Here is a 220,206-nt window from a genome sequence, read left to right on the forward strand (position 1 = left end):
TTCATGTACTGCAATCAGACATGTTCTAAAGCAAAGCTGATGTTCTAAAGCAAAGCTGAACATCCAAACAACCTATTAAGCATCTGTAATGTCTATGTCAGAAAACAACTTCCCTCTAACCCCATAAAATCTTGCATATAACCCAGGTTTTCAATTGGCTGCTATTCAGCTGCATGCTGCTTTTGGCAAAAGTAAGCTGGCAGCTGCGCCTCTTCCCTCTCCTCCTCCCTGCCCTCTGACTAAGTGCAGTGTGCCGGGAGGCCCGCAGATGGCACCTCAGCTCCAGGCAAGAAAGCAAGGGAGCACCTGGGAGATGTGAACAAGCACCCTGCTGTTCCCCCACTTCAGAGCCACAGCCTGCTGGCTGCTTCGTTACCATCCTGGGACTTGCTTAATTCACCTCTCCCCTTTGTCTCTGAAAAGTGGATGGGTTTGGACTCGAATCTTCCGTCTCTTGTTTGATTAGTCAATGTCAACCAGTGGCACAAATGAGAAAGAGTCTCAGCTCAGTTGCACAGAGCCCCCTTGCTGCTGGTCAGAGTCCCAATTTTTTCTTTCTCAGGAAGTGAAAAGGGGGAGGAGAGGGGCAGCTCGAAAGGAACAGGAAAGAAGCTGGACAGGAACGAACTGTTTACAACCAGGTATTCTGAGCAGAGTGTTTTACAACTGAGTGCTTTACTGCTGCTTCACTTTGTTGTTTTTGGTGAAGGGGTTTGGTTTTAGTTTTTTTGGTTTGTTTGCTTGTTTCCCTTATATGGCAGATAAATCAACTATCGCAACTGGCCTGTTTTCACTATTTGCATCTCATTTATTGCTAGCTGAGGTTAATACAACTGCAACATATGTAGCAAGGACCAGAAAATTTTGGGTGAAGGATTTTTTTTTAATTAACTATCTTAACCTTGCCTGGTTCAGGGTGCATGGGAGCAGAAGGGGATGCACTTCTGCAAACCAAAATGAGCCCTGCCCATGAAGAGCCGTCCATTCGAAATCTTTATCCAGTAACAGGCAAAACAAATATATGATACATTGTGTTTAAAAGACTTCATATTGTGTTCAGACAGCTTCTGCTTGTAGAACCAATGCTGTATAATTGATAAATCGTATTTTGACACCTCATAGAATCATAGATTCAAAGTGTCAAAGTACTATAAAGTAATGGAGATTTTGCCAAGGCTGAATATTGCTTTCCTTCACCTTAAGGCTGCAAGGATCCAGTTCTGCTGGCTATTAGATTCTTTAATACATTAAGTTCTGAGATTAAAATGTTTTGATTTACTACTATAAAATCCTTGGTTAAAAAAGCAAATACGTTATTCCCAGTTGAAAGCAGAAAAGATTAGCGATTCTGGTAGCAATTACATATACCAGCTATAGTACGTATGGGTATTCAGCAAGGACTATCTAGCTGCAACCAAAATCACAAATATAGGAGGACAATGCTGCAACTACCAAATCATCAGTTGACTGGTGTTGCATGGAAAAAGTTTTAAAAGACAAGCAAGGCAAACTGCTACCGACTAACCTGTGCCACTCGTGATAGTGTGTATTTTAGTCCATGGTATCGGCCCTGCTCTTCCCACAAAACTGCTGATTTCTCTGTAGCAGCTGTACAGAATTGCTGATCCTAGTTCTGTGCTGTGGGTTATGCAGACTGGCCTGTGCTGTTCCACATGAGGCCACGCTCCAAACAAGAAAGGAGTGACATATGAGTGCTATGACATTATCATAAACATAAAATCTGCTTAAAAAAATACAAGTGAGTATTCAGCATACATTTCTAGAGATGACTGTTTCCTTGCTGATTGCTTTGGATACTTGGACTTGGATATTTCCTTGTTTTCAACGTGGATGGAGGTGTATGTGCCTTTCAAAGCCTCAGTATTAGCCATCAGTTTGTTGAGGATGCACAGATATCCTGTTTGCAGAAGTCTAAGATGCCTACAAACCAGAAGAAAGTATACACTTAAAGATGCCATCAGCTTAAAAAATAGCTAATTCTTCAGATACTATTCACTAAAACAGCAGAATAGAGCTAAAATTCCCCTTTTGAATTTCACTTCTTTCACAGAAGTCTAATTTACTGTGTAATCTTAATTTACTTCAATATAAATTTTCAGATCCCAAAACAGCTTTACCCTGGCTCCTAGACAGCTTTCACTTTTTGTGACAGCTAAATGCATACTTTACAGCTTTCAGTGGAAAATAATGAAAAGGCTATCACTTTAGATTATAAAGGTTTTGATCTTGAATTCTCTAGTGCACTCTTTTTGAAAAGGAAATTATTTAACTTATTTCTAAGTTAATTCAATCATTAAATATACAATTTCTTATCTTTTCCCAAGTTTGGCATATCCAAATTAACATTATATTCCCTTTTTCCCAGAACTGATTTTTGGAATTGAAGGGACAAAATTCAGAGTGGGAATAAAACAGTCCTACTTCAATAACCTCATATTTGCTCTAAAATGACTTGGCTATTCTGTTCCTGCAGAGCTTCAGTTTCAGTGCTGTTGGATAAGAGTTGTAAAAGCCTCTAAAGGAGCTACAAACACTGTACTCCTTGGAAAACTGTTGCTAACAGGACAAAAGGGCAAGAGCTATGCACAGAAGGCTTCCTGCTTCGCATTTTTCTCTAACTCAACATTCAGCACTTGACTGTACCTGCAGGTGTGCAATTAAACACTGATTCTGCCAGCTGAAAGAAAGACTCTCCAAGAATTTCCTGATAGCTCATGTGACTGGCATGAACAAGGTACTGAGTAGTATCTTTGAAAAGCAGGTCACTTTCACCGTACTTCCACGACTGAAAGAGATGGAATTCAGAATCCAGTTTGCTTCCCAGAGATTCCTAAACAGAAAAGAAATAAGTTTCACAGCTTGGATCATAAATAGCAAGGTTAAGCTGGTGAGCCTCAGTTTTATAGCAAGATCTAGCATAAGAAAGGTTCCACTTACATTCACCTAGTACTGTCCTTACTCATACAAAACAATGCAGTCTTGCAGTGGCTTATTTCTCAGCAAAAGTATGACCACTGCAGAATAGCAACTGGTATCAAAATGCCCCTTTAGCAAATCCAAATAATTATTTTCTCAGTCTCCCATGCTCATTCTTAACTCTATCATACTGGACCTGAAGGCACTTTATGTATTTAGCGTATAAAGCTTTTGACCTTGAAAGGGTTTTCAGCAGTTGCACAAAACAAGTGATAACATGCTAACCTTTTCCCAATTATCTCTCTCACCTGAGATTTCATCAGAAAGTCATAGATTTTAGTGACAGTGACTGGTCGAGTCATGACTGCGCTGGGGGGAATGGGGCCAAGGTTGCAGCCTGCCCACTCTGTGACTGCAGCACGTGTTCCATCGGGACACAAGAGTTCAAAGTCAATAGCGCTGTAGCCTTTTGCCCAACCAGAGCTGTCCAGATCTGAAAAGAAGATTAAGTGAAAGCAAATCCTTTTAAAAAATGAAAGCAGAAGACAGGGCAAATCTCATGCAAAATGTTAAAAATCGAGAGGAAGGTGTTTAGTTCATATGTTCAAAACAAATGCAGCACATTCTGTGGTCATTTATTAGGAATGCATAAGGAGCAGGGTAGTGCTTTCACTGAAGAAACTGGTCGGTGAACTTAAACAGCTCCTATCAACTAAAAACTAGAGTAATATCAAGGCATATGAACAGCTCATCATGCCTCATCTTCAACTGTAATCGGATGACTTTCTGAAAACCAGCTATTCAGCCTGCAGGTCCTTTGCTTCCCCAAACTGCTCATCACTGCTTGAATTCCTGTGGGTTTCCAGGCCCTTATACCTCCACTTGATTTTAGAGAAATTCCTCTCTTTGAAAAGCCTATTCTGTTACTGAAATTGCCTAAAATAGAATTTCAGTGTGCTTTATCAGGCTGAACAAAATGAGGGTTCACTTTCTCTCCAACTCTGTGAAAAGGCAGCATATTTTGGCTGTTAGAGCAGTAGGCAAAATTTAAGAGTTTGAGGGATTTAAGCTACTGTCACCAAAACCATTTTCAGTGACAAAATCCAACTACTAGATTGTTGCAAAGGTCAGTATTTCCCAGAGGAAATTAAACATTTCATAGTGAAGCAATAATTTTGTTTAGAAACTGTGAAGGCAAAATAATTTTCAGTATTTTTACCTATTAAGCTATTTGGACTGTTTATTCTGTAAGTGCCTGTGAAACAACATAAGGAAGTTGCCACGTTACAATGAAGCCACAGAACATCTCCCAGCGCAAACAGCCCACAGCATCGCCCTTATCTGCCATTGTAATTCTTGAAACTCTGATAAAAAAAAAACAGGTACATGCACTATGGCTGGGACAAGATTTGGTGGGAAAAATCACCTGCTTTTTCAAGCTTTGAGCTTTCAAAAACACAGTGCAGTCTTCAGGGATAATTAGCACTCAACACACACCTTGATCTTTGCATTCAGTGATTCTTCCTCTTTCCTCTCTTAAACTGAACAGTATCTGAATTTTGACCATTACTGGAACACCCACATGCAGGAAGGTTCTTGCAATTTTCCAGTCACAAAGACAATTTCATAGACCAAAATTAAACCTGTAAAAGCTGATCCTCATGAGCGATGGTCACTGTGTGGGAAGTAACTGACACTAATGAACATTCTCAAAGGAAAAGAGAATATCTGCATCTCACTCTGTATGTTCTGGAGTAGGTTAGAGTGTTCCAGGAAAGCTACATCTCCAAAGCTCCTTCCACTGGGATTCCCAACTAGGCACCTAGTGCAGGAAAAAGTAAAAACAAAAAAACCCAAAACCCAATAAATTGTCAGACAGCCACTACATGATGACTGATGTTTGGATAGTCATTTGAAGCTACAACAGGAGTAGCTGGAAGTATCGTATCCCCCTTGTTTGTAATTACTTAGTTATTATATCAAACAAGTTAGTGATGTCAGGATAGATCTTGGTGGATAGTGTCCACATATTTGACAAGACAACCCCTTCATCCATTAAAGCAGCTCCCAAGCCAGAGTTGTGGCACAATGTCCGTGCAGCCTCACCTGGGCCTAGCCAGGAAACAGAATGTAATTCAACTAAATGCATTATATATATCCTATAAGAGTGCTTTCACCTTTAACACTCTACCTCTGCTTCTATTTTTTTAATATCTCCAGTCTACTTAACTACCTCCCATACCCTACACTGCTTCTTACCACATCACCTCTGCTCTCTGACCTTCTAACTTCCTTCCACCCCTTCTCTTTAATGATCCAGTACCAATGCTCTAGGCCTGACACGTTTGGAAGCATTGTCTTGCTCTGGAAATGGTTTCATGACTGTTTTAAATCACCAGTAAGCTGAATATCCCATGGCAACTGCAACCAAAACAAAATACTTGCTAGCAAAAGTCGCTTAACAGTTCTGGCTATTGCTCTGCACTCCTGACTCTGACAAAAGGCTTTACCTGAGTGCTCCCATACTGCCATAGTAACGTTCGTTGTGACTTGCGACACATCTGCTGGATACTCGAGCCCCTTCCACCTCACTCTCTCCAATACAGACTTTGCACAGGTTTCCATCTGCTCCTGGCATGCAACCCTTCCAAAAGTAGTTCTGATAAACTGAGTAGAGAAAAGTGAGGTGAGATTAGGGCAAGGTATTCCAAAGCCTCTTCACACATGTGAAAAGACAGGAATGGAATTCCATCCTGTTAGCTAGGAAGAAGAGGGCTAAATAGTGTGAAGAATCACAACCAGTCAGACAGGAGGAAGAGCTGCTTCAACACCCTCTGAGACCGCAGTCATCACTCGCTAGTCAGATCCTCATGGGCTCATCTCCACTTTACTCCCAGATTTGGGGCTTCAGATTTCCACAGTCTAGTCACCAGGTAACCCAGAGCATCCCTTACCAGAGTCAATGTCACAGTTCCCAGTAGCATTCTCCAGAGCTCCCACTGCGTATCTGGAAGGAAGTAACCATCCTCCGGGACTATACAGGTGACTGTGGCAGGATCGCCTTCCCCTAAGGTTATGGATGTTAATCTGTTTGGCATTTTTCTTAGCCAGGGCAACAGCATAAACTGGTGGTAGTGCTGTGAAACAATGACAACAACCAGTTATACCAAGGCAACTAAGTATTCCAGACAGGCACAGCCCCTCTCTTCCCTCCCTCATCCTGTCACGAGATCTTCAGCTACAGCAGAGGATCTGCATTCTTAACTTAGCCACAGAGCTCTTGTCCTAGCTGCCTGGCGTTAACTGTAAAGCTCCTACTGAACATGCACAGCAATTTCTTTCCCAAACCAACATGCAAATACATTCCTACACAAATCCTAGAGGCAGCCTCGGGAAAATCTTTTGCCTTCTCAAGTTTGTCCTGTTACCTTTGTGCTGAAGGTGAATGAGCTTTCCTGTTTCCTCCATGCTCTTAGCAGCCTGGGCACAATCTCCTCCTGGAGAGGAGAGACAACCATTAAGGATCTTGTGACCGCTGTCATGCCTGTCACATGGCAGCACCCCACCAAAAACCTTGCAGTCCTCTTGAGCCATGTCAGCATCTCCGTCCCTTTTACAGAAGACATAAAATAAGTAGCCAGAAAAAATGCTACAGCCAGTTAGTGGAAGAGCTGAGAAGAGTATTTGGACATATATATTGATTCCTGCTCCCGTCACAAAAGATCACAGACTGTGGAAACTTAACTATATTTTTAATGGCACTTTTTTGATTCCCTCCCATATGCTAAGGTCACATGAGAACTTACCATAGCATTCTGCAGCTACAGGCACCAATCCACACCTCCCTGCAATGTAGACATGTGTTGCGTCCAAGGTGACTGCATCGGCCTCACTACTCTGCCAACAGCGTTAGAGAAAAGAACAAAACCAGGATTTGGATGAAGTGTGTAACCAAGCAGCTGTACTTCCCCACAGGCTGCAAATTCCCCTGCATAAATTCCCTCTCATTCCTTATGGTCCTTCTGGTGTACAAGCTGTTTTTCCTCTTGTTCAGCTCAGACAAGGACATACACACCCTGTGTGGTCTTATCATACCTTCTGACCAGAGGGGGTCTCCTACCTTGATCATTTCAATGCATTTGGTCATGGAAGTTGCTTGGACACAGACTAATGGGTCGGATTTGATGCTCAGTGCCCACTCCTCACATTTGCGCAGCTCAGCATCACTGATGCAGCACCAGCGCACAATGCTGTTGTCCAAAGAGCTCCCTGCATCAGAAGGAAGGAGCACAGTGAGATCATGTCACCTGTGCACCAATCTGTTCTTTGCTAAGGGGATGTTTAGGTCTATGCAGATGTGTCTGATAGGGAGCAATAACACAGAAAGATAAATGTTTCTACGCTTTCCTTAGCTACAGTCTTCTGGAAGGCTTCTTACCTTCATGACCAAGTCCCTTAAGGAGAGCTACATAATCCAGACCAAGGACATAGGCAATCTCTAGCTGCTCCTCAAGAAGCTGTAAGTGCTGAGTGGCATCCCGGAACAACAGGTTCTTTCCCCCAAAGGGTGCTGAAGTAAAGAGTTCAAACCTGGCTCTTTCCTTTCCTTTTCGCCCAAAGAGGCGCTAGAACAAGAACAACACCTTTAATTGCAGAAAATCTGATAATTCTTCCAGCAACAGGCAGCCTCACCCTTCCCTCCCTCCATATCAATGGTTTGTGACATTGCACTCAGGGTTCCATCAGGTACTGCAGTGAGTGGATGGTTCCAGTGCTAAAAGCATCATGTGATTCAGTTTTTTGAGAACTTTTTTCCATCTTTGTTATTCCAATATATTGGGCTGTGCTCAATGTGTCCTACCCTGGAAAGGCAACTGAGTATAGCTGAGTGAGAAACATGTGTGATAAAGATCAGCACAGTAAAGCAGTTCAAAATATCTTGGGCTTTATGCTGGGGAAGTACCATGGGTGAAGTGGCTCTGTGCAGCCTGATGGCACTGGAAGAGAAGAAACCACTGAGAAGTGTCCTAGGAACAGCGCTGCAGTGCCATTGCTATAAGTGGGGAACAAAATTAAGATAAGTGTTAATAAATGTGCTGACAAAGACTTGTGAAGATCTCTCAATAAAGGAGAGACTTTGTACTACTGCTGTCTGGCAGACTCTGCATGACAGGACAACCCAGCTCACTGGCTGAATTATTCACTGTCTGATAGACTATTTTAAGGCCCAGATGCCTTCATAAATTCTTCGAATTTGCATTTAAATATGCATTTCAGGTTCAGCTTCAAATAGACTCCTGGATGTCAAGGTAACAAATGCTGTATATATGTTGAGAAAAGGAAAAGAATAAAGGTGAACCCTGCCTGAACCTATGCATCTCTGTCAGCTACATAAGAATTCACACAAGTTCCAGGGCAGGGTGAGCACCATCAGCCAGTTTCCAGTTTGGGTGTTATGGCATCTTTACCTTCTTTATTTATTCCCAGCCTTCTACAGCAGAACTATTTAGATGGAAGTAAAACCTTCTTCCAGAAGCCAATGCAGGATCCTTCCCCAGAACAAAAGATTTTTAGTCCTTTCTCACACTAACTCTAAATTTCTCAAGAAGGAAGGCAAACTGTGTGGTAATGCCCACACAGAGATGCATGAAAAGCCCGTGTCTGGAGATACACAGTTTATAATATTCACTCACTTGGATCATAGTAAGAAATTTGTTGGTGATCTTCTGGAAGTTGTGGCGGGTGACGATGCCCCGGCCTGGCCCCTTGCCCAAGTTACAGGTGCTGTATTCGGTCAGCTCGGCTGTAGTCCCACCAGGGCATAAGAGTTCATATTCCTGTTGTTCTGACTCTAAAACAACAGGACACTCGTAAATCTATGAAGTGAGACCTGCCTTGGCACAGAGATGGAAGGTAAAACATTTTTCAGAGGAGGTTGCTCAAAGATCAAGCAAGCAGGACAGTGCACCAAGCACACTTGGGAAAGTTGTCTTTGGTATGATCTTCTCTTAAAAAGATAGGGACCTCAGCCAGCGGCACTTAAAATACTCTTCAAGCTCTAACACTGTAAATACATTTGTTTAAAAATACTTACCTGCAAATACTACTGATAACCACCAAAAATGTCAATATAGAGCTCAACTGAGTTTAAAAACACAAAACAGACATACAGGAACTACACATTCTAGAAGCTCAATACTCTGAATTTTCCAATGAATCTTGTAACTCAGGCAATGCAAATGCTGACAGATGCATCAGAGACTTTAGGGTAAAGAAATCACCTGTATAAAAACATCTCTCTGCTCCCATTCTAAGAATCTCCTGTGAGCAATTATTGCTCACTTAGTCTTTCCTTTTCTATTTCCTTCTAACTTGTGTGGAGAGCCAAAAAAAAATACAACTGAACTCCTAGCAGGGATTGAATTTTCCCTGAAAACAACAAAAATGTAGGCATATCCCCCAACCTCCCATGCAGGAAAGAGCACAGCCAGAGGTTAAAAAGAATCTGAGTTTTTTGATTACCTGTGGCACTCATAATTGTTAGATGATCTAAAAAGGCCACATCTGCAACTCCACTTTTCAAGCACCTGCAGGAAGACAAATGCCATCCCATTAACAGGTCACCTGGCTTTTTTTCCCCTCACAAGTTCTTTCTCCCCAAAGGTAAATTCAGTACCAGTGTCACAGAGCTCACCTGAAGGCTCCCTCAGAGTCATAGAAGGGTTCGTTACTGCTTGTCTCACAGAAATGGTTCTTGTCTCTGACATAGGATTTTTGTCCTTGGCACAGAGTACACAGTCGAGGAGCAGCAACACCAGCCCCAGGGATGCAACTTGCATTGAAATACTCACTGATTACTGTGGATGTAGGGGGAAGAAAACCAAAAATAAATAAAAGAAATCAAATGGGAAAAAGCAGAAGAAAGAAAAGGAGACAAGCCTATAATGGACATAACTAGGACTATGGTGCTAAAAAAAATATATATATCAGCAAATGCAGCTTCATTGTCTGAACTTCAAATTTGAAACATTTGCTGGAAGCATCAAATTTTGCTTGTTTCAAACCAGCTTTGTGCTGGCTAAATATTGCAAAGATTTGTTCCCTGATGCATACAGAACACAAAGATTTCCCATTTTGCTAAAAATTCTACTGCTTTGAGATCACTAGAAAAGAACTGAAGAGAGCTAAAAGCCAGAATCAAAGACAACCCAAGGGGATATCTCATCCACAAAGTCCTTCTGTTTCCACATAGCTCAGTTCATTCTGCATCTGCTTGCATTTCACCCACTTTTGCTGAGGGCAGACATGGCTCCTATCACCCACCTTGGCTCAGAGGCTGTGCCTCGTCCCAGGAAAGGTCATTCCTTGCAAGGAGAAAGCCAAGTGGAATGTTCCAGCCTGATGTCCATCTGGCTCCATTGTGGCAGCTGCGCACACCTCGTAGCCTCCGGATATCCAGAGTTCCTCGTTTGGCAATGGCCACAGCAAATACACAATTTCCTGTGACAGGACAAAATATGTAACAGAAATAACTAAATCCCAATTCTGCAGCTTCCATCTGTGTACAGGAGTTAAACTACTTCTGTGAACATGGCTAAAGAAAAAAAAAAATCTTAGGGATATAAAACGTAAGTATTCATGCCAGGAACTTTACCAAATACTGGCCACCTGCACCTTGTCAAACTAAGCAATGCAAGAGACATGCAGAGCAAGAACGTAAAAATCTGGTGGAAAAGGCTTACAAGATCATCCAGCTCCATCACCCAATGCAATTGCTTCTCAGGAATTTTCAACATTTGCATCACACTGTTTAGGTATCGTAACGGAAAGAACTGCTATGTGTTATCCTCAGAACATATTGTACTTACCACCACCAGAAACATCAATTCCACTATGATTTCATGGTTCTTCAGCCAAAAGAAAATTCACTTCTGTTCTCATACCATCCCCTTATTAGTCTCTTCCTACCTCCATCTGCTAACTTGGCCACCTTCTCAGATTCATGTCCCACAAGTATCAAACATTACTATTGAATGTTTGATTTTGGCTCAGATTTATTTATTCTTGGTCTATAAATCATTCACTGCAAAGGCTGTTCAGGTCTGCCAGGAATGAAGAGTAATCTTACCATAACGAGATTTCTCACCTTATATTCTTGTCTCTTTAGGGTGAGAAGGAGAAAACTAATTCATGAGAGAAGCTACAATCTTAAAGAATCACCAGTAAATGTTTAGTTACATTAGTAAAGAGCATGATATAAGAATTAACACAGACGGAGTAAAACCCTTCGTATTCCCTCCAAGATGTAGAACTCCAGTAGATCAATGCTGCAGGCAGAGGTAGATACCTACAATTTCTCATAGTGACGGTGCCACAGGCAGAAAGTCTACTAGATACAAAGCACCACTGGTATTTTATTCATCATCAGTAAGTATTTTAGAAACAATTGTTAGTCACCTCCATACTCCTGTATTGAAAACATACAGACTTTATTTTCAAGACTTCTTGAGCTTTGCCTTTCACTGCTTAGCAATTTATCAGCCAAATCAGAAGTACACCTTATTCTTTTGCTTTATGTACCCACCTTGGTCATAGATCTCCTTTGCCACCACCGTCAAACCATACAGCTTTACAGCAGAGTAAACATCTCCGGCATCCAAGGAGGCAGCATCTGCTTTGTTCGCCTTGAAAACAACAGCAAAACCCTCAAAACAAGTGTCTTCACAGGGAAACAAAAAAACCCCACAGCTTCAAGAGTACAGTTTCTGCCTGAGAAGTAGTAACCAGTGCTTTCTACAAGCATTTGCTTTGGTTTTAATTTAATCCCTGCTACTAACCATGGTAATATGTTAGCAATGAAGGCTGAGTTACCTTCAAAAAATACCTATTATTTTCCTGTAACGTCCTTTCTTGCCCTTTCTTCATGCCTTCCACTCCGAAAACACAATTCTGCTGCCAACTGAAGAAAAAGGCAACCTCTGTTTCCTCCCACTGCTCCCCCAAGACCCCAAATCTCTCTGTGTTCTGCTGACTATAATATCTCCATGACCTGGAAAGTGGAACTGAAGTCTATTAACAAGGGTTGCAGGACTGAATGAAAACAAGAAATAAATTATTCCCTGAACCAACGAGAAATGTTTGTTTTGTTTTCCAGGTCAGATTTGCCATTGAAGGCAACTGAAGGGAAATGGAAACTGGATAGTTTGGTTTTGTCCATTTATTTCCAAGCAGCTTTTTACTTATTTCCTGGAGATTGCAAGGACATCAGCAGGGTAAAATAGTACATCTAGTAGAATGCTTCTGGGTTTTAATTCTTGCCTCTCAAGCTACCATGTACTTTGTCATATAAGCAATAGCATCATTTCAGTATCATTTTATTCTCCCATGGATTCGGTTTACCAGTTACTTCTTCAAAAGAGGACTTGGACTCAAAATTAGTTTTTAAAATCTCTGTGAACTCACCCTGATTTTATCAATGCAGTCATACGTATTGTGGGCTCTGATGCAAGAAATCCTAGCAAACGAACTGGCAGTAGTAAGGGGCAGCACAGCCGTAAGTGCTTTGGACAGTTCAGCACACTTTCTCTGCTCCAGGTCAGAAAGGGTGCACCATCGGAATTTCTTCCCTGTAGGATCAAAAAAAAGAAGTTAAGATTTCTAGGATTTATTGAAAAAATCCTCAGTTTAAGACCTCATGGAAGAGGGAGGTTTTTTAGTTTATTTAACTTCACAAGTATGTTGATTCTGCACACTCACATACCCTCATATTTAGAGGCACTCGAGAGATATGCCCAAGCAGTCCGACCACGATCTCTTTTGCCCAACACGGAGGACAAGGAATGTTTGCTAGTCAATCTTTACTATGCTTCTTTGCTTCCTCTTGACTGTCAGCGACAAACTACTTTTTAGGTAGATTTTTCAGGAATCAACAACAGCATGATCTTTTGACTCAGAATCTTTCTTGCTTCACCCTCCACAAATCTTAGGCAAGGTTGCCATCCAGAAGGAGGAAACAAAGGCAAAGACATCTTTATGGCTGTGGTCTGTTTTCCTGTTGGGACAGCAGGAGGAGGAATGGCACATACAATGTAGGGTAACCTTGTTACCATCTCCCTGTTATCAGCCTGCAGTTTTTCTCCCAGCAAGTCAAGGGCGATGTGACCTTATCAGAGCACAGACCTTCTGATCTTGATGTAAACAATGCATTCCCCAGGCTTTATCAGTTTTATTGCTGTCAATATGTCCTTGGTTATCAATACAGGCCATTCTTTTAACCTTTGCTCTGCTGTTTCCTCTGGTGCTTTCACACACAGGTATTCCCATGCACAATTTAGCCATACCAATCTTATTGCTTCTGTTACAAAGTTCTAAAGATTCAGAACTAAGCCTGCAAAAGAATAAGAAATGTGGAGGGAGGATGCTGACAGGGGATCACGTTGCTTTAGCTTTGTTGAATTTAGTCTTTAGAGAGGAGACTGTTACTTTTTAAACAGACAGTAACTGGTATTCCAAGTCTCAGGTGTCTCACAGCACTGAGCTATTAATACACACTTTGTTAGAACAGCATTTCCCACTGAGTGCCATGCTTTGTTAGAGAAGTAGTTACTTCCCATTTTATTTCCAGACAAAGATTACTTGATTTTAAATATTAAGACCCACATCAGAACTCCAGGGTCAGAAAACTTAGGACAGAGGAGAAGTATGAAAATTTTAAGTTGAAATAAATTCACAATTAAGTGCTACTTTTTAATAGAGGAAACCAAACCCCTCAATCTAGCAGGTGAGGATCTGGGGCTATTTGAAATTATGATGGCAATTCTGTGACTTGGATCTTTCCTTGTTTTGAACAATGTATTATCTAAAGTGTTTCTTCAGTTATGACAAGTAACTTGCTGGATTTCCCTCAAGATAGAGAGGTTTACCTTCCATGACAACACCCACTATGAAAGATAGGAACTAGGGACAATTTGTTTATTGACAACGAAGGATCATGCACTATATTGAATAGAGTATTGAATAAACATTAACAACAAAATCCTCAAAACCTCACCTCTTCCAAGCAGGAAGTTAGTAAGAATTATCTTCATTTTTGGATGTCAAACAAATAGATTAAATAGCCTGCACAGGAACACTGTGCAGAACTGTAGCAGAACTGAACTATTCAGTCGCCAGATCTTTTTCCAGATGAAAACTAAGTAACCAATTAAAAAAAACAAGTGAACAACAACAAAACCAACGCCAGCACGCCAGCAGAAACAATGGGTTAGGAAGATGCAATTAGAAGCGGAGAAGGTGAAATCTCCTTTTCCAGCAGGAGAGGAGGGTTTGGTTGGTTTAAACTGACTACAAAGCTACACCTTAAAGGAGTCCAGACATGTCAACAACACTTCGTCTTTTCCTTAAGACTCCAATGATTCCATCTTGGATGTACTGTGACTTATTTTGTATTCTTCCTATTAAATGCCTTCTGCTCTGAAATACATCATCATATACATCTCAAGAAGATACTACACATTTAAGGATTAAAAAAAAGGATGATTATATATAAAAATAGTATGCAGTTATGTAACTTGAAAGAATCTTATACCATGTAACAAAACCCAGGACTGACTGCATAGAAAACACTACAACATCTCTAACATCGACATTTCCAGATGTTTAAGCATTTGGCTCTCTGGCCATCTAATAATATTAAACATAAATATTGCCTGGAATAAATAATGGTTACAATGAAACACTGAAGTTTTTATTTCTTCAAGCATAGCATCAGACATCAGTACTCTACTTGTTTTGACATTAATTCAGCACGATTCCAAAAAGAAATTGTTGTTTTAGAGGGGAGCAGACTGCAATACACCGATTCATCCTGACAGTGTTAATGAGTATGCTGTCCAAAGGAAACAAACTTCTACTGGATTACTGCTTCAAAACTAACAGGGTCCCCATCTGCCAATGATCAAACAGCAAAAGAAAATCACAGGCACGGTTCTGGCTGCAACTTCTTTGCACAGAAGAAAACAAAACCAAAGCACGTATTAGCGTTTGTAACCTGGTAACCCATCCAGAGATCACCTTCCTCTTTCCCTCTTGGCATCAGCCTTACCTGAAGACAACAAAGTGAAGATGATTAGGACAATTAAAAGCACTGTCTTCATGATCACAGCAGTTCCGCAAGGATCCTCTCTCTACCCTGACGATCTGCTGTCTCATACCAGGAATTCCACAGTGATGACCAGAGCTTCTGGAAGATAACAAATGGTTTTAGGCATCAACAAGGATAAACCCAGATTTAAGAAAAAAACAAACTGTCAGAGGATGGTATATCCTTGTATTTGAAGGAGAAAAGGACAGAAAATATCCATGCATTTTCTGCTTTGTTACAGACATAGGAAGAAAGGTAAGCCTCTGCTTTTGAAATAAATTGTGCTTCTACTGTTTCAAAATGCCTTTTGGAGATAAGTAAGACTTCCATCTATCGTACAAAAAAGATAACTAAAGCTAAGTGAATTGTCCAAGCTACTGATTATATCTCTCTATTGAATATTGAAGGGTCCTTCTTACCTTATTTTTTCACCTGATAATGCTGAGTAACTTTAAACAAGAAGTAATGGTATGCCTCCCTGAAAATTCAGAAGAGAACTGTGACACTGTTGACTTTTCTTGACATTCTTCATTCCATTCTAGCACAGCAATCTCAGCCAACTTGGCTTATCTCCCTGTTTTCTAACACTTAGCCTGAGTATTACCACTTAATTACTCTACAGCAGCCATGATTAGCACCATTATTTCTACAGCAGGGAAAAAACCTCCACATATATATATAAAAGCAGAAGTGTGCATACTGAACTCATCTGATGATGATTAGAATATTGCTAATATAGTTTCATCTTTCCCGTTCAGGAGAGAATTGACTATTCCTAGGGTCCTGGAGAAATAAATTATTTTTCCTAGTTTAATTTTCCTTCTTCATCTTATGAATTTTCTTAGTACTTTCTCTGCTTCGTGTATTTTTGCCAATACTTTTCCCAGATTTTTTTGTTGCCTTATGTACTTCTCCCTAGTGATTCAGTTCTTATTACTCACTTACTTCTTTTGCATCCATGTACATGGATTCCACTGCTTGTCTCTGTGTTTCACAAGTCCCCTCACTAGATCTGCAACATTTGTTGCAGTGTTGTGTTTCCCACTAATCACAGGAGTCACATTTCTCACTACTTCCTGCACTCCCCAAACAAATGTTCTCAAGCCCTAAGATCTCCAGTTTCCCATTTGCTAAGAGAACGATGGTGGTGTTACCCACCCTTTGGTTCAGCTCACCTGCACAGGCCTAGCACAGCTCAGGACCCGTTGGGAAGTTTGCTTTATACCTCAGCGAGTGCAGTTTATATAATCTTTTAATACAACAAATTAACAGATGTTTTAAAAAAACGAATGTAAGAACAAAACACATGATAAAAGTAACTTTAAAATAGATAAAGGTCCACATATTCACTTTTAATTCCAAGGAGAAAGATTAGATCAGGACGGATCATTAACCAGTTCAGTCAGTGTCAGTTAATATACACTATAAACAAGTGTGTTTCATTTAATTACACCTGAACATCTGAATCATCCCTGAATCACTCCTGAGGAAACTTGTCTGCCAGGGCGCAGATTGGGATCAAAGCTAATGGCTCTGCAATGCCTGTAGCAAAGCACCCAACAGGATCAAACCCACCTCCTTTGAGGTTTGACTTCCTGCCAAGCCCACCATTCCTTAGCTCAGGATACACGTACATCCCAACAACTCAGTCAGCTAATATTCTTACTAGTACATGAGGGCTGCATCTGGATCTCTGCTCAAATTCTACATATTTAAATATAAAAGGCTTTCCTGTATATGTCTAAGGTAGTTAAACAGATACTGTGCTGCTGTCTGTGGTGATGTGAAAAAAGCAGAATGACATGAAGATGTTGTGGACTTAATTTAGGCCAAATCAGGAAAACAAACAAACATTAATCACAAATATAAAGTAATCAGGTCGGCTGAGAGGACCATGTCTTAAAGTACTGAGGATGTGGAAACAGCAGCAGGACTCTGGAATTCTTTTCCTATTGATTCACCCTGTGAAACTACTCCCCTACCAGCATCAGAAAATGGTAATTAGCCACTTCACAGTAACATAGCATCTATGTGTCTATCAAAGGATAAAAAATCAGCTCTGTGCTGCGGGGATCCAGGCCCCAGCATAGGAGCAGATATTGGTGCACTGCCCTGCCCGCCATCTCCTGTGCAGAACAGCCCTGTGTCTGTCCCGTGGCGTGTGTGTGTATCCCCAGAAAAGCCCTGCCCTGACACCCCTGGTGCTCCCATGTCTGTGCTCAAGGACTTACCTGCCCCCCCCCCAGCAATGCTGGGAAGCAGCTGAACCCCAAGTGCCTCATGCTCAGCTCCCCAGGCAGCTGTTCTCTCCTCAGACTGTTCCTCCCTCTGGGGAGCAGCTGTGTCCTGGTACCGTACCGTCTTTGTGGAGCAGCCTTGTCCCCGCACCACAAACCCTCAGGGACAACCTTGTTTCCACACCACATCCCCTGGGAAACGGCCCTGTCCCCACATCATGTGTCCCCTCAGGAAGGGCCCTGTCTCCACACCACATCCCCTCAGGGACGGCCCTGTCGCCTCAAAGCACCCCCAGAGAACAGCCCCCGCCACATACAACATCCCTCTTTGGGGAACAGCCTCGGACTCGTGTCTCTATTCCGTATGTTCCCTGAGGAACCATACACATGGCATTCCTGTCAGGTAACGGCTCCCTCCGCACTCAGCCCCAGCCCCTCATCCCCTCCCGGCCGGCCGCGCCATCCCCTCAGCCACGCCGGCCCCGCCCCTCCGCCTGCTGGCCCCGCCCCTCCGCCTGCTGGCCCCGCCCCCCGCCTGTCTCCCGCCCTCACGCGCCGGACGCAGCAGAGGACGCGGCGGCGGCGCAGCGGGAAGATGGCGGCGGCCGTGGCGTGGGGCGGTGTGGCCGTGCTGCGGCGGAGCAGGTACGGGCACGTAAACTCCGCGCTGCCCCGCGGCGACGGGGCTGCGGCTGGGGCTGTCCGGCCCCGGCAGAGCTGGGGACGAAGCGGCAGGCGCTGACAGCCGGCACCCCAGGGGGCGGGGGGCGTGAGGAGGAGCCGGGCGGCGGCCCGGCCTCCCCCGCGCCGGGGGCCGCAGCCGCCCCCTCCCCTCCGGCTGCCGCTTCTCTGACGTTTCCCTGGCGAGGGCAACGTGCCGTTGTTCGTGGTGCCTCAGCCTTGTGCCCTGGGCATGTGCGAGGAGTCTTGGCCTCGTTCTCTAAGCTGGAGAACAAGACGGAGGTTTTACGTTTTCTGAGCAAGAAAAGCGTGTGGTCTTGTATAATTTTAACTCGGTCTCACAGTCTGTAGTTGTCAGTGTGTAAGTGTTTAGTAGAAATGGGTAGTGAGGGGCAGGTGCTGCCCCCACGGTTATGTAACCCCGGGGAGGGCAGATTTGAGAAGCACCTGGTGGGAACCAACAGCCCATTCCAGATGTTCTCTGGTAGCTGCTGCTTTTCACAGCAACAGGTCAGCTTTAAGAATGCTGTTTGTAGGCTACAGTTCAGTGTCCTTACAACACACCGTCCCCTTACTCTGCCTTCACTCTCAGAGCCTGGAGAAAACGCTCGGTGTGGGATTGCCATCTGGCCTCGGTGCTCAGGAAGGGAGTTCGGTCCCTTGTCCCGCGGCAGCTGGAGTCACCGTGGGGTCCCAGCGGTTCCCACGCCAGCAGCCCCGGCTGAGTGGCAGAGGCAGGAGGCCAGCGCCCTCCAGCACGCTTGGACGCATCAAGGTCAGGCTGTCAGGAGCAGGGAAGGCGAGGCTGACAGTGAACTGTTTAGTCTGGGCATCTTTACCTATTTTTAGAGAGATTTCAGAGTAAGGAGGAGACTTGTTTTCCCATGTTGGACGCCAAAACACATTTTCTAAGAGCTTAGGGTCTGCAATTGATTGTTCCATCCCTCCTCTGCGATGACCTGTGCTGAAGTACCAAGTCCCGGTGTGTCCTGCTCTGCCCAGGCCACCTGAACAGCTCCCAAGAAGCCAACACAGATGGTTTTTTTTTGGCTGTGCTTTTTTTTACATGGTTATGTATCAAGACTCATATATGTCTCAAGAATACTAGTGCTTTAGGCTGTAGCTAAGGTTTAATATGTTTTCCCTTGACTTTTAAAAACTCTTCTGGTAAATTTAAGTTCAATGCTAGCTGGATTAGTTTTTTGAATCCCTTAGAAGTAGCCCAGAGGCTCCCAGCTTGCTGATGGGCAAGTACTCCTTTTATCCCAGGTGTTTTAATATGTTGTAAAACAGGCCTTGTAATACCACAAATTAGTGTAGGTCTGGTGTATGACCCATGCGGATCAGCTGACCTCGTTCATTATAAAATTGCATCATGTTGCTATGTAAAACATACAGGTTCTGCAGCAGTGTGGGACGCTTTTTCTGTCTTACTAAGGAAATAATGTCCCGGGAGATGAGGCAGCAGCGTGACATGTTTAGCACCTGGTTACAGGACTCTGTTTTCGGGAGGGACTGTTCTGTCACATTTGGGTTAATTTAGTGGTTTTAATAGAGACCATGAAGCTGAAGGGCAGAGTGAAATATTACTGACACCACCTTATGGGGATAAGTGAAAACTATAGTGATTTGTCCTTGGCTAATATTAAAACACGGTTAGCGAGTGTCTACTTTCTTGACAAGAAATCCAGTATTTGCAGACTCCTTTTCTAAATAGATAATGTGTAGATGTAACTCATTAGACACCTGAAATTAATTCTTAACATTCTTAATAACCACTTCCTGAAATTGAATCACCCTAAATGATGCAGTAGCTTGTAAGCGAATGAAGTAATTCTGTACTTGGTGTGTATCTGATCAAGAGCAGGTGAGGGGCCAGGGGGCCAAATGCAGCTGTCCCAGGTGTGGCATTTGCACGCTGGGAATGGGGAGGCTGCACAGAGACCTGCCAGACCTGGCTCTGCCTGAGCCTGTTGGGTGAGAACACGGGCTGGCTGCCCCGGGGTCCTGCCGTGCCATCCGCGAGTGCTTGTCTAAACCTGCTTATTTACAGACTGCCAACAGGAATAGTTCTTGTGCAGTTGGATGGATCCTTTTCAGAGTCATTAGAAAGATGAAATGGTATATATTAAATACATGAAGAATCCTGGCTGAACCTTTTCTGTGTGTTGGCCAGTTATAAGTCCATTTTATCTGCTTTCAGAGTGGCAGAGCCGCTCACGTTACAGTTCACCAGCGCACAGAGTGGTGAGACAAATTCTAAAGAACTGCTGTGCCTGGCAGCCTTTTTACTTTTCCAGCTATACCAGTTGGTTTAATAAATGATGTTCCTTCTTCACAGAATCCATTACTATTCCTCCTCCCCACCAGCATGGCAAGGAAGGAGATATATGAACCCAATTCAAGTGTCTTGTAAGGTAGTTGCTGTTGTAGGAGGTTCTTAAATGACACACCTGTGTAGCACCTGGTGGAGCTAAACGATCATTACAAAATTTACCACAACATTTGCAAGCAGCGTTTGTTTTGATCAGCACAGCCAAATTCGACTTCACCCATTATAACCACTGCCTTTGGGTGGAAGTAAATGCATTAGCTGTGTTGTTACAGAGGATGGTGATCCTGGTGCTGTGTGCCTGTCCTGTCAGTGGAGGAATCTTGTTTTAAACATTTGTGTTTTCCTCAGCAAAATACAAGCAATTTACTGACCTTAAAAGATTTGTTTGCATGCTGTTGGATAAAATAGGTCTGTTAAACTGGAAGCAGACTTAGAGAGCAGTAACTCTCATCAGTTATCACTTATTTAAAAAAAGAAAAGTAACAAATAGATTACTAAACATGTAGGTCAGGGCAGCCTGTAAAACAAGATGAAACTAGATGATATTAGCTTGCTTTTTTAAAAAGACTCAGTTTGTATTCACAATCACAGATATTTTAGAACTCCAAACAGGCCAAGATATGATACATAATGACAGTGTAACTAGTTGCCCAAAAAGTGCTCTTGCCAAGATAAGCACATTCAGTGCTCAGAAGAATATCACTGTTACAAGAGAATTGAGCTCAAGAGGAACATGTGTCAATATTTGGTAAGAAGAAGAAAATATAAAATAGATGCTACATTAAATAAATATCTGCAGGAGCAGTTGGATTGTCAGGTTTGTTTTTCTGCTTGTTTTTTTCAGAGAAGGAATAGGCCAGAAGGGAATAGGCTCAGTGAGAGCTCTATGACACTTCAAGGAGAATTTCTCTCAGTGTTATTCAGGTTCTGAATATAAGATTATCACTGCATTGAGCTGCTTATGTTTGCATTATTCAACTTTTGTAGTTAAGCAATTGTTTCTTGTTTGCTGTACTTGCAGTTTGCTGACGAGCTATAACTTCCTTATATACGAGCACCTGGGGGTCAGAACTGGAGTCCTGTGGAAGCAGCCGCCTTCCCGGACGTTTTTCAGTGGTAAGTGGTGGCTTGTATCTACCTGGTGTTTTTAGACTCAGGGTTACTCAAAGCTGGGCAAGTTATGGTCACATATTGGTGAATACGAAATTCCTGAGATAAAAGCAGAAATGGGAGTCCAGCAACACAGACCTGTTCAATTCATGGTATTTCCATAGACGTGAGCTTGCAAATCATGCTTTACTCCTTTGGTGGTTTGTATTCCAGACAGTAAAACAAGTGTATTCACCTATTTCATAAGGTATCTTATGAGGGGTTATTAATTGTTTCTCAGCTGTTTTGGAATACTTGGATAGCAGATGTTGTAGCAATAAAAATAAAAAATAGAAATAATTTCCTTTAACAAGAGGAGCATTTTAGACACAGAGCTTCCCTTGCCACAGTTGAAAGCTGCTTCTCTGTTCTTTTAGAAGTGCCATCTGTTCCACAAAGATTTTACAGGTAGGAGGAGCATTCCAGAGATGCAAATCTGGACGGCAGTTTGGATGCTGTGTAGCCAGAGCAGTATTGGCTACAACTGGAAAGGCAGAGTGGATCCCATCTGGGGCAATGTCAGCTCCCCCAGTCACGAATATCTCTGTTGGGGCTTATTAATAAGCCATGCAGTTGTTTATTTTCTAATAACAGGTGCTATAGAGGAAGGAGGACTCTGGAGAAGAGCATATATAATGGAATCTCTTTACCTGTAGCTTTTAAACTTTTCCCAACATCTAATATTTTTTGTAGTGAAGATGATTTCTGTATAGCAAATTAAAACCCATTAACCGTAGGTTCATTTTTCTTCATTAACTTCTGCATGTTACTTAAGTTTTCTGAGGAGTCTACAGTTGAAAAATGACTTTTTAAAAGACACAGTACAATTTAGCAGAGAGATTATTTTGAAATGTGAAACTGTTTTATGTCAGTTTAGTGGTTTTGCATGTCCTGCAACATTTTTAAGTGTTCTGTTGCTCTAGAGTGTTTCTGGCAGGAGAGACATGTTTGTGTCTGTCTCTTGCTGGCCAGTGTCATGAAGGTGATGTGAAAGAGTCTGTGTGGATGGTGGATAAGAGCTCTTTGTGTTAGCCTACTCAGGAATAATGAGCCTGACAGCTAAATGATATCCATTGTCAGCTTGAAAACCAGGGAAATAATGTTAGATGTGAAGTGGCTGTCAGTGAAGGCCAACAGCAGGCTTAATATGGAATGGATAATAAGAAAGCAACAGCACATACCTGGTGGGAATTTGTTGAAAGCTGTTCAGCTGTATTGCCTGCCTTGTAGTCCAGCTCTAGCCAGCTGTTCACTGTGAGATGTCTGAGGAATTCAGAGTTCAGTTTAACAGGCCTGTAAGAAAGAAGAGGTATAAATATCATTTTGTATTCAAATCTGTACTTGTAATTTTAATAAATCAAGAAATCCAAGTAGGTTTACATTAAATGTTTAAGACTATTAAAATGATGCTTGCACTTGCAGTTATTCTAGCTGAGTAATGCTGTGAAGATCAAATATTATTGTTTGTTTTTAATAAATATTTGTTTGTAAACTTGTCACACGTGTTTTCATATATTAGTTTAACAACTGCATACAGTCTTCAGTTTTTGTTTCCTTGCCAGCTGAGTTATTGATCCCATTTTCTGTAACCATTTATTTGGGTTAACTTGCCTGTCCAAATTCTTTGTCTGACATGTCATATGTGGATATTTCATTACTGAAAATATGCTTACATAGATTAATAGAAACACCCTCTCTTTGTTGCCTGGAGATCAAAGATAGTCCTTACAGAATAAAAAATGTAGGATGTGAGTTACAGAAGTGCTGTTGCATTAACGCTGGAGGTGGAGAACAATCAACTCTTCATTTATCCACAAGTTAAATGTTCTGCTGTGGCTTGTGGAACGTCAAATGGTTTGGTCTCTATCACAGAAGAGAAATATTTGTATCAATTAATCAATAGAGGTTCTTGGGTGGAAACAGCCTCTCTTGGACAAACCAGAAAGAGCTGCTCCCGCTGAGGGGCTTTGGTTTGGGAATCTGGAGAAGGAGCAGCTTTGCTCACCCAGAACCAAAGACGTGGTGGGAAGGGAGTTAAAGGCTTTAGGGCTAAAGAGCATCCTTGGTCTCTGTACAGACATTTCTGCTGGAATAGTGATGCCAGGTAGGAAGGTTGTGGAGTCTTTGTAAATTCAAAATAAATAAAAGTCTTTCTTTACAAAGCTTTCTTAAGCTGTTCTAACTGATCCCTGTCCTTTATTGAGCATTGTCCTTTAGGGTAGAATATTTTCTAGAATTTTAACTGTACCTGTAGTTGCTGCTGAGTTTGTTGGGGGTTTTTCCATGGAAAATAAGATTTTTTTTTTCCAGTAAGAATAAAGCTATTTTCATATTATGATGTATTTTAGGACATATAATTCAAACAATGTTTTAAATCACATCTGTAGGAAATAAATAAGCAAAATATTAGTTTGGTAAAACAAAATGTGAGCAAGAATTACTTTTATTTGGCATCTTTTTGCATCATGGTGGATGAAGAATAGCTGAATGCTTCTGATCAGCTCTCCTACTTAGAACTAAAGCTTCCCGGATCATTAAGCAATTATGCTTTGTCTCTGTGCATTGTTTACGGAATTTTTTAGTTGTTAATGTGTCCTTTCATAGTCAAACACTAAGCTTGATGTTGATGGAACAAGATATAATCCATTGTTTTTTGATTCTGGCTCATCCATGTTAATGATTGTTGTGGAAAAGACACCAATCAAGATCTGAGAACTAATTCCTTTGGGCATTTTCTCTGTCCAGTAGTGACTTATGCTCACTGCTGAGAACCTTCAGACTAATACTTCAGTCTAATGCTTACTTAGCCCATTAAGCCTGAACACACTTGTTTTCTCTGAAGGTTTTGCAAGGGACGTACATCCCATGGCTCTGGTTTGCTTGGCGCAGCTGTCCTCTGTCCACGGGTCACACAGCAGGCTTGTGTTGTGCCGCAGCAGCTTGGTAGTTCTCTGTAAGAAACAGACATAATACTAGATGTCATTTTTTTCATGTAGTATCATGTACAGCAGAAATGTGCATATCATCCTGTTTACCCAACCTACACTCCAGCAGGTCATCATTTCCTTCCTGCTTCCCGTTACCTGTACAGCTGGGGGATTCCCAAACTATAATGAAAGCTTTAATGACCGAGAAGCATGAAGCTCCACAGAGTTACAGATTGTTCCCCAGCAACTGAATATTCTGTATAGTAACAACAGAAGATCTCCTAGTTGGAAAGTAGGGTAGTGCTTTCAGGCAACCCATTTTATATATTTTGGGGGAAGAATGTTGGGGGGATGTAGAGGGGGATGAGGTTAAAAGAACAGATGAGCAGCTAGTGCTTGTCGGGGGTGTTTCAGGGACTTGGGAAGCTGCAGTAACTGGAGCACTCAAGAGCATCTATATGTACCTTCCATCATAGATTTCTGATCACATTTTCATCGCCTAGGCTGACATCCCTTGGTGCACATAGTAGCTTTTTCTGTGTAGTTGTTCTTTCTCCTGAAGTCTTTTTTTTTCCCTGTTACAGACAAGAAGAAGTTTCATACTGCTTCAGTAGGACAAGCCTTCCGCCTGCGCCCCTTCCATGTTCTGGTAGCGACCGCTGGGGGATACGCAGGATACAGAAAATATGAGGGTTACAAGTTGGAACAGCTGGAGGAGAGAGGCATAGAGGTGCCTGTGAAACTTGCAAGTGAGTGGAAGGTAAGAAACTTGGGGCAATTTTACTTCTGTCACGCTTGAAGCTCCTTTGCTTTCATTCCAACAAGGGAATGTTTAATTTGTCCTCTACTGCCAATGCATTTTTGACAAATCGTGGAACTAAAGTTTCTGTCACTTGTGGCTGAAGTCAATGTCATGAGACATTAAGAACTGCTGGCGTCTCCTCAATCTTGTAGTGTGGTTGACACTTTATTTTTTTAAATACTTGTGAAATCAGAAGTAGAGAGGGTAGTTAATCAATTGAATAAAGAGATGTTTGGCAGGCATTGAATCATTCAGATGGAAATTGTGTAATCCAGCCTCTTGCCTGAAGCAGGGCCAATACTGAATTCACACCAGGTTACTCAGGGCTTTGTCCACTTGGGTCTTCAAAATTTGCAAGGACAGAGATCCCAGTGGGCAGCTTGTGTCAGTGCTTAATTATTCTCCTAGTGACAAGTATTTTCTTTATATCCAGTTAGAACCTTTCCTGTTGCCATTTATTGCTGTGGTCTCTCCATCTCCCTCATAAAGAGCCTGGTTTACAAGGAAGCTGAGATGGAATTAATACAGAGTTAATAAAAATGTACCTGTTCTCTTTGTGAATATATAGCAAGGCCTTTTTTTGTAGGTAGCACCTAGGTCTCTAATGGCTGTAATTGCTGATCCTGAGGGATTTTTGCCTTTTTCTTCTCGATTCCAAGGAGTTTAGAAATTATTGTGGAATTGTAGTATGTATATCAGATTCACAAGTCAACTATCCATGGCAGCAGTGAAGTAAGAAATATTTCATCACTTCCTGTAACTGCTTTATCTCCTTTGAACTATGAAGTATATTGTACAACTCCGTGTTAGATGAAGCACATGTGGTGTTCTCCCACACAGGCAGGTGAGTGGCTGCTCTGGGGCTGTTTCTGAAGGTAAGGAGTTAAAAATTCCGAGACTGTGTAGGAGATGTTTCAGTGTGACCTTTAGCATCTCCTTTCTTTACATTCCTGAGCAGTCTGTGAGTGGTTTGGCCACATGCCTGTGGGGGACTAGGCTGGAATCCCTAAATTCATTTTCACTGGTGACCCAAATCAGGTGGGATCCAGACAGCGCAGATGCTGGCAGCTTAGGCTCTGATAGCTCCTCAGGAATTGGTCTGTACATCTGTCTTTTGTATATTCTTTTCCTGCTGAAGCTTATTTCAAACAGATTTTATATTCTGATTAAAAAAGAACTGGTAAGTGTCCATGGAGTATTTATTTTAAAAAGCAATGTCAATTCAGTTTTCATACTTGAAAACTTTTTTTTTGTTATTGTTCATACTTTTAGGTATGAAATTGGGTAATTCCCTTATTAAATCTGCTTTCTTTCATTACACTACTATGCTGGTTTCTTATTATTTGATGAAGCTACAAGTATTGCTTTGGATGAAACAGCTCTAAAAGATTGGTTTATTGCAGTGGGGAATCACACAAAGAATTTCAAACATAGACAGGACTCCAAATGCAGCAGAGACTAGTTAGGAGACACTAACAAAGCTTCCTAGTCCTTTCAGATATGCTTAAGTTCTGTTGAATGCTTCTGTGGGTGGCAAAGGAAGCTTGACAGTTGTGAGGAAAAAGCAAAACTGTGTTCATACATTGCAAGAAACATTCCAAACAATGTAGGATTCAAGATAAATAAGAGCTGCATTGTTCCTTTTTATTGGAAAGCGGAGTGTCGTTTTTGCTGGCCTGTCATTTTCTGTTATTCTGCGTTTTGTGTTCCGGGAAGCACACTGAAGAGTGTGGAGAAGAGGGGTGTTTTTAGAGCAGAATAAGCCTTTGCATTGGCAAAAAGTGCAATTGAATGGGCTTTGAAAGAGTGACATAGAACAAGAGAGCGCTGCACATGCCCTCGCTGCCGAGGCTGCTGCCGTGAAGCTCCGATTCGGCAGCGCCAGCCCCGTGTTCCCGTGTTCCCCGCACCCTCTGCCGCCTCCGCGTGTCAGGCAGGTGTGGACGGGTGTGGAACAGGTGATCAGCACCGTGTCGTGCAAGCAGGGAACGTGTCGCTATCGTCATAAAGTGCGTGTAGTTTTTGATGAAATGAAAGAGAGTATGCTCCTTTGTTTTGCTCAAACTTGGTGAAAGAATGGGGGGGCGGGGGGCGAACCTGCTCTAAGTGCCCCTTAAGTTTTTCCACAGGGAAAGACAAAACTATTGTTTCTTTAGCCTAGACCTTTTCTTCCTATAATTTTCTTAAGAGACATTATGTTGCTAATAGCTTGAGCTGATTAATGCCTTAATGTGTCTCCTACTGTGAATACCAGTGAGGATCAGCTTTCATTTAATTAGATGAGGTAAAGCAGAGGACTTGGAGGGAGACAGGTAGATATTTATCTGTTGGATGGAAGCTTATTGTTTCAAATCCTTGCTGTCACAGAACATTTCCTGGCTGGGATCTGCATGCATGGCATCCCGTTCAGATGCTAACCAGAGGCATTCTGCCTCTCCTCAGGATGGAAGAATCACTCAGGGAAACCTTGGCCTAAGAGTGAGTTTGGATGGATGGAGTGACCACAGGAACAATCTAGAGAGGGGAACTTCTTGTAGCTGTGCTTTGCTTCCCTGCTTTGTTCTGTTTTGTCTAAACAAGGCAGTGTTTGGTGGGGTGATGTGCAGCAGGAAGCCAGAGAGGCTGTAAGGGAAGTGAGCTGTAGTGACTTCTGATAATGCAGATGACAGATTAATACACAGTTTCGTCTTGTTCGAACCTCAGGTTATTGCCATGGACCACACACATAAAAGCAGCTTAATACAGTGGGAAAGTGCTTGAGTTTCAGGTCTTGATTCTTCAGAGGTAAGAACAGTCTTTCCAATTGATATTTAAAACTGCTGGTGTTTGTGTAACAGAGGACACTGGATGCTGTTTTGGCAGTACAATGCAGAAGATGCTTTTCTTGGCCCAGAGGAGACAGACATGTAGTATTATGATAAGAGGTGTGTATCAAGTTCAGGAAAGAACTAATAATGGAAAAACCTCTCATTATTTTTTAACTCCAATTTTGGAAGAATGAAACATAATCTGTTGGTTGGTCTCTTATTCTTTGTTCTTGGTCCCATGTTCTGATGGTTGGAGATTTGAGCAAACATGCAATTACAATTAAAAAATGGTTGTGGAGTTGCCCAATGCATGTAACAAAGATGGTCAGGAAACGTTAAAAGGGATTAAATTTTGACAGCCAAAATGTGTGAAGGGTGTGATGGTGTAAATGTTTTTCTCAGCTATTCTGGAAGATCGAATTGTGTAAAAAGAATCCTTTTTTAATCTGACCGGCGAGATTGCTTTTTGTCTAAGTCTGGTCTGCCTTGTACAACCTCCTGAGCATCTTGCTGGGATTATGGAGCAATTTATCTGAGTGTTTCAGAAGCACCTCATGGGGCTGCAGAGCACTTTCTTGCTTCGGCTGGAAACGCGGTGAGAGCGGGGGAGTGCCCGGCACCCGCTGCGGTGCCTCGTTCCCCACACAGCCGCTTTCTCTGCCTTGGCCAGTGGCTCCTTGGGAAACTGAACGGTGCCCAAGGGACCTTCTGGTTCCCCCGGGTGCCCTGGGCAGACCCGTCGTCCCGCCGCGCTGCGGGCCCCCGCCCCGGCTGCTCTCGCCGTGTTCCGGTCCCCGCCGCTCGCTCTTCCTTTTCGGTTCTCCTGCCCTGGCTCCTCCTCCGAAGGGGCCGGGGCCCCGCGGGACGGCAGCGGCTCCGGAGCGCCAGTGGCTGGGAGGCGAGGCGGGGGAGGGTCCCGGCCCCGCGCCGCTTCCTTAAGACCGGGACCGGCCGGCAGCGGCACCGGGAGCGAGCGGCTGTGCTGGCGGGTCCTGCCGGACGGGCCGGGCCGGGCCGTGTAGCCACCGCCGGCAGGTACGGGGGGACCCGCCGGGGAGGGGGTGCGGGGGGGGCCGCCGTCCCCGTGCGCTGCCCGGCCGGACAGGGCGCTCGGCGCGGACCCCGCGGGGGCGGGAGCGCTGCGGCCGGCGCGGTGCTGCGGGTGAAGCCGCTGCTTCGTGTCCCAAAACTGCTTGGCGAGGGCGGCTCCGCACCGGCTCAGCACCGCGGGGCAGCGGCAGCGGGAGGAGGCCGCGCTGGACAGGTAAGGGCGGGCGGGCCCAGGCCATCGATCGCTGCTCTCTGGTTTGCTGGAGCTTTCAGGAGAGATGTTCCAAAGTCTCTCGTGAGGCATCTCGGAGCAGATTTAAACAAAGAAGTATCTTAGGCCTCCGTTATCAGAGATCAGAGTCCGGTTATTAACTCCTCCGTGGCGAGGGCATGTGAGGCTGCCAGAGCTTTGTTTGGCCGCCGGGTCTGGCTGGTTGGGAAGATGGAACTCGGGTTGTGCTTCCCTTAGAGACCCCTTACAGAACAGAGTTTGCCTAACAGGTATCTTAAGCCCAAATATCTTTTAAACCCTGAAACTGAAAATATTACTACAAAGTATTAAAATAACACAGTGTATTTTAGGTGTCATCAATTTTCATGTCACTTTGCAAAAGTAAATAAAACTCTTTTCCTTGTTTCACAGAAGAGATTTTTGAGACTATATAACAGGCTTGTTGTACAGAATTTGGGGTTAAGTTTAAAAAACTACCCAACCTTTTATGACTAAATAAAATACCACTTTTTTTTTCTCTTTCTATTTATAGAATGCAACTAAAGCAGCAATGTAAAATTAGAGGAAAATTATCAAAAGGCTTTTTCATATGCAAAGTAAAGGATGTTGGGAATTGAGGGTGGATAAAGCAGAGCGTGGTACGTTCCATTAGCCAGCACTGGCAACTCTGCGCAAAATGGGCCAGTTGGCCAACGCGTCCCCGGCCAAGCTGGAAGTGAAGGCGCTACTCAAAAATCACGTGGGGCGGCAGCCGCCAGCTCTGGCCTGGGCTTCCCCGCAGCACCCGAGCGAGCTCGGGAGCCCCTGCTGGGGTGGGAGCATCCTGCCTGGCTCTGGAGCAGCGATTACGTGTCTCAGATTAAACACATCCTGCTGGGAAAGGAATGGGACCTTTCGTAAACGGTCACCGAGTACTTCTGCCCTGATTGCAAGGCCTTATTTTTGCTGGCGCTTAAATAGAATACAGCATTTGGATGCGTACAGTGCATTTTTTAAATAGTAGTTCTGTTACCAAATGTAGAAAGTGTAACCAGAGGGCTCTGAGGACTTCGACTAGTGCATTCCAAGCCTAATGATTCATGCTTATGATTTAAAACTCAGACTTCAGGTTTGAAATTCAGTTGCATATTAGTCTTCCTTGCTTTTTCGTTTTTTTTTTTTTAAACTTGAGGGAAGGGCTTGAAGTAATTAAATGGGTTACTGGATTGACGCTTATTTGAGCTGACAGAGCAGAACAGTATTGCATAGCTGGCAGATTAGCAGTTTTCTATTAGATAATAATTCTCCAGGGATTTGTGCCTGCTGATAACTGCTTCTTTGATTTACCCAACGTGGATTCTGTGGGAGTTCAGACAGGTGAGGAAGTTCAGTACTGATATCCAACCTCCTACAAACCCACAATCCTAAGATTCTTGCCCAAGCCGGTAACACAGGCTTTGTGGCACTGCCTGCATCCAAGAAGTCCAGCTATTGAGATGCTGTTTTATGAGCTCCTGTCATGATCACCAGTTCTTGTTCTTTCCCCATGGAAAGCAGGTAAAGTCAGGGTGGATTTTTAGCCTTCTGGCACTGTAGAAACCGTCTGTTGCTTCTGAGGCAGACACAACAGGGATGGCAACTTGCCATAAATGTCAGTGTTTAAGCAGGACTTGGGTATTTGCATCTTGGTGAGTATAACGAGGTCAGCAGAACAGAACTTAAGACAAACATAGGTCTTTTTACTCATCTGAACTCAGGTTTTTTTTGAAGAAGTAGAGAAAAAAAAGGCTTTAATGCCAGTATTTCTCCTTCCTAGGAGAGGAATCTCTCTTGCACCACACTCTGTTTTGAACGGAAGGGTGGTAGTCCCTTCTGTGTTGGGCTGTAGAACATTTCAATGTCCATTCATGTTTAGGGAGCAGGTGAGCTGTTAAACTTGCTCCATGCTTTCACAGAATTGGGCTTCTTCAGTCTAGAACATAATAATTTCTTGAAAACCTCTTGGGGGAGGAGGTTGAATTTCTACTGAGCGAGCTTGTGGGTTTTACCTCCCTTATCCTTAAGAGTACTGAAGAAAATGCAGCTGAGACTTCTGTTTGCTCTGTTGTCTCTCTGCAAAGTCATGCATAGGTGAGGGTCCTGGAAGGAGGAGATGAGATGGGGAGCGCCAGGCAAGCTCCTTTCTCTCCACAGTTTTGTTAAGATGCATGTTCAGTGGGAAAATGATTTGCATCTTGGTCTGCTGAAGGGCCTTTTGAAAGGATGTCGTCAGTATTGCTTGTTTCTATTTGAAGTTTAGCATTTAATGGTGGTAATTTCTAATGTTGCTGGCAAATCAAGAGGAATAGCTCCCCATCGTTGCTTTTCTTGGAATTGTGATGGGATTTGGGTAACTGCTTTCATCACTTTGCTATACAGATGGCTCCATTTTTGTTGTGTGGGAGTTACTTGTGCCAGCCAAAGACTGAATGATATTTAAATAGAAAAATACAAAATGTTGGCACATGGCACAGGGAGGAAGGAGTATGTTTGGAGTGCTTTTGGTTGATTTTAAATTTACCTTATTTCAATTAACTTTTTTTTTTTAATATGCAATTGTTAAAATTCCACTTAAAACAACATACATACAGGTCTTGGAACTTCCCAGGCTATAGAATACCATATAGCAGTTTTCTTCCTGGAAGAAAATACTTTAATGCAGGGACTCCAGAGGTGTTCTGCCAATCAAAATAGACAATTCTTGCTAGAATATTTTCCTTTCAAGGCCTGAGTATGGGATGCCATTCGCTGGTTAATTCTGGCTTTTCCTGCTGGCCCTCCCATTTCTCCTGCCTTACCCCTAACACAGCACAACCCTTTCCCTCACATCAGAGGACCAGTGCTCTTTTTCATCTACTCTATTACATATGCAGCTTTCAGGGTAGTTAGAGCGCTTTGGAAAGAATTAACTTCTTATTTTTTCAACCCAGACTTTAACAGCAAATGTAAGTGAAATGGATGGCTACTGGAGAGTTAGCCCCTAAACTCCTCTGGGTATTTGGTTTTATCTTGAGGTGAGATGTAGCCAGCTGACTTCCACTTTCTAAACCAGCAGCCCAGTTTCAAGCTCCCTTAACGATTGAAATCCAGTCAACAGGAGATGCAGAAAATCTCTGTTGGAGATGTGGTCTGCAGGATCAAAGATGGAAATTTCCCTCTGTGTATATTCAGAATGGCCAGATAGAAATACTGCAGACCTTTGTCTTAACAACACCATGAACACAGCTTCCTTTACTCGTGTTTTGTATTTTATTTCTACTGGACCTAAAAATTGTGACAGTGCTGACAGTCGCATAATGGACACGTTAGCACTTCGTTTACACCCAGTCCTAAAACCGGCTTATTTCACTATGTGTCTGGGTATTTGTAGAATATCCTTTACCTGCTCCCAATGCGAGTCTTTTGAGGTGGAAAGAGACTTCAGGAGATGGATGCTGGTGTCTGGCAAGGGCTGTAAAATAGAAAGACTTTCCTTTGTTGTTTTCTTTCCAAGCCGAACCTTAAGAGCAGGAAAGCAGGAAAGGGTTTTTGGTGCCCAGCAGCCCAGAACTCTTTAAGCAGCAGCTGCTGCACTGCAGAATTGAAGCTGGGAATTCTCTCCTCCTCTTCTCCGCCCCGCTCCTCCTCCCAGCCTCGCGTTCGCCGCTCTGGGCACCGTGCAAGGCCGGCTGGCTGCTCCTGGAGCACGTCGCTGCCCGGCGGCCCCTACTGCAGGGGGGATTTTGGAGAGTTGAGTTTCAATGGCCACCCTGACTAGCGAGAAGCAAGGACTGCGTATACGGACAGCTCGTTTTTGTCTTGTGCGGAGTCGGATTTGTAGCGGGATGTTGAAATATGACACAATGCCTGTTTGTTTGCAATAGCTGCAACCCTCGTAGCAGAGATTCAAGTGGGAAGCAAGAGGGGGAATCCAGAGACAAACCAGCGAGGCAATTAGGAACTGTGACGCCGTGTCCTCTCTCCCGTGCCGGAGCAAACAAAGAAAAGAGAGGTAGAGGAAAAAAGACTGAGCCTTGCAACCAACCGTCACCCTGACGATGTGTCAGTCAAACACCCTGCAGGGACCAGATCTGCACACAGGGAAATGGTGAGATGCTATAAAGCTTTATCTAACCCTCCACCCTCTTGCTACAACCTCCGCAAAGTTAAAATTCATGTCCGGAGGCTGCGTTCAGGGAACGGCGGCAGCAGCAGCTGTGCCGGGGACCAGCACCCACAGCTGGAGAGTCCAGGTCCGGCTGGCTCTGCCGGTGGTACACCAAATAGGAGAACTCGCTTCAGGTACTGTTCCGTATTTTCTGCTTTGCAGGAATGGTGACTGCAGGGAGAAAGCAGGGAGGGAGAGTGGGAGGGTTTCTGGGCAGAGACAGCCATCTGCAAAGCTTTTCTTTGGCCTAATTACTATAAAGCTCCTTATGCATTGAATTGGCAGAGAAGGGCACGCTGCTGTATGACAAGGGGAACGGGGAGGTTTCACTCCTCTCCTTTCTACTCTCCATCACTAGGAGAATGGAAAAATTAGCGAGGGGCTGCTGTGAAACGGGGCCAAGGCAGCGAGGAGCCCGAGGGCTCTGGAGTCAGCTGCCAGGACGCAGCTCTGCGGGGATTGGTCCGGGAGCCACCGCAGTGAGGGGGGGGAGAGCGGGACCCCCCTGCTCTGGCCCGGAGCACCCGCAGGCTGGGGGTGGGAAGGGCGGGACCTGTCCCTTCCTATTCCCATGTCCAGTCCGCCCCACCTCCCGCTGAGAAAACCGGCTTTACTGCTGCTGAGATGGCACTAAATCTCCTCGGGGGTTTTTTGGGGGATTTTTTTTCCCCTTGTGTGGTGATGCACAGATCATTCTGCTTTTTATTTATTAATTCTTGGGTGGAAAGGAATTGTGTTCACTGCAGAAAAGATTCTGAGCCAAAAGCACCATCTTGCATCCCAAAGTGGTGACAGTTGTACCTGTCTGCGTGGTACTTTAATTCTGATCCAAGTTTTGAAAAGGACATGTTGGCAAGAAAATTTCCTTTTAATTTCTCAGCTTCTTTCCATCTTGGAAAGACATAGACACTATTTAATAGTTCATACCTTGTATGACATAATCCAGCAAGAGAGCGAGCTGTGCAGAGCAGCCAGAGCGTACCACTCGCGGTTTGTGTGCACACGTAGCTGTATCCCAGTTGCATCCTGCTTTCAGCAGCATGGGGAGGACGCTCCCCAGCCAGGATTTAAGTCAGGATGCTGGTGGTTCTGACGCTGCGATGGCTGACCCTGATGTTGTGTATGTGATCTTGCAGGTTGCAATTTCCCCAGCTGGCCCTGAGGCGAAGGTTGGGCCAGCTGAGCTGTATGTCTAGGCCTGCTCTGAAACTCCGTTCTTGGCCTCTGACTATTCTCTATTATCTTCTGCCTTTCGGTGCTCTTAAACCCTTGACCAGAGTGGGATGGAGGCCTATGAGCAGGGTAAGTGTCAGCAGGTGTCTCTTGCGCTTCGTGTACGTTGGCTCTTTTATACCAGCAACTGCGTGGAAAATCCTTAGTACAGAACAGGTGATTATCACTGGTGTGAAAGCAGAGATGCAATTCACGTTTCCCTTTGGGTTTTGCTGTTCATAGTTGTGTTGACTAATCGTTTCACAGACAAGTGCTTTTTTTTTTTCAGTAGCAGAGCAATTCTTTGTCCCCTAAGAGTCAGGGCTCTACCCAAGAGAATCAACAGAAGCATTTGAATTAGTTCAGTCACTGCAAAGTATCAGGGCTGGGATAAGGCAGACCAAACCTCTTCACAAGTTCCCTTTCCTGGCCACATTGGAATGGTCTCTTGCTTTTTGTCATTTTTGCACAGAGAGGGTTTGTTCTGAAAGTTCTTTGAGCGTTTGTAATCCAGCCTGTCCACACGATATGCAAATCTCCGCTCTGATGCGGAGCGCGGGGTGCAGGATGCCTTGCACATGATTGTTCTCCCCACACATTATGCAATTGCAGAATGTAACAACCACACAAATATTTAAAATGAAAACACAACAAAATTGCCATTCTTAAGACTGTTTCATTGAACTGTTCTGTTTGACCCCATCAACCTGAAAACCAGGCTCTTTTGAAGAGGGGGGGATACTAGGAAATATCGCTTTTGACATTTTTTGTGATTTCACAGTTGTATCAGCATATTCTCCTTGTTTCTGGAAAACTGAGCAAAATTGATTTTAGAAATCAATGCTGTATAAGGCATGTCAAATAGCAAAACATTTTTGCTCCAGTACTTCAGCTTACATAACCTAAGTACTGTTGTTTTAGAAGTTTTTAGCTGAAGATTACATTGGTGTTTTCTTTCTGAAATATCACTGTATTTTAATGTGATGCAGGACAGTGATTTGTGAGTGAAAGCTTAATCTGCTGTGTTTGATAGGCTGGGCGGGCTCTCAGCCAGTGTGTTCTTCTGTTTGTGTTTATGGCTGTATTTAGCAAGACTTAATTGTGAAGGATATAATTAATATTGAGAATAAATGACTCCATAACTTTAAATGTTAAATGTAGCTGAGCAGGTCATGGGTTATTTTGCAAAACTGGTTTCAGAAGGTTCAGTTCCCTTGGTCCACACACACCCACACCCTGATTACATCATGGTCACACCACCTTTTTGGCTGCTGCTACTTACCACAAACCCCAGAAGAGTCCCCTGCTGAATTACTGACAGGAAGACACAGTCATCTGTCCATTTATATCAACAGCATGTATCTCTTACCAATATGGCTTCATTTGGTTTTGTTGCTCTGAAAACTTAGGCTTTGGTGTCAGTCCAAAGGTATATTTCTACAGGAATAAAGGCACTTTATACTTTTGCAATTAGCAACTTGTATTGTTGTGAGAGGAGGAGTAAGGCCGGTGTAAATTTATACTGCTGTAGCTTTATCCACAGTGGTATGTTTCTTTAATTGTACTAGTATGATTAGAGCAGGGTACTACTGGGATGTGGACAGCACCCTCATTAGTAGATGCATCTGAGAAGCAGGTCATCAAACACCAAGAAATTATTTTTTCAGTCAATTTTCATTTGGTTATTCACAAAAATGAATATATTGTTTATGTTAAACATTTCTGGTGAGTGTTCTAGTAGTATATGTGCAATGTCTTGTTTATTCTGTAAGCCTCACACTGGGGTAGTTTCCAGTAACCTGAATGTGGAGCTTCAGCCTGCAGGCGAGCAGAGATTCTGACTTCAGTGTAAGGTTGTATTAAGTTCCATCCTGTCCCTCATCTGCTCTCATCAGAATGGAGGGAGGATGAAGTGCAATGTTGATGTTTTCCTGACTTAAAGGCTACTCTGTGTGCTGTAACCCCCTGAATTCAAGGGAGCAGTTGGCAGGAAGAGTTTCATCCTTTCTCTGTTATGGGGAGAAGCAAGAGAAAAGCCATCAGCGGGCAGAGCTGAACGCCATGCTGCCATTTTTCTGCCTTTAGGTTGCTCTGTACAAATCGGTACCGACTCGCCTGCTCTCGCGAGCATGGGGTCGCCTGAACCAGGTGGAGCTGCCCACGTGGCTGCGGAAGCCCGTTTACAGCCTGTACATCTGGACGTTCGGCGTGAACATGAAGGAGGCGGCTGTTGAAGATCTGCACCACTACAGAAACCTCAGCGAGTTCTTCCGCAGGAAGCTGAAACCGCAAGCGCGGCCGGTCTGCTGCGTGCACAGTGTGGTGAGTAGAAGGAAGTGAAGATCTGACGCTACATGACCAGCTTCCCCTCACCCCGCAGGGGAACGTGTCTGCTTTCTGTGGCGATGGGAGGATGAGGAATGCATTAATTCCTAAGGAGTGCCATTCTTTTTCTCTTCACTGTAGATTAGTCCTTCTGATGGAAAGATCCTTAATTTTGGACAGGTGAAAAACTGTGAAGTAGAGCAAGTAAAAGGGGTTACGTATTCTCTGGAATCTTTCTTGGGACCTCGAATCAGCAGAGAGGAGCTGCGCTTTAGCCAGGGTGAGTTCTGCATCAGTTCTGCGTTTATTCTGCTCTTTCAGTGTTCTCAGAGATCACAAGAAAAGAAGATTACTTTTTTTTTTTTTTTTTCCCTCTATTTCTCACATTGTCAGGAAGAAAAGGTCTGTTTTTTGTTTTATTTGGGAATAAACACATCACTATTCTAGTTCTTCTCTTTCTCACCAATGGCTTTATACTGTCTTGTCTGGCTCATTCTGATTATCTGAATTTAATTTCTTGGTTCCTTTTTATATGGTTATATTGACAGTTATAATTGACTGTGAGATCTGCCAGTATAGCGAGGCTGTAGCACTCCTGCTGTCAGACTGAGCTGTACCTAAGCACCTGGTTAGCAAAAATTAATGTAAGCTGCTTCCTAACAAGATTGATGCGCAAGCACTGTACTTGTAATGATGTGTTACATGGCTCTGCTGCACCTCCAGCCCCTCTCCAAGGCCATGAGTTTAAATGGAGCCAACACATCTTGCTAAACTGGCCAGGGGACTGGAGAGACCAAGTTCTGCAAACAGATGCATTTGTGCTCATGTTGAAAATAACCCTATTGTGATTTGATAAAGCTAGGGACTCTTCACAAATTCTGTTCTTAAAAGAGTTGCTTTGAGAAAAATCCTGTTCTTGAAAAGGTAGCTTTAAGAATAATTCCATTTCACTTGATATCAATTTCTGCTGTTCTGTTTAGGGAAGGGGAAGCTCCAAAACTTAAGGATTTTGTTGTAAAGGGAAAATAACACTTTGAAATATTGGATTCCTGGACGACATCTGTCTCCTTGTAGTCCAAAAAATACACAAGACTGCATTTAGCCCTCTGCTATTAGTGCTGGTTCTAATGCAGACTGCTCAGCTATGGTAGATGACTGCGTGAACAACAGCTTTAACTCCTTTCTTTGCTTTCTTTGGGTTTTTTTTTTGCAGCCCCACCTCGTAACTCTTTTCAGCAACAACTAGTGACCAAGGAGGGGAATGAGCTCTATCACTGTGTGATCTACCTTGCACCGGGGGATTATCACTGCTTCCACTCCCCCACCGACTGGAGGGTGTCACACCGCCGCCACTTCCCAGGTACGCTTCTGTTCCTAGAACACAAACGCAGAGCAGCTATGGAGGGAAGCACCGATGTGAACCACTGCTGAGTGAGACATGCCACTTGTGCAGTCTCATGCTACATAATGGGAGAAAAACAATAGCTACCTACTTGGTTTTCAGCCACAGCCTCAGTAACCACTTCTGTGCATTTACCAAAGAGAACTGGAAAGGGCTGCTCTCATGCGCTTGATAGTTAACCAGTGAAACCTGTTCCTAAGCTGTAAGAAGTTTATTTACCTTCCTTTTAGTAGCCTGTAGCCTTTTCTGAGACTGATCTTATGTGCTTAATAGGTTTCTTTCAATTCTGTCCATCAGGGCTGAGCCTAGGGACTGGCTCTGCCTTTGTCGTTAGCCTGATCTCTCTTTAGGGTCTATCAGATGACAATTAACCATTCAGATGGCATCACAGTACTGCTACAAAACAGACAACTTAGCTTGAACATTTTCTGACAATTGCAGGCTCTCTGATGTCTGTGAATCCCGGAGTTGCTCGTTGGATCAAGGAACTGTTCTGCCACAATGAACGGGTTGTCCTTACAGGGGACTGGAAACACGGGTTTTTCTCTTTAACAGCTGTTGGAGCAACAAATGTGGGCTCTATCCGCATCTACTTCGACCAGGTGAGGAACGCAATAGTTGGCGGCTTTCTGGTTTTGGGTGGTTGAGGTTGGTACAGTAAAATAAAAGAAAACGACAAAAAAAAATTAAAACTCTTATTACTCCAAAATTACAGTATTTCACTATTGATGTTCCACAGTGACTTAGATGTTCTAAGACTGGCATAAAGGGAATTGTCTCTAGTACAGCCTATTTTCCTTAATACTCCTGTTGCACTTCTGAATTCTAAGTATGTTCCTGCATTGAAAATGGCTGGATATCCACAGTCTGCAGCTGTGCTAATGAATACAGGGTACTGAAATCCTCAAGTAACAGTTTCTTCCTTCTGTTCAGGACTTGCACACCAACAGTCCATGTTACTCTAAAGGTTCCTACAATGACTTCAGCTTCATATCTAACAACAACAAGGAGGGGATCCCCATGAGGAAAGGAGAGCATTTAGGGGAATTTAACTTGGGCTCTACAATTGTACTAATCTTTGAGGCACCCAAGGACTTCAAATTCCAACTCAAAGCTGGACAGAAAATCCGCTTTGGAGAAGCACTGGGCTCTCTATAGAAACTCTCTCAGCAAGAAGCTTTTCTACACAAAGGAACTCTGGTCACACCACCGAGTGGATCACTTAACAAGTGTGTATCACTCAGCAGGACCTGGGTGAGGAAAGCAGATGATGTCATTGCTGTGTTCAACTTGAGAATATTTGGCCTACATTTACACGCTGCTGAATGCAGAAAGGGAATTGAATGACCATATAGATACATATATATGTATCAGGGTACAGCTGCCTTTAAAGATGTTGACCATGGAGGTTTCTGTCCCACCCTGTGCCTGTAGGTCTTTCATGTTCTCCCCTCCATGTGCCACAGGACAATTATGTTCTTAGAGCCTGTAAGTCCCTTTTAAGCTTTCCTGGGCTGTGGGGGTGCGGTGGGGAAGGTGGAGGGAGAGATTTGCTGTGTTTAAAGGGACACTGACAGGCAGAGTCAGACCTTGAGTAAAGAATGTGTTCTCATATTTATTTTATTCTAAGACACTCTGCTGAAGTTCTTGTATAAAGGCAGCCTGTGAAGGCATAGAGCACCAGTTAAATTGGCTAGCATGGCTTCACAGGCCAAACTAAGCAAAATGTACAACAGATTGAATCAGTGCAATAAATTAATCTTCCAGGTTTTATACTGTTAGACAATTCTAATTCTTTTACCTGACATTGTCCCTTTAAAAATGGAGTTTGCACTGTATTTTAAACCTGAAAACTGTGTCTACATTCCATACCATGAAACTGATCATCTTGGGATTTCCTTTAAAAAAAAAAAAAAAATACAAAGTTTTGTCCTATTCCCAATTCATAGTTTTATTTTGTTATTCCAGGCCTTAAAGATTTTGTTTGTATGAGAGGCAGTTACTTCACTTCTCAGATTAAGGGTTGGAAGACACAGAGGATGTTTTTCTTGTGTGACACAATGAGATTGCAGCCAAAATATGTTTTTACTTTCTATCTATTTTTGTTGTTGCTTTGTCACTAAATTCTTGAAGAATGAATTCCTCTGTTTACAGAAGGGTTTCAGTTACTTCAGGACCAATTTTTATTGCATGGAGTGAAATGCTCTTACACACTGAATATAAAAATATTAGAGATCTTTGAAGCAATCCCAAGTTGCCCCTCAGGTGCCAACCTGTAGTGGACTGGCAACAATGTCATCTTATCCAAAATATAAAAAACCTGCACACCTGCTCCAACTTCTGCCCTCATACTCAATGCTAGGAATGTGCTGAGGGCTGAAAGCTCGATGCTGAAGCTTCATCCTACAGCAAAACTTCAAGAAAAGTTAAAAATCTAACACCTTGAATGTGGCACTATATGGCACTGACAGAAACCGCTGCCAAAGTGAAGAGGAGGAATTGAGTTTTAAAGCAATGTATGGGTTGTTTTTAGAGAATGAGCTGTTTCAAGTCCAGGAACTCCAACATTTAGAACTGACTTTGCTGTCCAGAGCTTGTTGGGGTGGACATGCTTGTGAACCCTGCCTTTCTGCTCTCTGAAAGATTTCTCATTACTTTCTTGCTTGAGCCTTGGGTGTTTTTTCTGCTGCTTCAAGGAGATGATATGCTTCGACCAGCTCTGATTTCCTAAAGAAAAACTTACTTTCTTTGTATGCACTGCAGAAAATAGAATATAATTTTGTTGTACAAATGTCCAGTTTGCCAAGTCCTGTATGCTTAGCTTGTCATCAGGAAGGACAGGATGATAAACTGCCTGTAAGCCATGTAGCTCAGCCATGACTCGGGTGATAGTGGCTGTTCAGGTGACAAGCAGGAGAAAATTCATTTGGCTCTGAGAGTCAGTATTTCCTCACTTTACACAGTTTAAAAGCTTGAAGTGGCTCTCAGCCACCTGTCTTGTTAAGCTTCTTGGCATTAGCAAGTTTAGTCCTGCAGCAGTATATTGCCATACACAGGTTATAGAAATGTGCACTTTTTTAAACCATTGGGAAAAACAGCAAAGGCAAACATCAACCCCAAGAGGATGAAGCTATGACCGGCCTTTTGGTTAAACTTCAACATCATGTTAACAGTAGAAAGCAAAATTGTTCCAGTGGATGAAAGACAACTGAATCTTTTCCCACTTTTCCACTGGGGCCTATGGCATCCAGACATGGCCAAAGCAACTTGAAGCTTTAATTTCCTCCTCCTCAACATCATCCTCACGGTATCTGAAGGTTACTGTTGGCCTAGTGAAGGAGGATGGGTTACCTGATGTTGGCTTTATCAGAAATCTTAAGGAGGACAAGAGGATTCAGCATGTGAGTGGCTGGTTTTGTGATGGTCTCAATACTGTGCAGAGCGCGCTGATTAACCAACGCGACTCGTTATGCAGTGGTCAGCAACACACCCTGGAAGTGAGAGCAAAGTTCCTAGAGGGTACTGATAATGCTGTGAATTTCTCCTGCATGGAGAATCCATTTAATTCTTCAACTGTATCAGTAGCATGGTATTTTTGTATGTCAAAGTGTATGACTTACTGACATTAACTCATTTAATGGCAAACATTTTGAAATAAAGAGTCTTATCAGTGTTGCTTATCTTTCTGAAATGTCAGGGTAACCTAAAGTAGGTATTGCAAATGCAGCATGAGGTTATGTTTAGCTCCTGTTTGGTTTTTAATCAGCTGTATTAACAAAATAAAACAAGCAAAATCTGTAATTTATAAAATAAAAATGCCATACATAGACTAAGAGAATGTATACATCTCTTCCATCCTCTCGTGGTATGAAAGGGCAAAAAATCCTACCCGTGAGCTGGAAAACTGGTTCAGATGCATTATATATCCAGAGCAATCTGGATATCACGCAGACGGGCAAGCAGGTTCTGCACATGTTGTCTATCTTTTGGCTGTGCTTTGGTGAGAGTGTTGATCCTCACCTGCAACTGAAAGTGAAGACGAATGCATAAGCTGCTTGTACAGCAAGACAGCATTTAGTTTTTCTGACAGAAGAAGAATGAACAAGCTCTAGCAGCCCTTATATTATCCCACATAAGAGCCATTAAGTGACAGGATCATGTCACTCACTGGCGAGCTTTAGCAGTAACAGTGCGGTACGCACACATGTAGGAACCTGGAGACTGAGCAATGCCCATGCAGTTGGTCTAGCGTAGCTACATTGTCCTGAGAAATGACAGAAGAAAATTTGAGATTAAATCTACTAAAGCCTGCCATGTAGCTTGGAAATAGCCTTAGAAAGGTCTATCACAGCTGAAGTTAAATTTCTGAACAAAGAGGAAGGTATATCTATGCAGCAGTCTGTTCTGCTCCACAGCCCGTTTCTGATTACAAGTTTCCCTTCTCTTGGCATTTTAATAACACCTTGCTGTACAATTCCTCACAACTACCATCAGGCTAAGTGCATAGCACAGTGATAATCACTCAAGTAACTTCAATTTGTTATTTACGCACCTGATCCAATTCTTCCTGAACTCCTTGCACACTGTCTTCATCCTCTGCTTGTGTGCTCGTTTCTAGCCACTTCTGTAGAATCTGTGCCTGCTGCTGACAGGACCTGATAAAATGGATTAGAAGGGTTCTTATCCCAATTAGGAGCTCAACACTCTAAGCCAACTTAGAGCTGCAATTGATACTTGCAATAAGACCCAATATTTTGTCTCAAACCAGTGAACAATAAAAAGTCTTTAAAAAAAATGCTGGAAAACAGAGAAATCTCTCTGAAAGCTGTTGCCTCCATTCCTGGGTCCTAGCTCCTGACTTCTTCCTTTCCTGACAGTTGAATCCCCTCCAAGTCCCATTTTCTCTTAAGCATTTTTGTAAATGTCTTCTTGTTCTAGCAGAGAAGTTGTCAAACCCCAGCCATGTAATTTTTTTAATTGACAGTTAGAAAAGCAAAGTCTTCACTCCTCATGGTAAAAGAACTAAGAGCTAAATTTCAGCTGCTTTGCCAAGTTCATTTGTACTGCCTTCAGATTACACCCAATGATACCTTTGTCATTCTTTTCTACAATTGCTGCCAAAGGTATAATTAAACCACTAGCTGACTACAAAAGAAGTTGCTCATGTACTCTCTCCCACCTGGAGTAAACTCTTAAAAGGAGAAAAATCAACATCTCTAGAACTTTTCTATTTCATTCACAGTTCTGCTGTGGACAGATTGGTTATTTTCAAAGTAGATACATTGAAAAAAAAAAAACAAAACAGTACTGAGTTGACAGCATGAAGAAAGTCTGGCTAAAGGGGCTTTGCAACATACTTGAGTTCTTGCTTCCTGCTGAAGTAGTACTGCATCTGCTGTTGGATGTGTCGGAGTTCAACTTCCAGCCTTCTCTCTAATATCATTTCTTCTCTGGAACTGTGGTCCCTTTCTTCCCCTTCAGCTGAATGGAACATAAAGTCATAAGCAATGGAAGTAGAGCAAACTGATGCTGTTTCTACTTATCAAGGAAAGTCAGGTTAGTAGACAGGACACACAGAACCCTCCTGAGTCCTCTTCACCCATCCTGTCACCCTGTGACATGTACCTATTCACTCAAAAGATCAGGCACAGTGAGAGGGCAGGAGTGCCAACAGCATTAAAAGCTCCCAGTTTAAACATACAAAAAAGATAAGAAGTGCTCTAGTGAGTGGTTTAGTACTACAAATGTTATTTTAGTCTATTCATGATTTAGTGCTTTACATCCACTCTAGGAGTAAATAGTAAGTCTGGTCCCATGGAACGCAAACTTCATGCCCTTATGTCATGAAAAACCATCTTGCGAGGTGCTCAGACACCACCCATCCCCTTTACAACCATAGCATGAGTATGGAGAAGACTGAAAGAACCTTATTGGGCGAGTTCTGCTGTACCTTCAGCTGCCGTACACAAATGCCCCAGCACTTGAGCACCTTCTCGCTAAAAGCAGCTGAGCCCTAGCAGTTCCCATCCTGAAATCCCTACAACAGGGTGTTCTTTACCCCCTGACTCAGCAGAGTCCACGGAATGACTGACATTCCGCACCTCCTGATGCAGGTGTACAAGAGCGCCTTGTCTCCCTTACGTTTTGTGGAGTTGACTTGTAGTCATGCATGTATTGGGAGAGGATGTGCAACTGCTACAGTTTAGATCTGAGGACCCACCTGCAGTTTGGTGACTCCATTTTCTCAATGAGTCTTCAGGTGATGGAAAATGTGGATGCAAGTTTGGTTGCAACTTCTTCTCCACAAAGTCCTGTTGAGGGTCTTGGGAATGGGCTCCTTTGTGACTGCTCACACGCTGAGCTCCTCTCTACAAGGTCAGAATGATACTGTTTTTTTCCTCAAAGGGTTTTCTTGAGTAAGCCCAGCAAGTAGGATGCACCCAACCTACTAAGCCCTACTCAGACATCCCCTGTAGTTGCAGAGCCCCTCTCATAAAATACCACAGACAAAGCAGAGCTCAAGAAATGGGCTCTTATTTCTAGCATGGAGATATTTCAGCAAAATTAACGCCTCACATTTTGTGTGGAATAGAGGAGTTTAAAATGCAAGCACCTACTTGCTGGTTAAGTGAATTTCCATTTTTGAGACTCAGCCACTGCTACTAAACTGAGTTACTCTTAAATCCCTGTAATCTCGTTTACAAACTGTAACTGCTCTGAACTCTCGAAGGAGCAGCACTCTCCAGTCAATTGCTAGGAAAAACATCCTGCTAGGAAGGATGCAAGACCAGGAAAAAGGCATGAATTACAGTACACCACACACGTGGGTTGGTCAGCCTGTGAAATGTTGCTTCAAACTGGTGGTAAACAGTTCTTGGGCGGTCACAGCCAGTTAGTCTGGTTGGCTTTTAAGCTGACAGCTAGAACAAGAAATGAATGGCTCAATCACCAGACAGGCAGGCTAGAGGAGCCACAGGAAAAACCTGCAATAAGCAGCATGAACATTGACAGTAGCTCAGTGAACACACGGGTTTTTCCTTCAGCGATACACTCACCATTTCCACTCCAACTTCCGTTTGGGGCATGAAGGATAAAGGAGACCGTAGCTCTGGCCTCTGAACAGCACGGTGCACGTTGCGTGGTGGTACAGACGGGAGAGCAGCACTTATGAGAGATGGATAGGGACGGGTGGCATTTCCTGTTTGAGGCAGACATTTACAGGTGCTTTCTTCTCTTTGAGGCATTGGCATTAAGTTCCCTGTCTGCGCAGAACATTTGTTCACAGATGTTTGCTGAAAGGGCACCTCTGATCTGTAAAGGAAGACAGAGAACATCTCTGTACATCTCTTGTCCTTTGTAGTCAGAGCAAAAAAAGGGGCAAATGTTGTTATTCCCTTGCATATAACTTTCCACTTAGCTTTTTTACTATGTAGGGGAAACCCCAATTAAAAAATAGAAATAGAGAAAAACACCACAATGGTTTAAAAAAAAAGACAGCAAAGCAAGGTTTTCATTACTTGTACCTGCCCTACTCCAAATCCCCCACATTGATCCAGGCTGAATTCTCTTCAGAGCTAAGAATTCAACCCATTAACAAAATCCAGCCTTATTTTGGTTTGGGGACAAGAGAAGGAGTGGAGCAGAAGCAGAAGTCTCAGATAGGTTTTGACAGGAAACGGAAAGATATTTCCCTTCTCTAAAGCTAATTATAGAACAGTTTAACACAAGTTCAGTCTAAACATCTGCTTAAAAGCAAGTTCAGCTTCTATAGCAAGAGCAGTTTCAGCTCACTCACTTTCAGGACTAAGAAATTATATCATAACTAAAACAAGTACAGACCACTGAAGACAGTGAAACCACCGCTTAGTTGAACAATTTTATGATTTGGGGCAAGTAAAAATATAAAGTAGCTCCTTTTAGAGCAGCAAAGTTGATTCAGCAAGACAAAGACAAATATTTAGTTCTGGCTCTGCATTATCAGAATAGTTAATGATTGCCCAGTAGATTAGTTAAATACAGATACAAACCTGTTGTGGAGTAAATATAATCTGTGAGCCAAAAAACATCCTGCATAACTCAAACTTCCGAGTTTATGTGGCAAGACTGACAGAAAAGGAAACTTATTAGCTAAGCCTACTAATTTTGGAAATAAGTGATGTGCCTTATCTTTCCCTCAAAATATCTCACTAACGAAACAAAGGCCTTGGTTGCTATTTAATTAACTTGAAAGTTCTGTTATTTTTGTCTCCTTCCTGTATGAAATCTAAAGTTTTTAAGATCAACATAGCCTTTTGATAGTATAGAGCAATGCACAGTCCCAAAATTACTGACTGTTCTGTATTACGAAGGTAAGGGGATTTGAGGGAATAAGCATAGCCTAAGGTGCACGGTCAATCACCCTCTTTTTCTCTACTTTTAAATATAGATTTTCTACCTAGTAAAATGAGATATCAGCAGTTCCTTGCTTTCCAGAGATTCCAGAAGGAAGTCAGGCCTCCGTGGTGGTAACCTTGCTCGTCGAATAGCATTTCTGAAAAGAACAAACAGAACCAATAATGCCCCAAGGTTCATGATTATTTTAAATTGGCACAAGCTGGGATTGCAGCTAAAGAACCAGTCCTATTCCTCCATTCATCCCTGCTCTGCAACATTTCCCTTACATGCAATAATAATGTTTAAAGGTTAAATTTTGACCGTTATTTATGTCACAACCTGGTTCACCATATGAATGATTGTGCCAACATGAGGAGTAGTGAAAGGGACAGAACTGAACAAGATAGAACTACTTCTTTTGGCAGCACATCCTAGCTTAAAGAAATGTGAAACTCTAGTCTTATTTCCCTGTAAGACTCCTGTCCTGGACTGAGAATCTCCATGGAAGATTCTTCCTTGCAATTGCCCCATGATCAGAAAGAATTTATTAAGGAATAAATTCCCCCAGGGAACCCCAGGGGGAGATGAAAGTTCAGTTTCTACACAGCCAGGATTCTTGAGGTTTATTATTTCATCAGACCCTATACGTGACTCCAGTGAAAAAAATAAGAGCTTCAGTGACAGCTCTAGGTCACTTGAGCAAGATAAGCTCTCATGCTGGTAAAAGTCACATCACATGCATCTTTCAAATGTTTTGGTGTGTAACTGTTGTTATGACAAATGACCAACTTTTCATGAATTTGTAGTTGTATATTGAGAAATCCATAGTGGGAAAGTATATAGCTGAGCCAATTCTACCCATTGCTGACATGCAAGTATTAATATAAAGTCACAAATTCCTTTACTATATGTGGGCTGATGTATGCATTGTGTAGCAGCTCTTGTATAACTCTGCAACACCAGCCACATGATGCAACATCAGAGGAAGAGTTACAGAAACTGCATGGAACTAGCAGTCATCAGTGTGAAAACTTGGAAATACAAACATGAGAGACACGGACAGATAGACTACATGCATGCCAAACTACATACATGCCAGAGAAACACAGGAGGGACCAGAACTTTACACTCACAGATCACTGAGAACTGAGTCCCCATCAGCAAGGTGAAATGGCAGATAACTGCATTTTGAAAGCCATGGCTCTTCGTCTGCTGAATGTCCTCTTGTCTCAGGCCTAACATCAGGCATTTTACATGTCACTTGCTTCTTCAGAGGAGGCAGAAAAGAACAAGGCATATTTAATTTCTTGGAGAGAGCCTTCTGTTTCCACAGCATGGCACAACGATACACTGACTGCTGAAGGTGGTAGGTTGCCTGCCAATACAGGGATAGAACTAGAGAAGCAACACCACACCACCCAGGGAGAAGAACACCGCAGAAAGGAACTGAGATTTCTGATGACCTCACAGCCACACCAGCTCTCTAAGCTAAATCAGCAGGTCCACTGTGGTAACATTTGGGTAAAGAGAATTAACTAGGTACTTCTGCAGTAAGACAGGCTGCACATTAGCAAATGGAACAATTAGTGTCTTGAAAACCTGGGAAAGCTGCCCGGGAGCAGGAAGAGAGCAATCAATGCAGGCATCCCTATCTTCCCCTCCACACACAGGTCTGGGCTAGTACTCAAAGGCAGAAGTGACACAAGCCCACATTTTAAGGTGTAAGTGGTGCTAAAAGTAAGATAGGATTAGACACAGTCTCTAATTCTTCATTCTAGCACAGAATTTAGAGATCAGACTCTAGCCACATGCAAAGGTTTCATCCAGCAACATTGCCTGTGGCAGGAACTGGACAGTTTTGAAATAGTTTAATTAAGGAAGAATCCCAGTTAGCAACACAAATCTGAAGGGCTCTAGTCTCAACTGAATGAAAGGACAGGGTGCTTTGCTTTGAACCACAGGCAAAAATGTCAGATCCAAACAGGAGCTGAGATGTAGGGCTCCAAGATACATCCACCCACAACCACACACAGAGTAGGTCAGAGCAGATCAGTCCTGGATGTATCTGAGCAATCACTTAGCTCTTTCACCTGCAGCTGGTGCTGGGCTTGCAGCTGTTCCCCCACCTGTTTTGTGTCACTGGTGGCTTTCCAGACAGGGGTTACACCTTCTCTCAGAGAAGCAGTGTGGTCAACTCCTGCGGCTTTTTCAGTGTGATCTTTCTTCTGCTGTTGTCCCTTGGCAAATCTAAACCAAGCATCAAATACCTACAACATGAACAACAGACAGATGCGCGGGTTACAAAGACAGGTTCTGGGCCAGGGACTCCCCCTGCAGACAGGAACACTTTCCCTTCCACTGGATAGGAATAAGCAGAGCTATAGCAACAGCAGGACACTACCACAAGGACAAAGGGACAGGGATTTAAGTCAGCTGAGGCTGGATGGGAAAAAACATGTGCAAATTTTTTAATCAGATAAGAGGATTTAGGGACAGTTTTCCAGTATCCTAAAATAACATCTAGCACCCAAAAGATTAAAGGAAACAGGTATTCAGTGTGCATTCTGCTGATTGCAATCAAATCTGCAATGATCTGCATATCTGCAAATTCACTTGTCTGCCCCAACCCCCGCACACCCTTACCTTCCTCTGCAATGACAGGGACCAGTGCCACAATGCTTGCACTGTCTTCCGCTGTTCCCATCGCTGCTGCAACAGCTATCAGGGAAAAAATTGCAGAGCAACCAGGTTAGGAGTTTACACGTCCCACCCCAGAAACGCCAGCCAGAGCATCAACCAAAGAGGAAGTGCTGGTGGAGCCACAGCACAATAACCTGCTCAGTTCACACACTATCTGGCAAGGTGTCTCTTGTGCTAGTGGAACCAGAAATCCAGAAGATGTTTAAATAAATTTCTGTGGTACTCAGGTGTAAATGGAATACGAAGGAGAAGAAGGGATAAGGATCAGCCAGGAGCTAGATACCTGCCAGGGGACAACTCCTTACCCGTGCCTTCCAGCAAGAGAAGGAAGCAGAGCAAAGTCTGTGAGTCATTAGCTGCTCTCCTTTTCTCCGCAGTAGCTGTAAGGCAACAAAAACAGTGAGTCACTTGCAGACAAACCCCAGCTTCTCTGAGCCAGTGATACCACAGCGGGTACCAAACAGCCTTCATCACCTTCCCTTTGTTCTGTTAAGGCAATATCTAAGTGCCCTGTGGTGTAACCCCATTTGCAGATATCTACAAGCCCTACAAGGATTTCATTAAATGATCCCACACATGGCAAGCCCAGCTTGTTATCTCTTGTGAAATCTGTTAGTTCTATAAAAGCTTCTTCAGGCAAGACACGGGCATGTTCCTTCCCCCACAGTGTCCTGCTCCTCCTCAGCCAAGACCACCGTTCCTTTCATCGGGGGACAGGGTCTGTTCCTCCACACTCACAGCTTCCCACCCTATGTCACCAGCTGGGGAGGCTGCTGATCCTTCTCACCATTTTCCCAAGGTACCACTGATGATACTTCTTCCATTTCACCAGGTACTTCTGGAGCAGGTGTTGCTGGTGGTGCTGCACTGCCCTGTGCTGCTGAGCCCTCAGCACCAGACACTCCCAAGTTAATTTCTTCCAGTGAAGAAACAGGGTCTGTAAATGCACTGTTAGGAGAAGATAAATTAATTAATGTACCAAAAAGAAGTATTAATCTCAGACAAAGTGATGAGCTGCTCTTCCAGACTGTTTTAGCAATACTTAACAGTAACAATACTCAGCACTAGGATGAAGGATTGTGAAACATTTCAGGTAACAGACAACGAGCCATGACCTGCAAGTCCTCCCTGCTGCCATCGACACTCTTTATAATCTTTAGGAGGTGATTTGCCCTCTTTGTACTTCAGAGTCCCCATGTCAAGAATGTGGCTGGTACCATGAAAATGCCTGCAGATTTTGAGGGCCTTTCTGTCATTTCCCATTCTATAGGGACATCCTTTGTAAGCTTAACAGACCATCCAGTCACTTCACCTGTACAGATGACACAAATGACTGCCCTACTAAGCCATGTCTTTCTAAGGATCATACACAGATAACTATATCTTTTGAGAGCTTCCTGTCTCCAGCAGCTCACCTGTCTCCAGGTGTTTCCTGGCCTCCATCACAGCTGTCATCTTCTGCTGACGGTAATACCCCTGTAGCGAGGCAGCGCATCTCCATTGCAGCAACACCTGAAGAGATAATGCAAACCAGATAGAGGACACAGGCTGACACTGCAGCGTTCTTTGGAAGGGAAGTGATGCACTCCACACTCCCATCACCATGACCACTTCCCTCTCAGTTTTTATATAAGGCTCAGCAAGAGAGTGCAAATTTCCTACAAATTAAATACAGCAGTATTTCAGAGGGCTCCCCAGGTATTTTTCAAGGCATTTGTCCTTTCCGTCCCTCTGTCCGCCCACCCCCCCTCACCCGCCAGGTAATACTACTATGCTCTATCACACTACTGTTTTTCCCTTCCTCCTAGGAAACGGAGAGAAAGAAAGGAAGAGGAAAAACCATGAGCTCACTCAGAGACAGTTTCAAAGACGCATGTAAAAAGACGGCACTCCCACTTTTTAGACCCTTCTTAGTAGTGACTCTTAGGCAAAGTTTTTGGTCCTTTGAATTGCATTACCTGACCCCTCCCTGAACTCGCATTGGTACTTAGACCTTGGTATCTGCTGTACAGACCCCACCTTTGACAGGATTGCTCTCCTGTAGTGCTCCTCTGCACAAGTAGTTGCCTTGGCTTCACACCTAAGAGCAAGGGCATTTTCTCTCCACATACACAGAACCCGTCTGAAAGTAAAATATATTTAAAATTTAAAAGCAAACAAAAAAACATTAAGGATGATTCTCACTTGTTCCACTCGGTACCTTCCCACTCACTGGGGAACCAAAATCTGCTGCCTTTGTAAACTCAGTCTTACAAATCAACCTCTGCACCTTCAGAACTCTGCTGAAGAGAGGGCGGTACAAAAACAGAACACCCCCTTAAATCTTGTCTCTTTGGCTGAGTCAGTGAGGCTCTGTAAGTGACTCAAGTTGTATAGCATAGAAACGAAGGAGGTAGTTGAAACTAGAGCAACTACATCCAACACAAAGTAATATTATCTTTTAATTGCTCTCCTCACTATAAAGCAAAATATCCTTTACATCTCCCTCAGGCTGCTTTAATTTCATGGCAGTCAGAATCCACGCACTGCAGGGAATGATACAGTTTGCTGTCTGGGGTCTCTCATAGAACTAAACACAGATTTAAAATGTTAAAGCAAACCAGACAGCAATCCAGGACAAGGCTGACTCTGTAGCTAGATGACCTGCACAGAAATGGCAATGCACAGCAAAGTCAGTTCCCAGCATTGAACACTCACAAATTTACATAGGTGGCAGTGAAAGAAAATGAGTAATTTGACTGCAGTGCAGTCACCTGTCTCTCAGGCTGCACAAGGAACACAGGCTTACCGCAGCAGCAGCCTAGTGTGCTGTTGCTCCTTTTCAGCTACTTGGTATAGAATGCACTGTACGTTATGTTGGTAACTCTGCAAGAAAAGCAGTGAAAGGTAAAATTTCCCTCAAATGTCAAGGAGACATCTGGAAACTCTTAGTAGCAGCAGTACAGTGTAAGAAAAAAGAGGTTACAGCCACTGAAATCAAATGCTGTTTTTCAAGTTGAACAGTCATTACGCACTAGTTAATGCCCGTCAAAGCCACAAGACTACATTGGTTCTTTCGCTCCAAAAGCACTGCCAGAGCTTATACAACCCTATCTACAACAGCCTCTGTTCTACCTCACACACTTGGTGTGTAAGCGCCTGGAGTGAAACAGCGTGGCAGCTCTCCCGTTCTCTCTAAAACACTTCAGCACATACTGACAAGTCTCAGAGAGAAGCGGACATTATCTCCTACCTTCCACGCTGCCAAGGTCTTGCCCAGTAATGTTTGCTGGTAGTGCACATCTGCTTGCACCAACTTCCTCCATTTCTCACGTTGATGATTCACATACTATAAGGAGGGAGGAAAAAAGAAGAGGAAAAAGAATTATATGTACACATGCTGGAGGAGAAACAGGCAACAGCAGAGAGCAGAGCAAAAGACCATTTGCAGTCTCTGGGGAAACATCAATCTTTTATATTGCTATGATAGGTTCTCACTCAAACTGGTGCTGCACTCTGCTATTCCTCCAAAAGGCCCAGTTGAGGCTTTTTTTTTCCCCACTCTTTTTAGGAATCCTGCGATGCAGTTCACTCAAGTCAACAGTTCCAGACCAATGGACTAGTGTCAACTCTAAAATTTCTCACAGATTCTCGAAATACGCTGCAAGGCACATTTGGGACACCGTGTCATGGCAAGAAAAAGGCCCAGCATGAAAGTGAAATGTCATTTGATAGGACCTGCTGTGACCTGTACACAACTACAGACCATACACCATGGCCTTGCTGCAAACTTCTAACTGCAGTAAAGTTTGAGAAGGATAAACACAGTACTGCCTAGGGACAACTTCATCACACTAATTCTGGTTACATTCCCAAATAAATCTCCTAAACTATAGTCCCATTCTCACTATGCCTGGACAAGTAAATGAGAACTCAAATATCTCTCCTCCCTACACAAATTCTGTTCCACCTGCATTGAACTGGTTTTATCCACCTGGAAAGGGAAGAGAGCTTAGGAATGACTAGTGTTTAAAATAAACAATTTAATTTCTAGCCATATGGGTACAAGCAATCAGAACACAAGAAAAAGGATTCAAGCTCTTCTTCGTCTGTTAATCTCTCACCTCCCTCCACTTGTTCCAAGACTGCTGCAGACACTTTGAATAGTGAAATCTTGAAGCTTGCATCTCCTTGAGCCTCCTATAAGAAAAATAATGTAATTATTTCTCCTGCAATGCAATCCATGTTAATGAACCCCTCTAGCACAGGCAGGAGTCCACACTTGCTATTTTCACTATGTCATTTAATGAAAGACAAACCAGTAGATTCCAAAACACAAATAAGGAGTCAGAATCACTGTGAACTAAATGCTGCTTTGTCAAGAATAGGCCACCACGGGGTCAATCCAAATAATTCTCACTTAAAAAAACCTTCTTACTCTGTTTCTCTCTCCTGAGTATTTTTCTTCCACAGACAAAAAGCCTTTAGCAGCAGCAGGTTACTGTAGTGATCTCTTGCACGAACCAAGCTCTCTTGCTCCTCCAAACGCACAGCTGTTTTTCTACGCCACAAGCACCAGGAACAATGCAATAGTTGCCTTTCAAAATGAAGTACAGCCTATAGTGAAAAGAATGTGGCGATGAATTCATGACACAGGCCAGTTACAAACAACAGAAGACAACTCCTTAAAGATGACATGCACAGAACTGTCCAGTGTTCAGTTTCCCCTTCTCACACTGAACAGCAACAGACACATGTCAAAGCCCCTTTGCTGCGAGTTTATGTGAACATGTTCTACAGGTACCTACATGCATGTGGATGGAGAAACTGTTACCAGGAAACAGCAGGCCAGAGAGAGGAAAAACACAAGCTGATAAGTAGCATGTGAAAGACTCCCAAGAATCAATAAGCTCCAGAAACCAGTTGCAAGAACTGATAATCTCAGAACACCAGGACTCAGCCGTATCTGCACAAGGCCACCTGCACACGCTACCATCAAGCTGTGTGACTTGTACCACATAAAAGGCAGCAGTGGTTGCTGTATATAAAGACTACAGGATTATATATGCATCTTAGGAAATTAAGGACCCCCGCAGAGGATTTTCTGGTCACCCACCTAGAAGCAGCTAGTTTGTCAGTACAACCCTGTACTTCTTAAATAGGCTGGGTTTGGCTCTTTATTAACATTGTCTCAACCAGGTAACTATGAAACCGTGAGGGAAAGAGCATGTACATATTTATTTGGTGAAGGAATAAGTCAGTGAGCTGTGTGAATAGTTATCCTATAATAATAGTTATCATCTAATAATAACCTTTTCATGAACAGCTTAACTTTAAAAAGGTGATTTGTAAGTATTGTAATCTGTTTCCCCACCTTGATCGTCCCACTAGGGAAAAGGGAATTTACACCACCTGAGTCCATCTAATGCTCACTGATGTTTTCACAGACAGTGACTATGAAATCCTCCCCTCCGTCCTAAGCAAGGCCAGGTACAAGATTTACATTTACCCTCTTCTCTCCCATTCGGTATTCCTGCTGCTTGCAGGCCTTCAGCAGCCACGTGTCAAATACCTGTTTCATCAACACCCTCCTGCAAGCAAAAAGGGAGAATGTCAGCACAGGAGAGAGTTCCTTCAGAGAAGAGATTGATTTTATGAACATCAAAAGACCAATCCATCTAGAGTTTAGTTACTTGATTGTTTCAAATCATGCAAGCCTTCTTTGGAAATCAGGCAGCTGTACATCCTCATTATTCTCTGGGTTAAAAACCAGACAATTTGTCCCCTGAAATCTTACCCAGAATACATGAAACAAGATTTATGAAATTTCTGAAGTTAATGGAACTCCCTGCTTTTATTCAGATCATTCAAAAGATTGTTCTGACTTCTGACCAACTGATTCTATTTATAAACACAGACAAAGAAAAAATTATATAATAACCTTTTATTTCTTCTCCAATGTAAATATAGTCCACTCCCTCCTCCCTTGGAAATATTTTGAAAATCCTACTATTTGATTTTAAAAAATCCAAACCACAACACAAATCAAACATTGTAATAAGACTTGAAAAAAAGTTATAACAACAAATAACAAAGAGAGGCATGGTCTGATCACACCACTGAAGGGATTCCACCAAAGCTGCCTCTTATGAACAAGGTCAGGTTAGTTGCCTTCATCGAAGCTTCTTCCTCTTTTGATGAAGATAATATGTACTTGCTAGTCTGCATCCTCCCCAGGGATGCACAAGAGTCAACTCCCCCCACTCCTCCCCAAAGTAAAGCAGCAGCAAGCGGTTTGAGCTTTGTCCATGCTCATGCTGCAACCTGCTGCTCTTACCAGTAAAACATCCAGCTATTAAATCTAAACAAGTCTCAGAGTTAGGCTTAATCAATCTCCCTTACACATTTCACGCAGAAACAGAAGATGTAAATTGACCACTTTTCATAGAAAGCGTAACAGCAATTGGCATCAGGATGGTCACGCTCCCCAAGGTATTACCAGATTTTAAATGAGAACCAAAGGCCCACAAATCCCCCATTGGTACAAATTTATAGTAATATTTCTCTGCATACCTGTAGCGGGCATGAGCCACTGATGTTAAGGCCTGCTGCTGCTCTTCCTCCTTCTCTTCCAAACGTGACTTCCAACGGTTCCAGAACTTCTGCAGCACCTGAAACAAAACAAAGATGTGAAAAAACATGGATATCGCGAGAGAAGAATGCAAAGAAATAAATTATGAGATGTCTTACTAAAACTGCATACAGGAGGCAACCATTGGCATATGAAGCACGGCAGCACACTGCAAACTTGTTTTATAACCTGCTATGATTTTTCTCTGGTAAAAGTCACCATAAACATAGGAAAACAGAATATTAAAATAATGTATCTAAGACTGACAGTTGACTTGCATGGGAGATTTTCTGTGGCTAGTAGTATTTAGGAACAAAGGCAAGAATTTAATAAAAAAATATTTTGTAGGTGAAAGTGGAAGCCAATAGGACAGCTAGAGACTAACTAACACAAGAACTTAAAACAAACAAACAAACCAACCAAAAAACAGTGAAACTCACTGTAACTTGATGCTGACGGTATGACAGATTCTTTCTCATTTGCTGAAGATGAGCATTCATGACATTTTGCCAAAGACCCTTCAACCCAAGTTTCTGTAACAACAACAAATATACACAACTTTCAGGTAACGCAAACCAGAAAGCACTGATAAGTTTAGAACCGGCTGCTCCTTACAGACAGTATTATGACAGCATCCTGCCCTAAAATGGCCTTAGAGTCACTGATGGTTTCAATCTATGATCCAAACAGGCCAATTGCCATTCTTTTGATGATCGGTACTGATCCACACTTGAAAATCATTCAGTTCTGAAAAAGTTGGGGGCTTGCTTGTGTCCAGCTTTCAGACAGTCCTCAAGGATTTAAAACAAACAAACAAAACCCAACCACCACCACCACCCAACTGGCCTGCATATGCAATTAGCTGCCTCTGGACTCATGTGAAAAGAAGCATGTATGCATTACTACAGAGAGAAAAAATAACTCTTGTAGCAAAACAGTGTAAGCAGATAGCAACATTTGAAATAGAGGTGAGAATTAAAAAAATAAATTAGGGAAAAATCAAGGGAAAAATGCGATCTCATCGTGAAATGGCCAGGGACCACAGTAGCCTAATGCCATCAAGATTAACTACTTCACCAGTTTCCCAATTGGAAGAATAACTATTCTGGAGAGCAGCACATTTTCCCCATTTGGATTCAACCGGCAGATTCCAGAGTAGCTGGAATTTAGAAACTTGATGCCCGATTCAAACTCACCACATCACAAAATGGTGCATCCCTCACTTCACACCCACCCACCACTGTGAGCATGAAAGGCTCACTGCCAGTCAAACTGCTCGAATTCTCTCCGCAGCCTCTTCCCCCGACACACAACAGTGCTCTTACCAACAGATGATGCTTGTAGTGTTTTTCAGCCAGCTCACCCTGGCGAGTCTCTTCCACACACAGTACCACATCTGTCATTGAGTTAAAGTATCTGTTACACAGAGACATCCACCCTGACACACACACAACCTTCTCCCACAGAGGGGCACTAGATCTCCATCTAAACCTGCTTCAATACTTGAATTTCCTGCACTGTTAGCTGTGCAAGTTTGGACTACAGCCAAGTTTTTAGATTTTGTTGGCTTACTACAATACATTTTTTAATTTACTGTTAAGTACAGAATTATTGATTCACTGTTAAGTAAATTATCTCCTGCAGGCTCTTATCTGTCAACAGGCTGACATATTGTAACTGCAATTGCTGTATTGTTAGTATGGCCTTACATACATCTTTTTAATGATAACATGTTTGTTGTCACCCACTGCACAACATTCCTGTTTATTAAACCAGACCTTTTTGCCACAGGAATGCTTTTAATTGGCCCCTGCCAGGGACTAAATGCAGACTGGATACAGTGCTTCCAGTGTGCAAAGGCTCTCTGTAAGGCAACCCTTGCTGCTCGTTTTTCAACGTCCTTTCGGTGAGCGTGCAGTTTTCTCCTGCACTCCCATGACAGCCGCCACTCAGAGAAACACTGCCAGACTATCCTTCTTCGGTGATGCTCCCGGGCCAGCTCTAGAAAACAAACACACAAATTACTCAGGGCTTGTTCCATCCTGCACTCATTCATATCAGATGAAGCCACGACATTTAAGCCATTGGTTCCAAAGTAACAAGCTAGCACTGAAAAATGGTGGTGAGAATCCACAGTAACACTCAGCTGCAGACTATTTTCTTCCTATTGATCACAAAGGCAGTTTTAGAGCAGTAACACACCGTACAGACTAAAGAAGGGGAAGTTACAACACTGCAACACTTGTTCAACATACACAAGCTTGCTTACATTTCAGCATCCTCTTATTACTAGTTCCCAGATATCCAAGCTGGATTCTTTTCCACAACCACCGATCAACAGGTAATTCACATAAATGTCTGAACTCATTCCTGTGACTTCGAGGGAAGAAACAAAAGAACTGGTGTAATCATCTTTACCATCCTGCGTAAGATGTGATTTTCTGATTATCGAGAAAATCCACACACAGATTGATAATAGTTCTGAATACACCCTTCTCACAGATATCTCAGAAAATATTATGCAATGTACAAGTTTTCTTCAAGGGAATTGTAAAGCATTTTCTTTTAAGACACATGGAAAGCAGGTGATCTTCCTGACAGTCCAGTATATAGCCTTAGCTAGGCAGGCCTGTGACAGCATACAGTCCAGGTTGCACCTCACCATCTGCTGAGCAAGCAGAGCACTGCAGCATCTCCTAGAATAGAAAGCACTGTGCCCTACACAGAGGGGCTGAGCCCTGTTCTGTCCTAACTCACCATTCCGATGTTTCTTTGCTCTGTGTAGGTTTAAGTGTCCCAGCCATGCATCCATGCATCTCTTCAGCAGCCGGTGCCGATGATGAGTTACTGCTCTAGTCTCCTTCTGCTTGTCGTTCTGTCTGTGTAAATACAGCTCTCGCCACTGCAGCCAAGCCTGACAGAACAATTGAGTGAGGACAGTAAGGGGAAAAAGAATGGACAAGATTAGGGAAGCACAACAAAGAGGAGGAACACACAGGCAATAGGAAAATCCATGTAAGATCTAAATATGAAAGCTATGAGCAATGAGGCCAAAATAATACTTTCTGGCAACAGGCTTTCTTCCAGAGTATTTTCATATAAAAGAGAATCACATCTTGAGATATTGTAAGATTTTCCAAGCCACAAGTTTTTCTCTTTAGTAAAATCTGTTCTCAAACAGGCAGTGTTTCCATTTTACAGCAAAGGCCAAATTAAATACCATCACCTGTTGCTAAATAAATGGACAAAAAGCCACAGTTCCGGTGAAAGAAAGGAAACCACACTGCTTTCACTTCAGCTAAGATGAACAATTTACTGAAGGAGCTGACAGCCTCTCAAAAATACGAAATGCTGGGTTGTATTTTCTTTCCCCAAAATGGAGTTAAATGTGCTCACAGAAATTCACCAGGACATAAGAAATGTTGTCTTGCAAAGAGGCAAGGTGCTGTCAGACAGCTGACTGGTGCTATCTTGCCTCCTAATGGGATAGTGGATTAGATCTTGGTGGAGTTCAGCTTCTAGAGAGCTGGATGTAACTGCCCTTCATGCCATGCATCCTACAAAGCAAATGAGTGCAGGGCCTATTTTTCATTAATCTGCAGCATATTAGTCACACCTGCGTGCAACTTAAACATTAGAAATGGTATCAGCTGGAGCTTCTGGGACTTACTCGAAATTGCAGGCTCTGGGCCCAGTGCTGTAGAGCCAAAACATTCATTCTAGGTCCAGTGCAGTTCTGGTAGTGCCGCTTTCTCCACACTGCCCATGATATGCTGCCGAAACAATGTTACAGACATGGTCAAACATGGTTTTTCACAATTTGATGCAAGAAATCACCTTCCTCTCACTAGAAAAAGATACAAATAGCAATCTTTTAAATAAAGTCCATGGGCTACCAGGAGAATTCAGACACACACCAAAACAAACAAACAAAACCAAATATGGAACAAAGTCATTTCAGGAAAAGGTAACAAAACACAGGAAAAACTCATGGACTTATGGTCAGTGTCTCTCTGCCTGTTTCCACTCCCTTCTTACCGCAAACAGCTTCTTTCTCTGACTGCCAGTGCCACAGACTGCATCCCCCGTTTTGTCCTTTGAACGTCAACATAAGCCAGCCAGCACTGCCAGGTCCTAAGCAATGTTTGCTTCTTCGCTGTGCACAATAAAAAAATGACAGCATCCTAAGTTCATGCAAGAATCTGGCATTTTTCAACAACTCTGCAACACCACTTGTCGCTGACCTCCAGTCCCCTCAACTCGCAGTGACACCTCGTGGGAAACCCTGAAACAACAGCCACCAGAGTCACAGCCAGAGCCACTGCCGGGGCTGAGGGTGCCACGGTGACAGGAACTGCTGAAACGCTGACAGCAACATGCCACTCGTTCAGAGCAGCGTGAATTATCAGACAATGGCATTGCTTTGTCTTCAGTGCTTACAGGGCATGTAACTGTATAATAATGTTCAGCAAAGCAACCTTATCAGGCAAGAATTACAGGGGTTTTTTTTTGTTTTTTTTTTAAAAAGTTCATTGGGTTCATCAGTAGCTTTTCAAGAGTTATTCTCTATTACAAGCAGAAACAAGTCAAGTTTATTTAGCAGGCTGGTCACGCAGCTAAAAACAGAAGAGGTGTCACAAATTCCAGTTTACCACTACATGCAGTGCACTGCACTTTCTCCTCACAGTAGTCTGGCCTGTCAGAACTGACACTACTGAAGCAAAGTTATTTAAAAAAAAATCATTGATTTTATGCCACTTCACTTCACACACTAAAACAAAAAACAAATCTACACTTTTTTTTAAGATTTCCTTGTGATCTGCTGAATAAAGTATTAACCTACCTTAAAATAGGTCAGTTTTCTCTCTTTTTAACTAAGTAACACACAGCTCCTTCTCTAAGTGACCTGGCCTCTCTCAGTAAGAAAGGAAATCTAGATAGCCTATCAGTTTGTTTCCAATGATGCTGGACTATATAATATACTGAGGCTACATTCATACGCAGAGACCAATTAACTTATTTTACAAATCAGCACAGAACAAAACCAAAGTATCATCTTCAAAAGCGGGTCATCCCCCCTTTCAGGGAAACAGATATTCCCTGAAACCAAAGGAGTTGCAACCAATATAGGCAACTTCAGCAGCAGCACAAATTCATTCCAAAACAAAGAATCTACACAATAAGACAAGTGGCACTTCAAAAGCTTGGGCTTCTTTTCAATTGCAAGACACAAGCTAGAAGGAATAGTGAATACAGATAAAATATGTGCAGTTAATACCACAGGGAATTATTATCTCATTTCTGTAGCCACAGCTGATAGAGAATTCTAATAACACATTCTATCAAAAAATATCTATTTCAACACATATTTTCATAAAGTAAAAAAGAAAAATATCACAAACTATAAACACCCCCCAAAAAACAAACCAAACCAGTCCCCAAAAAACAAATGTAATCCAGAGCAGATGGAGAGGCCTTTAAGCTTATTCACGGGCATCCCTAAATAACTATATAGCCACACAGCAGTGCATCAAACAGACCCCCTGCCAGCTTCAGACAGGCAACCATCTGTACCTAAAAGCTTTACACTTCCACAGGGTGGGGGAGGCCTGTGCGCAAACATGTGCAAGGGACAGAGATTCTGCGTAAATATTTCCCTTGGAAACTCCCATCTCGATATGTCCCCAAATAAAGGTATTTACCACCACTTCACTTACCATGAGCCTCTGCAACATAATATTTGTTCCTCTTTCCCTGCTGCTGGCACACATAGGCTCTCCAAGCCTTGAATATCAAACTATGGAGTAAACGCCTGAAATTGAAAAAAAGCACCATTCAGTGAAAAAGTGACCAATGCCTAGAAGGAGGATTCTTTCCCGTTCAGTTGCACTCTAAAAATATGTTGGATAGGAAGATTTGATTTCATCCTAAGACAACAGCAACAACAACAAAAGAAGATGAAGAAAATATGAAAATAAGCAATGAAGACATTACTTTTGGGCTAGAGGTACTGTTGATGTAGCTTACTGGTATTAATAACTCCTTCAGAACCTAAGGAAAATGTCTCATACTGCTACATACACACAACAACAGGAAGTCACTTCACAAACCTGTGATGGCTGGCTGCTCTGAGGGTGAGCTTCCTTTCTCTGCAAACACTCCACCACTCCTTCCACGCTCCAAAAGCTTTTTGAATAGTCTTCTGGTCATAAAAGCATCTAAACAGTTGAAAGATTTGGACATGGGAAACTTCAAACAGGTTTCCAGGATGACCACAAATCTGTTTTAATGAAGATTATGCTACCTCTTTTCCAGTCTCGTCCGATTAGCCTAACAACATCTAATTACATTTAAAAAACACTGCTCTACTGTGACACTTTATTTCAAGACTCTGTGAAGAATGACAAGAAGCAATCAGCTTACTGACTGTAAATACTTCACAAAAAGTCAAGGAAGGAAAAACAGATGTTGTTAACTGACTCGCCAAATATCAGAGTGCCAGTTGACTTTAGACCTACGAACAACTCACACCTTTTATACTCAGTTCTGTGTTTTAATCAAACAACCAGCACAATTGATAAATCGTGATACCTGTATCTTCCTTGCTAACTTTGCTATTTTAACACAAAATATTTTTATGTATAGAAATAAATACAAAAGCTACTTCAGATTTTATAATGCTTTGATATTTCCATTGTGTTCTTAGAAACAGTATGCTGATCTTGAGTTATCTCAAATACAAAATCTTCCCAAAGAACACTTATATAGGCTAAGAGCTCCTCCAGCAAGCTGCTCATCACCTATGCTAAAAACAAAGATGTTCATCAGCTCATGTACCTTCTCCTTCCAATGGATGCTACGCCATCCACAAAATGGCTTCACAAGTCATGTATGACCTTCAAGTTCTTTAACCTCAGTAGAACAATCTCTGGTTTTATACCCAGATTTAATTAACACACACCCAGCCAGGTAAGAAGTGATGCTACCTCTCAACTCAATTGTGAACAACTGAAAATTCAAATATAGGAGGGTCTGCATGAAGGAATTAGGATTTTTACCACCTAAAAGTAATTATCATGATCTACTATTTCAAGCAATTCATCTTTTTATTTTAAAATATTCTCTCAAACATTTCTCCATGTGATCAAGGTGACCCAGGCAGTTGCCTAAGAACTGGAAAGTCTCATCCACTGGAGTATAAATACTTACAAAGAGATGAGAAATGTTTTGAATTTGTGACAGAGAGAAGGAACACAGACGTACCCATGAAAACAGACGAGCTAACAAGCAAAAGGCACACAAACCCAGACTCCCAACCTTTGATCACAACTATCCCACCAGCTTAATGAAATTGGCCATCTCTGTAATAACAACAGGATTAAGCCCGCGATACCTAGAGGTGAAAACACACATGAATCTTCTCACAAGTTGCAATTTGTAGCTACCTACCCCAAGCCAAGCTGCTAAGTCATTCCAAGCACTCAAGCAGAAAAGAAAAGGAAAAACAAAAAAGTTTACACACAGCCAAAGTAGTACAAATTCAGAATATGGGATAGCAAGGACAGCAAGGTTCACAGGACAACTTTCCTTGGCCAGCTAAAGCAGATACAGGCAGAATATATTTGATGCAGGGTCTGATCTTACTCTGATTCTAACAAATGCACAACTTTCCACTGGGAACTGGTTCAATTTCCAAGGGTGTGGTAAAACAAGAATGAACATGCAAATTAAAGCACAACAAGAAAAGAGGATCATAGTATTGATTTTAAGTAGCAGACAGAACACTAACAACAGAAATGAATTTTCTGTCCTGGGTATTTTAACAGATACAAAGCAAATACAGATATACTTTAAGAACAATAGTGCAAAAAGTAAAATTAACAGAATTTCAAGATCTCTAGTTATAATTTTGCAAAATCGTTAAATTTAAAGCAGGTATCACAATCATACCCCCCATCATTTATATGCCTGTACAGTTCAACTTCATCAAGATCACCACAATTCCTGTGAATTTAGTTAGTAAAGTTTAACAATTATTATTAAAACCAAACAAAAAGCGGGCGCAAGGAGGGTATTCAAAGAAACCTTCAAATTATCTCAAAAGACATTCAAATATCTTCTTGGCAGCCAGTAGTCTCTTAAACCAATGATATAACACTAGACCATATTAAAACAAAACAAAAACACAACAACCAAACAACACCAACCAAACAACACCAACCCCCACAACCACAAAATCTCTCCCTTGGTTTCTGGAGCTTTATCTACCTGGCTTTGGAAGGCAGAACTTGTCCAAATGTCTTTTTTGCCCACAAACAGAAGAATTTCCGTTCTAGAAATCTGGAATATGAGGAAAGGTTAGTTGTCTTCATACTCTTCCTCTGCTAATATCCAGGCAGCAGCAAAGACAGGAACTTCTATGGTGGTTTCAATCATAAAACTACGGGTCTGGTTTTATAGAGATCAATGTATACATGAAATATTTACACTCTGAAATTAGTACCTTTAACAGGACTATTCACCAGCATAAATCAAACTGGGACACACTTGATTAGGAAAGCCAGGCAGCTGAATTGCCTTCCAAGCAGCCCACTTAGACCCAGTGACACCACTGAGCAGGCTGCTGATTAACTGGGGAGCCCTCCTGTGCTTTGGAAGCGATAACATCGCTGTTTCCCTGAAGTCAACCAGGGGAGTTAGACTTGTTTCCAAGATACTAAAGCCAGTCTGATGTTTACCCCTGCCTGAAACCTCATCTGCCTTCTTCCTACCGCCCCCACAGCAGTTCTGCTTCTCAGCAAACTTCTCCCACTACCAGTTCAACTCACTAATCTGTGACTGTGATATTATTATCCTTTTTTCCTCTTTTTTTTTTTCAAATGGATTTAAGAGTTAATTGGCTCACAGGAGGCCCCAATGAGCACCAAGGCCAACACAAGGCAATTAATTAAAGCACATAGCCATGAACAGGACCTCCCACTTTCAGTAAGTCTGAGTTGCTAGGTCAGTCTCACTTGTTCAACAATTATTAGTCTTTTAATCTCTAATTACCATCCCACTTTTGCCAAGATTCCTTCAACAAACAAAAGCAGCACAAGAGGGAAAGACTAAATCATTACACCTCGCAGATGCCTATCAAAGCATATTGTTAAATAGCCATTTTTAAACTTTACATTAGAAAATTGAAGATTTTTATTAGAAAATCAAATATCTGACTGTGCCAATGCTCATCCTCATGTTACCACAAGACATTTTCAGAACTGTCTGGCATGCCTGTGAATAAAACTTCTGCCTTAGTCTGCACTTGGACTACTGAAAACAGACTCCTTTAGGTCTGATCCCCCGGCTCCATTCAGTGAAAATTATGTTTTGTACTTATCACCTGATTTGGAATTCTTTTAACCTTCTTCCTTGATGCAAGGCATACTCAGCTTGATCCAGACTGCCACCATCTGGGTCCTGCAAGTGATGCCTGGCAGACTGGGGAGTGCTGGATTGCCCAGTTGTGTGCGTTTGACACCAGGGTAATTGATGGACTTCCTGCATCTTCAGAGATATTGAACTTAAAAGGAAATAAGAAATATTTTGTATAAAACTACATTAAAGAAGTAGCATTGTTTCAATAAATTCAACTGCAACAAACACATACAATTACAGACAGAAGTTGGCAGCTACAAAATGTTAGAACACATTTATTGCCTCTTTATCAGGTATTTTTCACAATCTGAAATTTTAAAGTTGTTTCCCCAAGACAAGCAGGAAGACACATTTCAGCACAATCATATCACAGACAATTCCTTTCTCCTGTAAAATTGAAATGAAAAAGCACTAAAATGCATTTGTGCTTCTTCTCCCATGTGTGTACATACAAGTACCCTTACAGAGAAGATTTGAATGTGGTTTTCTGCCTTTTATTCTCAAACATACCAAGGTATTCTGTCTATTGCCGAAAAACTCTCTTGAGGACTAGGGAACTGAAGTGAGAATTTCCCATTTCAACAAGAAATGCACTTATATATACAGTTCTTTCACAAGGAACTTTTCCCTAGTTCACCATTAAAAAGCAAAATTAGGCATATTTTTCCATCATAGACTTTACTTTCACATGTAGTTCTAATCTAGAAAATAACAAGTATGTTTTTACGAATTGCAAGTATTTTGTCTCAGTAGTTTTCTGAAAACAACAATGATTTTTAAAAAATCTAACCAGATAAAACTTGCTGAACCAGTTATATCGAAGCTTCTTTCCCAAAACAAATACTGCCACCACCCTGAAAATTTGCACATCAGAACAACAAACACACTGTTGAACTCAGTAACAGGCAACAGAAGAGGACAGGCTGAAGTCTCACCCTAACAATCCCCTGAACCGAGCTAGGAAAAAAACAGGCTGCAGCCAGAAAAAAAAAAAACATTGGTTCCACAAACTTATTGGAACCATCCATACTCAGAAGTTCCAGGAGTTTAACTGAATAACTGCCCACAGTACTAACAAATCGTTGGGGTCTAGGGGAAAAAAACACAACACCCCCTATCCCCCCAAAAATCTCATAGAAGGAACTACAGTATTTACTTGTTCCAACAAGCTGCAAGGAGCTAAAACAATGCTAATGAAAGAAAGCAAGACCTGTATTTTGTGTGAGATAAATTCTTGGTGCCCTATAAAATAGGATTTGAATGTTTTCTGAAAGAGGTGGGCTCCTTCGGCAGACAAAAGAATTCTGTTCATGTCAAGATGTGCAGTTAAGGCAACTGTATGCACTTTTGAAAAGAAGAGTTTCAGGGAATGTGTGCAAAATAGCTTTCAGTATGAGTTCTTGTACCTGTCTATTAGGCCAACCCACACCACACACCCTTCAGAGTTTACCTGAGTTTTTCCTTTGGAAGAGAAGAATTATAACGTGGACACTTTTTGTGCTTATGGACACTCAAGAACCACACGCCGCTGCTCTAAGGCCCTGCCCGGAGGTGCGGGAGGCCGCTGTGCCTCCCGAGCCCCCCGCTGAAGGAGCTGCGGACCCCGCGGGCACAGCGGCGAGGCCTCCCCGGGGCCCGGCCGCTCGGCGGGCGGAGGCGGCACCGCGTCCCGCGGGAGGCGCGGGGCGGCCCCACACGAAGCCGGCGGGCAACAGCGGAAGCCCAGGGGCCCGGCCCTGCCCTCCCTAAACGAGCCGGCAGCACCCCGAGGGGAAAGCACAGACCTCAGGAAACACGAACACCCTCCCTCACCACCGACCCGGACAACAACGCCTCACAGCCCTGTCCCCCCTTCACCGCGGGATAAGCCCCGCCCACTACCACCGAGAGGGGCCGGAGCGCCACCCGCCCACGCGCTCTCCTCAGCAGCGGCAGCACAGCGCCCCCAGGCGGTGGGAGGAACGCGGCCAGGCGGCGGCGCTGCCCGGTCGGAGCCGGTCCCGGCTGCGCTGAACGGGACCCCCCGGCTGCCCGGAGGACACAACCACCGCCACGACAAATGTTTGTTGACTTCAGACATAAACTGCAGCTTCGAGCAGCAGGAATGGGGCTAAGCGTGCCATGGCACCGAGCTGCTGCTCACACTGCACTGCGGATGGAGGAGAACAAGTATTTTGCCGTTCCTGTGCTACTGCAACCAGTGCCTTATGAAATATGTGCCTTTATGAACTTAAAAAATAGTATTTCAGCTCATAATAGCAACTCGTACAAAAGCTACAGCGAAACAAACCCCCGTTCAGGGCCTCTCAAAGCCAGTGCTGGCAGCATCTTGTAACGGCTGCTTGGCAAGCGGCTCCTGGTCACTGGTGCTATTGAATCATCGAAACGCAGAATCGTTCTGGTTGGAAGAGTCCAACCATTGTCTCGTTGTGTATTTGAAAAGCAAACTCGCTAAGAGAAACTTTGCAATAGCTACACTACTGTCTTACCGATAATGCAGCACTTTAGGCTTAAGGAAAAAAACGTGAAATGTTTGCTTCATTCTGCAAGTAAACAGCTTTTAATACTGGTATTCAACCTCATTAGAGATCAGGGAAAAAAAATCAAAACAAAACATTTTATTCACCAGATCATGCAAGTCCTTCCTTGTCCCCACACAGACCTCGCCAACAACAGGCTTTGGGAAACCAGGGACTCTGCAGTTTCCCTGTGAACCAGGGACACGGGTGCTGGGGACTCACTCCCCAACAGCCCCGCAGACCCCACCAAGCAAACTCCTTAAACTGGCATTGAAAAGAATTTCTACTCCTTATTGGCAACAACTAAAAGATTAATCGGGTGCTTCCAAACGAGCTACTCCTCTCACTGCACGGATTTTCCTTCTGCTGCCCCACGGAAACGCCAAATTTCATTGTTGACAGAAGACTGATCGAGGGTGTTTTAAAATACACCCTGCCTGGCAGGGCGGCGTGCGTGGGGCACTGGAATGTCACAGCCCCCGCTGGTCCCTCACCGCCGTGCCGAGCGGCCGCGGGCCGGGCAGCGGGGCCGGTCCTGTCAGAGCCCGCACCCTCCGGCGGGGACGGGCCGCTCACGCCGGGAACACGGAGGCGTTCGGCTGCAGGCGGGCGCTGACAGTGACATCTCCCCGAGCCTCTAAATTACTCCGTGCAAACGTGTGTAGAAGGCGGAGAGCCCGCCGAACGCGCTGCCGAAGCCGCCCGCCATGGCCGCCAGTGCCGGGCTCGGCCCGAAGCGCTGAGGGGGCCGCGCGCGCCCCGCCGCTTCCCGCCCTTTTTCCCCCCCGCGCCTTCCCCGCAGCCGCGGGTCTGCGGCGGCACGTCCCCTGCCCGCCGCGGGGCGGGGCTGTCCCCGTCCCCATCCCTGTCCCCGCTGCCGCCCGGTGCCCCGAGCCCGGCACATGGCGCGCACCACGTCCCGCCGCCGCCGCTCCCGGCGACCGCCTCCCCTGCAGGGCTGCCCGCCGACAGTGCCTGCGGGCCCTCGGGGCGCCCAGAGCCTCTCCTCACCCACTGCAGCGCTCGCAAGGTGAGACGATGGATCCGGCGGATTAGCCCACGCCGGGAACACGCCACCAAACGGGGGAAAGCGCGACCCCGCCACAGCCGCCCGCCTTTCCCAGTCAGGCGCCGCGCGGGGGAGCCCCGGCGCGCGCGCCCGCCGCCGCGCCTGCGCGCGGGCCATTAAATGGGTGCGGGGCGGGCAGCGGAAGGCCCCGGCTACGGCGGCTGAGGAGAGACAGAGTCGGGCGAATCGGGAGCGGGCGCGCGAGCCAGCGCGGAGGGGCCGGAGCCGCGGAGCGGAGGCGGGCGGGGGACGGCGCCGGCCCGGGCCGCGGGGGCGCGTCAGGCGGCGAGCGCGGCGCTGGGCGCCGGCGGGGGGGCGGGCAGGGGCCGGTGGCCGGGAGCAGGAAACGCCGCAGGCGGCGGTAAGGCCTTCAGCGGAGCGCCGTCGGGAGACCCGCCGCCGGCGCGGTGAGTGCGGCTGCCGGGGCGCGGGGCTCGGGGTGGCGGCGGCGGGGCCGCCGAGCAGGTGAGGATCCGCTGAGTCACCTGCCCCGCCGCCGGCCGGCCCTTCGGCTTCGGGGTCGGGGCCTGGGCCGCGCTGTCCCCGCCGCCACGCGTGTGGCTCCGGGCCCCGCGGGGGGGAGGGGAGGGTTGGGGCGCTCGGCACCGCGGTCCGGCCGTGCCCACGGGAGCTTTGTTGTGCTGGAGCTGCCGAGGAGCCGGGCGGCTGCTCCGCGGCGTGCAGCGGGTCTGGCCGGGCTGCGGGAGCGGGGAGCGTTTCGGTGAGAGCTGCGCGGCGGGAGCGGGGGAGCTACAAGTAGGAGGGGAAAGAAAAGAAGTCGCTGTTAGGGAATGTGTTCCTTATCTGTTTTATCTAAGCACGAACTAGACTTAGGCTGGAAGGATAGCGCACCCGCTAGAAATGTCTGTCTCGGTCTGACGGCTTGGTTTTGCTTTAATCAGGTCCGTGGTCAAAGGCTTTGAAGCAATCATGGATAAAAGAGGAGGCATAACAGAAACTGAAAATGGTGATGCTTTCCTGGAGCTGAACAGGATTACGACGAAATACCCACATCGTTACACAAAGGTTTGCGCTCTCTCCCCTTTCTACTAAAAGTTGTGTGCGGAGCTGCTGGTCACAGGAGTGAGTGGGAGGCAGAGGTTCTGTGGGAGGGCAGCAGTGAAGGCTGAAAAGCCTTTGCCTGGATTAGGGTTTGCAGGATGGTATAAAATGAGCAATTTGTTAAATGTGATGTAGCCATGCAGTCCTGTCTGTGATATACTTTTGATATCCACCACCTTATTTTAATACGTGAGCACCTCGCAGCATGTGCTGTGGAGGTTATGGTGGAGGCTGAAGTATGTTGTTCTACCAGATTTCTCAGGCGCTCGCACTTCATAGTTCTAGCTCTACCTTCCACAATGTTTCTTTAAGGAGTTGACCAAAATGTTTCCTTACAGTAGATGCCACTTCCTTGGAACATACAGCACACCAGATCTTATCAGGAGCTTTAATGTGTTTATTAAGATGCCTTTTGTAATATCAGAATTGCTCACATTTGCCTGCTGGAAGCCTAAGTGCTTATGAATCCAACTAATGCTTAGTGTTGAAATACAGGTGCTTCTTTAAGCTGTGATACCCAAATACATGCAGGAGTGGAAGAACCATAGCTAAATAGCTTGGAAATAAAGATTCTGTCAGAACTAAGTGAGTTTGATGTATTGTGGGGTTCGAGGTTCAAATCTTGTTTGGGGTTTTGGTGCCTGTGCTGAAATAGGCTTCTAGAAGGAGCCAGTAATGGTGGCTGATTTCCTCATTGCTGAAAGCTGTGGGAACAGGTGGTCATTGCTTTGTGGAAATCTATTGAGATACTTCACAACAAATGGCCTGAAGAGTGGAACAGAGTGAGACAATGTGCTGTTGCTGAGTGTGTTATCTTACTTGAGGAATTCTGAACTGTTAGCTGAAGCTAGGTTGTTTTTAAAAAGAAAAAAAGATTATCACTGTGGCTCTGTCCTGTTGAGATAGTAGGGCTAGGTTATTTCTAACTAGACATCAACAATAAACGAAGTACCTCGGAACTGGTGAGACTTACATGGGAATAGTAAGGCTTCCTGATTTTTCTCTAGCTGCTTGGAAAATATGTGCACTTAGCCTCCTAAAAGGCAAAGGATATTATTGTTCAGACCTTGTTTTTCAATCAACTATAATGTGAAGGAGAGGAGCTGTCTTTGAACTTTTGCAGCTGGAAAAGCAGTTCAGTGTTCAGTGTTGCCCAGCTCCTCTCAAGAGTGGTAACTGACTGCAGCCTCACATTCTGTTTGGGTTTTTTGGGCAGTGCTCAGCTAGTGCTGGCACTAGCTGTGCACTGAAACAGATGCATTTGTAGCTTAGGTTTTGTTAATTCAGTAGCTGTAGTTTCTGGTCAGGATGAAGTTGCAGGGCTAGTGCCACAAGGCATCTAGTCTTGTTTATCTGCTGGTTTCCAAGGAGTCTAATATCAAGAACTGCCAGAAATCAATCTGTTTTTAAAATATCTTGCATCATGTGTATGTGGTGGTTTTGTTTGTGTTTTGTTTTGTTTTTTTCCAAGTAGCATCTTAAATATAGCTGGTTTAAAGTGCTCATGTAATCAACATTGTAAGCCGTTTTCACATTATCCAATTTCCTACTAATTAGGGATGGGAGGAACACTGTTTCAGGATGTGCTGCTGATTTGAAGAGGGGACTGTTTTCCTTTAACAGTTCAAATTCATTTACTGTGAGTAGGAAAACAATTGGCTTGTAGTATGAATCCTTCTAAACTGTTTGAGTAAAACTGTTTAACAGCTAAACACACTTTTCCCCCACCCACTTAAAAGCATTAGTCTGTGAATTGAACAAAAAGCCCAAACCCATACTCTGGAAGTAGCAGAGTTCATCTCCTCTATTTTGAGAGTGTGTTGTAGTTTAAGCTGTGTCTTCTCTAATTCTTTGGAAGCGGTTGCTCCAAGGGTGCACAGCTAATGAGCAAAAGCCAAGAAACAATTCAAATTTTCCTCACTTCAGTGGAGGAATTGCTATAGGATCTGACTGAGGGTCTGTGGACTCCCTCTCGTGGCCAGCAAAGCAGCCCATTTCCAGTCCGGTGATGGACAGAGCTGTTAGTACTTGTGAGATCTGCATCAGGCTACGATAGTGTTACAGCTCTGATACTCCTTGTAGATCAGGGTTTATTCTGGGAAGCTGTGGGCAGCAGGGCCAGGCTCCCTCCCTTTAGTGGAACCCTTTTTGCTGAGGACTAGTGCGAGGTGATGCTTGGATGTTTGTGCACACATTAGGGTTTTGTCCAGCTACCAAATTGCCATCTGAGAACTTTCAAGTATGAAGCTCACATAGCTAATGAACTGACTTTAATCACATGGAAATAATGATGTAAAAGCTTTAGAGGATATTGTATTGTTGGGAGAAAAGTGAAGGTATTTCCTTCTTCAGTGTGGCTGATGTGTGGTGCCTGCTGCTCAGATCTCTTTATTCTCCAGCTGCCCCTTGATTTCTGCAGTTCTGAATTGATTTAGTACAGTTGGGTGTGAGGCAGATTGAAGAAAGGTAATCTAGGGAGAACAAGTAAGTTTAATTAGAAATATGTATCTTGACTGCAGCCAAGTGATCCAAAACACTGATGATCACACCATTAATAACACTTTTTAAATGTGGCAAACTGCATTGGTTACTAGTCTGCCTCAAATAGCTACCTGCTCGGGGTGTGCAATAGTAAACTAAGACCTGTATTTAAAAGCTGGTAGAAAGTGGGAAAACTGAAGTAATCGTTCAGCACTGATCTGGTGTTGGGTAGAGCGGGTAATTGTTAACATGCATTTGGATATGTTGGATTTGGTGGTGGTCAGAAATGGCAAGCTGGTCTGGAATTTCCAGATCGACGCTGTTGTGGTAATGCTGAATCTTGTATAGCATCGAATGTAGAAATTTTCATTCCTTCTTGGGAATTTACTAACTCCAGTATCAGTGATGTCAGTCTTGTTTGGAAGTTGAATTGTCCAGAGAAGTGAATAGGTAAATGTGCATGATAATAAATAGCCTTTGAAGTGTTAACAAGGGCTGAACCTGACCTAGTAAGGCTTAGTGCTTCAGGTAAGTTTTTGCTCAGTGGCCACTGGTAGAAGAACTGTCTAATGTCAGCTTTTCACTGCAGTATTTCACAGGAAATGAAACAACATATCAGGAAACTTGGGTTGTCAAATTAAAGCACTAAATTGAGTAGGCATCTGGAAAACATATTTTTGGGTCACTTGAATCTTGCTGGGATGAGAACTGGATCTAATTTCTTGATTTTTTTTCTAGGAGGAACTGCTGGATATTAAGGAGCGTCCCTACTCTAAGCAAAGACCTTCTTGTCTTTCTGAAAAATATGACAGGTATTTTCTTGATTATACAAGAACTATATATAGTTCTTTCAGAATAAAAGTTGCAAAAATAAATTCTTAGGGAAGGAGTGCACTTATGTTGATGCAGGAGCTCAGTGTGTGACAGTGCTTTCAGAAGTACTAATTACTAAGAAAGGCTTAATGCTCTAGCTGGAAATTTTGTGCTGTGAGCAAAGATTACAACAGGAGATCCAGTAGAAAATGACTTCACACAAGTCCTACAGCCTGGCAGGAAAAACTACCAAGACTAGAGCTGGCTGTATAGCAGAGACTGACTAGATCGTGTTGCAACAAGCTGATGTGCTGGCTGGATTACTCTACCTCATTTAAAAACGAAGGTGAGGGTGTTCTTTGCTTGTGTTTGTCAGCTTGCTGAACAGCAGCATCTTTACTTTTCAGATCAATTTATTGTACAAGATTGCAGTATAATTTTCTGAATGCTTAAGAACAGTGGCATTTGATCTACTTGAGCTATTTTTCTGTGTACCAGGCAAACTTCAGCAATAAGTAGTGGGACAACGTGTCCATATGTTGTCTCTTTTATAAGCCGATGCTGCATATTAAACTTCCTTACTGTTACAGAACGGATCCAGAACACCACATATAAGGTAATAAAGTATAGTAAGGCGAAGATTATAAGTTGGATATGAAAGATGTGTTTGACTTTACAGATTGCTAGTCAATGAATTGTAGGTTTTCAGCAGCAGTGCTGTGAATTATTTGTCTACAAGTAGTAAACAAACCTGCAATTTTATTTTCCTAGCGATGGTGTCTGGGATCCAGAGAAGTGGCATGCATCTTTGTATCCGAGTTCAGGAAGAACTTCACCAGTGGAAAGCTTTAAAAAAGATCTGGATTCAGATCGGACTTCTCTTATGCGTAGGATAGTAGGTAAGTTAATTCCTGTAGGACTAGGCTCAACCGAACATAGGCAGTTGGCAAAACCTTTCCTTTGTGATGACACAAATGAGACTAAAAGCCTCTCTGAAAATTGTCTGACTGCATAAAATAAGTATTCTGGTAATGTATCTAAGAACAAACTTAGGTAGCAGTCAGTTGTTACGTAGCAAGAATAGTAGGATATAATAGTAAATACATATGTAATAATGCAAGTGCAGGGGACAATTTGAGACACAGTACTTAAATCTATAGTGGGAAAGCAAGTGCTTCCCCAGAGGCAGCAATGATTTCTCAATATCCAGCTGTAAACTTATTTTATTGTGGTGGTCTTGGCTAGATTAGCTTTGCAGAAATAAATCATGAGTGGTTTACTTCAAAAAGCTTTGGGATAGCAGCAAGGCTGTGGATCAGAAGGCTATTATTATACAGGTAACTAGCTTGTATTGACTAATACATTAAATTAAATGCTTTTTGTGTGATCTTTGACTTGTAGATCCAAGAGAGCGAGTGAAAGAAGATGACTTGGATGTAGTCTTAAGTCCACAAAGGCGAAGCTTTGGAGGTGGCTGTCATGTAACTGCAGCTATTAGCTCACGTCGAGCAGGGAGCCCATTAGAAAAGGAGAACGATGGTGTCCGTGTTATTGGTGGCCGTAGGATTGGCAGTGGAAGAATTATCTCTTCTCGCAACTTTGATAAAGACCACCGGGGTGGTGAAAAAGACTTACGTGATTCTAGAGATGTGAGAGACCGAGATCGGGACAGGGACTACAAAGATAAACGCTTCAGGGTTTGTTCTTTTCCTTAAATCAGTTTTTGGACATTTTGCACTAAAAGCAACAGGGGCAGGTTAACTGCAGATAGCAGTTAAGTGTTCTGTGCAAACAGGCTGCTTTTTTCTTAAAGCACCTTTGTTTTGAAGAGTGAGCACTCAGTGCTTCAAAACTGTTTTCAATCCTGAGAGCTCAACTGGGATGCATCTAATACTGTTTGTCTTACAAACCTGTGGAGACTTAACAGCAAGATATTCAAAATTCTAAGCGTCCATTCATAGTTCTTGACCTAGCAGTTGTCAGCAAGTGTTGACTTTAACCTCAGCAGATGGAAGCTTTCCATGCTTTCAGGTATTTATGTATTTAAAAAGGAGGAACTGCTAGCCTGCCTCTCGGATACAAACCTGAGTTCATACAGGCACTTGCAGACCAGTAGCCTTCAGTGTAATAAAGCAGAAATCCAGCTGTAAGAGATTATAAAATGTGAAAGCTTACTGAGTGTGCATGTAAACCTTAAAAAAATCAAAACAAAAAACCAAATACCAAGCACAAAAACAAACAAAAAAACCTAGTGTGAAAAGGTTGTCATTTGCTTTGGAGGTCAGGGAGGAATCTTAATGAAACAGCTTTTAATGGTTAATGTTTTTAATATCCCACTTCAGAGGGAGTTTGGTGACAGCAAACGGGTCTTTGGGGAGCGAAGGAGGAATGACTCCTACACTGAAGAGGAGCCTGAGTGGTTCTCTGCTGGTCCTACAAGTCAGTCTGAAACCATTGAGCTCACAGGCTTTGATGATAAAATTTTGGAGGAGGATCACAAAGGGAGAAAACGTACAAGACGACGTACAGCCTCACTAAAAGAAGGTAATGGCAAATTTGGCAAGCTTTGCTTGTCTGCTAGTATGGCATATTGCTGGATATAGAGCTGTGTGTTATAGATCCAGGCAAGTGTAAAGAATAACGTAGTTAATCAATCTTAAACTTGTATAGCTCTTGGTCATGCTGAAGCACAAGGTGTAAGGCCCATGGTTGATCTTTCAGACTGCAGATACCTTTAAGTGATAAAATACATTTTTTTTGAAAAGACAAGAGTGAGAGGCTTGTATGGATGTTGAATGATATCAGAAATTTGTAGGCTATTGAAAGGATCTTGTCCATTTGTATATCCTGCTGAGAGCTAAAGGCTTGGTTTAAGCTAAGCTAGTGCTCTGAGGTACTTGAAATATTTTTTCTTATACCAGCATTAAGCTTGGTGTGATGTAACATCTGACCTATTCTGTGTGCTTCTGGGTTGATCAAGGTGCTGTTGTTTATGCATGATTCAGTGGCAATTCTGATTTGCTTGGAGTAGGTAGCCTGAACTAGAGAATAGAAGCTCTGTGCTAGAGTTGTAGTGGGTCCAAGTTTCTGTTGTGGCCAACTGCAGCCAGCACAATGTAACTGATGAAACATCACATAGGTGGCCAGATTGCTTTGGTCTTGTGCTTTGAATTCCCAGACAAATGCCTTGGCTGTGAGACACCCTTCCTGCAGGAAACAGTCAAGCTCAGTGACTCTGCAATCACTTGGTTTTTCTTTTTAAGGGATAGAATGCAATGGTGGAGTGGCAGAAGAGGATGAAGTACAAGCTGCCCTTGCCAATGAAACTCCAGCAGATCAAGAAGTCCCTAGGGAAGCTGTCTTACAAGAACCAGCTCCAGGAGAGTTTGACTTCAATGAGTTCTTTAACTTGGATAAAAGTGTTCCTGGCCTGGCTTCGGTGAGTGTTTAATGCTGGCTGTGCTCACAAGAAGCATTTTTGCTGCTGCACTCAGTGAAATCTAGAACTTCTTTCTTTGTGGAAGCTGTTAATGCAGTGTGTAAGTCTAAGATGAATTTGCAGAGATTTAGCTGTGGAGTGTTAGGATGTTGCTCTTAAAATTGTTATCCTTGGGACTGGCTCCATCACTGGCTCACACAGAGGAAGTGTATGAGGCAAAGTAGCTCACTGTTTTTTATGCTCTTTTGATCATTACATGGAAACTCAAAATTAGCATCCTGGATGGATCATCTTTGAAAGCATTACAGATAGTTCAGAGGAGATTCACTCCACAAATTTAGTATAGCTGAAAATAGCTTTTTGCAGCTAAGCCTGGGAATTGCAGTAAATGGGCATTTTGCACAAGCTTCCTGGGAGGCAGTGAGCCTGGAGACACCTGGTGAACACTGTCTTTGAGACAGAGTTGTGTTGGTATCAATGCCTGGAGTGTGGCTGAAAGGACATCTGTCTACAGGTTCGAATCCTTTAGACCTATTACTACTGAGCTGGGAAAACAAACATAGCCTATGAATTCAGTCACAGGCATGTTTAAACAACGTTATTGGTAGGACTAGTAGATACTCCGTGTAGCCCAAGTCATATTTGAGATGCTGCTGGTACCTCGGAGCTGGTAACAAGACTATGAAGAAAAAGACTGATGCTTGTACCACAAGTTGCTTCCAATAGTGGATTTTTTTTTATTTACCTCTAGCCATGATTTGGTGGGGATTTGGGTGCGTCTGTTGGTAGTGTGCACTTCTTGAACACCTGATCTCTAGAGGTAATGGTGGGTGGTTGTGTTTGTTGTCTTTAGTCTGAAAGCCCTAACTGGCCTGTATCTTAGCATACTCTTCACCACTAGAAGGGTAAGTGGGTCCAGACTGTATTGACTGAGCATGGGCCTAATTCATAAACTGCTGATGTTTCTATTCTGACCTCCATTACCAGGGCAAACAGCTGTTCTTGATTATTCTACATGGTATAACTGGTTAGTAGCTAGAATTTGAGTAAAAGGGCCTTAGTGTTGTAGGAAGGTAAATGTGTTTAAGAAAAAAGTATTCTAACAGCAAAGAAATAGACATGATATACAGTTTAGAAACACTGTTTGTTTTTTTAAAAAAAAAAATCAAGTCCTGACCTAGTGTTTAGGATGGAAAAGCTGCTTGCATTAAAAATGGCTCATCATACAGTGGCAGTAATTTGACAAATACATAGTGAAGAGTTTGTTCTCCCTATAGAAGATGTAAATGATGTGTCTTTAGATTTGACAGTCTGATTTTAAGCATATCTGCTGATGAAACTTCAGTGGCAGATGTTACAATTTGTGACAAAAGCAAGTTTCAGACTAGCTGGAGTATATAGTAATATTCTTTGTACTGGTGATATGTCTGTGACAAGTGTTAGAGTAGACTTGTACATTTTCTGATATAACTGCCTAATGCTTCTAACATGTTAGTATTGATCCATTTGGTTTTAATTGTTTGAATCGATCTTGGTTTTGCTGTTGTAACTAGTGTTGAGTGCCTCTTGTTTTGGAGAAAACAGCTTTTCTGGCAGAACAAAGCTGTTATTCCATTTGTCTAAAAGTAAGTTTGCTGCATGGTGAAACTGCATCTGTGCCTATTGAGCAGGCTTTTAACTGGGTACTATCTTGGAAGACAGCAAGAGCTTTAGCTTTAGTTAAATTTTATAATGCCCTGTTTTAAATATTCGTCGTGATTAGCAAAAGAGTAAACAGTCAGTAAACTGTAGTGACTTCTGACAGAGCAGCTCTCTGAAGTAGTGCTGAGCGACCCCAGTGCTGCCTGGAGGGGCACGGTGCCACCTGCCAGTACTTTGCTGATGACACAGACTCTGACTTGAAGAACGCAGCCTCCTTCTTAGTCCAGAAAGGGTTCAGCATGGGAAGTGCAAGCGAGTCGCCCTTCTCCTCCAGCCCTTGTGGGACACTCGTAAGTTAGGGAGTCCTTGCACTTCATTCCATGTACTGTCCTTGGCCAGTGCTGGGACTGGGTCGAATCCTGATTGCAAAAAATAAAACGGTTTGGAGCATTCCTTCTGTACAGCGACAGGGACCAGCCTTGGGCCAGCTGGCTGTCTGAATTACCAGTTGTTAGAATTTGTTCTAACTCTTGTGGCCAAATGCCTTTTTTTTATTTTTTACACATGCACTTCAGAGCAGCAGAATAGTGTAGTTAATGTCTTTAGATGCTCTCATATGCTGCTTCACTTCTAGTTTTACTCTGAACAAATATTTGGTATAAATAAAAGATGTATGTTGGGTTATGCCAACTGACTACACAAACACTGTTATGTTGAAAGGAAAAAAAAAACAGTTCAAAGCTTCTAAACTCTGGGAGCAGCATCTAGCTGTCTGTAGCAGAAGAATCTTGTTGCACAGTAAAGCTTCTCAAAGACCTTGCTGATCTTGTGTCTAAGATTGTTTTGTTTTTCCCCTCTAATGTAGATGATAGAGGATGTGCTGGGGGAAGGTTCTGTGTCTGCCAGCAGGTTCAGCAGGTGGTTTTCTAATCCGAGTCGTTCTGGAAGTCGGTCAAGCAGCTTGAGATCTACACCACATGAGGAACTGGAGAGGCTAGCAGGTAAGACTAGAGGCCAGTCTGGGGTCAGATAACCTCCTTCCACATTCCTTCCTACTCATTCAATAAGAACATGGCAGATGAAGCTTTAGGATGGCGAATTCTCCTGCAGTTTAAGCACTTGGCATTCTTTTGGAGGCTCTTAGAGTAAGCAGCTATAAGTTCATTTTTTATGAATGTTCTTGTCATGCTTCTGACTTTCCAGCTGATCCTTGGGCAAGGGGTGTGAGGCGTAACTTTTCAGTGACGTATTGAAGTTGGTTACCAGTGTATGTTCATCTTGAGACATTGGGTTGGTAAACTGATGTAGCAGTGCTCCTGGTTTTGCTGTTTCAGGTCTAGAACAAGCCATTCTCTCCCCTGGCCAGAACTCGGGAAACTACTTTGCTCCCATTCCATTGGAAGACCACTCTGAAAACAAAGTGGACATCCTAGAAATGCTACAGAAAGCCAAAGTGGACTTAAAACCTCTTCTCTCAAGTCTTTCAGCCAACAAGGAAAAGCTTAGAGAGAGCAGTAAGTGCCTCATCAGATATTGTTGAGTTCTTGTGATGCAGTATCTCAAGGCAAGAGGCTTGGTGTTCTGGAAACCTTAACTGCCAAGTCCAGGAGTAGGAAGTATTATAGGTTTACTTATGAAAACCCAATATTCAGCAAATCTCAGTTGTGTCAATCATCACTGATTCTTTTCATCCTGATCACAGGATGACATCAGAGCTATCAGACTGCTTTACTGGCCAGTAATAATCAGAAGTTAAGATGATGCAAGTCTTGATCCAAGTTTCCAGCTTTGTCTATGGCCTTTATCGTAAGTTTTTGATACTGGAAGCTGGTGCTGTCAGCTCTGAAACCATGTAGCATTTAAACTCTGGCTTTACCAAAAACGTAGTGTAAGTCATTCTTGTAAACATCTATAATGGATCACATTGATCCATTAAGCATCAGTATCTAAAAAGATGAACAGTGGCTTGAGAATGTACTTTTTTTCAAGTGCGTATGGTAAACTGGAACTTCTCAGGACCATTGCTAGTGCTTGAAGCACAGTGCTCTGTGTTCAGTGCATTAAGTAAATAATTAACATAGAGGTACAACATAAGAGATTTGTCTTATGACGACTTGGCTACAATCACAGCATCCAGGGAACTTAGTCTGTTGGAATTCACTTTTGCTAGTGGCAGCTGCTCTAAACAGAGTTCAGGGCTGGCTACAAACTTACATCCAAGGGCACCTCCAGATTAGGGATTTGCATGTTTGGGCCCATAGCATGCATGGAGGATACCAAATGCATGTGTTCTTTGAAATCTCAAGGTCTCATTCCAAATTGGTGTCTCTTTGGCAAGCAGCATGTATTGCCATGTAAACTGGACCGAACAAAAAGTAATGCTACTCTGATTTGTGTGAGGTGGCATCCAAGCATTGCAAATATTCTTAAGCATCCAGGCTGGAAGTAGGGAATGTTTGCTAACATGTGGAGAACTTTTTCTTAATTTGACTGAAAGAACTGCAAGTCTTTTCTGTGTTCTGCTTATTCTGACTTTCCTACTAAAAGCTTTCTGAACTTTGATCCTCACAAACCAAGGATGAAGGAAAAAAAGTTGTGGGGATGTTTCCACTTGTTCAAAAGTACTTGATACGGGTTCTGTATTCCCATAAAATGCTGTACAGTTCTTCAAGTGTTGTGGAGTTTTCAGGTCAATTCCTTTCCACCAACATCATATTTTTTTCTCATGTTCCATTCTGCATGTCTGCATCATTTTTTTTTCCACCTTCTTGCCCAAATTTCCAGTCAATCTTATTTCTTTGGGCCAACATCTGCTACAGCAACCCATCGCATGCTCCTGTCTCTTCTTCCTTTTCTCTTATGGTATCATACCTTGTGATGTGCGTTAGCTGGACTATAAAGCATGTCTAGCCTTGATGTCAGGCACTGATAGATATTTTTATATAAATACATAGGGGAAAAAGTACTGCCTAATAACACTTGTACCTTACTCTGGTTGTGCCAGTGAAATCTTTCTATAGTGGCTTTATTTCTGAGCAAAAAATCTACTTCAAACTTTATGCACACAAAACTAAGTGTGTAACTGAGTCTCCAAAGTATCTAAATGTTCCAGGTATGTATTATCTCTACTTACGATAGCTTCAGACAATTTGACATTGCTTATACTGGCTGTAAGACCATCTGGTCTCCTGGACTACAAGATAAATGGGACCTTCCTAATTGAAAAAGAACAAACTCAGCTGTTAGAGAAATATTTTCCATTAAAACCAGGTAAAGTTATAAAATGTAGTAATGACACGTCTTGCAGGATAAATGGAAGCTAGTGAGAAATTCTCAGTTGAAACCTAAACAGGTTCTTGTGGACTCTTGCATGCCTGTAGTTGCAAGTGGCAATATTTCTAATCTGGAGATTAGAATATCAGTGTAAACACAGGTCAGGTGTGGTTTGACACTGGTGTGAGTATTGGAAGATAAGTTTTTGGCTGTTCATTGTTTTCAGACAGCTCTTATTCAACACTTGCACAAAGAATTATTGGCTCACTTGTAAACAGAGAACCATGGTTTACCAGAATTTCTCCTGTATTTCTCAGCACATTCAGGAGTTGTACTTTCAGTGGAAGAAGTTGAAGCTGGGCTAAAAGGCCTGAAAGTGGATCAGGAGGGAAAAATTGCTACTCCATTCATGGCTGAGCAAATGGAGGAAGCATTGAATGTCGCTGGCTCCAGACAGATCAAGAAAGATGGAGATATGACTGCATTTAACAAACTGGTCAGCAGTATGAAAGCAAGTGGGACTCTGCCTTCCCAGCCCAAAGTCAACGTAAGTAGCAGACACCTGGTTCTTCTGAACTGTGCAAGACATGAGTTATGAACTGCAAACCCCTTACATGACACCTCAAACGTGAGCCAGGACTGGATGTGGTAGCACAGTATTAAATACAGGCTTATGTTTAGAATATGGTTACTTGGAGGGGAAAGTAAGGGAGGTGCTTTGGTAATTTCCCCCCAGAAGTCAGGCTTTTTCCAGTTTGGAGGGTTGGTTTCATGTTAAGCTTCTGAAAACCACAGCACTCTTCATACTAACTGAGAAATCTAATAATTGCCAGCTTGAAAGTGGACCTATGTGAATATCTAATAGGATTGATTAATATCTAGACTTGAAGCCTATGAATACTGGCAAAAAAAAAAAAAAAACACAACCCTGTATGATGAAAAGGCTGAATCTTCTGCTGTAGTGGCTAAGATTCTTCCTACACTTTGAACTCATGTCTCTTTTTATTAAAAGCAAACCTATTTGTAGAAAAGGTACTGTCTGTATAAGAGACATCAGTCCACTCTTTCTGGAAGACTTGCCAGTATTAGTTTAAACACTGCCACGGTGCTGCTATTAAAAGACATCTCCGTTAAAATGTTTGTAGCATGGGTACAGCTAACGCTTCCCTGGAGCTCAGAGGTCTTGTTTTAGTGACTGGTTTTGAGAGGTATGTCCGTGCACAACTTAAACTTGTTTTTTAAAATCATTTGTACTAAGGTAAAACTGAACTGAATATTTGTTAGCTGAAAGATTAATATTAAACAACAGATGACACTAAGCTTTAGACTGGAAGAGATTGTGGTATGAAATTTCATCCTGCTGCTAACTGCCTAAAGAGTCTGCGTGACCCAGAAACTATCAATAACTACTGCTGGCACCATCAAACACTTCTAACAACTGAGTGAGTTCAAAGCATGTGGTTTTCCTGCCAGACCATACCCAAGGACTTTTAGCCTCATCCTGCTTTGCTAAAAGATAGTGAAGAATGTAAATTTGCCCTGTGAAGAATTTGCAGACTGATTTCACGCTTAAATAGAGACTTACATTTCTTGCCATCCATTTACAATGACATGTAGCTTTTAATTGAAGAATACATTAAGTAATTCCTCTAATATACAAACACTTTTCAGTTTGTGCAGTTTCACTTGACCACTTGGCTCCAGTTTTACACAATTATATAAATGAATATATCTCAGTGAAACTTCAATAAGGCACATTGAACTACCTCCCTGCAATTAGCACTAGGTGTTGTTTTAGCTAGGGAAGATCTGTGAGCCAGCTCAGCCCTTTACTTTGCCAGAGTTTTATTTGGCTGTTGTGTAAACCATGGCTCTAACAGAACAGGTGAAATTATTTCTGTCACCAGGATAAATGTGAATTGGCTCTTAAGTTTGCTGCTTGTATCTACATCTAACTTAAAATATTTTCATTTTCTTAGCAGAGCCTTGAGAGCCACTTGATGTCACCTCCAGAGATGGCAGGCCAGCCTCTGTCCAAGAATATTCTGCAGGTACTGCCGGGGAATTGGGTGGGGAGGGAGTGCTTAAAAGCATATCCCCAATAGAAAAACAAACAAACAAAACCCTTGAAAATCAGACATTTAAGGCAACTGTAAGAATCAGTAATCAGACATGACTCCCTATAGATAAAGAGAATTATTCACTAGTTCAGCTTACTTAAAAATTTGTCCTGTTGTGCTGTTTCCCATAATTACAACTTGAAAATGAAAAAGCTGGCTAAGTGCCTAATTCTAAGGGAAATCCAGAATTGGTGTATCTAGTTGCACAAGTCCACCTTGTTTCTTTAACTTGCTATAAATAGTGTAGCCTGTAGTGCAGTTAAATGAGCTCATTTGTGTAAAGCGATCACATTCTGAACATTCTTTCATTACTTATTCTTAGGAACTTCTTGGTCCACCCATTACCAGACCTGCTTCCTCAAATGTCCTTAGTGGCCTGATAGGTGGTTTGGAACCTGCAGCCTCTTTACTGACGCAGAGAGCACCTTCTCCTCCTATTCCACCCGTGTTTCCAACTCGTGCTGCTTCTGCAGATTACCTGCGCCACAGAATATCTTCACCCATTGGTGAGACTGGTTGCAAAACAGTGTTATTGTTTTTCTTCTTTATTACTTGAGTTTGTTGTAAATAATGCTTTACAGAACAATAAGAACTTCCTGGCGTTTGGTGGGCAACTTGGTGTAGACTTAAGGGATGAGCTGGGAGTCTTCACAAGGAATTCTTAATTCCATGTGGAACTGTTTAACTTTGGGATGCATATTGTATATATTAAAAGAAACTTGGTCCTTTTAAATACAACTGTTGAATGTTCTTTAGGTTTTGGACAAGGTTCTCAGCAAATGCTGGGTGATCCATTTCCAGGTGTAAGGAAGCCCATGAGTCCAGTTACTGCACAGGTTAGATTAAATGTTTTTTGCTTAATGTGTGTTAATCTCTTTTTATATTGTGTGGTCTAGAGCTAACTTGTGGAAACACATACTTACGTTACATTCAGATGTTTATACTTAATTAAGTTCACTCAGTGTAAGGATACAGTCTAATTTAGCACAGTCTCAAGGCCTCATTGAAGTTGGATCCATCTTAGTGTACCTCAAGTACAAGATACCTTTAAAACTTCTGTGTGTCAAAAAGCAGATGGCTGTTGGGTGGCAGACACTTTGAAGACAATAGTAGCTATAGCAAGAAATCTTCATAGGCCAAATACAAGCTTTGACTGAGTACATTTTTTTTTCTGTTCAACTCCACTCTAGATGAGTCCCTTGGAAATACAACAAGCTGCATTAGAGGGACTAACGTTACCACACGACTTAGCCATACAGGCAGCGAATTTCTATCAGCATGGCTTTGGCAAACCACAAATGGACAAAAGCAGAGATGGCTACAGAAACAGGTGAGTATCTGACTGCCAGCTGATTTTCTTAATGTGTTTTCACTGGAGATTAGTACAGTGACTCAGGCTTTTACTGGTTCTCGGCAATCCTGCCTCCCTTTCCTTGCCGAGAGTAGAGCTGCTTCTCACTAACCTCCTGTCCGTTAACAGGCAGCAACGAATGGCTAAATCACCTGCGCCAGGACACAGAGGGAATGCATCTTCTCCAGCCCCTGCAGCATCAATTACTAGCATGGTCAGTACCTGATGTATTATGACTGCAGGAAATCTGTAAGAGTCAGCAGTAACTAGGTTATAGTGATTGTAATCAATGGGAGAAAGGGAGGCCATAGAGGAGTTAATCATATTCACATTAGAACTGTGATGGCATGTTGCAAGAGTGAATTACACTTCATACTTGGCTGTCTTCCAAAGTGATGACATTCAGTTTTTTCTGACCACTAGTTTTGTTCAGATCCATCAGGCCTGAGTTAATACAGATAAGGCAGCTCTGTAGGAACTCCTGTTGAGCTCCTGTTCTGAACCAACAGCAAAGGTGAAACAGCTGTAATTTAAAATACAGATCCTCTATTTTTTCAAGCCTGTTAAGGTACATTTTGAGAGTATCTGCAGGTTTCAGAGGTATCAAACTTCTGCAAAAGCTCAAGAGAAGTGCTTAAACTATAGATTAAATCTATGAAATGAGGTGAACCCATGGCTGATTTGAAAGAGCATTAAAGGGAAAGGATATGCTAGAATTGGTGTCCACCCACAACTAAGATAGTGTGGCCTAGCTAATGAGCACTGAGTAAGGCATTGCATCTCACTGTTCTCTGCAGCTGTCTCCTTCCTTTACACCTACCTCGGTGATTCGCAAGATGTATGAGAGCAAGGAAAAAAGCAAAGAGGAGCCAGTTTCTGGGAAAATGAAAGTCAATGATGGGAAAGATGAAAATCAGAGGCCAAATGAAGGTATTGTAATGGCTTTAAATTAAAACACGTGAATGAGATTTGAAATAGAATCAAAGAGCTTCAGTACATAATATGCCCAAGCTAACTTTAGACATTCCTGATTTGTGGAAAAGAGGAGGGTGTAGAAATCAGCCTGTAATAAGAGGAAGGGTTAGAGCTATGGAGGGGATATACTTCCAAGTGCAGTCTTCCAGCAGTGCTGGGTTTAAATCCATTTTTTTTCCTTACCTGTCAGTTTGTGAGCAATAGTGACACTTAAGAGGCCTGGACTGTTTCTTTGCAACTGGTCTTGATGAACAAGCATATTAACAATAACACTTCCGTCTCTCTCTACACCAGTAATTGAATACAAGCAACTTATAGCCCTCTCGAGACACCTTAACTGAACAAAGCTGAGACCAATTAAGCTCTTTAAAATGTAGCAGATCAAGGAAGCATTTTGTCACCCTGACTGATGTAAGTGGCTATTAAAAGGAAATGCTTGATACCAATTGCCTGACCCAGTAAAACTAACCTGCCTAATTGCCATGACATTGCACTTGAGCACTGGTAACTGCAGAGGTAGCTTGCTGGTCCTATTATACAGTTGACTTTTTTCCTTTTAGCACTCCCAACTATTGCTGTTACCTCAACTGGTAGCAGATTACTCTAAGATATTTTAGGCCATGTCTAACTGATCTAGATGGTTAGTGGAAGTAGATTCTTGAGGTGTTTTAGTGTTCCAAATCTTGCTAAGCAGATGTCAGATATAGAAGGTTGCTGATAACCCCCAGACACATCTAAACTGAAAAACCACTTAAGGCTAGATTACTGGCACTACTCCAATTCCCAATTAAAATCTTTTCTAGGGAGGATCCTTTATACCTCCTGTCTCATTTGGGACTGACTCATCCATGCTACTAGTTCAAAATTTCTAAGAAAGAGGAAAAAAATTAAAAGTGGAGTTACTACTGATTCTGACCTAATTTAAGCTTCTTGTCAAGGGATTTCAGTGGAACATACTCCTCATTAATGTTTTGAAATAATTTGGCCAAGAGCATCCAGGACAAACAGATGCTTATTATTAAATATATGACTAAAGTTCGACTAGTCCTGGAATCTGGGTATCAAATCCAGTTATTAGCTTTAATTTTCATTAGTGTAATCTAGCTGTGGACGATAATAGCTGCATTCAATTCTAGCTACAGATAACCTACTGTCTAGTTCTGTGGAGAATGCAGATCAAGAAACTTTGCCCACCTTAGGTACCAAACTACCTGCACTGCAACGCTCCACATGTTCCACACCTCTTACCCAAGCAAATCGTTGCACCAAAGAGCAAGACTACAGGCCTAAGTCAACTGGTAGAAAGACTCCTACAATGGCCTCCCCAGTGCCAGGAAGCCCTTTTCTTCGTCCTGTTCATCAAGTACCCCTTGTTCCCCATGTACCCATTGTGCGACCTGCTCATCAACTGCATCCAGGATTGGTCCAGAGAATGCTGGCACAGGGGGTTCATCCACAGCATCTTCCTCTACTGCAAGCAGGTAATCCATACTTTTTTTCCTGTAAGTTAATGCATGTTCTCTGTAAGACTGACTTTGTGTTAGGAACAGCACAAACTAGTACTTATTACTGGTAATGTTTATTACATTAAAACTTACCTTTAAAATGAGGCAAATTCCAACCCATCTAAATATAGAAATGTTTGTTTTGCCTTAAGTTCCTTATGCTTATTAGGTCTGAAGTTTCCTCCCTCTTGTTCAACAGGAATGCTTCCTCCTGGAGTGGATCTGTCTCACTTGCAGGGAATATCTGCTCCCATCCTTGGCCAACCTTTTTATCCACTACCAACAGCCAGCCATCACATCTTAAACCCACGCTCTGGGACACCTTTGCAGCTCGCAATGATGCAACAGCAACTACAACGATCAGGTAGGCTAACAATTAAAACAAGAGTGTGAGTTTTAGAACACTGTCTAGCCAGGTATTAGACTTGTTGGCCTGTTTCAATATACTGATCTAACAGGAAGCTACTTTGGCAATTTAAATATTCATTCATCACTAATTTTGTGTGGGTATCAGAGCAGTTTTGGCCAGGCTCTTATACCAGAAGACAGTCTAAGTGAAGCATTCAGTTTCAGGATATATGTTGCGAAGGGCAGATCTGTCAATAGCAACACACGTGCGGTCTTTCTGTCCTTGCTGGCTCAGAGGTCACCCATCTATCTTAAATAAAATGCTATTTGATGCTGGTATTCCAATTAAAACCTGCATGATATTGTGTCCAGAACTGGCCGTGTCAGGCCATTAATGGAAGTACTAATTAGTGAATAAATGTAGGGTCTAGATTTCCTGGGGCTACTAGAGTAAAAGCTACACTTGGCACTCCTGCTTTATCAGGTGGTTGCTCTGGGGCAGATCTTGGTGGCCAGTGAACATATTACTCAGTCTCTAACGGCTTTACATTTCGCAGGCACTGGAGCACAGGGATCACCTGCTGGTGCACAGACAACCCCTCAGAATGTGCTGCCTCGGACTGGATTATCTCATGGGCACACACCGCTCGACCATCGCCCCAGCCAGAGGAGTGGCTCTCCCATCGGCCTTGCAAAATGGTTTGGTTCAGATGTCTTGCAGCAGCCTCTCCCTTCCATGCCATCCAAAGTCATCAGTGTAGATGAACTGGAATACCGGCAGTGAACAGTGACCGCTGGGTGGGACACTTGTGATTCTTTAGACTGGATAAAAATGTCCATAGTCAGGACTTCACCTCTGTTTGTTTTTTGGGGCTTTTATTTTTAGCACTCTGTGCAAAAATTTCTTTTTGAGAGACTAAAGCACATGGCACCTGTCCTGGTCTCATGTCTGCATCAAGACTAAAGGATCCATTATGGCTTGAATAGTGAAGCCTGAAGAAATTTAGATGCAAGACAAAGCCAGTTTAATCCTGGAAGTGTCTATTTTTTGTTTTTGTAAGATATGTGAATGAAGTGCTGATATTCTCTAGTGTAGAGGTAGCAGCTATGGGTTCCTCCTGCAGAAAACTAAATGTATAGACCCTTGTGTACAGACTTGTGTATAAACAATCTTTTGTATATATACACATAGAATAGCCTTTTTGAATCTATACAGCTGTACATAAGAGTAGCTGACAACAGTTGAGCTTTAGTTGTGCCTATGGTTTGGATCTTTCTCCATTGTATGTGTGGGACTTTCTTTAAGATTAAAGTTGCATATCCTAAGTGTGAGTGAAGAGGATAATGTTGCTTTGCCTTTTCTTGCTCATCTCCTCTAGGTCTCCCTCTCACATTCTTCTGTCACATACTGTGCACTCAGTGTAGCTAAAGTGTCAAAGTCAAAAGCCCACGTCTTGCTGTCTGTATAACAAAGGTCTGTTTCCTTCTGTGTATGACTCTTGCCACCAAATGAGAGAATAGTTTACTCTTCAAACAGCCTTGAGGATGGGACCTGGTACATGAATGATAAAGCCAGATCTTCAGTCTGCCATAAGCAGAGACTATAGGTACCTGCTGGTTGTAGTTCAAGAGGGCTGGTGCTGGTCCTTGTTTAGCTGCAAGATTTCCCTTGTTTTAATCTTTCAAACCAGTCACTAAAGGTCATCAAAATGGAGCCTTTAAATCCTCACCCTTCAACTCCGCAGTCATAGCTGTGGTATGTTCTATACTGCTTTCCGTTCTACTGAGAGAAGGGAGTCCCAAGAACTCTTCAGCGTGCGTCTACTGATGCGATTACTGTGAAACCTGCCTTTGGAGTCTTGTTCTGCAGCTTGAAAGGGGGAGGATGGGGTAGTTTTGTGATCTTACTGTGTATATTTGGTTTTAAAATACTATGTTCCTTTTAAGCCTGTTTCACTTTCCTGAACAGTTATGTGTTCTCTTTCATCTTTCTACTGCATGGTCCTCACTTCACTTTCTCACTTGCGTTGAGTCTAGTACTGCTGTCATGTCTATCTAGCTTAGGCCATTGTGCTTTTAAAAGAGGTGAAAGCAAAACCAGAATTGTCATGGACTTGCTTTTTCTTGGGTCTCACTGAATGCAAAACCAGCAGCAGCAGAAAAAAAATCATCACTTGACTGTATTATAACAATTGCCAGCATGCTGTGGTGGGTTTGTTTCAGTCCAGCAGAGACAATGTTATACAGAAATAGCAAGCTGAAATCTGCGATGTGGAATCTGTTGGGGGTCACCCATACTTCTTAGTGGTTGTTCCTAAAACAATCTGTGTAAAACATGCAATCACCAGCTTGTCCTTGTAAGATTGTTTTCATACTTTTTTTAACTTGACACTTTCCCAGTAACATTCTGTAAATAAAGTTGATTCTACCAGCTGTCTGTATCAACTGCTCTTTAACTAAACTATACTGTCAGCATATCAATTAATTTTTAGCATTGTTCTTGTAAGTTAAAACCACAGTTTGAGCTGAATCTGCAAAAAAAATCAGTATATATTCCACGAGGGGGAGAGGAATGGTCTGCTTTGAAGGTAACTGGCCTTACTGAAGATATGTAATGGAATTGTTGCATTTACTTGTTTTTTGCCCAGCCATGGTTAAGCATAATGAGATTCCAATGTACTGAAAGAACATGTAAAACTAAACCAGCTCTAAAGAAACAGCAGAGGTTCATGACTTGGGGCTGCTGCTCTGCCCCCTTCCCATCGAGGCTGTGAACCCCAGCCCAGCTGCAGGAGTTCTGCTCACTTATATAGGAACCTACTTCTAAGCTTAGAAAAAGTATAATGGAAAATGTTTTCTTACAAAGCTGAGTAGTAACTACCGTTCTAAGGATTTAGTGCTTCAATGGGTATCTGAAAACACTGTACTTCTCTTTTGTCATATGCAAAATAACATGAGGGAGCATTTTTGATACATTTAAGTAAACACTTTCTAGCAGGAGAACAAATGCTAGAGGCTGAGATGTGCCATAAGCTTTTTGCTGATGTTATGTTACAGCTCTAACTTTATTCATTTCTATTAAAAAGCATTAGAACCACTGCTTTTGGAGCAGCCTGCTTCTCTTGTGTGACAAATTTGACTTCTCTAAGCAGGAAGTTCTTAGAAGAAAACTTCAAAGCTTCCAGTCACTAACACAGTAGAACACAAGCATCTAGTTTATTTCCACTTGTATAAATAACTGAAAAAGTGACTGTTCATGAGCAGAACCCACCATCTTTTTTTCCCCAACTGCAGGACTATTAATAGCCTTGAAGTATTCAAACAAGTACAGACTAAGGCAGCCAGAGCTAGAACTGTCTGTCCTCTAGCCTTGTTTCATAAGATACAATTCTCCAGCCTCTACTTTTCATGTTTTGTTCTAATTTAGAACAAAACAATTCCTGATACAAACTTTTCCCAATTTGGAAAGACATGTACATGCAGCAGAACATAATCCCAGGCAAAGCTTCTTTGTAAGATTTTTTTGCCCTTGTGAAAGTCACTTAACGTGAGTTTCTCATCTGTAAGCTCTGCCAGAATGAAACACTACAGTACAAGTCAGCCAAAACCACCAGTTTTACCATGCACTAAGGTGCTACCATAAAGAAACAATGCTTATTTGCTATAGATTTGATAGCAACAGCCTGTTCTTTGCCACTTACAAGTAATGACAAATCTTGGGCATAGTGACAAACGGTGTGAGAACAACTTTATTTCTTCACAATCTGAATAACATCCTCATCTTCAAGAGTATGGTCCTTACCAACTTTTTGAGGGTTGTGTTTAACTGATGAACCCCAGACCAGTGCACTGAAAGGAGAAAAAACATCAAAAGGCTTAGAAGTATAATGTGTAAACAGCAGAACAGCAGCTATTTCTGTCACAAAGCTAATAGAGAAAGTAATGCTTGAGAGCTATTTTTATCCTCCTGCAAGTACCTGGATAAGTGGTCTGTGTGACCCAGAGTACAAGCAGATCAAAACAAAAGGATGAAGTCATCCAAAATACTTGTGCATACGGGACAATGGCCTGTAATGCTGCATCTAGCCCGACTTTCAAATATAAAGAAAAACTTTTTCCCCATAGAGGAAATTTGTCCAGGAAAGAGCATAAGAACATCAAATACAGGAGTTTTAGTTGTCAGAGGCAGACCTATTCCATTTAACAACTACAAATCAAAGCCTATTTTCCCTTCTAGTTTACAAGAGAATGAAAGAACAAATCAGGAGGCAGATTATTTTCTATTTTCTACAAATTATTCTCTTACAATAGTACTTACTATTTAAAGTCTTTAATGAGATTTTTGTGGATCTTCATGCAAAAATCCTCCACTGTGGTCTTGCAGTAGGGTAGTACCACAGGAGAGGTGTAGTCTGGGAGCTGCCCTTTAGGTTTGGTGTAGCTGTAACGCAGATGGAACAGTCAGTCAGTACCAAAACCTGCTTTTTCAACCCATCATGCCATTTCATGGGTCATCCACACTGACATCATTCATTCATCATTCTTCAGTCTCAGCCCTACACTTAACTCCACAGAAGGCAGCAACTAAGACTCACATTCGTACTAGCTTCAAGTAGTCCCAAATTTTCTCCAGCAGATCATCAAAGTTCCAGCGATGATGGGCAGATATTGGTACACAGTGGGGTACTTTGTAAATAATATCTAGTTCCTCAATGGAAATCTGGTCAATTTTATTTAAGACGTAAATGCATGGGATGTAAACCCTGCAGAGAGAAGGAAACACCGTTATAGCAGCCTAGCAGCGACATACTGCTACCTTCAGAAAAAGCTGCATTTTTTAAAGGGACAGTAAGGTGCTAAACAGCACTTGTTGATTTGCTAGTTTAGCTTCTACGGGGAGCAAACCTCAGAGATTATTCTTTTCTCTGGAATATAAATGACAAATATGCCAAACCCAGGGCCCCAACAGTACCTGTTCCCTTCAACAACGTCTATCAGGTCATCAGCAGTGGCGTCACTGCGCAGTGTGACATCAGCATTGTGAATTTTATACTCTGCTAAGATGCTCTTCACTGTTTCAGTATCCAGCTCACTCTGAGGACACTGAACGTAGATACAGTATTAAGGAATGGAAGAGTTTATAGTCAAATCAAGTATTACAATTAACAATGCTATCACCTAGCAATCGCTGCATACAGGTTACTAAAAATAATAGCTGCATTGTTAAGTTATTGGACTTGACTATGATTTTACCATCATTATCCTGAGAAGAGAGAAAAAATATTTAAATCATGACAGTTTTATTTATATTAATGCCATTGATGGCTGCAATCAGACATTTCAAAAGTAATGTTTCCCATCAACCTAGAATGAGTTGCAATACAAACCTGGAGATCTACTAGTTCCGCGCCCAGACACCTACGTGTTAGATACCTAGATTCCAGACCAGAGTTCTGATTTTTGGTATCCCTGGCTATTTCTACATTTTTAAAGATTCAGTGGTAAATGGAAAATTAGGAGTAGTCCAGGTTGCAAGCCCTGGAACTCTCAGCTCTCTTATTTTGGTTAAAGAAAACTTCCAACTTACTGTGGCTGTAAGGTTAATGCCTCCTTTATCCTTTTTTTTAAAGCCGATATTGGGGGGCTTACTGTTCAGACGAATTCCAAATCCCTCCAGTTCATTCTCAATTATTTTCTTGTGACCGAGGGGTTTCAGCACATCCAGAACAATCAGAATAAGATTACAGGTTCGAGCAACTACGAATTGGAAAAAGAAAATAATCCCTCAAAAAAGTCCACTCACACAATCAGAGACAAAATAATGCAAAATATGGCTCAGTGGACTAATGACAATGTAAAAGCCCTGAAGGCCAATACATTGCTAATTTTTTAATTCCAGTATAAGACTGAAGTTTGTAGTGCTGACCAAGCATCACTGATAGACAGATCCTTACATGTTATAAGAATTAAGGAAGTTGGAAAAATCTTCCTTCCTGACTGTATTCAGACCCCAGAATGATGACAATAAGCTAGGTAAAGAGCTGTACTAACAATGACAGGATGCTGCCTCCAGCCCTAATATGCTCACCTGCAATGACTTGCCGCCCTCTGCCTTTACCGTCCTTGGCACCTTCAATAATTCCTGGGAGATCAAGTAGCTATTTGTAAAAAGGAAAAAAAAAAAAAAAAGAAAGTAACTCATGAGAAAAATATTTTTCTTCATGGAGAAAATAAATCCTACTTTTACCTTTCTCCTAAACCAACTGACCCTGCTAGAATATGGCAAAATTGTTTCCCCTTTGATTCTTATATATTGTATTATCCCTAGAGCCGCACTGGTACAATGGAACAGATCATCTCATACAGAAAATGAGAACTACCACAGGCACTTCTCCCCAGAGCAAAGTGAAAAGCAGGGTAAGTTAGTACCTCATGGAAACATTTCCACCGTATTTTACACGTGTATTTCCAATGTATGCTATGATACTCTCAAGCACTTCTAAATGTCACTTCTACCTGCTAATGTCACCCTAGACCATGCAGCTGTAACACCACTGCATCTGAATGTACAATCTTGTCCTCACAGATACAAAAAGATCTCACCTGTATCTTTGCTCCTTTATACCTAATGACTCCAGGCACGGTAGTTAGGGTAGTGAATTCATATGCTGCCACTTCAGAGTATACACCAGCAAGATTACTTAGAAGAGTAGATTTCCCCACTGATGGAAAACCAACAAACCCAATTCGGGCATCACCTGTCTTTGCAACATCAAAACCTGCAAATAAGGAGCACAAATATTTGTTTAAAGATCAATATTTTCTATCTTCTAAAGTTCTGGACAGCAGTCCTGCTATTACTTTAAATTTTGGCTGAGTGAAAGCCAAGTAAGCTTCCCTACAAGGAGGATCTGTGTATGAAACAGAGAGTTCACAATCAACATTGCCCTGCACCACTTTGTACAACTCTATGGCACACACCCGCCAATGAAGTGTAGGCAGCAAGGCTTCCCAGTGGGCTATACATGACCTGAGTGCAGGTGAAGCATTCCCTTTAAGCGCTGTTATCTACACAACTCACACCTTTCTATATAGAAATAGGTGCCTCCTACAAGATGCTTCGTCATGTAAATCCCCTAAGACTTCTGCATATACAAGCTTATATTACGCAAAATACATAAGTCCTTTCGTTTACGATTCGACATGGGCTCCGCCCCAAAGCCCTAGAAAGGGCCACAAACCACGGCTACAAGGTCCCGTACCGGGAAGGACCAGAGGGAGAGACGGTGGCTGCTCCGACTTATTCAGCAGACAGTCCGACAGGATTTAAGCGGACAAGAGCCCCTCCCATTAGACCGATTTCCGTCACACACCCGCACTTCAGCACCGAGGAGCGGCCGGAGCCTTCCCGCAGCTCCCGCAGAACAACGCACCTTCCCCGGGGCCGCCGCCGCCGCCTCCCTTGGGGGTGATGAGCTCCCGGCGCAGCTTGGCCAGGCGGGCCTTGAGCAGCCCCAGGTGGTGAGCCGTGGCCTTGTTCTTCTGCGTGCGGGCCATCTGCAACAGCACGGAACCGGGGCTCGGCACCGGGAGCGGCTCTGCCGGGCCGCACGGAGCCGGGGCTCGGCACCGGGAGCGGCTCTGCCGGGCCGCACGGAGCCGGGGCTCGGCACCGGGAGCGGCTCTGCCGGGCCGCACGGAGCCGGGGCTCGGCACCGGGAGCGGCTCTGCCGGGGGCTCGGCACCGGGAGCGGCTCTACGGGCCGCACCGCCCCCCCGCTCCCGCGCGCCGCCTCACGACCCCACCGGCGCCGGCCGGGCCCTGTCGCCCCCTCACGGAGCGGCACCGCGGCCGCCCCCGAGCCCCACGGCCAGCCCGACCGGGGAGACCGTTACCTCAGCCTCGATCTCCGCGATCTTGGCCAGCGTCCCGCTCATCTCGGCAGCGGGTCCCGGCCTCAGCCACCACAGCAGCGGCCACGCTCCGGCCCGGCAGCGCGCAGGCGCACGGCGGCCTCTCGCGGGAGCGAGGCGCAGCGCTCGCGAGAAGCGTCGGGCACGCGCCTGGCCACGGGCGGGAAAGAGCTCGCGGCGCGCGCGCGCTGACCTGGCCGGAGGCGCCGCAGCGCCCCCTGTGCGGCCGCCGCCTCAGGGCCGCGGTGTGAGGGGAGAGGCGCGCGGTGCCCGGACCAGCGGGGGACGGCGAGTGTGTGTGATAACGTGTGTGCGTACGACGGAGCGAGGCTGAGGGGCTGTGGGGCTGTTGGACGCGGCATGAGCCGCGTGTGCGAGAGAACTGATGGGAGAAAAACGGTGGTTGTGAGGCTGAGGCCTCGCCCGTGAGCGGCTGCGGCTCTGGCTGCCCGTCTGTGAGGAAGAGCGCGGGGTGCAGGGGGCAGAGCGGGGAGCCGGGGGTCCCGCTGCCCCTGAGGGAGCCGCCGGGTGCCCTGCCCCGGGTTAAACTGCACCTGGCGCTTCCACGTTCGCGGAGATCAGCCCCTGCCCTGCTTGTAATGCGGTTACTGCTGCTCATCACCAGATGCGTTATGTGCAGATGTGTTCCACAGCCCTGCTGAGTCAGTAGAGTTGCTACTCTGCTCGTAGCAGAGCCTTCTTGAGCTGGACTTAAACACCGAGGCTTTCTGAGGGCTCCTCTCAGCTGAGCCCAGCCCACACCACTTTACCCCGGGGACAGCTGTAACCGTCCATTGAATGCAGCCTAATTAAATAGAGAAAGGATTTTTTTTAATGGCCCCTTCAAAATTTAAAGAGATTAGTATCTCTGGCTCTTGACAGTATCACAAGAAGTCTAACAGTTGGATTAGGAATAAAAAGTATTTTTATGACATAAAGAAATACATTTTTAGAAATTTTGAGGATTTTAGAGTCCCTATGTTTGTTTCCCTGACATATTATGTCTGAATTGGAATAATTTCTAGAAACCCTTTTCTCCAGTAACCTTTCCAGAAAGGCTCTGCTGATTCAAATTTTTATAAAGTCTCATTTTATATGATGTATCTAGAGGCAACACAACATGGGGTTTAGACAAAAATATACTCTCCTGGGCCATACTGTAGAAGGTTTATAATGACACTCTTGCAGAACCACCTGCCTTGTCTTCAGACAGGATTCTGTGTATTGCTGGATTGCCAAAATTTAACTAACCCTATAACAGTATTGGTAACAGAATTGTTACAGATCCTTAAGTCATCTTTAACTTCTGGTGAAAAGAACAAAAACAAGAAAAGCGCTAGTGCAATGTAAACCACACCGCTATCTCTTTCTGCCTCTGCATATCCCCTGCTTGTCTCATCGTAATCAAAAAAGCAGCCTTTAATGTCATAAACTCTTTATAGTAGGAACTGTCATTAATATAAGCTTATACAGTGCTTACAAAAATAGAATCTCAAATAAAATGGGATTAGTGTTCCTGGTAATGTTAGCTCAGCTAAGATAGAGTAAATATAAATGCACCTACCACTGCATAGTTGTTCATAGTTTTTATTTATTCCTCATGAACAATATCCATTTTCAACAGAGGACATAGAAGATTTGATCCAGATATAAATTTTTTCCTACTTCAAACAGAACTGGGACTTGTTTATGCTTCAGCTGAATTTAGGCATACAATCAGTCCACATTTGTGGTCCTTTTAGTAACAGGAAAAACACTGAGAAAAATGCAAGTTCTGAATGCTCAGTCCGGGTTTAAGACCACCTCTATTTCTGCAGGAGCTGTTGGCTGACTTCAGAGATTGTCGGGAGCAACAGTAATAGTCATTCTTACAAACTCACTCCGAATCCCATATATTGAATCTCACTCAAATTTGTTTTTCCACGTGTGGGCTGAATGAACAAAGATGTCACTGGGTGGGTCTTGATTTCCTGGTTTAGATATTCATAGTGTTCTTAATGCATAACTGCTCAGTACATACTCTTAAATCCTTTTTTTTACCAGAAAGGAAAGCAAAGATCCTATAAGGAATTTAGGTACCTAAAAACTTTTTTCAGTGTTGAGTCTTCAATGACCTGAAAGGAGTAAGAGTTTAATTAATAAAAAAATGTTACCTCTTTTTTTTTTTTTTCTTTCCTAGCCAAATGAACACTTTCTGCTGTGATTTTTTTTAATAGAAAGGTGTTTTCTGCTATGTAGCGCTTGGAGAACCAGGGTGGTTATGACTGTGGAAAGTGAGGTGTGACAACTGGGAAAGTGACTGAAAGGTGGGTAATCGGAAATAGATAAATGATGTCCTCTGAGGACGGCAGTCAAGACTAGAAAATGGAGAGCAAATGATTAAAGTGTGCTAAAAAAAAAAAAAAAAGTCAGAGAAGGAAAGAGGGGAAAAATCAAGGAAAATATTCATAGAAAATTGGATATAATGTCAGAAGAGGAAAAAGCCCCCAATGGAACCTGAGAGGAAATGAAGGGAGATGCAAGAGATTGAGATCTACTCAAAAGGTTAATTGAGCTTCATAGTGGGCACTGATGGAAGATGGAGTACGTGAATTGCCATTTTTTTCTAAAAATGTCTATGTATGTTTTTAAATTGAGATAATTCCACTTAGGAAATCTTGAAAGTGCAAGAGAGGGTGTATTTCCAAAGGTTGTAAATTGCACAACAGTTGCAGAGTCTCAGGTGGCCAACTTCCTACTATGTCAGACAATAATGAATAAAGATTCAAATACAGAGTACAAAAGCCCAAATGATTAAGTAGTTGCATGACTTACTAACTGATAAACTGACAGCATGCACTCTTCTAATAATAATTTTAATAAGATAAGGAAAGCGATATTCTACAGGGTATTTAGAAAATGCAGGAAAAGTGCATCTGAAATAAAGGCTGTCTCATCAAACAATTGAGAAACATGACACAGTATAGAATTGGTGACTGGGAAAAAAAACCAGTAGTTTGTGCTTCATCAAGCTACAATGACAACAATGTGATTGAAATGGCACATACCTCATTAGCAAGATCTGAGCGATGAAGGGTTGTAGCAGACACGGGGTACAGAAATTCATGTTTTACACACTCCGGTACTGCTGACTTATTGATTCCAAGCAAATAATTTCCTTTACTTATGCCTCAGTTTTATTTTTGCACAACAGGAATGTGCAGTTGCCACAGAATGATTGAAACTTCCATGTTTCCATAGCACTGCCCTGCAAGTATGATAGCTGTAGATCACTTCAGCAGGAGAGCTGAGTAGTTAATGCATTTCATGTGTTTTCTATCAAACTACCAATTTCAAATAAGCTGCTTCATTATGAACCAAATTCTGAAATTCTTTCTGAATCAGCTGTCATTTGGGCTTGAGTAAGAGTTTTACTTATGTGAGATGCAAACTAAGTAGGTTGAGAAGAGGGTTGCAAGGTTTTTGGGTAACTATGTAAAATTCACCATTGTAAAATACACGGTAAAAACTGAGAGTATGAAATGAATCGTGATAGTTTGTGTAGTGTGTGCGTCATTAGAATCACACAAAGACCCTTCTTAAAAATAAGCAGTACATGCTCACTTATTTAGGTATTTTAAAATTCCTTTTCATGGCAAAGTACTTGTGGATATCAAGTTGGTTCAGTGTGCACTGAGAAGGTAGTTTTACCTTAAGAGCCACCCTGGTAGTACAGCACTTGTGGGTTTGGTAATTCACCTCATGGCAGAAGCTGTAGAATATCCGGGCAAACAGCTGTGCTCATGCTACAGGTGTGTTTGTGGACTTGCTAGGGACTACGTTTCTAGCTTCGTGTTGGGGATTTCTGCACGGTTTTAAAAAGTGGGAGGGAGGTGACAGGGAGGAAATTAAATCACGATTGCAGATGAAACAAGGCTCTTGAAATTTCACATCCTCTCAGAAATTATCACCAGCCTCATGAAAAATAATCTGTATAAAATGAGAACCTCAACCTGAGGACTTATGATTTTAAGAATTACGGGTAGGAGAGTGTAACCAACCTGGCAGAGTCCCCTCACGAAAAAAGCTAACTGTAGGTTAAGGCATATAAAGAATCTGTTCATTTTAAGGTGATTTTTCTGCTTAATTTTTGTTGTTTTGGGGTATTATTATTAGTCGTAGTAGTAATAATAATAATTTTGCAAGTTTATATTTTTTTTTCCATGAATTGTATTTTGGTTTGAGAACTGGCTGATAATTAATCCTATTGTACTTCAGGGAAGAACTGCTCATGCTGAAGAGGAGAGAAACCTTTTTAAGGTGGCTGCAGTGAGCTGGCTAAGGGCAAGTCTCACACCTGTTTAGAGGAAAGAGATTTTGCAAACCCACTATCAAAAGGTAAGATTTTTGCGATCCATGCTACTGAGTCTTCAATGGAACCATAATGCTGATTGCCTGAGGTGAAGCGACTCCAGAAGTTGATGCAATTCACATCTTAATTGACTTTTGAGGCAAGAGACAGAAAGTCGTGCGTCTTCTGAATGTTGTAAGAAATACAGATGTATCTATTTTTAGTTGTCTTCCTGGGTTAACTTTTTAATTCCACTTTACTTGGTATTTATGGAGAAGTTGTCCTTCTCAGGACAGCACAGTGGTTTAGCTATTAATCTGTAAATACCAAACATTCACTACTCACATTGTGTATTTAGGATTGTATTGTTATGTATGTTTTACATGAGAAAGTTGTCTGTCAGGTTTGTTTAGCTAGGCATGGATGCCTAATTCATGGGGAGTTGATTAGATGGAATCCCAGGTTGTATTCCCATTTTGACCAGACTTTTTAATGTGGCAATCTTGTTCTCAATGGCTCAGGCTGCTTTGGTTCCAGGCAGTCTAGAATAAGTTAAACTGGGCAGAGTGAAGAAGTGAGGGGAACAAAAGGGAGATTAAGTATCGAAGGGTGGCTTCCAAGACTGTGTTAAATTAGTTTAACAACAAAAAGTTCTGTAGTTTGGCATCAGCTCCCCAGACTTTGTCATGGGCTGCCATGCAACAGATGGACTACACAGCACGTGAGTGCAGTGAGTGATCAAAAAGAAGAAAAGCAAACAGTGCAGCTTTCCCTTTTTAAAATAATTCTTTCTGCATACTTTTTGTAGCATCATATACCTCCCTTTTAGCAGTTGCTGTCATTTTGGTGAGAATGCGAGGTATTTTTAAACAAGAGGAGAAAGCCGACAAATGACTAACCCACGTCTGGATTACAGAGGAAACTGTGTTGTCTCCAAGCCTGAGAATCCTTGCTGCTAGGGTTAGCATTCTCATGGGATGATTCCCAATAAAAAATTGAGCAAGCTTTAAAAACTAAATTTAAGTAATAATCAACCTAACAAGTAATGAATGCTGAATTAATTGCTTGTCAGATCGGTCGCAGTTAATTAAAATTCCAGTGAAAGCTCAGAATAGCTGACAGTTACTCACTGGAATTGCAAGTGTGCCATGAAATGCGCAATGTTATATATTTCTGTGCAACACACATAAAAAGGAAGTGGTTCATATGACCATATGACTGAATTAGCTGGCACAAGTGCTCTGCAAAAATGTCTCTACTAATATTATAACCCATGGGAAACAGTGACTAACTTCTTAATGAGTATAATAATAGTGACCAACTTCTTAATGAATACAGTAATGGAGGCTATTCTGAAAAATTTCAGTAGCCTCAAGACCTATACAGATTCATGAGTTGAGAATGTTCAACAAATAGGTATGACTCAAGTATAATTACCATACACCCAAATATATTTGAATAAATTCAACTGTAACGTGGGCATCTGTTACCTCATATATTTGCAGACCAATTTAAGGTCTGCACTTCTGAGTAAGGCCAGTAGCAATCGATCTGCAGTGAAGTGAGAGATGTACAGTGTACAGTCCCAAATGGTACACACATGTTCAGAGCAAAAGAGGATTTTTAATGCTATTGAAATACCAATCAAAGTGCTTCAGCAGGGACCAGACAGCTGCAAAACATTTAGGCACAGCTCAGGAATTCCCAAGAGCAGAAGTGAGACAGGAAATAGTGAAAAGCTGAATAAAGTAGCTGAGGAAAATGCCTTTATTTAAGAGAGGTGAATTCAAAAGAAGTTCAGCAGACCACAGTGCAGAAGATGTCAGAGTAAAGAGATTAGCAATTGTCTGAAAAGGGGAGGAAATACTGTATACTGTGTACTGAAAATTTTAATTTTTAAATTCAAATTTAAAACTTCTTGACATCATCTGAACTTTGTCTTCGAGACAGTTACTAGATGGTTGTGATGATAAATGAGTTCACAGGTTATCATACCTGTACACTTACATAGTTAAGCATGGGGAAATAACATTTAGTCATCACATTAGATTTAGGGAACTTCATCTTCTGTTTATACTGATGAGCCAAATTTTGTCTCAGTATGGCAAAAACTGCTTATTTGCAAATAGATTGGGCTACATTGTTACAAATGCTAGTCGAATGACAACTTTAATAGTCTCAGATTCTGAGACAAAGTCCATTTGGGACCAGAAAAAGTTAGGCGAAGTGGTCCTTCATATGTGCTGGGGAAGCCAGCACAGCAGGAGTGGAAGTTCCACAAGGAGAGATCCAGCATTGCCATGTCGGAGCACTGAGGAGCTAAGGCGAACGGCTTTGTTGGTGTCCTTGTGATTTGCTTGGGAGCGCGAGGTGCTGGTGGTCAATCTTAAACCAGCACCCAGCAACTACTCGGAGGATGAGCTCCCAGCACGCTGAGCTGGCATCCTCATGGCAAGTGTGAACGGGTTGTTTGCCAAGAAATCGCCATGCTTTGGGGTGAATACTTAGCTTTTACCTAAAGAAGCAGGCAAGGTGTGTTGGATGGTGCCTTTTAAACAAGAGGGCTGGAAGTTGAAACCAGAACATTCCATGGCAACTGGAGAAAGTTCTGAGGAAAGTGCAGTGAGAGCTGCGGGACCCCTCCCTCCCCCTGCCTAGAGGAGAGACAAAGAACAGGCAAGGAGGGAACTGAAATAGGAAGCAGGAACCATGGCAGGAGGCTGGGGACTCAAAGAAAGCAAATTAATAAACCGCTGGGGGGAAGGTGCACAACTGACCAAAGCCACTAAGAAAGATAAGCGAACTCCAGGTTCTTTAACAGCTCTGTGTGTGTGCGCATGCAGCATGGCTAGTATGTTTAAATATAAACATTTTCCTCAGTGTAGCAAGTGCAACTCTTGTGTCTGTGACACAAACAGAATGCGAGCACTTCAGTAATGTATGTAATACAGTGTATTTGAGCTGGGTTTGTCAGCATCGCTACCACTCAGGCAACCTCAAATTTCTAAAAATGTATGTTCACGTCAGGGTGTGTACATACATAATGCAATAACAAAAAGCTGCTGGCAACATTCTGCCTGCAGTGTAGACAGACAGTTCATATCAAAAGCAAGAGAAACCCAGTGTGCAGGCTGAGGGCACTGCATGGCCTTAAGTGTTAATGTGATGTTGCATTTGGGAAGCTGGAAGCTTGGTGTGCTCATTTGCACATCAGTACCCAGAATTCTTTTTCAGTTCCACCACTCTTGAATTCAAGTGCTGGGTTGGAGCTCTTGGAAGGCTCTGTAGTTTGCGATGCCCTTGCATGTGCCAGTTCAGTATTTTCCACAGAACAGTTTAAGTGACGATACTGGATCAGGAATAGGTCATCCGAGGATTCTTATTTAGGCTTGATGTGACACATGCAAAAAAGTGCCTGTGAACAGTATTTAAAGCGTTGTATTTAACAAAACTAAGAAGTCTGGGGAGTGCATGTGTGTATTGGGGAGGGAGGGAGAATATTTCTTCAAAAGTAGAGAATTTTTTTTCTCTGAGTAAGTAAATTTCAGCTGTAAGTGAGTAATGATGATGATGTTGAAATAGAAGCTCTTAAAAGAGAGACCTTGAGCACTCGGGTAAGATTCAGCACTAGGACAGCCCAAGCAGCCCCGCCGGTGAATTACAGCCGCGCGTTTTGGGGTGTTCAGCCCGGGAAAGGCTGCGCAGCGCGGGAAGGGGGTGCTGGGTGCCGAGGGCAGCCCCGGCCCGCCCCCGGCTCGGCGGGGAGCAGAGTTTCCCCGGCACGGAGGAAGGCACCCGGGGCCGTGCAAGTGCCAGTGCCCCCCGCAGCCCCGGTACCGTGTCTCCCAACTGCTCCCGAGAGGAGGGCATTTTTGCACTGGAAGAATTCCCGTTGTACCCCTTCCCTCCCCCACAATGCCGGCGCCTCGCTCTTTTTTAGTCAGTCTGAGAGTTGATCCCAGGCAGGGGGGGTGGGGGGTGAGAAATGCAATGAAAGACCGGGGGGAGGCCTCTCCGCAGCCCCTGGCCCCTCTGGGATCGGCTCTCCTTAGGCGAGGCGAGGAGGTGGGGGCCGCTCTGCGCCTCTGCAGCTCCGGGAGGGTTTGCATTGGACGATTTGCGCCTGGGGAGGGGGGGACGCTGCCTGCAGCCCCCCCCGGCCCCTCCTCCTCTCTGTGGCGGGAGGGGGCCTGGGGGGCGAGCTGCAGCCCGGATATTTGGGGGAGGGGGCGAGCGCAGCCTCGCCGCCCCCGTGTGCCGCGGGCGGGGGCCTCGCTGCCGGCTCGGCATTGGAGGATCGGTGCTGGGGAAGGGGGAGACTGCAGCCCCCAGCCCCCGCGGGCGGGCGGGGTGGGGGCCGGCCTGCTGGCTCTGGCTGCTCTTGCATTGGCGGATGCGGGGAGGGAGGGGGGCAGGAAGCGGGGGGGCAGGGGGAGCCCGAGTGGCTGGAGGGGGGGTCTCTATGAATAGGGTGGGGGTCTTCTCGGCCAAAGAAGAGAGGAAAGTTTGCGGCGCCGGTGGTGCGGGTGCGGCGAAGCGGGCGGGGCCGGGACCGGAGCCGGCGGCGGCGGCGCTTGGTCGGGGAGCAGGAGCCGGGGGGCCCCCGCTGGATTTTTGTAGGGGGGGTGGTATCGCCCCCTCCTTCTCCTCCCCCCAGGGGTGAAAGTGCAAGAGGAAGTGCAGCCGCTGCCATCTTTCCTCCGCTCCAAACACACAGGGACGGACGGAGCCGGCAGCCCGGAGCCGCCGCCGCCGGAGCCCCCTCCCTCCCGCTCGCCGCAGCCGCGCCGCGCACGCCCGTTCCCGCGGCGGCCTCCGCGGCCGCAGCGCCTCGTGGCGGCCGGGCCCGGGCGGAGCTCGCGCGCCGGCGGCCGCGGCGGCCCCGCGCGGCGCGCGCCCCTCCGCCGCCCGAGCCTTTTGTCTCTCCCCCCGCGAGCCCCTCGCGCCGTGCAGGGAGCGCCGCGCGCGCGCCGCCGGCCCGGGCAGGGGCGGGGAGCAGGAGGCGGCGCGCGCCGCCGGGCGGCCTGAGAGCGCGCGCCCCCTGCGGGCGCCAGCGGGGCGGCGCAGCCCCATGGAGCGGGTGAGCGAGGCCGCCGCGTGCGGCCCCTCGGCGGGCTGCTACACGTACCAGGTGAGCCGGCACAGCGCCGACATGCTGCACAGCCTCAACCAGCAGCGCAAGAACGGCGGCCGCTTCTGCGACGTGCTGCTGCGGGTGGGCGACGAGAGCTTCCCGGCGCACCGCGCGGTGCTGGCCGCCTGCAGCGAGTACTTCGAGTCGGTGTTCAGCGCGCAGCTGGGCGACGGGGCAGGTGGCGGCGGCGCGGAGGGGGGCGCGGCGGAGGCGGCGGCGGCCGGCGGGGCCGCGGCGGTGGCCGGCGGGGCCGCCGGGGGCGGGCGGGAGCTGGAGATGCACACCATCAGCTCCAAGGTGTTCGGAGACATCCTGGACTTCGCCTACACGTCGCGCATCGTGGTGCGGCTGGAGAGCTTCCCGGAGCTCATGACGGCTGCCAAGTTCCTGCTGATGCGCTCCGTGATCGACATCTGCCAGGAGGTCATCAAGCAGTCCAACGTGCAGATCCTCGTGCCCCCCACGCGCCCCGACATCATGCTCTTCCGCCCGGGGGCCGCTGACCTCGGCTTCCCTCTCGACATGACCAACGGTGCCACTTTGGCGCCCAACGGCAACGGCATCGCTGGCATGCCCGAAGACGAGGCCGCGCGGGCTGCGCTCACTGCCGCCCAGTCCTCCCTGCCCGTCCTGCAGGGCGTGGACCGCCTGCCCATGGTGGCAGGACCTCTGTCCCCACCACTGCTGGCCTCTCCCTTCCAGAATGTTGCTGCTAGTGCCCCCACTTTAAGCACCAAGAGGGGCCGAGGGCGTCCCCGTAAAGCCAATCTCTTGGACTCCATGATGTTTGGTACCCCGGGGGGCCTGCGAGAGGCTGGTATCCTGCCTTGCGGCCTCTGTGGGAAAGTGTTTACGGATGCTAATCGTCTTCGGCAGCATGAGGCTCAACACGGGGTGACAAGCTTACAGCTGGGCTACATAGACATCCCACCCCCAAGACTGGGTGAAAACGGTGTCCCTGGTCAGGATGACCCCGACGCACCCCGGAAAAGAAGCAGGACGAGGAAACAGGTGGCCTGTGAGATCTGTGGCAAGATTTTTCGGGACGTGTACCACCTGAATCGGCACAAGCTGTCGCACTCTGGCGAGAAGCCTTACTCTTGTCCGGTGTGTGGTTTACGGTTCAAGCGGAAAGACAGGATGTCCTATCACGTTCGATCTCACGATGGCTCTGTGGGAAAGCCCTACATCTGCCAGAGCTGTGGAAAAGGCTTTTCCAGGTAAGAGAGCACTTATAAGGACCATAGATGCAAACGGACACCTAGGAAGTCTTCCTATCCATTGGGAAACAAAGCCCATTTGTACTTAGGATAGTTTGGCTGTTCTGTTTTAAAATGTCTCGAGAAATGAGCCTTCAGTCGTTTCCGCTGGGATGCTATTCCACAGTCTCTTGAAAGGGTTTAAGTAATTAAGTAATTAAGACTTAGAACTGAGAGTCAGCTGGCTTCTGGGTAACATTCCCAGCCTTGTCCCAGGCTTGGTGTCTGCGTGTCCTTGGGCAGATCAGTTGGTCTCTCCCTCAAATGACTCTTCTGTGAAATGGGGTTTGGATTAATTACCCACCTCACCCACGTGTCTTGAGACTGCTGACTTGCAGGTAGTTTGAAGGTGCTGTTGAAGTGCAAAATATTAATACATCTCAAGATTATTATTTTCCTCGTATCCATTTTAAATTTTCTTTTTCTTAACTTCCCTTCATTTCTCTTAGTTCGTAATGTTTTTTATCACCCAAATGTGAAGGAAGAGGTGAGATTTCAAAGGCTGCAGCATCAAGTATCTTTTAATACATGATCTTTGTGTCCTTTGGGTTTACATCCTTCTGAAGGGGATCCTGTTTCTGCCCTGCAACATACGTAAGATCTGTGCATTTAATGTTGCTGCTTTTCTGTTGTCGCTGTTTGTGGGAGTTAATTTAATAACTAGTTTGGTACACGTAGTCATGTTAGCAGTGTTTTGTAGCCTGAGTTAATGAATTTGAAACTTTTTTGGAAGTTTGATGCTCGCTTTCAGACTGGCCGCAGTGGGGGGCGGGGGACGCGCACACTCGTGTTACTTTCCTAGCAGCAGTCCGGTTCCTAAAGCAGGCGATTTGCTCTAACAGGAGGGAAGGAATCGAGATCAGAAAACAAATCAAAAGGCTACCAGGGCTAGGATTGTCCCAGCTATATAAATTCATCAATAGTTAGGGGTCCTTCATCAGGACTGCAAATTTAGTGATGGGAAGTCATAAAATGAAGATTTCATCTGTAGCTAGAAGTGAAAGTATTTCTCTTATTATAGTGCTACCGGGGATCATCTGACGATTTTTATTATTTTAAAGATTTCTGCTGTTGCTGTATGAGAGGATTTTGTCAACAAAGGAAAGCGAAAGATACATGTTGAGTTCTCGTTTTTCCCTGTATGCTAATGTGAGCAGGCAGTAATGCTGTTATGAAAGTAAACAACAAAAATGTCTTCACGTCTTTGTCAAATCAAAGTATGAATGAAAAGCAGAGGCTCTTTAAGTTTCCGTGTTCAGCCGTAGGAGCAGCCAAAGGAGGCTGGAAGCGCGATGTCTAAGGTTGTATCCTCTCCATTCAGCAGCGCAGCACATGAGGCTGCTGGGCTGGAGGTACCTCCGAGGACCCCCAACCAGTCATTCCGGTTACACCGCTCCAGCCCACTTGCTGGAGCACCAGGTTTTAAGAGCCTGACTGCAAAGCTCAGTCTATTTTCTGTCCCCAGTGCGTGAATTCCATCCTGCGCCCTCTCATTGGCGCAGCTGGAAACCTGGGGGAGGGGAGGGCGAGGAACTTGTTTCCAAGCAGTTTTGGCCTCATACAATGAAAAGCTTTCTTGCCACTAGGAGAAACTCCCACCAAGAGAAATCTGCAGCTATTCAGTCCTCACTTCTTCAAAGTAGGCTTAACTGATTGTGAAGGATGGTGTTTTTTCCAGTAATAATTTGCTCTTCCATTGCACCTTCTAGTTGGTACCTTCAGAGCGCTGTATTTGTATCGATACAGTTTCCCTACCAAGTTATGAGTTAGGACAGTATTTTTGCATCTTGCTGGTGGAAAACGTGTCACAGCAACAGAGTTTAAAGTCAGTCTTTTTGCACAGAGGCACTTAAAGTTGGCTTCTTACATCAGTGTTTGGGAGACAAACCAAAAGGGTCTGGTTTTCAAATATTCAGCAACTGTAAATGAAAGTGCCCCGATTGTCAAGATCTAAATAGGATTTTGAGAGGAACATGCAGGCTTGAAAATTGTAGCTTGTATTTCCTATTTTCACTGATCGTTCAGTCATAATTTCTTCCTGAGAATATTAGCGAGTTGGAGAGGATACTTGTCAAGGTAGAGTCCCAGCTGCTGGTGATCCGCTTCTTGCACAGTTAAATATCACTGCTTTATAATAGATCCACCACTGGGATCTTTTCTTTTTTTTTTGTTAAAACGGTAAGTTTATTTTTAGTATTTGTTTTAAGTGTGCTTATGTGTATTTTCTTTTAAGGCCAGACCACTTGAATGGACACATCAAACAGGTGCATACCTCAGAGAGACCTCACAAGTGTCAGGTAGGAGCTGGAGGGGTTTAGACTGATGTGTGGGTCACCTTTGGCATTGCATTGATGTGTGCAGACATTTATCAGTAAAAATCCCATGTATGTACGCGTTGGGATCAATGTTTGTAAATAACAGTGTTAACAGTGACAGCTGCTTTACATCCCTTCAGCTTTGGTTCTCCTGTCTCCCTCCCCTGTACCAGATGTTCTTCCCTCCTGCTCATCCCGGTCTCACCCTGGATCTCTTACCATCTTGGCCCTGGGCTTAGAGTCAGTGTCACAGATGATTCCTTCAAACCCCCTTCTTTTATTTTTTAATTGCAGTTGTTGCCAGCAGGAGGCTCCAAAGCTGACTTAATTTTTTTTTAGAATAATTTCAAATAAAATTGGTAAATGATCATAACTTGCCAAGATACTCTTTTTTATCACATAGCTTTCAGAACATTGCACTGAGCAAAATTGGAAGCTTTTTTGTATCCCAGGGAGAATACAGATAAAGCACCACAGTATCCTTTGTAATACTATGTCATAATGTATATAGTGTTTTACAGTTAATAAATTGTTCCTTAGGGTTTGAAAGATCAAATCAAGAAAGAAATTCTGTAATTCATATGTAGAGAGATTTAAAAGGTGCCTGGAAGTATTAATTAAAACAAAAGTTGAGAATCAGCTTCCACTGTTGCCCACGGCCTTCACAGAGCTGTTGGGCAAACGTCTAAAACATTTGTTGGGCTAACGGTCTCCATGCTTGGTCTGTGAAGAAAGATCCATTTAAGTAAGGGTGAAGCAAGATAATTTTCATTGTCTTTGAAGACAGTGAAAGTTAGAAGATTTTTTTTCTTCTAAAATTTTGACCACATTTTCTGAATGACTGCTGCCTCCTGATTTGTAGGTTTTTTCCCATCTCTTGACACATCTCCTATATTTCCTCCAAATTTTGAGGCTTTTGAAACATTTTGCAGCTTTAATAATCCAGTGAACAGTTTTTCAGGCATATGGAGCCATCTAAAGGTTTCTGTTGACCTCCATATGATCTGCGGGAGCACCTTTGAAAATCAGGCCGTAGAGCCTTCACATTGACTCAACTGCATATCCTTTATAAAGCCTTAAATTGGTTTAAGCTTCTTAAGATGGTTTAGGGAGTTATAGATTTACATAAATTGGAAAATTCCACTCATGAAAAGACTTCATAATTTGGGAATAGCAAGGGGTCCGGGTGGATGAACTGAAGATCATAGAATTGTTCAGGTTGGAAAAGACCTTTAAGATCATCAAGTCCAACTGTTAACCCAACACTGCCAAGTCCAAGATGACTACAATTTTTTTCCACGAGCGTGTATTCATGTGCAAGTACAAAAATGAACGTTTATGTCCCAACACAAACAGAAACTCATCAGTCTTTAGCCAGTTGATATCAAGGTTACTGAATGTACACAGTTAGTGAATAATGTTGATAGATATGAATTGTCCTTTGCCAGCTGATACCTGATAATTTTTCATAGTTTGCTGATTGATTTAAGAATACTAAATATAAACTGTGTAACTGCGAATCAGGAGATAGCACTAAGAGCTAGAAAGGAAAGAAATATGGAAGCTAAGGCAGTACAGCCAAGCTCAACTTTATCTCTTCGCACGTATGTATTTTGTGATAGTAATTTCTAAGAACAGTCTTTCTCATTGTGTGGTGTTTAAAATGCCATAATACATTAAGTACTGTTGATTTCAGTTAAAAGGTGTAGGCTATAAGTTACAAGTATCAGGACAGAGCTGAAGTTGTCATTCAGGCTGGGCTTGTTCTTGATTTCGATGGCTTAACCTCACAAAGTTAATTTTTCATTAATCCAAAGGTGTAAAAAATTTGTTAAAGAGCTATTGTGTGTCTTTACAAAAGATACTTGGTAACATCCTGTCGGATCTGTAAAGTCATCTTAAATATGCACGGATCTGATATACGTGGTACAAACCATGGAAGGGATGCTGTCACACTTAAAATTTGTTTCAAATCTGAAAGCTGATGTAACACTTCCATTCCATGATGTGTATCTAAACACAGAGTCTGGCCGCTAAGAAGGAAGCTTAATATTGGCACGTTGTTTCCCCATTTTCCATTCTCCTTTTCCATTGATTTGGTTGGCAAATTAACTCCCCATGCAGGTAACCTGAACAGCATAGAGCATCCTTTTCGAATCTGTTGAGTTCCTGTTGAAAAGTCCTGTTATTGTCATGCCTTGTCTATGTTTACTGCAAACGCGAAGTACTCTGTCAGTAAACAGAAAAGCTTTCCAGAATCCTCTGTCATAAACAAAATCCACTGGCTATGTACCCGAGCCCTCATGTATCTTTGCAAACCAGTGGATGTGTAATGTTCTGTTGGTGTGGCATCACAGTGCATTTTGGACGGCCAGCAGAGAAGCGTGAAGGTGTCACCCCAACTTTGGAATCAATACAATGAAACTGTGAGAAGCAGGACAATTGCAAGCTGAACATCACTGGAACAGCTATAGTTTTTGGTGCTCAGCATGCAGTTCTGCTCTCATCTCCCTACAGTAATGGTTGTGTTTCACAGATCATTGTAAAACTATCCTAAGTTCCAGCCCCTGTAGCACCTGATGCCAAAAACCCGATTCCAGCTTTTTTTTACTATTGAAATAGCCTCAGAATAGGGAAGGGCTCCGCATGGCCCAGGCAGCTGAGAAGTGGGATCCGAGAAGTTGCTTTGGTGTCCAGACAAGACACTAAATGGCACTGGGGATCTTTCCCCCTGGACTTGTTGCACTGGTGATTTTGCTTTTTAAATGTATATTTTTTTAATCTGACAGTTGAGTTCTGGATGTAGGAGAAGGGGTAAGTCAGTTCTCTGGCCGTAATGGGATAGGGGTGAAGCTGGGTTGTCGCTTTTGAGTGTACGAATTTAGGGTGCAGTTTGGGAGGAAAGGGACGTCTGGAAGTGGAGATGAAAGAACAAGGGGAGAATCTGGAAGTTTGCTTCTTCTCAGAGACAAGAGACAAGTTGTTCTTCTGGCAATTTAAATAAAAAGATAAAAATTCAGGTTAAGTTAAAGCACGGCTTTTGAAAAATAAAAATATCTATTCATTTAAGTAGACCTAAATTGGCATCCTGAGTCCAGTGCTTTTCCCATTGATTTCAATGCAGAATGAGTTTCTTCCTGTCCTAATTTCTCTTACTTCCTGCCTATTAGCAGGAAAATGGCAGCGACCATGGAATAAGCTCAGAGACATCCACATCCATAGAAAAGTTGAAACTTCAAGAGGTATTTCTTAAACAATGTTTTTTAAACTTTATATATATATTCTTTTTGATCTATTAATATACCTGAGAAATGTTTGATAGGAAAACACTGAAGAGTTTTCTTCTATGATTAACAATTAATGATAAATACTTAGCCCTCATTTAGCACTTCACATCTTTTGTAAAATAAAACTTTTTTTTTTTCTCTATAGCTTTTATAAGTATTAACTATTTGAATATTAACTTTAGGGTTTTCTTTAAATCTAGTCCTGTCTCCCATTGTTACGATTCAGCTAAACTGGTTCTTGCTTTCTTCACTGGACTTTATTTTTTTAAGCTTCTTCACAGATATATTTACTATATAGCTTATCCAAAGGTGAACTTTGCGCAACTCAGCAGCAAAGAGTGAAAAATCAAACATAGAAATTATTATATTGCCTTTCGACTTAAGTTCAATATGGGACAGATAATGGTTTCAGTGTTGGCATCCCTGTATTTATGTGGTTTGTCTCTGGTCTGCTTCACCAACTAATGCACTCCCAATGCTTCTGTTTGGACGCTTACTGTGGCTCAGTATTTTTAGACTTATTGATGATCACAGAATCACAGAATTGACTGGGTTGGAAAAGACCTCAGAGATCATCAAGTCCAAGCCTTGGTCCAACTCCAGTCCATTCACTAGATCATGGCACTAAGTGCCATGTCCAGTCTCAGTTTAAAAATCTCCAGGGCCGGTGAGTCCAGCATCTCCCTGGGCAGCCATTCCAATGCCTCACCACTCTCTGCAAAGAATTTCTTTCTAATATCCAGCCTCAATTTCCCCTGGCAGAGTTGAAGCCCATGCGCCCTTGTCCTATTGCTGACTGCCTGGGAGAAGAGCCCAATCCCCACCTGGCTAGAACTGCCCTTCAGGTAGTTCTAGAGAGTGCTGAGCTCACCTCTAAGCCTCCTCTTCTCCAGACTGAACAAGCCCAGCTCCCTCAGCCTCTCCCCATAGGGCTTGTGTTCAAGTCCCTTCACCAGTCTTGTTGCTCTTCTCTGGACCCGCTCCAGCACTTCAATCTCTTTCCTGAGCTGAGGGGCCCAGAACTGAACACAATACTCCAGGTGTGGCCTCCCCAATGCAGAGTACAGGGGATCACTGCCCTTGTCCTGCTGATCACACTAGTTTGGATACAGGACAGGATACCACTGGCCTTCTTGGCCACCTGGGCACACTGTTGGCTCATGTTGAGCTTCCTGTCAGTTAGTACCCCCAGGTCCCTTTCTGCCTGACTGCAGGATTTCTGACTGATGGATCTCTTGGCTGTCATCTTTGATTTTCTAGTCATGTATGTTTAGTGGATATCCAACAGAGTGATTAGTAGCAGTGCTGGAATCATACCTTTAATGAGTGTTCACCTCCAAGAACATTTTAGTAAGTGAAAGCTGCACCCGTTTTGCTCAGCGCTGTGTACTGAGATTTCAAATTAAGAGCAATCTTTCACATTCAAGAACTTGACTCTTCACTACTTGTCATTTATGAATCTTTTCCTGGTGAGCTCAGTTAAACTGTATTGCAGAAATCCGGGTAATGTTACTGTTGTCTTTTGAAGCGGTTTAAGTCCCGATCCTCCGAGGTGCCCAGTGTGGTGCTTGCAGCAGAGTAGCCTCAGCTCTCTGGAGTTCACTGTACTGCAGCATCTCCGAGGATCAAACGAGTGTAAAGCCCGTTGAAATAGATACGTGCTTTTCAGCTGCCTTCAAGGTTTTTTTGGATTAAACTCTTGATTAACTAAATTATATATGATTATATGGGTTATCCTCTTCTGTATTATCAATTTAACTTATTTGAAGTTTTAATTTTGTGATTTTTATTAGGATTGTTACTTTAACAAGTCTGTGGTGAAACAGCTGTTTAATTACACAGCGATACCTGAAAAGACAGAATATATCCAGTTCCCAAGTCACTTGATAGTATAATCTCTTGTGGCGTTCTGGTTATACACCTTAAAACTGCATTATTTTGTGTAAAGGTGGTACGAGCAAAACACTGTACACACTTTAAGGTCACTGTTGCCTGCTTGGTCTGGTCATTCTAATGTATGTTTGCTTTTGTTTTTCCTCTTGCACTTGTGAGCGATGGTTTCAGACTATACCTTTACTGACCTGTCCAGTGTACTGCTGGTGGTTTGTTTTCCTTCAGGTGTTAGGGCAGGACAAGCCTTGCAGAACTGGCCAGCCGCTGCAGCAGGCTGTGTACATGCATGCCTGCCAAGTGCTGCGATTATAAAAATAGGAGGGAGCTTTCCCTCATCATATGGATTACATCTGGGAAGTGGGCAAGTAGAATCAGTATTATGCAAAATCGAGGTTGTTTCATGCTAGTAAGTGGAATATGAGACCTTGGTCGGGGTAAGTTATAAACAGATCACAGTGTCATGCAGTTATTTTGATACCTGCTCACTTCTGAGGCTTCACTTCTACAATTTGTCTGCGCTGCTATTGTGGATGCCAGGGTGGCTCTTTTTTCTCATCCCAACCAGTTCTCTGATGCTTTATTTGTGTGTCTTCATATTCCAAAGGGATCCTGTGTACTGAAGTTAGATTGATCAGATCAAAGAGTAAAATTTAGGAAGATGACAGAGAGGACATTTTGAGTGGTCAAAAGTGATTCTAATTGCTCAGTGAAATAGCAGAATTTACTGTAAATGGAATTAAGTGGCTCGTGCTATTGCTTTTATTTAATATTACTTAAAGTTTTAGTATCTTCATCCTCAGGAGCTAAGGCAACTCTGTCTTGGTTTAAGTTTTACTGTTTATAGTATATTAGAGCTGTTTTCTTGCTTTCTTATTTCTTTTGGGTAGTAACATCACATCTTGTATGTTGGTGATCTGAATTCTTTATTTGTGGGAAAATGGCTTGTGCACCATGTCATTTGTGTGTTTGCACAGGGTCTAAGGTATTTACTCTGAAGAATACTAAATATGTTCTACAATATCGGTGCTTTTAGCAGAGTTGACGAGTCACATGGTTCTCATTATACCTGCAGACCTGTAACGCTTCCTTTGCCACTCGGGACCGCCTGCGCTCACACCTTGCATGTCACGAGGACAAAGTTCCGTGCCAGGTGTGCGGGAAGTACTTGCGAGCAGCGTATATGGCAGATCATTTGAAGAAACATAGTGAAGGACCAAGCAATTTCTGCACTATCTGTAACCGAGGTAACGAAGAAACTACTGTTTTATTTCAATGGGATGGGATAGCGGCTGAGGGAAGCTGTAGGGCTATGTGACTCTGTCTGCAACAGGAGGAGGTTATACCATATGTGTGTATATATTCTTTGGTTTTCTTGTTGAATGCTAAACCTTGAAACTGATGGAGCTATAGGTCTGGCCTTTTTACGTGGCTGATAGTTCCTGAAGAAGCTCAGTTAAATCTGAAGCAAATTGTTTATAGACAGTTTTCAGAATTTTATTTGCTAAATAGCCAGATCCCTACAAAATAACCATGATATATTGCCTTGCCACTATTCACTGTGCACTTTTTTTTATACCTAGTTAGACTTGAGTCCTTGTGTTCAGCTTGGAAGAAGACTCTCTGAAATATACACCAAGTTGAAATTTATACACTTTACATAAAAAACCTTACATTACATTGTCAGTCTTGCTTAACCTCCTGGTGCAGCAGTAGAGCCAAGCTGCTTCTCCCTCTTAACCCAATAAATTGCTTTGTGTTACATACATTTCTAAAACAAATTTTGCAAAGAGCACTAGAAGCGTGCTTTATTTGTACAAATACAGGTTTTCATAGGATAATAGAATACCTCAAGTTGGAAGGGACCCCTAAAGATCATCAAGTCCAACTCCCTGCTCCTACCTATAAACTGAACCATATGACTAAGAGGTTTTGAAGCTTTTTCATCTGTTTGTGGTACTCTTCAATTGGAGAGAGTTGTAAATTTAGGCTTTTTAGGATGTAAGCCAAGCTGGATAAATAATTTTGACTTCTTAGTGTTTATTTTCCTGAGTGATTAATACACAACCTCAGAATACGTTGTTGGCTCACACAGGCGTACATACCTAAAGAAGCGTAGGAAGAGGTTGCTGCTGTGGTTTGGGATCTTGTTTTTTCTGATGAGTCATTTTTTCATGATGTGTGTTCCTTTTCTAATTTAAGAGAGGCGAAATATTTGGAGAGAATAAAGTTGTTCTGTATTTAATATGAGGACTGTGCAGGGACCTTTGGATGACTAGGAGCTGATGAATAATGAGAGACATTAAATTGCAAGGGAGGTATTTGCAGTAGGTGAACTGTCTGTTCACCTGAAAGTGACGTTAACAATTTGAGCGGAAAAGGCATCTGGGTTGGAAATGTTCAGATTCTGAAGCTCCAGGTAGATGGTAGGGAATGAAGCTTGGTTTCTTTTCCAGCTGAAGGCCTATGTTCTGAAAAACGGCCTAAGGTTATCCCGATTCCTTTTGTGGTAACAACACGGAAGACACTATCCTGGTGCTATCGTGCTCTGCTTCAGGTGGACGTGGTGCCAAACAAACTCATATGGGTTGGGAAGAATTGTGTTGTTTCAAAGACTTGTCAGCTTGATTTTCAACTTAACTACCACTGGATGTCACTGCAGCTCTTTTGAAATGCAGCCAGCATGACAAAGATCTAGCGTCCAAACAATGAAGTGACTAAATGGCTTATTCGTATTTTACAGGTTTAAATGTACAGTGGAAATTTATTTAAAATACACACTTCTCTGTAGAAGGATAGGGAACCTATTGTACAGTAAACTCTAAGCAGCTACTTTCTTCTTACAGTTTGTGTATTTCATGTGTTGCCAGAATTTAGTCTGCTGTGAATTTCAGTTTACATCAGCACTTAGAAAACGTAATTAATCTGGTGAATTATTGTTAAATATTTACCCAGCGTTAAAATTCATAGGGAAGCGAAGTTACGGACTGGGTTTGTCAGACAATGGTGTTATGAACTCATTGGTATATGCTGTGAATTTTGTTCATAGATTATCATCCATGACAGCAGAATTTTTAAGCCAAAGTGTTCTAGAATCAAATCACAATGTTCATAGTTTTAGATAGATCTGGTTTAAATTGTAGACCCTGGCAAGATGAAGTATAGTGGAAAATTTCTGGATTAGAACCATATGTTTGATAGGCCTCAGTGCATTCGGAAGCTGCGCTGTCCCCTCGGCTACACTTGTGCCGTGGCCGTGGCGCTTTGTGATGGCATTTTGGTTTATTCTTGCCTCAGTTAATGTGCTGGTGTATTTTTGAAGTGGAACTTAGCTGGTGCTAGATGTACTAATTGTCGAACAAGATTGCTCAAGCTGCTTGTAGAGAGAATTTTGGATGTTGACCCACCAAAAGAAAAGAAGTATGAAAAGGTGACTCTTACTAGGATATATTCAGCTGTGTGTTAAAGACAGAGCTTAGAACCCTTCAGTTTATCCCATCAGACAGGGGGCTTTTCTCTGGAACTTAATCAGGTGTCTCACGTACTTTTAAAGGTTCAACGGGTTTGGGAGAAGGGGAGCTCAGTGACTGACTGGATGTCACATGTGTGCCCATTGCCTGATTTAGTTATTTTATGAAATGGCAGCGTTATATCCAAAAGTTGCCATCTGTGATTTGATATTTTTTCCATGTTATTCCCTTACTTAGGGTCTTTACGCTTAGAATAATTATGGGAGCAATTAAATCTTGCTAAATCAGGGAAGCTGTGCAATGTTTTTTTTCTGGGATTTTTTTTTAAGAATTCCTCTAAAATGTGCTTATGAAAACTAATCCTCACTTCTTAAGACAAATTCTCTTTAATCAGTTGAAATAAAAAAGACCTGCTCCTGCCTCGTTGTTACATAATCTTCTGTTACCATCCTTAGGAACTCGTTTTACTTGTGTGGGCTTTTTCAAAGAATTTAAGAGATTAATGACTTTGGCAAGTCTAGAACTGGTACCTTTTAATAACTTGTGCAGTTCAGAAGAATCATTTTCTGCTTCAGATGTACACATTGTTTGTTTCACAGAAATCAAATGAGTTAGGAGGACGGTAAATATTCCAATCACAAGATAGATGACATTTTTTTAATGGTAAGATGAATTCTGGTGTATATCATGGTGGATTCAGAGTTGAGTAAAGCAAGACACACTGTCCAGATGTTCCAGCTAAATCCTAATTAGAATTTTTGAAAAAGGAGCATCCTGCAGTTATTCTACAGTGTGTCTCCCTATGGATGTTACCTAAGAGATCAAGGGGTAGATCCCACTTATATAAAGCTGATAATTTCCTCTCTGTGCATGTTTTTAATGTTGATTCCTCTGGTGTGAAGAAATAATCAGCTCTGCAAAGCCGAGATATGTCTGTGGGTATAGCAATAAATGCTTCATAGAAAAGTACTGCCACTTTATCCTCTGCATTAGCCTGACTTTGTTTTAAAAGAGATTTTTAAAGGTAACTGCTTATTGTCTATGAATTCCCCATCTTCCTAGGACAGGCATTCATAATTAAGGTCTGGTGGGGGCAAAAAAGAGGACAGTGCTGAGTGCTTTAAAAAAATAGGATGAAAGCAAACAAGTCTCACTTCCCTGTGAAGCATCTGGCATTCTTACTGCTTTGATGGAAGTTGATGACTCACATGTTCATCTGCCAAGTGCAGAAAGGGGAGCTAACATACTTTGCAGGCAGTTTTTGTTATATAAAACAATGTGCTCTACAAATAGAATTGCAGAGTTCAGAAAAAATAGTGTGTAGCAGAGATTACAACTTCAGATTTTCCTGTGTCAACTGCAGTATAGAAAAACACTGAATACCTGCATGTAGCCCTTTTTTAATGGTTGGCGGTGAGATTTTAATGCATTGCTACATCAAGAGGCTCATCTCAGCATGCATGTGGCTGTTAGAAAGATGTGTGAAAGAAGGAAGTACCTATAGTTGAAAGTATCACCGTTATATCTGTACATCGTGTCCTTTATCAGTCAAACACTGGTCCTGTCCCTGTCTACAGTGGATTTTTTGGCCCGGTGAGTTATTCAGTACAGCATTGTGCTTCTGAGGGTAGATCTTGCACTGTTTTGGAGGGTAATATCCTTTTAATTGCCTGGATGACTTGGCCCAGGTGATTCTGCTCCATTGAATTGTGAGAGTCCTACGTTCTTGGTTTCTCCAATTGTGATATATCTACTTTTCTGTACTTTTTATCGTCAGCTCAGGGGTCGACAGCAGCTCTCTTGTGCATTCTCAGCAACCCGCCCTTTTCCCCTTCAGCAGGTTGCTGTGGGGCTCTCTCTTGCTCAGCTAGTCCTGTATATATGTTTCTTTATAAGCCCTGAATGCTCTTTGATCCTGGCTTTGAAGAGGAGTCTGGGCACAGGGAATTCTAGGGTAAAGCCACATTCATTATTAACTTCAGCACCTGGAACTAACAGCTGCTGTCAGAAAATTCACCCAAGAGAGGTGTGCCAGTATTGACTTTACATCCTTCCTGGTATATTGTTATATATCATCCAATGTAAATGCGGTTATATCCCTATAAAAATGGCTTTCCAATAGGATATCGATTCATATTTAAGTGAAGCATTGGTATAAAAGTTCTCTTGCAAGGGCCTGTGCTGTAAATGCTGTGTTGGTTTAAAAATATCTAGGTCTTGGGTTTTCTTTACCCAGAGAGGTAACCTGTGTAACCTGGAACTCGGTGACAGTGAAGCGTGTGTTGTGTTCTCACGTTAGAGTGTTTCTAATGTGAAGGTTCCATAATATTCAGTTCAAAATGTAACAGACAATTAAGATGGTTGTTGATAAGCTTATCCATGTAGGAAGTCTTTAAAACTCTGTCCTCCTTGTGCCTTGTATATGGTCCAAATGTACTAGTACTAGTTGCAGATCTTACCAAACCTGAATTTAAAAACATTCCAAAATATGCGAGATAATGTATTGCATTAAACAAAAAGGCTGTAATTGTGAGACTTCAAAAACGATTTTAAAACATGTGCACAAACGTAAAAAAAATGCTTTGTTTAGAAATCAGTTGTTTGAAATATATGGGTTTTAATTTAAGTGGTTTGGGCTTACAGATCAGAGCTAGGTGGAAATACTGATGTTGTTGTTGTTGTTAACTGCAGACAAAATATGAGTTTTAGTATGTTTTTTTAAAACTCGGGATGAGCCATATGGACAAAATGTTGTTCAAAAATTACTATAGAACAGAATTGTATGCCTTAAAAACTCAGTAGTTTTGGCTTTCTTCCTTCTAGGAGTCACAGTAAATGTTAGAAACATAAGGGAGAGCACACGAAGTACCAAAGAGGGGTGTTACTAAATGGCATTCCTTCAAATCTTACCAATAAATAATTTGAACTGTTTTCCAAAGTATCATCAGACAATGAAGGCATTTTGAGTTCAAATAAATAAACCAGCACAAGAGCTGTGACGAGACATGGGTGCCTTTTTGGATCATGTCTCTTCTGCCCTTTTTTCCCGTAAAGTCTCACGTCATCCGCTAGGTTTGCTTACGTGGGATTTGTTTCTCAAGGAGGCTGTTCTTTCATCATGACTTCCAAAAAGCAATTGAAGTCTGATGAAAGGTATTAATTGCCTGATTATGTCTAGAAATCCTACTGAGCATGTTGTAGGTAACCAGAAATGAAGGCTGTATAATGGCAACTTTGTAATAGGGAGTGGGAGCGAGAGGATTGAAAGAACAGGGAAGGCAGATGTGTGTCTTTGATGGTGGCAGGATCTCATCTTCTTTTATCTTGTTTAGGTTTCTCCTCTGCCTCCTACTTAAAGGTCCATGTTAAAACCCACCACGGTGTTCCCCTTCCCCAGGTCTCCAGGCACCAGGAGTCCATCCCGAATGGGGGAGCAGCGTTCCACTGCGTCAGGACCTATGGCATCAAAGGCAAGAGACTCGCTGCTCTGCACCTTGCTGCTCTGGGCAGAACCTTGTGTGGGGCGGCGGGCTGGGCACGAGAAAGGGGAGGGAGGAAGGACGAGGAAGATACTGGAGAGAAGCTTAGGGAGACGCAGAGGAATCACATAGCGTCATGTGGCATGTAATATGTGTCCTAGGACAGCCCATTAACAAGTCTGGGAGAAGGAGGTGGGCACGTAAGGGTCTGTGAATTTTTGGCAGCATCCTTGATTTTAGAGATCGAAAAAGCCATGTTAGTTCATCTTGACCATCTTCCTAGGAGCAAGTCAGTGTGTGAATTCTGCCCGAGGGGTGCAGATCCTGGCGGTTCTTTCGTCCCGCTGTACTTGAGTCGCATGTCAGTCAAACCGTGTTTCTGGTGCGGGAAGGGAGAGCTGCAGAAGGCAGTTCGGAAACATCCTTGAGTGCTGAAAGTAATATCCATCCCCAGGTTGATGAGGAGCCATGCAACTGTCTGTAGTTACATTTACACTCTTTAAAGCTGTTGTGGGGAGGAGATGTAGAGGGTGATAATAGTACTGGGGGTTTTTGTTTGTTTTGTAACCTACATTTAAACTCTGTGAAAAAATAAATACTCTTTAGCTATTCTTACAATAATATATGTAACTTCTAAATATGTAAAGCTGTGTGTTAATCTGTGTAGAAGCTTTTTGCTTCTTGCTTTGAGCTGTCAGTATTCCTGGTGAAGCTGAAATGTCAGAAAATTCTTCAAAACCGTGACTGTCCCAAAAAGTTTTGGTTTTCCTTGCCCAGGAGAACACGGCAGGCTGGGGTAATCAAACTCTGTGCCAGTGGAAAGCTGCAGTTGTGTAGATTTATTTCTGTTGAGGTCCTAATAGAGTTACTACAGCAGCCCCTTGGTTCGGGGTGGTGTGCTGACTTAACAAGAGATTTACTCCAGCTCAGCGGTGTATTGATTTCATGCGTATCCTGTTTGGTTTGTAATGCTGAGTCCAGAGCAAATCTGTCTTTTGGGTTGTGCCAAGTGGTTCTTTGGTCTTTTAGAGTTAATAGTAGATATAGCTTATTTGTATTCAGAGGCTTGTTTAGGAAGTACGTCTGGGTTTCCCACGCTCATTCATATGTGCTGAGCAGAAAGTGTGGACAGGCTTTGTTGGCGTTCTGCCAGCGGAGAATGGGGAACACTCCAAACATACCAATGGCTTTGCCAGGATCTGTATCCAAATGACTTAGTGTCCCTAACCTCTCTCCTGTTTCACACTACAGTATTTAAAGACGGAACAATTTTAGACGATGAAGTTCACTTCTAACGGCGTTGCACTTAACTGGGAAAAAAGTGTTTCTCAAAACTAAATGGCATTGTACTTTCTACATTGCAGTAGCTTACTGCTGTTTTGCTGAGTATTTCCAGGTTTCTTCACATCTTGCTGCTGCCTGTTGCACTTCATTAGGCTTCTAGGCTCTCCCTCAAAGTATCGGCAGTATTTCAGAATTGTGGGGGTGAATTGTACAGTTAAAATCTCATCATTAGGTCCATCCTTCTGTGGTGACTGAGGTATAAACATTATGAGACATCTTTGGGATTACAAGAAGTATTATATAAAGCAGAGACCCATTACGGCTGCATTCTGTATCATGACAAATCTATAGTAAAAACATGGACATTGCTCTGATAGCAGCCCACTGGCTTGTAAAGAGGACCTATGGTCAAGGGCTTTAGAGGATGAGGGATTGCAGTGTATGGTTCTGTGGTGTCTGTAATGAAATCAGGTGGTAACCAATATCATCTGTTTGAATGCACATTGAATAATTTTTTAGGGAGATAAGATTCTGAAAACTTCTCTCTTTTCTTTTTCCCATAGAAGGCCAGAAATGTTCGCATTCGGACCCGATTGAGAGTTCTGATTCGTACGGAGACCTCTCTGACACCAGTGACCTCAAGACTCCCGAGAAACAGAGCACCAATGGGTCCTTCTCGTGTGACATGGCAGTCAGCAAAAACAAAATGGAGACGGAAGCAGAGAAGAAGTACCCTTGCCCTGAATGTGGCAGCTTTTTCAGATCAAAATCTTATCTGAACAAACACATACAGAAAGTTCATGTCAGGGCCCTCGGTGGCCCGTTGGGGGACCTGGGTCCTGCTCTAGGATCCCCCTTTTCACCCCAGCAGAACATGTCTCTCCTGGAGTCGTTTGGGTTTCAGATTGTCCAGTCAGCATTTGCGTCATCCCTTGTGGATCCGGAGGTCGACCAGCAACCGATGGGGCCAGAGGGGAAATGAGAGCAGTTTGCTCTTAACAAAGCAAAGCAGCAGTCTGGCTATAATGATAAGATGATGTGGATGAAAGAGGAAATAATGAAATTTGGTTCTATAGCTGAAAATTTTTTATTCATTTTAGCTTCCCTCATTGTCTCATGCCTACCCCACCTGAAACCTTCACTAGGGAGACGGAGAAAATGCTTCCTAGCTGATAAATTACAGAAGATGGTGACCTTGAATAGGAGACGTGACCTATAACACCAAGTGGAGCTTTAGAGGCTGCTGCTGGTGTTTCATCATGATCTTCTAGAATAAACAGAAGTTGCCAGCACTGATCTGAGAATTAGACAGTTGTAGTGACCGAGGCTACAGCTACGGCTGCAGGGAGCTCTGCTTCTGTTCTCTCTCTATTCCCCACCCTCCCTAACCTACCCACCCCAGAAAAACAGTAAGTTTTAAAAACAGACCCATTATTGAATATAACATGAAGTAAAATGCCCCGTGGTACCTAGCAGGTTACAATGCAGTTGTCCTTTTAAAACCAGAAAAATTTAAAGAAGGCGAGAGAATCCGAACCCCTTCTGCCATTTGTGAGGCTGTGAGTGCTGCAGCAGGACTGAACTGCTGAGAAAAACCACCATTCAGAACAGGTTGTTTTTCTTTTAACCATTAAACTTGCTGTCAGGTTTTAATTCTCTATTATTATTATTTTAGGACCTGTTGTAGTGAATTGCTACTGAAAGCCAATCTAAGGCGATACACAGAGCACTCTTAAAGCAGCAGTCACATTAGGGTTAGTATTAATTTTTTTTTTAGATGTACCATAATTAATAACTTGGCTAGTTGGTTGTTTAAGTCTATGAAAGAAATAGTTTTATGATTAAAAAAAAAAGGAAAAAAAAAAAGGAAGGAAGAATCCCATTGCAGTCTGGTTGACTGGTGCTCATTTTCCATGTGGGGACCTAGGGTATAAACACGATCAGCTATCGGGTTAACACTATGTACCACTGACTTGTTTAGTGTGAATAAACCCAGGGGTTCACAGAGTGATTTTGGTTTAATTGGATTGGACTCTATTAAAGAAGTTAGTACATTACTTTGCATCCCCTCGTTTTGTCTGGTTTTTGAGCAATTTAGCCACCTGTCCAAAAGGTGTGCAGACGAGAACCAGTAAATAAGACATTTTTCCCTCTCTACACTGCACCGTGTTCTCAGTGACCTGGGTTTTTTGGCTACAGTCGTGCTCTCCTGATCTGCTTCTAGTCAGGTTTGCAAAAGCCAGTTTTACTCCTTTCTTTTCCAAAGAAGAAGGTTTCTACTATAAGAGATGGGAATTGCAAACAGCATATCCCTGATAGAGTTGATTACAAAATGCAAAGAAGCTGGGCTCTAGGCTGTTGGAGGTTCCATTTAATCTGAAAATACCACTTGTGCAGAAATAATGTCCTTTCTCGGTCCTCCTTCTCCTCCCATGTAATTTGTCGAGGTCTTTCTGTACCAAATCCAGGTGTAAATGTTGTTTAATTAACACAGGGTTAGGAGTTAGGAATACTCTGAGTTATAATTATGGTTCTGCTGTTGATGCTCAAGGTCACATAGGACAGTTCACTGAATTTATTTCCCATCTGTGAAAAGTTTCCTCACAATTTTTGAGAGTTTAAGGTTTAAGCAGTGATTTGGTAAACTACATTGCTATGTGTACTGAATATTTCTGGAAAGGCTGCTCTGAAGAGCCCAAGTCCCACACCAAACTTGCGTTCTATGGAACAGTCGCTGTCTCCATCATCAGTGCAGTGCTGGGGCAGGACAGGCCGGCTCAGGGCAGGACCTGCCTCCTTCGCAGGAGATGTGGACATAGCCACACACTGCCGTTGTGACACGAATTGCGTTGCCCAGGTGCTCCTAATCCAAACCCTGCTGCTTACGCATAACTGAAATAAGAAACATTCCCAGTTCGTTTTTATGTTACAATTATAGAGCCTTTTGTAAGTATATGGATTTTGGAGTGATGTTCTAAATTCTACAGATTTGAAAGCCCCAACTTCTCTCTTGTAAGAAGCTGCTTTTTTGTACTTGAGTATTATAAACCAAGGACGAATAATCAATGGCTTTCTCTTTATAGCACCAGCACTTTCTAAATTGAGAGCATGTTGCAGCGGACTTGATGTTTTGCTATAAATCTGTGTTGGGAGACTGAAGGACACGTTCTTCTCCATTCATCTTCCCCAGAATCCCTGGAATAGGTGTGAGTCTCATTTAAAAGGGAAGAAAAAAAAACACAAGCAAAAACCCACCATCCACCTTTAAACTAAAGCTTAATGGAATTGCTGTTGCTGTGCTGGTAAGCTTAGCTGGCAAGTAGCAACAGGACATTTTGGAAAGGTAACAAAACATCTTACACATCTTAGACCATGATGAGACAACCTTGTAAGATGCCAAGCAGCTCAAGATGGAGCAGGCTTTCCAGTCAGTGTCACAATTCGCTGCGATTAGAAAAACACCTGCAGTCACTCTGATTTACTAATAGCTCATATCTAAGCCACCTGGAGAATTTTTGTTGAATTGAGGCTATATTCTGAAAGATAGAAGTTTGTGTCCCCGATGTTCCTATATGCACTCCAAGAGGAGGTCCTAGTCATAAAATTCAACTCCGAAAGCCAAGTTCAGATTATAGGATATTTTCATCCTACATTTATCTCCACTGATTTTAGTCTTACTGGTGGGTTGAATTTTGGCAATGCATATCAGAATTTAATTTGACCTGATGAACAAATGAAAAGCCTTGAACTGAGAAGGAAGCTTTCTAAAACACTAACTGTGCATTTCGTTTGTCAAAGAAAATGCTTACTAAGTTGTCACGAGCACATTGAAAGCTGCTTACCTCTCAGGCTAGTGGACAGGGAAACAATTAGGCAGGAAGTTAACAATCCTGAAATGGCAGTTCTAGATCATCCCAGTGTATATGGGAGAGATTTGCACCAGCGCAAGAGGCCGGTGCAGACTAGTGCCAGCAGTAGTTTGGGCAGATCTTTAGCAGTGGAGTGTTTGCAGAGCTTTTTGCTTGTTCAGAGGCACATCGTTCTGTTCTGGATACTGATTTAACCTACGTGCAAATTCTTTATATTCTATACTTTGGGAAATGTCTGCTTCTCATGGAACAGAAGATAGATCCAAACAGAAAACTCGGCCTTATAAGTTCAGAGTTGAAAGGGAAACACTTCATGTGCACTGAGCTGCGACCTCACTTAACTTGTTTCTGTGACATTTTTAATTGGCATTTCAGTGTATAGATGATAGTTCTCATTTTGGGCCAGCCCTCTGTTCCTTATTATCTTCTTTGGTGGGACTCCAGTCGACATTGAGTCAGTGCACTCCTCTGCCAGCACGGCAACTGCAGTTCATACAAATGCTGATAATCAGAGTTGTAGTATTTCTTTTTATGGTAGGAGTCCTTAAACCCCTCAGCTGAGGCTCAGACCCTCGTGTATTGGGTTTGATAGAAACATCTTCAGTGACTTAAAATCTAAACATTAAAGACAGACAAAAAAGGAATATATGTGTATAGGTGAATGAGTGAAATAAGGACTAAAAACTGTTTGCATGCATGCTTAAGTGTTGTGATGAATGTAGGGGCACAGACTTTTCATCAGGCTTCTTTTGTGGCCTGAATTTATCTTTGTGTACTGTTAATCCACAACAAATGCAAGGTAAAGCAATTTAATGTGAATTTATTCCTTACTGAGTTAAGTGACGTTACTTTGCATTTGCGATGCGCTAGATGTGTGCAGACAGATGCTCCGGTGCGGCTCACCTGACGCATGGGAACGTGGTGCGCGTGAGCTCTCAGTCTGAAGTGATTTGCCCGTGGTGACATGGGATATTGATAGCAGAACCAGAAATTGAACACAGATTTTTCCTTCTCTCAATCCAGTGCCTTAAATGTAGTAGGGCAAAGTATTATGTGTTGGGGAGGGATGATTGTTTTGGTTTGGTTTTTAAAGCCTAGATGGTGTGGAGTTGGTCTGCCTACCAATCTTCTGAATAATTCAAATGCCCAGTCACAATTTGAGACCTGTTTGAGTGCCAGTCACTTAGGGAATATTTGTTATTTCCCACGTATTCCCTGAAATTATTGTTCCTCCCTCCACTGCTGTCAGCAGTAAGAATGACTTGAATAGAAGAGCTGTGTAACTGAATGTCTATCTAACTCAACTAATGAATTGATAGTGTGAAAGCTAACCTAGATTTTGTAGGCTCTGTTGTAACTTTAGTGTCTTGTTTTTTTCACTAAATCTTTGTTTCTAGAAATCAGTATCTGAATTTGTCTTGAGTCTGGAGTGGGGTCCCACTTTCAGCTTTAATTTTTTGTTAAGGTGCTTGCTTGAGGAAGTAGATGCCAAAGTAAACTTCAAAGGACTTCAGTGTTGGAAGAATGGATGGAGAGCAAGAGCTCTCTTTGGGTTTCATGAGAGACAAATGGACAAAGTGTAAAAACAGCTACCAACATTTTAAGTAACGAAACAGGAAAGGCTTTTCTTTATCACCCACAAAAATAATCGGGTATTTTCAATTGTTCAGCATGGCAGAAACTCTGGGAGCAAGTGCCAAACAGAACCACGGAATGTGTTTGCTTTTTCAGCATTATGAATATACCTTAACAGCATTATGGATATTTTAATGTAAATTAAGCCAGCTTTGTACCATTCACCTTTTGTCTGGGCCCAGCCCCTGAGTTTTAATTGAATATAAGCTTACAGTGCATCTCTGAGCTTATGCTCTCAGTTCCACCCCAAGAGACAAAACAAATGAGTAAAGAGGGGAAAACAAATGGAAAACTGAAAAGGGAAAAGAGATTCTGGATGATTCCCATGTCTCCTGAGAGAGTCCCATGTTTTTATCCTGAACATCCTTTTCAAAACAAGATCCTTCAGCTGTTGTGGACGAGCCTGTGGGAACAGTTGGCGTTCAGCCCGGTGTGCTGCTCCGTGTCCCTGCGAGAAGGCGGCAGCGTGTTGGGGCAGCGTGTTGGGGCGCTGGGGCTGCAGCCCGAGGCGCCTTCTCTGGCTCAGAGTCAGCAGCAGCAACACTGGCCCCGTGTGGTTCTGCCTGCTCCTTGGCTCCTCCACCCAGCCCCGTGGCAGCGTGTGTACGGCCCTGCGAGCAACCCTGTTAGCTGTTAAACAAACCAGAGAACTGGTTGGCTAAAAAGTAATTAAAAAAACTTAGGAATGGTTATGTGACATAACTGCAGAGTGGTGCAGAGCAGGAGCAGGAAGCCTGGCCAAGAGGGGTTGTGGTGATGGCTGGAAGGGTTGAAGCATGTTGGTGAAAAACCACAGCTGTTTGCTCTGTGGTAGGGGATAATGACTGCCTGTTTGTAAAGAATTAGCACCTTGTGTCGTTTGTAGCCTCTTCCTGTGATTCGTTCCCATCTAATGAGGTGATGAGAACCCTTGGGTAAAAATGTTTCAAGATCTGATTGACTGGCCAGATTGTGCTGCACAGTGCTGGTGCTGAACTCTGCATTGACTTCAGACATAACGCAAAGTTAAAACAAACATTTGGCCATGTTTTTCCTGAAAGGTGAAATATTTAAATTAATTTAAAGGCTGCCTGGCACTATTGATCTGCTCTCAGGGTTTATGTGAATAAAACTTTTCCTGGGTGGCCTCTCTACTTGTACTGCAGTTCTGGAGACGTGGAAGTGCTCTGAGCTGAGATGTGCTGAAGGAAGGAGGTCACTGGTGTCTCACTGGTGTTTCAGTGACTTCCTCCCAGCTCCTGGGTTCCATGTGGACCTCGGGGTCACCTCATACAGCCCCTGGCAGCCATCGATGCTCCTGAGCTTGCTGCAGTCCCATGGTGAGCTTGGGTAAGTGCTTTTACAAAAGATCAGTCTCATGCTTTCTAATAGCTTTTTGGCTGCAGTGCCTTCTCCAGGCAATTTTTAAAAGCCCTCTGCAAAGTTGTCAGACTGACTGCTGGCTCTTAGATGATCAACCAAGCCTTGTTCTTGGGCTCACAATTTCTCTTCAGTACTGTTGTAATTGGAAAGTTTGCTGCGATGAGTGCAAATACATAGTGTAAGAGAGAAAGTAAAAGGCTGTTCTCAGATGTCCTGTAGAGTGAACAACTGAAACGTGAGTGTGGGATGAGCCAGGAGAACTGGCGGTTTTCCCTGGCCGCACGCCGCATGGAAGAGACAGTGCCTTGGAAGGGAAGGAGCGGAGAAGTTTGCCATTGGCTCTGATGAATCCCAATCCTGCTTCTATTGAAGTTGTTGGGAATCCTCCCACTGTCTTCAGTGTGAGCAAGAAAGGATCTTAGGTGAGGATGGATGACTCTTTCCCTACTTGAATGAAGTCTCTTGCCTATTTATGGGCCTGCTTCTATTGAAACCGAGCCTGTTTTAGCCTTTTTGGGTTCTTAGGGACCTGTTTGTATAAAGCAACTTACCTACCTATCTTATTTTATTTTTTTTTTCTATTGTGTGTATTTTTTGTATGTTCTGTTGGAAGGTGGAAGCCTCTGTAGAAGGGGATACAAAAATTGATTTTTAAATAGTAATAAACCAAAAGAGAATTAAACTCTGCAGGCTGCATGCATTCATTTCCTGGAGACAGACAGAGACGGTGAGTGCACAGAGAACCAGCCTGTATTGCTTGTATCTCAAAACCTTGATCTTTTCAGAGACAGCTCCTGCCTTTGCCCATCTCCACAGCTCTAAATGAAAGCGCCTGGTGTCATGGGCAGGTTGCAACGTGTATCAGGATGGTCTTATTTTGATGAGAAAATCATTTTTGTGGGGCTGTGTGATGAGATTTCTTGGATTCTTTTAGCGTAAGTGGATGGACCAAGAAGTATCTATGTGGAATTTGATATTGTTCTCACTGAATACCTGGAAGGCAGCGATAATAAAAATGAGACGGAATATATAAATGTATTTTTGCAGTGCTTCTGGCCTGCCTGTCTCAGGTGCTGGGTCATTTGTCAAGCGCACTGTGTTCTAACTCAACACCATTTTATTCTAAAGAAATAAGTATGAGGTGAAACTTTACTTTGTTCCTTCCTAGTCTTTTTGCCTCCTTGTGGTGGTGCCAGTTTGAGCCCCAACTTTTTTAAAGAACAGCAAATTCAAGACCAAAATAACAACCGAGGTTTGCCCTATTTTGTAAACATACTTAAGGAACGGAGTCTTTGCCTTTGTGAACAGATGTAAAAAAAAAAAGTCTATGTGCGTATATAAGAGTGATGAAAAAGGCTCTCTCTGCATGCCTATGGCATGTGTGCAACCCAAAGAGACAATAAAGAGGTTTGCCTTTTTACAAAGGAAAGAAAGGGCAACTTCCTAAAATAAGCGACTCCTCCCACAGCCTTCGGGCAAACACCTGTGGAGAAGCAGCTTCCACGGTCCCCAATGGTTCTTATCTGCTTTCAGGTCAGATAAGAGAATAAAACCCAGAGGTGAGAGCTCTGCATTGTAAATGTCCCTGAATCCTGCGTTTTTATGAGGAAACACTAGTAGCTCTACTGGAAGATTTGGTCTCTTTCTCTGCCCCCGTGTTGAATTACAAAGAGACCCATCACAAAAAGGGGCTCTGCTGTTATGCTGATGAGTCCCATCCCATTCCCAAACCCTAAATAGATAAGAAAATAGATGTTTTTATGTGTACAAGCTTACAACCTTACTGCCTTTCTGTTGGCATGGGATATGGGTTGCTTGCTTGTAATGGGTTGTTGTGCTATTTAGACATGGTGTATTTTTGAGATAAATTGAAGTTTTGCATCTTTAAATGCAACTCTGACCTCATGCTTTCCACAATGGAATCTAACTCTTAATCTGATAATATTCCATGAAGATAAAACAGCAGAGTTCTGAGCTGTCACTTCTGTTTGTGAAATCAGCTTCCATGGTGAGTGAAAGATTGGGAGAGGGATATTTAATGGTCCTGCCCAGTTCACTGGAGGTTAATTTGAACAGATACCAGAACAGAAGTTTTTATTCTCTTTGGCTCAGATTGCCGGATGTTTTGCTGCTGCCTTTTTCATGTTTCTCATGCAGATAAACCCTTATTTTTAGATTGACATTTTCTAGCAAGAATGAATGTTGGTTTATCTGGCTGCTTAGCTTTGCTAGTTACTGCTGTGCACAGTGGTGAACTGAGAAACAAGAAATCTACAAAGGTACTTTGATACCTTGAAAAACAAACACACCCATTCCATTTTTCTTCCTGCATTAATGATTATTTGTGCTCTTCATGTACCCATGCTTTTCAGCACCACACATGTAGAACTCGAGAACATCTTAGGAGCGTCCATGCATATCCCTCTTCATGATTCCTTCCCTTTGAATACTATTTCATCATGTATGTATTGCAGCTTTCAAAGCACTTTGCAGACATTTAATCCTTTCTGCCTCTGTGACGTAAGTGCTATTAACATGGGAAACTGAGGCAGAAGCTTGCCTAAGATCAAACAACAAATTGGGCAAAGAATTCAGAGGAAGGTTCCTCTTCTTGCCTCAAAGCATCAACCTATGTGTTCTCAGAGCAGATCACAGTATCTTTTAAAATAACTTCCCTTCCTCCACCCTTAAAAATGCATGCTCTGGCTTCTGTCAGCAGCAGTCTAGAAAAACAGAGTGCAACCGGGGGCTGAAGCATCTTTGCACAGCTGTACCTTATTCCTAACAATACTGCTACAGTTCTGTGGTGCCTCGCTAGGAGACACCCGCGCTGGGCAGCAGGTACAGCAGCGTCTGTGATTTCAGAGAGCTGAGGGCTGGGGGCCACGCTGCATCCCTGACAACAGCCACCGTGGACCCGTGTGAACACGAGTGTCTGCGGGCTGTGGGGCCCATCACACTGCTGAGGGAATTGTGGAAAGGCGCTGCACGGTTTGTGGCAAACAGGACAAAGAAGTGTTGCTGTGAGAGGGGACTCAGTGTGTGGAATTTCTTAAGTCAGTGATTGCTGAGAGTATTTAGCGCTAATCTCTTAATGCTAGAAAAGTGTCGCTGCAGTGCTGCTCGCCCAGTGAACAATAGGACCCCGGTTGCTCGCTCGCCTTTTCTTACAGCCCACACAGAAAGCTCATCTGAGAAGGCACTTTGAGTTAGTGGAGCGAACTCTGAGCCAGTCTGAACCAGTTCAAATATCACATATGGTTGTTTTGCTTCCGCAGGCTCCCTCGTTAGCCCTTGGAGCTGCGGCTGGCGCTGGCGGAGCGGCGGCTCCCGCTGCAGATGGAGGGGGCCCAGGGGACACAGCGCGGGCGGCTCTGCGGCTCCGCACCGGCCCCTTTGCAGTGACTGTCTCTGTCTAGATTGTTGGTTATACTCTGTTTCCTAAACTCAACACCTGATCCTTTTGTTACAGCCCTGATTTTTCTTTTTCTTCTATTCAGATTGTTTCTAGGTTAGGAATAAAACATTTGTTTCTGATTCCTACATCATTGCCTACAGGAGGCTTTTTACAGGTGAGACCCACAGTTATTTTCATGATCCAGAAATAAGCAACAAAGGAGTAAAAAAACCTGCTTTTGTTGGAGTTGTAAGTACTTAATAGTGTTTAGTAGCATTTGATGCTTACAGATTTTAACCTTTAAGCACAAATTGCTCTAATTATTCTATTTATGGTGGATGAGGCCTCAGAGTTATTATCTTCTTTCTCGGGTGTTACAGTTTATGGAGGAAGCCGAAAAATAGGAGAAGTGGTGAACTGGAATGAAAAGAAGTTTAGGAAAACTAGTTTTGACGAAAAATTGGCAGCATTATTTTTGTTTGCCTAGAAAGAAGAAAGGGGAGGCTACAGGGACATGACGTATGCCCTGTCACAAGGAGGGCAATGGTCAACTTTTTCCATTGTAAGCAATCCACATTAATTTGGCTAGGAAAGAATACTTCGATTAGAAAACTTGTTTTGCTTAGTTCCCCCCAGCATCATATTTAGTGAGATTAGGTAATAAAGTATGTTCTTTCACAGGAGTTTAGAAGAACTTTTGCCTGGGAAGATCTGAACATACGTGGCTGCGGCCACACAAGGTGGGTGCGTTTGAGATCTCGCCGAGTCCTTCCGGAGCCGTACGTGTGCTGCCTCCCTTGGCACAGCGTGCTGTGCTGTATGGAACCTTCCTTGGGTTGGTTTTGTCTTTCTTTAAGGAAACTCCCCATACACAAGTGGAACAAACGAACAAGAAAGAGCAACTGACAGACAGGAGGGAGAAAAAGCAGACATTGTTCATTCCAGAACCTGTATAAATAAACAGCAGAAAGGTACCAGCTCACAGCTGAAACTGGTTCGCACTGAGTTTAAGGAGGGTGCTTAATGTCCCTCATTCCTAAAAATAGCATATCTGTTCTCCTGTGAAGTGTTTGTGGATGTGTCTATGCATTATGGTATCTGTATGTGTATATACCTACAGATTTTTACATGTAAACTATGTGAGGGTGTAGTTGCAGAGCTATTAGCTTATAGTTTGGGTAGCTACTTTAAAATCAAGTCCTAGGAAGTACCGTCAGGTTTAATCTCTAAAACTGTAGCAAGAAGAGCAAATCCATTCCCAAACAGAAGAAAGAGCAATGGAGTCTGCCTTTGCCAGCTGCCACCTGGCATCCTATTAAACTTAACTCTGTGAAACTGCCAGGCGCAAATCTTCCCTCATCGTGGAGAAAGCTGGAGATGAAAGAGGAAAAAAATACACGTAGAAGTCAGTCATGGAAAAGACTTTGATCTTTACCGTTAATATGAAGGTTTTCGCATTTCTCCCAGATTCCCCATTGTTCTTCTGTGGACTAGAAACTCAAGTTGTTTGCTGGAACTTGGCTGGGTGTAATGAGAAGTGCAGATTTATCTGGTTACATAACAGGAGCGAGAGCTGGGAAGGTCTGAGGTTTGTTTCCACAGACATTACTGCCCAGTTCTTGGATCAACATGTACAGGGGGAGGTGCTTTCTGTGCAAGATGGCATGGAAGCATTAGTTAGTCTTATGAAATGAGCTAAAAGAAATTAATTGTACACGTTGGCATCCCTCTGCAAACTATTTTGGACAGACTGTGCTGCTGGATGCATTTGTGGCCCTGCAGTTTCTGACTGAACGGAATTTGTCCCATAAAATATCCCATGAAGGGCTATTACAAACAGGCGGCCTGATTCAATAGCCCTTATTAGAAATTCTTGCTTACTCCAGTTCGCCTTGTCTGCACAGAGAGTAACTGGAGAGCACAAGGAATGCAGTGACTGGGTGTCTGTGCAGACAACGAGCATAATGCTGTACAGCACACGTCTTAGCTGCTCGTGTTGCTCAGGTCCGACATACATGGGGTTTTGTTTTCTACAACCTGGCTGCAGGTTTTTCTTTTAATTTGACATTATTTCCTGTAGTGTTAAATCATATTGTTAAGGCCTGAATCACACACAGGCACTAAGAGTTATTGTTTCATGTTGGGTGGTAGTGGTGCTTAATTGACCTGTTTTCCTCATTACCCCTGTGTCATGCTGGTACATCTGTTTTTGTGGCTCCATTGTGGACTGGATGCAGCAGGTGACCTGGCTGTAAAGGGTTAAAGTGTGCGTGACCTGGTGAGGAAAGGGCAAAAGTTGGGCTGGATCAGCGCCTTGAGCCTGCTTGTCCCACAAGTACCGGCAGCAGCGTGACAGAGAGCACTGCAGGGTGGGAGCATCTGGGAGCGGGAGGGAAGGACGCTGCTCCAGCCAGCACTGCCCCCCAAAGTGATTCATCAAACACTGAATGCAATGTGCAGCTTCCTGGCATAGAAATACTCTTCATGTGTTCAGTCCTTTCCATGTGATTTCAGAGCACTTTAAAAGGAGGGAACTTCCCCGTCCTTTTCTGAGAAGGAGGGTTTTGATTGTACCTCATGTAACAAAGAGGAAGGGAAAGCACAAAGAAGTGAAGCCAACAGATTGACCAAGGTCAGGAGCTGTGTGGGAAAGCCAGAAATAGCACCTTGCGCTGCAGTCTGTGCCTTGGCTGCAAACCCAGCAGCTGCCCAGGCCACCTTCGAGAGCTCCTCGCCGGACAGCACCAAGTATCCAGCTGCTTGTTTCTCACTGGGGTAAAACAGGAATGTTGGTGATGACTCCAGATGCTTGTGCACAGTTGCTGATGTTGCAGTGTCTGAAGACCTGTTTGAAAACACAGGTGTCCCCTGGAACCCATTTGAAATGTCTGCAGAGAGGCTTTATCATGGTCGCAGTATGCCTGCAATAGAATGAAGCATTTTTGAGCTGTTTACATTGTTTTTCTATAAGCAGGCACAGCTCTTAGAGTAAGTGGAGTCAAAGGAAAGCAATCAATTAGCAGAGGAGAGAAGGCAAACTTTTAATGTGGAGGAGCACAGCTTTTGTGGTGGTGTGTGCCCCCTGTGCATGGTCTCTCTCTGTAAGTCTACGGGAACCCAAAGGGAGAACCAGAGCAGGAGAGTTGAGTCCTTTGTGGTCGTTCTCTAGAGGAGACTGGAATTTCGGGTCTCTGAAGATGAACTTTTTCCCTGCCACAGCCAGCGTTTCCAGCCTAGTTCCGTGTCGGGAGTCTCCTCTTCTGGCCCAAGAACCGCCCGCGGCTGTAGGGGACAGGACAGGGGTGCGGAGCTGCGTTTCGGGAACGCGTCCCCGCGTTCCTCCCGAGCCAAACAGCCCCCGCGGTACCGAACACCCACCGCTGCGCCGGTCCCGGGGCTCTGGGGCGGGGGATCCCCTGCGGACACGGCAGAGCAGCAGCCGCTGCCCCGAGCTCTGCCCCGCGGAGGCCGCCCCTTCCCCTCCCGGGGCTCTCCGCGGGGCCGGGAGCCGCCCGGGGGCGGGCAGCGGCAGCGCTAGGACCCGGCTGCGGGGCGGGGGGGGAGCGCAGCCCGGCGGTTGTTTACCGGGGAGGGAAGAGCCGGGGCAGGTCTCGCCGCGGCGCCGAGCGGAGCCGAGCGGAGCCGAGCTGCGCGGCCGGGCTGGCGGTGGCTCCTCGCAGCCCGGGCCGAGGATGCTGCGCGGGGGCCCGCGGCGGGCGGCGGCGCTGGGCGCCGTGCTGCTGGGCTCGCTGCTGCTGGCGGCTGCCCGCGGCGCCGAGGGTGAGTGCCGCCCCGGGGGACCCGGCTTTGTGCTGCGGGACAAAGGGTGGCCCGAAGCGGGGAGACCCCCTGGGGAGGGCGGGGGGCGGCGGGGGCTGCCCGGCCCGCCCTTATGGCCTGGCCTGGTCTCTCCGCAGAGTGCCTCCGCGGCAACGGCGCGTCCTACCGCGGGAGCCGGCGAGTGGCCTCCGGCGGCGCCCCGTGCCTCAACTGGCTGGCGGTGCGGAGCGGCCCCGGCGCCGCGCTCCCGGCAGGTGGGTCCGGGGGCCGGGGGGGGTCGGCGCGGGTGATATCGGGTGAGCGGGGCGCTGGGGCCGCGGCGCTCCCCGCGCTGACCGCCCGGCACCCTCCGACAGTCGCCGAGGACCACAACAGTTGCAGAAACCCGGACGGCGCCGCCGCTCCCTGGTGCTACATCCGAGGCGCCGCTGGGGATCCCGAGCGGAGACCCTGCGACATCGCCCCGTGCTCAGGTAGGAGCTGCCCCAGCCGCTGCCCTTGTCCTCCTGCCCTCCCCGGGTCACCGCTCTCCCGGCGGCCTCCTGCCGCTGGGGGCCGGGTTTGTCACCAGGGTGGGGTCCCCGTGCGCACAAACAACCCCGGCGCTGGCAGCACCCGCAGCCCTCCCCCAGGAACAGAGTGTACCCGGGGCTTCCCTCCACCCCTGTGGGTGCACATCTGCCTCCCAGCTGTGCCGTGCTCCGCCCCTTGAGCTTTTCCATTAGTGCCAGAAAAGGTCTGTGCAGAGCCTTGCTCCCCTCCCGTGTCACTGGTTACTATAGGGCTCCTTGGCTGTGTTGCGCAAGGCTGAGATCTGGGCATCTACGAACTGCAGAGGTGTTGGTAGACCATTCCTTTGGGGCATGTTATTGCTGTCTAAACGAGTGTCCTGCTGCTAAAGGAGTGCTAGAGTGAATTTGGGTACAGGTGGGGGGAAAGAACTTGGAGAAAATGAGAACTGAAGGGAGGACTGTAAGAAATGGAAAACCCCGAACACTGGGTTGCTCCTGGGTAGTCAGGGTGGGAAGCAGTTTGTGAAGACAACTGGAGCTGAAGCCCGTTTTAGGGAGAGGAGATGTCAGTATTGACTGAGGCCAAAGTAACCACTCGGGGTTTTTTGAGCTGTTTACTTATTTCTGAGCCCCTCAATATTTTCGCACTCCGCTGTCCCTCGGGATTGCTGTCCGTGCATGTAAACACTTTCCCACACACATACACCCGCCTCTTCACTTGGCTTGTTTTTTGCCTGCTTTTCCCTAAAAATGAAGCAAAACAAATGTTTTGCTGTCAAGACCCTTTAATTGAAACAGTCCTGCAGCTTTTGGATCAGGAGAGTTACCTGACCGATCAGCCAATGCACCATTTGCATGTTTAAGGGGTTTGGCTATTTTTGTGTCTCAGAGTGGTCACCTTTTTCCTGTAGTTGTGTCCTGCAGCTCCCCTTAGTTCAGCTTCTCTGGCTGGCCCTGCGTAAAGTCACAGTGCAGTGCACAGACCTTGATTTCCTATCTTTACCTCCTCACCTGTGCTTCCATTTCACATTCCACTGGGGACTCAAAATGGCTGCAGATAGAAAAGCCATGTGGAGTTATTGCCAGCTGTGGGGTGAGATTCAGCTGGAGAGTTTTCAGGTGTGGTTGCATACTGTCCATAGCACTGCCAAAAGTAGGAGTTTTTTTGTTCTGGGCAGGTAGTAGATACCTGCTTTCCACTATTGTAACTTCTACTGCACTACAGCTTCCATTTGAACTGTGTCATGAAAGAAGGAGCTACCTTGAAAATCTTTCATGCTGTTGATAAAAACCCCACAGGGCTGGGAAGGAGTCTGTGCTATGAGCGTCCATCCTTATGCACCTTTGTTTGGGCTCTGGCTGAGGAGGAACTTGCTGTACTTCCATAGTCAGTGGCTGTGCTGCTCGGCTTAGCCTGTCCATCCTGCTAAAGGAGTTGGCCACATGGCTGCAAAAAGGAGCTGGGTAAGAAGAACGTCCCCAGGTTGTTTTCACACCATCTGGAGTCTCATGCCATCAAACCTTCCTGTGTCAGGAAGATTGAGGCACAAGAGAGATAAATAGGCTCCTGGGAGATTTGGGATGGCGATTCTCATAATCTTGTTCCTGCCTGTTCAGCGTGATTGAAGCTGCAGCCTGTATTTTGATCTATACACTAAATGAAGTCAGTGTGCATCTCCTGGATTCATGCCTTGAACCTGGGTTTCGCTTTACTGTCTGACTCCTGTCCTGTCTGTGCTGGTGCCTTGCACTCTTAGTTAGGCTCACGTCAGAGGAAAGTGTGGGGCAGAGCACATTTCTTGTGTGCCTGCAGAATTTCTGGCAACAACCTAAGAGGGAACAAGCGCTCATCAGTGTATTTTGAAGGCGGTGCAGTGATACCAATCTAGATCTGTCCCACTCACAAGGCACGTGTTGTTTTGCAGTACTCATCCATGCTTTGTATTTTATATATCTTTTTTCAACAGATGCCACAGATGCCACCACTGCCGCAGCCCCAGTCCCTACAGCAGCAGTTAATACTTCTCAGGAGGTCGACCGGGTGTTTGAAGCGGCTGAGAGCTTGCCCTCCCGCAGCGAGGCAGCCGCTGTGCAGCCTGTCATTGGCATCAGCCAGAGAGTACAGATGAACTCCAAAGAAAAGAAGGACTTGGGGACACTAGGTATAAACCCAGGATTGTGTGATGGATCCTGTAATTCTGGGAGGATGGATTTGTCTTGAGGCTCCGAAATAGCTAGTCTACTGCCTCTAATTTTGTCTCTTTATTTTCTCTCTTCGCAGGGTATGTGCTGGGGCTGATCATGATGGTGATAATCATTACCATCGGAGCTGGCATTGTCCTGGGATACATCTATAAGAGGTCAGTGGCTCTTCTCCTTTGTCTAAAAGCTGGTGTAGGCATAAATCAACATATATAGAGCAGGAATGTCTGAGCACCTGCAGAACCAACAGATCCTAATGAAAAGGCAGATAGAAGCATGTGATTCAGTATGGCACGTTGTGCAAGAGTTTCGCTTGTCACACTGAGGAAAGAGCTATTTAAGAGTTAATCCCCTTCTTCTCCATTTCACCCATCAGTGTGGTATTCTGTCCCATTTAAAGTCTCAAACTGCCTCTTTATTTTTTGGTTTTGTGCATGTGGGCACGCATGCTTTGATGTGGCTTTCCCAGATGCATGAATTTCACATAAGAGCTGGAGAGAGCAGATCCCACGTGCACTCACAGGAAGTTTCTTTTGTGATGAGAAGGAGAACAATCCTTCTAGCAGGTCACCTGTTCCCGGTTTCTCTAGTCTAGCTAGCTTTAGCAGAAAAACAATTGGCAAATTCTTTGCCACTTGTGCCTTATGTCCTATGAAGCTGAATATCAAGTAGCACTTTTTTTTGTCGAAGTTCGTTTTACCAAAGCTCCTGCATACTTGAAGGTCAGTTTTGATTCACGCTTAAGTTAGGATTTGTTCAGCCACTAGACTGTGTTTGACAGAAATGCTTCAGTAGCTCAGCAGCGCTTGAGGTTGGTGGTAATAGCAAGCAGCTTGGTTGACAAATAGCAGTGAATGTCGCTGCAGCAAGTGAAGGCCCAGGCTCCCTCCTCTGGGAGGGTTTGTTCTGTGTTTTGGCTGTTTGACAGCAGTCTGACACAACCAAGCAGAAGGAGCCCTTTCCCAAGCTGGGACATGTCCTTATGTAATTGTTTATAATAAATGCTGACGGAAAAAAAAAAAACAGAGGGAGGAATTGTTACATAAGGGGCAAAACACAGAGCGCTGCTTGTCGAGGAATGTGATCTGAGGTGTCGCTTCAGAGAACGCCGTCGTTGCGCTGGCAGGAGCGGCAGCCGCTGCCGCGCGCCTGAGGCAGCTTTGAGGAGCAGCCAACGCGCTTCTGCGCTGCCAGGAAGGCCCAGCAGCTCTGCTGGCGGATCGCGAGCCCCGGAGCAGCGAGCGGTGCTGTCCCACCTCACCCCCTCTGCGGCAGGAAAACGCAATAGACCAGTGTTGAGCGTTGTCCAAACGCAGCTTTGCTGCTTCGATCCCAGAGAGCTCACAGCAGGGCTGCAGCGCAGCTTTGCTGCCTCTCTCTTCTTGCCGTGCTCTTAAAATGGCATGTGCGAGCTGGCAGGTCTGGGTAGGTGTGGTGAGAAACCTTTAATGGGTTTAGTAGCTTTTGGTACATGTTGCTTTTCTGGAGACAACGCGCTATTAATGCCATCCATTTTTAAAGCAAGGCAATTCCTCTTCAGTACAAATTACAGCGGTGTTGCCTCCCTTAGCAACAACTGAAGAGCGAGGTAGTTTGAGGAGCTGGTTGTGGTATAAACCTGTTAGCTGCAGTGGCAGAAGGCAGGGCCAGCTCTGAAGCAGGCTTTAGTGCTTTCATGAACAGCTTAATTTGCAACACAGCTTGGTTTGCTGCAACAAGAGGCAGAATCTGTCACCACCTCCGGTATTTGTCTCTGTCAGATGAGGCGCATTAGGAAGCTCTTTCCCGCCCCAGCGGGCCCTGCGCTGTCTCCTGCCCCCCTGGGCCTGCACCAGACCGTGCTGCGGGACTACAAGCGAACACTGGTCAGCTCTGTGGCTTGGAGAAGCCTGGCTTTACAGTCATTGGTTAGCTGTAGCAATGTCAGTGAATAAGACAGTTTGTGAGGGAGGGACAGGCATCACTTGGCTGTTTGTTTTTCAAAGATGCTCACATAGGGTCCTCTGCTTTACAGCAGGGGGTGTTTCTGGCCCTTTGTGTGTAGCTGAAAAGTCTGTTTCTTAAAGACTCTCATTTTCTACTATATCACCTGTTCTGAGACTCTGCCTCCGAGCAGTGGTGTTCATCCTAAGCATGTACATATATATATATATATATTTTTTTTTTTTCTTTTAATCTAGGGGGAAAGACCTGAAGGAAAAGCATGAACAGAAGGTTTATGAGCGTGAAATGCAGCGCATCACACTGCCACTCTCGGCGTTCAGCAATCCTGCCTGCGAGCTCGTAGATGAGAACACCATCGTGGTGCACACCAGCCAGACGCCCGTGGAGGACGCCCGCGATGGCAGCGGCCCGCTCATGGGGCAGGCGGGCACTCCTGGTGCCTGAGCAGCTCGGGCAGGAGCGGTACAGCCTGAGCAAAGCCTCCAGCTTCCCACTGTGAGTGCAGGGGTTGTGTGTGTTCCTTTCTATTTTGTTTTGTTTTTGATGAAAGCCGGACGAAGGTGATGCAGAAGGACGGAGCAACAGGCTGTTCATCACGATCTGTTTGAGGGCGCTGTTTGGCACATGGCCGACTGGGGACTGGTGTGGTGGATCCTGCTGCTTCCTCCCACCTGTCTCGGTGGCATGCCAGTGAGCTGGGGGAGATGTTGGGCCAGGCTCACAACTGGCCACAGATCCCATAGCCTGGAATGTGGTCTTGGCTTCCTCTTTTCTGTTCCTTTCCTATTTAACGGTGTGCACTGTTACTTACGTTTCAGCCTGGATCCCAGGAGGGAGCAGTACTGCAGGGACTGAGGGGAGCTTCACGTCAGACTTAGCTAGATAATTACACTCTGATTATAGTTCCTGTGTTTTTGCTTTGGTGGCTGAGGGCTGGAGATGCTGTCCAGAATCCTGCTACTGGATTAGTTTTTTTTTTCCAAGGAAGTTTATTTGAGGGATGGCTTTGGCCAGGAGCAGTATGTTTAGCCCCAGGGTCAATTTGGAAAAGCTCTTCTGCAGCTCTCGACAAATCCAGGTCTTCCAGGACTGAGGCCACATCTCCATTCCCCTGTGGTGCTGCAGGCACGGCCACGGTTGTAGGCATCCAGGAGGTCAGTGCCTCCTGCTCGCTTATACACATCAGGAGACCAAAGGCCAGCGGTTGTGGAGTGAAGGAAACAAACTGCTCTTCAGCTACCTATAGCAGGTTGAGCACTGATAACATCCTTTTCTGAATTCCCTTGGCTTTGCACAGAGCCAGCTCTGGACAGAGTGGCCGGGCCAGCTGTGCAGGTCACCCCGGCCATGATGCAGAAGCTCTTGCTCTAAGGGCAGGACAAGGCAGCTGCTCTACAAGATCCCAAAGTTAGGGCCTGGCTCCTGGCCCAGCCTCCTTCACGCACACTCAGCTTGCGCAGCAAGACTACTTGCTTACAGAGCCCGGCCCTATTACAGAGGTTTTGTAACAACTTCTATTAGCGTTTCAGGGGGTTTGGAAGGGATGGTTGCTGCAGTGTCTCCCAAACGGCACCAGGGCAAGGCCACTTCAGGGAAACATCCATCCCCACCTCAGGGGATTCAAGCCATTCAAGTAAGTTTTCTAGCCATCTGCTTTATAGCTGTGGGCCTAACAGGGAGCAGCACTTGGCAGCAGGGTTTTTAGTATTAATGTTTGATTCAGAAAAGGGAAATGTTTTATTTTTAAATACCTTTGAATACCATTTCTTTGTAAAATGTTTTAAATACCTCATTATGAGAAGGTGCAGATTGTGCTACCTTGCATTAAAGCTTAAAAGAAAAATGCTCTGTAGACCTGTGTGGACTGTGCCTTTCTGTACATTCCTCCTGCCAGAGCAGCGTCCTGTTGCTTGTTGCAGACTGTGAACGGAGGAGAAGGGAAGATGCCGCTTCAGTTTGCCAGGCCCAAAGGTAAATCCCTACCAGCCGTGCCTCTGCTCACCACAAGGGGCACGGAGCTTCCTTCCAGGCTGCCTGCAGGCAGTTTGGGACGGGGACGCTGTCCCCGAGGGGCAGCTGGGCTGTGAGCGGTGCTGCCTGTGCAGGCCGGTCCACGGGAGGATGCTCAGGCCGGTCCACGGGAAGATGCTCAGGCCGGTCCACGGGAGGATGCTCAGGCCGGTCCACGGGAGGATGCTCAGGCCGGTCCACGGGAGGATGCTCAGGCCGGTCCACGGGAGGATGCTCAGGCCGGTCCACGGGAGGATGCTCGCAGGTGCAGCCCCCGCCTGTCCCCACACACGTCAGTTCTGCTCTGGTGCTGCTCAGCAGCAGCTCCCTCCCTTGGGGCCTTGCTTTGGGAAGCGGGATGGACACAGAGCACAGCAGGTTACAGGAGGCACCGACATAGCATTTTTGTTCAGTTGTTGCCTTAACAAATGCCACTTGAACTGCATATTTCAGAATAAGTGGTTTCCAAGAACAGGCTGTATTTTTATCCCTGGGTCAGAGAAGGAAAATTGAGAGAAGTTCCATGTTCTTCTGACTCCTGTCTCCTCTTAAAAAAATCCAGCGATCACCAGAACGTGACAACTTCCTCCCTTTCCATCACGCCAGGTAAATAGTACTACAGAGCACTTGCTCTGTGTCTCTGTAGTTCTATAAATGTGGCAGAGCCCGTTGGCTCAGGAAAGGGAGTTTCAGATGATCCCTCATCTGTGCAGTTTTGATGTTGCCATTTTGTGACAATAGAAACCCGAGAAAGTTACCGCTTCCTGCTTTATGTAACACTGCGACAACGTCTTGTTTTCATAGCATACATTTACTGCTCTTTAATTTAGTTAGAACATGGAGCTGTGCAAATCACAGTTCATCAACCCCAGCTACACATCACCCAGGACTCTCCCCTTCAGGGGTCCCCTCACAAACCAGCCTGGGAGGGGGAAAGAAAGGGCAAATCTGTTAACAGTCCTGAATCCACTGGACCCAGTTCAGAGAGGCTCCTCCACTGACTCACAGCACGAGGAGTCTCCAGTGTTTCTAAAACACCACTACACAGACTAAAACCACCCCCTACACACACCTTTGTCAGGCGATGGCTGGTCCCGTGTTATTTTTACATAATACTTTAAACTCATGGGTAGGGGGAGGAAATCAAAGTAACAGCAAAGACTGACACCCATTCCCCACTGTTCAATACGGAAGGGAGGCGGAGGAGAATGGAGCACACTAAAAATCCAGTTAAACCAAGATGTTTGTGACACTTCAGAGCAGGACTTGAGCCAGCTTTTTGTTCAGTTCTGCCAGCCACACAAGCTACTACAGCTGTAGTTTTCTTCCTTCTCCCACCCAGGGAGGAAGAAGTGCTGGAAGAAAATACACCCTCACCTGCCCCGCAGTGACTCCAAGCCCTTTTTCTCCCCAAAAGCAGGGAATGACCCTGAGGAAAGTTTCTGGTTGGAGAATCAGGTGCTACAGCAGCAGCTGCAAGAAGGACCTTCAAAGGGAGCAACTTGCAAAGCCTGCAGGAAGGGATGAGGTAATGACAACTGAATTACTAGTTCTGCAGCTGCCACCCTTGGGAGGATGGGACATTCTCCAGCACTTTTCAGTTCATGACAAGTCCATCCTTTAAATAACCTCAGGCATGTCCCACTTTGCCATTGTCCATGTATGAAGTCTGAGCCACTTCAAACCTTCAGCTTTCTGAAGAGCACAATCTTCCACCCTTTTTGTCACCTCATGTCCACAGGCTGAGAGCTCAAGCAGCTGCAGTTCTGCAGGGATGTCCACAGCCAGCACCTAGTGCAGTTCTACCCACTCAGGTTCAAATACTCTCACCTAGGTTAAGGTTCTTGGGCAGGCAAACTTGCCGTGTGGGCTCAAGGTGGCTCATTTACTGCCTGTGTTGTTCACCATTAGAGCTGTCTTAGTGTTTCTAGGCAGGCTGCTGGAGGTATTCAGAAGCAGAGGAAAAAACCCACAAAACCAAACCATAACAAAAATTCATACATGCTTCCCCACAGACAAGGTATTTCAAGAGAGCTGCCCAGTTCCTGGGGCTCTTCCTTCCCTCCCCTGATGCACATTGGAGGCCAAAAATCTCAGTGGGTTGTTTTGGAAAACACATGCACAAACATACACACACACACACGCTGTCCTGGTGGGGCCTTTTGCGGATGTCCCGTTCCCCCAGCTTTCTGAGCAGGGTAGTCAGTGGGAGAAGCAGTTTCAGAAGTGCTGGTCCTTGCCCAGAGTCTCCTACAGCAATTCCCTCCCTGGCAGACGAGCCAGGGTGGCTTCACAGCTTGCAGCCAAGTTCTAAGGCACCACAGTAAAGAAGCCTGAAAAGGCCAGAGAAACATTTCTCAAGCCAGAAAAATAGTGTTGAGCAGCTTTCCCAGGTGCAGTTGGCAGGAAACGTTTTGCTTCCAAAACATGCCAGAAATCCACAGTGAATCAGGATGTCCAAGAGTGCTGGGTGGGGAGAGAGAGGCAATGCAGCAAACGCACAGCGTGGTGCCCCGTTAATGCCCTGGAAGTGGCTGAAGTGCGTCTCCCTCCCGATCACCCATCTGAGCTCCCATGGAAGAGGTGCAGGCAGTGGGACGAGCTGACTAGGTTGTGTTCTCAGGTAGCTTGTCACGGTTCAGTCCGTACTGCACACTCACGTTGTGGTCCAGCTCCTCCAGCTCAGATGGAAGGGGGATGGCAAGTTCCCCCAGGTAGAGAGAGAGAGCTTCAAAGGAATCTTCCAGCTTGGAAAAAGGGGGCCTAGAAGAGCAATGAGGAAATGTGAGCTTCGAAGGTTGTGAAGATCCCGTCTGCCTGGGCTGTTTTTACAGCCAGACCAGAGAGGTTTGGCTCTTGGGAACCCACTTCGCATCACCACTGTTCTGAAGCTACAGGTTTCACAACTGAAACCAAAGGAACTATTCACATTTTGGAGCTGCTGGGAAGGTGCTTTTTGTACATGAGAAACCCTGAACAATCACCCCTTCACCCTCTCTGTTTCAGAGATCTCTACCGTATAGAGTGGTCTCTCTCCCAAGCTGACGAGTCTTTAGTCTCTCCTCACATGGAAACTTTTGAGCATTCCCACAAGCCTTCTTCCGCCCTCTGTGCAGAGCAATCCTTCCACTAAGGGCATACAGACACATCCTCCAGGCTTACAAAGAGAAGTCCTCCGGACCCCAAACCTACCGGCTTTCTGGTTCCAGTCTGCAGCAAATAGCAGCCAGAGGGAAAAAGGCTGGAGGACAGTCAGCAGGAACAAACTTCTCCCAGAACAGCTTGACATTAAGGCCAAAATCCAGTGTGCGTGGGAGACAGTCCGGGTCAGCATAAACTTGACCTATGATCTAGAGAAAAATGAGAGGAGCACTTAAGTACAGCAGCAGTTCCAGAATGTTAACAGTGAACTTCAGCACTGGGCAGATGCTCCTTCAAAATGAAAGGGAAAGAGCAGAAACCCTGTTCCTCCTTTCCAACGGGGCTAATTGCACAAGGGAATGGGCAAGGCACTGCATAAAGACAAAATTCACATGAAACTTTTTCAAGACCTGGCACTGTGGCCGCTGTTGTGAAGGAACAACAGACACCTTCTCGTTCTCCCCAGGGTTTCTCTGCTAGAAGATGCAGGATGGCGTGCACTTCGCAGAGAGCTCAACAGTGTCTCGCTGCTGCATCAGCTACTGTGCTGTGTGCTGCCGGGGATGCTGCTGCCCCTCCTGATCGCAGGTCATCAACGCAGCCTGCATCACCTCTTCCCTCTCACACCACCTTACCACACCACCAGCAAACATCTGTCCTAAACAATGCTGTGAAGGCAACAGCACCACAAATTCCCAGTTGCTCTGCTACTGGCAGATTCAACCCCACCCACAGCCAGAGGGTGGAGGGAAGAACAACCTAACCAAAGCCGGGGAGGCTGCAGGCGAGAGGAAAGGGCTGGGTGGAGCAGGGGGCAGCCCTGCCCAGCACTCACCACCCAGCCCCTCCAGCACCAGGGGACTCAAAGTGTAATGAGAGGGACGAAACCCACAGTAGAGAGCTGTGGGGTGAGCTGGACTCAGACAAGGTCAGTGTCGATGCACAGTCTCACATGGGGAAGAGTATTAGGTTTAAAACCTCATCGGGTATCACAAAAAGGGTGTTATTTATAACCACCCGGGCTTTTCTGTGCCAATAACTCAGCAGGACAACCACATCCTGTAGCTAGACAGTGGAACGCCCATTATGTACTTTGGCAGGGTTATTTTGTTATCTGTGTGAGTGTGTAACTTCTTTTTTTAGCATCTTTATTTTGGCAACAAGGAAAAAGTTCATATCCTACTACCTCTTTATTTGTCTTTTTTCTAGATTAAGCAATTGTTTCAATCCCGCATACAGATTTTTCAAGTTCCTACATCTATCACTCACAACCACAACATTCTCTGAGAGGAGGGTCCAGTGTAAACAGAGCTCCAGATGAGGCCACAAAGATTTATGCACAGATATTTTCTTTGTCTCCATCCAAACACTGAATATGAGACCGTGCTGGTCTCCCCTGTGTTCCCATAACTGCTGTGTTATCCGTACACATTAACACCTCACCTCTCATTGGTATTTCCACTGTCTTACACACCTTTTAAACTGAAAATACCTTGCAGCTTTGGAGTGGCGCTCTTTGCTCTGCAGACAGAAAAGCCTGATATAAGACTCTACATTGGCTCAGAAAGAAACTAAGCGAACGGACTTCAGGGTGCGAGTTTCATTAATCAACCTGCAAAGAGGTTTCAGTTTCCCCTTGTTTGAAGTGAAGTGCCATCCACAGCGGAGGCCCTGAATTTACTGAGATTATACAGCAAATTTAATGAGGCAGTAGAAAAAGAAAGAAGTATCACAGTTCTGGGGAACAGGCCTACTTTCAAATGGACACCAGAGCTCAATCAGAACTTAATGGACATTTTTACAGCTTCTCTCCATCCAGGAGGAACCCCTGTATTTTTTTCAGTCCAGGGAGAAACTCTACCTGGGACAAAAAGTTACAAGACAGTTATCTTGCCTGAGGAACAGGGACTGGGTAATCTTGTACTCCCAGCCTAATTCACTGCTGTTAGGTCACAGACTGCACACTCAGACACAGAGAACTGGCCGATACAACGTGTGTAAGGAGATGGCGATGGGAAAGAAGTCCACTGAAGACGCCATGTAATGTCCTGGTCTTACCTCACAGAGAACAATCCCAAACGAAAAGATGTCCACTGTCTCATCGTAGCTCTGTCCTGCAGGAGACATAAGACATTCAGCTCTGTGAGAGACAGTTCCTCACCCAGATATTCCAGGAGCTGCCAGTCCAAAGCTTAACTAAACATATTCCCGAGAGGGCTCTGTAACACGAGACTTAAGTCTGAGTAGGGGCAGTTGTCCCAAGATAACATATACCAACTGCATCTTCCTATACCCTGCCATCACATACTTTAACCCCACTTCTTTCTTCTCCTGGGGAATTAAAGGACAACACAGGGAAGCCTTGTGTATCAGAGGTCTGAGGAAATACTAAGGATAACTATGGATGGCTTCTGCCCCTTTCCACTGACAGCTGTTTCGGTGCATCTCTATAATGCACCAAGTCAGCGTTCAGCTTCCCCAGCAGCCAGCAAGTGCCCAGTTCCTGCTGCAGTGACTGCAGAGGTAATAAATTACACACTAGCAGCACTTTGGAGCTGGGAAAGCAGACTGGCTCCAGCATGCCATTGTCAGCTTACAGACACGCCCCTCGCAAGCCAATATCTGGTAAACAGCCTTGCTTTCGGAGATGATGTCAGACTACATGCTTGCTGTTCTCTAGACAAATGCCAGGTCTGAGACAGGCTCTGAGAAGCAGCCTCAGGCTCCAGTAGGGCCTTGAGAGAAGGCACACAGAACAGCACACGAGAAAGCAACATGGAGAAGAGTTGAGTCGGGGAAGAAGAGACAAGTCCTCCCTTCCCCGGGGGGCTATGTTGGACAATACTGACATCATAGCCAGCCAGACTGCCCAGCCTGCTCAGACAGACCTGCTCGTTAAGAGGAAACTGTATCCCTTGTATTTCACTCTCACCTCACCTCCTGCAGGGGCAGTTTTTCCCTTAAGGGACATAGTTCATCCTTAATGCAACTGAGGGCTGCATGCCAAAATCCAGATTTCCCTGCATGTGGCCAACTCCCACTGCAATCCCGAGGCTTCAGCAAACCTGGCAGCAGATGGCTTCTCCCTGGATCTACGCAACAGCACACATAAGCCTCACCCCAGAGTTTAACGATTCCCTGTCTCCAGGGGCAGTTCCAAAGCATAAGGCTGTAACAGAAATTGATCTCAGGTTCAGTCTTATTTCAGGACTCTTTTGTCTTCCCTGTTATGCGAATGATAGCAAGTTTAGGTCTGTCATCCTGCTGAAGAATCCTTTGTCATGCCAGAAACATTACCCCAGCTGGTACAAAGGCTTACCAGGTCAGGTACTGCCAGGGGAGTGCAGCTGGGGTACCTGTGTGTATAAATAAGCTTGCGTATTAGCAGGTCTAAAACCACATGCTCTAATAGGTTTGATTGTTACTAGGGCCCAGCAGCTTTCAGTAATCCTGTCATCCCTACCCGTTGTCACAGGCTGTCTCCTTACCTGCACCCTGGTGTCACTATCTTACCGTTCAGCATCTCCGGGGCCATCCAGTACGGGTTGCCAACCACCGTGTAGCGCTTCTTCCTGTCGCTCTTGCGTAGGGTTCGTTTCTTGGCAGACGGCTTCTCCAAAGTGGGCTTTTTTCTTTCCTCCACGATCAGCCGAGACAGACCAAAGTCGGCCACCACCACCGTCTTATCCTACACAAGGAATTTAGATTTAGTACAAGCCACCAATTCCTCTCAGCTCCCTTCAGAAGCAAAGAAGCTGCAATTCGTGTTCACTATCAGCTATACTGTACAAGCAACTATCAGGGTTTCCTGCAGCCAGGCGAGCATTGCAACCTGTCTGGACAGGTGTAAGACACCCAATTCACAATCCCAACTCATAATTTCCTCTCTTGATTGTCTTATTTCCTGTGTGGTCACTAACAATAATGCCCATCAATTGGGCTACACTGGCCAGGGCAAACCTGGACCTTTCCTTTCAGACTTTCCTATTCTATCTGGCTGGGAATTAACTTATCAACTTTCATCCTGGGTCGTTTGAAGCCTACATGCTCATGTCATATTCCAGCCAAGGGAACAAGGGCAAGGCTTGAAAGAATGAAGCTACATAAAACTCTTGTGAGCTAGCATTTAGAAAAGAGAGAATACACCCATGTGCACACATCCGCGCACTTGTGTGAATCCTGAGTGCCAATACAGTCATCAAGCGGCTAAAAGAACAGAAGCAGCTGTAGAGAACATTTCATAGCTGAGGTAAGGAAGAGAGGAAGAGAGCTGTACTAACTCTCGTAATGTGATTGTTAACAGGAGATGCTACCCCAGGAAAAGGGATAAGAGAACAGAATGAAGAAACAGGGAAAGCTAGATCAGTCTGGGAAAGCCTATGAGAACATGAAGCTCCCTTGTTTCGGGCACCAAAAATTCTCTGAAATCAGTTCCTCCCTGACAAAAGAGAGAACATCATGTGGAGAAAACCAAGGGAGGATGATGTCAAGGAGGTGAGCAGCATGCTGTGGGGAACAGAGGTGTAGCTCACCAACTTGATCAGGCAATTGTGGGAGTTCAGGTCTCTGTGAATGATGCACATGGAGTGCAAGTAAGCCTGGAACAGAGAGAGAAAACTTGGTGTTATGCAAGTACATCCCTTCACATTTACAGAGCTCAGCAACCAGTTGCTGGAAGTCGGGCAGCACCCAGGACCCCTCGTGCACCACCCGCTGAAGCAGCTAACCCTGACCCTGGAGCTTTGCTCCGTGACGAAGAGACAGTCTGACTCACCATTCCAGAGGCAATTCCTTTGGCAAAGCTGACCTTCTGCTGCCAGGGAAACGGGTCCTGAAAGACAAGTCCTCAAAGGTCAGGGACTATCTCACCAGCCAGCTGGTGACTGCAATTCCTCTGCAACAGGGACTCTTGCAGCCCTCAGAGAAAGACGATACAGCCCCAGGAAGAAGGTGCTTCCTGCCTCAGGCCACCCACAGCTCAGAAGCAGCTTTTCCACACAGGTCCAAAGGAGAAGACTAGGAACAAGCACCATAAGGCTGGTACCACCAACACCATGCTGTCAACCTCATTCCACAGCAAGTACAGAGGTCTACCAGGCTTCCATACTCACCGCATTGCGGAGGAAGTCCTTCAGGGTGCCCCCCTCAATGTACTCGGTGAGGAGATTCAGCTTCTTGTCCTTGTACAGTACACCGATGAACTTCAGCACGTTGGGGTGATCCAGGCTGCGCATCACTTTCACCTGGGAAGAGAGACATTGCACCCCAAAGAAGAGAATGGAACAAGTCCAAACAGATCAGCTCTGGTGAGAAGCACTCCAGGGATCACAGAATACACTCAGACACCAACCTTAAAGTAGTCAATTAACTGTTGCCTCTTCATTTTTACACTGTGCAATTAGCCTGATCTTAGTCTTTAAGGAGAGCACCCCTGAGTTTGGCTAAATTCTAAGAGACGGGAGCTCTCCAGGGCAGCTATCTGGTCTGTACTGCATGTGTCGGGGCCAGAATGGCAGTGTCAGGTGTTTAAGGAGCCACCTTTAAGCTAAATCTGACTTTGAAAAACACAGTAAGCAGCCACCAAGAAAATAGTTTAGCTTAAATACAGCAGGAGTCTTAAATATCTTACAGATATTGGCCCTCATCATTTGTATTTATGCACAAGGCTCAAGGGATAAATCCTTTTTGTATTGCACAGCTCAATTTGCCTCAGACTCAGGCTGCTTTTTATCACTGAAAAATTGATGAACTGGGAGCTGAAGCCATGTCTATTGTTCAGTGTGAGTCACACTTCACTGCAGCGAACATTCAGCTCGTGTTTGCTTTTCCCCATGTGGTATCTCCCTCCTCAGTGCCTCAATTCCTGCCAGGTTGCTGGCATGATCACTCTCTGGAGAAGACAGAAGAGAGTTCCACCACACTACTGGCTCAGAAGCTTTTTGAAATCTTGCTCCTACCTCTGTCAAGAAAGTCTTCTGTGTTTCCTCATCACAGCGAATCAGCTCCTTCATCACCATCACCTTTCCTGTTGCTTTGTGAGTCACCTGGTGGAAACAGACACCACAACTACAGGCAAGGTTCAAGAATACACAGCTCCAACGCTCTTGCAACTCTTCTGAAAGAGAGGGTAACATTGCCCTCCATCCAGAGAGGAATATAGACGGGAGAAAATTCAGAGCCCAGGGATGTGTGGGAAACTGCATAAAATTTCTCCTTTCAGAATTCAGCAAAGAATCTGTGCATGAAACAGAAACTACCTAAAGCTGACAGAGGAACATACCAAGAGATCAACAGCATCCCAAGAACCACAGCTGAAGTCTCCATTTACGCAGCGCAGAGCTGAGCGTGCGTACCGGCTGTCAAAGCCTCTAAAGGCATCAATGCCTCAGGTTCCCTTACAGAAAGCACTTGCCTAGCACGATGCTCACGTTTTGTACACAGAGCCTAACAACTACAGTCTGTATCAGCAAAGGATCAATGCTCATATGCATCAAAAACCAAACCAAACAACCCAAATCTGCATTACCACATGTTATGGGGACTCAGAAGCCTGCTGCTTTCTGATGAGCTTATCAAACTTACTCATGTGCAAGCAGAACTGGGATGTACAGATTGTTCAGATAAAGCAGGAAGCAGTTGTTTTACCACGCTACCTGCAAGGAACATCCCAGAATGGCGGCAAACACGCAGAAATCCATTATAAACAGGTAATAAATTTCCTGGCTCTTGGTATGGAAAGCATTTCCAGTTCCTCAGGAGCTGTTTGCCGGCATCCAACTAGTCCCTGGCATTTTGCTGTGTTCTAGAGGTTCCTTTTAACCAGCTTTCCCTTGCTTGCATGGGGTTCGTGAATGAGTAAAAAGAGGCCAAATTCTGATGAGCAGGTTTTCCCAGAAATCTCCCCTTCTGTTGCTTAACTTGAACAGCTCAGTCTCCCTGTGATCTCCAGGTAACTAAACAACCACCTTCTCTCTAGGAACAGAAGGGAGCTACTCTGACTAGATACAGTACTGTTGCATCAAAAACATTCCATCTGAAGCTCAAGGAAGTTGCCACTTTTTTGCCTCATACCCTTTAAAATCAAAAGCGTTTCAGAAAAACTCCAGAACTGCAACCCAGAACACAAGACCCACGTATAGTATTTAGGAAGCTTATGAGCTCTGGTGAGCAGTGAGGCACACTAGTTCTGTTTGGAACCATGGGACATAGCAAGGCTGATATAGGAGGAATACGAATGCATGGAATAACACAACAGAAGCAAGAGTAAAATATTCTTCTGCTCCTGTCTGAAATCAAGCATCCATATATAAATAGCGAGCCAGGGAACACTACACATTTCAGCCAGGGATATGAAAGCCAGGGACATCTAATACCCAAAGATAAAGGGAAGTGAAGAGACAAAGACAAGACAAGGCTAAGTGGAATTCTTAAGCTGACATACCAGCAAAACTGAAACAAGTGTCATCATGAAACTCCAAGGGGGCAATTTTAACTCCCAGAGCATGCACCAGAACGGGATGGCTATCAGGTAGTTTGAGCAGAAAAGAAATGCCTTTGTGCCATTAACTGTGGGGACGCAGATGACAAAAGCATGCGATAGAGGAAAGGTTCCGCTTACCTGGACCTGTTATTTCTCTATGAGCAGAGAAGAAGAGAAATATGCTCATTAGTATAGGTCAAAAGCATTGGGTTTGTAGTACTGGCTCACCACCTCCCATGGAAGCATGAGATTAATATGGTGGCTGGGCAGCTGAAGTTTATACAGGTGGAAGGAGAGAAGTCCCACAATGTAGTGAACAGCAACCTGAGTACTGAGGAGCTCACAGCACCGTGGTAAGGCAGAGACAGCTGCCCCCTGATGATGCCAGGGATGCCACGATAGGAGCTGCCGAAACACCCCCAGTCAAGACTGGAGAGCTTAAATACAAGAGAGCAGAACTGCTATTAATGGAGATCTTAATTGTGAGCGTCATGCAAGACCTGAGCACTGCCTCCACATCGACAAGCCATTTGGGCTCCGCTGGGGGTTCAGAGGTGGTCGCTACCTCAGCCTGGCAAACCCCAAGCGTGCCACGCTACGGGTGGTCAGAAATGCTGGACTGGGGAGTTGAATGCACCTCTTCATAAGAAAGAAGCTTGTAAGAGACAGTGGAGCTCGTTCCCCATTCTCCCCACCTTGCCCAGGTGGTTGCTGTGACACAGGGATGCTGGAGCTCTAAACCTCACTCAGATGAGTGTGTATGGCCGAGATTGACATTCAAAGGGGACAAAGTCAAAACCACATGCAGCCAGGGACACTCAGGGTCAGGGAATGAACTAGAGAAATGGACCTCACTGAGCAAACCAGGTGAGTTCCAAGAGTGATCACTATCAGCAGGGCAAAGGCCACCGAGACAGTCGTGAAGGATCCCGAAACAGGCAGACATTTCTGTAACCAAAGTAAAGGATGAATGTTTGGGGACCTCCCTAACCTTGATAGCTTGTCCAAAAAATCCTTTTCCTAGAACTTCGCCGTGAATCAGGTCACAGGGCCGGAAGATTTGCTGGGAGCAGCTGGAAGAGGAACGCAGGGATTCAGAGCGACTGATGTCACGGCTCAGGAGGAGCGGTTCCTTTGGAGAACTGGGGCCAGGAGACTTAGAAATGCTGTTACTTCGCCTAGAAAGCAAAGCAGACACAGGAAGATCAGGGAAGCTGCTAGGAAACTTTTGGCCCAACATATCCCATCATTAGCTCCTAAGGCACGAGTTTCTAGATGTGCTTCAGTGCTCTTTATATCTCAAAAGCCAGATGCTCTCCCAGCACCATGGAAGCTCTTCACAAACCCAGAGCAGCTTCCAAGTCGGAGCTGGCCAACACCACCACATGTCCTGCACTGTCTGTCAGAGGTGGAACTCTGGGAACAGGAGGAGGAAGCTGTAAAGACACAGCTCTTGCTGTCTCTAAACAAAGATTAACATACTGGCAAATGGCTACACGAGCAAATGAGTGACCCAGCCTAGGAAGACATGTTTTTGCCCAAATCCTAGGTCTCAGCTATATTCTGTTACTTCCCAGACATTCAAGACTGGCAAAAATCTAACCTTTCCATTTTCTAACTGTAAAACATAGTAGCTTTTCTATGTTAAAAGTAGAGCTCCTTATTTTTATTAAGGAAACCTTGCTGTCCTGAAAGGGAATGGAGACGTGGCAATAACAGGATGTGAAGCTCTCCACTGCTTCACCAGTGGTTTATACCAAGGCTCGTATCAGAGATAAGCCTTGTCTCTGCAGTCACTTGCCATCGCAGGGCACAGACAAGGCAGGTCAGAGGCAGCGCTTCCGAGCCTTTACCTCAGCGAGCGCCGCCGCAGCGTTCCTTCCAGATTCTCCTTGATGTCCAGTGGCGAGAGGGAGCGTGGGGAAATGGGCGGCTTCATGTGGGTGGGCAGACGGGAGTCCAAACGCAGCCTGTCTAAGCGCTGCGACACAGGGTCGTGCTCTATCAGCAGCTGAAGCGTCTGGCTTGTCTTGCGAATCAAGTCCTCCACCTGAAATCAAACCAAAGGAGAGGATGGCAGCAGAGCAGAGGAACACGGATGACAGCAGACAGAGGAGACACAGCAGAACGACCCACAGGAATCGGAGTAGAGAGTTCAGTGAGATCACTCCATAGTTGTGGTTTAGTTGTGTGCACTGCAGATGTCTACTGGACAAATCAAACTAGCAACACAGAAGTTCCTCATGCTATCCAAATCCTCTTCTGTTCTTTTCTGTCAGTTACAAGTGACCAAACACCTTTTTTTTTTTTTTAAATCCTGAGAAGTGTTCAAAAACTGCACAGGCTTCCACCCTGAACAGTGCTGCAAAAACCAGCTTCGCAAAAGCTGTTGTGCTCCTAATGTTCTCTTCAGCACCAACGCTAAATAAAATCCCTGTGTAGTGAATCATAGATTCATAGAATCGTTTTGGTCGGAAAAGACTTTCAAGACTATTAAGTCCAACCATTAACCCAGCCCTGTCAAGTCCATCTCTAACCCACTTCCTTAAGAACCTCATCTACATGTCTGTTCAACCCCTCCAGGGATGGCGACTCCACCACTGCCCGACAGTCCTTTCCTTGAAGGTACTGATGGTCTCACTACACTCGTGCAGCATCACCTAAGATCTGTATAAAGCATTTGCTTGTAAATACAGACATCAAATTCTTTTTTTCTTTTTTTGCAATAGGAAGCTCATCCCTAGGACCCGCTGAGCTTTTGTCTATAAGCAGTTGCCTCTAAAAGGATCAGAACAGTGGATTTCACTAACAATACACGAATAGTCTTCACAGCCTCTCTGTCCTCTGAGATGTCACAGCCATATGCTTTTCTTATTACCTTCCTCCATGTCTGAATGACACAAAATCAGAACTGCATCCCAATTGCCTTTCCACCTGTTAGATTTTCCTCTTTTGCTGGAAGGGCTGGCAAAGCTTGTCTTCATGTTTATTCCTACTGTCAGCACGAGTACTATGGGTGTGCACACACCGTATGTAGGGTGGCAGAACAGCGCTGAGAGGCAGAAAAGCTGTAGGAAGGCAGATGAGAAGGAGGGTTCATAACAGAACTCTACCCACCTCCTCCACCTGTAACGTACGAATAGGAGCTCCATTAATCTCCAGGATACGATCTGCAGGGTGGATGGCGTTTCGGACATCTGGGCTGATGTGCATCCTGTTAACTCTAAACATGGGAATTATTGTGTATGTGTGAAGTCAGTTTAGCCAAAATTATCAAAAATATTTGATCTCTGATGCTTCCCTTCATATTGGCATTTTGAAATAAAACAATGCTAATCTACCAACACAGGGAGCTACCATTAGACCAAGCGCTTTGGTTTGAGCTGGTTTGGGGAGAGCTCTTCATTGCCCAACGGCAGAAATTGCTAGTCCATTACAATTCTCCAAATGTTTTGTGCTCAGTAAAGGAGACAGCGCTGAGAAGTAAAGTTATCAGTTGAAGTTGTCACAAGAGCAAACTGGAGACCAAAGACAAATGGCTGCTGGCCAACATACATCCCTGTTGTGCCGAGATGGATCCCCTCAAGCAGTTAAAGCAGCTGGCAGGGCGGCAGTGCCGCAGAATTTTTACCAGCTCCCTCCGCGCAGACACCAACGTCGCACACAGCCTGGTCATACTCACTCTTTCACCTGGACACCAGTGGCGTAGCTGGAGCAGCCACCTTCAACAGACACAGAGAAGCCCCTCTTGCCATCGGTAGCTGCCGGCATGGAGATGAGGGTCAGCGTGTAAGGCAGCTGCTCACGCAGAGACTCGGTGGAGTGTTTTTCTATCATCGGTGTCAGCACAATCTGGTTATGGCATTTTCCACTAAAGGAAGTGAAGAAAGTCATTATGGCCATATTATTCCTCCGTGCCAAACTCACACTCCAAGCTCTCCCATTGACCATAAGCTATAGTTTTAGTGCTCACACCATCCCTCCCTCCCTCGAAAAGCAGCTTCCTGGCATTCCTCAGTGCCACGTGTGGCTGAACCACACCGAGCCAGCTAAACGCGGCTTGCGCGTACAGCGGAGAGCAATGTGGTGGCAAAGCCGCTCCGTCTTACCAGTAGAGAGTGGAATGTTGCACCAGCGCGTAAGCGTCCCCGTCTTCAATGATCACTTTGCAGCTCATACAAGCAAAGCACTCGGGGTGATACTTGTATTCGCCAGCCACCTACAGACAGAAAAGGGAGTAGCTTAGTGGAGCTGAAATCCATCAGCAGATGCAGCTCCTGCTTTCTTCTCTGATTCCCGTGTTCATTCAGATCTCAAAGTCAAGCGGCAGTTTTCTACTGAAGAGTTGCATTAACCCATTCTGCCTTTCCTGAATCCCATCTCGGACATCTGGTTTGCAAAACTTCTCTGAAACAAACACATCAACATGCAAAGCAAAGTTTGTGCCCCAGGAACCTCTGCTATATTTGGTGGCTGCTCAGCTATTAAAAATAGTCAATAGTCTGCTGCACACTAGTAAACAAGATATTAAACCTTCCTGTTCAGTTGATCTTGGCAAGATAACTAATGTTACGCCTGAATTAATAAAGCTGAAAGGGCTTTTTATTTTGGCAGACAGGCAATGCACAAATTCAGACACTTTACCAGCCAGCTGACAGGAAAAAAAAAGTGAGCTGACTGAGACAACAAAATACCTTTAAAGAATATCTTTATTCATTGATCTGTTTTTCTATTTTCTTTATGAGAACTTCCCTTATTGGCAGTATTTTACAGGCAATGAGAAATTGTCTGCGCTTTTCACGGTAATTCCCTTTGAGGTAGCAATCATATTACTCAGAGCCATGCTGCTTTTATTTAGGCCCTCCCTAGAAAAAGAATGGTTATTTTTAATTCTTGACAGTTTTAAAGGTCAAACATTTGCAAGGTCGCGGCACGGAGGGGAACATTTAGGCGAGCCTGTATTGTGCGGGCAGAGTTCAAGGCCTCAGCGCCACTGGGGCTGACGATACGTCAAGACTCCATCGGCCAGAAAACCACTCTGGCCACAGTCCAGGTGGGACTTGGACGGCAACGTCCCCAGAGCCACAACCTGCTGTGAGCTTTGACTCGCAGTGCAGCGGAAAATCACCCCATGGAGTCAGGGGGGCACTGGGCTACAGAAACCGAGCAGACGTCCCCTTAAACACCTTTCTACTTCTCATGCCCGTGCATTTCAGCACCTTATTTTACTTTTTCATATGCTTCAGATCCCCCTAACTCCCTCTTTTAAGGGCTACGCCTGTTCAAAATTAATCTTTATCCAGAAGATGCACACACAAACCTCATTTCTAATCTCCGATTAGAGATTAAAGCAGCAAGGAGACTATTACCTTCAGTTTATTTGGTTATCTGAGTAGCTAGGGCAACTCCCAGCCGAGTACAAGTGGTTGGAGGCCGGAGTCCTCCGGAGTCCTTACCATCACAGGTCCGGTCATCAGCAGAGAGCAGCCATGGCAAGACTCCCCAAACTTGCCCCAGTAGTCCTTGTGACAGTACAGCTTCCCGTCCTTCTCATAGTACCAGTTAGTGAGGGGATCCTGACACTCAGAGCACCTTGAAGGAAACAAAGGAACAAAGTTCCAGTTGGCAATGAGTCACAAATCAACAACAAAGGTCCCCTCCTGCATGGACAAACAGCCATTCCGCAGCAGCTCATCACCAGCTGTTCTAGCTACAGATGTACTAAAACCCCCCATTCCCAATGCTTTTCCTACCAAAAATTAGCACCAAACCCAAGGTTTGTCACGGTATGTGGTATCAACCAATACAAAGGAAAAGACAAGCTTCCAAAGTTTAAAACAAATCCCATCCATTTATTAAAACACGTCAGTAGGTTTATAAATTCTGCCTTATAAACTGTGCTCCTCTGCTTCCTCTCGGCTGCAGGTTCCAGCTGTGGAGCTGCCCGGGACACAGACAGCTCTGCTCCGTCTCTACTCGGTGTTTCTACGGCCTCACAGCCCCGTGTGCCAGAGCACCCGTCACCTCAGCCTGTCCAGGACGGGGGACAGAGGCTGGATCCACCTCCTCGCGCAACACAAAGCCAGGTTTGCACCAACCTTTGTGGAAAGCCTTTCTGTTCTTTGTAAGGAGACCTCTCCCAAAAGGTCAGCTGCAGCACTGCCCATTTGAGGGAGAGTTTTCAAAGCAATTAGTCCTTTGAACTCCACATTTGTTGCATGTACCAATTATCTGTGCTGAAAGTCCTCCTCCAGCTCTCCCTACCAACTGCTCTCCCTTTCCTTCTGCTGATGGCAGCACATGAGAAAAAAAAATCACAACAACAACAAACCCCAACACAACCAACCAAGAAAAACCCAAACAAAACTATTTCTCTTATTTCATGGAGTCTCAAAATGCTACACATATCAGTGTCAGCTCCCATTTCAACAAGCAACCATTAATCCTCTCCCTATACCCACCCCCAGAAACAAACTCCTCCCCTGCCCCCGGCCCCCCCATAAAGGAAAAAGAGGCAGCAGTTCTACTGCAGATAGTATTTTAGCAAATCAGCAGCAGAACCCAGATCTTCAGGCTTCTTGAACACAAAATAATCCTGCCTGAGCAGGATGCACTGGGCAAGGGAGTTTAACTTCTGCAGCACCGAGGTGTGATTTAATGGAGAGATAAGGCACAGACAGCAGTTGCATCACTACAGATTATTCCATTAGCCCTGGGGAGCAGGTTCTCAGACTTCAAAAGGAAAATTAGTCTGGTATTGGCTGTTTCTGAGTGTAGAATCCAGGGCAGGTTACTCACCAATAACTAGTTCAAAGAAACACCTCAAGGATCAATGTCATCATCAGTACGATGCTTTCCCAAAGATGGAAGGAAGAGTTTCTTCTGCCCCTTACCCCAACAACTGTCCCAGTTACCGCACTGGAGGGAACCCGTTACACCGGGTGAGGGTCCGGGGGATTCAGCTCTCTCCACAGCACCAGTTGCACTTTTTAGGTGCTCCCAGGTCTAAGAGGAGAGCTACTGTTGACTTCACCTCTCACAAGCTTCCTGAAAGCTTATTTGTGCCAAAGATATTCCTTGTAAACTCCACCAGCTCATAACCAGTGTGACGATATGCGAAGCTGGTTGTGCTCCAACATGGAGTTATTTGCTCCGTCTCAAAAGACTGCAAAGCAACAAGGTGAGGCTGCTTGTAAGCAGCCCATGGTTTTAGGGGAAAACACGCCTCATGAGGTATTTAGTGCCGTACCCTACCCTCAGGAAAGCTGCTCCTTTTAATGTATTTGGCATTTATAGTGTTTGTTCTCCCAGCTGAGAAGCTCCAAACCCTGCCCACTCCCCCCTCCTCAGTGATGGGAAAGAACTGCCGCACGTGCAGCAGGCCCTGCCAGTTTTGTCTGAGACAGAGGGAGCAGTAACTCACCACTGCGGTACATGGTACCTGCGTTATTACCGTCTCAGCCTTGGGGCACTGTCATGGTTACACCCTGCTCATGGTATGCAAGAGACCTAGAGGGCATCACCACGCGCTCTGCCTTCAACCACCAGCCTTTGGCTTCCGTGTGCAGTACATACCCCATGCTGAATGATCAAGTGGGTGAGTGGGAGGGAGAAAAGAGCAAGTGGAGACTAACAGCGAAGATTTCTATCACCTTGTGGCAGGAACATCTGGCTCGACACAGGCAAATGCGATCCCTCAGACTTATCCGACTTCTGCGTGCATGCCTGTACCAGTGTGTGCTGTGGGAGCGATTACATCTTCAAACGGGGAGCTGTGACCAGACCTGCGCTTGGGATGCACACGGCAAAGCTGGAGACTGCTCCACCAGGGCTTCAGGACCCGGCTCTCTGTGTAAGTTCACCCCCAGCAGGAGGGTTATTTGTTTGTTATTAATCACACCACCATCCCTTCCTCACCTTTCTTCATTTTCACCTTCAACCACTCCTTTTTCCCCCCTAAGAAAATATAAAACTCCTGCAAAAGCAACAAAACTGCAATTCTGTTTAGACAGACTCCAGAGGATCACGTATACTTGTCTTCCCTTTATCTTTCCCTTAGTTCTTCATGGTGTTATTCCAACCTTAGAGCACTGTGATTAGTTTGCTTCCATCCGGAAATAAGCACTGGTATCTAATTTGCAACACACCCATAGCAGAATGAAGGTGAGGGGGGTGGAGCCAGCAACCAGTCAGTTCTTTGCTATGCAATTAAACAAATCTGGGCAGGACGGGTTTGCAGCTTAGGGCTCAGAACCCCACCCAGGGCAGTGAGACAACAGAAACAAAGCGACCAGCCCCAGAGAGGCTGGATGCTGGTAATGGGTCTAACTGGCCAAGCAGCACCTTCTGTATTCACCATGTGTTCTGTAATGTAGAAAGGGGTTTGGTTTTGTCAGGTGTGGAGGACTGAGAGTACACAGGTATCGTTTTAAGATTGTTTCAACTGTTTCAGTGCCAAATGATAAAGGAATGACACGATTGTTCTGTGTGACTGTCACTGAAGAGATATGTTGGAATTTTATCTCGGAAGATACAAGAGTCACCTCTCCTTCCTCTCCCTCCTCGTGAGCTGCGCGGCTTTGCAGCGCTGCCATTGCCAGGGCTCACATCAGCTGAGCAGGAACACAATTACTTCTGCAGGTATTAAGCAAGCTAATCTTTGCCAGTCACCACAACCAAAGGACAGGAAGATTTCTTACTCCTCTGTCTTCTATAGATTAGAAACCGCTAATCTTCGCCTAGATGATTTGCTCTTCTTATTACAGAGGAACAAAGCGTGGTGGTCAAGGTTCTTGGAGGGCTGGTAACAGCCATACTGGACACATTTCCTCTTGCTGCCCAGCCACCATTTTCAGAGCTGCAGAGCCCTGCTCTGATCATACAGTCCCATACATTATAATTCTTCACTTCCCAGCCTTGGTAATAAAAAAATACACTAATCCGCCTCCCACTGCCATCCTCCAGGAACCCTGCGCAGCATCTGGGTGCAGCCCTGATCCTCAGTGGCACAGCAGGTGCAGAAAGAGTTCATAAATCGCTGCCTGATGGCTACTTGTCTTTGTGAGGGGTGGCAGGAGGATCAGGTCACAACAGGTAACCAGCCTGGTTTTCAGCGAGATGGAGATTCAATTGAGTGGCATCTCTTTTACATCTAAATGAAAGCCAATACCCTCATGGAAGCAAAGACTACCCTGGCGCTGAAGAGACAGATCCCTTTGAGAAGGGCTCATTAATAAAATCCACCCCCCAGACGCACTGTCAGGCTAGATCAGTTAACGCTAGACAGGCTCGAAAGGGCTGTGGTTCCAATTCTGCAGGCAGAGCTGGGGAGAGGACAGTCACGCAAACAGAAACCTGCGGAATAAACCATCACCCCAGCCTGCAGCTACCCCACAGGCTCCTCACCCGGCCCTGGCAGGGTTGTGTGCACTGGCGATGGAAGAGACGCTAGACAAGGAAGAACGGATGCTAGAAAACTGACTAAGTACTAGAAGACAGAATGTTTAAGCTCTGACTATGCAAAACCATTGCCACACACTTAGGAGAAGGTGTATCTGTGGCTCAGCACAATGCCATACACATATTAAAAACAATAAACGCCTGCTCACTTTCTTTCTTCTGAAAGTGGACGCTGATTCAGAAAGTTGCTTAAAGCAGCTTAGCAATTGCGCAGCAGTATTTACTCCTATCCTAGATTGTTTTAACAAAAGGCTCCTTACTCCCAAATCAGTACAACAAACTGTGTTTGCAGGAGCAGGATCAATAATGAGCAAATCCGAGTGGAGGGGAACAGGAGGGAGACAATGAAACTGCAAGCTCTGCCTTTCCCCATCCATGCACCGTATCAGCACGTTGGTCCGTCACCACCCTGGCTGCGTTCGGCCCCACTCAGAGTTTTCACTATGGAGATGTAATGCAATCAAAGCCTTGTTCTGTAGCTATGGCCCTTCTCAAGCCTCATTTGTTCAACTGGATCAAGAATGTTTGTTATATTAACAAAAATATCACAGGGAAGAATCCTGTCCATGTAAGGGAAGTGTGCTGCTTGTCTCTAGTTACCTGCAAGGTACTTGATTTCTTTTCTCAAACAAGATTAGGCGCTGCCTCCCTGCAGATTACATCACCTTCCTGAACTCCCCACAGCAGCACCTCACCTCACCCTGCCCAAGCACAAGCAGCTTTGGAAGAGACAGCAGCAGCTACAGTTAATCTCATTCCTGTGGCAGTGGAGCAGAGCACCGGGGCACAGCGTAAAGCAGCGTACGTGGTGCTGCTCCGAAAGGCAGCCTGCTCGCCCGGGCTACTCAGACACTGCTCACAGCACACAGCCTGCTCGCCTGGGCTACACAGACACTGCCCACAGCACACAGCCTGCTCGCCCGGGCTACACAGACACTGCCCACAGCACACAGCCTGCTCACCTGGGCTACACAGACACTGCTCACAGCACACAGCCTGCTCGCCTGGGCTACACAGACACTGCCCACAGCACACAGCCTGCTCGCCTGGGCTACACAGACACAGCACACAGCCTGCTCGCCTGGGCTACGCAGACACTGCCCACAGCACACAGCCTGCTCGCCTGGGCTACGCAGACACAGCACACAGCCTGCTCACCCAGGCTATGCAGGCACTGCCCACAGCACACAGCCTGCTCGCCTGGGCTACACAGACACTGCTCACAGCACACAGCCTGCTCGCCTGGGCTACACAGACACTGCTCACAGCACACAGCCTGCTCGCCTGGGCTACACAGACACTGCTCACAGCACACAGCCTGCTCGCCTGGGCTACACAGAACAGACACTGCTCACAGCACACAGCCTGCTCACCCAGGCTACGCAGGCACTGCTCACAGCACAGGTGCTATTCCCTCGTTCCACACATCTGCCAAGAGGCTGGTAATTGGAATCTTCCCTGTCTGCTCCAGAGAGCAAGACAGGTCCCAGTGAGGCCGGTTGTTCCCTGCACACAAGCACTGGACCTCACTCTTCACACCTTGCATGGTAACTGCTTGGGATAGTGTTACTGGGGGAAACGACTCTTTGAAGATCCGCTGCTGATCCTGCGCAAGACTTACCGAAAGGGATCCTTGGGAGCGAAGTAAGCTGGGGCAGACAAGTAACTTCCCATCTTCAACGCTGGATAAACCGGCTCAGCCACAAACTCGTCCAACTGCCTCTGAACAGGTCTGTTCTGCCAACATGGCAGCAGCCAGAGCTCATTTAATCTTGCGCTGATTCAGATATTTCACCTCTCTTTGAAGCTGCCCAAGGAATGCCAGGTCTCTCAGCTGCTCATTCCTTTCCAGATGTTTCCCGGCTCCCATGGCTGTAACAACCTCCTCCTGCTCTCGGCAGCAGCAGCTCCCTCGGGAAGGGCAGAACAACTGCTACCCAGGCTAGCTGGACATGCTTCTGCAGCAGTTCCTGCGAGCTCTGCTGCTTGCTAACTATTGTCAAGTTTTCCCTTCTCTGGTTCCACCCAAGGGTGGGAGGGGAGGAGGAGCCATTGCAGAGGACAGCGTGTGGCTGCGGAGCCTGAATTAGCTCCACTTCTTTGGAGAGGTGGAGCTTTGGGCCAACGCGGGGCTGCGTTAATAAGTGCTGAAAGATAGCAACTTGTGCCAAAGAAAGAGCCAAGCGCACGAACGCGAGACTCCTCTCTGCGGCGGCGGTACGTTCTGATGGAGAAGTCAAGGAAGGCAGAGTGACAAAGGTCGCGTCTCCAAACACATCCAGTTAACGTGTACTAGATCCCTTCCTCCAGCCCCCAGCGAGCAGGATCACCCCAGCTCCACAGCACCTGCAATCTGCTCGTCCTCTTGCAAGGGGTAACTCAGTGTGCTTCACCCAAGGAAAAATAACTTTCTTTCCAAGACTGTTTTAACAGAGATCATTGCAATCATTTAACCTAATCTTCATCTCCTGAATGGAAGCTGAGGTATAAGTCAGCACAGAGTACCCTCTCCTGCTTGCAGCACTTGTAGTTATATCATTTTGCTTGCTCTGAAGCCAAGTGTGATCTCTAGTGGCCTAATCAGCTAAAGCTGTTTGCAAGGCACTCAGAAATGCAATAAACACATACTGCTGCCCCGAGCCCTCCCATTCCTGTCCAGTCAGCAAAGCCTGGCAAGCCTGAACACAGCCTGAAAATCATGCTGCATGTTCCAGAGGCAAGAGCGCTCAAATGTGCTTTGACTGGAGATGCTCATCTCAGCTGGCACGCTGTTCAAGGGACACTCGGGGCTGGGACGAGGCAGTTTTGGCTGCAGATTTGACAGCTGCTGCTGGCTGTTGAAGTAAGCACAAAGCCAGGAAGCCTTTTACGCTGTTTTTTTTCTCTATTTTTTCTTTCTTTTTTTTCAACTTTTAATAAGCAGCCACCTTTCTGACAAAAAGAAATCATTTTCACCCATGCAGTGCAGTCTCTAAGCCCGGCTGTAAAAGTGCAGCGAAGCCTAGTGCAGCAGAGCCCGATGGGGTTGTCAACTCCAGCACGGGTCTAATTCCTTCTGACATTTCACACAGCTCTACTGGAAGCAGCAACACGGTGAGTCTTGCACTCTGGTCTCCCACATTCTCTATATGTTGCGTGCTGAAAACGGGCCAGCGCTCGCAATGCAACACTTCCCACAGCACACGCACACCTCGGTGCATCGCAGAGCCCCTGCCCTGCCCGGCATCACCTACACACAAAAGCTTTTCCCCACAATTCTGCTGCCATGGGCTGAACTCCCTCCAAGGGGGATTCCACGTGACCTCATAAATCCCAGCTCTTCAGACAAAACCTTTGAAGATTTGATCCACAGATGTGATAAGCAGCCAGCTAGTCTGTGAATGAAGCCAGCAGATAAAGCCAACTTCAAAGTAATAAAACCCACCCAGACAGCTAAGCAACGAGGAAGGGATTTTGTTTGAGACTTCCTTAAAGCCAAAGGACACATAGTCAAATGTCTATTTAAACAGGAAACATCTTATCAAAATGATTTTACTTCTGCAGCAAGACCCAGCAGCAGCCAGTAAGTTACTTATTCCTACACAGAATTCTCTTGTTACTTCTTGCCTTTTTTATTGTCTCCATGACCTATTTGAGAACACAATTGCTCTGATAAAAGGGCTCTGGAAAAGGTGTTAATGCGTTCATACATTCTAGACCTGAATTCCTGCCAGAATGACTGTACTTCAAAAATGCTGATAAGCAGCTGTGTGTGTGGGACCCTTTTCTATGCAGTTTTACTGATACCATCTCTGAGGGCCAAAATGCACCAAAGCAAATTTCTTCTTCACCAGCTTAAGTCAGGTATCAGCATCTTCGCTCTCACAAATGCTGACAGCATTTCCACTACAAACATGTTGCCATCACAGGGAATTGCCTTCCTTACTACGGTTTACAATTGTACAGTAATTTTTGCCAGAAAGAAACCTGAAAAATATAACCAGCAAATAAAAAGGAACAAATGAAAAACTTCGACAATGACTTAACGTGAAATTTATAGCAAACCAAGTCGCAGCTGTTACAGCTTCGTCCCCACAGAAATGCATCACATAGCTATTGTGATATTCAAGTGATTAATATCTTAAAGCAGCCGGGGTTGGGCTGCACATCCAGACACCCTCGTTACCACACACTCTGTGCTGTGCAATAGCATGTCCACAGACAGATGCACTGCTCAGCGTATCCACCAGCCCTAAGATACATTTATCCTGGCACAGACAGGCACTTGGGTATGTGTGGGGCTGGAATAAGCCGGGGAAAAAGCATCTGCTTGATGCCTGAAGAGTCTGCAGCGAGTCTTTGTTTCGGCATGGGCGCAGTCTGGAGGCATTCCAAATACTTCAGTACAGTCCCAACACCTCATTGTATTTCCAAGGCACTTACACATAACACGTGCTTTGCTGCTGTTGAAAGACACAGTCAGTTCCTGAAACTGATACCGTTCCGATACGCACGTACCTGCGAGTGAAAGCTCTTGCAAACAGCTCTTCAGTAAACTAAAACAAACAGTGAAGTGAAGCTCGTTTCCATTACTGAATCTCACTTCTAAGCAGCAGCAGAACTGCAGACTGAAAAAGCGATGTCTTCGTGGTACCAAACATCACCAAGCACAACATTAGGGTGGAGATAAAAATTCTATCTCCACCATACTTGCCTAATGCACACAGATGTCATAAATACATGTAGGCTGAGAAGCAAACCAAAGAAAATAAACCTATTGAAACTTCATAGATTGTGCACAGTTTTAGAAGCAGTGACTGCTGATCTGTAAATCCAGCACAGACGGCAATAAGACCAGCGCTTACACCACCGCACCTTCACTCGCCTCCTGCCTTGCTGCTTCTGTCTCTGCAGACAGCTGAACTCCTCCAGGAAGGATCCTGCCTCGCTCACGTGGACTCTCTCATACATTCTGCACTGTGTGAGTAATTCTAATTACCTTCATATAACAATGCCCTAAAGGACAAGCCGTGCAAGTCAACAGTTTGGACTGGAATGCCCAGCTCCTCCTTAAACAGAAAGGGTCATGGTGTCCTGTAGCCGATAGATTCCTCCACGGAATGCGGCCACTGCCACCTGCAAAGCACTTCATTGTTCCTCTGGATTTTTAAACTCCTGAACAGTCGTGGTGATCCATGTACAAGCAGGCACTTAGCAGCTATTCCTCCCTAAATCTGATAGTGAGCTGGTGAATTGCAAAGCTGACTGGGACGCCATCAGAGAGACATTCCCAGAGTCTGCAGGGTGAGTGGAGAAGAGCTCTCGCCTCTGAGGCCCTGTCATGGGCTTTCTGTGACTGCCAGGAACTGGAGAAGACCAGGAAGGTGAGGAGATTCTTGTCTTCCTGCTTCTACCATAATTCAGCTGCCTTTTGTTGCTGATCTTTCCCCTGCTCTTGAGTTCAGCTGCTGGGTGTACAAACCTGGCTGTGTTCACAGCTGCAAAGCTAAAGGAAGATCCAAAGCATCAAACATCCACACATTTCAAAGTCATCTTAATAAGCACCCTTGCTCACATCTTTATTTGTCTGCATTTGTACATTTGAGCTTCATATCCTGTCACTCTAGATCTCTCCATCCTGTGCCAAGCAATCTGAACCAACAGAACTGATCCAAAGTGTAGAAAATACCGTCTGTGAGAAAAAGCTAGATCCTGGATTTCTTCAGTCTGGGATGGACTGATGCGGGACACGATTGCTGCTTTCAAGAGGAAAAGGTTCTGTGAATAACAGAAGGGGGAGAAAGCTTGTTTTCAGCTTGTCCACCGCAAACATGACTAGAAGAAACAGATTTAAATTGCAACAAGGGGCATTTCTGAAGATAGTGACAGAAACTTCTAACTCTAAGGATAATTACGTGCTAGTAGACTTAGCCTGGGAGACAGAAAACCTGCAGTGATGGGAGAGCGTTCAGTGACCAGTGTCTTGATCTTTCCAAAGCCATTGAAATGACTTGCTTTCAAACATGAGTTAAAGTTTAGTAGATATCCTAAGAACCACAGAAAACAGACTTGGAAAATACCTTCAGAAGTCATTTAGTTTATTCTGCAACCCTCAAAACAGGTTTATGTTATACATTCTTAATACAAGTTTGCCTGGCTTGCCTTCCTCTGCCCCCAAATCTAAAAAGAGTCGAGGTGATTCACTAAGTTTTGCGGAGCAAAAAATCCTTCTGCAGCACACAAAGGATGTCATTCAGTGTAGGAAAAAAACCAAATCACATCTTTGCAAGAAAATCCAATCACTAGAGTTGGCAAATTAAGAGTGGTTCTCTTCCCGCTCAGCAGCCCGGAGCTCAGGGCACCCCCGAATGCACCCACAGCTAATCCGGGTCTGTTCTCTGCCCACGGACAATGGTCGCGCTGCAGAGGGGCCACAACGGGATTCCGGGAAGAATCTGCTTTTAACCTTGTTCCGCTACTGAGAAACAGAAGAATTTGTTTCAAATTCACTTCAGAACAGCAGGAGGAGACAGAGCCAGGAGTTCTGCTGCACTCTGCCAAAACCGTTCTGTTTTTTCGAGGTATTCATCTAGAGAAAACAGCCTTGTGGCGGTTACAGCACTCCTTGTGTTTCAGTGTCTACCTCCAGTGCACGTTAACAGAAACTGGAATGCAGCAACACATGAACCCTAAACAACCTGTCAGGTGAACTGATTTAACTCTAATTACTAGGCAATTTTTATTGTGATTTACACAAATACATTTTGTGTTATTACTTTTTTACTGTATTTTACTTTAGCCAATATCTTTTACTGGAAAGTCAACTTACTGCTTACAATTACTTAAATATAATAATGTAATCCCTAATCAGTATAAAATGATTTCACACCTATTTAGTCAGATATCAAAAGCTTGCACTTTTTAGTCACACAGTTGTCTATATTATTAATTAGCATCAAACTATTTCATAATATAATTTAAAAAAATATACAGAAAGCCATAAGAATTTTTCCAGAGAACGAGCTGCATTGCATATGCATAAAAATCTGATGTTTTAAGCAAAAAGGAAATATTTGTCCAAATTGAAGTAATATGTTCTGGTCACCATCATCTTCAGTGCCTTAGACCTACCAGTGAAAACTTTTCAATTCATACAGAATTTCCTTGCTTTCCTTTCCTCTTCCAGAAAAGGAAGATGAGCTTTTCCACTCCTCAAAGCTCTGATGATTTTTCAGCTTTTCATTAACTGGATTGGGTATAAACTAAGCAGCATATTTTTTAATTGAAACTGTAAAATCCTCAGTAATCCATCACCTCCAATACCTTTTGTTGAATACTGTGAACAGCTCTTCTCTGATGTGGAGGGTTTGGCCTGTGTTGCTTGGCTACTTACATTAGATGTATTTTATAGACCGTAGCAATATACATCCTCTGTTATTTCACGGTTAGGAAGGAACTGAACCTCAGCTGTCTTCCTTCCTAAGCACATCTTAGGCACCCCGCTACAGTAGGAATTCCTACCACCATTTCCAATAATTTTTCTCCATATCGATCTAAAAGCATTTTCCACCTGGATGTATTCAACAGGCTTGATCTGAATTGATGGTTTTCAAATAATCAAAACCGGGTTTTTAATAAATACTGTGTCCTTAAGATTAAGCCATGCTGCTGGGTCTCCTCACTCCATCCCACTCCAAATATGCAATATCTTTATGGAAAGAGAGAATTGTCTTTAATTTCATGTGTCTTTATCTGTGGTTAAAAAAAACAAAACAAAACCAAACCAAACAAACACAAAATGACCATAAAAGGACATCACAATAGTAAGTATCAATACTTTATTCAAAAGTAGAATTCAAGGCAGAATCTTCTATTTTGTAGCATGGAAAAAAGTTGGACTGAAAGCAATAAGAACAGCATGTTCTAGGTCAAAATAAGCTCTTCCAATAATCCCCTTGGGTAAAAGTTAGCCAGACCTAGGAAAAAGACACCTTGCCACTTCTCCTTCCCTTTCTTGGTGGAGCGTTTGAAGTTCTGTGCAATACAAGTTCCAAACGCAGTGGAACTGTGTCGGTGAAAAGCAACGACCTTTGAAAGCGTCCGCTACCTCGGCAGAATTCAGAGGCACAAAAATACATCAGAGTTAATTCACAACAGACGCTGTGACAGAAACATCTAAGAAACATCCTCATCCAGGTCCAACCCGTGGGATTCAAGCCTAAGGACCAGCCGGCCAAAGAACAGTTTAAAATATCCAAGATCCACAAAGGGATTTGCATGTCCCTCCAGCCACACCAGAGAAAACAGAGCTTTCAGAGACAAAGCTCTTGTACACGCAGTTTGAGGAAGGAGGGAAGTGACAAAAAACTTAAATCCTGAGAGACACGCATGTACGTCAGCTCCTGCCAGCGCCAGGCATGATCAGCAGCCCGGCCTGACCAAGAATAAACAGAGCTAACGAGCCTGGCGCGGCGCCAAGCAGCATTAGAGAAATTCGGTGCCAGGGGAGTCAGCTAATCCACAGCAAGACTGGAAAAAACACAAGAGCTGCCGGAACTCACAGCTCCCAGCTGCCAAAGGCTCCTGCCCTTGGAGGCTTTTAAAGTTTGGCTTTGGGACATGAAGCACAAGACCAGCGCTCAGCAGAGTTTAGGGAGAACAGAAGAGAAGGAGGAACAGGGTGCAAACTGGGAATTTGTTTGCATGTGCAGTCCTACCCTGGAACTAGGAAAAGGGGAATGGCAGCTTCCAATTGTTGGCTGGGTGCTCGAGCTGGCTGAAAGCATGGAGCGCGAGAGAAGCGCGTCTCAAATGCAGAAAGTCGCTACACATCTCGGGAGAAAAGTTGCTGTCTTCACTTGTATAAAACAAACAAAATAACCCCCACCAAATCCACCCAAATTCCATTTTACAACATAAACTGTGATATCAAATTATCTGTGAAGTGTGATAAAGGCAGGATTTGCCTCCAGCTCAGCTATTATCCACCTCACAGCCCTAACAGCAAGAAGCACCAGACGTTTGCAAACCAAGACTCACAACAGAAATATATTCAAAGGCAGGAAAGAAAGACTTATGAACACACACAGCTTGGAGTTTGGCTACAGGCACATCTAAGGAAGCTCAAGAACAGGACACTAGAAGAGCAGGGTTAAGAGAAGCTGACTCAAAATAGCTAAACATGAACACGCAAATCAACAGAAACCCAAAAGACTGGGATTTGCAGTGATATAAAGCTATAATTGTGATTAGCAACAAGTCATTCTAACTTACAGATTTTCCAAGTCAACAGAGCTAGCATTGGTCCAGTAGCATGAAATGTGATTCCGGAGCATGAAAACAGAACTACATATTCATGAAACACCGACAGGAGGCATTACTCCCACCGGCACGAAGAAGAGCACGTCAGAGATCCCTTTTTGTGCTTGCCGATAGCAACACTATCCAAGAAATTTCATCAGTTTGTACGTCTTAACAGTCTGAAAAGGCGAGGAAGTAAAAGGCAAGACCTCTCTCCTCATATCAGCAGTTTTCCCCAACACCCCAATACCTCCCTTGTACCTACCACATATGGAAAAAGCCACAGGCAATCCAAATTGCCTGGGCACTGCTTGGGAATGCAGCTGAAGACAAATATCCAACCCATGGCTTCTGCTGCCACCAGTAAATCAGAGCTTTCGTTTGTCCTTTATCTGCGTTCCCGTATGTGTTTGCGTCAGCGTGGCAACACTTTGCCAGGCAGCGTCAGACGCTATTGGGACTGAAAACCAGTTCCAAAGTGCTACTGGAACCACTGACGTGCAGTGGCAACCGAGAGGACGCAATCGCTCGGCAAGAGGCTTGGAACAGCTCAGGCACAGAGATGGCAGCAAGAGCTCCCTGTTAATATTGGTATTATCCACCAGGTTCCAAGTCAGCTGAACAACACAGGGAGAGTTTAACGGGCTAAAATTTTACCTACCGGAAACAGGAGATGTGCCAAGCTTCATTTACAGTCTTGTAGAGGCGCTGACCAGCAGCAATGCTGTCCCCGCATCCCAGACACCTCCAGACTTCTTCACCTGCGTGCAGGAACAAGGTGACATACAGCAACCGTTTTGCATCAGAGAGAACAAGGATTGCTGCACCCCGATAGAGAACAACCTTCAATCACATAACGGGCAGGAAAGCCTTCACACAGAGACAGTTAAGGCAACAAGCTGAACTCTGACATCTCACATAGTCATTTTTTTTTTCCTCCAGACATAACATCTCCATCTGCTCCTTCACATTCTGCAGAAGAAAGCAATGTGACTTTTAATGGAAAGCAGCTCCATTCCAGCTCTCCAGAGCAGCGATTCCAGGCAGGCAGACCGGTCCAGTGTAACAATTCCCACACGGAGCCGTGCTAGGCCAGGAAGCCACGCTACTGCTTCCTCCTGACTCAGCACGTAACGTTTGCACTCATTTGTGTAATTAACTGGATTTCCCAGAAATGAAAGAAAAGAACGGCGAACTTTATTCAGTAGAGATTGACTTGACTACCAGGAAGGAATTACACGCTCGAATGAATATTCCTGTAGAGACGGTACAGCCAACACCAGACTGCCGTCAGACTCGGGAAGAGGGGTTGATGCTACTGGCCTATTGCCCTTTCAGAAAATACTTATAAGAGCTATAAAACAGATAAAATAGCTTCTGCTAGAACTGCCATAGAGCCCCAGAGAAAGCTGCTTATTTAGGTGCATCCATGCCAGGAAAACCAGCATGAAAACTTGTGCACAAAGAGCTGCTGGCACACAGATAAATGCTCTCCAAAACCCAGACAGCTGTGCGGGCATATTAAAACAAGAGGCAAGGGTCTGGATGGGCACAGGATGGCACAAGGAACATGTCACTTAGCTGGGCAGATCTCAAACCTTTTCCTTCCTGCTAACAAAAGCCTACTTGCAGTAAGGCTGCATAAGGAAAGAAGGGTGTTTAGAGAAGGAAAACCACTAACCACGGGCTTCCATTTTCCAAAGGACATTAAAACTCCGTAGTTGCTTGGGCAAGTTGATACCCAGGTCACGTTCCTTGAAGGTACACAGAACAGAAGCCATCAGCCTTCTATGCACTTTTACGCTACTGTGTAGGTCAATGACAATGTTTGAAAATAACCAAGGTGAAGATCTCCTTGTACATTTTACACAAACAGCTATTTCGGAGAAAATACTTGTTGCTCGACCACAAGAAAGCACCACCCTGAGCAGCAGATGGGCAGCACCCATAAGGGGCTCCACACAGACACAGTGCTAGAGAGGGTTCATTCAAATATGACATTTAGCAAGAGTTGCTACTTCAGTTCCTGATGAAGCATCAGCTCCACACCGGGAGTGCGTCTGCCCCCTCCTGCTGCCCAGAGCACCGAAACCTGCACCTGACCTCAGATCCACACAATGCAGCGTTAGGAGAAACTTGGAAGAAAAGCTCGCACTGCTCATGTTGTTCCATACAGCAAATCGCTCTCCAGCTCACCAACCAGGCTTGGAAATAAAAGGCAAAGCCTTGTGTGCCCGAGCCACCGCACACGGGCAGCTGGCACCCTCCTGGCCAAGCAGCACAAGCCGCAGCGGTCGGTGGAACATCGGGAGTCGCTGCCGCTCTACAGCCCAGACCCCCTGCAGCCCCTCCGCTCCAGCTCAGCGCCACGGCACCGGCTGCAAATGCGAATACAGACAGCGGATCCTATTTAAAGGAATTTAAAGATGAAGGACGACACCACAGCTGACTAAAAGCAACGGCTATTCCTCCAGAATGATCACATAGATCTGCCCGTTAGCTGCTGAACCCCGGGCAGCAGTCACACCACTGCGGGCTGCCGGGTCACATCTGTGTAAGGGCACAGGAAGGCTGATCGGCTCCCAAACGGGAATGAACAGTCCCGCATTCAGCCGAAATTGCTGGAGTATCCAGGAGAAGCGACGGAAATGAAAAAAACAGAGCAGGAAATGGTGTGGAGGAAAAGCAAACGGACACAGTCAATGTAACAGGTCAGTCAGGTCCCCCGGGACATGTCACCGGAACGCTACCGAGGCGGCTGGGGCAGCCCCGGCGGGCACCGGCCCCGGCCCGGGCGGGACAACCACCGGGACAGGGCGGCTGCGAGCACCGGAGCGCCAGCGGGACCCGCAGCCCTCGGGCGGCCGCCGCCGCCCCCGCACCTCCCCCGGGCAGGACCCCCGAGCCGCGCATGTGCCCGCGAACCGGCGGAGGCCGCGGGCCGTTCCCGGGGACACGGGGTCACGCTCAGCCCCGGGCGCAGGTTCCGGAGCCAGCGGTGCGGCGGCCCCGCGGGCGAGACCCCCGCCCCGAGCTCCGCACCTGCCGCCCCGCGCACGGATCCGCGGGCGCACAACGGCCGCTGGAGAGCCGCGGCCTCGCGTGCGCGCTCCCGCCCCGCGGCCCCGGCGCGCAGCAGCGGCCCCGGCCCGGCCTCACCTGGCGGCGCCTCCATCCCGCGCCGCTGCCCGGGCTCGCCCGCCTGGCGTCACCTACGGAACGCGCGGAGGGTCACCCCGCACCTGGCTCGGGAGCGCGCTCACGCGCGCGCCCCCCGCCCCTCTTCCCCTCGCGGCTATCTCGGCGCCGTCCCCCGCCCCGAGGGCAGCCTGTCGCCCCGCCCTTTTCCTCGCCGCAGGCCAATCGGCACTCCGCCCCCCTCGCGGCAACAGGCCAATCGCCGAGTTACTCCGCCGTGACCGTCCCGTCCCTTCCGCGGCAAGGACCAATGAGAGCACGGCCACGCCCCCGGCCCCTCCCACACGTGCCGTGGCGGGCGGCGGGCGCTCCCGCTCCCCTGCCTGGGCCTCCCCGCGGGGCTGGGGCCTGTGCCCTCCACACCGGCCGCTACGCGCGGCCTCCCCGGTCCCGCTGCAGCTCCGGAACGCCCCCGGTGCCCCAGTGAGGGCGAAGTGAGCCCCCGTTCCTCCCGCTTCCCGAGGCACGGCGCAGCACCGGGCTCCTCTGCTCCCCGTCCCGCAGGTAGGGCTCGGGCCGGCGCCTCACCTCAGCCCGTCCGCGGAGCACAAAGCAAGGGCGGCGCACTGCTGTCAATGTAAAACCATTTTTTTAATTCTAAATCACTTTCACAACAGTGAAAATTAGTGAACGGTAACGGTAATGCACTAAACAAGCCATTATGGGCTGTGTGCAGTTTGAGTACAAGGAGGGAAGTGGTACGATACAAAAAGCACACCGAGAAAAGGGGAGGAACAGAAGCGTTAACACTTTTAGACTATTTCATTCTTGGATTGCCAGAAAATAAGGGCTCTCTGTCATGTTTCTGCAGCCACCTTTGTCTAAATCCATTATGTCTCTCACCAATAGATGGAAAACAAAAACCCAAGCTATTAGAATTCTGTATTTTATAACATAAATGTTAATCAGTTTCAATACCTCTTGAACCTATTACAGTCACTTTTCTCTCCTCTTTATCGGAAAAAGGCTTTGAAGGGATACTCTGCTCCTCTCTGGGTGACCTCTGCTCTTAGCATCGAGTTTATCAATACACACAGAAGGAAAACCATCCCTTTTAGAATCACATGAACTTTCCCTTCTCATCAGCAGGTGGTGCTGCCTGCTCACGAAAGGAAGTCAAAGCTGCAACTTTGTACTGCAGCCCCCTCAGCAGAATGCAATAAACAGCCTTCCTCCTACAAAGGGTCCGAGTCACCCAGTTATGCACTTGAGAAGAACCATAAGCAGAAGGAGTTAAACTTCTCAAAAGTGCCACACAGCAAAAGTTGAAGCACCACTTCGACTATTTGTAGGTGAGCAATATATTCTGACAGATTATCATCAAGTCAGTTATAATTTGACCAGACGTGGCAAAACACTGCAGAAGCTTTGCAACATTCTACTTGCCAGATGGAATTTCGGAGGTAGGCAAGTAAAACTTCAGTCATCCTCTGTCCTGATACTAAAAGTGAACAGTTTATAGTTACATAAAAAAAATGTATAATTACAACTAATTAAGATGTCCTTGCCCAGGAACCTCATCCATACAATAGAAAAACCCCAGCTATTGAAACAAAGTTTCTATGAGTTGATTTATTTTGTCAGTTGTCTGTCTATTGCCAAAGAAGTCACAATATTCATCTTGCAGGAAATCATTATGACTTATCAGCGATCTGAATCAAAATAATCTAAAAACAATAAGAGAAACAAAAATGGAATCACCTAGTGAGAGAAATATGAAACCTGTTCACCTTGCTAGGGAATCTCTTGTATCTGCTGTTCTGAAGGAATCTATACAAACACATCAGGAGTACTCTTGAAAGCTGTATACCCAACAGGATTCCAAAACAGCTACAGAGTGCTCACCTTCTGAAATATTTTCCCCTCAGCACATAAATGGTTGTGGTCTCCTCCAGCACTTCAAATTAATATCTTTGGTAGATACTGCAGAGACTCTTGCACTGTGGCAGTTCTGCTCCGTTCTACGGAGTAGCCAGATGCACCTGGAGAGAGCAGCTCTTCCAAACGTTCCAAACGTGTGACATGTGCCAGCAATGGCAGGATCTCATTTTTCCTCCTGTATAATTTTACAGTATGACAAGTTTAACCTCAAAACTCACGTAAAGATGCCTTTTTTTCCTCTCCCCAAACAAGCTGATCTCAGATCTGTAATAGAATTTTATTTGGAGTACATGACCTCGCACAGAAAGTCTCAAAGCCTTGGGAAGAGTAAATGCAGCGACAAGGTTGTGAGGGGATTATCCAAGAGTGCAGCCCCAGGCTGCTGCGCAGAACCACAGAAGACAACACTGTTTTGTCAGTGAGGAACGGGGCTGGGTGAGGCAGACAGCTGCGTCCGAGTGTTCGGCAACCCCACCTGGCTCCACAACGGGAGAATCTTCCAGTGTCTGGCTCCGGCAAATTCAGGCTCTAAAAAACTGCAGCATAAATTTGTATCCGTTCTTCTAACAGCCACTAGAGCCGCTTCAGGAGGGGTTTTCCATCACGCTGGCAAATAACAGCAGGAAAAGAAACCAGCCTCCAAACCTGGTTCCATTTGCATCATGTGCTGTGCCCGAAGAGTCTCCGCAGTGCTGCAGACGATCTCCTGAAGAAGGCTGGATGTTGATGTGAAGACTTTAAATAACATCTGCAGCTCTTGCAGGTCCGTTGTGATTGCCGAGCACGAGATACTGATCACGCCGCAGAAGTTTCCTTACCTGCCCAGTCAACCTTGGGGCAACTGTCTTGCACATAAACCCGGTAACACCAATTGGCACAGGATTTCGAAGCAGCGCTCCTTTTAGGAGCAGAGCTCAGAGGCAGGCTCGTGCTTTGTGGCAGGAACCTGCTGTACGAGACGGCTGAGCTGAAACACGCTTTTTAACCAATGTTTAATTTCCAACTCTGGTGCAAAACGCAAGATTCCTCATTGTGCTGTGGTACCACCAATTCCTGAAGCCCATAGTTAGCTATGGAACCAGACACCAAGAGGCTTAAAATGGGATAGGGATGCAGTTTGTAACTGTTTCTGTGGCCTTGTTGGCCAGGAATATACAGAATAATGGAAAAGATTTATGCAATCAACAGCCAGAACATTATCACCAGAGCCACAAACAGGAAGAGGCGGGATAGGAACTGCTCATCCACATATTGAGGAGTCCCTGGAGCAGCTGGAAAACAGGAAGTTAAAAGAAATAAATAAAAAAATAAACCCCAAAACATGACAGTTCAGCTCCTTCCTCTTCTCCAGCATTGTGCCTATTCTGAACGTAGTACCTTCATAAATTGAAAGAGATGCAAGGAACCTACTTGCTGAGACACTGTCGCTGTTTCCTACCCTCAGCCTGGCCAGCCACACTGGGAGGTCAGCAGGAAGACAAGCACCAGCTCCCTGCAGCAGGACTAGTGGTAAACCTGCTCATGACTAATAGCTCCAGGTGCTGGAGCACACGCAGGTCTGCCCGGAGGACTCTGGGGACAGTGCTGAGCAAAGTTCACTGCTTAGGTCACTGTCGCCTGCTGAGTTCACTGTTTTCATGCTAAGACACTTCACCACCTTTGCCCGAGCGCGCCTCCCCTTCAAGGTGAAACATCTCTGAATAAGGAAATGGTAAAATGGCCAAAGCTGCTTGTGTAGCCTTGACTGAAAGAACTAGCGAAAAGCACTAGAGCTCTAAAGCTCAAGATGTGCCTTTCTGGAACTGCTGTGCTGAATCCACAGATGAAAAGCAGATAAAGGAGTTGGTCAAATTATGGCTGTTGCAACAGCATATATTTACATACTCCTTAGCTCAGTCACTCCTCCACACAAATCTTCAGCAGACACTAAAGTAGAGGTAATAGGCAAGTTAATTTTTGTCCACTGGAGTACCAGAGGAGACATGTGAATTAAAGTCTCCAGTGCCACTGTCCCTCTCCCGTTCTACTGTCCTCTCAGGGGTGCCCTCAGCAAACTGTATCGGAGTGACAAACTTGCTTCTTATAAAAGCACTTGTACAAAACACGTGACCCATAGACTGTGTCCTCTACCAGGTGTTTTCCCTCACTTTCTGTTCCTATGTACTATACTGATTTACTGTACTGTTCAGAAAATTTTGCCATTTAGCAGGCTATTTGTTTAAAAGTTATAAGGGAGTTTGTAAAACATCTGTTTGTGGCAGGACTCTCAGAGAAGACAGGACATGTGGTACCTGGAGGAGGTCGCCCGTCGTTTATGTTGAATGCTGTTGCAAATATACCAAAGGGAAACGCCCCAATTCCAAATGACATCTGGAAGCCACCATCGCCAAACCCAAAGCCCTGGAATCCCTGCAGGGAGCAAAGCAACAGAAGAGAAAAAAGGTACCGATCATTTAAAGCCTATTTCAGAATATTTTGTAGAAGTACAGGCATTCCCTCTCACTGGCTTCCCTACAGCTGAAAGAGTATCATGCTGTCTGGCAACTTTGTCTGCCACACTATTGTTGAGACCTCCTTAGTTCTCCGGGTTTTAAAATGTTTCACACAGTAGCAAACTTGCCAGAGCAACCCAAGAGTTTGAGAAAATGAAAACTGACAACTGCAGTTCTTGCTTGAAGGCCACAAATTAACAAAAAAGTGGTTTTGTAACATTTCTCGACTGAAAATAGTATATATCTGACAATATATCAAAATCAACATTACCAATTCTATTTAGAATGTCTTAACAATGTATTTATAATTCTGTATTAATAGCTATTAGCCATATAAGAAAGGCATTGTAAAAAAAATTATCTGCATAAATTTTCATGCTACATGTGCATCATTTAAATATTCAGTAAAGTGAGACAGTGCCAGTGGGATGCACAGAGCATTAGAGAGAAGAACAGTACCAAAAAAATTAAAAAATTACCAGGGGGGGACTCTAATTAAGGTGGTAGTGTCATCTGGGCAGGAATGCAACAACATTGACCCCTGTGGGATCCACACTAAAGCACCACATCAAGTTAAAAGGTCAGTCTTCTGACTCTAGATGAATCCTACTCTATAAAAGCAGTGTACTCCTTGAGAACCAACTGTATAAGGATCTATGTATTGCATCATGTTTAAAAACCGTGGAGAGCTCGCAGTCACCATGTTCTGTAATCCAGCGACCTGCCCTCTCAGAATGAAAACAGTTACACCAACTCTGAAAACCCTCTGGTCTGTTGCCTCCAAACAGTGGGAGGACAAAGATGACTTCACTCCGATAATAAAAGCCAGACATTTCTGGGTTGATCCTTGATTTGAGGAGTTAGTCTTTTGACCGTGACTCTTCTCAAGCATTTTGCCATTAGCTCTCAGGGCCAGCAAAGCACTCTGCAGCGCACATCCTGCACCCGTAGGGAGCGGGGGGCAGCGTCACTACTGCTGCGTCTTCGTACCAGATTCCTCTGACTGACAGCAGCACCAGCCAAAAGGTTCAAACAAGGCATAGCAGCTGATTTAATAAGAAGGCAGCTCCCCAGTGAGAGAGAACAACCGAGCTCCCAATACATTCAATACAGAAATGTTCCTTAATCACACCCAGCAGAGTTGGTTGCCTGAAGCATGAAGTATACAAACGCTCTCTGAGGACCCTCAGCTGAGTTACATGGAAATGTGCAATTGTTTCATCAGGCCATGCTCGCTGCCATCATGCTAAAGAACACCGTGGTCTGACTGGTGTCACTGACAAAAAGTTCACACATGGATTATTTATTTCCATGACAGGTACAGTTTGATGGAAACAGACTTCCACAAAGAAATTTCAAAGCAAATTGTTGCTTGTATTTATCTGTGGAGAACAACCAAGTATGAAGAGCATTTCCAGTGATGCCACACCACAGCTGTCATTTATTGATGAATAACCTACTGGGGATGAACAAGAAACAGGGTCCTCACACAGGATCTCATCCACACATTATGTCCTCCAGGATGAAAAATACCACCATTGATAAAAACAATGGATCTGCTTGAGCTTGTTTTTTCACTTACCCCTCTGTTCTCTGGTTCAGGTCTCTGCCCTTGGGGTCGTGGCGGAGTCTTCTCTCTGCAGGAAGTTGTGAAATTAGCTCCAGTGCAAGGATACATCCCAATGGTATCTGCAATAGCCCAGCTAATGTGACAGAACCAACACAGAGCACGCTCTCACAGGGCCATGCTGCAGCAGAGGTTCTGTGTGAGCGAGCAGACCACCCAGCTTATGAGCCTTCAGCATGATATTGCTGAATTAAGATACTGTACTTTTGAGTAACTAAGTTCCATTAAAAAGGCTAGAAACTGAAGACATGAACATTTTATATAAGCTTCTCCAGTCAGATAACATTCATTGCAACCTGCCACTTGTAACTGGTAATAAACACCCAATTCAAATTGAAATACATTGCCAGCTGAACAAGAAATAAGGTGTGCAAACCCAGGCACTGACAAAGCCAGAAATATTCAGCAAAAACATCAGTTCTGTCTTTTGACAAAGTATTTCAAGTTGTGAATCCAGCACTTTGATCTTACGACCTTAAACTAAAGTTTCATCTTTAGTTTTCACAGAAAAATACTTGTATTTAGGTTTCTTACCTGGGGTCCTGTTGCCCAGTGCTACCTCTTCCATACAGAGGAATAACTTTATCTCGACTGATTCCTGCTTTGCATACAGGACACACTTGTCTGTTTGGCCTGGTTTCTAGCCACTAAAAGAAAGGAAATTATAAGAAAACTAGTAAAAAACCATGAAAACACCACCATGCAAACCTCATTTGCAGCCAGGGAGAAAGACTTCAGCAATTTCTCAGAAAGCCGTGGGGCAAAACATTTTAATAAGTGCCGAGTGTTCTCCAAAGCGGAGTTGGCGTTTTGCCTATTGTTCCAGTACAATCCACTCGCCCATGTGTACACTTTGAGAAGTGCACTGGAGTAAAATGTGAAGAAATAAACAGTACCAAGACGCCTGCATAGGCCAAGGGCTAGTATAGATACCCTTCTTTCACCTATCTTTTCTATAATGGTACCAGAATGTAAAATACCACATATGCAAAGAGAGTTACACTCAGCACTTAAGCCTGCAAACTAAACCCCTGTGAACAGCCTACAGTAATTCTTCTACCAAACCTGGGAATACTCAGTGTTTAAAAAACTAAAAAGAAGGGGGCAAGTGGAAAAGAATCTAAGTTTTCCTTCTGCTGAAAGAGCAGATTGCAAGGTGTTGCACATGAAGTTGCATGAGCGGGTTGTGAGTGCCCTGGAGAGAAAGGAGTGCATTCGAAAGGAGGGGGATACCCCAGAGAACCAAGGGCTTTATTGAGTAATAGAAGCTGATGAAAGACAAAGTAAAAGGAAACCTGTCTTACCTGGTGTAAACAAGGCCAACTGTGAGCATTCCCAGGACAATTTGTTCACGGAGCAGAAAAAGAGGGGAAAATAGAATTAGTTACTGACAACTCAATCCGACAAATATACAAAGTCTACCATGGATAGCACAGCTTGGAGTCAGCAGAATCCTGGAATCTGGCTCGGCCAGTTCCATAAGCTCCCATTAAAATATTTTTGAAAGCACAGTGCAAGACAAATCTCCACTGGTCTTTTCAGGTTATGCAATCTAAGTTGTTACTGTGATTCTCTGCATATCACTTTTGAGGACCCAGAGGTCCTCATCCACGCCAAAGGCCCATACAGAGGCTTAACTAATCTTCATGTTTACTGTACGGATTTTTTTCTTCTGATACCATGCAAAGACACCCCTGAGCTAAGATGCAGAGGAGGAAGATGTCAGTAGTGAGGCTTCAGCATCTTAAAAGAAGCCACATACAGGACATTTAGCTAAAATATCAGCCACATTCACAGAATCATGGAACAATTCAGGCTGGACAGTACCTCAGGTGGCCTCTAGTCCAACCTGACACTCAGCGCAGGGTCATCTTTTGAGATCAGAACCAGTCGCTCAGGGCAGAGAAATTCCCATTATACTGAACTAGTCTTAAGAGTAAATTAATATGGCAACTTAAAAAAGGTCAAAGACAAACAAGCAAGCTACAATACAGAACTGCTAAGTTGCCATCTGCTTTCAAAGTGGTCTTGACAACATTATTCAGAAAAGATATGTGCTACTTTTTAAGGTTCCATTCTTCGAAATCCTTTTGTGCAATAGTTTCATCTAATTTTATCTTAACATGCCATCAGCAAGAGATTATCCATCTCCACCTAGAATAAAAACCTGGATTTTCAGATGCTACATACATTTACACAGAAAAGAAACGCTCTTTTAGGCCTCTTTTTATTAAAGAGCATAATCTAGCCTACCGTGCAAAATAAACAAAAAAAGCCCAGCACACTTGGCCACGTGAATCCTTAATAACTTCTTAACATTTGAGAACAAGTGTATTCTAGACCAAGTCACCCAAATACGAAATGCTGCACGCTTATTGTATTTGTGCGATACATTCCCAAGTCAGATCAAAGAACTGAAAAGTTACTATTACAACTGCAATACCATGGCAAAAGAGAAATAGATAACAAGCTTTTTACATGTGGGCTATTTTTTTTTTAACGGTTTCAAAGGAAAAAAGAGCAAGCTTGTAGGAAGTATGAAAACTACAATTTGGCCTCCAGAACCTAGTTTCAGATGCAGGTTTAGGTATGCACAGGTTAGACAGGAACTTAAGTGTGAACAAGATACCTGTGTTAGACCACACAGCACAAATAAACCAGCACACATAAGCAAGCAGTATCAATGGACACCAATCCATGTGGGGCTGCTTGTTTGTTTGCTTTTACAAAATAATCCAAGAGTACAGGAAGTTTATAACCAAGAAACCCACTCACTGGAACACGAGCAAAGAAAAACAGTCAAGGAATAAAAGCAAACTGCTCCTAAACCATGGTTCTTACTCGTTGTATACATGACATTTTATTTGACATTTAGAACTATAAAAATCATAAGCTTTTATGAGATCAGAGATAGACAGTGGTCTGGTTTATCTGCAGGGGCTCAAGTACTTACCAAAAGAGATGTCCACACAAGCTGATAACTGCATCCTTGGCAGTGTCTAAACAGATGTTACATTCAAAAGTGTTGTCCTGATTAGTATTGTCCCCAGCACCATTACTGCTACTGCTGCCACTGGTCCCTCCAGTACTGGAGTTCTTTGTTGATGCAGAAGTCGTGGGTCCTTTGCTCGCCATCCTCAAGAGCTACACCAGGTCACAGAGACCTTGTTGTTGGAATCCTAGCAGTGAGAAAGGGAAAAAAAAATAACTTATTGGCATTATAACACTGCATTCTTGTCCTCTTGCAAACTGGTAGTGATTTATGTAAGAAGCACTTGAATCCTATTGTTGATGGTTTTAGTTTAACGTAGCCAGGAGGGATCTTTTTTTAGAAACTAAGCTACTTTAAACTCCTGTAGTATGACCTGGCTGATATGTGACCTGTACTTTAAAGTAACTGATAAGCAACTGAGATTCATAGGCAAACCAAACTCACCGTATTTTCTAATAAATGACATGTGCTATGAGAGGAATGAGCTCACCTAGTCATACATGCTGTTCCAAAACTGCAGTGTAAGTTATAACTGTGAGCGCAGTCTGAAATAGGATTTAATCATGAAGCAATTCATAGTTTGCACAGACTGACTTAATGCATAGTTTTAGATTCAATGTTCTTTAGTTTGGAATATTAATGATCATTACAGCAAACAAAGGTGGGTTACTACTTGATTTGTGTCATCAGCAGTGTATTGCTGCTCTCACAGCGGCGTGCTGATGTGGCTATCAAACATTTCTAGTACTTTCAAACTATCAAACATTTCTAATTGGGTAATAATGCAGAAATACTACAAATTTTACTTGAACATGCTTTAATTTTACTCAACTGCTTTCACCTCTCATAACATCATCACATTTATCAAAGAACACCATTTAATTTATTTCTGTAATAACAGCCTCTACAGTCTAATTCCTTGATATGCAAATTCCACAATACCTACACTTTGTGCAAGGCATTTACATTTTGAGAAACACACACTTCTACCAGCACAAGATTTTTAATCTGAGAATTAAGAGATTTTCAGCAGCTACAGAAATTAATTCACCAAACCAAAAACGTTTAAAATATTCCACTGTGCTTTTCATGAAACTCTGACCTGTTGCTGCTGCAGGGATATAAATACTTAGATAAGGTTGTGAGAAAGAAACAGGTGATTATCTGAACTTTTTGCAAGTGTACAAACAGTAAAGCATTTTAAAAGGACAACCTGAATTTTTCAGAAGCAAATTTCTTTGCAAACTTACCCCACAAGCACCAAAGGCTTTCCTCAGTGTCCCTGCTTTGTAGCAGTGCTGAAGCACAGGTGCAGAGCAGCAAAATAAAACTCAGTATCTCTAGCTGTCACTGTCAACAGCTTTTTTCATATAATACAATCCCACTGCACAGTCAAGAAGTACCATACCTCAGCCTCATGAAGGTATTGCAATGAAGACACTCAGTTACAGCAAGCGAAATATATTTTTGCAGATCTTTTTCACTCGATTACATCATTTTGCACGGTGTCCCAGAAGGGCAGCTTTGTATTCACAGATGCTGTACTCTAACATACACTGAGCTCAGCGCTGCTGACTCGCAGCATTTCACACCATGACTTCATTTACATTCAGCAGCGACACAGTTCATTGTACAACATTAAAATTCGTGTTAGTTGAAGGCAGATGGAATGCTGCCAGCCCACAAACTATACGCTTGGATTTTTCACACATCCTTACTACCAGAATCTTCAGCCTGTCTTGCTTAGTAGTTTAAAACTTGAAAACTTACCAACTTGGACCTACATATATTTGCTGGAGATTAATATCAACACCAAGAAAACCTCCTTAAAACTAAGGAGTTCAACACATTGTAAAAAACACCAGCATTTTATGGAACGGGCACAAGATATGTCTGGCTCTTATAGCTGGGCATATAACTCAAGGAAAATATGTAGAAGAGACAAACAAATGAATTTCAGTGTCCATAAAACCAATGTGGAAACATCTTCACAAACACCTACTTAAAAAACCCTTAGTTTTTAGTAACTACGAAAACCAAATAAACCATTAAGTTATGAAGAAGGATGATAGAGAAATCCATAGGAATATCAGTAATATAGTGGAGTAAAGATGGCTGAGACAGAAGATAATGATATAACGCCACAGGCACTGAATCTCCTCTCCTAGAAGGAGGTCATTCCTTAGTCTGTGCTGGGATCCTCTCCTCATTATTTCTCCATAGGCTAATTAGGCCTGATGACCTATTAGGATACAACCAATTGAAAATACCAAAAATATATCAAACTACAACAATAAAAAACAATCAATCAAATTCTGAAAAGGCTTTTCAAACATTTGCTCTTGTCGGTGGAATACTGTTTAACATAACCGGGTCTGTAACAAGTGCTGTTGGGGTCTGTTCATCTGCAAGTCACGCTGCACACGTGCGAAGAAACAAACGTGAAAGAGCATCCAGTGACTAAACTTACATTTGATAATCATATATTGTGCCACTTGTCAGCAGAGTCTGTGAATCCTAAAGTAGAAGTTCAACTGCAAATTCAACTCGTTCTGAATGTAGGACAAGCTGAAAATGGTTGAAATGTCACTTGAACTACTTAAACTCTGAGACAAAACTTTTTAGGGGGATAAAAAAACCAAACCACAAGCAAACCACAGACTACAAAAAAACCCAACCAACACAACAGTGCAAACCAACCCCATTTTCATTTTGATTGAGAGTTCAGAAGGAAGGCTGTAAGTACACTGGGATATAACGTGACTTTTGGGGTTAAGTAAACAGAATTTAGAGATCGCATTCAGGTTTGCTAAACCCTTGTCCTTTGAATCAGGTCTCCAAGTCAACCCTAGACATATGACGAGTAGCAAACAAAACAAGTGAAAGAATATAAAAGTCAGCTGTGATCTAACTGCAAGCATTCAAAGATTTCTTTTTTTCTAGCTTGTTTCTTTGCTATCTAGATATTTAGAGGAAAACAGTATCTTTATTCCTTACAAGTCCTCTGTATTAGCTGTTTATTTCCTTCAACTCATGACTCTTGTGATATCCCAACAGGTTGTTCTGAAACTGACCAAATCACTGACATTTACTATATTGAGGAATCAAGAGTGGCAACAGATGAAGGGTTAAGAAACAAAGAACCCATAGTCTGCCTAAATTAAAAAAAGAAGTTTGGTGGAGTGTGAAGAAGACATGAAAGTGAAGATACATGTGTAGGGACCCAGCACAAATCCCACCGGGCTGTGGACAGAATCAGGATGGCTTAAAGAGCTGGTGAACCCGGACCTTGGAGAGCACACCAGGACCTGAAAGTTTCATGACAACTGGGGGCACGGGAGGTCCGTGAAAGAGCAGCAGGAAACTGGTAAGGTCTATGTACTGCGTACAAATCTCACTAACAGGCAATAAGAAAGAAATTTTACTCAAATACTTTAGAAACTAAATCTGTAAATCTAGTAGGAGAAACTGCACAGCAGGAAAATGTGAGCCAAATGGCCACTGGAAAACATGACGTTTCTGAACTCAGCAAATGAAAACCGACTGCATTTGCCAACGACCTGACTCTAAAAATACAATAAAACCACTTTAAGGCAGACTGGGAGCGTTCCCACCATAAATTAAACCATACCAAAAAAAAAATCCATTGGAAACATAGTAGGTGAATAATATTTCAACCCGAGAAAGACAGAGAGGGAATATAAATTAGAAACTAATGTCACCTGTATGGAACAGTTGTAGAACACACGTTCACAACACTACAACCTTAGCATGTTTGAAGTATTTATTTCTTAATCTTCTTTCATGAACAAAGAAAAAAATTTCTGGTGAGGATATAGGACTCTGGCTAGTTTATTAACAGAACCCAAAGTTTATTATTCTTTAAGATATCTAATATATAACAAGGAAATAAAAAGAAGAGCAATGCTGGATGTAAAATTCCACTAGAAAAACATTCTACCATATTTCTTTCCTAATGAATTTTATATTATATAGGATTACTGAAATTGAAACAATCCAAATCTAGTTTGCTTCTGAAAGAAGTTCTAACTTAATTTCTGAGCTTCTTGCTGTTTACATCAAAATGAAAACTTGCCAGGTTATTTTTCTTATCGCCACAGTGACAATGTCATTTTCAGACACAAATGACAAATTTATAAACATTAGAAACTTTATCTAAATCTAAAAATATTACTCAGTTTATATCAATACACCCACTCACATGTTTAACAAAAATCTGATTCTTAACCTATTACAATTGCCTGGACATGAAGTAAAACTAACAGATAACCTCAGCTGATAATTGTTGACAGTGCTTAGGAAAAAGTACGTTTATTTCATGATAGTCATTTTTGGATATTCTTAGCTTGACTGAAGTCCTGTTGTTAATCATTAACTACGCATTTATCTCTCACTACCTTTTTACTCCATTCTGTCCTGAAAACACGTTACATTTTAACACCCCAGAAACACTTTCCAGGTTTATCTTTTCACTTCCTGTAACCTGTTCAGCGCCCTGTACCTGCTTTTTGGTAGGACCGCAAAGTGGTCCCAACAAACGAGTCCGCCTGACCACTCGGCCTTGCAAAATCCGCTGCTGATTGCACAGCCCAACGTGCCCTCGCTTGGCCTAATTTCATTAATTGGGATTCTGCAAGTCTGCCTGTGTCACAGTGGCTGCTTCCAGGGTAAGAGCTCTGCTGAAAGGCTGTTTCGGCAACTCTGAGGATTCCAGATACTCACAAATGCAAGACGTTGTTACAAGCTATCAAATACTCAGTGATTAAAGTAATTATTATTTTAAACGATTCCATAAAAGTATAATATAGGCTCTAAGAAAATGTTGCACAAATCTTTAGACAAAGATTTTATCCTCTTACCTCATAAAGTCCAAAGGGGAAAAAAAAAAAAAAAAAAAAGAAAACTGATAGAACCAGTTGGGTAATACGGTAATACTGTAATAGTGCCTGAGCGTTTTCCTGGTTTGGAAATGCCCTTTCAGAGGGCTAACCGGGGGAGCACTGAAGTGTAAAAATAAAATGAAATAGCTACGATGTGGTTTAAGAAGTAACAAGCAATTCCCAAGAGGAAAAAAGGCAAAGAAAAAGGCCCGTAGCAGCAGCTAACGCTGTGCCCACGCTCTGCGACCGGACCCAGAGCCCGACCTGCCCCGGGGCGGGCCCCGGGCCCCGCTGAACACGGGGGTTCGGGGAGAACCCCGGCGGGGCACCGGGCCCTGCGCGCCGCGGAGATCCCGGCCCGGAGCTCCGGCAGCGAGGGGGCACCCGCCGGGCCCACCGGGGCCCTGGGGCCGAGGCCGGTGCTCCCGCGGCTCCCCCGCCCCGCCCGCCCCCGCCTCTCCGGCTTCACACGGGCGCGGGCGGCTCCGGCCTTCCCGCGGCCCCGGCCGCTCCCTGCGCTCCCCAAACCCTCCGCCTTCGGCTCCCCCACCCTCCGGCACCAACCGGGATCCGCCGCGCTGGGCTCACCGGCGGGTGTCCCCGGCGGGTCTCGCCGCTCCCCCGCAGCCGCCCCGAGCCGCTCCCCTGGCGGCGGCCGCCGTCACCTGACCGCCCGGAAGCGCGGTGCTGGCGGAAGGGACCGGCCTCCCGCCGCCGCGCCGGGCCGCGGGGCCGCGTTCCGCCCGCTCGGCGCTCCCCGCGCCCGGGGCTGCCCCGGGGGCGGCTCCTTGGAAACGGGAGCCTCCCCGGGCGCTGCGCGTCCTGCCGCCGCGCCCCCGAACCAGAACCCCCGGCCGCTTGTTACCGCAGCGACGGAAGCGGTTCGGTGCGACCCGCCCGGGCTGGCGGCGCGTTCGGCCCCGGCTCGGTCACCAGCACCGCAACCCCGACTGCGCGCTCCCTGGGGTTTGTAGCGCTGTTTCTGTTGCGGTTTTGCTGCCTGCTCATGGTGAGGTGCTGGGGGCCGTATCCCAACGCCTGCCTCTGGAAAAAGCAAAAACTACGTATCGTCAACAGCAGCAAATGCTCGGCCCAAGCAGGGAAGGAAGGCGGCAGCTTTGAGGGAAATAAATTGTTCAAATGTGCATTCAGAGCACTAGGATCTGACCTGAGGAGTGTCTCCAGATGGGAACAGAGGTATTTATACAGCTGTGAGAAACTATGGAGACAGAGGTGGCCAAAAAGTAGAGAGAGGAGGGGACCTGGTGCCTGAAGAAGCGGGTCAGAGCTGAGAGAGGTGACCAAGAAAGCACCTCTGAAGGGTTTTGTCCCTGCTCTGAGGGCACTGAGGCAGAACACTGTGCAAAATTCCTTGTTTGACACAGTGGAGAATGGGTGAATTCAAAACCAAGATCTGCCACTAAAAGTGAGCCTTAGAAAGGAATAGTTGAGGTAAGAAGCAGAGGCAGGTTAGTGCCATGGAAGCCCACCAGAAAGAGCCCAAGGATATTGTCCGAGGCCCCTGCTGACTGAGGTGGCCTGAGACCACACAGCTCTGGTGTGGAGGTTGGAATGCGCCAGCCAGGAAGTGTTCAGGGATGTAAAACCACAGCTGTCCGGAGCCCTTGGGCTGCTTTCCGCAGCACGTGGGCTTGGCAGAGCCCGCGTCAAAGCGGTCACCCAGCAGCCCTGCTGGAATTGCCTTACACGTTGATGTGTGGCACCGGGAAGTTTGTAGCTGAGGTGAAGATGAAGATTGTATCTGTAAATGATGGTGCTTATGGCGTTGGGGCACGTGTTGCGAAGCTGTCCTGCCCACACGAGCGGTGTGCTTGCTGTCTGTGAAAACTGCTGTAACAAAGGCTGTCTCACTTTCAACAAGACGGTGAAGCAGCACAGTTTGGCACAGCTTCACTGCTCAGGCAAAAATTTGGCATCTCAATGGAGTATCAGATTAATAAGTTAACAAGGCCCCAAAGGTATAAATTATATCCTCCAGATGCTGATTAAAACAAGGATGAGCTGCTGAAATTTGCACCGGCTTAGGTGCAAATCACCATGTATGACTAGGAGTCAAAAGAATTTCAGTATAAAAAGTAAAAAAGGTTGATTTTTGATGTTATGCTCAGAACAGTCTTTGTTGTTTGGGTATCATATGATAACTAAAGCAATCTGAAAAAAAATACATAGACAACACAGCCAAGGAATATTTTCACTGCCCGGTGATGATTTTAACATTTATGTTTTAAGTCTCAGAAGAATGGAATTATATTATTCTGCATTTCTATAGTGACTTATTTACAGTACCCCTATTCACTTATAGCAAGCGTTTTCTTTTCAAAAAGGAAAAGATACAGAGACAGGCAATGAATAAGATTGAATGAATGGAGAAGGTGGTGTACAAGAAGAGAATGAAAATGTTAATCTTGTTTACAGCTAAAGTTAGTGGGAAGAGAACAGACTTATTTAAAACAGTAAAACAGCTGGAGAATATTCATGGGACATTCAGATTTACTGCCATCGGCAACAATAATTATATTGAATGGCAACAATAAGTGATGCAAGGAAATACTTTCCTTAACGAAGCTAAGAAAGCATCTTTCAAAGCGCTGTATATAACATGCATAATGGAAATTGAAATATTATTGACACGTATGTCTATTCTAATGGTGATATGTAGATCACTCGGCAATGTAGCCAGTAATTGCTTGGGGTCAGCAAAACCTCGTGCCCTGGTTGTTCATCCTCGTGTGCGTGTGAATAAATCACTTCCATTTATTCACTTTTTCATGATCTAAGCCACATAATGTTGGTATCTATGGTACACACAAACCCCCTCCTAAAATCCTTAATTACAAAAGGTGGGTGACCAGACAGCCACTCCTGAGTCCGAGTCCGTGTCTATTCTTTATTCTTTATGTTTATTCTTTATGTTTATTCTCTAACGCCGAACGTTCCGCACGGGACTACAGCTCCCAGCATGCTCCGCGGCCGCCCGACTACAGCCCCCAGCATGCACCGCGGCCGCCGCGCCTTCACTATGGCGGCGCCCAGGGCCGGCTGGGGCCCGGACACGGACTCGGACTCAGACAGCAGCGGCGAGGCGGCCGCGCGGTTCCGAGAGGCGGCCTGGGACTGCGCGGCGGCGGGGCGGGCGGAGCCGGCCGGCGGTGAGGGGCGGCGGGCAGCCAGGCTCTGCTTTCCCGCCGCAGCGGCGGCGTGGCCTACCTGCCTGGGCCGGGCGCCTCCGGGGCTGCCCCGGGAGCGGTGTCGGCGTCAGAGCCGGGGGAGCCGAGGGGGGCCCAGGGAGCGGGATGCGCCGCCTGCAGCCGGGCCCGGAGCCCCTTCCCGGGCAGGGTTTGTGCTGCAGCCCGGCCCTTGGGGAATGCCCCTTTCCCCCGCATAACTTTCCCCCAAAGGTGGGCCTGGGTTATCCCTTCAGGCGCCATTCTTTGTGCTATAAAATCTTTATGCTATAAAATCCGTGTGCCAGAGGGGGGGTTGAGGAAGTCCGGGTCGCAGGTCTTTTAAACTTGATTTTACTTCTTCCTTCGTCAGGTGCTTTTACCAAGGATCGGTTACAGCCCGCTCAGCCAAGCTTAAGGTATTTTTGCTTCTGGTTGCAGACTTGTGTTTCACTGATAAAATATTAGTGTATGTTATATTTGTGCTTCTTACGGTTAATGCCTTGTGATACTTCCTACTGGAAGAGCCTATTCAGTTTTAAGAATTAGTCCAACCATAATAATCTGAAGTTATGCTTAAATCTGGAAAACCTAGTAGGTTTTTAAAAATGCATTTGTCATCCCTCTAGCAGTCAGGAAGTATAGAAGCTGAAAACCTACTATTGCTGTCACAGCATTAGTTCCAAGTGTCAGAAATCTTCCAACCCTGCAAGTGTCCCATGGAGGAATTAGTACAGTTACATATAACAAAAACATATTCAAAAAAATTACTATTGCAAAGGCAAGCGCTCATCAGCTGGAAAGCATGTGCTGTCCTGTTGATAAGTTTGCAGTGTTCCTCTAGGCTCAGTTTCAAATGCTGCCAGCCAGGCAGCCTAATAAAATCCTCTCTCCTGGGACAGGTTTTGCACAAATTGTGGCAACATACACAGGAACTGCATGCAGGGTAGGGATGTCCTTGCATAATTTATTTGCTTTTGTAGGCTATTTCAGTGAAAAAAGTAATCCAGTTACTAACTATGATGGAGATGGCTAAATAATATGTAGCTTCCTCTTGGGAACAGAACTGTTACTGCTAAGCTATTTTCCATCTTTCTTGGCCATCTTCCCTATCAAGTATGAATTGATTACTAACAGGCAGGGATTTTGCAGTCCTTTATCTTCTGTTTGGGCAAGAGCTCCAGATGTTATTGACCGTGAAAGAGATAATAATTGTTCATATTTCAAACAGGCGTGAGGTGAATGGTCATGGTGAAGATGGAAACGAGCTACAGACGACACCAGAGTTCAGAGCACATGTTGCGAAGAAACTGGGAGCAATGCTAGATGGGTATTAGCAAGCAATCCTAAAAAAGTTTGTCCTGTGGGTTAAGTACACTGATGCTTTTGTGTGGTAAAATCAGGAAATTCAAGATCTGAGTGCAGCCTGACTGTGAAGAAGTTGTTTCTGTTCTTGTCTCCTCCCTTCCTGCATTTAACGCAAACTTCCACTGTTCTCTGAACTAACCCAGCCCATGTGCTGTGTGTTTCTGGTAAAGACTCCCTGTGTGTTTGCCTCTGGTGAATGGGTTTTGGGGAAAATGTAGAATTTGGGTGCCTTAGCAATTTTATAATTTAAAGGCTACCGTGAGAATGTTTGATTTATTCCTACAACCTAACCCAATAGCTGTTTGTGCTGGCAGTGTGCCTCTGATGGGGCTGCTACTGTGTAAATTGCATAAATGTGGTCCTGGAGAACTAGAATTCCTGGTGTTTAGAGCTGGCTTTAGAAATGCTGCTTTTAAGTCATCCTTGTGCTGCTCAGGAGGGAAGGTGTGGTCTGCTCTGAAAGCAGGGAGGTGAGACAGCTTCACTAAGAGAAAAGTAAGAAGCTGTATAACATTTCCCTGTAGGCTTGTTTCCTAGAAATACCCAACTTTAGCTCAGTTTGAATAAACATTTCTTCAGATCTGACTGGGGGTTTCTGTTTAGTTTCATCACTGTCTTGAAGGACCCATCAGGACCTTCACAAGCCTCTGTGCAACAGTCTGACTCTGCAGACGATGGTGAGTTCTAGTCGCATCCGTTGTGGCTGTTTTGTGACATTGTTATTATATATTATTAATAGTTGAATGATGACAAGTGGGATGGATCCTGTCTGTTGCCAGTTGTACACCCAACTGACTAATAAGCACTTCACTAGAAGAATTTCTGTTAGTGTCTGTGAAGGCTGTTGTTTTGTAGCTGTGATCTCTGTGCCCTGGCTCCTCTCAGTCACAAATTGCTGTCAAGCACTGTAACAATACAGTAACAGCAATGAGGCTTCCCAGGGAGATTGCTGTTGATTGCTTTCACCTCTGTTTTATATCGTGGCTAAAATTCCCTTTTCCGTATTTCAGGTTTTCGCCTCTTCTCTTCCTCTGTTCTGGGAGATTGTGGGGAATTGGAGCCGTGCCCTGCAGTGAGGAGGAGGCGGCCATCCAGCTCCAGGTGAGGGGCTGTCACTGCTTTGCTCCTGGAGTGCTACTGCATCCCACGTTTTGGGGGCAACTGGGACTCTCACAAGGGAATAGGAAGCATAAGAGCTTGAGAAGTGTGTATTTATGACTCCTATAACTAACTAGAGCAGATGGTTTTTTCTTTTTTTTTTTTTTTTCTTATTTTTTTAGTGCCAGGAAAATAGAAATGTTTGTGGGATATGTTCTCAGGCGTAAAGAACACCTTGGCCTTCAGACTGGTTAAATGGTAACTGTAGGTGTTGGAGTCTTGGAGCCACTGTGTGTTTATCAGGTGTTCTCATCTTAGATTGCGCTGCTGTTTGTGCTTTGGTTGAATTCAAGGCTGAAGTGTAACGTAAGTTTTTGTTACCTTTCCAGTGACACGGACAGTGACCAAGAGTGGCAAAGGTACCAGGAGGCTGCAGTGTCAGCCACAGACATTCTGAAACAAAGTGCTTTCCCTGCACTGCCCCAGGATTCCAGCGAGGATCAGAGTCGGGGTTGTGTAGAACACAGCCAGAGAAAAAAGAAAAAAAAGAAAATTAGGAAAGAGAACAATATTCAAGAGAAAATAATAGATCCAGCAGAGCGTGACCAGATCAGCAAAGATTTGCCACGGTTGGTGTCTGCAAATGGACGGCATGAGGGACAGGGCAGCAATCACACACAGAACTCTGTGTTGCCGGGAGCTGTGAAGAAGAAAAAGAAGAAGAAAAAAAGAGAATGAAGATTTTGCACTAAACGGCAGGTGATTATGGTGGATGAAGGATGCAGAAAAGAAAAAACCTGACAAAAAGAGTTGATGCAGAGAAGGGAAAATTAATTGGCAAAGCTTCTGTTCTAAAAGCTCAGTGGCCTGACAGGCTAATTAAGTGACTTCCTATGTTGTTGGCATCCCCTGGGAAGGGAACATTGTCCTCCTAGCACAGCAGTTATCTAGGCTGCTGCTGCTTATGCAGACCTAACGTAAAAGGATTAAATACTGAGCCCAGACTCATGACAGAGGGGCTTAATTGTAGTTGCATCCCTCCTGATCTGTTCCTTCCTGTCAGGAAACCAAATCTTGTGACCTGGAGAAAGTATATGATGAATTGAGTTTGGTTTACATGGCAACAGGTGATCAACTGCTTTTTCCCTTTGACTCCTTCTAGATGCCTACTAAGAATAACTCCAGCCTGTGGGAGACTCATTTATCAAAAGCATCCTGTCAGATATCTGGGCCCCCTTATTTTTTTCCTGTGATCATCCTGACAATCTGTTGTTGAAACCTGACATGCTACTAATCCATCTGTAATTGCATCTCTCCAGGGCCCCTGCAGGTAAACAGGGTGTGCAGTGAGCTCATCTCAGGGTTGTTACAAATAGGTAGTTCTGTTCGAGTTGTGTCTTTTGACATTTTTTCCATGTATATTTTTTATGGCATTTGTTGTTATTAAACTCTACTACACTGTTAGTCTTATTTAATTTGGCAGGCTTCGTAAAACAGTGGCTTTCTTGCTGTATGCAGAGATAAAGATGGGTGAAGGTGACTCTGTAGGTGATTGGTGATCAATGCTTTGAGATCGCTACAGGAAGGACTTAAGCCTAACTCGAAAAACCACTGCGTTTCAGTCCTTGGTTTGGTTGATTCTGATTTTTGTCTCTCTGAAATACAGCAGGTTTTGTGAGTTGTCAGTGTGGGTCTTAGTCCATTTATACTTCAGCTCCAGTATTTCAGGAAATGACCTGTTATTGGAGAAATAATCATCTTCTGTTTTTAAGATTGTTTGGTTTCAGTAGCTCTTAACCCATTTGCCCCATTCAGAAGACCAGAAAGCCTAAATAGAGGAACCTAAGTAGTGAACTGTTGCTCTCTGAGTGTGGGAAAACCCAAGACATTTTCTTTCTTATCTAAGATTCTTGCTGGTTTTTAATCAAGAAAACACAGCCTTCCCATTTTCGGATGCCAACTAAGTAGAAAATTGGCTCGTAATCTAACTGAATGTGCCAGCAGAAGTTACTTGTCTTACGGCCAGTTAAAGCTTCAGTGTAGTGAAGCAAGGACCTGGGGTTTCAAAGGCATAGTGGTCTAAAAGTTACCTTTTGACTTGTTTTATGATGATTATGCTAACTGGAAGTTACAGGTATTTGCAAATGATGCACATCTGAGATTAGGAAAGAATTCTAGGATAAAATTAGTTACTGAAGTTAGTCTCTGATGGTTGATATAATCTAGAGAAAGATCATATCAATACAAACTGTAATGGACATCTGCAATTTTGAAATTTCTAGATGTGATAACTGAAGACTTTGCTGTTGGGCTTTTTCTTTTTAAATTCTCCCTTATATCTCAACCTTTTAAGAGCCTTGAGAACTTTCTAGTCTCAAGGATTTTAATCCGTTTCACAGTTGAAATATTAGTGCTCTTTTGGTCACAGTGATGAAAACCATGTTAATTAGGGCTTTTTTCGTTTTTATTGAGAAAAACGGCAGGAACTGCTGCTCTTTATGGAGCATGGGGACATCCCAGGTGTTGTGCAGTGTCAGGGACATGTGGAGGATGCCATCGCCTGGCTCACACAGCAGGATACACGAGATGAGAACCCACATGGTTAATGCAGAGAACTGGAGTCTCCTTGCTGCTGTTAAACTTTTATTTCTGCATTTAAAACAAAGCAGAGCTATATCAAAAATAACCAAGCCATTTCCACTAGTATAGCATGATTTTAGAGCAGGTCATTTTTAACAGAGGATGTTTGGTATTTTTGTAGTTAATTAAAGGATTTGTAGCTTGTAGTCAGTGATCCCATACTGATGGTTTTGTGCCAAGCCATTCCTGAATCTGTTCCTTGGTGATTCTCATTGCAGTCAAGATCCAGGTTCTCTCAGTCTTGCCTCCAAGATACTATTATTTCTCAGAGTTCCCACTGGTGTGTCTTTACAGCCAAAGAGGTGTATTAAAGATGGTGTCTCTTCTTCAGCAGCTCAGCTTTGCTCCTTCGTGCGAGGCCTAGCCTGGTGTTGGCAGGTTTGTACAGGCCCAGCTTGCTGAAGGCTGAGCAGAATGAATGTCGCATTCACGCCCTGACTTTTTTGCTGTATTGCATTCAGGTCCGTCTTGATGGGATTCCAAAGGACATGTGGTCGTTTTAGCCTGGCTCGTGGGGTTTGGGTTTGCTTGTTTTATTGGGGGGCAGTGGATTTTAGCAGTGCCAGCATCATCTTTCCATGGCTCCTGGCTTGAGTCAGATACCTTCTCTCCTGGAGGCAGATGGGCGAGGGTTTGTACGGGGCTGGAGGGCGGCTGAGCAGCAGACACAGCTGGAGTCGCACCTGGTGGGTTGGTTGTGGCAGTCACCCTTGGGCTAGCTGTCAGGATTACTGGGTGGAGGATGCCATCTGCGTGGAGATGAAGGTCTCCATGGCGTTGTGAGTGGATGGCAGCAGCTGGCTGTGGCTGTTGGTGGAGTCAGAGCTTTGGTACAGCACCAGGCTGCTGGAGGACACTGTCAAAGGCACAGGCAGAAGTTAAGTACAGATTTTCACCGCAGTCCCTTATCATGTGTGCACACACTTGCATTCCCAGCGTGACTAAAACATCCTGGCAAAAGGGCATAACTTGCGTTTCTTTCTAATTTTTGTGCCATTATATACCTAGCTCAAATACAAAGCTAGGCTTAAGGCATCAATGGCATCAGGGAGTTCAGCTCTGAGGATTCTAGTTGGTTGTTAATATCCTAGTCCTTAGAACTGGCAAGATCCAACTGGAGTCTCTTCGTCAGGGAGTCTTGGGCTTTTCAGTCCTGAGAACTGCCTGTGGGATTGCGTATGTATAGACACTGATTTTTGTCAACATTTTTAAGGTTATTTTCCTCTCTAGATGCTGAAGAAGGGTCCCATTTCCACAGTCTGGCCTTACACACACTATACTCTGAATCTTTTATTTGTACCAGTTTCTTAACCCCTCTCAAGACACCAGTAGAGCCCTTTCAGAGAATGGTGAGCCCTAGTTACCATTTTCTGTCTGGGTTTTACAGTACTGGCATGAGAAACTGCAATATGTGGTTCAAGATAAGAGTGTGTGCTGCTTCTTACCAGCAGGGCTTGGGGTGAGGCGAGGGCCTGGCTGGAGGTGCTGGATGGTTGTGTCTTGGTTCTGTAAATGTATTGTTGGTGCCTGTGACACTGGTGTATGCATCCCAGACTCTGTGTGAGTCTCTGAGTCAGATGTGAATGCCTAGAGAAAAGAAAGGTAACAGTACCAGGTTCATACATCCCCTCTAACAGGTGTGAGAGTGAGCAGGTGCTGTTTCCAAGGAGATTAAATCCTCCTTGATGATGCAGTGAAGAGGTTGCTCTAATGCCTCTAGTATTGCAGCTGGTACCAGCAAGGTAAGGAGATAAGTATGGTCATCCTGCTGGGATGGTGTAGACCACACACCCAAAAACTCTGTCAAGCGAGGAGCTGCCTGCAAACCAGTGTAGTTCTAAGGTGGGGAGCAAAGGCACGTGCTAAAGGCTGTTACCTGTTTAGTTGGTGTCAGGTTAGTCAGGGTGCTGAGATTGGCTGTGTCTGTTATCACCATGGTTTGTGGCAAGAGGCCTGTATGTGTATATTGGGCCACTTCAGACTTGGGGCCGTAGAGAGCTGCACACGAAAGAAAACAAGATCAGGTGGATGCTGGAGCTTTGCCTGTGACTAGTTTGGCTGAGTTCTCGTCATGGCCGTGGACCTGCTGTCTGTCTCTGAAACAGTGGAAGTGGAGGGAGATGAATGCAAGAGAAAAATAATGTAATAATTAAAGCAACAATAATAGAAGAGGGAAATAGAGTGCTGCAACCCCAAGGACCCAGCAAATGCTCCAGAACAGAGCCTTGTTTTTTTTGGTTTGCTTAAGCAAGTAAGTTCACATTCTTACCGTGAGGGTTCTGTATTTGAGCCATGGTAGCCATGAAAGGGCTCTGGTTGATGTGGCTCTGGACCTGCTGCATGAGGGGCTGCTGGTAAGACGGGTGCAGTTGCTGGGAGAACTGGACGGGCTGCAGGGTGGTGAGGCTGCTCCCCATGCTGTTTATTACAGGGACGCTCTGGGGCTGGGTTGAGGCCAGGCCTGAAAAACAAGGACTGATGGCAGTAGTGTCACACACTATGGGAGTAGTGCGGCTGCTCTGCAGCAGGGGCATCCAAAGTAGTCGTCATGTTGCATTCGTTATCTGTGATTATGAATAGATTTCGTACCAGTACAGGTCACTTTCCAGTTTAGTGATCATCTGATACAGGGTTCCGCTGAGGAGGCCTTGCTCAGAAGTAAACTCAGAGCATCATTTCATATCCATTTTATTTTATTTATTTTATATATATATATATATATATATAATTTTTTTTAAATGAAGTTGTTGACAACAAACAGAACCACACTGGATCTTTCCAGTCACATGGAATGGAGTTTAAGCTCATTTTACTTGTGCTGTCAAGTTATGGAATTTGGACCAATAACAAAGAAGTAGGTGGTTTCACACATTACTACCTATTTGCCATGACTGTCCAGACCCCGTTCTGTAAATCAGCCAGTCTTTCTAGCACTGAGAGATAGGTTTTCTTTTTTTGTTTGCACAAAATTAGAATCCATATCATAATCTTGAGTGTAAATGGGGAAATGGAAATTAGTTCACAGCTGTCACCATGGAACAAAATAAGACCTCTTCCTGGAAAGAAAGTATAAGAGGAGAGTATATATTTTCTTTTCCTTTATCTAACGAGATGCACTTTGGCAGTAGGCTAATCTTGGAATGAAAAGAAATCCTGTACAATTCCAGAAAAGCTGTCAAAGTGAAAAATATGAAAACCCAGTAATTACTGCTGTGGGTTCCAAAGACATATGCTGCTCCTTGCGGGAAGTACAACAGCATGTTTTGTCTTTCAAGCACTGTGAACATGCTTCAGTTTTTGTAGTTTTGAAGAAGTATTACATTTATGTTTGGGAAGATACAGAGCAGCAAAACAAAACGTTGGCATAGGAGTAGATTGCAAAAGTACATTGCTCTTAGGATGTGAGCTTGTGTATAACTTAATTTTAACAGGAATAAGGAGCATCTGTCCCTTAATTCCATTGATACTTGTAAGTAGCACTGCTGAAGATCCTTGCTGTTTGTGACAATCTCCCCAGGTTCGTATCGCTGCCAACTTAGTACTTTTGTCTCTGAAAATGGGGCAGGTAATTCTAACAACTACAAGTAGCTCTTTAGCTGAACCGTACTAAGCAGAGTCATTACAGAGCACTACTCACCAATCACCAGGGTGGAGGCACCGGTGTTGGTGAACGCTGGCGCTAGGGACGAGGTCTCGCCCGCTCCGATGGCCATGACCCCTGGCAGGGATGCCATGATGAGGTTCTGAGTTTGCTGGCTCAACGTGTGTGGGTTTTGCTCGAGGCTGTGCAGGGCGGTCAGGGTGCTGACAGGAGGGAGCGTTCCTCCGGGAGCCGAGACCTGTGGGACAGGGGGACTGTGACAGTGCTCTCTGCAGAAGGTTGAGCGTGGTGAGTCCCAAAGCCGTGATAAATGTCCTTCTCCTTCTTCCTGCCTGCTCTGAACACTTGCTAACTAGAAAGACTTTGCATTTGCTTGTTGGTAGTTTCCCTGTGCTCCTCAGTTAACTAGCAAAGGTCAAAACTGTTGAAATACTAATAAAAAATCCTTGGTGGTTTAGTTCTTTCACATTTAAGAAACCATAAGGGTTTTTACAAACAAGAATGAGATTAGTCCCACTGCATTCTCTATAGGGAAAGTTTACCTTCTGTTTTACAGCTAAGGGTAGAAGACAATGCTTGGAGAAATTAAGAGGCTCAGGTAATTTTACATAGTAATTAGAGCTGCAGAGTTGAGCACAGAATCAGTGTTCCTCTTGTTCAACTTTTCCTGTGAGAAATGCCTGTAATTTTCCTTTCTCCCAGCAATATCTTTTATTGGCAGTGCGTTTTCAGACTGAGATTTTAAAGGCATTGCTGAAAAGTTTCCTTAGACCTTTTTTTTTTGTACAATACCTTCTTCAGGCTGCATTACCTGGCAGTTCCTGGCTGCTAAAGAGGAAACGTACCTGTTACATAGAACAGGACTGTTCTGTGCTCGAGTGTCTTGCTGATACGGTCTGTCCTTTAGTCACTGAGAAATTTTATAACTCAAGTGGTTTCTCAGCCTCTGAAATGAACCACGTAACCTGTGTCTGTGCTCTAATGGGGTTTTGAGTTTGCAAGGCCCTTTGGAGACCTGTAGTTGAAGTACCGTGGACTAGCAAAATAGCCTTCAAATAATTTGGCTGATGGCAAAAGTTCAGTGTTTTATATTATACTTTTTTTCTCCTCAGACAAAAAGCTGTGAGGAATCTTTAGTAAGAGTAAGCACCAACAGGTGGGACAAATCACCTTGATACCAGTTTTAGAAGACAGCTGTAGAAGATTTTCAGCACCTGCTGAAAGACACTTGTTTTCTTCAGGATGACACCAGAAAGCCAGCAAAGTGAGTGACTGACGAGATTTAAACCATACTCATTTTAGTGACCTTAACTTTGCCTCAGGCCAGTATGCACTAATGCCAACTGTTTCCCTGTAAGCAAGGGAACATGGGCAAACTGAAAGTGATCAGTAGTGTAGTTCTAGCACATCATTGCTAATTTTGTGGGAAAATGTGTAGTCAAATCTCAAAAGGAAATTTGCTTTGAGAAGGCAGTTTGCTACAAGGGTACATCCAGTACGTCTCAATGGTATGTGTTGCATATAGGCCGTTGAGCTTAATTCTTACAGGTAAAATAGGTGTAAGTACAGATCTCTGTTCTGTTAATTCCATTGGTGTCTCATCAACTATCTTGAGATGTGTGGGGTTCAAATGAGAGTTGGAGACGACAAGAATCTCACTGGGGAAAGGAGGAGAGAACAGGGTTTCCTGGGAACAAGGCAATCGTGTCATACCTTGAGCTCTGTTTTTTCAGAATAGACTTTTGACTGAAGATAAAGAAATGGCTATACTTCTTGCTTTCATGCTCTAATACGTACCCTCACCAGCAGTCTACAGGGCACACGTATCTCAGGACTGTTCGTGTTGCACAGTCAGTGCAAAGTGGCCCTGCAATATCTCCATAAGAAGGTGGTTTTAAGAGTATTCTAGGAAAAACTGCTTCTGAAGTGTCCATATTGTGACCACAGGCGGAGGACCTGACATCCTCCAGTTACCAGAACTTAAGTAAACATCACTTACCAGCTTAGTGTCTGTGCTCAGGAGGTTCTGGCTGGGCTCCAGTCCAGGGGGAGAAACCTGGTGCAGGATGGTCTGGGTGGTCACCATGGAGCTGTTCCCATGGTGGTTGCTGCTGGAGGACTCTGCCTCGCTGGCTGGCTGCTGGTTGTACCTCACTCCTGCAGCACAACAGGAGGGAAACTGCTGTCAAAAGTGACAAACCGAGAAACTTTGGCAATGCTAAATTCAGTTTCCTTTGCAGGTCTTTAGATGCTCGAGGCAGAGACAAGGTGGGTAGTAGGTGAGCCAGGAGAACAGGCATTCTCGCCGCCCTGCTCCTCCTGTAACTCTGTGCAACTGCTTCCTCAAATACTGACTTGAAGGTGTGGCTGTGTGTGCTGCTGGGAACAAGCAGGATTCACTAGAAACCACCCCTCTGGATGTGGGTGTAGAGAGGAGAGTGTCTCAGCAAGGTCATCCCTTCCCATGGTGAGAGCAGTTACCAGCTCTGGCTATGAAGCTGAGAAAGCTCTGCTCTTTTTGCATGGAGAACGACCTTTCCAGATGCCTGGAAACTCGGTTGGAGCCTGATAGTACCGGTATGTTTTGGAAAGAGGAGGCACACGCGTAAGTGGAAGGACACAGAAGTGACTTGTGATGGTACTGGTGGATGGCTCCCTGGAAGGGTATTCTACCTGCCAGCCCTGAGGGCATGTGGGTGTCAAAGAGTGAGCGAGGAATTTTGTTACTGAACTACATGTCACCCTTGCTTTTCTAGCCACTCTCCTCCCTCAGAGACATGGTCTGTTTGTCACTGGTGCTCTTCCCTTGTATCAAGCCTGTTTTTCCTGTGTGTAGCTTCACCTTCTGTTAGTGACCGAGTTTGGGTAGGTTCACTTATGTCTCTTTCAGATCTCCCCCTGGTTGTTTCTTACCGTGAACTTTGCTGGGTGAGAGAGCAGATGTTGGCTGGAGGGAGGAAGAGTTGTGAGGAGTTAGTGGGGGAGCAGAGCTGGGCTGTGGTCCGCTGAAGGTGTCCATGGCCAGCTTGTGCCGGAAAGCCTCCTCCTTCCTGCGATTGGCAAACCAGTTGTAAACTCTGACCTCTGTCACCAGGTTCGAGCCCAGGCCCTGGGCCTGAGATGGGGAAACACCTCTCTGAATACACTCTGCTCTGTTGGGGGAAAGCACAAGAAGAGCCTCGCTGAGCTGGACTTAGAGAGACGGAGTGAGTGCAGAGCCCCAAAGCAGCCGTGGTCTGGCACACTGTGGAAGGATCCTGCCAGGAACAGCAGGACATGGGCCATTACTGACCCTTTGTGAACAGCAAATGCTGCACTGCCATTTCATTCCAATGTAGCTGGTGTCAGTGGTGATACCCACTGCTGTGCCGTTAGTCAGCCTCGCACAGGCTCTAGCAAGTGCCAAGCACACTGACCTCGCTCTGCCCCTCTTCCTCAGAGCCAGACACCCATCCTTACCTGTTGCACTCTTCCACCAGTGCCTCCCTCTCTTCTTTGCTGGGGTTTTTCTGTCTCTCATAGGCTTGGAACAGGATCTGTTGGGAGGCAGGACCCCACTTAAAGCGGTTTCTTCTTCCCTTCTTGGTGGGCAGGTCATCTCCCATGGGCTCCTCTGTCAGAATGCCCTGGCCAGCGTGTGTGAATTCTGCAGGCACAAAGGGGAAAGGGGATTTGCTTTCTGGAAGCATTACCAACAGTTTTGTCTCTTGGTGCTTAGCAGGCCCAATGCAGCTCACCCTTACAGAATATCTTGTACAAGGAGGGAGGTTGAATCTAGATGAGGTGGAAATGAAGTTCTGTAATTTGCTAAAAGGATAAGATGTTCCTAGCAGGACCATGTTTACCTGTCCTGACTCTTACATTGCATTTCTGCTCCCACCTTGGAGTAATGAAAGCAGAAGCAGCTGAGTTTAGAGCAAGCAAGCCTGCAGTCCTGCTCCCCAGAACCATCCCAAGGCCAAATGTCTCATTTTCCTTGCAATCCACCAATACAAAATTAAATAAGATGGATTCCAGGCAGGCCCAGGAATGCTGAAGTGCACGCTGCAGGGATGTGTTCCCAGTGGGTGCCTGTAATGAAAGGGCTTGGGGAACATGAAGTGGTGGCTCCCAGGGGTTTTTCACGAGGTGATGGCCCATAGTGGTTTTTCACAGTCAGTACAGCAGCCTACTGCTTTTTTGCCAGCTAGAGAAGCTTTTGCTTTAGCTGAAATGGCAAAAGCCCAGTTCTCGGGTAGAAATTCTGTCTCTCATCTGTCCACTACACTGCTTTAGTCTGAGGATGAGTGTAGAACTGTAATTGCAAATGGAAAGCATTAGTTGGCTTCTCTTTAGCCAAATGGGGTTAGGGTGACTGCAGGCTGCTTTGTGAGGGAGTATTTTTTTAATGTACAGTTTGGTTCACCTCACCACTGAATACTGACCTGGACTTCTCTAAGCTTCCTGCTAAAAGTGGCTTTTCCTTCCATTTTTCCTTGATAAAATGGGGAGTAAGGATTAGCAAGGGAGAGCAGAGGCCTTTATGAAACTGAGATAGAACAGTTGTTGCCATACTTACGCTGCGCCACCTCTCGCTGCTTGCGGACATACCAGGTGTAGAGGGCTGCCCTCTTTTGGGTCTTCATGGGAGTGCCCTTGTTGAGGTGTTGCGAGAGGTGCGATTGGTTCAGACCAGTAGTGTCCACCACCTCACGCTGGGGGATGTTGTGCTGCTGGAGGTAGGATTTCACCATCTTTGCTACTCGCCAGGGATCCTCTCTGGAAGGAGGAAAACGCTTATCAGGAGAGAGAGAGAGAGATCTAACACCTGTGCTCAGCAGCCCTGGATTCCAAGGAAGTGCAGCAGAACCTCCCGAGGTCACTTGCCAGGCAGCCGTCACCCTTGCGTCTGGTGAGGCAGAGAAAGCTGTTCCTCAGTCTGGTTCCTTGCTTATTTTGACCCTGCATTCAGGGTAAAAACTGCATGGTATTACAGATGAAGTACAAAAGATGTAGCACTAGCTTCCTTTAAACTGTTCTCTGCAGATACTTTGATCTCCTCTTAGAAGGGGACTCTGGTTATCAAGAGAATTTCCCAGTACATGGCCATAGTCTTTGCTGTTAGTGCTTATTTGGATACAAGGTTTTGGCCTGTTTTGCCTAGGCAATTGTCATCTGTAAGTGACAAACTGCTGACCGGTGATGTGAGCAAGGAATGGACCTTTCTGCTGGAAAGTAATGTGAATGTCAAGCATTTTTGCTGCTAGTGGGAAATGGTATGAGGAGGGAAGTGATGATGCATTTCAGTATTCAGGTGGATGTTTTATGACTACAGATCTCTTTTTCAGAGTTGACATTTCTCTTCCCTTTCCCTACATAGTTTTTCTTCTCTATCCCCTTTTCTTTAAGGCATAGCTGCTTGGAGGAGATATGCTTTATTTTTCCAAGACAGATTTGTTATGACGTTAGGCCGAACCTAGCTCATGCCCAGGTTGGGTTGCCTTGCAGTGATTCAAGAAATGAAAACAGCCTTTAATCATGCAGTCACATGACAGCCGTGTATGCATATGCACACCGAGCCATACGGGATTATGTTCTTGCACATCTGCTACATGTTATTCAAACACACCGATTGACATCTAGATCCGCTCAAGTTTCTAAATGCAATAAAGAACAACAGGCAAACCATTAATTCCTCCTATATCCACCCTCCTTTGGGATAACAGCTGAGGGAATAGACCTGTTTGAGACCCACTCACAAAACTTGAGAATCTGGTTCAGGATTTCCTAATGAATGTGAATATCTGATTTTTAGGATCTCTGATTAGAATATCTTCAAAGGTTCCTAGAGAAAACATGACTCTGACTTCTTTGTGTGTATTGATTTCACCAGAGCTAAAAATCACAGTAGAAATAGAAAGCCATGAAACCAGGCAGTCTAGATCTAAACAGGGCAGGAGCCTCTCTACAGAAAAACCTTTGGTTCGGTTTTAACAGAGAGCATCCTTCTGTGTTCTCTGTGTGAAATGTCTGGTGGAAATGGTTTGCAGGCTGTAGAAATACACTGGTGTCACATCCAACACCAGCATCAAAGGAGCATCGGGCCAGGGGGGGAAGGTACCTGGGGTTGTGGAAAAACTGTCACAGGAGCCCACAGGTCTGAGCAACAGGCAACCACCAGACTGTTCATTGCTTTGTTGACTCAGGAGGTTGCCAGAGGCTGCAAAGTGATAAGCAGGACAAAGTCCACACCTGTTCTCTCAGTACAAACACCCTTATCTCTGTTCCCCTGCAGCCCCTCTCCCAGTGGCTGGGCAGTCCAAGGAGCAAGCTCTGCTGCAGTTAAAGTGTGACAGAAGCACTGTCAGTTACAGCTTCTGAAGAACCTGCTCTCTGAAAACAGGAACATTTGTTTCTCTTTTGTGATGGGATGCTTGCTATAGAGGCTTCTATTTTCTAGCTTCTTCCCTTAACCATCTTTGTCTTTCAGAAGTCTCAAATTGGGCTGAACTTAAACCAGCTTTTCTTTCCTCACTGTTTTTTTTTCTTCTGCTGTCCAAACCGAGGACCAGTCTCCTGCCTTTGTATTTATGGCAGTCTAGCCAGCACCTGCACCCTGAATTCATTATACAAGTCCCTGTGCAAAGGAGAAAAGGCTCTGACTTGGAACCTCTGGTCTCTTAGATTTGCGTTCTGGCTCAGATGGGAAGAGGAAGGACTGTGTTACCACTGGTGGAAATCTCTGTTATGTGTTGATTTCCTTCCTATCCCACGTCATGTCTCCACTGTTGAGATCCTCTTTTCTTTGTGGTAGGAATAAAACAGGAATATCTGTGAATCTCTTCTCGCAGTGGTTAAAGCCCTGCGGTTTTTATGTCTTCTTTGAGACAAAGCCAGGAGCTGTGTGAAGCAAAACAGTGCAGGGGAATCTTAGTGCAGTGTGATTTCATAGGGCAGTTGTATGAAACCCTCGTTACTCTGCACATTGTCAAAGCACAGGCTGCAATATCAATGCAGCAATTCCTTTAGGCCCAAGGCTGTATCACAGACCAGTGATGGCAGCTGGTCAGATGAACCATTGCCCAAACACACAGTTCCACCTCAGAGCCTTCACCATTGACTAAGACATAGTAAGTTGAAACCTTTGCTCTTTCACTGCCAGTGAGGCTGTCATAGACTGTCATTCAGTAGGATTTTACCCTAAAGTTAGATCTCCTGTTTGTAGTTGCACTAAAATCTCAGTTGCTTCAGTGAGTCAGAACTGCGGAAATGCATCTGCCTTGCTCAAGCTCCCTTCTCCATCTCCAAGCCTGTCTTGTGGATTTTAGTTCCATTTCTCCCCAGGTACAAGCTGTTTCCCCATTCATTTCTTGGTCTCCAAGGTCTAATCTCTATCTCTAAATTCTTCTCACACAGTTTTTACTTCCTTGTTCCTAACTCTTGCTCTCCTGCTGTCAGCTGCTCTTTGCCATCTGAGCACAGCCCCTCTCCCTGGCTCGTCCCAACCACAGGGGCCTGGGTCCTCTCTCCACGCCAGCTCCCCATTTTCTTACTTCTGAGGTCCCTTTTTAAGGGCGTTTTCACCTCCCTTTTGTTACCTGAACAATAAGTAACCCAGGTAGTTAGTTATAAACTCAAAGGGAACAAGAGGCTGGTTGATAATTTATAGCAACATCTCAAATTTAAATGGAAAGTAAATATCAAGTTGTTAGCATTAAAGAAAACCCATTTCAGAGAGCTGGAGATGTAACATTCGAGGGACCTTCTCTCTCCTTCACTCTTCCTCACTTTTCTTTCTTTTTCCTTTGTTCCTTTCTTTCCCCTCCTTTTCCTCATTCTCTCTGTCTCTCCTTCTTTCCTGTTCTCAGATTCTCAGGCAGGAGAAGCCTTCATTTCCCTGAGATGGCTTCTGAACTGCTGCTTTGGACCAGGCCTCGCTTAAACCGAGGTTCAAAGCTGTGAAGTGCTCAGGACCATCCTCTGGAGCCTGCTCGACAACCCTCCCTGCTGTCAGTGCCTGGAGCCGGGCTGGGCAGGGCGAGGGAAGGTAAGACCATCCCCGCAGGGTCCCTTTCTGTTGAACTTGGCCTGGTTTGCCTCATCTTGGTTTATATGTGGAAATGAAAGGGGTGTGGCAGCTTCATCTCCAGATTCCCCAGCTAGAACCCTTCTGAGACACCGTTTACACAGGGAAAAGACTGAACCTTTATCATTATGTCCTTGCTTTCTTCTTTTCCTCGTGGGAAACATGCTTTTATCCCTAACTCCAGGGGGAATCTGCTTATCTCAATTTCTCTCTTTCCTAATGGAATTTCACCCCTTGCCCTACAGGTGAGTTGTTGCTTTGCCTCTCTCCATTTGCTGTACCTGCACCAGCGTGATCTGTCCCTTCCCCCAGGGGAGCCTCTCTCTTGCTTTCTGTTCTGGGGAATATCTGGGAATTATTCCCCGCAGCTCCATCTCCTTAGCGCATTATTTATTCTTTATTGTAGATGCAATTCATTTGCTATGTGGAGTGATCTGGGGACAATGTTGTTATTCCAATTGTAAACCTATGGAAGATCAGTGAGACAGATTGAGGGACAAAATTAAACCATGTTCATTCCTCACTAGAGAAACCTTTGAACTGTCTTTATCAGGTGTTCTTTTTTTCTATAGAGACAAAATCTAACCAATGCCCACAGGTACACCCAGTTGTGTGGGTGTATCTCATCTACATCCTGTTTCACTCAGCTTTGACTAGTGCTTTCCAAACTGAGGTTTCAACTTTAGTGGTCCTGCAAGGACATACTTGGTCTCTTGGTGCTGTCATTTGTTTCCTTTCCAGCTGCTGGAAAGCTCAGCAACAGACACTTTCCTGATTGTACTTTATAAGCAATGGCTGCAGTTACCACAAAGACTTTTCTTGTATCACTAATAGCTGCCCGCAATTCAATCTCTCTGTTAAAATGTGGTCTACAGTCTTAGACCGGGAGTTGTTAATAATGCCCAAAGAGGCTTCTGCCTAAAGGCAGAACTGCCTCCATCTGGTTTCTGGATTTGAAAACCTTGTGTAGGTGCTGAAATAGCTTTGCAAGCATTGAAGTTTTACTGGGAATACCTGGGCATGGAGATTCTTGCTTGCTTCCCTTTTATCTGTTGCTGGGAGTAATTTCTATTATAGACTATTCTACCCTGTCTTACAATACTTATAATACTGTTTTAAGGACTTTACCTTTAGGTATCTATTAATGGAAGGGTTTGTTCTTAAAAACAAAAAGTTTGTTAGTAGGTAACAACTACTTAGATATTATCAAACCTCGATACTGGTTCAGATGCTTCAGTAGATCCTCAGACATACAGTTGCTTTTTAAAAATCTTTGACCAGAATTATGAAACATGTCAATAGAGACTTTCTACTATTTTCATTTTACCTTGACCAATTTTGATCTCTTTTATTTCTCCGTAAGTATACTTGTCATTTCTTGCTGAAACTGAGGCTTCAGGCCCCCCTACACTGTCCTACACAGCAGAACTGAATTGCTCTATCCTGTGATATGGGGGACTGATGAAAGAAAACTGTTTCAGAATAAAGCTTTGCAATGAAGACCCAGTACAAGGCTTAGCAGATCCTGGTTCTTGCCCAGTCCTGGCTGCACTATCTTAGGGTTTTAGGTAGGCTGCAGAATCTCTGCACCCGAGTTCCCATTTGTAAAACGGGAATGCTGCTCAGTGTCTAGAGAGACGAGACTGTCCATGGGAAGGAGTTAGTTTGCAGGAGCGGGAAGGTGGTTGTGCTGAGGTTGGTATGAAGCGCAGCAAGGCTGGCAGCAAGTTCCTAGGAAGGCAGGGAGGGGCAGAAAACAGAATTCGTGCTGAAGTGGGGGTGGCAGGGAGGAATTTCCTCCATCCGTGTGTCTGTCCTGAGATCACAACGGATGGCACCTCAAGTGCTGCTTCGCCCATTCATCACAGAAAATGGGACAGAGCCAGGTGCTCTTCTTCAGCTTCCATGGCTGCCTTTCTGGAAAGACTCCTGATAAACCATCAGAAGTTAATGATCAAAAAGCTTATCAGGGTCTTTTCATCTATAAATTTATAAGACAAAAGAGAAATAATAAAGCCATTGGATAATTAGTAACTAGCCAGGGCCCGCCCGGTGCCACTGGGCTCAGACTACCCCAAGACCTGTACGCAGACTCAGGAAGATGAGAAGGAGACAAGGATAAGGGGAAGGAAAAGCGGAAGGGGAAGAGAGAATTAGCCAAGAAGACAACAAAATGGGAGGAATAGCAGCAGAGACAAAAGTGTGGAGGGAAGGGAAATAGGTAAAAAGAATGGGAAAGAGGTGAAGGGAACAGAGGGGACTAAAAGATGTGACAGAGCTGGAAGTGGGAAATTGATGGATGACGTGGTCATCAATTCCGAGCCAGAAAGAAGACTGAATTATTGGGAATGTTTTCCCCACTCAGGTAAGAGCTGATCCAGTGGATTTTCCTCTATTGGGCACTGCAGAGTCATCAGCTTTGTTGTGCCAGCGAGCTTTCTTCTCCCAAGTATTTACACTCAGTGCTAACTCTTGTCAGGCTGTTTTTCTAGCTGTGGCCTTTTGTGGTGGGATTTGATGTTTGCTTTTTTTTGTTACATGCTATGATAATTTTGCACATGAAGGGGAGTGGCCAGAAAGCCTGAGAAATTCTCCAGATGGATATTAGTTTTAGTGAAGATTTTAAGTGCAGGATGTTGCTGCATCTTTTTGTCTTTTGTCAGCTTGTCATTTCAAAATATCCCTAAAGCAGGTGGGCAAGAATCTGATTCTGGTTTGATAAATAGGTTGGATGGGCCTGATCCTTTCTTGGACAAACCTCTTAGGCTGCCCACAGGAATTGTATCACAGCAAGAATCCCAAATGGGAATCCTGGTGAATGTTTCTCTATCATGAGGCTTATTGGTTCACAGAACTTTTCCCATCTTTGGATCTCAAAAATGCTTTAATGCAAATTTCTGTGACAGTAAAACCTGTAACTGTTGCTGCATATGTGCTTTGTAGTTGTGACAGGCAGTGGATGGTAGAATAGTGTGTTCTGCCCGGGTTCTAACCTCTACTTGCATTTGGTGTGTGCTCTTTCGACAAGAAAAATCCCTGCTGAAGTTGGGAGAATTTTGCACACACAAGAATGACAAGAACAAGTTCTCTTGGTTTGTCATTTACTAACAATCTATAGAAAAACCCAGTAAAATTAACAATATTTCTCTCCTTAAATATAGCAGGGAAACATTTTCAACTTCTCTTTACCGTACATTGTCAGGCAAATACAGCATCAGGTTTTTTTTTCCTCCCCTGATGACTGAAATTGTGAATTCTATTAAAAATTTAAATCTGACATTCAGTCAGAGAGATGCAAGTTTTACGGGCCTTGGATTGTTCTGATGATATAAGCACTTCAAATGTGTAATCAGGCTCCATGGCTCCCTTCATGCATTTTAAGTGAGATGAAAAGAAAGTTTGAGCATTTATGAAGAATTTGGGGAGTGATTTGGGGCTGCGAGTCCTGACATGGATGGAGAGTGTCTCTGTGCAGCCGGATCAACGGGGAATACCAGGGACACCGAGTGGAAGGGGAGAGAAGAGATTTAGAGGGAAGAGCACAAGAAAGCAGCAAAGAGGAGCAGCAAATCTGTCCTTACTGTAATAGTCTTTCCACCACAGCCTTCTGGTGAGCAGCCTCCTCAGGGCTCAAGTTTTCCAGCTCCTTCATTATTGGAGGGGTAAATTCCTCCCCGTCATCAGAGGTTTCATCTTCTGATAGCCTGGACTCCCCGATTCCGTTGGGGATGTCGGGACAGGGTTCCCCTTTCTCCGTCTGGAGCGCATTGATAGCACGCTGACTTTCGCTCTGGAGCACGTAGGGTTCCGCTTCGCTCAGTGCCTTAATCAGGGTCTCCTTGGTCAGTCCCGACTCCAGCAGCGCTCCCAGCAGCTCCACTTGAAGATGACTCAGCTTCGAGACCATGGTCTTCAGGCTGGTGTCTCTTGGGTTGGAATTTCGGGTTGTCCTGCTTCCAGCTTCCCTACACCATGTTCCCGAGGTAACGCGCCCGACTGTCAGGAGAGTGGGCACAGCGCAGCCTCCCGCCTTTACGTCCCCCCCTCCTCAAAGACAAAACCAAAAACAAAATACAAAATTGAGCCACTTCAGACCCCCCACAGCTGTCCTGAGCCAGTGCTGATAAAGGGACCCTTGGCTATCTGTTTACATTGGAGCAATGTAAATTCTCCAAGGTTCATATTTATCTGTGTGCTTAGCAAGTTACTGAACTTTGGACTTCAGCACCGCAGCAGCAGTTCACAAAGTGCAGAGGGAGAGAAAGCAGGGGGAGGGAAAAAGGGAGGGAAGCAGAAGAGAGGAGAGTAAAATGAAGGGATAGAAGGTCTGTAGCATGGCAAAGAAAAGTACGCTATGGAAAGAAAACTAGGAAAATGAGGATGGAGAAATACAGGTTATTTCTGGCCCCGTTAGTTTTGGAGAAGGAAGGAGGTGGAGGATGCAGAAGAGGAGCACTTGGCTGTGCGTGGTTCAGGAGACAGTGCTGCTGCTGGGAGACCGCAGAGCCTGCTCAGCTCTGGCAGGGTGAGGTTCGGCCAATCTCAGCCCCAGCCAAAGGCTTTGGGCTGCGAGAAAGACACAGTGGCAGCTTCAGCAGCTTTCGTGCAGCCCCCCAGCACAGAAGTGTGACCGCTGTGTTTATGTGAACATTGCTGAGACTCACAGGATGTCCTGGAGCTGCAGCTGAGTCCTGTGACAGAGCATCGAGTGTTAAAGGACTTTTTCACTTCTGGCTTTGTCTTGCTGGGTATCTTGATTGGCACATCCTTGGGCGGGCATTATAATTTGCTGTTTTTTGCATAACTGATGAGCAGGAACAGTGTACCCATATAATTTGGGGGATTACAGGGCTTGCCCAACTTGGTTTGTGATTGAAGCACATGATAAAGCCTGTCCCTGGGTGTCGGTTCATGCTGGAAGTGCCTGTCCTATCATCAGCTGTCCTGCTGCTTCTGAGAAGTCCCCTGGGCAGGCTTGTGGTTACCTGTTATCATCTGCCACCAGCCCTGCTCTGAGGTTCTGCTCCCACTTGTTGGGTGATGCCTCAAACACACTCGCTAGCTCAGCTGGAGTCACTTAGTGCAGTTCTCAGGGAGTCCTTATGACTAAATTGCCTTTTCTGGTCTGAAGATATACGATTGAATCTGTTTGAGTGGCTAAATTAGGGAATAACTTCCTGTGCACATGCGGACTGGATGCTCAAGTGTCTCATGCAAATGACTCCTTGTGTGATCAACTGGAGAAGGATTTAAAACTATTGTCTCAACGGAGGTTTCCTAGTAGCAGCTGCTCATGTCTCTTTATATGCTCTCATCAAGCCCAAGCTAAGAGGAGCCTGGTAGGACTATCCCCAAGCTGAGTCATGTCCCAAGACAATCTGCAGAGGGACTTTGGCCCCTGGTTTCCCTTTGTGGGCACGGTCAGCCGTGCTCTGCAGGCCCATGGACAGCCTGCCAGGTCAGCAGCTGGGGCCAGAGCTTCTGCGGCTTGGACTCCTCCTCCCCGCAGGCACCCGAGCTGCGCGGGGGCTGCTGGGCTGGCTCCTCCACCCCGCGCTGTTGTTAACTCTCAGCTTTTGTTTCAGGTGGCATCTGCACCCAGAGCACCACGTGCCCTCGCTGCCATGAGCTGAGAAATCTCAGATGGATACAGAAGACTCTCTTTGCGTGCCTAAAAGGAAGTGATAATTTGAAGTCCATGTAAAAACATTTAATGTAAGAAATTTTTGTGTGACTATTAACATAAAAAGACATACTTAGTTTCTAAAGGATTTTTTTGGTCATGTTCTTAAGAAAGAGTATTTAAAGAACGTGAGCTTTTTTTTAGCATTGTCCTATCAATGTTTTGATACAATTTCCATGCATTTTCTTTTTTATGACAATTTTCACAATTCCCCCGTTGACATACAATAATTGTTAAGTATAATTACCATATCCAGCCATGACATATAGTTTCTGCATGATACATCCCTGTAATTAAAAGATTTTGCAAACAGAGGCAACAGATTGTGGGCCTCCTGCAATATTTGACAGAGAAGCTTCTGTCATACTGTGTTACTTATTTCTGTCTTGCTGTGGTTGTTTGGTGATTTATCTAAACAAGATAGAAAATATTACCATTGTTTTTGTCTAAAAGATTGTCCAATCTATTCTCTGTGTGTGTGTGTATATATATATATGCACACACCTGTAGTTGTGTGCAATGCTTCATTGACAAGATGTAAGCAACTTTAGAACACTAAACTGGGCAGCTTAATAGCAGACTTATGAACAATGTTACATTTACAAATCGGTTTGGATGCAGATTAGAGAAATATATGAATCAGAATCACAAGAAGCCTGACTTTTACTTCATTTTAATGGCAAGTTTAATAAAGATTATTTAAACATGTTCAACTACTTTGCATTGTCCCATGTACCCTTAAATACAACATCTGTGCATTTTCTCTTATTTTCTTCTTTTCTCCTGAAGCAGCAGATGGTCTGGTAACACTGCATGACAAGTATCTTCTAAAACTCTCTTCCTGGCATTCTCCCTGGCAATATCTTTCCAGACAAGGATGTCTCAGGTTCCTCTAATGGAATTCTATTTTATTGGTAAATAATAGTCTATCTTGATGAACTGTTCCAATGTAATCCCTTCACGCCCATGTGTAATAAAGTAGTTGAACTGTGGATTACGTTAACACTGAGAACAACTCCATGGAAGTGTAAATGAATATACAATAGGAACATTATTCTTATTTTAGGCTTATTGGTCTGTATTCTGCTTATTACACCAGGGCAAAACCAAGGTAATGGACAGCAGAGTCCTGTGAACAGAACAGACAGCAGAATAGACTCCCAAAGCCTGACTTCTTGTATCAACACCATTTTTACCTTTGTTTTTGTTTACTGAATTATATCCATTATTAAGTGCACATGATGAAAAATACAGTAATTTGCTGGGATAAAGCCAGTCTAATGTGGCTTCAAGGAGCATACAGAGAAGGAAAAAACCTAAATATGATAAAAGTGCTAACGGAAGGAGCCTGTATGTTTTAACTAATACAATGGTAAAATTTCTATTGGCAAAAGAAACACAGGGAAATGGCTCTTTGATAATTCTTTACCACTTTACTGTTCTTCCTGCTGAGACTGCTAAATGCTTTATTGGCTTGACTGACATTAACATCATCCCCTCCTTGAAATGTGAGAGCTGTGTTATAATGTTCACCCTTATTTCTGTGGCTGGGGAATAGTGCAAGTACCAAACCTGATTATTATTTGTGCTTTGGGAGCTTAGTCCCAAATGGCACACAGCAGTGTGAAAAATCTGAGATAATTGGCATGTATATGTTGTTTTCAAAGGATTAGATTTTAGTTATTTGTGCAAACCCCGAGTATCTCAGTGGGAAAGCACTCACCTGAATGCATAATGTTCCAAATATATACCTATTTATGTTTTAATTCAGTAGTCTTTGTAAATACGTGATTGTAATAAAAATATGATTTACAGAGAATTAAGATGGGTTTTTTTATTATAATCACACATTTACAACAAAGACTAATAAATTAAAACATTCTTTTTCTCTGCTTTCAGTAGTATAATCAGATGCAGAACAACCCAAACTCTTTCAGCGCCAGGAAGGGGGCACGGCTGCCTTTTGACTGAGACACGGTGGTGACTTCAGGTTTCTTCTTACCACTGTTTGCAGGATTCAGTTGGAATCAGAACAAACATTTACTCTTTATCTCCAAAGACAACATTTGTTGAGCTTTGGGAGTCTCAGTGAAGCCGAAGTTTTAACAACCATTCAGAACAGACACACAACCATGCAGAGCCAACAGCACGGTGTGATAATGCCACAGGGCATCATGGGTTTAAATTATAGGCGCTCTCGACTTTCCTCTTCCTATATGGGGACACAGGACTGTGTCCTTCCCCGGCTTCCATCTGTTCCTTCACTTACTTGCTGTTTCTGCCGTCAGGGTGAGGATGAGGTTGGAGAGCAGGAGCAGCCCTGGAGTTCAGTTAATGGAGTTTCCCACTAGGTGGTAGTGAAGAGAATCGCGTCACAGGTACCGGTCAGCGAACATTTCAATTATTTTTATCCAGGGGAATCCCACAAGGATCTTACAAGCAGAATAACTTAATGTAGCTCTGAGCTATACTGTCAAACCTGGATCTCTTGATTTTCTTTCTTTCTTTTTTTTTTTTTTGGTTCTTTTCTTTCCCCTTCTCTTTCTACTCATTTCTGTGCTATTTGTTCCTCCCCAAACCAAGCAGGTTGGCAGCTATACCTGTCATGTCCTTTCCTGAAAGGAGAAGTGTCTACAAGAAGCTACTCTGGTTCTCTTTCCACCTCCATTATAGTAGAATGAAGACCGGTTAGCTAAATGTCATCTAATGACATTTAAGCAATTTGGAGGTGAGAACTCTTTGTAGCCAGTACTTCCATCTGATTTTTCTCCACCACACTTGCCTCTGGGACCTACCCTTCCAAACATTAAAAGGAAAAAACACACACCTTGTTTTTGTTTGTTGCTAGTTTATAAATACTTTGACAGGTCAAAGTGATGCATCAGTCTACATCAAAGGTTCCAGACAGAACAGGTATTTTGGAAGGACTTTGTAATGTCAGAGTAAACTGCCACTGAAATGTAGAGTAAAGCTCTCTTGTAGGTCCAAAGAAAGACTGTACAGAAGATATGATGAGAAAATTATCTGGGGAATGCAAGCAGTGCTCCAATTTGCTGGGTCTGCAAGGAGGAATAAATTTCTCCTGTGAATTCATCTCACTGCTACCCTGTAATGACAGAGCGAGCCTGTGAAGTCATTTAGTAGTCTAGTCACAAAGCCTGAGATGCTGACAAAAATTATACTTCAATTGCTCATCAACTATAAATCATTTGTGCCAAATTAATGTGCTGGAAATTTTGCAAGACTGAGAAACTGGAAGCTATTTCAATAAGAACACAAAGCAGGGCTGCTGTTTCGTAGATACCAATATCAGTTTTACATTCTGTTCTCAGGGGAAAAAAAATTAAGAAGGTCTCTTTAGTACCACGACAAGGCTGAAGCACTGATTTATCTTTCCCAGCATTCATTCAACAGATGGAGAGGTTCTTTTTTGCTCTTGCCTTTATCATGATCACTGCAAAGGGCGGCGTCAACAGGCATCCCAGAGACACTGGGGTTGTACCACGGCAGAGTGAGGACTCCAAATTATCTGTTTTCTAATGGTTACTGTAGATTTTTCTGCTGTGCTGAGGGAGAATAAAGGCAGGGAACTTCTCTGTTGTTCAAGTCCTACCCAGAGCCTGAGTATTTTTTCAATGGGATGTGCGTATGTGGGAATACTAGAATTTCCACCCAAACTGACTGACTAGGGTACGTACCCCAGTGCTCAACATGCTGAGCACGACTCACTCCTCTCCTCGTGTCATACCCACCAAAGCTTTCTGTACCTCCTGAGACGGGCACAAGTACAAGTAAGTTAGAGGGCAAAAGAGTTACATGGTCAAATAGGGGAGAACGTTTTTTGAAGTAGACCAGCTTGAGCTGGATGAGAAGAAACATTAGTGTTACCATCTAATCCTTCCAGTACCCCCAGCTGCCATGACAGACCCCAGTAAGCTAGTCGGTCACGGTACTTTGAGTATTTCCACCTCATAACTGATAAAGCTGATTCTCAAGCAGATTTTAGTGAGTGGGTACTGATCACGTCGGGAGTTCTAAGGTCATTCCTGTCCCCAAGGCCAAAGGGCTGTGAAAAGCACAGATGATTTGGATGCTGAGGTGTGACAACCCAAATTGCTTGTAAGACCTCAGAAGAAGGCAGAAGGGAGAAAAGATGACTTCACCTCAGGTGCAGCTTGTAACCGTGTTTGCAGTGCATAAAGGGATAGGTGACAGAGGAGGGAGGTCCAGCACCATCTTACTGCAAGCACTGGTTAGCTGAAGCACGGGAATCCCAGGTGTTCCCTCTGCTGAGACCAAGAAAGTCCGTGTTGTATACGGAGCATCCTCCTGTGGTGCCCCCAGCTTCAGCTGCCTGGAACGTGCTGCTGTTTCCTCTTCACTGATGAAGGATGAAGTGAGCCCCCACAATTACACAGAGAACCAGTCACGGAACTGAGAAGAAACAAGCCATTCCTTACTTTTAATCCTGTGCTACGACTACACGCCAGCCCAACTTTTTTTCCACTTAAAAGAATAAAGGAGACGGATAAATTGAAATAATTTATTCAATCCACTAATAGAAATAAATGGGAGTGGGCTCCAAATGCCACTTTAGAGGCATCTGGCATTTCTGTAGATGCAAGGAGAACGTTCCATTAATTTTCTGAAGATTTTAGCAAAATTATATTAAGGTATAGAATTCCTCCATACATTTGCTTTAATAAACCCAAATACCTATTTTTACCAGACCCAGGCATTGTTCTTCTATTCATATTTAATGCAGTTACGTCACCTCCAACTCTTAAGTTAAAACTGGCTCTTCTCCCTCCCACACGAAAAGGAACAAAGAAGGAGGCTGCACAGCTGGACTGGAACAATTGCTCTGAGCTCTGCGAAGCCCCACACGCACAAATGGCTCCAGTGCAGGAACAGGAGGTGGGAGTTAATTCAAGGGAGCAAACC

At 44.6% G+C, this 220,206-nt stretch overlaps 11 protein-coding genes and 2 long non-coding RNA genes across 33 annotated transcripts; 7 read left to right on the forward strand and 6 right to left on the reverse strand.

Moving 5' to 3' along the window:
• Positions 1–1,566: 1,566 nt before the first annotated feature.
• On the reverse strand, positions 1,567–15,092 carry LOC309446531 (serotransferrin-2-like; the record flags this gene model as incomplete). Its single annotated transcript, XM_082066351.1, has 18 exons — positions 1,567–1,941; positions 2,665–2,851; positions 3,246–3,430; positions 4,677–4,759; positions 5,448–5,604; positions 5,892–6,074; positions 6,366–6,434; positions 6,744–6,834; positions 7,058–7,206; positions 7,376–7,562; positions 8,631–8,788; positions 9,460–9,524; positions 9,632–9,794; positions 10,261–10,437; positions 11,522–11,621; positions 12,400–12,563; positions 13,988–14,026; positions 15,041–15,092. The coding sequence occupies 18 exons, from the start codon at positions 15,090–15,092 to the stop codon at positions 1,892–1,894; spliced, it is 2,259 nt and encodes a 752-aa protein (XP_081922477.1). The 3' UTR covers positions 1,567–1,891.
• A 2,771-nt stretch (positions 15,093–17,863) lies between these two features.
• PISD (phosphatidylserine decarboxylase) lies at positions 17,864–43,046 on the forward strand. 8 transcript variants are annotated; one of them, XM_082066393.1, is made up of 9 exons: positions 25,110–25,168; positions 27,914–27,994; positions 33,181–33,404; positions 34,601–34,766; positions 36,762–36,998; positions 37,143–37,281; positions 38,215–38,361; positions 38,845–39,005; positions 39,337–40,340. In XM_082066393.1, exons 3-9 carry the CDS (start codon positions 33,355–33,357, stop codon positions 39,559–39,561), a joined length of 1,125 nt encoding a protein of 374 aa, XP_081922519.1. In that variant the 5' UTR covers positions 25,110–25,168; positions 27,914–27,994; positions 33,181–33,354; the 3' UTR covers positions 39,562–40,340. The 8 variants fall into 8 exon arrangements, with proteins under 8 accessions (XP_081922522.1, XP_081922517.1, XP_081922520.1 ...); XM_082066396.1 differs by lacking the exons at positions 27,914–27,994; positions 33,181–33,404; positions 34,601–34,766; positions 39,337–40,340 and adding exons at positions 17,864–17,961; positions 21,354–21,448; positions 42,956–43,046 and having other exon boundaries at positions 24,993–25,168; positions 38,845–39,071; XM_082066391.1 differs by lacking the exons at positions 27,914–27,994; positions 33,181–33,404; positions 34,601–34,766 and adding exons at positions 17,864–17,961; positions 21,354–21,448 and having other exon boundaries at positions 24,993–25,168.
• SFI1 (SFI1 centrin binding protein) lies at positions 38,940–67,322 on the reverse strand. Of its 3 annotated transcripts, XM_082066388.1 has the most exons (31): positions 66,954–67,322; positions 65,469–65,648; positions 64,355–64,426; positions 62,197–62,304; positions 61,804–61,898; positions 60,125–60,242; positions 59,757–59,859; positions 58,844–59,000; positions 57,926–58,087; positions 57,412–57,482; positions 56,527–56,619; positions 56,029–56,126; positions 54,965–55,046; positions 53,894–54,072; positions 53,580–53,655; positions 52,709–52,804; positions 52,265–52,341; positions 51,496–51,598; positions 50,892–50,988; positions 50,264–50,424; positions 49,782–49,856; positions 49,420–49,494; positions 48,903–49,043; positions 47,910–48,151; positions 46,838–46,933; positions 45,459–45,714; positions 44,624–44,771; positions 43,761–43,884; positions 42,956–43,058; positions 42,293–42,429; positions 38,940–39,032 (listed from the first exon to the last, which is right to left on the reverse strand). In XM_082066388.1, exons 2-30 carry the CDS (start codon positions 65,630–65,632, stop codon positions 42,322–42,324), a joined length of 3,480 nt encoding a protein of 1,159 aa, XP_081922514.1. In that variant the 5' UTR covers positions 65,633–65,648; positions 66,954–67,322; the 3' UTR covers positions 38,940–39,032; positions 42,293–42,321. The 3 variants fall into 3 exon arrangements, with proteins under 3 accessions (XP_081922514.1, XP_081922515.1, XP_081922513.1); XM_082066389.1 differs by lacking the exon at positions 38,940–39,032 and having other exon boundaries at positions 40,484–42,423; XM_082066387.1 differs by lacking the exon at positions 38,940–39,032 and having other exon boundaries at positions 40,484–42,429.
• A 2,054-nt stretch (positions 67,323–69,376) lies between these two features.
• On the forward strand, positions 69,377–90,532 carry EIF4ENIF1 (eukaryotic translation initiation factor 4E nuclear import factor 1). Of its 5 annotated transcripts, none has more exons than XM_082066573.1 (19): positions 69,377–69,498; positions 69,994–70,117; positions 73,373–73,446; positions 74,219–74,346; positions 74,849–75,144; positions 75,790–75,991; positions 76,711–76,886; positions 79,393–79,528; positions 79,862–80,041; positions 82,118–82,347; positions 83,780–83,851; positions 84,243–84,426; positions 84,677–84,756; positions 85,111–85,250; positions 85,401–85,485; positions 86,069–86,201; positions 87,383–87,727; positions 87,951–88,115; positions 88,657–90,532. In XM_082066573.1, the coding sequence occupies exons 2-19, from the start codon at positions 70,022–70,024 to the stop codon at positions 88,881–88,883; spliced, it is 2,949 nt and encodes a 982-aa protein (XP_081922699.1). In that variant the 5' UTR covers positions 69,377–69,498; positions 69,994–70,021; the 3' UTR covers positions 88,884–90,532. The 5 variants fall into 5 exon arrangements, with proteins under 5 accessions (XP_081922699.1, XP_081922701.1, XP_081922703.1 ...); XM_082066575.1 differs by having other exon boundaries at positions 87,446–87,727; XM_082066577.1 differs by having other exon boundaries at positions 87,665–87,727.
• Positions 90,533–91,830: 1,298 nt separating this feature from the next.
• Positions 91,831–96,125, reverse strand: DRG1 (developmentally regulated GTP binding protein 1). Its single transcript, XM_082066578.1, has 9 exons — positions 95,996–96,125; positions 95,533–95,656; positions 94,703–94,878; positions 94,188–94,257; positions 93,687–93,856; positions 93,072–93,202; positions 92,695–92,862; positions 92,418–92,540; positions 91,831–91,948 (listed from the first exon to the last, which is right to left on the reverse strand). Exons 1-9 carry the CDS (start codon positions 96,035–96,037, stop codon positions 91,849–91,851), a joined length of 1,104 nt encoding a protein of 367 aa, XP_081922704.1. The 5' UTR covers positions 96,038–96,125; the 3' UTR covers positions 91,831–91,848.
• Positions 96,126–105,345: 9,220 nt separating this feature from the next.
• PATZ1 (POZ/BTB and AT hook containing zinc finger 1) lies at positions 105,346–124,327 on the forward strand. 5 transcript variants are annotated; one of them, XM_082066682.1, is made up of 6 exons: positions 105,346–106,697; positions 108,970–109,033; positions 112,222–112,293; positions 115,304–115,475; positions 121,031–121,168; positions 123,025–124,327. In XM_082066682.1, the coding sequence occupies exons 1-6, from the start codon at positions 105,415–105,417 to the stop codon at positions 123,441–123,443; spliced, it is 2,148 nt and encodes a 715-aa protein (XP_081922808.1). In that variant the 5' UTR covers positions 105,346–105,414; the 3' UTR covers positions 123,444–124,327. The 5 variants fall into 5 exon arrangements, with proteins under 5 accessions (XP_081922808.1, XP_081922810.1, XP_081922809.1 ...); XM_082066684.1 differs by lacking the exon at positions 121,031–121,168; XM_082066683.1 differs by lacking the exon at positions 112,222–112,293.
• An 11,792-nt stretch (positions 124,328–136,119) lies between these two features.
• PIK3IP1 (phosphoinositide-3-kinase interacting protein 1) lies at positions 136,120–143,014 on the forward strand. Its single transcript, XM_082065975.1, has 6 exons — positions 136,120–136,504; positions 136,642–136,758; positions 136,861–136,977; positions 138,984–139,178; positions 139,298–139,376; positions 141,399–143,014. Exons 1-6 carry the CDS (start codon positions 136,417–136,419, stop codon positions 141,604–141,606), a joined length of 804 nt encoding a protein of 267 aa, XP_081922101.1. The 5' UTR covers positions 136,120–136,416; the 3' UTR covers positions 141,607–143,014.
• A 139-nt stretch (positions 143,015–143,153) lies between these two features.
• LIMK2 (LIM domain kinase 2) lies at positions 143,154–175,834 on the reverse strand. 3 transcript variants are annotated; one of them, XM_082065971.1, is made up of 16 exons: positions 175,691–175,834; positions 173,193–173,292; positions 159,250–159,385; positions 157,903–158,012; positions 157,476–157,664; positions 156,911–157,016; positions 155,647–155,843; positions 154,785–154,971; positions 152,271–152,357; positions 151,425–151,556; positions 151,088–151,144; positions 150,846–150,911; positions 149,827–150,001; positions 148,372–148,427; positions 146,365–146,522; positions 143,154–145,935 (listed from the first exon to the last, which is right to left on the reverse strand). In XM_082065971.1, exons 1-16 carry the CDS (start codon positions 175,704–175,706, stop codon positions 145,779–145,781), a joined length of 1,929 nt encoding a protein of 642 aa, XP_081922097.1. In that variant the 5' UTR covers positions 175,707–175,834; the 3' UTR covers positions 143,154–145,778. The 3 variants fall into 3 exon arrangements, with proteins under 3 accessions (XP_081922097.1, XP_081922099.1, XP_081922098.1); XM_082065973.1 differs by lacking the exon at positions 156,911–157,016 and having other exon boundaries at positions 157,484–157,664; XM_082065972.1 differs by lacking the exons at positions 173,193–173,292; positions 175,691–175,834 and adding an exon at positions 164,874–164,969.
• On the forward strand, positions 151,598–161,639 carry LOC309446332. The gene is made up of 3 exons (XR_014185445.1): positions 151,598–151,669; positions 159,719–159,879; positions 161,456–161,639. It is a non-coding gene; the product is annotated as an uncharacterized lncRNA (long non-coding RNA).
• A 246-nt stretch (positions 175,835–176,080) lies between the features above and the next one.
• LOC309446710 lies at positions 176,081–188,996 on the forward strand. The gene is made up of 3 exons (XR_014185495.1): positions 176,081–176,233; positions 179,872–180,052; positions 187,779–188,996. It is a non-coding gene; the product is annotated as an uncharacterized lncRNA (long non-coding RNA).
• RNF185 (ring finger protein 185) lies at positions 177,282–190,296 on the reverse strand. 2 transcript variants are annotated; one of them, XM_082066688.1, is made up of 7 exons: positions 190,211–190,296; positions 184,683–184,908; positions 183,034–183,052; positions 182,264–182,376; positions 181,685–181,739; positions 179,902–180,019; positions 177,282–178,881 (listed from the first exon to the last, which is right to left on the reverse strand). In XM_082066688.1, exons 2-7 carry the CDS (start codon positions 184,862–184,864, stop codon positions 178,784–178,786), a joined length of 585 nt encoding a protein of 194 aa, XP_081922814.1. In that variant the 5' UTR covers positions 184,865–184,908; positions 190,211–190,296; the 3' UTR covers positions 177,282–178,783. The 2 variants fall into 2 exon arrangements, with proteins under 2 accessions (XP_081922814.1, XP_081922815.1); XM_082066689.1 differs by having other exon boundaries at positions 190,187–190,247.
• A 2,327-nt stretch (positions 190,297–192,623) lies between these two features.
• LOC309446468 (protein CUSTOS) lies at positions 192,624–196,737 on the forward strand. Its single transcript, XM_082066268.1, is given in 7 exon segments — positions 192,624–192,792; positions 193,181–193,226; positions 194,039–194,137; positions 194,779–194,852; positions 195,186–195,276; positions 195,663–195,930; positions 195,932–196,737. Coding segments are annotated over 7 exon segments (783 nt in total). The 5' UTR covers positions 192,624–192,635; the 3' UTR covers positions 195,980–196,737.
• Positions 196,738–198,641: 1,904 nt separating this feature from the next.
• On the reverse strand, positions 198,642–213,764 carry HNF1A (HNF1 homeobox A; the record flags this gene model as incomplete). Its single annotated transcript, XM_082066267.1, has 10 exons — positions 213,161–213,764; positions 206,073–206,272; positions 204,974–205,160; positions 204,428–204,666; positions 203,514–203,671; positions 201,551–201,752; positions 200,183–200,374; positions 199,790–199,911; positions 199,359–199,500; positions 198,642–198,769 (listed from the first exon to the last, which is right to left on the reverse strand). Exons 1-10 carry the CDS (start codon positions 213,484–213,486, stop codon positions 198,642–198,644), a joined length of 1,896 nt encoding a protein of 631 aa, XP_081922393.1. The 5' UTR covers positions 213,487–213,764.
• Between the last annotated feature and the right edge of the window lie 6,442 nt (positions 213,765–220,206).

This window comes from Streptopelia decaocto, assembly GCF_964273445.1.
Source record: "Streptopelia decaocto genome assembly, chromosome: 15".
NCBI classification, from domain to species: domain Eukaryota; kingdom Metazoa; phylum Chordata; class Aves; order Columbiformes; family Columbidae; genus Streptopelia; species Streptopelia decaocto.

What these genes read in the sequence shown, in the direction of transcription:
- RNF185 (XM_082066688.1), bottom strand. Translation starts at nt 184,864, where the DNA reads ATGGCGAGCAAAGGACCCACGACTTCTGCATCAACAAAGAACTCCAGT. An exon ending in ACTGGGCAACAGGACCCCAG is followed by an intron (nt 181,740 to 182,263) that starts GTAAGAAACCTA and finishes AACTTCCTGCAG; the next exon opens with AGAGAAGACTCCGCCACGAC. An exon ending in CGACGGGCGACCTCCTCCAG is followed by an intron (nt 178,882 to 179,901) that starts GTACCACATGTC and finishes CCTGTTTTCCAG; the next exon opens with CTGCTCCAGGGACTCCTCAA.
- PATZ1 (XM_082066682.1), top strand. Translation starts at nt 105,415, where the DNA reads ATGGAGCGGGTGAGCGAGGCCGCCGCGTGCGGCCCCTCGGCGGGCTGC. An exon ending in CTGCACTATCTGTAACCGAG is followed by an intron (nt 115,476 to 121,030) that starts GTAACGAAGAAA and finishes TATCTTGTTTAG; the next exon opens with GTTTCTCCTCTGCCTCCTAC. An exon ending in CAGGACCTATGGCATCAAAG is followed by an intron (nt 121,169 to 123,024) that starts GCAAGAGACTCG and finishes TTTTTCCCATAG; the next exon opens with AAGGCCAGAAATGTTCGCAT.
- LIMK2 (XM_082065971.1), bottom strand. An exon ending in AGAAGACTTTCTTGACAGAG is followed by an intron (nt 151,557 to 152,270) that starts GTAGGAGCAAGA and finishes CTCTCTTCCCAG; the next exon opens with GTGAAAGTGATGCGCAGCCT. An exon ending in ACAATTGCCTGATCAAGTTG is followed by an intron (nt 150,002 to 150,845) that starts GTGAGCTACACC and finishes TTCCTTGTGTAG; the next exon opens with GATAAGACGGTGGTGGTGGC.
- PISD (XM_082066398.1), top strand. Translation starts at nt 33,402, where the DNA reads ATGGTGAGATGCTATAAAGCTTTATCTAACCCTCCACCCTCTTGCTAC. An exon ending in GGAGCTGCGCTTTAGCCAGG is followed by an intron (nt 37,282 to 38,214) that starts GTGAGTTCTGCA and finishes TTTTTTTTGCAG; the next exon opens with CCCCACCTCGTAACTCTTTT. An exon ending in TCCGCATCTACTTCGACCAG is followed by an intron (nt 39,006 to 39,336) that starts GTGAGGAACGCA and finishes CCTTCTGTTCAG; the next exon opens with GACTTGCACACCAACAGTCC.
- PIK3IP1 (XM_082065975.1), top strand. Translation starts at nt 136,417, where the DNA reads ATGCTGCGCGGGGGCCCGCGGCGGGCGGCGGCGCTGGGCGCCGTGCTG. An exon ending in GGCTGCCCGCGGCGCCGAGG is followed by an intron (nt 136,505 to 136,641) that starts GTGAGTGCCGCC and finishes GTCTCTCCGCAG; the next exon opens with AGTGCCTCCGCGGCAACGGC. An exon ending in CTGGGATACATCTATAAGAG is followed by an intron (nt 139,377 to 141,398) that starts GTCAGTGGCTCT and finishes CTTTTAATCTAG; the next exon opens with GGGGAAAGACCTGAAGGAAA.
- EIF4ENIF1 (XM_082066573.1), top strand. Translation starts at nt 70,022, where the DNA reads ATGGATAAAAGAGGAGGCATAACAGAAACTGAAAATGGTGATGCTTTC. An exon ending in CAGAATATCTTCACCCATTG is followed by an intron (nt 84,427 to 84,676) that starts GTGAGACTGGTT and finishes AATGTTCTTTAG; the next exon opens with GTTTTGGACAAGGTTCTCAG. An exon ending in AGAGATGGCTACAGAAACAG is followed by an intron (nt 85,251 to 85,400) that starts GTGAGTATCTGA and finishes GTCCGTTAACAG; the next exon opens with GCAGCAACGAATGGCTAAAT.
- DRG1 (XM_082066578.1), bottom strand. Translation starts at nt 96,037, where the DNA reads ATGAGCGGGACGCTGGCCAAGATCGCGGAGATCGAGGCTGAG. An exon ending in TCGCGGAGATCGAGGCTGAG is followed by an intron (nt 95,657 to 95,995) that starts GTAACGGTCTCC and finishes GTGCTGTTGCAG; the next exon opens with ATGGCCCGCACGCAGAAGAA. An exon ending in CGGCGGCGGCCCCGGGGAAG is followed by an intron (nt 94,879 to 95,532) that starts GTGCGTTGTTCT and finishes CCTTATTTGCAG; the next exon opens with GTTTTGATGTTGCAAAGACA.
- SFI1 (XM_082066388.1), bottom strand. Translation starts at nt 65,632, where the DNA reads ATGCAGGAAGTCCATCAATTACCCTGGTGTCAAACGCACACAACTGGG. An exon ending in CAGGAAACACCTGGAGACAG is followed by an intron (nt 50,425 to 50,891) that starts GTGAGCTGCTGG and finishes TTCTCCTAACAG; the next exon opens with TGCATTTACAGACCCTGTTT. An exon ending in CTGATATCTCATTTTACTAG is followed by an intron (nt 45,715 to 46,837) that starts GTAGAAAATCTA and finishes CTTCCTTTACAG; the next exon opens with ATCAGAGGTGCCCTTTCAGC.